At 39.5% G+C, this 288,358-nt stretch overlaps 9 protein-coding genes and 1 long non-coding RNA gene across 16 annotated transcripts in view; 4 read left to right on the top strand and 6 right to left on the bottom strand.

Moving 5' to 3' along the window:
* Positions 1-2,940, bottom strand: part of LOC116694474 (uncharacterized) — a 7,317-nt gene extending 4,377 nt beyond the window's left edge. The window contains exon 1 of the long non-coding RNA XR_004333176.1: positions 2,930-2,940. This is a non-coding gene — a long non-coding RNA (uncharacterized LOC116694474). The remainder of the gene's footprint in view (positions 1-2,929) is intronic.
* A 7,617-nt stretch (positions 2,941-10,557) lies between these two features.
* LOC116694472 (putative gonadotropin-releasing hormone II receptor) lies at positions 10,558-17,650 on the top strand. Of its 2 annotated transcripts, XM_032524189.1 has the most exons (3): positions 10,558-10,766; positions 14,661-14,856; positions 16,084-17,650. In XM_032524189.1, the coding sequence occupies exons 2-3, from the start codon at positions 14,763-14,765 to the stop codon at positions 16,545-16,547; spliced, it is 558 nt and encodes a 185-aa protein (XP_032380080.1). In that variant the 5' UTR covers positions 10,558-10,766; positions 14,661-14,762; the 3' UTR covers positions 16,548-17,650. The 2 variants fall into 2 exon arrangements, with proteins under 2 accessions (XP_032380080.1, XP_032380079.1); XM_032524188.1 differs by lacking the exon at positions 10,558-10,766 and having other exon boundaries at positions 14,108-14,856.
* A 36,808-nt stretch (positions 17,651-54,458) lies between these two features.
* On the top strand, positions 54,459-61,643 carry pex11a (peroxisomal biogenesis factor 11 alpha). Its single transcript, XM_032524123.1, has 3 exons — positions 54,459-54,800; positions 54,966-55,081; positions 58,577-61,643. Exons 1-3 carry the CDS (start codon positions 54,745-54,747, stop codon positions 59,143-59,145), a joined length of 741 nt encoding a protein of 246 aa, XP_032380014.1. The 5' UTR covers positions 54,459-54,744; the 3' UTR covers positions 59,146-61,643.
* Positions 61,644-63,395: 1,752 nt separating this feature from the next.
* Positions 63,396-89,999, bottom strand: LOC116694387 (RNA polymerase II elongation factor ELL). The gene is given in 13 exon segments (XM_032524121.1): positions 63,396-64,042; positions 65,262-65,306; positions 65,409-65,580; positions 66,059-66,122; positions 66,660-67,119; positions 68,511-68,625; positions 70,228-70,352; positions 70,932-71,173; positions 73,561-73,715; positions 74,211-74,338; positions 85,713-85,760; positions 89,828-89,886; positions 89,889-89,999. Coding segments are annotated over 13 exon segments (1,800 nt in total). The 5' UTR covers positions 89,965-89,999; the 3' UTR covers positions 63,396-63,931.
* Positions 90,000-93,640: 3,641 nt separating this feature from the next.
* Positions 93,641-118,037, top strand: fkbp16 (FKBP prolyl isomerase 16). Its single transcript, XM_032524124.1, is given in 9 exon segments — positions 93,641-94,155; positions 94,660-94,829; positions 95,755-95,843; positions 113,195-113,412; positions 115,215-115,396; positions 115,616-115,693; positions 117,780-117,908; positions 117,977-117,993; positions 117,995-118,037. Coding segments are annotated over 9 exon segments (1,353 nt in total). The 5' UTR covers positions 93,641-93,728.
* Positions 118,038-119,421: 1,384 nt separating this feature from the next.
* rasef2 (RAS and EF-hand domain containing 2) lies at positions 119,422-129,969 on the bottom strand. Of its 2 annotated transcripts, none has more exons than XM_032524120.1 (17): positions 129,329-129,969; positions 126,297-126,449; positions 124,979-125,069; positions 124,580-124,675; positions 123,575-123,652; positions 123,373-123,488; positions 123,195-123,263; positions 122,303-122,384; positions 122,092-122,162; positions 121,807-121,951; positions 121,608-121,709; positions 120,545-120,689; positions 120,375-120,456; positions 120,117-120,231; positions 119,896-120,009; positions 119,705-119,781; positions 119,422-119,627 (listed from the first exon to the last, which is right to left on the bottom strand). In XM_032524120.1, the coding sequence occupies exons 1-17, from the start codon at positions 129,637-129,639 to the stop codon at positions 119,603-119,605; spliced, it is 1,872 nt and encodes a 623-aa protein (XP_032380011.1). In that variant the 5' UTR covers positions 129,640-129,969; the 3' UTR covers positions 119,422-119,602. The 2 variants fall into 2 exon arrangements, with proteins under 2 accessions (XP_032380011.1, XP_032380010.1); XM_032524119.1 differs by having other exon boundaries at positions 121,807-121,996; positions 129,329-129,869.
* A 1,011-nt stretch (positions 129,970-130,980) lies between these two features.
* Positions 130,981-205,196, bottom strand: sema4ba (sema domain, immunoglobulin domain (Ig), transmembrane domain (TM) and short cytoplasmic domain, (semaphorin) 4Ba). Of its 4 annotated transcripts, none has more exons than XM_032524116.1 (15): positions 170,493-170,732; positions 151,021-151,416; positions 140,989-141,149; positions 140,740-140,802; positions 139,993-140,091; positions 139,348-139,459; positions 139,027-139,143; positions 138,575-138,732; positions 135,872-136,053; positions 135,443-135,593; positions 134,870-135,080; positions 134,632-134,747; positions 134,067-134,224; positions 133,866-133,957; positions 130,981-133,671 (listed from the first exon to the last, which is right to left on the bottom strand). In XM_032524116.1, the coding sequence occupies exons 2-15, from the start codon at positions 151,136-151,138 to the stop codon at positions 132,899-132,901; spliced, it is 2,511 nt and encodes an 836-aa protein (XP_032380007.1). In that variant the 5' UTR covers positions 151,139-151,416; positions 170,493-170,732; the 3' UTR covers positions 130,981-132,898. The 4 variants fall into 4 exon arrangements, with proteins under 4 accessions (XP_032380007.1, XP_032380006.1, XP_032380005.1 ...); XM_032524115.1 differs by lacking the exon at positions 170,493-170,732 and adding an exon at positions 205,015-205,196 and having other exon boundaries at positions 132,899-133,671; XM_032524114.1 differs by lacking the exon at positions 170,493-170,732 and adding an exon at positions 204,127-204,197 and having other exon boundaries at positions 132,899-133,671.
* znf710a (zinc finger protein 710a) lies at positions 204,178-234,429 on the top strand. 2 transcript variants are annotated; one of them, XM_032524118.1, is made up of 6 exons: positions 204,178-204,287; positions 206,500-206,604; positions 229,701-231,182; positions 231,825-232,016; positions 232,114-232,288; positions 232,698-234,429. In XM_032524118.1, exons 2-6 carry the CDS (start codon positions 206,584-206,586, stop codon positions 232,865-232,867), a joined length of 2,040 nt encoding a protein of 679 aa, XP_032380009.1. In that variant the 5' UTR covers positions 204,178-204,287; positions 206,500-206,583; the 3' UTR covers positions 232,868-234,429. The 2 variants fall into 2 exon arrangements, with proteins under 2 accessions (XP_032380009.1, XP_032380008.1); XM_032524117.1 differs by lacking the exons at positions 204,178-204,287; positions 206,500-206,604 and adding an exon at positions 227,649-227,725.
* A 41-nt stretch (positions 234,430-234,470) lies between these two features.
* idh2 (isocitrate dehydrogenase (NADP(+)) 2) lies at positions 234,471-247,695 on the bottom strand. The gene is made up of 11 exons (XM_032524122.1): positions 247,378-247,695; positions 242,996-243,087; positions 242,259-242,424; positions 241,110-241,270; positions 240,841-240,984; positions 238,633-238,769; positions 238,220-238,371; positions 237,974-238,086; positions 237,607-237,704; positions 237,424-237,516; positions 234,471-234,880 (listed from the first exon to the last, which is right to left on the bottom strand). The coding sequence occupies exons 1-11, from the start codon at positions 247,490-247,492 to the stop codon at positions 234,796-234,798; spliced, it is 1,356 nt and encodes a 451-aa protein (XP_032380013.1). The 5' UTR covers positions 247,493-247,695; the 3' UTR covers positions 234,471-234,795.
* Positions 247,696-258,847: 11,152 nt separating this feature from the next.
* ankrd34c (ankyrin repeat domain 34C) lies at positions 258,848-262,899 on the bottom strand. The gene is made up of 2 exons (XM_032524400.1): positions 262,444-262,899; positions 258,848-261,505 (listed from the first exon to the last, which is right to left on the bottom strand). The coding sequence occupies exon 2, from the start codon at positions 261,455-261,457 to the stop codon at positions 259,871-259,873; it is 1,587 nt and encodes a 528-aa protein (XP_032380291.1). The 5' UTR covers positions 261,458-261,505; positions 262,444-262,899; the 3' UTR covers positions 258,848-259,870.
* Between the last annotated feature and the right edge of the window lie 25,459 nt (positions 262,900-288,358).

Here is a 288,358-nt window from a genome sequence, read left to right as displayed (position 1 = left end):
TGAGTCAAGTGAATACATTCCAGTGAGAAATATGCTGTCTTTACTTCAAGGAGCAGAGAGGACTGATTAGAGCTTTGTCACATGGTGCAACAACAATCACCTACAGCTCACTATGAACAAATCCAATGAGCTTGTGGTGGACTATCAGAGGAACAGGAGGCCCCCAGTCCTGGCTGTCATTCAGGGAAAGGAAGTAAAGAGTGTGGACTCATACAAGTATCTTGGGGTCCAAATCAAGAAAAAACTGGACAGGACTCAAAACACTGAACTTCAGTAAGGGACAGAGCATACTCAACCTGCTGTTAAGGAAGGACAGCGTGGAGGAAAATGAAATACAATAACCCTTACAACAACGATAACCCTTCCTCCCCTCTCTACAACGAGCAGTGGCAGATTGACAGCTCGATGCAGATTGTTGATAGCTGAAAATCAAAGCCTTCGAGTTGCTTTTGAGCTCGTTGCTGCTTAAAGCGCAACTATGAAAGGAGGTAGTCAGGATCAGTGATGAGGTATGCCTGTGCTGTGCTTTGCCGAAGTGCCTGCACTGTGTTCTGCGCACTACCTCGCGGTTTTAACTCTAATCATGTGTAGGTGACTTAAGGGTAAAGGATGTCATTTGCTGAAGCTCCTTGAGGTAAATGTTTGATTTGTGATATAAAAAAAATTACAACAACTGATTTGACTTTGTTAAGCTTTGTTGCTTTTGTTTTGCTGTATGTGTAGTACTATCTTAATTCAACAAGAGAAGCAAAAACAAGTCAAATTACTTGTTTGTGCTCACATGCTTGGCCAATGTAGACAGTGGACAAAGCATCAATATTGCTGCAAAGAAGCTTCAAATTCTAAAACGCGGATGCTTTACACAAATCAGATCGATACAATCATCGCAGGTTCAAGGTGGGCACCCAAGATCAGTACAATATCGTTTAGGAATCAATATCAAGGTATTTGGTCAAAAATATCGTGAGATTTGATTTTTTCCATATCGCCTAGCCCTAGTCACAATCTTCTCTTTTGTTTCTGAATTAAGGTGTTGAACAATGGCTAGAAAAGCGTTTTTGCAGAACATTATGATGTCACAGTGAAGTTGACCTTTGAATATAAAATGCCATCCCTTCATCTATCACATGTGTGTAAAATGTTGTCATATTTAGCATATGAATACTTGAGCAATGGACCAAAAATGTGTTTTGTGAGGTTGTAGTGACATTTGACTACCAGAATTTAATCAGTTGATCCATGACTCTAAGCGGACATTCGTTCCCAAATTTGAAGAGATTCTCTCCAGGAGTTCCTGATATATTGTGTTTACAAGAATGTGACAGAGGGACGGAAAAACACAAAAACATAATGGCTCCTTCCGCTGCTATAGTCAGTGAGGAGGCATGAAAAGCAGGATATATCTCAGCAAAACAAAACAGACCCCCTTTTGCAGCAGAGTGCAAGATTATCTGGTAAAACAGCCCAAGAATCTATAACTACATCACCTTGCAAGTTTTGAGACTGAGGAGAACATATTGCTCACAGAAGAGTTGTAAAATCTCCCCTCATATACACACTGTGCAGTGTCTCTTAAAACTAAACTTTCTGGTCCATTGCTTATTTCTTACTGGTAACCAGTAGCAACAAGCCCTCAGCAAAGCAACACCTTACAATTATTTATCATGTCAGGGCTTTAATGAAGAGCAGAGCAGAGACTTGAAATTGTGATGGAAAATACCAAGATGCCTGGAATAGACCTCCGGGTTCTACAGCTGACATTTAATCATCTGTATTAGCACAGTGTGTAGCCTAATACAAAGGCTGCTGGACTGAATATTAGATATACTGATTATCTCACCACAAAGTCTACCTGCCATTATCTCTAAATAGCTAAAGGATCTAATCTCTATTTACAAATTCTATTAGGCTGTAACCCTAAAACAGGATTAAAAAAAAAGTAAATTACCACAAAGTACTTGTATTGGATAAGTACTTGTATACTTCAATGTTAAATCTAGTGCAACGTTTTAAAATCAGAAAGATGTACGTTCAGCTTTGATCAAAGATGAAAGAGGAAATGCCTTTAAGCTTCTTTTGTTGAACTGTTTTTACATATTATTTTTTAGTAAAAAGCTTCAGTTTTTACAATCTAAAGGCTTCCTATAGAGTTCAAATCACAGGCTTGTTAACCTAAAAGACATAAGGCAGTGACTCCACACTGTTAGACTTTGCTGTAATTTCTTCAGTTACTTACCCCAAAATGCCCAGTAAAATATCATGATTTACCGGTTCATTACTGTAATAAATAATGCATTAGGGGCATTACCATTTAATTTTCAGTGATTTACTGTATATTTTGAATTTGCAGTATAGAGAGTTATTTTTCTTCCCCTTAGGCCTTTCAATCAATCAAAAATGCCAATCATGATTTGCAATTAATTGCAAATTAATCACACTTTTATCTGTTCTCAATGTACGTTAAAAGCATAAACTGTTAATATTAATGGCCAGAGAGGGAGGAGTGAGGGAGGAGCTACGTTACGTTACACACTTATATTGGCAATCACATCACAGCCACACCTTACACTCTTTTTCTTTTTGCTTAATCTTTCTTAATCGTGGAAAAAGTTTCTTGACAAAAAAAAAGAAATTAAGTCAAGGTCCCCTTACTGGCATTTTCCAGAGCTTTAAACTGCATCTCACTGTCCTCGATCTGCAGATGAGGACCGTGAGATTGTCAAAGATAACATAGTTTTCACACTTTTAAGACACTTACATGTGTTACATTGTTGAAGAGCTCAGGATGTACTGTTCAAGACTAACATGTATATACATCTAGGTAGTGTAAATAATCTATTAAGCATGAATTAGCTGGTTTTAATTTAGACATTGGTCCTAGAACAGCTCTACCAGATGAGAAATACATTAACATTTGAAATAGATCCACAGTACATTTTGCCTTATAAACAGATTAAAAAAGGACAAAATTTATGTAGAATGTTGAAGAAGAAGAACCCCTTTGTTCTCGGTAGGGACCTTTCTCATGCCCTCCCTAAGGGTTTCAAGGTTGAACTCCTGAATAATGAACAGTTCTGAGCGTATGAACCTTCGGCCTTGTTCTTGCTATGACTCATTTACATGGAAAGTTTCTATATGAAACTCTGACCTAAACAGTAACAGAAGCGTCTTACTGTAAGATGGAAAAATTCATTTCAGCATGAGCTTCTTTGCTCGTCCAAGTGGAGACAGGGTTCACCACTGCAGGCACATGGTTAATGACAATTAAGAGGATATACTGTAGGACACAAATATCTCCTGCTTTAGCAGGAAAAGAAGAGACAGAGCGTTTAACTTTGACCTCATGAAATGTACTTTCATGGACAGTTGGTATCATATTGGCACTCATCTGCCATATACAGCACTCAGGCTTCGGTCTCGTTCCTACAACCAGAGCACGTTGATGTTTTACTCAATGCACATTTTTATGATTCAAACTTCATTGAGTTTTAATTTTTACAGCAAATAAACAGGCAAAATTAAAGTACACAACTGTATTGTGTTAATAATGAAATATCAGAGTGAGAGCACTAAAACAAGATAAGGAAAGAATTACACAAAATAAATAAATAAAATAAAATATAAAGTCCATGACAAGAAAAATTAGACCATGCACAACATGTTAAGCAGTCTTTCCAGGAGACTACCAAAACACTGCTGCGTGTCCATTCATTGAACAATGTGAGGCTTATAGTCCACTAACCAGACCCCTGTATTGCACTCAAACCACTTCCACCCTCAATTCCGTGACGGCCCCCCAAGAACAGGCCACAATGATCAGAGTGTATGCACACAATTTTTAGCTACCATGTAATGAATACAATCAGAACAGTCCCAATTTCTCATCATATTTATCAATGTCATTTATTATACTATAGGATATTCTTTCAAAAGACGCCCCTTTGCCCAGCTCTGTAAGCCAGTCTTGAAACAACGGACCTTCTGCATCTTTTCACTTTCTTACTATCATCTGTTTGCCAATCATTATACTTGTCTGAATACAACTGGCTAGGGGTTTCACAATATGAGCCATGAGCTTAGGGTTAATGTGCATGTATTTCTTAGTGTCCTGTGTGGATTTAATACAAACGACTTGTTGAAAATTTCAGTGTGATTTCTTAAGTTTTGTCTCAGTTATTGAGGACAAAAAATTGGGCTCATTGTTTTACACTACAGGCATTGATGTCCATTTGCTTTGCATGACTTTATAACCAGAGGCTACTGTATATAACACAGGATAGTATCAGTATCAGATAGTGTTTGGAAACAGTAAGAAATGTACCACGTCTATTTCTATATTTGCACATGATTACATGTTTTCCCTGAGTCCTGGATGACAGCTGCTAATGTGATTTAAGATCATAATCCGTGTGTTAAATACATCAGTGATGTTTGACAGTCAGCTTTGACTTATGATCATCTGTGTGCTGTCAGTTTTTCTATAAGATCTTCAAATTCTTAACATTTTTAGAACATATTGTGCAATATTCTTAATGTTATTGTGGAATCCAATGACGCCAAATTATTAATTAATCATATTTCAGGTCAAAATACATGATGAGCAAACTGGTTTCTATCCAGTTCTCCAATCGTATATTCACATATCTGTGTCTATGTCTCTCATTTATGGACTGTCACTATAATAAATAACTGTAGGCTAAACACTCCTATAATAAATCACTATTAAGGCTGTAAGCAGAAAAGCCCTTCTGACTACTGTAGCATGTGAGATCTACTGTAGCTCTGAAGCAAACTGCAGCAGCATTAATATCAGTTATCTTGGCGTCAACCTTAACCCTTGCCACATACGTCAGACATGTTTGGCACATAGGTAACTTAATGCAAACATATTTTTATGAAAACAGATTATTCTTTAACCTCTATCCTCCACTTATCCTGTTTATTTCCCCTTTATGTAAAAATCATTTTATTTCACACTGTCTGACAGTATCATATACTGTATATTCTGTACCAGCTTGTTCCAACATTTCACTGAAGCTCCAGTGTATGATACCAGAATTCAATATTTGGCTCAATTGATCTATGAAATGGAAATTGTCATTTGATACACATTTCTCTAGATTTGGCATCACATGTTTGGTATTTTTCTTTTTCACTAAAATGAAAATGTTCTTTGAGTTGCAACTAACAGTTGTTAACAGCTTTCAAAACCATATCCTTAGACAGGCATGTCTGTCATAATCACACGTTTGATTGCCAGAAGCAGATCAATGAATTTTATTTTATTTTGAAACACTTTCTTTTGGAAGATACTGACTGACTTTGAATCTCCATACAATAAGGTTTGTCCTGAAAGTATTTTGTGTTCATGCAAAGATTTGGAGGATAAATAGGTTGAGTCTTGCTCATTAAGTGAGCTTATCCATCTGCTGTTCCTGACTGACAGTAGGTTTAGCTGATGACAGCTTGGTCTTCACACTGCATTTCTCTTCACTTTGATGTCTAAAGGCCTCAACCTAACAACCTCACTGTTTTGAAAAAAAAAAAAAAATAGCCAGGAGCAACATTGCTGCTGTTTAAATTTTCTCAGGTCAGAGGCTATGTATTGTCAATATCAACTTGTTTTTTAGCTTTGAGGTTTTCAGTCTCCCCTAAGATCTACACCTCTACTTCCACTGTTTAAATGATATCATGTCTCAATCATACAACTTACCAGACATCCTGTCATATCAATCAACAATTTGATATACAAGTTGGAGAACATGCATACATAAAACATTTGTACATATGGCATGTTTTGCTCGTAATGTCTGTTTGTGGCCTGTTTTTGGTGGTTGAATGTATTGTTTTTCCCATTTTTGTGTTTTCCTGAACAGAGAAGCGTAGATGTAATGTAATGAAGACTTTTTCCTGGGAGACACAATCAGGCATCAAAATAATGTAAGCATTTTAGAGGTTGGTTTATTTTTCCACACAAAATGAAGCTGAGCTTAAATTCTTTCAGGGAGACTTCAATAACTTTATCACTTAAATCCTAAACTGATCAGCTGTTTTGAGGTGCTACTTTCTGCTTTAAGTCTGTTCTCTCTTCCGAGTGAAGAGTGCAGTTCCTGTTACACGGGTGTAGCCTCTAGCGTATCACTCCGTCTATGCTCGGGGCCATCCCTGTCATGTGACTCTTTTAATTTAGGGCGCAATTGTTTTGACATACTGTACAGTTACTGGTATAAGTTTAGACTCCCATCATGCTAGTCTTATTCATTTATCATGGGTTTGGCGACAGCTTATTATGCTTTGTCACATTCTCATGACGTACGCTTTTGTTAAATCCTTTTTTTTTGGTCAAATGCTTATATCCTGGGTGGGTATATCATTCTTTTCTTAATAGCTATCTCATATTATCAGTGGTTGTTGCTGGTGTTAAGTGGTGTACATGAGGTCTTGTTCAGCATCTGTATATTTGTGGGCCTGGAGTGATTTTGCATTGGTTATTTTGTGGGGAGTTCCAGGTTGTTAGTGCTGGTCAGTTTTGCGTAGTGGTAGTTTGTAGGAGCTTTGTATTAATATCTTGGAGTTGTTTAACTGATCGAGGCCTTGAAGTGGGACTAATTGGGAATATTTTGATGTTCTGTGCAGGAGTACCTCTTTCCCTGTTAGGTTTGGCAGCGGGTACTCTCATTGTACTTGTGTTATTGCTTTAGGTGGCAGCAAAGGTGGATAGAGCTATTAGCTATGGAGCATCTCCATGGCTGGGAGAGGGTTGCCAGGTTTATGGTTGCCTTTTTCACACCTCTGGTTTAGTGTTCATAAATAGCCCCCACCACTAATTTCACAAAGTCTAGGGGTGAGTTAGTTAGTTAATTAGCTGGCCTCAATGGGTGCAGTTAGGTTAGGTTAGTTAGGTTGGGGTGAGATGTTGAGATATGACAAGGAGATAAATCTTCAAACCATAAAGCACGAGACTGAGCGTTCGAGGTTGGAGGTGCAACAGTATCAGCTGCAGTCGGTGAAGGATGGTAAGCTATCAGATGTGCCAGGCACTGGTGGTCTGGAAGTTGGGGCAGGAGTACTCAGTTGGACTTGGTTCATAATCTAGGAAGCCTGCTTTGTAAATTCAGGGAGTCCAGTCCGGACAAGTTTTTTTTCTCTGTTTATCGCAGTTGCTAGGGATTGGCAAGATGCAGACAGAACTGTGCTGTTACAGTGTGTTCGGGAAAAACTCAATAGGCCTACTTGGCTTTGAGTGTGGTTAGTTGTAGGGACTATGAGACCGTAAAGGAAAGTCTGTAGTGTTGAAAGTCTATGAACTTGTCCTTGAGGCTCTTTGAGGATCTAGGTTCTCTTTAGTTATCTAGGAACAGCTAAAAAACTCCCATAGAGGGTTGTTATGTTTATTAATGAGCGTTGGGTGCAGATACCCAGGGAGGCTGCTGCATTGGCAGATGAACTTGTGTTGACCCACAAAAGTGTTTTTGGAAGTAATGGAGCTTTTGCCATGAGATTGCCCGTTACAATAGTCAGAATAAGTCAATGCTAACAAATGACGCACTGCCCAATAGGTCTGGTCATGGTGAGTGGGGTGCTCCAGTGGGCTCTGACGCATGCAGGTATTGTCGTGAGAAGGGACACTGGAGAAAGGATTGTCCATTGCTGAAGGGATAGTTTTCCGGCCGGGTGAGGCTGGTTGTTATGGCTTCTCCGGGCATTACTTCTGTAGCTTCTCAGTCAGATTTTTCAGCCTTCATCTCAGATGGGTTTGTTTTGTTGGTCCCGATCTATTCAATGTGTTATTACAGTAATTCAATCATATTTTGTGTGAAGTCATATCATGAGTCTTTGATAAAAGCCAAAAGGAACATGCCTACATAACAAACATCAAGCCATCATAAGGCTTCAACAGATAACTAAACCTTTTCAATGCCATTTCAAAGGAGACACCAGACTGAACTCTCACAGCTTCAAATCAAATCATTTTGTTCAATGCTACTAAAGCCAACTGAACAATATTAGTTTCTATTATTTAAGCATGTTATTCAACTGAAGCAGTGGTAATAACAACCACAGAGACGGACCATAACTGTTAGTAGTATGACATTCAAAACCATGATAACTCAAACAGATATACAAAACACCATGCTGTGTCTATACAAATATTTATTGCAAACAGACCTAAGTAGTAAACATACATGCATGAACATAACAGAGCTGTAAAATATATACACTGGTCATGTTCATGGGCTTGCACATCGGCTGAAACTAGGGCAGCCAGTCTGTTTCTTGTGTCATTCCCAGAGGTTTCATTGTATGCCATGTTTTCACGGGAAGGTTGGGCGTCATCCATTAAAATGTCTTCATCTGGAACCAGTGTGTCACCATTGTCCATGCACACGTTGTGCAAAAAAGCACACAAAGCAATTACCTAGGGTGCCAAGTGGGCTTCACCTCCAAAGCTTTGAAAAGAGTTGACCTCCATCTGGTCTTCATCATGCCAAACGCCCTTTCAATTGTTCTGCACCCCCTTGACTGTAATTAAATTGCTGCTGTACTTGTCCTTGCACTGCCATCGATTGGTCCAACCACATTGTGGAATGCAGGGGTTCCTGAAATGTTGACAAATCCCTGACCAACTGCAGGCAGGTCCGCTTTTTGAGGGAAGTCTATTTCTCTCCTAAGATTGTCTCATATGTTCTTGGCTGCTCTGTGGATGATGCGGTGAACTGTAGCCTTTGGTAAATTAAAGACACGGGCCACCACTCGATTGGAGAGTCCATGTGCCAGCCAATAGGTACTTAAAACTCAATACCCCAGCCTAGGTCCTACTCCCTTTGCAAAAGCCTCTGCAAGCTGTGCATTGCTCTTCTGGTGAGGCGGAAATTCGGCCTCAGCTCAGTCTCAAAATCAAACCACATGCGCAGCGTATAAAGATTTGTTGCATTAGTGGTACAAGTATGTGTTGGAGCACCATTCGAAACACAAAACCATTTCACACCAGATTAGCACAAACTACATTCAAAACCCCTGTTTTAACCTTCTCCCCTTCTCCACACAAAGCAAAAAGCAGGCTACAGTAGTCTCCCCCAATCAACCATCTTGAGATTAGATTGTAGCCTCTTCGTGTCTGCACGCTTGATTTCTTTGATTTGTTGCGACCCTCACAAACATCACTTTAAAGCCTAACTTTGACATCACCGCGACGGCATCTTGAAGTTGCGATCAACCTGCGCCTTGGGTAGGGAGGGAGGGAAGACTACATGGGGAATCGCTTAGCCGAGGTTGATTCCCTCCAAGAAACGATGAAGTGGTCGTTTTATGCAGCATATATTTGGGTGTATTGTCATGTCCAAGGGTGCCAGTATCACAGTGTTGCGCGCTACGCGCACCGTTAGGCTTACTTTGATGTTATACTGCTCTATTCTGATGTGTGACCTATTCTTCGCTTCATGACTTAATTGCTCCTGTGTAACCCAGGGTTGCTGATGATTTGACGATGGCACCTTGGTATGTACATAAAGGTTATTTTACTGGGTAACCCTATGCTCGATCCTCTGGATTTAACTTTTGTAACCATGACTGATTTGTTATAGAAGAAGATGGGGATGTAACAAGGGTGTGTTTTCTGGCTATGGTAATGTACGACCATCTAGGTAATATACCTTTGAACATAACTTTAGCATTGTGTTATTTAAAGAAAAGAAAAGTAGTGATAAATGGTGTGTTGTGTTTAACGTGGTTCACAACCTCTTTACAGACACTTGGAAATACATGCTGTCTTGCCTAAATGTTTTACCATAAAAAAGTGATACATATACTTTGGTCCACTGGGATGTGCCTAAGGTCATTTAGAAGTTAACACTCTCAATTTTTTGTTCCAAGTGTCAGTGTGATTCTAGGCCTTACTGACACAGAGCTACAGAGGTTAGAATAGAGAAATTCTATTTCTGTAAAAACACGTTTAAAATCACTACTGTAAGCATATCAGATGGGCTACACACAAAACTAGTACCATAGCCACATGTCTCAACTTATTACAGAAAAAATCCAGAAGAAAAACACTCAGAAAATGGATAATTTATGAAGTTATTTCTACAATTATGTCTGTGCGTTTTTCTTATTTCCTTTTGAAAAGTGCAAAGAAAAATGCCAAAAAAGTGAAAAATACAAAAATTCTCAAATACAAAAACACATCCACATCAATCACACATATACTTGAAATAACTATATACATAAATTTATAGAAATAAGTAATTATAAATTGATGAAATGATGAAATGCAATAACTAAGACCCTATTTTTGCTTTGACACAGCTGCAGCCATCACAGGGTTAAAATGTTCTGGTCAAGTTTGGTATTGGTCGATTTGTCGTCTTATTGGCTAAACAGGTAGGCTGGTTACATCTAGTTTTAACTGGAAGGAATGGATGATAATCTTTCCCACGTTGGTCCTCCCTGAACTCTGCGACATGATTGGCTTTGGCTAGGGCCATCTCGTGTTATATGACGAGCATTGGAATGTGCTGACCCCAGACAGCCGGTGTGCTCAGTAACAGTGTAGCAGCCCCGGGAGAGAAGAGAGAAGCGATCAAAACCCAAAAATGATAAACTTTTTAGCTTTCTTTCCGTTGAAACTTGGCCAGAAACTACAAGTTTGTGAGAGGACCAGCTCGTTTTGGATAAACTAACTTGGATATTCTAATTCCTTGGATTGTTTGATTAAAAAATATTTTTGGCGATCTTTCACCGCTGTGAATAAAGACACGAGGAAAAAGGTATGAATGCACACTCAACTTTAGACACTAGTGGCGCAGTATTTTTCTGTATTTCTTTATTTCATAACAGGATTATAACTGCTATAAGTCATCTTATGCTTTGCGTGTGGGCTTAATGAAGATTTAATGCTTGCAACTTAGGAAAACGTATGAGTGGAGAAAACTTCGGTCCCGTCACCGGGACGGTGTCAGCCATGAGGAAACCCCGTTCTTATGGAGGGGGTGTCACGAACCCCCTTTTTCTGCCTGCTGTTGGCTCCTCTGGGTTTGCCGGCTGAGCTGGCAGTTTGGGAGGGTTTGTTAGTTGATTCGTGGACACCTGGGTAGGCATCAACCAAGACTATATATACAAGTCATGTCTGATTGTTTTTTCTCTGACTTCTCCTTCTGCTGGGCTCCACACCTCCTGGTTTGGGTTTGTTTAATCTCTTTTGTTGCAGCTGTCATTCATCCACACATCTTTCACTGTATCCTTCACAAATTCTTGACCTGTATGGAGATTTAATTCCTTATAACTAGCCTATCCAAGACAACAATTAGCCTGCCATAGGCTACTGATCAGGAAACATCAGAATATAATAGACTGTTGTCACTATTCAATCGCGTTAAATTTCTTTCATACCCATACTGTCTAGATGAAGACAAAATATCTCTCTTTATTAAACCACAGGCTCTTCGTGGTGTCAAAACAGTTCTAAGGCTTTGTTTATGAAACTGGAACACAGGTACAAGCAAAACAACAAAAACTAGAATAATGTCAAAAATCCAAGACAGAATGAACTAAGCACGGGTAATGCAGGACATAGGAACTTGTAAAGCTACAACAATGATACAGTTCATGCCTAGGGGAGAGCCGGGACAATTGAAACGCGGGACGGATGAAACATTCTAGTTTTCTCCAAGTGTAATGATGATAGACAGACTTTCTTAGGTCTGAACATAGAGCATGTTACCCTCCTCCTTTCAGCCAAATATCTCCCTGTTATTTCCTTTTATCACGGAGTTACAGCCGAGTTTTGTTGGTTAAAAGTAAACTTCATTAGCGGTCACATTTTTTCGGTTCCTGTTTTTCATTTAAAGGTTTGACTGCATATATATATATATATATATATATATATATATATAATATATATATATATAATATATATATACATATATACATACATATATATATATGGGTATGTTAATGATATTGTTTTGTAGGTGGCCGGAATTGCATCAGACATGAAGGCGTTGAGTATGTTCCCTGGTTGCAGGGATTGTTGTGCCGGCCTGAATTGCAGAGAGTAATTTTGCCTTTTCTAATTGTAATTTGCCATCGGCCTTTGGCCAAGATTTAATTGTCCACTGGCTTCTGGCCGAGATTTAATTTGCACTGGCTTCTTTATTTTGCCACCTGGCTTTGGCACAGATTTATTTTCGGTTAACTGAAATGACTACACTTTTATTACATTTCTTTTTGTGTCACTGTACAGATTTTTGGCTGTCTATGAGGTATGTATGTTCATTTCTTGTCTTTCAATCACCAAGTTCTTTTCAAGTTTTGGGGGATATGTCTGGGTTTCCCTAACCCTTGAAAACATATTTTATACGATGGTGTCTAATCTCCAAAGACTTTGTACATAACATATTGTTGTACATTTTATATTGTTCACATATAACTTACTAATAAAGTTTTGCATATCTGCAACAGTCTCTCCTGATTGAATTGCAATTAATAATGAGGCAAGATAATTAAGTAACACTTTTATGGAAAAGAAATGATGACTGACAATGTAGTTATACTAATTACAGGTCCATAATAAGGTCAGGGCGTCATAGAATTTAAGTGATATACTGTAAATAACAGGGATAACACTTCAAGGACTGTTTCTCTGAGCCTGGAGCTCCGGAGCGCCTGAAGGGACTGTGCTTTCACTGTTCCTGTTCACCCTGTACACTTCAGACTTCAGCTACAACTCTGAGTCATGTCACATGCAGAAGTTTTCAGATGACACAGCAATTGTGGGGTGTATCAGGGATAGACAGGAGTACTAGTGCAGGAACCTGGTGGATGACTTTGTACAATGTTGCAGGCTCAACCATCTGCAGCTGAACAAAGGAAAGACCAAGGAGTTGGTGGAGGATTTAAGGAGATCTAAACCACACATGACACCAGTCTCCATTGAAGGGGTCAATGTGGTCAGCACACATAAGTACCTGGGGGTACACATGGACAATAAACTGGACTGGTCAGCCAACACAAATGCGCTGTGTCACAAAGGGCAGAGTTGGCTCCACTTCCTGAGGGGGCTGTGGTCATTCAATGTCTGCAGTAAGTTCTTCCGGATATTTTACCAGTCAGTCATTGCCAGCATCTTGTTTTATGCTGTGGTGTGTTGGGGAGGCAGCATTAAGAAGAGAGACGCTGGTAAAGAAAGCTGGCTCTGTTGTTGGCATTGAGCTGGAGTCTCTCACAGCAACTGCAGAAAAACTAACAATGAGTAGGATGCTGGCAATCAAGAACAATGACAGCAACCCACTACACAGCACGTTCCTTAAACAGAGGAGCATGTTCAATGGCAGACTTCTGTCACTGTCATGCTCAACAGACAGGTTAAGGAGGTCCTCTGTTTCCAGGGCCATCCAGCTCTTCAATACCACACAAAGGGGAGGGGAGAAATTGACTTTTCAGCATAAGCCTGTCTCTCTCAGCCCCTACCATCATATCACTTGTCTGCTGTACAACTATAGACTACATTAGCCCTCCTGCACAATCTGGACTGTGGTCATAACATCTACATCTTACATCTTATAACTTATTCCCTGTTACATTTTGTTCATATTCTTATTCAATCAGTCAGTTTATAGGTTATTATGTTTATATTTCATAGTCCTAGTTAATATTTAAACATGATCTACTGCACTTTTCAATCCCTGCACTGTTCAGTTTTTCACTTTTGCACTATCACCATTGCACACAGTCACCTTATCATGGTCATTGCATTTCTGTGAGTGATTTTTATTTTTATTCTTATGTATGTGTGATATATGTGTGTATATGTGTTTGTTGTGTCATGGTTGTCTTGCTACTGGATGCCTAAAATTTCCTTTCGGTATGAATAAAGTATCTATCTATCTATCTATCTATCTATCTATCTATCTATCTATCTATCTATCTATCTATCTATCTATCTATCTATCGATCTATCTATCTATCTGTCACAATCAGCTATAAATTCTCAGCAATGGTCTGCTATACAACAATGACATACTGTAGAATGTTGTAACTCACCAATCAGAATTGAGTATTCAACAAAGCTGTGTACAAAATGTAGTTAGCAGTGGACTGAAATGGAGTGTAGCACAATTTACCGTCAAACATCACCTATGAAGGCTAAATCAAAAACTGCACAAGCGGAAATGTTCCAGCAGCAACGGGATCAAAATTGGGGAGAAATTAACATCTGCAGCCAAGATGACAGGTTTCTCTGACATTAGCATGTAGGGAATGTAGTAGTATATGTGATCTAAACACTGCTGTAGCGTGTCTGGAGCAGATGACCATATATATAGAAAACGTGTAAAAAAAAATGTCATTGTCATTTACCTCATTATTTGACCATGTTTAATATAAACATCTGACATTGCAACATTATATATTTGACAGAAATTACAAAAAAAAGCCTTATACAGTAGGTCACATTTAACATTAAAAAACTCTGACATTAGGGATATTACTTCCGACCAGAGTGTTTTAACAGCTGGATAATCCCAAAGCAGATGGAATAATGAATTTTGTTTGCCACAAATGTGCCAGCATCAATCTTGATGGTGTTTGTCATCCATCTGTCTGACTGATGTAGACTTATCACTCTAGGTCTAAGTCAAAACCCTTCTTGTCTTTTCATGCAGCTTTTTATATTTCACAATGTGACCATCACAGTCCCGGAGAACTTCACCCAGTGCACCACCCATGGAAGCTTTGTCCAGCACTGGCAGGAGACCCTCTACAACATGTTCACCTTTGTGTGCCTCTTTCTCCTGCCTTTGGTCATCATGATCTTCTGTTACACACGAATCCTCATTGAGATATCCAGCCGCAGTAACTGTAAGTCTCAAGTTTTCTTCAAATCTGCAGTCTAAACAGTGGTGGTACTAGACCATTTCAAATAAGGGTGGGGGCCACATTAAATTTTAGGGATACCAAATGTATGATTTTTTTTTGGGGGGGGGTTAGTGGATCTTTAGGGGGAGATAGCAAGTCAAGAATAGATGCCACATAGAAGTGTTATACAGCATCTAAAAGCTGGGAACCAGAAGATGAATTGGCGTGCTGTCAATAGCAAGAAAAACTAAAGCAATCGGTGCTGCCTACACCAAGTTATCCTCATGGTAGCGTGAGCACCTAGAAGGCTTAAACAGGGCAAGTTTTAAATGTGTTTTTAGCCTCTTAGCATGTTTAAAATGTCCTTAAAAGTGCCTACCCATGTAAAGTGATTCCCTCTGAGGGAACACAGCGAATCTGACTGCAGTAGATGTTAAATGAAAGTTGTGCTAATTCAGCTGTGTTTAGGGACTGTCTACAAACTACACAGAAAAGAGATAAAACTAAAATATGTAGGCTATCAATGTAATGATTAAATAAGAGAGTGTCTCCAAACTTACCTCAATTATAACTTGTCTCTTGCTAGTTGTATTACAGCCCTAACTTTAAAAAAATAAGCATATGCTTTTTTTTGAAAATATGTTTATATCTCTTTTTAGTGTTGTAGTTACTTGACGGTCCCAAAGCACTCCATGCAGTATCAACACAGGAACTAAACAGAGTTGAATTACCACAACTTTCATGCATTTCTTTCACATCTACTGCAGGCAGATTTCCTGTGTTTACTCGGAAGGAATCACTGCACATGGGTAGCCACTTTTAATGACATTTTGAACATGTTTTGAGGCTAAAAACATATTTAAAACTTGCCTTGGTGAAGCCTGTTGGGTGCTAAAGTTAGCAAGAGGATAACACAATGAAGGCAGCACCGATAGTTTTTTGTTTTTCTCTCCACTGAAAGCACTCCAAATTTGCAGACAACAGAGCTACATGTTGAAATTGACCGGAATTCTCCTTTAAGACACCAAGACCTTGAGGAACACAATTGAAAAACCCTTGCTGTGATTTGGTATCAGAAACCTTTGACATTTGGAGATTTCTGTAAGGATTTAATTTTTCTGTGATTGGACTACTTCCCTTCTGTTCTGGAAACTGCTCAGAAAAAATGGAAATTGAGTCTGAGACCCAAGGAACTGTGCGTGACAAAGATGGTGTTTTCTTCTCTTCCAGTGCTGTCGAGAGATGTTCATCTACGCCGCTCCCACAACAACATCCCTAAAGCTCGGATGAGGACTCTTAAGATGAGCATCGTCATTGTGATGTCATTCATTGTTTGCTGGACCCCATACTACCTGCTAGGCCTGTGGTACTGGTTGTTTCCTGAAAAAATGGAGGAGACGGTCTCTCATTCACTGACACATATGCTTTTTATCTTTGGCCTCTTCAGCGCTTGTCTAGACCCCATCACCTATGGTCTCTTCACCATTCATCTTCACCAGGGTCTTAAGAGTTTCTGTCCGACTTCAAGCACACAGACTGAATTAGAAAACACAACTTTCCTTTTACATATGTCTCGTCGGTTATCCCACAGGCGGATTGCATCAAGTGACCACCATACAGACACTAAGGAAGGAAACGACAACAACAGCTCAAAAAGTGGCTCAAGGGCAATCATGCCAGTAAGCGAGATGTAACGGCCGCCTTGGCCAGGACCTCTGGACATGGGGCGTACTCTCCACCAGGTGAGCCACCGAGGCGTCCCCTATTTTTTTAATTTTAAGGGAACTTTTGATTTACCTGAGAAGGATCTTTTAGATCCAAAGGTTGTCTTGAAAAGAGAAAAAGAGAAAAAAAACTATTTGTTTGGAGCCTAACAGTGTGCAGACCTCCGTTGTGGCCAGCAGTTAAAGGAATATGCCACCGTTAGTTGAAATAGAGCTTATCACGGTCTCCCCTAGCTGTAGATAGGTGGGCCAACGCATTTTTTGTCTCAGTGTATGCATTGTTTTAGTCTGGTTAGATTAGCGTAGTGAATGGAAACCTGTGTTGCCAGTTAGCATGTTATGGGTCAAAGTGTGCCAACAAAAAAACAACAACAACCTAATTACTTGTTGTGACCTGGGTACAAACCCACAAATGCAGATTACAATAACACTGCAGATTAAGACTAGACGATTTCCTAGGCAGATATTGATTTGGGACTATATTGGGTGGAAGCATAGCCAAAGCACTGCTACATGGCGCAGAGATGTCACAATCATAAATGGACAAAAATGACTTGCACCCGTTTGTTCTAGCACCACTCTTTATAACAGTAGGTTTAAAAAGAAAAAACTTTGAATCACACGCACGCACACACGCACACACACACACACACACCAGAGATGGGAAGTAACGAAGTACAAACACTTTGTTACAAATACTTGAGAAAGTCGTATAACTTATGTTGTTGGTTCATTTAAGCCTGTTGTTGTATTGGTCTAGCTCTGGCACATTTAGAGTAAGTTAGCTAGTGATGTTGTTTGTGTTCTTCACCTGTTAGGTAGATTGCCCCTGGCTGTTTATTTGATATAATGGTGATTGTTGAACGCCCTTGCTCACGTTTGTATTTTAGGTGCAATATTTACATGCCACAGTTACACTGCATTAAGATAATGTAATTTATAATATTTTAATTTTTTGCTAGCATATATATACAATTCCAATGCATTGTATATGGTAGCCTTTACAATGTTATTTATTTCTTTGCGAAACCACACACACACACACACACGCACACACGCACACACACACACACGCACACACACACACACACACACACACACACACACACACACACACACACACACACACACACACACAGTCACAGCAGAGCTACCCGCGCCCATGTTTGTACTGTTGCTTGATTGTAATAAAGCATCAAAAGAGAGAAGTTGTCTCCGTCCGTGTTGTAACAGACACACCTGGGGCAAAGTTGGAACCAGAATCAGCTTTAAATACAGTCCTAATCTAGTCCTCACTAACAAGTTTCAAACAATTAAACTGGAGTTACTGTAATTATTGTTCACATCATCAATACCAAATTCAATCTAATAAGATGAGAATATACACAGAATTCTCACAGAATCACAATTGAATTGCTACTAATCTTGCTACTCAGTCAGAATCTTATTAACTGGAGTCGCCAGTCTCTGTCACAATAAATATGTAATGTTTTAGGCCTATTGGCAGACATCCATTTAAAACTTTTACTTTTACACTTTAAGTAAATATCCAAGCCTGTACTTTGTTATTTTTACTTGAAGAAGTTAAATCAGTAATTCTACTTTTGCTAGAGTATGTTTTAACACAAGTATCTGTACTTCTACACTTGAGTACGGGAAGTGAGTACTTTTGCCATCTCTTGCACACACAAACACACACACACACACACACACACACACACACACACACACACACACACACACACACACACACACACACACACACACACACACACACACACACGCAACCCACAAACACAACTACTGGGTTTTACTGGGTAGATCTAAAGATATCCTGTAATATTTCTTGCTTCAAAAAAGCAGAGAAACAAATGTGTGTGCATTTGATTTAAGATAGTTAAATAGATCACATACTGTATGTGGTGTAACCTTATTTATGTTTTGTATTTATTAAATAATGTAATTATTGCTTATTGACTTAAAACTGCTCTAAATTGTCATTATCAGTGTTGTGTGTGCAAAGTAAATGGTTGTGATTTTGTTTCACTATAAACATAAATGTTATGACATGATCATTACTAACCATGAAGGCCTTTTAAATAAATGTTGACATACAGTTCTATGTATTGAATGTATCTGCACAGTATGTTGTTGATGAGTTATTGACTGCTTAATTTGTCCAAGATTAATTCTGTATTTACTGTGTTGCATAAAACCACACAGTAAACATAGCTCTGTCAAACATCCGTGATTCATTTATTCCATTTGTCATATTTTACATTAATATTAGTGTTATTGGGGTTATGTTGTGAATTGTGTTGCTTTTGTGACCAAAAATGAAGTATTCAAACTGCTTAATTTAAATTTGAAACCATGTTATGTTGTGAAGTTAACAGTAAACAATTAATTTACTTTTCTGATATGTTGTTGCAAAAAGAGAGAGATCAATAGCATTTGTTTGTTTGCATAAATGTGTTTCTTTCCTGCAAGTCATAGAAGATGTTGTAATGTATACTTGCAATGTGTTTATTTGTTGAATAAAACAACAATGCCTTTTCCCCCAGGCATTGGGTGACGCACAAACAACGAGCAGCTTCCTACTGGACTTATTTACATTTGTCATCAGCTGAAAATGGGTCAATATAAAATAAATAAGAATATCCTTACGGTATTGGGATGATGATGATTTTAGTGTAATCACTAATATTTTGTATCTTGTCATTTATTTACCACCAAAATACAAACCTCAAGTAATTCCTCAACCGTTTATTTAAAAAAAAAGCAGTCATGCGTAAGATTTAGCTGGCAAGGGTGACTTTTTTCCAGCTATTCCAGTTACTATTTTGCTGATATAAGTAGGAGCCCGTCTGGTATTTACAAGAGCACAGACATAACTGAGGCATAGAGCTGCTGAATAACATATTTTTCTGACAACAAACCGGTCGTATGAAAATGAGTCACAACTATTTCAAGTAAAACAATTAATTACAGCTGCACTTTCAATTCAAATGCAGTTGAGAGAGACTTTTGTAAACAAAGTGACGCATATGTTTTTCTTTATTTCTGGAAAGGTCAACAGAAAGGTAGTTTAGCAGGAGGTGATGTATCAGAGTGGCTCGTCATTGCATTTTATCTTATTCCTACAATGTAATTACAGAATTTGAACTGAACTTTGTTGCAATTTCTCTTTTGTTTGTGCAAAACAAAAAAACAAAAAGGAGCTAAGAAAACAATCACACTGTCTGGCCCATTTTGTAGCCGTTTCACAGCTTTTAATCAAATCACATGAGCAGATTTTTTCCCTGAGGAGTTTTCCCTGTTGTCACGGAATTATAGATGTTTTAATTTCTTTCAGGAATTCTTAATCATGTGGGCAGCACCACCTGCCCATAAAGCCCATGTGATATAATTGAAAGCTTCACCACAGCTACCAAACGGACCTGGTGGGGAGATTTCTCAACTGCAATTTCAAAGGTCATTACAGTAATGAACTTTAAATCTCATCACCAAAAATACGTTTTTAAAGGGAATACAAAATATTTTTGTCACAATTTGTGTCTCACCCTGCTATCATTCCTTTTCTATTTTTTTGTGATCACATTTTAATTTTTATTATTATATTCAGAAAAAATAATAATGCAAACATAGCAATCATAAACAGTTACAAACAACACACCATTAGGATAAAGGAACGCGTCGAAGGGCCACAAAATCACAGAGAGGAATAACGGGAGGGAGGGAGACAAAACAACACATGCAGAAACAGACAGAGACAAGACAAGGGACCAATTACAAGTCCAAAGCGACCAATCACAAGTCTTCCCAGGGCTCCACCCACACGAGCCATGGAGAGTTTCATGTACGTGACATTTAAAAAAAGAAAGGATCCATGAACGAACAGATAAGTCACGAGGTGGCTTCCAATGGGTTGTAATCATCTTCTTAGCGGCTGTAAGTCCAGCAAACACAGCACGTTTTTAAGCTTTAGAAAGCTGAACGGCTGACAGGTCATTCAGAATCAAAATATTGACAGTAACAGGCACAGTAACAATTATCAAGGTGGAAATTTTGGATGCAACATTGGTCCAGAACTGACCAATAGGAGAGCACTCCCAGAACATGTAACCCCCCCGTGGAAATTTCAGTATGTTCCTTTTCCTGTCAATGCTTGTGCACACCACAATGTGGTACTGGTAAAAACTACTTTTGTCTATTTTCAAAACTCAGATTTTTTCAGATTTGAGAACCACTTGCTAAATGTCAAGAATTCATTTTGCAACACCAGCAATCAGAGTCAAGATCAGGCCAACAGCTGCACACCTTGTGAAGCATAACACTCCTATGAAAATACAATTTTGTTCTCTGATTATCCAAGCATTTTGAAAAGCATGGATTCAACATTCCTTGTAACAATCACAAGCTCATCTCTTCCTATGTGTCCACTGCCAAAAAGTGATTTTTCCAAAAGTCATTATGAGGAGTTTGTAAGATGAAAGTGTACTGAGGACTATTAATCAAGTGACATTGTTCATAATGTGTTAGACCTACCCATGTTAAGTCATTTCATTGTCATTCATCAGTTCATCTCTAGTGCAACTCTATTGTGGCACGTAATTATGCAAAACCTGCTTAACCTTGGTGTTGTCTTTGGGTCAAATTTGACCCGTTTTCAAAGTTTCTTCATCAGATACATGAGTTTCTTTCAACCAAATTAACCAAAAATAACATGCATGGTTCCCAATGATGTTCTTCGCAAGTAAAATTGATAATCACTACTTTTATTGAATTTCGGGTATTTTGATTAATTTTATAGCAGTTGTGATCTTCCCTATGGGGCACTATTGCGCTTTACAGCAGATGAACACACACACACACACAGACACACAGATGCAAACACATACACACACATGCACATGTACGTGCTCACACACACACACACACAGGCATGCACACACACACACACACACCCACACACCCACATACACACAGACACACACACATACATAGAAACAGTTGAGACCTACAATATATCATAGTAGTGTGCTTTCCTGACATAAAAATGTACACAAACACACACTTGCACACACATACACACACACATGTGCGTGCACACATGCACACACAAACACACACGCACACACAAATGCATTACAACACACACACACACACACACACACACACACACACACACCACACACCACACACACACACACACACACACACACACACAACTGGACTACAGCTTTTTAAACTTGTTGTTGTTACACCTTTGAAAACTAAAAAAATGTCATACTAGTTGTGATGAGTTGGAATGAAGTTGGATACAAGTGAAATGAGTGTTAAAGTATAATTGCCTTTGCTTTATAAACAAGCAATGCAGACCAGGTCACTTTTGATCGGGGACGACGACAGGTGTGATTATTGGCCATCAAAGATAATAAAATGGTTTCAAACCAGTATCCTGACTAATCACTAACATATACCAGTCAGTGATTATCCATAAACATAGATTCATCTGATCTTAACTATAATGAAAAGAATTCATAAATTATGCTTATTCTACTTCAAAACAAGGTATTATTTCAGTTAAATTAAGTTTATTCACCATGAATTCCAAAAAGAAGTGTAAAACTAGTGGCAATGAGTTGTAATGAAGTTGTCTAGAAGGTGTAAAATAGAATTGGGTGATAATTTATACTTTATGCTTTATAATTATGCAAAACAGACCAGGTCCATTATTTGCTGTCATTATTTGCTGCCATTAAAAAAATTGAAATAGTTTCAAAACAGTATCCTGACTAAACTTTGATTTATGCCAATCTGTGATAACCCATCAACATATATTCCTCTGATCTCAACAGCAAAATAATTCATAATTTCAGCTTTTTTAACTCAGAAATTAGGTATAATTTTACATGAATTATGTTGTTTTTTTACCATACGTTTAAAAAATAATGGTAAAACTGGTGCTTATAGGTTGGAAAGAAGTTGGCTAAGGAGATGTAACACATAATTTGGTGATAATCTATACTTGCTTAGCATAACGTAGCATAATGCTTTATAAACTAGCAAAACAGACCGGGTCAATGTTGACCGGGGTGACAACAAGTGCATGGTCTTGGGGAAGAAAACACAAAGGTTAACCCAGAAAAGTTGACATTTCCTGTTGATATCGATAGCTGTTATCTGAATGATGAAGTGTTATTTTGTGTGAAACTCCGTGTTCTACCTCTCTAACTCCAACAAACATTTTTTACTGCAAAAATTCCAGCAAAGTTGATGATGATGGATTTGTGATGTTATTGCAGATTGGCTGTACTGAAATGTATGGAATAGAACTTGAATTTGTTTTATTTACTTAGATACAGTGTGAAGTGTATCATGCATAATGAGTGCCAGTATTGTGAGTTGTCATAAATGAATGAATGTAATTAATCTTTTCTGTTATTGTTGAGAGAAAAAGAAAAAAACTTAGGCTAGTGCAGCATTATTTTCAGCAGTGAGCAGGGTAGGGTTGCTGAACCTGTAAAAACTGACAGGATGTGGATGACAGGTACATGCTCAGGTATGCACAGTGAAATACTCGTTAGTGACCTGGAGCAGCAACGCCGCATCGAAATGCAAGGTCATTAATCTAGGCATATTCACCTCCAGGATATGCCTCGTTTATGGTATCAAGCTGTTTGTCCTCCTGAATCTCTTCATTGTTGTTGTTGACAGAGATCTCTTGTTTTGTGCACAACAAAGTGACAGGACATTAAGAGGAAAAGCACCAGCAACTCAGAGTTCTACGTTGCAAAATTGCATAAGCACAGATAGAGGGACATTTATGACCCCTGAGGCGTGAGCTTTGAAGGTTTAATTAGTTAGAATGCTGCAATAAAAAAACAACATGAAAACGGTGAGAAATAAGAAAATGGTGAGACACTGTTGTGCCACAGCCAGTATCATCTCCTAAAACCCAATAAGAATCACATGATAAGGTATACAGTAGGTCATTCATTCTTATTATTTTATGTATTATGGGGATGAGACAAGTGCTTTAGGAACAATCAACCTCTCCATGCTGTTGTTCACTTACCTGCTTTTACAATGTATGGACCACCACCATTGATGATAGGGAATGGATAGAGAGGTAAGCTGATTACACTGTTAACACTGTCTGTGACTGTTAATGAAGGACATCAAGTTCTAACTAATCAGAAACATTAGAGTATTGTTACTTTTTCCTTTTCCCACTCACAAATGTCTATTTATTTAAATAGCAAGTTTAAAAACACCTGGGTTGACCAAAGTGCTTTAGAAGATAAAAACAACAATACAACAATTGAATACAAAGTACAAATCTTTTTTCCACTTTGAAAACCAGGCAATCAAAAAGTGAAGAAGCCTGAGGCACAAAGGAAGGCTTGATGTGAAATTAAACTTTGATTCTACAGGGAAGAGGGTGTCGTGAGACAAGTTGGTTTTCAGCTATAATATCAGCTTTAGAAAGAAAAAATACACAAAAAAGATACAGAGTATAGTATATTTTAAATAGAGATTTCCATCACACCTCACAATTGTAACATTGCATTTTATCTTCAAAATCCAATATGTGTGTCTGAAACACTAAGTGAGACAGACAGACTGACCCAGTGGGAAAGTTATTACATATCATCACAACAGCCTCGTTAAATACTTTTTACAATACTGCATGGTCAATTGTGGCATTATATGGTCTTTTAAATCACCTTTTAGATCGTTGCCATTGGGTGGAGTTCTGATCATAGACTCTGAAGGACAATTTAAAAACTTAATTTATGCTTAAACTGAGCTCATTCCGCTGAGCAGTGGCGAAAGAGGGTGGAGGAAATGGGTGTTGCTAGCAGCACCAATGGCAACAGTACAAACAGAGCATTAGTTAGCTCTATGTTTAGCTCACTCATCGAGACAGATATCATTAGAATAAATCATTGGGTAGCATTGGATTAATAAAGAAAAGGCAGTGGAGCAAACAAAGGATGGTATTCTAGTCTAATCTATATTTACAAGATAATCTTAGGCTGATAAATATAACTGCAGATGCTATAGTATCAGCAGCATTGGGGATGTATTCGGGTTCAAAACTCCTTCAAAATGTGTCCTCTGCACTGTACAATAACAAAAAGATTTTAGGTTAATTGCATGTCACACTTAGCTAGCTGGTTGACTGAAATCTTAATCACATGAGTATAGTTTAAAAGGAATTCTCACTTCCTCATTGGCTAAAGGGCCATTTTGAGTTATCATTATATGTGGGGCTTGCTGTTTTACTTTTGCAAGTACAGCTAACACCAACTCAGAGGAACAAGGATCATTTAATCAAGCAGCAGAAACTAAGGACAAAAATAACCTTGTTGGACAGAAAATGTCAAGGGTACTTCTTCTTATTTACTTTTTTTTTAAGGTAAGTTTTTGTTTGTGGAAGTAAATTGTAATAAGGAAAACATTGCTATCTTTTTTCACTGATACACTGCAGTGTGTTCAGAGAATTCAGACATGACAGTGTCATTTTGTAAAGATTAATTTCTGAGCTTAATGGTTATACTCAGACAATCTCTTTCTTGCTCTCAATTAATAAGCAGTTTGAAGAAGGTGACAATCAGGGAAGCGTTGGTGTCCTGGAGGCGCTCCATGCATGTTTTCAACACATCATAAATTCCTATCAAAACTCAAGGTCAGTGGAAAGGAAAATGTTGACCTTAGGAGTGCCAACTATCACAACTGGTCATCCTGGTCGCCCTCCATACAATACACTACATCAACAAATTGCCTACATTTCCCTCAGCTATACAGCAATATCTGATGAGGCGTTGTGTAACGTAATCAGAGATCCTTTAAACCACTACATATTCAGGGCAAAGGTGTGTCCATGCGGCACTTAAAACACTCGACCTTAGAACACAGCGCTGGCATGTGAGACGCTGCTTGCATCTTGACTAAAGTATTTATTTATTCCGTTCAAAATCTCAATCAATTATGGTTAAAAAATACTACAATAAACAAACTTGTTAGGATCTCTTCATCACATGTAAAAAATTATCAAATTCTCTTTCAATAGGCATATAGATGGAAACCATAAACTGGTCAGGTGGAGAATAGTCTATTATGGATATGTTGACAGCTTTAGTAGGACCATCATATGCTTGCAGTGCCTAAATAAAAATAGAGCATCAAGTTTTCATGTTTGTGATGTTCGTGTAGGTGTAAAGAATGTTGGCCTTCCCTTAAGAATACGCTGTGATCGTGTCGTGGAGAACACAGGGGTTGCCCAGTCTATGCTGTAAAGAAGAGGGTTAAATAGAGGTTTCATCTCTGAACGCAGTGTTCACAACCAGAGGATTGAGTCGTTATGGCCAGAGTTAAACAGAGTTGTCTCTTTCTGTTACAGTGATCTCTTCTCTTTCATAGAAAATGAGGGCATACAGGACTCAAATGAACTGCACTTATTTTGTCTACACTATATCTTGCTAAGAGTTCAAATAAGGCAACTGCAGTATTCAGGAATCAGTGGAACAACCACAGATTATCAACACAACGATCACAAACGCCTCTTCAACAAAACAGTGCTGTGGCAATGCAGAACATTTCAGTTGGGAGTGACAACTCTGAAATGAATGAAGACGTTTGTTAGTGTCATGGCAATTAGGACACTATTGGGAGGTACATTAAAGGCTAGTGACAAATTCTTCTCTACAATGTTGAAAAATAAAAAAATGACAAAATGATTATTCCATTGTCAATTGTTTAAACAAGACAGTAATGTATTGGGAAATGTAAGTTATTGACAACGATGTCTCATCAGTTTAATAAAGTTCAACAGGCAACAGATTTTTATAATTTGCATGTTCAGGGTTCTTAGAAAGTCATTCCTGACCAAATCCCTGAGTGTTCTTTAATGCAAAATCCACAGTTTCCTTGAATCCTCGCATTTTTTCAAGACTGGCATCCGCAGGCAGTTAATGCATGTGTTTGCAGTGGGTAAATGATGGCCAGGTCTGAGGGGCAGCTCATGGAGAAAATCCACTGAAGGTCATGGGGAGAATCCCAGGGGTAGAATTTCTTTTGCTCTCGTCGCCTAGGCCAGAATATCCCAGAGTTTCAAGGGTCCCTCTTGCTCTGAAAAAGAAATACACCAAAGAACACCAAAAAAGAAATTAAACTTAGCACGTAGAAACGTTTCAAAAAGGAGGGAAAGACAAAGACAGAGCATATGAAAAGAATGTGAAAAGAGAGTAATCAAAGTTAACAAAAACACTGCACAAAGGTAGCTGATGAAACTGAATACATAGTATATATAGTATAGTATATATGTAGGCATAGTACTGTAGTAGTGCCGTATGTGTACACATATTCCATATCTAGCAACAATATTTACCCTCAACATCCAGTGGGTAGTCCCTCCAAATGCAACCACACATTCCTCTGCCCTTCTTTTGTTGCTGCCCACTGCTGACAGTTGAATTTCAAAGAGCTGTTCTAGTACATCAGCTGTGAGTGGGGATGGCTCGTAGCAAAAACAGCATTCTGAAAGCATCAGGGTGCATTGTTGTTGCATCAAGAACACCACGGGTCTTCATACCCTTCTTGAATCTGTAAAAATGTATCATGAGAAGATACAAATACCTGTTTTCAAATTAGATAAATTATCACACAGCACACGAAAGGGATGACTTACGAGACAGTTTGGTGTTTTTGATTGTGCAAAAAGGCCTTGTTGTTGATAACTATCTAAAACATGATGTCCATTAGGTTATTTTATATGAGCCTATATTCTGAGTGTGTGCAAGATTGTACACTGGCTTTTAAAAAAATATGTTGACATCTTTCATTATTAATCTTAAATATGTTTGCTAAAAATGGAGTTACACAAACCTTTGAAATGCTCCACTGACTCAATGAACCACCTGAAACATGATAATATCCCCCACCAAGAGATCTTTGTCCTCTATGCGTTTCAAAGGCCTTAAAGATCCAGCATTGGGCAGATAATCCTTACGTAGTTCTGCGGCCTGTTGCAGTTCATCAAAAGATGTAAATTCGGACACCTAAGGACACCAAAAAAAATATGGGAGAAACAAATCAACAAATTATAGTTGACTAAACAATGCTTAACTTTATAACAGCAAATAAACTCAACATTATTTTCTTCCCTAATATATATCACATAATCCATTGCAGGCATGTTGGATTAGACTATACTCTAATCTGATTTATTAAGTAGTAAAAACAAGCAATGAAGCCTTCCAGGTTCAGAAAGTAAGTCAAGTACAGTAAAATAACCAATAGTGCACAGCAATGTGTCTTTTTCTCAATAGACTGTCCAGCTTATCTCCTTGTCATATTTTTTCTGTGTACTGCTTCAGTAATCCAAAAGCCAAAGTAGCACCCTCGACATGACTTCACTATTTATTTAAGCATATTGGCAGACTTATAGAAATGGCAATATGTTCTAAAATCACCACCTCAATCTGAAATGAAATTGTACATACTATAAATGAATGACGGTAAATAAATAATAGAGAAGCTTGCATCACAAATCATCTTAACGGCAATCTTCTTTTCTACACTGTAATAAGCTGCACAGTGAATAGCAAATTAGTTTGAAATTGAATGACAGGAGCGCAGGACTGGGTACTAAAACTACCAATATGCTTCCATAACTGCTGCTGCAAGCTTATTCTCCTAGTCAAAGTCAAACGTATTCATACAGTAAAAATATCATACACTGTCGTTATTCAAAGAGCCTTACAGGGTCATCTCTCTCATGCGAAACAGAAGATCTAATTCTGCTTGCACTAACTTTCTTTAACATATAAACTACGGAGTTTTAAACGAAAAATGGCTATGTTTTCAGGGCTGGCTCGTAGCAGTAAGCCAACTTGTAATGTTCAATTAAAGTGCTTTTCGAGGATGGTAAATAGTTGTAAGCCTTTGCATTTTCATTATTGATTCATATGCATAGCAAACAACAGGTGTACTTACTGTTGCTGTTTGTGTTTGGAACGTTATAGGCTATAATGTGGTTTAGTTGCTATTATTGGCTGGGGTTTACCATCAGCAGTTTTTCGATTAATATAAAGTAACACTCTTCTCTCTTTAGATGAATATTACTTAAAAATAATATTATAATAATATTATATAAAAGTAGAAAAATTATATTCCTGTGGGATCTCAGCAGGGGGTAAGAACTGGAGCCACTAACAGATCTTGAAGACTTGAAGGTTGCACATTTCAGCAGAAACTTAGAGAAAGTTGCTGGTGGCCGTTTAGCTGACTACAGAGCTTATCAGCCCAGATATGCGAATGCCTTCACTGAATTCTTTGCTTGGTATTGACTTTCAGTTTCAGTTTCTTGTGTGGAAGGCTTTTAATGGGCTGTTTTCTTTTTACATTTCTGAACACCTACGCTCATACTCAACCCAAAGGCCCCTCAGGTCCTTAATAGAGACCTCTTAGCCCTTCTACGATCGATGCAGAAGCTTGAGGGAAATTGTTTGTTTGAGGTCGTAGCCCCCACATTATGGAACAACCTCTGATATCTGGGATTAATGACCGTAATTGATGGAGGAGACTTCACACATGACGAGTCCAATAAATTTAGATTAAATGCAGCTTTATTCAATTATTGAACAAGGAAGATAACCGTGGGTATACTGTGTACCCAAAATGTTTCTCTCAACATCAGAATATATATAACACCTATTTAATAATAACTCCTCTTTTATAATTTTCTTGTTGTCCTCACACATGTTGGTTTATCTATTTCTGTGATACAGTGTTACCTTCAAACCCTTCCTTAATAGATAGACACATTCTATTCATCTTTTCTACACATCTATTTTCAACTGTGGGATTGGGTTACCTCAAACTAAGCCTTCTGCGGAAGATCCTTAGAACAGATATAGATAATAGAAATACAGTTGAAAACCTACATGCTGAAATATTCCACCTATCAGCCTCCCGCACTATATTGGATCTGCTCTCATCCCTGACACTTTTGAAAATGTTCTCAAATCCTTTTTTTCTCCCTTTGGCCCTTTGGCATGACATGTCTGTAAATGCATTGCAGTGTGTGTGGTTTTGTTGGTGCACTAGTCTGGTCTATTGATCGATCTGTCTACATCTATTCGTCCTTTTTTTCTTGCACATTAATTAGTTTCTAGTGTTTTAAAATGTACCTCAGAAATAAACTCAGATACACATAGGAACATGTGTTAATAGCTATGATTCAGTGTGTCCATGAAACACCACAGACACCAGCTGCAACCTATCTAATACTGTGTTTTAAAGATTTCGAGTAAAATTAACATCATTCTTGGAGGTAAATGTAAAACATATGGCTACATCTAAGGGTTTTGAGGAACACGGTAAATATATACACAGTATATAAATATATATATATGTATATATAACTATAATGACAAACTATAATAATTGTAATGACAAATTACATTGTATCATATATGAAGCACCATTAAACGGTTAAAAAAGATAATAGATGGCAACACTTTCACAGCCTGAAGCCAAATATTAAAGATCACATACGCTTTTCTGTGTTTTCTGTCATACCTACGGTACAATGTCATAATGTTATAATTTTCATGTTAAACGTGCCCAAAACATTAAATAATGAGGTAAATTTCAGACAAATCCCTGTGAGCTAAAACGTTCAGATTTCCAACTATTCTGCACACTCCGGTTTCAACAATTTTTTCTGTTCTAAGTCTTACGCAACTCTAAGCCGGCCTTCTATGATTGGTCATCTGTTCCAAGTAAGCAGGACTGGAGTGTTTTTTTTAAGCATCTTTAGTGGCATGCAGTTAACATTGTGCAATGTCACTAAATGCTAACGGCAGTAAACAATAGTAATACTAATGTATCCTTTATTAACCCCACAAGGGGAAACTAAAACACTCTGTTGTTATTACACACACTGCCCAGGAGGTGAACTGGCACCTCTCCAGCTACAAGTCCAACACCAGACTTTAGTCTGTAGGTGGACTTGAATCGGCGACCCTCCGGTTCCCAACCCAATGTCACCTTGGCTGCCATTACATTTTCCCATATTCCAGGTCACATTACTCCTGAAACCGTGGCGTAACGAGCCATCAGTGGGCCCTTGTGCAGGATGATCAAGGTGGGCCCCCCCCTACTACAGCATGTGATCACAATGCAATGTCCATGGGTAGGCTACCATGGATAGGACAGGATAGCATAAGGACACAGCATATGAGATGAGATGACAAAATCAGGAGAAGCCTACAAGCACCACAAAAAAAGCAAAAAAAACTTGTAAATGCGCACCATAACACATGAAAAAACACAAGGGCAGTCCCTCCAGGATTTGGTGGCTTTTTTGAGATTGTTTCAGCCCAAAATGCCTGATTTTTTGTAAAACATTTGTAAAAACAAATTGCAATAAAAGTTGCAACATCTTTTTGTTTTTGAGATGTTCTCCTTCTTTTTTCTTCCTCTCTATGAGTTGCACAAACACTGTGAGCTCAGACTCTGATATGGTTGTGTTGACGTGCACCCCTGCATCATTGAGAGTGCCCAAGCAGGTGGTGTCATTTGTATGAAGGCTAGGGGAGATCAGAATTGCTGAAGAGGCCATGAGGCCATGGTTGTCACTGTGGAATCGAGTGTTCAGTTCATTAAGCTGCATGTCTATTAGAGCGTTGAAAAAGTTGCACAGGTCACTGCCACTCCTCACCCTTGTCAATTTTCCAACATGCATGTGACACTACTTCCCTCAAATCGGCTTGGGAGCCTTCTTGAGCAGGGGGGAAAAGTGGGTACATCCCAGTGTCTGTCACTGATGTGGTGATGGACTGAAGGCTTTTAGACAAGAAGTCTGATTTACTGAACAGCTGTTTGAAAAGTACAAGGAGGAATATGAACTTTTGGAGGATTGACTGTGCTTCAATCTCACTCTGCCTACCCCCGCTTCCGCGTACTATGCCAGCACCTCCACGATAACGTCATATAGAATGAAAAATTTTGTTACTGTGGCCAATTTTGAATCCCACACCCTCGCTCCAATTCCAATGACCTCTGATCGGGTCGCATCTCTCTTTGCGCGTAAAGGAAATGGACATTACATTCGCTGCTGCACATGAAGGTGTGCAAAGTGTTGAGAGTGTCGAAAAAAGGTTGAGGCATCCAGTGATGTCCGGGCCACATATGACAGAACAAGATTTAACCTGTGAGAGTGACAGTGCACAGAGACACCATTTTCAAAGGTGCTCTTAAGGATGACTTGGACACCTACCCTCATGCCCAGCCATTACTGATGCACCATCAAACACAAAACCAACACAAAGGCTAGGGTATAATTCAAAATGTGCAACAACTTCCAATATTTTCTGTGCCATTGCATCAACGTCATGTTACTTTTCCAATACATCCTTACACTCGTCGGCTAAAATAGTATAGAAAGAATCCTCATGCAGATAACGTTTAATCCGTCGTAACAGGACTTGTGCGTTTTTGACATCAGTGTCTGCTGAACTTGCGCAGAAACATGGTTTCCATGCGGGTTTTCTCTGTAACACAGGTGTTGTTTCAGTTCTATTACCTTATTGTATTTAACAATGACATTGCTGAGCTAAACCGTTTCTTGTTTTCTATTTTAACAGATCCTTGTGATGTGAGGAAAATGTGGAAGTGGAAGTATTGTGAGTTCATGTGTGAGAAAAGGGGTTACCTTTTAAATTGCTTAAAACAAGGAAACTATGGTAGAACTGTCCAATTTCTCTGCTTGCACCAAGAATGTGTGTGCATCTTCAACTCCATTGATGCAAAACACACATCAACAACACTGACACACATATACACTTACACACACTTTAATGCTGTAGGAAGCTTGCTGAAGGATGTGACTTGTGTGAAAATTAAAACTGAGAGGAGTTGTAGCAGAAACACATTAGACGTTTCAGTTCTTCATCAGTCCATGCAGATTAATTAGATATTGTTCTGATATGATAGTCTGTTGGTTCATGCAGTTGGTTCACACCCACATTCATCATTTTTTCTATGATTTTAAATGACCTTTTCAGATTAACATTTTAGGGTGGATGTTGACCTGATGTTAAGTTTGTCATAACAAGAATAGCTCTGTTTTGCCATTTTTCTTAAGAATAAAATGCATTGGAGCATTTAGAGGTGTTTCTTTTTTTCCATCCAATTTAATTGAAACAAAACAATTAAAAAAAACATGTACTACGTTTTCCATTCAGTGCCCTTGATCAAGGCAATGGCTCAGACCTGGAGTTGGTCCCCGGGCACTCTAAATGGCTGACCACTGCTCCCTTGAGGGATGGGTCGAATGCAGAGAATGAATTTTGCTACATGTATGTGTATGTGACAATAAAGTACCTTTACCTTAACTTACCTTACCTTCCTTTACACTCGCCTTAGATTCACTGGTTCACTTACATTTACAAGACCCTTCTTTGCCGATCACCTCCATACTTATGTCACCTGCTGAAGCCAAAGAATGTCACATGCAATACCTTTCTTCATCTTCAATTAAGCATTACCAAAACCAACTCTGCCTCTGGTCTCGCATCTTTTCAATCTGCCGCTGCTTATGACTGGAATGCTCTGCAAAAGATTCTCAAACAGGACAAACTGATTTCCATTTCATCTTTCAAAACCGTCGCGGATATTTCCCTGTTATATTTGTTCTGTTAATGTCCAATAATAAGCTGTTAATTATTCAATCTCTGCACTGTTCACTTTTGCACTACCACCATTGCACAAACTCTACCATAGCACCTTATCGTGGTCATTTCATCACATATGACAGTCAATCACTTCAAAAATTATCTATTTAAATTTCTGTTAGTGGTTTTTATGTATGTGAGATGTTTGTTGTGTTATGTTTGTGCAAGCCACAGGACGCCTAAGATTTCCCTTGGGATGAATAAGTATCTATCTATCTATCTATCTATCTATCTATCTATCTATCTATCTATCTATCTATCTATCTATCTATCTATCTATCTATCACAATCAGCTATAAATACTCAGCAATGGTCTGCTATACAACAATGACATACTGTAGAATGCTGTAATTCACCAATCAGAATTGAGTATTCAACAAAGCTGTGTACAAAATGTAGTTAGCAGTGGACTGAAATGGAGTGTAGCACAATGTACCGTCAAACATCACCTATGAAGGCTAAATCAAAAACTGCACAAGCGGAAATCTTCCAGCAGCAAAGGGAATCAAAATCTATCTATCTATCTAATTTTTCCAACTAAATATTAATATGGTTTCTCCCTCTCTTACCCACGCATGTACTGTACTTGTGCACTTCTCTCGTCATACGTGTTTACTGCTGTCAGTGTTATATTTCAAATTGTATTTTATGTTCTTTCTAAACTGAATGTATTTCTAAAGTATTTCTGGCCCTTTCCCTAAGTGGCGATGCCAGTTGTCAGGCCACCATCGTAAATAAGAACCTGTTTTTTATGACTTTCCTGTGAAAATGAAGGTGACATAATTTTATTTTGTATTCTATTTTTTTAAAGTTATAAGTGTGAATCCCAGTTTTGCATCATAGCTGTACTTTTAATATCTGCAAAGTCTCTCAAGAACCTGTTGTAAAATTAACTTTCCACTTCAGTGGAAGTACTGGAAGTCTATTTGACAGTTGTCTGATGAACCTACAAAGTCATCAGCATAAAAATCTGCCCCCAAGTAGACAAAATAAATAAGTTATTGCAGGTTTATGTTACTCTGTGATAAACAAAATGTCAAATCTACATCAATATCATGTTGACATATTACCCGGTCCTACGTATTGCTAATAGTTATTGTTGTGACTCACTTATTTTTTTTTATTTTTCAAAGGCTAGGGTAAATAGACTAACATAGTAGAACCTATAAGAGCTACTTAAAATATGTTATAGTAATTGTCATGTTACAATATAAACACAGAATGCTATGTGCAGTTGATTTTATCCATAAAGTATAGAGCCCACAACAGTTATATCCACTGATATAAGAAAAATGAATCATACCTCTGTATTAGGGAGTTTAACTGTGGCTGTAAATGCGCTGCACAAACATCATGGCCGCCGTGCACAAACAACATATTCAAACCATCCAATACCCCTGATCAGCATCTGTTCCATCCACTTACCAACAACAATTATGTCTTTCATTCATTTTTTGTGTTGCAACCCGACTCACTGTAACAGGCCTACATTGGTGGGGACTATTGGGACTAATGCATTTGTGGAAATCAATGGCGATTAGCATTGTACATTGTTTTGCACATCTCGTAATCTAAAACATATTTTATATTTTTTAAATCTATTAAAAAATGTGTATTTTTGATTGGCCTACTTCAGCGTCTCTGTGATCTTTAAATAAAATGTGCAGAGGATCTTTGATTGACCCTTTGGATAGAACCAAAATCAGGTGAATCAGGAAGCGGTCTTCTTTTCAACAACAGGAAAACAAGGTGGAGGGTCGTTGGATTAAGCCATTTCTTTGGCAGATTTGCATAAACTGTACTGTGACTGTACATCATGTCAACTAGTTCAGATGGGATTGAAATGAATTGGAAGATATCCAGTCTTTGAGATTGAAAAAAGTTTTGAAAGAAAGCAATAGAGGAAAAAGTTGGTCGGTCTATAGTGAGACTGGCGAGGGAAATTCGAGCAAGAAGTTGAGATCTACTCAGTATGTGAAGCAGAAAACTGATAAAATGGAGAATGCTCAAGAAATCGTTTGGAAAGATATACTTTTTAATCAGGATGGTGGACTCTACCACCCGATCAAACTTACCAAGGCTATTGACAAAGAGATTGTTAAAATTAAATTTGCTAGGTTTATGAGCCATAAGAGAATACTGATACATGCAACCAGCCAACAACAAAAAGAAAATATTCTCAAAATGTCCTCACTTCAAGGGGAAAGAATGAAGGCACACATCCCAGGAGCAAAGGCAAAAGTGAGAGGCGTTATCTCAGGTGTCCCAATAACTATGTGGAAGATGGAAAAAATTAGATTCAGGGAGGTAAAGTGATTGAAGCCACACGGCTGAAAAGTAAACAAGATGGTTCTCTGCTATGGGGCGCCGTTTGTAAAGCGGCTCGTGCTGAAAATAACAGCAACATTTTGTCACATTTAGCTTTAAATAATGTTACACCTAAATGTTAAATGTTAAATCTATATGCTAAATCTAAATCTAAATGTTAAATCTAAATCTAAATGTTAATCTAAATCTAAATCTAAATATTAAATCTAAATATTAAATCTAAATCTAAATGTTAAATCTAAATCTAAATGTTAAATCTAAATCTAAATCAATCTAATTTAAATCTAAATATGTAAATCTAAATCTAAATGTTAATCTAAATCTAAATCTAAATGTTAAATCTAAATGTTTCGGGTGAAACTAAATATTTAGCTAATATGCAAATTAATGTCGGTAACCGAAGTACCAAATAAAGCTTGAGGAGGTCAGTGTATGTTTATAGTGTCAAATAACGAATAAAAATCCTCTCATTGGGATATATGGACTTATGAACTTGGATAACCGTGAAAATAACTACCTAAATAATAAACACAGTTGGGGAAAACTGTATTTGAAGAGTACTTTGAGTTTTTAGTGTCACTTTTATGAATGGTGTGGAATTATAGCCACAGCCAGCCACGGGGGGGCTCACTTTGACTGGTCTGTCACGTTCGATTGCATTAAGGTCAGCAAGAGCCTATCCCCCCCGCCCCCGACAAGGCACGACAAGACACTGCGAAATGTCCAACGAATCCGTGTTAGCCGAGAACATCGGCAGAGCCGTCCCGGTGGCTGAACAAACTTATTCAACAGCGACAGCAACAGCCTCAGGGCCACCTCAGGCCACCTCGGTAAGCATGTTTTCAAAATCACGGAGCTAGCAACCCTGTTGTCAAGGCTAACTTAACTAAACTAGCTAACGGTAGCTAGCCAGTAGAGATTTGCTACTACCTTGACAACAAGACAATGCTAGCTCCGTGATTTGGAAAACATGCTTACCGAGGTGGCCTGCGGTGGCCCCGAGGCTGTCGCTGTTGCTGTTTAATAAGTGATAAGTGATAGGCTCTTGCTGACCTTAATGCAATCGAACATGACAGACCAGTCAAAGTGAGCCCCCCCCCCCTTTGAACTTTGAGTTTTGAATGTGTCACTTTTATGAATGGTGTGGGAATTATAGCCACTATAGCCAGCCAAGAGGGGGGCTCACTTGACTGGTCTGTCATGTTCGATTGCATTAAGGTCAGCAAGAGCCTATCACCGCCCCGCCCCCGACAGGCACGGTACTGTTGGCCATGGTCACTCTGCGAAATGTCTAACGAATCAGCGTTAGCCGAGAACATCGGCAGAGCCGTCCTGGTGGCTGTACAAACTTATTAAACAGCAACAGCGACAGCCTCGGGGCCACCGCAGGCCACCTCGGTAAGCATGTTTTCCAAATCACGGAGCTAGCATTGTCTTGTTGTCAAGGTAGTAGCAAATCTCTACTGGCTAGCTACCGTTAGCTAGTTTAGTTAAGTTAGCCTTGACAACAGGGTTGCTAGCTCCGTGATTTGGAAAACATGCTTACCGAGGTGGCCCTGAGGCTGTTGCTGTCGCTGTTGAATAAGTTTGTTCAGCCACCGGGACGGCTCTGCCGATGTTCTCGGCTAACGCGGATTCGTTGGACATTTCGCAGTGTCTTGTCGGTGCCTTGTCGGGGGCGGGCGGGGATAGGCTCTTGCTGACCTTAATGCAAGCGAACGTGACAGACCAGTCAAAGTGAGCCCCCCCGTGGCTGGCTATAGTGGCTATAATTCCCACACCATTCATAAAAGTGACACTAAAAACTCAAAGTACTCTTCAAATACAGTTTTCCCCAACTGTGTTTATTATTTTAGGTAGTTATTTTCACGGTTATCCAAGTTCAAGAGTCCATATCTCCCAATGAGAGGATTTTTATTTGTTATTTGACACTATAAACATACACTGACCTCCTCGAGCTTTTATTTTGGTACTTCCGGTTACCGACATTAATTTGCATATTAGCTAAATATTTAGTTTCACCCGAAACATTTAGATTTAACATTTAGATTTAGATTTAGATTTAACATTTAGATTTAGATTTAACATTTAGATTTAGATTTAATATTTAGATTTAACATTTAGATTTAGATTTAGATTTAACATTTAGATTTAGATTTAACATTTAGATTTAGATTTAATATTTAGATTTAACATTTAGATTTAGATTTAGATTTAACATTTAGATTTAGATTTAATATTTAGATTTAACATTTAGATTTAGATTTAGAATTAACATTTAGATTTAGATTTAATATTTAGATTTAACATTTAGATTTAGATTTAGATTTAACATTTAGATTTAGATTTAACATTTAGATTTAGATTTAGCATATAGATTTAACATTTAACATTTAGGTGTAACATTTAATATTTGGATTTAACTATTTAAAATATTTCCAAGTTGACAAATATTGTTGTAAATGTGCAAGAAAGTGACCCTCAAAATTTCATACCAGGTTTTTAAACATTATTTAAAGCTAAATGTGACAAAATGTTGCTGTTATTTTCAGCACGAGCCGCTTTACAAACGGCGCCCCATACTCTGCAGGAAACAATATTGGTGGTTATGCAATTTGAGAGAACCCTCCCTGAGTTGGTGCAAATGGGTTACATAAATTACAGAGAGTGAGAGAGTACATTCCCAAACCTGTCAAGTGTTATAAATGTCAAAGAATGGGGCATACAGCACAGAAGTGCAAAGGAAGAAAAGGTGCACTAGATGTGAGGGTCAGTGTGAGTACGGTAAGTGTAAAGTGGATGCAAAAGTTAACTGCTGTAACTGTGGAGGGGAGGATATTGCTGTGTAAGGAGGATGTGCGGTGCAGAGAGAAGCCAGAAAGCCCAGAGGGTTAAGATTCTAAGTAACAAAAACCCAGGTGGAATGGTCCAAAGAAATATAGTTCCAGCTAATCAAGCCTACATGCAGACTCCAGTTCTTCCTAAGGTTGCTTGTGACCACAAATACAATGTTGATGATGATACATTGGTAGTGAAGAAGGTGAACTTTGTGGGTTTCATTTGTCACACTTACAAAGTTGCAACACAGTTGAAAAAGAAAAGTGAAACAATCAAGGCTATTGTGGAGGCAGCAGAAAGATTCCTTGATACAAGGTATATCAAAGCAGATCAGATACATGAACTGTTGACAGTAACTGAAAAAGGAGAAAATACACATGCTGAGTGACATTCCATTTGGTAATTCACGTACTACAGTGGAACGCCAGAAGCCTCATAGCTAATGTTCAAGAATTTAAAAGTATATTCACAAATTAGATATGGTTTCAGATGTAGTTTGTGTTCAAGAAACTTGGTTGCAACCCCAACTAGATTTTGTTATACCAGGATTCAGTTCTTTAAGGTATGATAGACATGACTCCCAAAATGCTGGAGGGTGTGCTACCTTTCTCAAGGTTGGGTTGGCATATAGGGAGCTCCCTTGCCCAGAGGATATGGAATGTGTTGTGGTTAAGATATGTGGTCCAAGGAATGAGGATTATGTTAAAATGAATAATTTTTATAATCCATGCAAAACTGTATTTTTTGACAGATTAAATGAAATGTCAGGATCTGTTTAGAGAAAAAAAAATATGGTGTGCTGATTTTAATGCTCACAACAACCTATGGGGTACCAATCATACTGACAGTAATGGGAACATAGTTGAAGATGTGATTGAAGAAAGATTATTGTTCTGCCTTGATACTGGAAAAGGTACGAGAATAAATGTAAATAGGGGCAATACTTCATGCTTGGATATTACATTGGTTTCAGACTGTCTAGTGAATGCATGTGAGTGGCATGTAAAGAGTGAATCTATGGGTTCTCACTGTAGTCAATATGAACATTTGTATCCGAGAAGGGTCTACCATTACCAGATGGTGCTTTGTGGAAGTGTAGATGCTGGTGTGCCTTCTTGATGAGGGAGGAGGTATGCAGGTCCCAGGACAGGTTGTCAGCCATGTGAACCCCCAGTGTTTGTGTGTTTTACACACTTGATGTGGATTAGGGGCATACATGGGCTGATTTCGCCTGAAGTCAACCACCATCTTCTTGGTTTTCTCGACGTTCAGGGCTAAGTTGTTTGTCATGCACCAGTCTGCAAAAAGTCTCACCTCCTCCCTGTGTGCCCTCTCATCTCCATCCTGTATAAGACCCACCACTGTCGTGTAGTCCGCAAACCTTATGATGTGATTGGTGATTGACTTTGCACAACAGTTGTGAGTCATCAGTGTGAAGAGAAGAGGGCTGAGAGCACATTCCAAACTTCCCTTCCCCGAGCCACATCAACAACCCACTGGCAGGAATACAGGTATGTATTTTACAGCTGTCTATTTTAAAGCCCATCATAAAAGAAGTAAGTGTAGCAGCAGGTATTTCACAATTTAATATCATGCAGGTTGTTATTTAATAGGTTAGTGTACCCAGGTACACTTACCTATTAAATGAGTATTCAACAGGCTAGATAGGTATTAGATAGTAAGTGACCAGTGAGTGCCCAGTGTTTTAAGAAGGAGTGGACAGCAAAATATTTTTTTACTGATGTCCGATCAACTGTTGCAGCTTTTAAAGAATACAAGATCAGCCGTCACTTTGCAACAAAGCATGCTATGCTCGCAAGCAGTCAACGCAAGAACGGGCAGCTATTGCTGAGAGGTTGATGGCTAATTTACAGACTTAGCAACATTTTTTTCACCGACAAACTGCAATTCAAGAGTCTAGCAAGTTTTCTGTTAGCATTTATATTAGCAAAGGCTAGCAAGTGTTGCTATAAGTATTTAACTTCATAATTTCCTAGAATGGGGATATGCTTAGAATTCTGTAGGGAAATCACTATTTAATTGTAATTTAATTTGATAAATACTACGGATACAATTCTGATTTATGTTACTGAGGTTATGATAATGTAATAAGCCAGTCACGTATTTTGCTTTAATGAGCTTGTTCCCTCCGAGGAGCTGTCCCCTTTAAATGGCTCTGGTTCCACTTTCCACTGACCTGTCAGTGTGTTCGGACATAATGCCGCCGGAGCGTAGTGAAGAGCAGAGGGAAGGCAACGTAAGCTTTTTTGCTGATGTTAGAAGATGTGTTGCTTTGTGTAAAAAGATAATTCCAACAGAACTGACAAAATAAAGAGAAAATACATATAAAGAGAATACGGAGTCTGTTTTAAGTGTGCAACATAAACTTGGTGTTTCCGCCGGGTCGGAGTTCATCACAAAGCAAGCAAGATGAGTTACAAGTGACTAGCCACAACACAGCAGGCTAAGAGTTAGCTACCTAGCTACCGACGTCGTCAATACGGCAGTGCTCCAGTGCTCCAGCCAAAACAGGACAGTTAGGACCGCAGAAAAGATCATCGGTGCCAACCTGCCCTCCGTCCATGACTTATACACATCCAGAATCAGGAAACGGCCAGGAACCATCACTGCAGACCCTTCTCACCCCGGACACAATCTGTTCCAGCTTCTCCCCTCTGGTAGGCGCTACAGAGCACTGTACGCCAAAACCAACAGACTCAGGAACAGTTTCTACCCACAGGCCATCTCTCTGATGAACAGCTGACTACTGACCCACAGTGTCAGGTTCAATTCTGGCCAATAACCCAGTAACACTGTCTCTACAACACCTGTTTACTGGTTCCACTATTATTCCATTTATTTAGTATTTATTCATCATTCTTATTCTCATATCTCACTTATTATCCATTATTTATTCATCATTCTCATTTCCTATTTCAGAACTGTTCATAATGTTCACACTGTTCATATTGTAATATAATAACTTAATACTATTTATCCCAGTACCCTTTGCACTATGTTCCACATTTAAATAATTTTTATTGGTCTCTTCATTGCACTCATCTCTCTACATTGTTTCTGTTTAGAGTATATATATATTAGTGTGTCTATATTAGTGTGTATATATTGTTTGTTGGGTTGTTTGTTTTGAATGTGTAAGCACATTGTGAGCAACTATGCTCCAAAGGAAAATTCCTCGTATGTGTCTTCATACCTGGTCAATAAAGCTGATTCTGATTCTGATTCTGATTCTGACTCTGATTCTGAAAGAGTGAAGGTACAAGATTTCTATCATGTCAAAAGTGCAACAGATGTTGTCTGCTTGGGAAACTCTTGTAGCTGAGATAGAAGAAAAGCTACTGACACTGAAAGCACCAGAGTTGAATTACTCTCAGTCTCAGCAGTGGAAAAAAGTGACAAAGACTTACCTCGTAAGCTGAGGAGGCATATTCTTCTGTATATGGAAGGGTAAGATGTTATTTCACAAGAGGATGAAGGGATGTCTCTATTGCTGCAAGTTAATGACAAAATTGAGGAAATCAAAGGGAAAAATGGCGATAATGGCGTGGCCCAGCCCCAACAAGTAGCGCAAGAGCTCTACCCGGTAGTTGAAAGTGGTATCGCATCCAGTAATCCAATTGAACAAGGAAAAAATGCTTCTGATGGTGAAACAGGAACAACTACCCCAAATTTTTCTTTGTCCATTACTGTACAGAAGAGAGCTAAAAATAATTGAACAAATTGGAGAAGCAAATCAAAAGGACAAATGAGCATACACTAGTTTGAAAAGACAAATCCAAAGAGCACTGAAAAAAGGATAGGATGAGGGAGAAGTCACAGAAGCTGTCATTCATGCCATAGCTCCAGGAACAAAACTGAAGAGTTATCTTGAAAGTAGAGTTGATCTGTCATTGCAAGCTCTCAGACAGATATTACGGACTCATTACATTGAGAAGGGTGCTACAGACTTGTACTACTTGTACAAAAACTACTTGATTCATAAAAAACACCCATGCAGTTCTCAGTGCGAGCCATGGATCTGAGGCAACAAATTATCTTTGCTTCAGAAAGAGTGAAATCTGGTTTGAAGTACAATGCAGAGCTAATCCAAAATCAATTCCTCCAAACAGTACTCACTGGCCTCCATGATGACGCCGTCAGTGCAGACAGAAAGCCATACTTACAGAATCCAAAAGTTGAAGATGAAGTCCTTTTGGAGAAAATAGCAACTGCATACACTCTGGAAACGGAACGAAAGAACAAGTTGTCAACCACATCAAAGGCAAAGATGATCAAAATTGAAGCGGTTAGTGAGGAAAGTGAGAAATGTGAAGAGGAAACGTGTTTGTTTTTGTGCACAAACATAACAATAAGAATAAGCCCTGTGAGACAAACAAACTTGATACACTGATGGAAAAGGTTGACCAAGTTAATAAAGCTATGTGAGAAGCTTTTCAGAACCTCACCACTCAAATTGCTAGTCTCCACCAGACTTCTAAGCCTCAACCAATGAGAGTAAGTGAACAACGGAACCGAAAATATCGGCTACAGCCATAGAGTGTAAATAGGAAATAGTGTTAGGAGTGTCAATCGTCCAATCCAGATGGAAGGTGTGGTCACTATTGTAAGTGTGGCAGCACAGAACACTTGGCCTCAGATTGTAGAAAGAGAAATACCTCAACCAGTACAAACAAAATTGAAATTCTGATTGATCCTGCCGAAAACACAGGTAAACACAGATAACGTGGACCTGTTCAGCTTAAGAGCACCACTCACTGGCAAGCAACAACAAACAGCCAAGCTAGTAGTGAAGAGATGCCTAGTTTGGCCCTCCCTAGGGGGTGATGACACTTCAATACTGTGGGACACCGGTTCACAGGTATCAATAGTGGGAACAAACTGGAAGAGAGAATACCTGCCAGATGTTAAGGTGAGACAAGTGGAGAAGCTGCTTGAGGAGGGACATTGGAGCTTTCAGTTGCAAATTGGACAGACATTCCATTTGACAGAGGATGGAAATTTAATTCACCTTGTCTAAAAATGCTGTGGCTGGGATGAGTGACAAACCTGTCATGGTCCCAATCCTGGTTGCCAGCAGTGGTATTGAACACCCCATCGTTGGCTTTAATGTGATTGAAGAACTAGCATTGATTAACGACACCTGTGGAGACTGTACCCCTTCTGGTCACACGGTGGAAAGGCTGTGCTCAGTACTGGAGGTAGGGCGCAAAATGGCAAGAGCTGTCTTGTCTGTTTTAATGAAACAAAAGCCTGATAACCAACCCCACAAAGCCAGAGTAGGCAGACAACCAGTGCCCATCCCGAAAAACCAAGTGGTAGCGGTGCCATACGGCTGGTTGAAAAGGAGAGCGTTGATTGCGTCACACGTAGTGTTGGAGCCGAACCATGAAACACCATGGCCAGCAGGCCTGGTCATCAGAGAGCAGTTAATGACGCTACCTTGGAGTAAACTTGCTAATGTCACCACAGATGGATCGCCAAATTTAACTTGAAAAAAAGGCGCATTAGGAGATATATATATCTATATCTCCTAATGCGCCTTTTTTTCCATATATATATATATATTCATTAAAATGTCAAACATGCTCTCTGATGCTCTTACTGCATTTAAGCTTTCTGCCTCTTTTTTTCCCCCAACAAATGTTTACCACACTTGTTACTCTTTTAATATACAACGTATATTATTTCTTAATAGTTGAAAATAATTATATTATCCCCTACCATTTATAAGATTACAAGAGTCAACACTTCCTCTTCTGCTTTCTTCTACAATCTCGGGCATTGTGTAAATCTCTCAATTTTCTGAAATGAAAAGCTGTTTTTTCTCATTTCTGCTCTGTTTTTTAAGATGGTTTTGGGCATGTCTGGCATGCTCGCGGACCAGTGTTATTCCAGCAGTGTGGTAATCGATCATGTGCTCTTCCACAAAACCACCTATCTGGGGCAAAGCACCTTTCAAAAACACATTTTCAGTTGCTGTTCATAAGGGCGGTTTGGATCTGGAACCAAGGAGCAGTTAGGTTGCTGTTTGCATCAAAGGTGTCTTTTAATCTTTTGAAATAAACATCAATGTCCTCATTCTCTTTTTGAACGCAGCGATTAATTTCTAACCAGTCTACCCTCGCCTGGTATCTATTTTGCGCTCTCTCAATTTTTTTTTTCTTCATTAGCGCATTCTATTTCAATTTTCTGGCATTAATTGGGAACGGTCTTGTACAATTAATTTTCCTTTAACATTATGTTTTCTCTCCCATTTTGTATAAACTTAACGTTTCTTTTTTTTCTCCTCAATAACATATTTCCCATCCCTAGTCAGTTCCTCCAACTGCTTTTTTGCAGCAATTATTTCCTATTTAATAGGCTATTCGAAGTAGTCTATTCTATGGGGAAAAAAACACATGTCTCTATCTTACAGGATAACCTGTCTCAGTGGGAGTAGCAAGCTCCCCTGACACCCTCAAGTGTCTACAATCAGACGCACTGATTGCCCGACACGTTAACCTATCTCTGAGGAAGTAGCACGCTATCAGGTCACCCTCAAGTGCACTGGTTGTCCCACAGGTTAACCCGTCTAAGTGGGGGTAGCAAGCTCCCTGGACACCCTCAAGTGTCAATGTGGAAGTAGCAAGCTTCCCGGCCTCTTTTAACATGCTGCACGGAGTTTCTGTTTTTTACCACACCTACTCATCCTCGGCTGCAAACTAGGTGACTATAGATATTTTTTATCACCTTTACCAGCTACACCACGTATCTACGTTTCTCTGATTGGCTTCTCACTGGGTCCCCAAAATAGATAAATAATGTAGGTTGTTCGTTACCTATAATGTTCACCTATAAGTGAAGTATTCCAGTATGTAAATTACTGGGTCCCAAAAATAGATGAAAATGTAGGTTGTTAGTTTCCTATAATGTTCACCTTTATGTGATTTATACCAGTGAACTCAAAGTCATCATCACCGTTTTGTCTAAACAAAAAGTTATCTCACCTAGGCCCCTTCAGTGGTCCTGTACGCTGTTCAAGTATCAATGCACCTTCTCCCCCCTCCAGCCGGTACTGGCCTCTGTAAAAACTGCAATTCATGCTGGAGGTTGTTGTTCAAGGAGTCACTAAACTGTTTCAGGATCAAAAGCCTGGAAGGAGGGGAAGGGTTGTTGGGATCCAAATCAAAGGACCAATTGTTCGCTATCAAGAATAGACAGGAACCACTGAAGTTAAAATAAAGTTAGGTTTACTTGCAAGTATAATCAGTTTTACAGTGCTCACAGCATCAGTACAGAAAAATGACTGAAAAAGCTTTCTACAACAGCTCTTGTAAGACAATGTAGAATGAGATAAATCTCTATAGTCACAATAAAGCGTCAATGTTGTCAGTTTCTCACAGTCCAGGGGCGCCTGTTTTCTTCCCAGCGTCATACCGTGCTCCAGACAAGGACAAGACAGTGTCTTCCAGATACCAGATGGTGACAGCAGTAACAGTGTTTTGTAGGGTGACCATATTTTGATTTCCAAAAAAGAGGACATCCGGCCCGGCCTCAAAACACAAATTCAGATAGGCTTCTCAGAGGTTAATAAACATGCTTTATTATGCCTCAATGGTATAAAAACAATTTATGTAATAAAATAAAATATCCCAAATAGCCCATCCCATGGGCTCACCACCTGTGGGAGGAACCGCAGGGGTCGGATGCGCTGCCATATGGGTGGCGGCGAAGGTCAGGGGCCTCGACGGACCAGACCCGGGCGGCAGAGGCTGGCTCTGGGGACGTGGAACGTCACCTCTCTGTGGGGGAAGGAGCCGGAACTTGTGCGGGAGGTGGAGCGTTACCAGTTAGATCTGGTGGGGCTTACCTCTACGCACAGTCTCGGTTCTGGAACCGTACTCCTGGATAGGGTTGGATTCTGTCCTACTCCGGAGTTGCCCAGGGTGTGAGGCGCCGGGCGGGTGTGGGGATACTCACAAGCCCCCGGCTGAGCGCCGCTGCGTTGGAGTTTACCCCGGTGGACGAGAGGGTCGCCTCCCTACGCCTGCGGGTGATGGGGGGAAAACTCTGACTGTTGTTTGTGCATATGCACCAAACAGGAGTTCAGAGTATTCGGCCTTCTTGGAGACCTTGAATGGAGTCCTGTATGGGGCTCCAGTAGGGACTCCATAGTTCTGCTGGGGGACTTCAACGCACACGTGGGCAATGATGGAGATACTTGGAGAGGCGTGATTGGGAGGAACGGCCTCCCTGATCTGAATCAGAGTGGTTGTTTGTTGTTGGACTTCTGTGCTAGTCATGGATTGTCCATAACAAACACCATGTTCGAACATAGGGATGCTCATAAGTGTACGTGGTACCAGAGCACCCTAGGCCAAAGGTCAATGATCGTTTTTATAATCGTTTCATCTGATCTGAGGCCATAGTGTTTGGACACTCGGGTGAAGAGAGGGGCAGAGCTGTCAACTGATCACCATCTGGTGGTGAGTTGGGTCAGGGGGTGGGGGAGGACTCTGGACAGACCTGGTAAGCCCAAACGCGTAGTGAGGGTAAATTGGGAACGTTGGAGGAGGCCCCTGTCCGACGGACTTTCAACTCACACCTCCGGCGGAGCTTTCGTGCATCCCTGTGGAGGCTGGGGCATTGAACCTGAGTGGACAATGTTCAAAGTTTCCATTGCTGAAGCTGCGGCGGGGAGCTGTGGTCTTAGGGTCTTAGGTGCTTCAAGGGGCGGTAACCCACGAACACCCTGGTGGACACCGGTGGTCAGGGAAGCCGTCCGACTGAAGAAGGAGTCCTTCCGGGATATATTATCCCAGAGGACTCCGGACGCAGTTGCAAGGTACCGACGGGCCGAAGGGCTGCAGCCTCTGCCGTGGCAGAGGCAAAGCAGCGGGTGTGGGAGAAGTTCGGAGAAGACATGGAGAAGGACTTCGGTCGGCACCAAGGTGCTTCTGGAAAACCGTTCGCCACCTCAGGAGGGGGAAGCGGGACTCATCCAAGCTGTATACAGTAAGGATGGGACGTTGTTGACCTCAACTGGGAGGTAATAGAGCGGTGGAAGGAGCACTTTGAGGAACTCCTAAATCCAGCTGACACGTCCCCTGTGGTGGAGGCAGAGCTGGAGGATGATGGGGGATTATCGTCAATTTCCCTGGTGGAGGTCGCTGAGTAGTCAAACAACTCCACAGCGGCAAAGCCCCAGGGATTGATGAGATCCGTCCAGAAATGCTGAAGGCTCTGGGTGTGGAGGGGCTGTCTTGGTTGACATGCCTCTTCAACATTGCGTGGAAGTCTGGGACAGTGCCGAAGGAGTGGCAGACTGGGGTGGTGGTTCCCCTCTTCAAAAAGGGGACCAGAGGGTGTGTGCCAATTACAGGGTATCACACTTCTCAGCCTCCCTGGTAAAGTCTACTCCAAGGTGCTGGAAAGGAGGGTTCGGCCGATGGTCGAACCTCTGATTGAGAGGAACAATGCGGATTCCGTCCTGGTCGTGGAACAACGGACCAGATCTTTACTCTCGCAAGGATCCTGGAGGGAGCCTGGGAGTATGCCCAACCAGTCTACATGTGTTTTGTGGATCTGGAGAAGGCGTATGACCGGTCCCCCGGGAGAAACTGTGGGAGGTGCTGCGGGAGTATGGAGTGAGGGGGTCCCTTCTTAGGGCCATCCAATCTCTGTATGACCAAAGCGAGAGCTGTGTCTGGGTTCTCGGCAGTAAGTCGGACTCGTTCCAGGTGAGGGTTGGCCTCCGCCAGGGCTGCGCTTTGTCACCAATCCTGTTTTAAATATTTATGGACAGGATATCAAGGCGTAGTCGGGGCGGGGAGGGGTTGCAGTTCGGTGGGCTTAGGATCTCATCGCTGCTTTTTGCAGATGATGTGGGCCTGATGGCGTCATCGGTCTGTGACCTTCAGCACTCTCTGGATCGGTTCGCAGCCGAGTGTGAAGCGGCTGGGATGAGGATCAGCACCTCTAAAACTGAGGCCATGGTTCTCAGCAGGAAACCGATGGAGTGCTTTCTTCGGGTAGGGAGTGAGTCCTTACCCCAAGTGAAGGAGTTCAAGTACCTTGGGGTCTTGTTCGCGAGTGAGGGGACTATGGAGCGTGAGATTGGTCGGAGAATCGGAGCAGCTGGTGCGGTATTACATTCTATTTATCGCACCGTTGTGACGAAAAGAGAGCTGAGCCAGAAGGCAAAGCTCTCGATCTACCGGGCAATTTTCGTTCCTACCCTCACCTATGGTCATGAAGGCTGGGTCATGACCGAAAGAACGAGATCCAGGGTACAAGCGGCCGAAATGGGTTTCCTCAGGAGGGTGGCTGGCGTCTCCCTTAGAGATAGGGTGAGAAGCACAGTCATCCGAGAGGAGCTCGGAGTAGAGCCGCTGCTCCTTCGCGTCGAAAGGAGCCAGTTGAGGTGGTTCGGGCATCGGGTAAGGATTGCCTCCTGGGCGCCTCCCTAGGGAGGTGTTCAGGCACGTCCAGCTGGGAGGAGGCCCCCGGGGAAGACCTAGGATAGGTGGAGAGATTATATCTCCAACCTGGCCTGGGAACGCTCGGGATCCCCAGTCGGAGCTGGTTGATGTGGCTCGGGAAAGGGAAGTTTGGGGCCCCCTACTGGAGCTGCTGCCCCCGCGACCCGACACGGATAAGCGGTCGAAGATGGATGGATGGATGAATAAAATATGTAACAAAATAATAGCTCTTTTCAAATAAACAAATATGAAATAATGTTCTAAATATGACCTATTCTGTGTCAGCTTCAAAATCCAGCTTCAAGTAAATATCTCTTAAAACCTGTAATGTGATGTAATAAGATAAAGTTTGTCGGTGTCCATGTGAGCTTTGAGATCTCCAGCACCTTTATCAGGCACTGAAACACTGCCTCCCACTTGTCCCGACCAGGACGGCACGTGGAAAGTTTTTGCAGTTCAAAATGTGAAGCTGCACGTACGCTTCGACAGCTGTCTGATCTGCTCCCTGTATGTGCTCCCTTCTCTCATCCACAGACCATCGCAGATATGATACCACAAGGCAGCCTCATTACGTCATGAATTTATAACACCCCAGTTAATCCAGGTGACTATAGGCCCATAGCTTTGACATCTCACCTATGCAAATGGATGGAGAGAATAATAGTTTGCAGGATATCCCATATATGGGAACAGAGAGGATTAATGACTAATATAGAAAGTGGATTTTGAAAAGCACACTCTACAAAAGATGCTCTAGTTAGAGTAAGTAATGAGGTGGGGAAGGCACTGAAAATGATAGAGCTACTGACTATGGGTTATTTTGACATTGAAAAGGCATATGACACCATGTATGATATGATACCACGCTCACAGCAACTGCAGAGAAACGGACAATGAGTAGGACGCTGGCAATCAAGAACAATGACAGCAACCCCCTACACAGCACGTTCCTTAAACAGAGGAGCATGTCAGTGGCGAACTTCTGTCACTGTCATGCTCAACAGGACAGGTTAAGGAGGTCATCATCACAAAAGTCTACCATGTATCTCACTTAAATGGTTTATTGCTTCTGTGAGTGATTTTATTTTTATTCTTAGTAGTGTGATATTGTGTATATTTTTGGGGGTTTGTCATGTGTCTTGCTACTGGATACCTAAAATTGCCTTTGGGATGAATAAATATCTATCTATCTATCTATTATTATCTATCTATCTATCTATCCATATTCTATATTCTATAGAAACTCAATTTCTAATTAAAAATTACATTTATCTCTCTCATCTGTGAAGACGCCATGTGCATCCACTACAGTAAAAGGAAAGTTATGGGAAGTTAAAGGAAGGTTGTATAATTGGGTTGTGGACTTTTTAACAGGTAGGAAAATTAGAGTTAAGGTTGGATAAGAGGTGTCTGTGGATTCAGATGTGAATGTTATTCCCAAGAGAAAGACAATTAGCCCTGTACTGTTCAACATCATGATTAATGATATTTTTGTGAACTTAGATGGTTGCATCAAATCAGCCCAACATGCGGACAATGGGGTCATCTGGATGAGAGGAAGGAATATGTCATATGCATTAGGAAATTAAAGGGAAGCAGTTGGGAAAGTGGAGAAGTGGCAATATGAGTCGGGGTTCAAGATATCAAAAAATCTCGGCAAATTCTGTTACATGATGTTTACAAAGAAGCGCAAGTGTCTTGCGGAAAAGTTAACGTTACATGAACAGCCAATGGATAAATGAAATGAATTTAGGTATCTGGGTACATGGTTGGATAGTAAGTATACATGGAAAATGCATATAAAACACTTGGACCTAAATGCAAAAAAACATGTAAACCTTCTGAGAGCTGTGGCTGGCTGTGACTGTGGTGCAGATAAACAATCATTACTTGACATCTATAGGGCATGCATGAGGTCATCAATTGATTATGGTTGTGTAGTTTATGGAGCTGTGGCAAAAAAAATGTTGGAAAAAATTGATAGATTGCAGTACAGAGCATCACGTTTATGCATTAAAGCTATGAAGTCAACCCCCATTAACGGAATGCCCATAGAAGCAGGAGAGACGCCATTGGAGTTGAATAGAGAGAAACTTGCGGTGGCATATTGGATCAGATTGAAAGGAAGTGGGAAAGAAAACCCAACAAAACAGATAAAAATTATAATAATGTTGGGAGTATTCCAAGTTACAGGGAATTGGGTTTTGATGGACAATGGACAAGGGAGTGACAGAATATGGAATGTAAGTTTTGAATTTCACCATGGCCAACCAAGTTAATAACATTCCACCATGGCTTTTCCAATAAGTAAAGGCCGATATTACTTTTAAAAAAAGAGAGAATGGAGGAAGTGTGAATTAAAACAAGCATTAACCTGAGAAATAATTATAATTATTTAAAGATTTACCCAGATGGATCCACGAACAAACAGGAATGGGTGGGAGTCGGAATACATATCTCAGAATTTAAAATAAATCTCTCCAAAAGATTATCTGACCAGTTTTCTGTATATACAGCAGAAATAGTGGCAGCCATCATTGCACTACAGTGGGTTGAAGAAGTCAGACTTGATAGGGTTGAATTATGCACAGACTCTTTAGCTGTCATAAAAAGCATACAGTCAATGACGTCTGAAAGGGAAGACCTACTTATAGAACTTTTTTAAAGTTTGCAAAGATTACACCAGGGTGACATAGATGTTCCACGCACGAGGGGGGTAAAAGTGAATGAGGGTGCAGACAAACTAGCTACAGAGGCATTGCTAAAGGAAATAACTGTTCCAATTACTCTAGGAAAAGGCAGAATAACAATCTGTCAGTATATAGAATTAAACGGAGGTAGCTGATTGTAATGACAAGACTCAGGGTGGATCATGCAGGACTGAATGGCACCTTGTTTTTAATGGGGAAAAGGACTAATGAAAACTGTGGGGTTAAAGAAAATGTACTATTGTATCGCTCATTGAATTATAGGGTTCAAGAGGCAGGGCGGAAGTGGAATCTGATGGGGTTATCAGAAGGAGAAGGAGATGAGAATCCTGGAATCACCAGGAAGGCACTACTTGCATTTTTAAAAGAAACAGGGTTGACGAGTAGAATATAGAAAATTGTAAACTGACATGATGGTACACACTCCAGTACAGTAGGTGGACCTAAAAATTGTTTGCAATCCACCATTAAATAATAGAAGAAGAAGAAGAAGAAGGAGAAGAAGAAGAAGAACCAAGTGTCACGCCCCGATGTAAGTCAAGGGAGTAAGCCATCACCGGAAAAGTGCTTCTATTTTCCTTCAGTGGTCTCCGTCCAGAACGTCGGGATCTGATGGTCCACTTCTTTAACTGTCTATGATGTAAGACGAGGGCAGATTTCATGCGTCACACATGCGTCACTTTGCAACAAGTAGCCTACAAGATGCTAACAAGACACTTCTGTAATGTCAATACAGTAAAAATGGACCTACATAACGAAGTTCGTTCAATGCTGGCTACAAGTTAACGGTCAAACACAACAAAGGCAATCAAATAATCATAGATAGATAACGTTTTTGAAATGATTCCCGTCTTCTGTTATTGTTTGTAATGAGAAAAGTTTATTATTTCATGGATTTCGCAAATTTCAGTAGGCTATGACATGTTATGCAGTAAACCGTTTAAATCTGAGCATACACTGCACTCTGCACTCAACCAGAGCCGGTCTGACTCGACTCCTCATCGGGTATGACACATTATGCAGTAAACCGTTTTAGTCTGAGCATGTGCAACTCAAATCTGCACTAAATTTTTTTTTTTTCTTATTTTTTTCTTTCCCCAAATGATATGTTGAAGAATGTGGACATACAGTAGGAAACAACATCTTTTGTACATCTCACAGTCTTGTTCAAAACCAAGCAAAACACATCAAACTAATAGTTTGAAAACTTACAAAGTTCCAAACGATACATTTACCCAAAGTAATGTGAATTGAGGGGAAATATGAACAGTAATAAAATGTGATAATCTGCTCCATAGTTTCTTGGTATATTGGCAAGACCAAAATAAATGTACCAGTGTTTCTTTTAGTTCTCCACAAAAAGTCCAGCTGATATTAATGGCTCAGCACTCGACTTACATCGTGGAGTGGCAACCAGAACCCATAAACAGTTAAAGAGGAAGTTAGTAAGTTGCGTGGTTATAACACAATCAGAGGCTTACCCAAGGGGTAAGCCTCTCCTCTCTAAGCAAAGCTCCTATGGCGCCATTTTGCTGCTAACAAGCCATCACCTGCTGTTGACTGCCATTCATTTTGGCGCCACTTTGACAGCGAACATTACATCTGAAGCGTTTAAAGGCTCTATTTGTCCACTGTTCACTTCTAAAGAAACGTGACAATGTATAAAAGGCTCTAATGCCTTATACCTTACGTTATGGCTCTTTGGCAGACATTTATAAAAAAAATAGGCAAACGATAATAACCATGCGACTTACTGTCGCACAGTAGAGGAATGACCGTGTAGTACAGGACAAGCTCACAGACAGTTTGGACTTACATTAGCTGTTTAGGTTTAATTACTAACGGATCTAGCATTTTAGTTAGCAATAATTAGCCTGTGCCAATGTTATCTCCTTACATATACTTACATATACGCTCTCCGTCTCTGCAAGATTGGGAATGATTGAGATTTCTCTTGGCACAGCTACCCAAAGACTTACAACTTTCAGACAGAATGCTTACGTCACATCCACAGTATGTCGTCAAGCTCAGTTGGAGGCTGCGCAGTAACGCTCAGCTATCTTCGGAAAAGTGCTTCTAACGGCCTTCCCCGGTCTCCGTTCAGAGCAATGGGATCTGTTGGTCCATTTCTTTAACTGTCTATGGGCTTAGCCCTTTGCCAGAACCAACGTACAGGTACGTATCAGATTTTTACCTGCAGATTTTATTGGAATTATTTATTTGGGCATTTTCAGCCTTTATTTTGATAGGACAGCAAAAGACATGAAAGGGGAGAAAGAGGGGGAAATGACATGCAGCAAAGGGCCGCTGGTTGGACTCGAACTGGCTATCTTTTCAATGCTGGATTCAATCTAAAGGTGTGCTGCTACACCCATTAAACAAAATGTCAATTAAAGCTGGAATTTGTTTGAAGGACAAGAATCTAGAATTCTTGATAAATAACTTGATTGAGCATTGTAAACATTTTATTCATAGGTGCAAATATTTAAAGGTCAAACCCCACATGTCAACACATGACAAAAGAGAACGCCAAGAGACTCATTTATTTATTGGACTTACTTTCTCTACTAGACTAAAGACCCCCAGTATCTTATTTTCTTTATTTTTTCTTTATTTTTTTTTATTGACAATTGTACAAACACATTGTGCCTTGATTGTTTGTAAGATAGAAGTAATAAAATTTAAAAAGAAAAAAAAGTACAACACTGTCAACCTCTATGGTACTACTTCTACTTCTTTAACTGTCTATGCTGTCAACCAACGAAACGCGTTCGGCTTTTGGTCCGTTCGCAAAGCTGTCCGTAGTGAAACAAGTATGGCTCAGCTGTCTGCCAAACCGGCCCTTATATTAGCTTAGTGTGAATGTGGAATAAGTTTCCAAATTCACATTATCTGCTTGAGTTTTATTCGGCAACGTTAGATGAACCACCATTACTATCGTTGTTTAACCTGAATACAAGTAACTGACAGTCTACCAACGGTAACGTTCCGGGTCGATCTATGAACGAGGGTGCAACTCTCTCTCTCTTACTGACTAGAGCTGTTCTTGATCGATTTAAACATGGAAGCGTTTGTAAAATTCACAAGCCAAAGTCAAGGAAGGGACCGTATATTCAGGTGAGTCGTAGAGACTGTTTGTGATCGGGTCGTAAACTGTCCACGTTGTATTTCATTGATAGAAAAGTTAAGTTACTAGATAGGCGTGTGAGATTAAAAGGCAGCGCATGCAAAGAGCATTTAATTGAACGTCAACTTTCTCTCCGTCTTCTTTTTTCCCCCCAGGGCAACCCAATATACATGTGCACTGTCGATATATTTACTTCGAAACAACTCCGAAAGAATTAACCTTGTGTCGAAACTTAAAAGTCTCGAGACCAACATGAGCGCTGGACGAAAATGTGAGTATACTAACAAAAGTGAGGGAGGGGTCCCTCAGTAGCTAACGTTGCAGGAGTTAAGTTGGTTTCGGTGATCCCCGGGAAACCTCATTACAAAATGAGGAGTAGGGCGACTGAATATAAAATACAATCATTAAGACTGATCTAAATTGATAATGCACTACAAAGGTTAGGGTTATGTCCTCACATACAATTACAAGTACGTTTTTATTGTCATGTGAAGCGTTTTTTGGCTTTGTCTTTAAAAGGTGTTATTCCAAATAAACTACTATTAATATTATTCTTACAATTCAAAAATTAAGTGAACTTTTGTAGACTGTGCTCACCATATCAGTGCCTGGTGTTAACACTGAATCACTGTGCTCTGTAGTCAGTCTAGTTGTCTTCCTTCACCATCAGTTTCATAGACTTGCATCATGCACAAAAACAGCAAAATAAAGCATCCTTTTTATTTTATTATTAATATATGATAGCCCTGTGGTCTCAACCTAATCTGAAGTCAAGTGTTCTCTTCATGGTAATTTTTAACCACTTTGCCGTCCTCCAAAACCCTTTTAAAGTGTCTCTATGAAAAACGTAATGATGTTTTCAAGGTCAGGGTGAGCTGTCGACTGCCCAGAAGTCAGGAGCTGAGTCACAGCAAATAACAGCTTCAGTTGTTTGACTTTCTGTCGCTCCCATCGAGCCCTATTTTCAATAATCTCATATGTTATACAAAAAATCTTTTGGAACCAACACCTTTTTTTCCAGGAAATATAGCTTCTTTAAGAATAGAAGGATAGAATAGTTTTAGTTTAAATATTTTCAACTTTAAACTAAATATTACATTGTTTAGCCGAGCTTATAAGCAACCTAGGTTTTACTCATCCTGTCTCATGTTCAGTTGAATAGAAGATGACAGCCTTAACAGTTATTACATTTATACCTCTGTTAAATAGCACATCGGCTCCTTTTCCTTGAAGGTAAATATGTTATTTCATTAAAGGTCCCATGGCGCAAAAAAATCCATTTTATTACGTTTTTTAACATTAATATGAGTTCCTCCAGCCTGCCTATGGTCCCCCAGTGGCTAGAAATGACGATAGGTGTAAACCGAGCCCTGCGTATCCTGCTCTGCCTTTGAGAAAGGGAAAGTTCAGATGGGCAGAGCTGGAATCTTACTCCTTATGAGGTCATAAGGGGCAAGTTTACCTCCCTTTTCTCTGCTTTGTCCACCCAGAGAATTTGACCCACCCATTAGAGAGACATCATGGCTTTCAAACAAGCAAAGTGGCAGTTGGTACTTGGTTAACCAAAGTTTGCTGCAACCTACATACCGTCAAAGTGTATTTGTTTGAGCTCTGTAAAAGTGTAGTACAAATTGTAGTTTACAAGAGTACTGTTTGGCAATTTTGCATTCTCTTTGGTATTTATATGCCCTCAGCCCATTTGCTTAGACCAGACTATTGGCGATTTGTGTCTTGAGCTTTTTCCCCGCTCTGATTTGAGATGGACATTATGTCGGTGAGTACACTCTATGCTGACAAGTGGACCTGCACCAACTGTGGCAATAACAATGATTACCCTGTAACTGGCCTTGACAGCTCATAGATAGATAGGTTTACATTACAACCCTGACTGAAACTTTTTTAACTTTGACACCCTGTGGATTTTTGTTTTTACAGGACCAAGGCAGATATTTGTGTTGGGGAGATATACACCATTTTGATACAACTTGTTCTTTATACTGAGGTCCTGGTAGTGTCTTTATGATTGTTTTCATAAGCAATCAATTGTTTCCATTTTTCACTGATTATTGAATTCTCAGGATTATGTGTGAATCTGTTCATAAATCACAAATCAATTTGACAACGCTCTGTGTTTTTTAAAATGTATTAAAATCTTTCGGAGAGAGACTTGACACAAGCTTCACATGGAAATTAAGGATATGGTAATGCTTAGAGCTGTGTCAGGCATAGGGTGACCACCTGCTAATAAGCCCAAGGGGGGACAAGTGGTATGTTTCTGAGGGACAATGTGGGACACTGCCTGGCGAAGCGGTGCCCCCCACGGGCAGACTCACTATACTGGTTTACCCATTTCTAGCACATACCACCTTACATGGTATATTAATAATGCCCTATGCCCTGGACATGTGTAACTGCTGATAGGCCAACCAATGTGTATTTTTTTCTAAATAAAGATTGATATTTGAAATCTCATACAATTATAATATAATTGACAGATGTACCACTAATTTTATTTTCATTACAATTTATTCACTTTAAATACATTATAATAAAATTATAGGACTAACAGGAAGTGAATTGCTCAACACCACAGGAACAGTTTAAACAAAAGAGTCCTCCCAGTCTTCCTTGTACCCACCTTCTCTTTCTAACTGATGGTGGGGGGGGCCTCAGACTGCTCAGACTCGGGGTCTTTCTCCATTTTTCGAATTGGAAAGCGCGTTCCTAAAAGTCCCTTCCCAGTGTCTGGTAGGCTATGCACGTGCCTGCGCTGTCATGACAACGAATAGGAGGGATTTGAACTATTTGTCTGATTTAAAGTCATATTCTGGACATTATGGCTGATAGAGACGTTTAGAAGTCAGAGAGACTAAATCCGTTCAGATCACAGATCATCTCCAGTCTGTTGTATATTAAAATCAGCAACAGATCTCATGTAGAACATTCTGAGAGCTACAATTAAAACTAGAGACTGTTCCAGCTGATGTGTGGGTCTGATTATATTTTATTAATCGGAATCGCACCACAGTGTTAAAGTCACTTCTGTTCTGAAACGGCTCGAAACTGCCTGACTTTAACCGCAGCTTTTAGTGTCCCCGCCCCCCCCAACCACCCCCCGGCTCGTTTGGCTGCCTCGGGCTCCAGATATAGAGCGACCAACATTTTTTTTGGAGCAAGCATGATTATGCTGGACACGGTCTCAATTTGCGGGACGCGTGAATGGCTTCAAACGCTGTGCGCGCACGCGCTACGCGGGACGGGTGGTCACCACTAGTCAGGCAAGGAAGATTTGCTCTCTTGGGCCAAAGAGAACCAGGCCAGGCTCTGTTTGTGCACCACTTAATTGTCTATTCTGTGCATCCGAGCTGCTGCCACAGGCTTCTTTTGTCTCTATACCTGGTCTGTCTGGCTTCAGTAATAGTAGTGGGTGAAGGAGACATGCAGGTGTGACCATTTAAAACAGAGCTTGTGATAGTGGCTTGTGAATGATGCCAATAACATGCCTTCTGGAGGGCTCAGAAAGCAACAAATGCATCGAAGAGCTTGGGCTAGAAAAGGTGCCATGACAGTATGTAGACACGCTAAGTAACTAACCATGATCTCTTTCCTTCAGAGAGACAAATGTAATTAGATGAAAGGCAATGTAGTGTGGTTTAGATGTACCTTAACCTCTCTCCATAGGGGACTGCTACTATGAAATGTTGACCTGGCATTTCACATTAAATTGATAACTGCTCTAATATCCTTTTTTCTTCCTCTTTGTCAGTGTTCAGGCTGGGAAACACAGTAAATTCCATTGAGGCTGCTAAGCGAACCATGCAACTCTCTGACCGAGTGCTGTGCCTCTGCCTTACTGCTGCCAACATGAACCGCGCTCTCTACTTTATCTGTGACAATGTACTTTGGGCCAGAAATGTCGGTCTTATCCGCAATATCGACAAGGAACGCTGGAGCCTAAATTCCTCTCGCTGCTACTTTCTCTCGCTAGTTATGAGTCTGACCAGAGATGTTTATGTTGTCCTCCAGTTAATGACACAGAGAGCAAGAGATAAACACTTCAGACAGAAAATGGAGCTGCAGCTCAATGAGAGTCCTGAAGTAGCTGAAGTTGTCGTTCCTCACCTAGATGCGTTTCTCTTTCTGCTCTTAGAGAGCCTAAAGTCGCACCCTGCTGTTGCCTTGGACACGTTGAAGAATATATGTGATCTCTTCATTCCCCTAGACAGGCTGGGTATATACAAGTCAAATGCAGGAGTGGTGGGATTTTGTGGTTTGGTATCCTCAGTGATTGGGATTGTAACCCTTGCACAGCCCAAGTTAAGACTCAAGCCGTGATAACAAGGGTGGAGATAAAACCTTACTGACAGATAAGATAAGAAATTATCATGAACGGTTTTTAAAAGGATTTAGTGTCATCTACCTGGAGCTGTAATGGCGGACCGAGGTCAACGTGGTGCTCAGTTAGATTAGACAACCTATCACGGGAACATTTCGTAGCAGATGTTTGAATGACATTTGTTTGACACCAAACTCTGGCCAGCAATAATTGAAGGGATGACTGAATTTGATAGTTTTGTAACACACTTTTGATTAACTGATTGAACAGATTACATTATACTTTTGAAAAACCAACTCACATTGAATTAGAGAGAATTAACTTGACACACTGGTTTAAAACTAAGCAAATCAAGTTTATAGTAGCCTGTTTATTTTTCATAATTAAATAACGACTGGTGCATTCCTGTCTCCTCCAACAGCACAAAACAGCAGTTTTATAAATACGAAGTGCTTCTTATTGATGCGAGCTTTTGTACCTATCTGAGAAAAAAAGTAAGATCTTAACCTGAGTAGGGTTGCCACTTTAAGTTTACTGCCTTTCTCGGCTCTCTGTTTTGTGATTTGATGCTGCTAAATGTTTGATCTCTATGATTCAATTAATTTAATTGAACTGCTTCTAAAAAAGCACTCTTTCACAGTAGACATTTTGACTTGTCAAAGTAGAAAAAGCACATGTGTTACTAAAAACTAACAACAAGAGTCCCAGGGAGAGTGAGCCACTAGGACAATACCATGACCCTGAAATAAAAGCACCTACATGGAATTGAGCCATCGTTCATTTCATTAATTACACCTGTGCTTTCCCTACTGTGACATTTCAAAATATCTTCTGTGAAAAAGGCCTATTATCTCATCTGTTATTCATTATTCAGTCTGCTATTCAAGCCTGGACTTGGACTCAGCAGATTATTCTGCCAAAAAGGTGTAAAGAAACATTGAGTACGAAAATGCTTTTGTTGTAACTATTTTAATGAACAAAGACACCCTTGATAATGTGATTACAATTCATTCTTAATATATTGTCTAGGAATTGTATGTTTATGTACGGTATGTTTTTAAAAATTTTTTTAAATCTTTGACAAAAGTCAAAACAAGTGAGCAAGGATAAATTTAGAAACCTGCAACTTGCTCTAGAAAATAATGAACTTCAGTCCTTAAAGCTGCAGGTGCACTTGACATTTGTTATCACATATCAGAAGACTTAATGATTTTACTGTCACAGTTGATTGAAAGGTTCAATAATAAAACACTAACAAACAAATATTTTAAATTGTGCTTTTTCAATACTACTATTTTTATAAAGTTAAAAATGTGTGTGTGGAGAGCAATAAAAAAAACAGTTGTTTCAGTTTAGAAATAGAGCAACACTGCCCTCTTGGGGAGGCATGACACAGTGTTGAATTAAAAGCTTTATTTTTTATTTATACTGAGACAACAATACACTCTTTCTGAAATCTTTTCTTAAGAGGATGACATTCTGATAAGGCATCCACCATCAAAAATTGCAAAAATATATTCCATTTCCCTTTCAACTTTTTTGTCAAATTTTGCTGTGAAAAGAATGGTCAAACTAATGAAAGATGAATCCTATAAAAGGACAACCAACCAAAGCAATAAATAATAAAAGCTGTTCTCCTAGGTGATTATGATAGGCAACATGTTTGATTTCACATTTCCGTTACTTTTCCAGTACCAACAAACCAAATAAACGCACAGGTATTACATTTGTGGAAATAGTTTGCTGGTCTGGAAGTAGAAAAGAAAAAAAGAAAAATCCAGGCAATTCTTTCAAATATACCTGTATGCAAAAAGCTAACATTAAATGCGGTTTAATTGGTGTCCTGGAAAACCTTGCATTTTTGAAATGCCAAATTTCCATGTCTGGAAAAATGTCAGTGCCAACACACTATACATTTCATAATCTGATATCAACTTGATCTAAACAATTATGAACAAAGCACTTTGAACAGTGGCAACAGTGTGAAACTACGGATGTATAAATACTGCTGGCCCAAGTTTTTTTTTTTCCCCTCAAAATATCAATGATAGTTACAGAGTGGCTCTGCTCTTTGAATGAAAAAGGCACCGTCAGTAGTTGGCTCCTGCGACAGTAAAAAAAAACCATCACAGTTAGCACTTGAGAAGCCCCTTTCACTAAGGGTCTGTTTAACATGAATGGTACGATTATCTTTATTCATACAGATTAGACTAATATTCTGCCCATGCTGCAATTGGTTTGGTTACATGTTTTCTATAATTTACCAATACTACTTTAATGGTAAACAGGAAGCCCTTAACTTAAAGTAGTTCTCTAAATGATTACTTTTAAGGTCTCATGGTATAAATGGTGTTGTGTGGATGTTTCAATCCCTCCATCATTATGTACCTTTTTCTCTTTTGAATCACAAATTCTGTAAAACACAAATTGTTTTGTATATCTGCGTAGACGTGGTTAAAACAATTAAACCATGCCTCACTGATGTTCAGATCCAGTACCGGAACAAAATCGTTGTTTTCAGTCATTTTGACTGGTCAGATATTTTCTCTAGTTGGGTGGAGCTACATTATGTGGCTATTTGCTAGGCTCATCAGACTGTATATTGACAAAATAATCATAAAAAATGTGAGGTCTGGCCCTGAGAAGAGATCCAAACAGTCAAAACAAAGAAAATATTTAGTTGTACCGGAACTTTAAAAAATCAACATTTTCAGCGTTGATGGTATTAAATGCTCAGAATCTGGGTTTATTATTCTCATTTTTCCAATAGTCAGTGCTAATAAATATTCCTTATTTGGAAATGCTCATATGTGCCAAGACAGAGCAACTGTTGCTAGTCCTACATCCTTGAAACACACCAGAAGTAACCCTCCACATGTAAAAAAACAACATACATTTAACTTATGCAAAAGAGCTGCTAAGTGTGTGACAATAAGCCCACTAAGTATTTTCATTCAGAAATCAAGATAAACAAAGCACATTATTTTGTATAGATTTCTGCAAGGATGAAAGTGGTGCTTGACTGAAGATTGGACAGTGAATTCGATCAGTTACCAGTTCATGATTATTTGACAGATTAAGAGACAACAGATGAAGCTAAAACAGAAAATAATTAAGACGTACATGAAAAAAACAACCAAGAACAACACAGATAACACAACTATCCAGTAACAATTATCCAGTAACTAAAGTTCCTTCCAAATAAAATATGTTTTTACGGAAAAAGGTTCAACCAAGAACATTTCAGAACAGGGATGGCATATTCTTGGAAATGTCAGACATGCGTGTTAAGGCAAATATTAGCTTAATCCTCCCAATTTAAGCCATGATTAAGACGACAGCTACATTGATGCGTAAATCCAGAGAACACTGAAATCTGATCACTATTTCTTACTTAAGGCTACAGCTAATTTTAAGATGAAATAAAATTACACTTTGTGGTTATTCGGATGTACCTGCCTTGGGACAAATAATTCCAGAAAGTCTAAAATGAGTGTAAAATCCCTGCGAGCAGCCTTGTAGAGGCCCGTCTGCTTCCTACACTCATCAGAACCAAAGTGGTATGAACTGAGTGACCGGCCCAGGAGTGCCATCCTCCACAAGCTTTACACGTGGGACTAAAAATTACAAGGTCCAATTAGTTAAAGGCATCTCTATTGCAATCTATCTCAAGACCCAAGAAAAATCATAGTAAATCAAAAAAATGTGTGGACAAGCTTGATTACTTAGATAAAATACCCTGTAAACTTTTAAAATGACCTGTAGAGTGAAAAGTTAAGTTTCCTAGGGCTTGTAGTCATTAGTCTACAGCGTAAATAAAGCATGATGACTGTGTGTACTGTGTATCAGTAAACAAACCTATAACCAGAAGACTTGAGAGAGTTGATGATGAAAAGGCAGTTTGTGGTAGGCTACATGTGGGTGAAGTTGACACTAAATGTGCACAAGCACTTTCATGGAACCAGCATTCCGTAACTGGGAGGAGTGGTTTTGTGGCATTCTTACATTTCTTAGAAATTACACAGGACATTGGTAGAACGCTACATGGTAAGATTCCTTATGATGAAAGCCTGAAGAATTTTGCATATAATGATTTATACTTCATGTTGTAATAATTTTAGTGATACATTGAGATCTTTTTTTGTCCTGCGGAAATATAGCTTTTGTATGGACAACATTTTGTTTGCATGAGGTCTGAATACATTGTTTTTGGAGGGACCTTATCGTCATTGTGTGATCTTATTACTGCAACTAAAGAATTAATGATGTGATTGGATGTGTTGATTTTCTATCAGCAAATAACAAATAAACAGATTCATCTGTATGATAAATATAAAGACTTTAGTATAATTTGTTTCCCTCTAAGATTGATTGTACCATCAATTTAATACTTGTTCTTTTTTTTTTTTTTATAAATCAACACTTATTTGACAAGATAAAGGACAGAATAATGCAATTAGCCAGAAAAAGATCACATATGCTTTGCATTTTAGAAAAATGGATTTGGCTTTCACTGTGTCATCGGACAATTTTACAGCAGAACAGAATAAAGCCATTACAGCGATAATCATAGTTGAAAACCATAATGTTAAAGGGCAACATTTGATCACGAGTTGGTGGTCTCCGCCCACTAGCGAAAAGAACCATGCTCCTCGATTCCATCAACACTCTGAGGAGTAAAGTGAGTAGTGTAGCAACTCCAGGATCCAGCTGGGCAGTCTTTGGGTCCATCAGGAGTCTTTTGGTCCAGTCATAGTACACCCTGTTGAGGGTAGAAGCCAGTTACTAGGAGAGTCCCTGTGCTCGGTCATAATCTGTGATCAGGCCTTTGATATGCGACAGTTTCTGATGGAGGTACTCGCATCGCTTCTTTTCTTCCCGATACCCAGGAAACTTCTAAAAAGAGAAAAAGGAGAACGAGTGAGCTTTCAGCAATGCATTTCATAAATCCAACACAATGGGCCTCGTGCAACCACATTTTTTGTTTTTTTCCCTGGGAGATTTGCTTGGTTGTTTCAGCAGAATAATCAAAGCCATCACAAAAAAAAAACTAACAAATTTACTTATGTCAGTAGGCTAGTTATAACGGGGATTATGTAATATGTACAAAATGCAATACAACTATTAAAAGGGAACTACGCCCATTTTGAAAACTCATACATGTTATTCCTATGGACTAAGACAGTCCAAAACTATTAATAAACAGGAAAAACTCTCTCCGAAATATAAAAACTAGAGTTCTAATTTGAGATGTCATCAAGTATAAAGTCTGGAACTGCTCCATAAGCAATGAAATGAAAAGATATCATAGATGACACTGAGAGCACCCCGGGGAATGTTCTGAGAACATGGGTACATATTCTGTTTCAGAACTGAGAACACTACAAGAGGATACAGCTGTGTAAAAAAAGAAAACAAACATTTTCTGAGTCCACAAAATCAGTCTCCCATGACATTGCACGTTTGAGACTTACTTCTCTGGTTTCTGGCTTTGAGAGAGAGTAGCTCATGTTCACAAATATTGATTAAACTTCCCTAGGCTATGGAAACACAATATACTGGATTTTTCTAATTTAGATGGTGTTCCCCTTTAAAGTCATGCCAGAAATGAAGAAAGAATGAGTTGACATTAAGTTAGAGGCAAAATGTCTTGCTACAGCGAAACTGTCCATGACTAACATGGGAGGTGTTCGAGGGGACATGATGGCTCATAATCAATTTGACTACAGGTGATGTCAAACTGGTGATTTAATGGAAAATGTTCCCCTAGACAGCAATCTGTACAAAAACCTTGACTGAAGCAAAAAACAATTCTGAGTAAATAGTTGTTTATATTATTATATTCATGCCAATATATTCATGCCAATAAAATTGAAATGGAAAAGTTACTGTATCTAACCGCCAAGTAAATTGGCAAGCCACGATGCCCATCACAGTAATAAGGAAAACAGAATATTAATACTACATAATGTTTTATTTTATTTTTGAATTGTCTTCATGTGGTAAATGCTACAAGTTCCCTTGAATTAATATGTTTTGATGAAGGGTTCTTGCACGAGGCCCAGGGCTACAAGTGTTGCATTTAATGAGATAGAAACATGTAAACAATTCTTACTTTCTTATACTTTCGGTACTTTTGTAGTATTTGGTCCTCCATAAGCTGAAACGATAACAAATAGTGTTAGGGTGCCATGTATCTAATCAGTTCATTGTTGGGTGTCTCATCAGAAACCAAGCCGTTAAAGGCTGTTCCAGAAAATACCTTGTACTCTTGTGTCCCCGGGGAGAGAGTGTTGATCTTTGAACCCAACTGAACAAACATCTCTGTGATAGCCCCAATCCGGTCATGAAGAGCTCTGTATTCATCGTACTCTGCACAGAAGTCGTCCTTATACTCTTGCCGCTGCTCAAGTGCCGTTATTGTGCTGTATTTTCTAGAAACAAATAAGAAGTTATTTCACAGCAAAAGTGATCTTTTGAAACCAAGTTGTTTCCAATTCCTTCCAGTAGATGACAGTGCAGACCAGTAGAGTGAGAGGCCTGACACGTCACTGATGAAACAGCATGATGTGTTGTCCAGATGTATAAATGTAAGACATAAGACGTGTTTGCTTCAGTGAAGCTTTGTTACAGCTCATTTAGACATGTGTTTTACTTCCCTCTATTTATGTGAATGTTTTCAAGCTGATCCCAACACTTTTGGGACAAACTGGTTTCTTTTCTAAACAACTCTGGGTTACACTCTGAAACCTAAACTACTCAGTGACAGATGAGATCAACAATGACTTATGAGTACCCGCTGATGTTGTGACAATTCTGGAATTTAAATTATTTACTGTTATTGATTATTCCAAAAATCCCTTTGGAATCTAGGTTTATAACACATAGCGAGAGAGTGTGTTTGACTCTTACATTAAATAGTCAGGCAGTTCCTCTGCTGATGTTCGATTGACAGGTGTTTTCTCTCCCTCATGGTCTGTAGATACACACCACACCACACACACACACACACACACACACACACACACACACACACACACATTGGAAAAAGGTTAAAGCAGTCTGCCGATGCAAATGCAATAACGTGCCCATCATATCAAGGCTAATGGAATCATTTATCACTCCCTCCGATAAGAGATTTGATCCAAGGCAAGCAGTGACGTCTGCAGGCCACAGAGTAGGAGGCAATGCCGCCTGCTGACTCACTCGACCGTAGGTCACCCAGCTGTTTCACAGTCAATCATCAACAGACTACAGTGAGGACTGCTGGGTGGAGAAAGTGCACTCACTGCTCTCACTTACTCACTGCTCTTTCAAAAAAAAAACTATGAATTTCTCCTGTGGGCTTCGAGCAGCAACTATAACTAAATCCTGTGTTTTTTCCCTTTTTGCTAAATGAACGCTGGTAATGTCATGGCCTGAAAAAATTATATAAAACAGACTCCTGACAGCACAACTGGATACATGAAGTTTGACAAAACCTTACAGAGGAGATGGCTTCATGACCATTTACCTTTGAGATTTTCTCTGTTTTGCTTCAAGTCTGGACTCGTCTCAATCCAGTCTGGTTTTAAGCGCTCTCGTTCTTTGTCTTTGTGCTTTTTGGACCTCTTCTTTTTCTGTTGCCCGTTGGTGAACACTTGGTCAATGCAAATGGGATGTTGGTCAATGTGTGGGGGTTTAGGGCTGGGTGCAGTAGGAGCTGGCTCTGTCCTCTCCAGTTTGGGAACATTAGATGAGCCGCTGAGTTTGTGAGGCGAGTACAGACCATTTGGGCTCCCCTGGAGATGATTGTTGGTTTTGTCGAACTCCAGTTTGATCTGTACTCTAGAGTTTCCATGACTTGAGGAGCTACGAGCCCCATTGGCGCTGTAGTCTCCATTAGACGGTGACTGCACAGGCAAACACTGGTCTAATAGTCTTTGTTTTTTGGGGGTCTGACCGTTTGATGGGTCCGAGGGCAACGGGCGTTTCTAGTGAGAAAAACAGGGAACGTAATGATTAATTTGCTTGAGATGTGCCAAAAGTATCCATATCATGTGCATACATATGTTTTTATTTAAAGGAATAGTTTGACATTTTGGGACATGTCACTCTCAGAGAAAAGAGTGGTATCAATCTTCTCATTTCACTCGTTAGAAAAATGTGGAAAAACATATTTCCCAAATTGTTGAACTATTCCTCTAATCACAGTCAGGGCTATATTAAGTCTGAAGCTATTTAATATAACTACACAAAGACATAGCAAGGTATCATATTTCCAGTACTGTGCAGTGTTGGGCAAGTTACTTTTAAAAGTAATAAGTTACAATTACTTCTTCCAAAAAATAACTAAGTTATACAAATTATAAAAGTAACTAGTTCAGAAAGTAACTAATGCGTTACTTTCAAGTACATTTTTAAATGCTCAAATATGACCCCACCTCCACCTCTCTTTAACGGAACATAAAATACATGTGCATATTCAATTATTTATGATAATCTGAATATTATAATGAAATGGACACTTAATACAATACATTATTAACAGAAACTGTACACACATCTAAACTGTTTTAATGTTGCTGTGGGACAAAGTGAGATTAGCCTCCAATCATATGCCATGAATGTAGATATTATGTCTAGTGGATTGATACAAATAACAGTTGTTTTGGAACTTTTGATATTTATTACTCCTCAACAGGCCACAACTGGGTAAAATTGAATAATGCTTGTTAAGCACTACAGCTAAAATAAATAACAAATATATATGCTCTTTGTAGTGCAAATAATGTAAGTGGCCTGATGTTTACACTTGTGTGTGTGAGTGTGTGAGTGAGAAAGAGCTAGGGAGAAGTGAGAGAGTGACAGTGATTAGCTTTGGAGCAAGCAGCCACTCTAGAGTCATAGGGCCTATGTTTTCTGACCACAAGTCTTTAACAGGAAAAGTTACCCCCCCCCTCCCTCCCCATTGTGTTTGACTTTGTGCGCTTATGAACACCCGCCCAACTCTACCTCTGATTGGCTTACCATGAAATTTTACTCAACTTCAGCCAATCGTCAGCATTTATGCGCTTATCCCATGCACTGCCCACTAACCAAGGAAGAAAAACGTCTTTGTCTCTCACCTCAGAGATTAAGTTGGTCTGATGGAAAAAAAACAGCTTCAATTATAGTAACGCGCCGCATTTTTGGCGGTAATAGCATTATTAAGAGTAATCAGTTAGATTACTCGTTACTGAAAAAAGTAACGCTGTTATTTTATAATGCCGTTATTCCCGTCACTGGTACTGTGTATCTGCAAAAGAGGAAATACCCTATCTATTCCCAGTCCTATATGAAAGAAAAAGTAGACGAACAGAACTCATTCAAGGTGAATAATTACCACGGAAAGATTCTTGGCAGGACTTAGATGTGAAGGAGAGTCCCCGGGAGTTTTGTGGAATGAATGGTTGGACTGGGGACTCTTCAACTGGCTACTGTGGAGTGGTTGAAGTTTCCTGTAGAAAGATTGAGAACACAGCACCTTCAGTTGGACAGTAACTGCAAGGTAAATGGCCTGTAAAGCTAAACAGGAAGAGGCAGTATGTAGGTCATGAAGTTTGATTTGGCAGATTTATGAGTAAGTGAATGAGCAATTATGATTAATTATAACACAGCTTCCAGAGAGAAGACAGCGGTAGCTTTTCCACAGAATAAATAATTATTGACATTACAAAACTGTCAATCTTTTTAAATTTTAGCGAAGCTTTTTGCAAGTTCATGTGGTATGTTTTGTTTTGTGTCTCTGGTGATGCAATCTACAGGAGGCAAGCCTAAGACTAAACACAGTCCAGAGAGCAGAACAATAGCAGCAGATTTAACCTTTGTAGGACCAAACCCTCTTCTCTGTTAATCTGCTTCCTACAGCTTCTTCCTCAAACAGCCGCTACAACAAGTCACACCCCCCAAGTGGATTCATGCCACCTTTTTAATCATATGGTCACTGTGAGTGGAGTTCAGAACAATTAAACAATAATGTCATGGAAATTACTGAAGTAAGAAGGCCTGAATAAGAATAATCTAGTCCAAGACATTAATAAACTAAAGTTTACAGTATTTAAAGGCTATCACAGTTTTGTCACACTTGGCAAACAATTTGATAACTACAATTGTTAGCTATTTACATGTAGCAGGGGTTGTGAACAGAGGGGGTTGTGCAATCAGTGAACTGGACTTGAAGCACATGGCCTGTGTTTACTGGCAGCCAGAGGAAACATACAAGGGGTGGAAGCTCACCCTGAAAGCTCAGCCTTGCTGCTCTGAACCTTCCCTGCTAATGCCATTTGGCAACATAGTGCAGGGAATATTTTCCTCTGCTTTGATGTGTCCATTAAGAGATTCATCAGTGCAGAGAAGTAGTCATTTAGAAGCTCCCCTTTCAGCATGATCACAGCAGACTTCTACATTAATTCAGTGGCCTTTCTGTATTAACGCCAGCACTGTCAAAACATATTTGTCTCTAAGTCTTTGCCCAAACGGGTCTTTAAAAGTCTGGCATGTAACAAGAACTTTATGCAATAATTTGACAATTTGGAAAAAGGAATGATTTGCTTTCTTGCCAAGAGTTTAATGAAAAGATGCATACCACTCTTACATGTGTAGGGTAAATACAGGGCTACAGCCAGCAGGCGATTAGCTTAGCTTTACACAGAGATTGGAAACAGCTAGCCTGACTGGCTCTGTCCAAAGATAACAAAATCCCCTCCCACCACCTTACAAGTTCAGTTTTTGTAAGGATAAAACTAACAAGATGTGTCAAAAAATGTGTGTTGTTATTAACGATAAATGATTTAAAGGTGCTCAAAGGTTAATTTTGCGGCCAGGCTAGTTATTTCCTCCCGTTTCCTGTCTGTATGCTAAGCTAACTGGCTGCTGGCAATAGCTTTATATTTAGTGTAGACATGATCGAGCTTCTCATCTAACTGGAGCACATTTTCCAAAATGTTAAGTTTTAAAAAGTAAACGGAACATTTTGTTACACATTTCCAATTCTCTCAATGGAATAAAACACAAAAGATGTACGGTTATTGCAGATGTATTATGGCTAACTCAATACCCACCTGATCAGGAGCCTATGAATGAGTTGCTTCTCCTCCTCTAGATATCCAGGCCAGTCTCTCTGTACGTGTCTGTAGAGCTCATCCTTCAGAGAGTAGCTGTGGTCTTTATTGTTCAGTTTACCAACCTGAAAAAAGACAGTTCCCAATGTCAATACATCGACAGAAAGAGGACAAAGTATATTTAAATAAAAGACCTTTTTGCAACTCTGTCTGTATTTTGTATGTGGAAAACAGTTTAACCCTGCCCTTATACAACTAAATCCTGCTTATACAATTCTAGACAAACCAACCACTTTCAATTGTGAAAGTAGCCAGATCCCAGCTGGCGACACCCCGCCCCTCTCCTGTCAAAACACAATCTTCTCCTCCAAAGATAATTAAAGCACAGCCCTAATTACAGCTACAAGCAGCGGCACAGTCTCCACTTGATGATTGCAGTGGGACACTTAAACATTGTGAACACAGGAAATATGCCTTAAATAATCTTACTGACATCACCTCTTTTTAGCTGTACAGCAGTCTGTTCATTAGTATAATCAGCAAAATAGCACGTTAGGGAGTAATTTATGTGTGTAGTTTAAATCCTTGACCTGACAGAAGTTAAATTATTATTTATCACATTTAACATTTTCTTTTACTTTCCATCTGAATATATTACGTCATTAGTCAACTGTGTTTACATATCAATCTGCCAGATGTCTCACCTCATCCAGTACTGAGGTCAGATCAGCCTTGTCTTTTGGACTGGCCCGCTCCCTCTCCAACCACAGTAGCAGCTCAGGTTTCCTATAGGGCTTTAAGGCCAGGAGATGAACAATGCGATCCCTTAAGGGCCGGTGTGCCACAGGGCTAGGAACCAGGCTCCTCTTATTGCTGGGGGAGTGCTTGTTGCTGCTATCTGAGCCTGATACTAGACCCTGCTTCCTCTGGACCTTCACATACTTACCTAAGATCAAAACAAAGGGGCACACAGCAGAGTTTCAACAAAAGATTTGTGGAAGACAAGGGCAAATTTTGTAATCAAAATAAGTAACCTAAAGCTGTTTTTGAATGGCTGTGTTGTACACAATACAGACAATACACAAAACCAGAGAAGACCGACCAGATTGTAATTTATGTGATAACAGGATTCACATGCGCTGACAGTATTGTAAGTACAGTACTGTAATAGGACAACCATCATATCATTCCTAATCCAGTCCTTAGGCCAGATATACAGATCACACCCTGAATTTGAAAGAGAGGCCTGCACACGATACATTTGATCTTCATTATATCTCTCTCTATTGTCATGCAATGTGCTTCATGCACACGCAACAGATACAGTTATGCATTTTTAAACCTAAAAAACTATTTACATACATAAATAAAGACCTTGAACATGTGACTGTGCTCATGCACTTTTCTGTGTCTGTGTGCAGATGTGGTGTTGTCAAGATTGGAAAACAGGGAAAGGGGTTAACAATAGGGTTAGCCTAATGCTGAGTAAACAGAAGAGCATGGAAACTAAAGCAACTAACACAGAGAGGCCTTTTCTTCCTGTTGCAGTACTAATTCAGTTGAACCCCGGCAGGCAGTGTTTATAGATATCTGCAGATTGTAATCTCATTACAACCTTAAGCCATACTTTGAAGGTTGCTATAGGTTGAAGACTAACTGCAGTTTCACAGTGACATGGTAAAAGCATGTATACAGGGCATTTTTCAGTACAATAACACTTTTTTAAAAATTATTTTCTATTTAAGATTTCAGTTTTAGCAATATACAGTGTTCCTTGTAAGATCCAAACAGAGTCACTTTAAAACTACTTTGCAAAACAGTCATGTAGGAGCTTGTTTCAACATCTACCTTGAACCAGGTCATGACAATTTCAGGCAAATTTCCTTCCTGCACTGAAACAACCTGTACTGCCACATTTCAGACAAGCAGCAACTAGAACCATTGTTTAGTGGTGATACATTAAATCAGCTTAAGAGGTTTTAACACTTAAGGAAGCTTTTGTGGAATGATACTTCCCAAGATGACTGTGATGTCTCACTTAGGGTAAATGACGCAGAGTTGTGGGCGTATTTATAAGCGATGACCAAACACTAAAAATAGCAACTGTTCGCAATTCTGTATCAATAAGGAGGTACTGTAGGATAACCTCCAAACATATTTTTTTATGTATTTTGAGAAACCTTTCCAAATTGTCCAACACCAACATGTGTCGGTGCCTTCTTTCCCCTGAATGCAACTGAACTTTAAATCATACATTATTATCTAAATTGTGGACATTTTTCTACTCTGCAACCTGTAATTGTGAGTTGGTGTATGGATATTTTTTTCTAATGAGTATAGCATTACTGTACCAAAAAAAGACAGTCACCACAAAACAACCCATTTACTGTATTTCTCTCTCTGGTGTTCACGAGGAGGGAACAACAGTAATGTTCTTGAAAGGACATGTTCAAGTAAAATGGGATATCTTTTAACTTCATGTTTCTAACAAGGCTTTCTCAGGTCTTTTCCAACATGTATTAGATGCATGCATGTGCCAGATTAAATGTACTTTGTAAAAGCCTCTGAGAGACTATTTCAGCAGCAAAGCATGACATGTAATGTGTAGGAACGAGTTCAAACAGCTGGCTTCCACAGCAATTACCCTAAACATCATGCTGTAGCGTTGGTCTGCACAGCGTGTTTCCATTCATAAACTAAAATCTACACAAGCATTTAAACTCCCACCTCCCCTCTGAATATTATGAAGCCTCATGGCTACATCATTTATAAAGTTGCAGCATGGTCAATTTAATCGACAATGACTCTGAAACTATGACTTGGGCGAAGAAAAGGCAGTTAATAAAGATAACTAATTGAAAGTAGAAGACCCTGCATGTTAGGCCGAGATAATTCCAGTTTAAGCATGGTCTATTCTTTACATGATATAAGTATTTAATAAAATGAAAATGAATTAAACTCCAGTCAGTGTAATTATATTTTAGGAAAAACTTCATCAGCATGAGCTTGCATTTGTTAGCACATACTTCTGGCAAACTCAATCACATTAATGGTGCTGGCAGGCAAACTGGCATAGCGCCTGAACAAGCTGGTCAAAATGAAAGGAAAATTACAATGAACATGAATAATTGCAACGCAGCACTTTGATCAATTATGTGATAACTTCCACACCATATGGCAATTATCAGCAGGATGAAATCATTAGAAGCAATGGTTTAGAACGTGAAAACTCTGGTTATCTCTACTTGATGCCTACTTCTTAAAGGCTTGTCCTTAAAATGGAGGCTAGAAGATGCACCAAAAACTAGATTCAGCTATTAGGAAAAGGCATACTTGGCCCCGGCTTGATCTCAATTGCTGAGCGGCTCCAGATGTCCTTCTCCACCTGAGACATGCGCTCCCGAGTCGTCTGGTAGGAATCGTCTGTGGCGCAAACTGTGATCTTGTCCTGAATACTGCCCTGTCCTTCCAGGTGATCCCTGCCCTCCCTGTGTGGAGGAGAAAGGAGGAGAGAGAAGATTTTAGGATAGTTCAAGCTTACAAATTCCCTGGCTCTGCTCAATTAACTGCCCACTTGTCAAACACAAGCATCAGAGATTTGCGCTGTTATAAAATAGTTGGGGATGTTGACACACATAACTGGTTCTGTGGCTTGGGCCTGCTTGCAGATTCTAGTCCTGTGTTATAAATCAGACTTTGGAACTAATCTAACTTTTCAACTAACCTTTTGACACAAATGCATAGCCACAAACACTACCTCGCTGTTCTCAGTTGTTACTGGTCACGCCTTTGAGGTCAATTTTGGCATAGTGGCCTTTGGGTGTTATTGTAGTCTTGTTTTAATATAGCCTGACAGTGGTAGTGTCTGTTGTTGTAGTACTGAAGAGAGCCACTGTTAAGACCCTGCGGTCTCACTCTGACACCAAATTTACTACAAATTCCATTTGTGGTCGACTGTGGAAAGAGTCATGTGTGCTGCTTACCCTGAGACATACTGGTGAATGCAGTCAAAGCTGGACTGAGGCTTGTCTTTGCTGTCACTGGAAAGGTAGAATGAGAAGACTCTGAATCCATCAGGAGATTCAGGGGCTGGAGCTGGGATTTTTACGTACTGTCAAGTCAAATAAACAAAAAACAATAGGTTTTTTACTTGTGTTTGCAAAACAAGGTCATGGTAATTTTGCTTTCACATTTAAACAGCTTTCTCTTGCACACACTCACAAGCATGAGTGTACTGTATCTGCAAGCATTGCTAATTTGAGTGGTGTGTTATGCAATAAGCATGCTTTATCTCTCCCAGAAGTAGCCTGATTCAATGTAATCTCAATGTGAAAAAACACTGGATAAAGTAAATTAACAAAGCAGCTTTAAATAAAACTGATTAGAGCCATCTTGACTCACAATAAATGTGACCTAAATAATCTCCCACTTGGACCAACCACAGAGGATACATTGTACCTCCCAGGTCAGGGATGATGACCTGTAGCCAGTCATGGGAGGAGCCCATCTGAAAGGCAAAACATAACAATAGTATAGCGGGCAGCTTTTTCACTTGGACGATAACCACCTCTGTCATAGACTGTCCCAGGCTCCCTAGCAACAAACAAGCCAACAGGGTGAAGTTGATCTCTGTCAGAAACCTGTTACATAAAATGACCCAGAAACCTACTTTCTCTGAGAGGACAGTTCAACATAGAAAGTCATTAACCAACAGGTAATACATCCTACACATTTGGCTGCAACTCGCTTTCTATTTCAGTCTGAAAATGGACAGTTTAGTACTTTTGTTGATAGAATGTCCTAGATTGAACAGAAGCCTGATAACTATCAACCGTCCATTACAAGCATGTATATGTGCTTGTTTACTGATGAGCAGTACTTAATGCGAGATGGCTTCAAGAGCTCAAATTTCCTTTCTCTTTTGCTTCTTTTTGAAGTAGACCTTGTGGTACCGCCTCTGGCCAAAGCACACAGGCACTTTTTTACTGCAACAAATTTCAGTCAGGTGGGCTTGAAGCTGCTTCTTTAGTTATCAGTCGTAAGTGATTGATTATAAGCTGCCTGGCTGCGAGCACAGAGTCCCTGGCGGATGTGGCAGCCAGGACGATAGCTGTCACAAATGCCCAGTCATGCAGCAAGTAGCCAATGAACAGCTCTTCTCCTCGACACCCCTCCTCCTTCTAAAACCCAACGCATGCCATTCACCCCACCCCCATCAGCCTCCAGCTTTCCTTCATGTGCACAAGCCCACCCATGTCAACACAAAACGCAAAGCAGCCCATAAGGCCCTGAACACTTCAGACCCACAGCTGACCATTAATTCTGACCTATTTCTGTCTGACCGTTCACATAAAGTGGTAGAGCGGAGCCTGCATATGTCTGCTTTGGGTTTAACGCTAATTAAGGACGATCAACCAAAAAAGCATCAAAGTGAGCAGGGACAAGAGGCGAGTCGTGTCCTCAGGACCTATTACTTTCAGAGAGTAAAGTAGTAGGAGCCTTGACCAAAATTAGTAGCAACAAATCACTAAAATGGGGTTACTGATGTAGAGAAAGGCATGTAGGACTGCATTTGAATTCCTTTTAAAATGAGTCCTGCTAAACAAAAGCTGGCTTGTGATGTGAGGAGAGCGCACATTTACATTTAGCATCGCAATAGTGCCACCACGTCCCCTCTTTCAATCGATGGCAGCAGTATGAGCCCCCTCCAGCCATGCATTAGATCTGCCTGTCAGCCCTGTCCATGCCACCGTGCACACTTTACATTCTAATTCTAATCAATGTCACTCAGGTCAGACTGTTCAGAGGTCGCCCCTGTTTTATTCACAGCTTCCTTCTCAAGCTACATAACCTTATGTCATTTAACCCATTAGTTCCCAGTTTCTGACTTCTTAAGGAGAGTCTGTCTGTAACATGTGGTTTACAAATTTGCAGCCAAAAAAAGCTGAAATTCTAAACTTATACTTATAAAAATAGTTAGATATTTTTTCGAAAACCAGAGCCAAGAGTTAGTTAAGAGGATTGATACGACTCTTATGTCTGAAACGAGCTACAGCCAGCAACCAGTTAGCTTAGCTTAGCACAAAGACAGGGAAACGACTATCCTGGCACTATATGCACGTAACAAAATCTTCATACCAGCCCCTGTAAAACTCATTCAGTCTTTAAGTCAACAAACTGAGTCAGTAATGTCAGTTACATAGTAAGTAAGTAAGTAAGTAAGTAAACTTTATTTATATAGCACCTTTCACAGACAAGAAGGGTCACAAAGTGCTTTACAGTAAAAACAAATAAAACAGCAGCACATAAAATACTAAGTCATATTGCTAGTTAAAAGCTTGTCTAAAAAGATGTGTCTTGAGGTGTTAGCAATACGAATATAAAAAGCCACAAGAGCTAAACTGATATATTTGGCTGATATAAACCAGTTCCAAATGTTATGGTATATTTTGGCCAACAACAAAGACGGTACAGAAATATCAATATTGGCATAAAGAATTCCAGTATCAATCAGACTATTGGAGACACCCCATGGCTACTGGTCATACCAGTTCAAGTCAATCTTGATTTATTGTTCCGCGTCAAATCTACGCAGCGTAGGGTCTGTAACATACATACTTAGGTATGTACTGTATGTTACAGACCCTACACTGTAGCCTGACATGAACCTTGCATTGAGCAACAGTGTGTTTTATTGCCTCTGTTCCAGTTTTCATTCAATGGTCTGAATTAAATGGTGAAAACATTTTAAAGTTCAAATCCATGATGTTTTATTAATTAAGATATTATTATTATAGTGTCTCCATCTATAGGGCGGTGGTGAAACACTAAAAATTGTGTGTGTATCATGGTTGGAGATGTTCTCCCTATTCTGTTATTGAGTCTGCTGTTTATTATCTTTATCACGTCAGATAATAACATATTCAACATCATGTTATCTTGTCAGTCGATGACATTTTCACTGCAAACCAACAAGAGGAACTAACTCATCTACTTTGTCGTAGTCTGATCAAGGTTTACAGAATACAGCTTTGAACAGTGACAGCAGAATATACTAAACATTTCAGCCAATTGATACAGGTGGCCAATGTTATTAACATCCCACCCAGCCTGATGAAATTAACTCTGACTTTTCATGTGTTTAGTCAGTGACACTTGTGCCGATAGGTTTGCGATACTGAAGCTGCTGTCAGTCACGTAGTAGGTGTAGATTTACATAGAGACGCTGAGTCATAGACATCTCCATAGCTGCTGTTGGATCCCCTGAGGGTGTGTGAGTGTGTGCGTGTGTGTGCGTGCGTGTGTGTGCGCCTGCGTTTGTCCCACATGGCACTCGCAAGGGAGTAAGGTCAGATATTTAGCTGATGGTTGGTCGGTTAAGGCTTGACGTTAACAGAAAGAGACTATTATCAGTCACCGTGTACCCTCATCAATGAACAAACAAAAATACAAACAAAGACACTGAACTTACGACCCTAAATTTAAACATAAGTATAATGGTAAGTTTATGAAGTTTAATTTAAGTTCACACAGGAGGGTTTTTAAAAGTTGTCAAAATAGCTAACAGAGTTCAGCCCCAGCTAATATCAGCTCATAGCTTAGCTTAGAGTGCTCATACACCACTCTAAGGTCAGGATTGATGAGTCATGTATACACATCCATAGACACATGACTCAGACTGCATTTTTACAAGCATTGTGACAGCAAATTGGTTTAAAGTGCATTTTCAACACTTAGATGCTTACATTCAATTATATTTACGTCCGCATCAAAACTTTAATATGTTGTATGTTTAGTATTCCAGCTGAATTCTGCTAATGACTCTTCACTTTGACTTAAAGAGACAAGTATGAAAAACACTCGAGCTCTTTTAAGTAAGAAAAATATTATGCCAGTGTAATTATTAAAAATGCACTTAAGATACTTATATTTTCAGTGTAATTCAAAAATTGTCTGATGTATGGTTTGAATTTGCTATTCCTGCTTTAGGAGTTCTTAATAATTATGGAGATAAACATTATTTGTCCAGCTTAGAACCATGGGAAATAATTCATTAAATGTCTTATGCTCCATAGTATTCACATTATAATTGTGTAAATCCTTTAATCTGATGATTAATACACTGAAGAAAAAGCTTAATGGAGTAATATTATCATCAGGGTGCACTATTGACACGTGTCAGCTAAATAAAATTTAAACAGCTTCACAAAAGAAACACTGAGCAGTGTGCGCTGTGTGCAGTAACGCCACCCAATATCATTATAGGAGTAAAGTTTAGCCGTTGGACAGTTACAGTCAGAGCAACAAAATGGCATCAGAACGTCAATCCTTTACACCTTGTCAGTGCAGCCCCCCATGGGGCGTACGGGCTGATACAATAACTGCCTCTGTGGCCCCGGCCCAGCCACATCTGCTACTCCATGGTCTATGTGTTTGGAGATGTCAAATACTTTCAAGCTGTTGTAAGGTGTGAACTGGACTGGAACAGTAAATCTTGGCAGGGGGCTCAGCAGTTGAACAAGGACAAAGGACACTATCGTGATGTCCTTGTAAAACTTCATCTTTAACTCCCCAAGCATGTTTAAACTGTTCATCTTTGATGAGGTTAAACAGAGTTCTTAACCCTGCTATTTGGTGATGAAGGAAAAAAATAGCTTCACTAAAGACATGCGCCCCAGTCCTAGGTTTTTGCAAGCCAAACATCTGCACAGAAAGATGAGAGGATAGTTTCTCTCTTTTTCTCTCTGTCCTTTTTTCTTTTTCTCTGCAAGATGGCAAGAATCCCAGCTTTGGTATTTGGCATGGCAACAGTGAGATGGGAGCAGGCGCCTGGATATGTGATTTACTCAGAAGTCTTTGCCTCCTGCCCCTGTCTGTACTGACACTAGTTACCATTGTCTTCTCATATGAGCCTACTCAGCCATATCTGCTCCCTGAGCTGCCCATCTTTTGTTCTATCTTCTTCCCCCACAAAGCTGAGTGCAATGGCCTGTCGGCCCGCCTGGATTATTCATGAACAGCAGAGACGTGTGGCTGTGTGTTGTTGGAGGGTAATGGGAGGGATTGGGGGTTTGGGTGTGTATGAAGGAGGGGAAGGAAAGGGGAGGGTGGGTGGTGGTGGCGGCTCCTAGAGCTGGTGCATGAGGGATGGTCCTAAATAGTCCTCCTTTAGGAATGTGACGAGTAACTCAGCAGAGAAGAGGGGGATGGATCCATGCTGGTACAAGTGTATTTGTTCCTCTTTATTTAGTTGTGTCTAGATATGTTTAGATATGTTGGTGCAAAGTTAACCTAATACATAATATAATGTAGCCCACTCCACAAGTTGAGGCACTGACGGTACAAACATGGAACTGTCAGCCATGTTTCAGTGTCAGATTCAGACAAGTGCAGTGTCTCAGAGAATCGCAAGGATCACATTAATTATTCATATTCACTGTACCCAAGCTATGTACAGTATGATCAACAATTCCACTGTGACTCATTTGTTTAAAACGAAACACGTGACATCACCTCGGTCTTAATCATGCTTTGAGTGAGCCTGGATGTGGTGGTTCCTGTGTTGTGGATCTATTCATCGAGGGGGGTTGGTAGAGACAGGAAAGAAAAAGAAGGGGGGTGGGGACTGACGGGAGTTAGTGTGGGGATGGGCAACTGTCGAGCATCCCCCAAGGTACTGCCTGTTATGCCAAGCAGAATCAGTCTTTTTCCAAGAGGCTGGGGCTTATCTGTCAACCTCAACAAACACTCCTCGTCTCCCCTCCCCCGACACTCCACCCCTCCTCACTGTAGGGGCCTTCCTCTTTATACACAGAGGGATGGAGGTTTTTAAAGCCTATGTTAAGTGTTAGGCCAATGCTTCCTCTATTTGCAATATGTAAACAAAAACTCATTTTTTTTTGGGAAAGGGATTTCCCCATATAAACCTGGCCTAATTTGCATTAGATGGTGCCAGTGTTTGGAAGTTAGAAAATTCCCTTTACCCGCTGGTTATTAGACCTCAGATGCACTGGCATCAGTAATGTGTTTCCCTTGTTGATTCTTAGCCTGTTTCACTGGAGCAATCCCACAAAACAATTACAGCGTTGCACTATACTCCCATTACTGGACTTTTCTCTCCACGCAAGCAGGCAGTCTGTAATCCTTTAACAATTCACAGATTGTGCACTGGAAAGTATGTCCAAACCTGATTAACTTGCAGAAAAAACTTGGAGGAAGACAGGGAAATCCAAAACATGCACCAAGATGTGGTGTGTGATAGTGTGTTCCATTTGTACTCAAAGTCGGATTTTCCGAGGTCAAAGTTGGAAACACGCCCCCTGACCTTAAATTTCCAAGCTCAAAACTCAGACAACCTCCAAGTACCCCAAACTCAAAATCCAACATGGATGTCCATGCATCAACAGTTATAAAAGCTGATGTAATGTACAGTTACTAGCATTTATGTCTTATTTGCGTCTCACTAAATCAGTCACAGTCCTGTCCAACTTTTTTCTGTGGACATGTTGTTGTATGGACAAAAAACAGCGTGATGTGTTGTTGTCAACTGGGATTTCTAACATAATATTTAATAATAATAATAACAACAACAATGGCTAACCTGGCTATAGCTAACCCCACAATGAAAAACCAGACTTGGGAATGGAACACATTCAACTTGGGTGTGACGTCATTCCCAGCGCTGGCTTCTGAATTTTGAGGTAAATGGAACGCACTATAAAATCAGGTGGCATGGATTTAAGAAGTGAGCCAAATATTGCACTCAATGTGCCTGAACTGTCAAACACAAGTAATGATGTAAGAAAAGATGTAAGAAAAGACAGGTTTTTTATGTTTTCAAGTAATTTGCTTTATGAGTTTAATTAATTGCTTATGAAAAACATAATAAGTAGAATTGATAGAAAACTTAAATGCCCCTCTTGATATCTAGGCACACTATGCTTATTGTGGTGGTCTTGGGAAATTATAACTCTTGTGTTTACAAAAAGACAGTCCTTTTTATGCAGTGTGCATCTTCCACCATAAAACTAGGGAAGGATTATGTAAGCCTGTAAAAGCTTTCTGTCTTTAGGTTAAGCGGTAGCTTTTTTGGTGTTGCTTTCAAGCTCTTGGGGTTAAGCTTCCTCACTACTCCACACAACAACACTGCCCATGCTTACTTGCTATGTTAGTGTTGGTCATATCCTGTTGTGCTGCATTTTTAAATCCAAGAACAAAATGTTTGTGATAAGACTCCTTAGAGGCCTGTCCCGACACTGTTATTGTCAACTTTGTTTTCTTTTTACAATACCAAAGGACTTTTTTGATGGTTAATAATCGACAGCTTTGCACAGTTGGATTTTAACATTTATCAGAAGTTACTTGGTAACTTTCTTATAATCATCTACATATTTTAAGATCTTAATGATTCCTGGTTTAAACTTATTTATATGGCAAATGTAAGCTTAGTTCTCTTAATAGATGGATAAGATTTTGTGGAAATTAGTTGTGTGTTTTGCTGAAAAAGAACTATTGTGAAATATGTGAATATTATGTTGCTGGAGACCTTTCTGACAACACAATAAACAATAAAATTGACAGTAAAATGTATTAAGGAGTTAACTTCCTGACTGGACACAAGCACAGAGGATTTCCATATAAAGAAGATATTTCTAGTAAATAAGAGCACCACTCTGCCATCAGTTACACACAGCACAATTAGCATCATAGTTAGATATTCAGTCATAAATTTCAGAATTTTCCATTTTCATTATTTTGATTCTGATGCTGATCCTATATAGCCTTTGGTTGTAAATAAGCACACAGAAGAGCTACTGCCCAAACATTTATCAGTATAAAACACATCTCTGTTTTCTGTTGCATTTCCTCATGAAACAGCATCTCCATTTCATTTTCCTATTTGTTGCCTTTTTAATAAATATTATTGTATGGTTGTCCAAATGGAATCTTTTAAGGCTTTGCTTGCTGAGTTTTTGGATATCGATCCTATTACTTAACAACCAATCTAGCACTATTTTAATTAGCATATTTTCTCAGTCGATTTTTTTTTTTTTAAACTGCCAGTGTTATTGTGAGTTTTTCTTGCTTCTATTTTCAGTGTTGGGGACATCTTTCTTCCTAATGATACCAGATTAGCTTGGAATGTAAATAAACAATACAAAGCCACAACAAGAACCACAACTCTGCGTGTGCTTCACTGGGTTTCTAATTCTGGCATATTCTATACACTATATATACTGCCACTTTTAGTCACGCTGCATGCACAGTTTGTGCCAGTGATTTCTGATCTTTTACAGCACTTTTGTAACCATAAAATACTCTACTAATACACTGCCACAGTCACCATGGCATCCTTAAAAATTCTTCATTTTAAGCAAAAAACTGAGTAATGACAGAGGAGCTAACTAAAAAAAAAAGTCCTCTTTAAATGCGGGATCTCATGAGGCTGGTTCCTAAAATATACTCTATGATCCAAAGATCCTAAGGCCAACTAGCTCTGCATAAACACAGTGGGCCTCAGACGAGCGAGAACACAGAGACTTTTGCCTTGCTTAACACATCTGGATGAATAGAGCGGCGTGTGCCCTTTCAGAAACACGTGGGACAACTCTCCCTCTCACTGCTATGCCACTGGGAGAGGACGGCTCTCCAACCACATTCCTGTTATTGTTATTCTAATTAGCTTCCAGAAAAAAAAAGATGTGTACATACACACTCACACACTGCAAAAGCTTATTTGCAGTGCGAGCGGGAGGCGAAGCAAAGCGGCGTGCTGACGGGGGGTAGACTCGGAGCAGCCGTGTGTGAGATAGAGGCCCTGATGTCTCCCAAGGACTCAGCCAAGGCATGGGGTGAAATGGCAAAATAATCAAGAGGGCCGGCGGGAGGGAGCCCAGAGGAAGCTCAACCTTCACTCACAGTTGTCATGAGAATATCTGTAAGAGCACCTCTACATTCCCCTCATCCCAACACCGTTGCCTTTATGTGACAGCTGTGCACATAAGTAAAGACAAGCCCATAAACAAAAACAATTACTATGGCAACTTTTATGAACTGAGGAGGAAATTAAACCGATGTCACACCTGACACAGCACAGAGTATTAAAATGTAATGTCCACATTTCCTACGGCAATATTACACTCATAAAGTTTATAATTCAGTGGTACACCATAATACTGAACCAGTCAGTGGTATGCCACAGCTTTGCAATGTAATAGGTGAGATACAGGGCTCACTAACCCGTACAGAAGTGTGAGTGGAAACATGAAGAAGTATGTGAAGTATGTGCTTTTAAATAACAAGCACTGTAGCAATGGGTACAACACGTTTCCAATCAATATGCACCCTGCAGCCTGGATCTAATAAATAAAAACTAAACGCAAGCTTCATTCTCACTAAATGGATATAGATCATGCCAACAAGCAGATAGTGTTGTCGGCCAAGGAAAATAAGCACTTGGATGTGAAATTCCTGGCCATGGGAACTCAGACCAACTCTGAATCTATTCCTTAATCCCTGTTGATTATTTCAAAGTAATCCAGAAATCTAATTTCTGTTCAATCTCCAGCTTTTAGTACATGTGAAAATGAGTATCTGTCTACTGCTCTTATTTCTTTATAGTTGCATCAGTCTCCCCTTTGTTTTAGTTTCTTTCACCGCTCCAGACACCAGTTATTTATCAAACCCATTCATTTTCAGTTTCATTTCCTCCAATATCATCCAGTTTTAAGTCTGTTTATATCTTATAGAGGCAAGTAAAAATAATTGATTTTTTTATTGTAATGTGTGAGTTTCACAGTAGCCTTGAACACTAGTTTCAGGGGCATCTGAGAGTGTGTGTCTTTCATTGCATGATTACAAGCTTGCCAGACAATTTACAATAGTAGGCTAAATGCCGCAGGGTCAAAGAGAAAGGCAGCCGAAAAACCTCAGCATGCTATTTCTCGATAGCAGCGTTGGCCCCTGATACCGCTGTGCCCTGGAATGAAGCCAGGACAGTGATTTGAAGAATTCCTCCAGTTTTTGTGGCCCTGGAAGTGCCCCCTTACAGGTAGTGTGACATGAGCCACTGAGGACAAAGATCAGAGAGAAGCAGTTGTGGCTTGTGTGATGGAGCTGTACAGCTGGCAACTGTCAATGGACACAAATCTCCTCACTCGCCACACATGACCTCTTGAAGCTTGTGCTGCTTTTGGGGAAGGGATGAGCTCCAGCAAAGAAAAAAAATCTGTGATGCTTTAAACCTCCAACCTGGAGACACAGATACTGGTTATCGTCTGTCTGTTGTTTGCCAGACTGCCATGTTCACCAACATCCTCCCCCCACTAACGGCTTAATCTGGCTTCCCCCACCACCACCAATGGTTGCAGCTACCTCATTAATGCCCAATCGTCCAGCTCTGGGACTATTGTCAGAGGGGGAGGGAGCCCTTGCTTGAATTTCGCAAAGCAATTTGAATATGTAATGTTCCAACCAAGATATAATCACCAAATCCTATTCAGTGATTAAAGAACACTTAAATTGCACTCACTTAACATTTCTTCACAGAAAGACTCTTATAAGTAAGTTAATCTGCAGCTCGTTTTACAGATGTCTCATTACATGTTTACATAATATGATTTGTGTTTTGGTCATATTTTGCACCTTGGCTATAAATTCCACCGCTCATGTATCATTCCTGTATTTCAAATCTTTCATGTCTGCACTGTATAGACAACAGGCATGGAGACATGGGGGCTCCCTGGAGTTCGCCCACCCCCCTACCTCCTCCCCCTCCCTGAACAAAGCCTCCCCAGTTGCAAGCCTGACCCAGTAACCTGGCTAGCAGCCTGGGGGTATAGCGTACCCTGTATTAGGGCTTCCAGGGTCCGTGTGAGCACACAGGGCTGGCATTTGTGTACAGAGCAAAGTCACTTTCGTCAATGCAGTCGGCTCTAGCAGGGATTAGAACAGCTCCTTTTAGACAGGGCCGATTGTGTGGTAAATATGTAGTAGCCTAGCAGGCAGAACCAGAGAGGGTGTAATAGTGGCCCAGCTAATCTGGCCGGACACAGGCATCTTTCATTACGCTTCACAGGAATGCCCTCTTGCTTTCAGTGCCAAGTATTTTGTATATTATGTACTTTGTCTCTGCATGTATATGTAGTACAGGATATTTGAAACAACATAGTATAACTGAGTAAATGAATGACACCTTTCCCTCAGGCTTTGGGCTTCGGTGCATTCAAAGCCGACATATTCTACTCGTTGATCATTGGATATTTTAGTTTTAAGAAAGAAAACCGTGCAAGGCAACAAAACCCCCCAAATGAATGACAGTTGGTGGATTTTTGACCTCTTTGTGGATGCATGCAATTGCTCATTGAATGCTTAAGAATCAAATAAGTTGTGCAGAGGAATTGTCACAAGTGTGCGCCACAGCAAATCAGAACTAATTAGAGCATTCAATTTCTTAGGCATTAGGTAGAGTATGCAAAACATCTTACCCCCTGGCTCCCCTTGAAGCAAATCGCTGGCTGATTTGATAGTGATGCCTGAGGAGAGACAGAGAAAACCAAGAAAGTGGTCACTGATTCAGGAATCATGTAAAATCTAATGGACAGCTCATACATTATGAGTGAAAATACATCGCCATTGTTCACACCCTGCTTAGTGGATTTCTCTACATAACAGCAGTCTGGCTTGATGAGACAAGGCTTGGTAAACTTTCCTCATTAATCGCCAGAACGTTGCTATAATTGCCATTTCCATCATTAAGTCGACAGTTCAGGTATTTCTGACCCTAATCTTCAGAGGAATAAATGTGATTAATCAGTCTATAGTCTACAGAAAATGTTGCTTGTGGCATGTTTGTGTTTCAGCTGATTCCCCTTCTAAATGGTTAGAAAAATAAAAGCTGCAACAAATTCTAAAGGAACAACAAAGCAACTTTTTTTTTTTTTTTTTTTTTTAAATGCACTTTTTATAAGCCCTACATACTGTACTGATCTCCAAGACCACGGTTAACCTGGCTTAAGCTCCAGGACATAATATTGTTTCTTTCCCCCGACCAATGAAGAAATATTAAAATCATAAAAAATATCTGCCTTTGAAGCAACATGATACATAGTTAATAGATGGAGACAATTATCTGTGAAGTACAGCTGTGCTTGTGATGGACAGCGCTCTTAATTTATTATTAATGGTTTGGGGAAATGTCCTCCCTATTGAAGAGTATTGTTGTGATTTTCTTCATCCTCCGTTAGCTTTTAATATTAAATGGAATAATAAATATTAAAGCACATAATGTTTGCGACAACACAGCTAATTCGGAAGTTATGTTATCAGAATTGATCACATGTGGAAAATAAAGCAGCTTATTTTTGTATATGATCATTTTAAATATGACAGTAAATTATTAATATTTCGTATTTACTGAAGCTGAAACAATTAGCCAATTTATTTTTACCACTTTCTAAAAGGGCACCTTTTATGAAGGCTCTATAAGTTGTAACTAATAGCTTTATAAAAGGTTAGTTATTAGCCATTAATAAGAATTTCATTTTTGGGGTTGCCATGTTGTGAAAAATCCCTTTCCCTAGCTTGTTAGAAAATGAGAGAACTGTAAGTTCTTATTAATGAATTAACAAAATTTTGCAACAACCTGGCAACCCAAGAGTTGGACGGAACCATTAAAATATTTAAAGACTGCCGTATTAGAAAGTGATACAGATTAATGAATTACAGGATCAACAGAAAATAAATCAGCTTCTTTTTTTTAAATTGATGAATCATTTAAGTCATTTATTAAGTAAAATAATGGGGCAGGATCAACAAAAAATAATTGACTGAAGAACATAAGAAAGCTAAAAGGGACATTGATAGAGCACAAGGTGAAAACAAGTCAACCTTCCCCTCTTCCTCCTAGACAGGTATGTATGTCTATTCAATACATTGTGAAACATGGTTTTACATCCATATATTAATTTACGGTGATGGCCAAAATAAAAAGTTTACTTTGTTTTACCATCGTCACAATGCAGTTATTAGTCTTACATAGCCACAGACATTACCTCATCGATATGCATCCTGCAAACAGCTATTTCAAAAAGAAAAACAATAAAAATATAAACTGGGTCTTGCTGTCAATCGCTACACACGCTAGCCAGATCAAGATCCTCACAACACGAGGGACATGGAAAACACTAGGTTACCGCTTTTGTAGCCTAGTGTTAGAAGCTGCCAAAATCGACACAAAATGAAAGTTCTTTGGAGTTACTTTAAAGGGGCGCTATGGAGTTTGGGTTATTTCTTTGCTGTTTTCTTGCTTTTTGCTCACAGGTTTCCCTATAGAGCGACCCCTACAGCTTCAGAATAGATATTTGGCAGCTCCTATGTTTACTTGTGTCTGACTCCTCAATCAGTTAGTCTGCCGCTTCCTCTTTCTTTGTTCCTCCAACAATGCTTTCCTAGCTTCGCGCTTCTTTTTTGCCGGTACAGCCATGACGATCGTGTGAAAAACTCCATTGCTACCTTGTTAGCCTGTTTCTGAATGGGCGTATGTGTGCAGTGCCGTGAAGCAATTACATTACATGGCGAGACCTGATATCACGCGGTCCTTTGATACGCTGAGGCCGGCGTTTCGCTGGCCAAGAGTGTTTTTCCACTCACAGGGGCTAGGGGGGAGCGAGACGACTACCGTTCAATTCTAAAAAAAAAAAAAAGTCCTATAACCATTTCAATGACGCCAAAGCTGTTCAGTTAAGGGAAATTAAACTAAAAAAACTGCACAGTTCCCCTTTAAGCTAGTGCCACAAATTCACTGGTCCTGACTTTTTAAATGTGAATATTTGTTGGTTTTCAAAATCTGCCACAATAGTACATTGAATATATTTGGGTTTTTGACATTTTGACATGACAGCTGAAGAAATTAAAGGGGAGAGAGCAGGGGAATGACATGCAGCAATGGGCTGCAGGTTGGAGTCAAACCTTGGCCCGCTGCGTCGAGGCGTAAACCTCGAAATATGAGCGCCTGTTCTTCCAACTGAGCTATTCGGACGCCCCTATGGAAACTATTTTGATAATCAATTGATTACATTTTTTTTATTTTTTAGCAAAAGTGGCAAAGATTCACTGTTTCTGACATGTAAATAAGGAATATTGCTAGTTTTCTAAGTCTTCAATTAGTTTAAATTGAATTTCTTTGACATTTGTGTAATTGTGACTGTTTTCTTTCTGTATTGTCTGACATTCTATTGACCAAACATTAAGGCCTACTCATACTTGCGAAAATAACTTGGAAGATAAATTATTAGTGACACAAAGGCTCAGTTCATTTCAGTTTTACCAAGCCCCCTTCCTCACCCACAACACAGACATGAATATCTTAAATAAATCAAACTTTTCAGGTTGAGAACAAAATCTTCCACACCACAGTGGGAGACCAGCCATCTAAAACAGTATTTTCTGGGGTGGTCTTTGACTTGGTCTGGATAAGTTTTGCAGTAACTTCTCCTGCCTGCCTGCTTTGGCCTGGAGGAAGCTGTCAAGCTGTATGAGCTCTGGAGTTTACTCCGCTTCACAGACCAATGAGCTCCAGAGCTGGACGGGCTTCCAGGCGTGTAAAGGGCAAAACACAATAATACACAAGAGCCCAGCGACAAGTTGTCGAGCACTGCCACCAAGCCCAATGCGGACTAGCTGGGTCCCACATCCAGGTCTAGTTTTACTGTGGCCCAGGCACACGCAAATATAGGCTACTTATAATTTTGAACCCAAAACAAATGAGCCTCCAACTGAAGTCATAACTGTGGGACTAATCGTTTTATCAAGCATTGCTCTGGGAAAGACCATTTGGATAGACGAAATTATCTCGGTCTTATTTAATGGACCATAAAGGCAATAAAACAGTCTCCCGATTTAGAGTCGAGTTTGCTTGATAGCTTGTTCATTAATTTATTCCCGAGAGCGAAACTCTTCTTTTTCCTTTTTCATTTAATGACTGACACTCATCTGTGTTCGGTCCTAATAATTAATTTCAGATGTAAAAAGCAAGAGAAATGAGCAGACTTTTAGAAGATCAAGGCATAATCACAAACCTCTGTCATATGTAAACTTTAATGCTTTTTTGATATTTCGGCAGATGACGCTTTGGTAAACAAGCAGACATGCACAACTGAAAATAGCCTGAGCCTCCCCATTTCTGCACATTTTACTGAGGGCTTATAGGGGAATTTAATGAAATCCCTTCATTCTTAAGCCTATTGAATTGCCTGTTATTATGATCACGATAAATCAAGCTTAGTCTTCTACAGTATAACAGCCAAAATAAACCAACATTTCTCTCGATGAGTTTTGAGCTACTGAACTATTAACTTCACTTTTTCTACAAAAAGGGAAGGATACGCTGCGTTTCCCAACGATTATACAGTTCCCTGAGTTTGGAGGCGATTTGAGAAAATGAAAAATATAGCTTAAACACACCACACACACCACACACACACACACACACACACACACACAACACACACACACACACACACACACACACACACACACACACACACACCACACACACACACCACACACAAGCTCCAAAGTTCAACCCGATCATTTTTCTTACCTTCAGGTTCTGGTAGGCTTCGAGGGTCCGGATTGCAGTGTCAGTGAGTTTGACGTGATAATAGTTTGATTCGGGGTGTTTTTGTTGATTTTGCCACAGGAGAGCCCATACCGATGCTCCTGTCTCAGCGCTGCCATTTCTACAACTGAAGACTATTGGCGACATACTGCCTGCTACGTCACTGAGGAGAGAGGCTGTGGGCGGGGCTTACACACAAATACACACACACACACACACACACACACACACACACACACGCAAGAGAAAGGACAAGGTAAAAGAAGTATTTTAGTTTCGCTTCAGGTCACACTCGTTCGCCATACACAGAGTTTCAGCCTGTATTTATCTAGCATTTGATCTATTTTTGGTCCCAGTTGCAGTCATCCAATTAGATTTTTGTAGATGCTCTCTGTGTCAATGCAGCACACACAAACACACACACTGAACAAATAGTCAGTGGTGGAAGAAGTATTTAGATCATTTAAAGTAGCAATATACATTATATCAATCAATCAATCTGCATTTATTTATATAGCACTGTAGTTAGTAGCAGGTATCCAAAGTGTTTCGCATTAGGAACCAAGAATAAAACAATATATCACACAAACATTAATAAAACATAGAAAACAGTAAAATCAGAAAAGGTTCAATAGAAACCACATACATTGTCACACCACTACTAGGTATTAAAAGCCATTCTAAACAAATAAGTTTTGAGTTTGGACCTAAAAAGAGCTACATCTGCGAATATCAGGGGGTAAGTTATTCCATAGTCTCGGGACAGCAACCTCAAAAGTCTGATCACCCCAGCTTTTGTACCTGGACCTTTTGGACTTCTAAGACCAGTTGATTTAAAGAGTGCAAGGACCGTTTGTGCTCACACAGGGTTAAAATCTTGTAAAAATGTAAGGCCTTGAAAACAAACAAATTCTTGAAATTGATTTTAAAACGCACCGGGAGCCAATTTAGGGTGTAGAGAACGGGAGTGATGTTTGCACGTTTAGATGTATTCGTCAAAAAACGAGCAGCAGCATTTTGCACAAGTTGAAGACATGAGATGGAGGTTTGATTCAGACCAACATAAAGAGCATTACGGTAATCCAACCTTGAACTAATAAAAGCATGAATCTCCTTTTCTAGATTATGCCTGTTAAGGAAAGGCTTAACATTAGCCAGTAGGCAAAGCTGGAAAAGCTCATTCTAACTATATTGTTGATTTGCTTGTCAAATTTCATGTTGCAATCAAAATTAAATTTCCAAATTTTTGACAGCTGGCTTAAGGTATGAAGCCAGAGCTCCCAAACTCAAAGCTTGACCGTTTGGCGTGCATTAAATACTGACGATGATACACTCAGTTTTATTTACACTTATTGTCATTCAGTTTCATAGGCAAATACATTTGCAAATCATCTGCATATATACAACAATATAAAATGACTCCATGATATTTCAGTAAAAGTAATTTACCAAAAAAATGGATCAAAACTAAAAGTACTTATTATTTAGAGTGACACCCTACAGAATGTTATATTATTATTTGTAAATCATTGATCAATCGGCTGATTATTTTCTCAATTAACTGATTATTTGATTTTGTCTTTAGAATGTCTTAAAAATACCCATTACAACTTCCCAGAGCCAAAAGTGAAGCATTAGATGTCTTGCTTTGTCCAACCAACAGTCCAAAACCCAAAGATAATCAGTTTACTATCAAATAAGAGTCTCGGGAAGGAATTTGTTTTGGTGGAACATTTGCACCTTGCAAAAGAAAGTGCCACGCACAACATTAAATTAAGTGTTCACCCAACAGCTATTGAAATTAGCTGAACACATGGTTAAATGTAATTTGCTCTTACCAGTGTATTGCATTGTGTAGTCCGTCCACAGCAATCCCCACCAATCAGCCCCAAAACGTCCTAGTTAATAAATCTTAAAAATCATTCCCCGAACCAAGCAGGTCTGCCTTGTTGCACAATCCAAATTTTCTTCAAAAAGCAATTATCAGCATGTAGCTTGCTAGCTCAAAGTATTGTTTTTTTTCAGAACGGCAACACACAGAGAGCGGAAGGTGAGGGACATCGCACCGGATGTCAGGCTTTATCCTGGAAATGCACTTACATTGATTTCCGCATTGGCTGTGGATTAAATTAAAGAAGCCTCACAGTCACTAATGCAGTGTTTATTTACAAAATAGCTGGGAGGATGTTTCTGTCTATTATCGGTATTGCATTAGTCGAGTTCTGCTCTTGCAGTGACATGACTGACAAATACTTGACGTGTGATAATTTTGTTTCCTTTTGGTAAAACATGAAGAGATCAATAATTTTGAAGTGGTCTACAAATGTAACTGCCACTTTGCTCGTTTGAAAGCCATGATGTCTCTCTCTTTCTCTCATGGGTGGGCTAAATTCTCTTGGTGGGCAAAGCAGAAAAAGGGTTGGTAACCTTGCCCCTTATGACCTCATAAGGGGAAAGATTCCAGCTTGGCCCATCTGGGCTTTCATTTTCTCAAAGGCAGAGCAGGATACCCAGGGCTCGGTTTACACCTATTGCCATTTCTAGCCACTGGGGGACCATAGGCAGGCTGGGGGAACTCATAAAACCTCATAAAGTTATATTTTCATGCCATGGGAGCTTTAATAACAGTCAGACATTTTAAGCAACTAGTGCAGTGTCCGTTAAAACCGGGCCTAATAAACATGTCCCATAGATCTCAAGAGCTAACACTCAGCTCTGCACTACCTTGGGTGCTCAGCAACACACCCGCCAAGTGGAAAGTTGATCAGATGAATGGTTGTCAATAAAATCTAGAGACAGACAGAGACTCCTTCCATTTTGGTCAATCCCGTTATGAGATAATTATGCTTAATTATGAGATAAATCTCATTAAAAGTTTAGAATATAAACCTCACTTTTCTTAAAACTGTCACTTAAAACCAGATAGCTCAATCTCCCAAAATACCATAGATGTTTGTACATCTGAGTCATATTCCGCTTAACATAAATATGCACCAATCAAGAGAAGAAACTTTTCCTGGTTAGATACTTAAATAGTAGTTTAGAATTTATCTTTATGTTAAGATCGGAAAATGTATAATTTAGTTCTTGATGAACCTGAAAAAAAGCAAACTTCATTTAATGACCTTCATGGGTGAAAAACTTTGCAATATGTGCAGCTTGTAGAATAATTGTGAATCTACCCAAACGAATTATACACATGTGAAATGTTTTACACCATAAAAAACATTGTGTTTAATCTGTTATCAAGTAAAATTTTATGGCCTAAAGGTTTCCTAAAAAGTGAAAATAAAAATCTCCCAATGTAACTCAAAGCAAATTAAGTAATAGCTTGTATCTCCTGAGATCTTATTGGTAGATTGCATTTATGGACATTGCGTTGTGGGGCACGACAGTAAAGTCATTAAGAAGCTTACAGACGTTCTGGCAGATTAGGTTTTTCTCTTCTAATCCTGCAGATTACCACTGCGCAAGCCTGCTAGCTGGGAGTGCTTTGTTGCGCTGCACAGTTTCTTTACATTGATCATTTTATGTTGCTGCCATATGACTGGACTATGTAGACTAAGAAGGACACAAGTAGGAGTGAGAAGAGTTCAAAGTGCAGTTCAAAGGCTTTTGATTGTAGAACTTTAGATGAAGCCAGGATTTAGGGATGCATTCTGAGATGGATTTAATGAAACACAACATGGATTTTCTTTTTTTCTTTTTTTATATAAATATTGCATCATGGAGATATTTTCTTTGTTATAACAGAGTGTAAGTAGCAGAAGTTGGTTAACAACAGAACTACTAACCTGCGCCTAATTGGAACATTGGCTTTGACGAGGAGGATCATCACTTTTGGAAGCTATTGCAGGTGGTGTCCATCTCTGACTGCAGTATAATGGAGACGGAGCCATGTTGTGAAGAGCATAACAACCCTGCAGTGGAGGGTAAAGAGGCTGAGGTAAGGGAGGCCATTTCTGAGCTCGCTGACGGGGACAGTCGCACTGAGCTGCCATGTGGGCCTGCAGAGGAAGCCGAGGAGCTGAGTGTAAAAGAGCAGGCTGAAACAGAGAACGGCGCAGGAGAGAGTAAAAGCACTGAGATAAAAAAACCATCTTGTGGAGACAAAGAATGCAAGGAGCAGAGGAAACTGAAGAAAACAAACAGCTGGAAGATGGTGCGATTTGAAGACCCATCAATGGAGGAAGATGTCTTAGAGAGAGACAGCTCAGCAGAGAGTCTCTTTCCGGAATATGCGATGGTGGAGTGGACTTCCTCCACATTTGAAGAGCTGTTTGCGGCAGACGATTGGCAGGACATTACAGGTGAGCATACTTAGTAGAAACTAATGCTTCTCATTTATATAAAGGGACTGTACTTGACATTCAGAACAATAATAGCCTATAGTAGCTAACAAATATTTGCTATATAAAGATATAGCGGACTAATGTCGTCCTTAGCAGAGAATGAAGTCACACTCCTTCTGTGTGTGTGTTGTCATCATCCAAGCTTCTCTGTTTTGAAAGCCGATCCGGCCCCGCGTCAATGGTAGTGCATGTAGACCTAGGTATTTCAATATAGGGGAATGGTTTGTTAGAGCTGTTTGGAGGCAATCCCAGCCTGGAGCTTTTTCAGTATTTCGAATACAGCCATTTTAGCTTTAACTTATGTTTAATTTTGTATTGAAACCATAAAAGAACAAAAGTGACAAAAACGTGACTGAGCTCCAGCTCGGCATGTTCGTGGCTGTTTCTGAGCAGGTGTTTACCAACAACCAGCAGATTAAGCCAGCTTCCTTCTGTATGACCTTCTCCTCTCTCCTCACGCAGAAGACCAGCTGTTGAGAAAGAAGGTGGTTGATTCCAGATCCCCGCACGGCTTGAGCCCCGCCTGGGGCGAGGAGGTTACTGTGAAGATGCAATGTGTCCTGGAGGACCGCACTGTAGTGGAGAAGGACAGCAGGCTTGTCTTTGTAATCGGGGAAGGAGATGTGAACCAGGTAAAAACTTTTTATCCGTAGCTTTCTCCACTCTAGAGCACTCATATTATATCACACTTTAATTGTGACCCATACAGACTGTAAACAACTACAGACATGCTAGCAGCTCTGTGGGGCTGAACTTAAGTACAATGATGCCTGAGCCAAATGCTGACATCAGCATGCTAACTCTACAATGACAATGCTAACATACCGATGTTAAGCAGGTATAATGTTTTCCATGTTCGCCATAATAATTATAATAATTATGGTGGTAGTATGCTTACATATTCAAAAAAATAGTAAAAATTAGTGCAAAACATAAAGTGCAGCTGAGGCTAGTGGCAATGTCGGTGGCATTATCAGAAAAGTCTAAGGATCACTAAAACCATTTTCTATTATTTTTTTGGGCTTTTTAATGGATTTTAATTGACGGAATAGCTTATTGTTTGTAATTGTTTGTCACTGTTTTCTAAATGTATAAAAAAAGATCAAAAATTATTTGACCACAAAAAACATTGACAGGATAGCTTGAAGACAGGAAAGGGGAGAGAGAGGGGGCATGATATTTAGCAAAGAGGCTAAGAAGCTAATCCAGGGTGTCATGAAGATGTTTCTGTTCAGAGGTCTGCACACAGTCTTGTGTCTTTCCCGGTACAGCTTTGCCGACAACATCTCATTTTGACATCTTGTGTAATTTCGACTCTGATTTGGACAACTTCAAGTTACGCCCCCTTCTTTGAGTTACGCCCCCTTCAAGTTATGCCCTTTTCTTGCACAGACCCTTCTCAATATGCTTGAAACTTGGAATTCATCATCCGATCTTTTAGTCAATTAAGGACATTAAAATGTGCAACATAAAGTTATACTTAAATACATTTAGTGTAATTATGTAAAAAAGCTCAGTCAGTCATCTGAATGACACATTACGTTTTGACACCTGTAGGCACTGGAGGAGTGTGTCATGTCCATGCAGAAGGGAGAGATCACCTTACTGCTGGCAGATTCACAGTATGCCTATGGACTTCTGGGAAGGTAAGGTTTTTCTAGTTATTGTTGTTCAATGATGAACTATTGAATTAAGGGGCACGTTGAAGCAGAAACAAAGCTTAGCCAGTTATAATCTTTTCTATCTAAGTAGGCCTCTTGTACTACTTGTTGCTGTGGGGGCAGACTGGTTATCCAGGGGTAGCGGGGTTAATGAACCATAAACAGGAGCAGATGGCTTTCTCCTAACACCCTTCAGAGGCAGCCTATCAATGCTGTGCTTGTAACCTCACAACCTATGAGAGGACACCATTTATATTATGGCCAATGGCTCAGGTTTACGACCTTTACACCATTAGAGATCCAGTGTAAACGCAGAGGAGAATGTGTGGTGCTGACGAAAACCCATTGTTTATAGTTAAATGTTTACTTTAAATAACATGAACACGTGAGAACAAGAAATTAATGTATTACAGTGATTTGATGTGATAGTGTATACTAAACATATTCATGAAAATATTTTTCTTTAATGGAATGATTAGAGAAAAAAAAGGTAAAAGCAATGTGTTTAGTTTTTTCGCTGGTTGATTATGTTGAGTGGTTGAATATGTACTTTCTGTAGTTCTCACTGTTGTAAGACTTTATAAGCAGACAGTAATGTACTGTAAGGTCTTTTATAAACAGCAAAATTGTGGTCATTAAAGCGATTATATCTATGCCCATGTTAATGTAAGCCCACACCCATTAGAGTAAATTAAATATTATTAGATAGTTTTAACCTAGAGCTATTTGTGCTCAATGAGTGGACAGCACAAAATGGTGTTAGGATAAAAAGCCAGAAAAAAACTGAAATAAAGAATCTACTTGAATTTTGGATGAAATGTACTGCGCAGTCATAACTAAACGACCATTCAGCTACGTGTAGGACATGCTCTACCATTACCAGAGTAGCTGTACAGAGGAGTAATGCATAAAAACAAACATGCACCCAGAATTATCATGTGGCACTAAAAGCCTTAAAAAGATGAAGGATACAGAGCTAGATTTATAATTTGAATCTATTTTTACAGGCTGAAAGTAAAACACAGTCCATCTAAACATTGACAACGCAATGTTCAAATGTGCTGAAAGCTGTGTTGTGAAAGCATGTTGTTTTTTCTGTGTGTGTGTGTACTATACTGTTTCAGCTTTCTCTGTGTGTGAGGTCCTGTTTGTATTATTATTGCTCTATTGCCTCAACCTGTGTATATTATTTCTGTTATAGTGGGTGTATATACTGTTTATTTTTGTTGTTTGTTTTGTATGAGTAAGCACATTGTGAGCAATGTATAATCCAAAGCAAAATTCCTTGTATGTGTCCTCACACCTGGCAAATAAAGCTGATTCTGATTATGGAGCTCTGTGAAGGGGATGATGGGATATGGGGTGTGCGAGGTGAGAGCCAGGTGTCTCTGAGGTGTTGTCTAGTTTCTTGCCCTCTGTCGTGTGTGGAGAAGGAGGCAGAGAAAAAGAAAGAGGCAATGGGAGGTTAGTTAATGATTGTTTTGATGCAGCTGATGGGGTTGTGTGTTGTGGAGTGAAATGTAGCTGTACTATAAGGTAGATAATCAGAGCTTCATGCCAGCTCTTTAAACATGATTCAGTTACTGAAGTTGCTAGTTGCTCTCAATGTGCTTTTCTCTAGTCACTGAAGTTAAATGCATTTGTTAGATTTGGTGTGAAAAGTGGTAAAATCAAGAACATATGTTATAAAACAGCATGTAACAAACTCAACTCAAAGGTAAAAAAAAAAAAGGTCATCTAAATTTTTTGGAAAGTACAATTATTTTCTTTCTTTCAGAGAGTTAGATGTGAAAATCAATACCACACACATGTCTGTAAAGTAAATATGAATCTACCGCCTGCATCTAGCATGTTGTCAGACGTGCCTGTTGAGATCTGTTACCAAAGTTTAAAAAATATATATTCAAGCAAATAAGCTAACACAAATGATAATCAAAAGTAGCAACAGACATAATGTTTCAGAATATATTTGACAGCCACAGTGTGTCTGTGCTATAAAATGATAGAGAGACAATAAAGGGGAAATCTCATTAGCCTTTTCTGTTTTCTGGCAGATGCATTGATTGAACTCTGCCATTCTGTTGCAAACAGTGCTGCTAAGAGCACTTCACAGTTATTTATCAGAACAGTGTGCAACGCTGGTCAGACAGTGTGATTCAGCACAGCCCAGTGGAGTGGTCTTTAGCTCGATATGTGAGTGATGGGCTAGCTGCAGAGTCTGATGTGATCAGACTTGCTACTCCTTAAAAAGATGAATATGAGGATAATGAAATCCCCAGAAAAGTCTAGAGCATTTACTGATGGATTACAACAGACAAGCTGGTCGGGACTAGATCAACTGTAAGAAACTCTGATGGGTTTCTGTGACATTAAAGCCTTTGAAAGTGGAGTTGTGACGAAAGACATCATGCTCGCCTTTTCGAGGAACCGCAGTATACGTCAAAGCTATTCCCCACTGAGACATACTACTTAGTCCAAGACACAGACTGCCTCCCCTCAGTCAGCAAGTCCTTATCAGAGAGAAGTGGAAGCTAACATCTGTTTATCTCTGGACAGGGCCCACTTTAACACTCATAAACCCCCCTGGGGGTTTGCCTCATCAGTCCTCCCAAAGTCAACATTAAGTGTCACTGGCTACCGCTTTATTTTCTGAATAAAACTAAACTTGACAAACAGGAAAAATGAGCGTCATATGAGCCCCATTATGAAGAGTGCATGCATTTGTTTCTAGCTGTATTCGAAACACAGCACATTTAAAGACTTCTTCAGTGTGAAATGTTGTGTGCTGTGAGGTTACTTTGGCAAGCTGTCAACAAGTATAAACAGAAGCTTAAATTCCAGAGCTGACAGCAAAGGTGTTGTTGTACCCTTACTCTTGGTAGGAATGAAAACTACCTCAGTTGCACATGTTGAAGTGGAGTTAATTAGACCACTGGGATGTGAAATGGTTAAATGGATAATCCAAGTCCAGATGGACAATGTCAGCCAGTTAATCTTTCTACGGTTACTTTAACGTGTCACCAGGGGTTTGTGTGATATCTATGACTAGTACTGAAGTTCAAGTTTATTTACTGTATATAGAGATTTATCAACAAAACAGCCTGTACAAAAGTACTTTATACACACAGAAGCATACATTTATATTACACACTCGGGACATAAAGATAGTCATTAACAGCATGAAATGTGTTTTTGTTAATTTCTTTGGAAAGGAATCTGTCACCATTGTACACTAGGGTAGAAAAATATGCAAATCACGCAAATTGGTTTACCTTCTCCATTTTGTGCCAAAAAGAAAAGGCCCAACTTTTTAGACTTGACTGTCAGATAATACGTTGTTTGTTTTGGCATTTTTGCCTTTATTTGATATTAGACAGTGAAGAAATAGATTGGAAACATGGGGAGACATACAACATTCGTCACCCAGCTGAAATTGAACAATGCAGAACTTTAAACACAAGTAATTTGAATTTTATTCATAAATAAAAAAAAAAAGTGAAAGAATCCAAACAATGCCCAACCCTAGTTAGGCTTTGGTGATGTTAGTGCTTAAACAACTTTATTCCAGGTCAGATGTTTGCAGGAAGTTCATCAATTTGGTTGTAATTCTATGTTGGAAACACTATTTAACAACTGAATTTATTTCTCTGATTTAGAGAACTGTGAAATATCACAGTAGTGTAGCATGTTATCCAGGTTGTCAGATACAACATCATTGTAAAAGTGATGTGCAAATATCCAGAAAGGTTGAAGAAAGTTGTCATTCAGACATCATCACACATGTTCTCAGTATGTTCAGCTCAGCTTAGTTGCTGGATTTTAGAGGGACATATATTGTCACCTGTGAATCCAGGAAAACTTAATATTGTATTACATTTCTTCCTTGTAGTAGTATTGACAGAAAGAACTGTAGAGGACCCAGAATTGAACCCCGGTGTATCCCACATAATAACACAAATAATAAATGGCTTTGTCAGCGTCTGTGAACCAACACTTTACGCACAGATAGAGTGAACCACAACATGCAATAGAACAGTATATAATCACATACTCAACAAATACCCTTTAATGGAACAGTAGAGACACTGTGGAGACACACCAGATGGCTATCATTGTCAGTTTCTGAGGGGAGAAAAACCAACAAGTTCTACTGTGGGAGAAGAGCGATGAATCTCCCTCTCTTTGACCCCGGGCGAGGTGTGCCTGATGGCTGTTAGAGCTTTGATTACACCGGGCTTACTGATCTGGCACTGTAGTGGCAGGTTGGAACAAGTTTAGGGAGGCTTTAATTCATGGGAAAGTTCTTTATTGCTTGGCTCGATGATTGAAGGTTATTGCGTAATATTCATCATCTGTTTGTTTAGGCTGTGCAGTTTTAATGGGATCTGGTGTTTTTTTGTTTTGTCAAACTGCCAAGCTGTCATAGTGTAGCAAGTAAATTATGGACAGTGTCTAATATTTAGAATAGTGTAGGTGTAAATACATCAAGGTGTGTGGTGGGTTTTGTTATTTGTTTGAAGGAAGACTACAGTCTCCTGTGACAGCACCTACTTGTTACTCAAAGCGGCACGCCCTTAACTGAGTTATAAACAAACTCCCCCCGGAAACATGTTTATTTCTACTTTAAAGCTATGTTATATATTTTGTTGAGTTGTGTACTTACAGTACATCATCTCAAATGTTTCCAACAATGTTTAAACCCAAAGAAATCTGTCATTTTAATCAATGCGTGTGTCAATGTGTTGCTTGGTCGCCTGTCAATTCAGTCATATAACCTTTGACCCTAGTTACTCAAACTACCTTCAAAACACGGTAAACACCAGATGGTTAGCGAGTAATTGTAAATCATACAATGTCAAAGAATTATACTCAGTAGCAGTAATACAGCATTTTTTTCTGCCACACAGCATAATTTTTAAATTAATTACATGCCCCTTTGCAACTCGGTAACACAGTAGAGAACTAATTTATTAATGTGATATTTCAATATCAATCCAACTCACTATAATGTGTTATGTTGACAAGTGCTTCATGCTAAACAGTACTGTAAGAGTATTAGGTTATATCAACATTCAGTACCCTCATAAAGGTTTTTTCAGTATGATTGTTTTGACTACGGTTAACAGTGCTGGGCTACCCCACAATTAAGTTCACCATGTAACGTTAGCTATGTAGATGGACGACTAATCTAATGCTAATTTAGCCAGCTGGCACTCAACACTATGTTTGCATCACTCCCCGCCGCTAAGAGACTTCAGTCGGGATGAGAGCAGACAACAGCCCTGGGCACACATCCACAGTTAGCCCCCAGCCAGCTAGCAGCCAGCTGGGGGGGGGGGGGGGGCAAGGTGGAAGCTGGAAGTTGGAGGTGTGGCCTTGACCAACTGCCACTTTGCTCATTTGAAAGCCATGATGTCTCTCTCTCATGGGTGGGCTAAATTCTCTGGGTGGGCAAAGCAGAGAAAGGGGTGGTAACCTTGCCCCTTACGACCTTATAAGGGGCAAGATTCCAGATCGGCCCATCTGAGCCCATTTTCTCAAAGGCAGAGCAGGATACCCAGGGCTCAGTTTATACCTATCGCCATTTCTAGCCACTGGGGGACCATAGGCAGGCTGGGGGAACTCCTTATAATGTTAAAAAACCTCATGAAGGGAAATTGTCATGCCATGGGACCTTTAACATGGGGGTCTATGGACATTGACTTGCTTTTGGAGCCAGGCTCAAGTGGTCATTTGAGGAACTGTATTTTTCTCTCTTCCTATCACTTAATGAAGTTCATGAACTGGCAGTTAAGCTTTTCATTACATAGAGCACTCACCAGTAGACAGGTACAGTGACTCACTCACCACAAAGTTGTACGGGTGTCTGTCACATTTATGCACACTCCTCCCCTGTCACCAGATGCATGTTGTCCACATATAAAAATCTGTGAAGTGTTCCTCTCTGTGCTGGAGGTAGTGTGACTTACTCTGTCAAACCACTTGGGTCAAATAAATAATGTGACCTTTGAGAACTGTGGAAAACACATTGATGAACCTAAACTGGTCTTCTCCACATTGGTGCAAAATTATTATTTAGCATAACTGACACCAGTGTAAAGAAGTTTCTTTGTTTTACTGTTTGTCTTCAGTTGAATTCAAAACACTATGTGCGTCCCCCCCAGGGGCAATTAGATGTGATTCATGTGACGAAGTAACAAGTTAGTTCAGACTGTACTTTTGGATTCTGTGTGTCTCTTTCCCGGCACAGACACAGCAGGCTGACAAGAAACCACACCCAGACCTCACGCTCCAGGAGCAGGTCAGCAAGCACTGACAGCTGTAGCATGCTCCAGATAAGATCAGGCTTAGCTCTCAATCAACATGCACTCTCCAGTTTGCCACTGCCACCTTAGTTTAGTTAGTAAGCTTCATTGAAAGCTAAAAATAAATCGTATGAATTAAATCTTATTAGAATAGACTCTTTTTTTGTACCTCTGAAAACTAGATTGTGGATTGTTTTGGTGCCATAGCAGCATTTTGCCCTTAGACAAGTGTTTGAACTGTGCATATCCTTTATCTAATCTCCCTGGATGTTTACCTTTTTCCCCTACTGCTAGCCGGCTTATCTCACTCATCGACACAGCCTCAGTTGTAATATATCTACTTCTGCTTTCCGTGGTTAGGGGGTATTTAGTGGGATAATAAATATTCCCAACTGTAATGTTCTTTTATTCAATTTTAGGTAGATGTAGTAGTAAATTTACTTTTGCACTGCAGTCCTTGCCACAGCGCCACTAGTGGAATAGAGAACCTAAATGTAAAAGTATCAATACCAATATGTAAAAGTACTATTACTATTAGAAGTCCTGCAATCAAAAGTACAATAATGCTATCAGCAAAATGTTCCAAGTGTCAAACCAAAAGTACTTGACAGAGTAATATAATTATATTGTTACATTATTGGCTAAATATTCCACCACTGGTTAAAATACATCAATAAGCAATCTTGTGTCTTGGCCGTGGTAAATGGGAACCTCCTGATTGACGTAATATCCTGATTTTACATTGTTGCTCTTTGTTTTGCTGCATATTGCCTAATATGTCTTCCCTGTGAGATGATGACTTTTTTCTTTTTCTTATCCGGCTTCCTTAATCCTCATCATCTCTGCTGCATGCTAAAATAGTTGTTGGTACCCAGAATGTAGACACGATTTTCCTCTTAAGATGTTTTCACACTGTAACAGATCATCTGTTATCTTGCTAGAATCCATATCAGAAAGTTTGAGATCTATACCTGCTGTCCTACTCTCACCTATGATATGTAACACTGAGGACTTGGTGTCCAAACATGCTGTCTGTACTGGAACACTGTCAACACTGGCACATCACCTCCTGTCTACTGTGCCATCAGGTGTGCTGTGTTGTATAACCACGATGTTACGACAGAGTCTGTTTTCTAAAGCGTGGCATGCAAAGAGGGACTTCAAAGAGGCACTTCAGCCCCACCAACACCTTTCCTACCCATGACAGGCACTTTTTTTTTTTAAATAATTTATATCTCCTGTGCACATTGCACACAGCAAGAGAGAGATGGGAGAGAGAGATTCGTGGCATGACAGAAAATAGATTGCTGGATTTTAAAAGTAGCCTAATGTGCTCTTGTGAGCCCAGTATGCACTGTCCTGTGTTATATTAGCTGGTTGTGTCTGACTTGAAGCTATGTCTAAATTAAAATATAAAAGCGCTCCATGAAAATAAACATTTTGATAACTTGAAAAACCTTCCCCGTGTTAAGGGTTTGAAACCCCTGATCACATTTTTGACACTCATAGTTCTCAGAGAATGTCTTCTACAGACTTCAGCAATCATATGAGTTGTCCTCTAACGTCACAATGAGGTTGACATTGTTGGATTTTAGTTAAATGTCTAAATTAATTGCTGGATGGATTGCCCTAAAATTTGGTGTCCAACTTACTTTGGTCTATCACCATTTTGAGATTGTGTGTGTCATAATATTGTGGGTTATGGCCAAATACGTACCTGCAGAACTAATGACCTTTCCATTTGCATCGTCTGTAGTTTGTGTTAAGCCCTAATTAGCAAATGTTAGGATGCTAACACGTTAACTAAGATGGTGATCCTGGTTAACATTGTACCTGCTTAGCAACGGCATGTTAGCACTGTGATTGTGTCATGTCGGCATTCTGACTTTAGCATGTAGCCTAAAGTACTATTGTATCTAAGTACAGCCGCTAGCATTTCTGTAGACGTTAGTCTTGTTTCTTGTTTATAACAATTACTTTTATCACTTTTGAGGTACAATGAGTGCAAAGATTCACCAAAAGTGTGCCATTATGATAATTTGAACAATTTTTACGTCCCACCCTTCTCTACGATAACAGCAGCTATAAACACTTGCCTACCACACATTGTACAAACTAGTTTGTTTCATGCTTAGACCGGCCTTGACTTTCCTGTATCATGTACCCATGGCTTTGTGATCATAGCTGCTTTCAATCTCCCTTTTCATTGCTTAAAAACAAAAGCTGTTTCTGGGATTCTTTGACTTTGAGGACCACCCAGTTCCACTCGTCATTTGTGGCTTTGAGAAGTCACTTCTTAGTATGATTTTTCAATTTAAGATACACATTTCAAACTGTAATGTGAGCACAGACAGGCAGTCTGGGGCAACTCATAAACCCACTTTATATATTTTGTTCATTTGTAATTGAAACAGATGGAATAGTGGAGGGGCAAGACAGTGAGACACTGTGTGTGTGCACACACGCACACACACACACACACACACACCACACACACACACACACACACCACACACACACACACACACACACACACACACACACACACACACACACACACACAGAGTCTGTATTGACAGACTAACATGCAAAATGTATAATCTAATTTGGCAGAAGTAACAACCACACTGTATCTAAGGAAATAAGCATAAGAATGTTTCTGTGCAGCAGTGCTGCTGCTGGAGAGGTATATGAGGTGGCGAGTGCTGCCCGATGCGAGCCCGGAGGAAGAAGATTTGTAACAGATTGACAAGTGGCGCTGGTGTGTGTGTGTGTGCGCATATTATGGGTTGAAGAGGTACTGTCAGTGTGGACGTGGAGTGTGAGTCATCTCGCTGCGTCATGGCTCCGTCATCAGTTGTCTGCAGCAGTCTTTCACATGCATACACAATAGACTTTCAAAAATATTCCTAATGACTGGCAGACTCCCACTGATGTCCTCACTTTAAAATCCAAATCAGATGTGCAGTGATTAAGCTGAAGGGATTAAATAGGTAGATCTCATTATAAATAAAACACTTTCAGTTGTTTGATAGCACTGATAGGATTAGTTGCACTTTGGTCATGTTTCATATTCCCATTCCAGATGACGAAGGGCAATACAAGTTAGCTTTTGTATAGCAAAACACTGCATTATCTGTGCAAGAAAACAAATCAGTTTGTCAATATAAGAAGAGCAAAACCAGCCTGAAATTCCTTGTAACTGGGCTGCTTGAGTTTGCTTTCTAGGTTCTCTGTGATGGCAGTGACCTATGCCATTGCCACTGGCTCTGGTCAAGTAAAGTCAAGCCCTTCCTCCTAAGAAATGTGTCTCTTTGACATGATTGATGCTTCAGGTCTCATAGCTCTGCACAGCCATTAGAGAGAGACTAAAGGATCGGGCTAATGGCCCTGCTACATTTGCTTTACTCAGCCAGCAGAAGCCGTCTGCTCCTCCGTGACAACCAGATTAATAAGTGAGGAGTTCAGTGTTCTGCTATTGATTCACCGGCTGCACAAGGAGGTAGAGCCGGCTGCTGCTGAAAGGAGGCTGGATCTTTATTGGTTAGATAACAGACACACTCTGACTGAGGATTCATATTTCTTGTGGACAGCAATATGACAGGAGAGCGACAGTGAATGATAATTATGTTTTTGTTTGATCTACACAGGCTGCACAACTTCAGAAAAGTGAGCATGTACACAGAATGTATGTGTTTTTAAATTACTCCTCTAATATGTTCAACATTAATAACATGAAGGCCAGGTGTAACTGTACAGGTGCACATGCGGCTTTAAAGTTACATCTTTATTAAATCATGAGTCAGTGAGCGTGATAACTGCTGTCCGTTTGTTGTGCGCCTTGCAAAACAACATTTGAGACACGGTGACATTTTCTCGGTGGAAGTTATCTGGTTTCGGCACATGCATGTGTGACAGCTCGGACTTAGAAGGGAAATTAGTTTCTGATCAATATCTCTTTATGACATTTATTCCGCTACCTGAATGTCATACATAATGTAATGAGCAGCTTGCATTCACTAATGTGAATACAAGCATATAAAACTAACGTGTTTGCAATTCTGTAACCACAGAGGGGGGCAAACAACACCTCTGCTGTTGAATAATGATAAATGCCACACCCACATGATATAAAATATATATTTTTTAAAAGGTACAAAAAAAAAATCTTTGATCTCAGTACAAAATAAAATTGTGTGTCTAAACAGCAAGCAAAGAATATGCCCACTGAATTAAGCAGATATTTATGTGAAGTTTAACCGTAATGGAAGAGGAGGACTTTCATCTTTCAAAGGATTTTTGGCTCCTCTCTCAGAATTTGTCGTAACTTAGAAAGCTTTGAAGTTCACAAGTGAAATCCAAAACTGCCAGAGATTTGGTTTATGTAATCAATAGACATAACATATGTGTAAAGAAAGAACCGAGCTGTCACTGCCGTTAACTACAGCTTCCCATTTGAATCCACTGACACTAAACCCCACTCCCCGGGGCTGCATGAGAAATTGCCACTTGACCGCACTGTGCACACCTCAGAGACGTCTGCCTGTTCTTATTGATTGATTATGGACTTAGAGTCAATCGTGGGATAAGATATCTTCCACAGATAACAGCCAGTCTGATATTCTAGATAATGACCTCTGGTGATGTATTTCTGTGTAAGACAGATTGCTCTCATCAACTCTAATGCAGACAAAAAGCTTTGAAGTTGTTTTTTTTGGAGGAATTATTCATCTAGATGCTGCCACACATCAGAGCCCAAACCTGTGAGAGCTTTCCGATCATTGCATAAGGTAGAATCTGAAACTTGTCCTGCTCACCTGTGAATCAGAGTAAAGCTGTTATTCTGTTTAACAGCTTTGAACTTCCCTTATTCACTCACTCACACATTCACTCACAATGCATTTTTATTACAAACAGTGAATATAAACATAACTGTTTGAATATACTTTTAGTTATGTTTTTACAATTTTTGTGTACGCACACCTTCATGTTTAAAGAGGTCCCATTACACCTTTCCTATTGCAGATAACTGCTGTACTTTTCCTACTTAAAGCTGGGTAAGTCGTGTAACCAGAGTCTCTCTGAAATGGCCTGGCTGCTGCATCCCTGCTAATAAACAGCCACCCTGCAGGTAGTCCAGAGCTGAGATTGGATTCATTTTAACAGGCTAAGGAAATCTGCTGGAGATTATATGGGGACTTTTGAGGGGCTCAGCAGCCAGGATGTAGGCAGTAGCTGCCCTTGATCCCTGGGAGCACAGTTTCATTGGCTCATTGTTGGAGGAGGAAATAAAAACAAAAAGGAGAGGAAAGCACATGCAGAGGCAGCAGCTGAAAAGCCTTACAATGTTAGTTTCTAGATCTCCGGTTGTACTAGCAGGCTGTTTGGCTGCAAATTAACTAAAATGGCAGCAAGTGAGGAAAACCAGCTATGACATCTTTCAAATGCCAGGATTTAAGCTAAGCTCCTTTGCACGAGTGTATTGGTGCTGTGTGTCCATTCAAGAGTCAAAACAGACAACACTATACGTCAGCAGCTGCAGACCTGTTTTCTTCAGCCGTAAAAAATAAATAAACAACCTCCTAAATCCTCTTGGATTTGGTTTTATCATACAAGCTGCAAACATTTATCACGGTATATTAGTGTAGGTTGTAGCCATGGAAACCAGTTTGAGGTACATCGCTGGCCTTTCCATCATTTCAAACGGAGAGCATGACGTCAAAGTGACCACTGTTTTCCCTCTGGGAGTTTTTCCTTTCATTAAAAGCGGCGAGGGGCATGCTTGACAGATAACAGGGTGAGTCAGCGGCACTATCATACACCTTAATGAGGAAGTTTGCTAAGCCACAACACGTATCAAATTCATCTAGAATGAGTGCATATCTTCCCATGACACAGGAGGAAAAAAGCTTGTCGTCCTTATCACCTCAGTCATACGGACACAAGATGAGTGGAAACATTTCTCTTTTCATGGGATCTGTTTACAGTCACAATACGAGAAATTCCGCCGCATTACACAATAAAAGCACTGCTGGTTGACGAACGGTTGAGTGTCCTTATGAATGTAGATTAAAAATTTGTGTAGTTTCTGTTGTGTAGTTTGTTATTGAACGTTGTGGTTGAAGGTTACAAGGTAATATATGAGAAGACACCTTTTTGATTAAACAAACAAGATGTTAATAAGCGAGCTCTAGAGGTGCAGAACTGTTTCCAGTCTTTATGCTAAACTAAGATATCCACTTCCTGGCTGTAGCTTCATATTTAACAGACAATTCTGACACATTCTTGTATTTTAATTCTTAATCATTTGCGTCAAGGTCTATAACAACTAGTTTTTGTTACTATTTAAATATTTATCATTTCCATCTAGACACTTACAGTATTTATGTTATTAGCCTTGGTTTTCTTGGTGACCTGCAGTAAACATTCCCATGAACGTGGGCAGAGAAAGTCTGTATGCATGAGTCTGTCTGTCTCTGTGCTGTCTGAGCTGCTGCCTCAGCAAATGTCTCATATCTTTAAGTCAGCCCTGATCTCTTCCGCCCTCAGGCTCTGAGCCTAAAACAACCTCTCTCTGTCTCTTCTCACTGACCTTTTCTCTGGTTTAGGTCAGGAGGCAGCTATCACGGTCATTTCTCTGCAAGATGGTTTGAAACTGAGGGAAGGAAAACCCAGTGTGTTTTATTTTTAATTAAATCTACAACAACGACTCTCAACATACCACTGTGATATGCAAAACATTTAAAAAAAAATTGTACCTATGTCATAAGAAAGTGGTGAAGCTTCAGAGTCTAGTATATTGGTACTTTCAAGCTCACAGAGGAAGGTGTATATTTAATAAAAAATAAATGAAAAAAAATATCAAGTACCATCAATAAATTAAAGTTTGTCAAGATCACGTTTGTGTGTCTTTAGAAGCAGGCAGGGAGGCCGGCTCTGCAGCCTTGTGTGATAGGACGTGGATCTGCTGGTTCAGGTTTTGCTGGGATCTTGCGGAGGGATCTCACCCCGCTGACCAGCGACTGCTTCCTGTTTGCACTAATAAGACCCCGGGGGCTCATTGGCTGAGCTCAGCGCAGCAGCACACTGGTGTGGTACTAATCACCAGTGACCCACATGACACCGTCATACTTATAGATCTGTCAGCACACTGCATTCTCAGATTACACTCAACAGCTCGCCAATCATGCCCATTTTGTTTAATGCTCAGGATGGATGCTCAGCTTCCCCCTTTATTCAATGTGTTCTGTATCCTTTAGTGTTTTTGTGCTTACTGCTTGTTCCTTAGCTGCTGAGCTTAATGACATAATGCAGCAAAGGTCACCTGTTGAATCCTGCATGTAAAGAGTTGCTTTTTGCCAGACAGTGAGCAGGCAGTGTTTGGGACTTGTTTCCTTTGTAGGATAAAACATCATTTGGGATTCATGATGTTTTGATGTGGGACATTTAATTTTCAGCTGCGCCTGCATCGATTAATAACAAATGAGTCACCACTTCTCATCTAATGCGTCCTGACCTGTATGAGTCATGAGCAGCAAAGTGGGTGTGTTACTTTTGTATAAATAAAAATCAATATCTAATGATGATAATGACTAAGGGGGTTTGATGCGGCGTAATTTACAAACCCAAAGCTGTCATGATTTCAGATACGGATTAGGACACAGAATCAGAAATACTATAGAGCCAGGTTTCTCATTTCATTTCATCTGTATGTATCTCAGTATAAACTTGTTTTTGAAGCACAGACTCTTAGTGTGCATTATTCAGTAACTTGAAACCAAAAGTGGCTTCAGAGGTGAATTTAGAGAAGTCCATTTAATCTGAAGCCAGCCACTAGCAGTATAGGCAGGACACTGTGTGTGTTATTGTTAATAAGTCCCACACCGTTACATAATACGCAGCCTTCAGCATATTATGTAACGTTTGCAGATAAGAGTAAATAAAAGTATGCAAGGGCAACAACCAGCTACAGTATGTCCATGTCACACTGTGCAGTGGATAATTTGGTGATAGTGTCACATTCTTAGAATGCCATCACAACACATAACATTAGCAAGGAAGAAATCCATCTCTAATAGTCAGATGTACAGTAATAGGCCCGTTTTAGAATGACTAACATTACCTGGTGCGACCCAAGCCACGTGCTATACATTCTTCATAAATTAATCAACTGTCCACTTCCTTGCTGCTCTTGAACTCCTGTTCCACAACTCGTCTCTGATACTCGGTAAACATGCAGTGGTATGCAAAAACAAGTGGGCAGGACTAAACACTGGTGCCAAATATAGTTCAGACCGTCTTCTAAAAAAAACTGCATCTTTAGCCTAGCTTAGTTTTTATTTTGCAGAACTTAAAATGACAAATAAAGCACATCATTTACAGTTAAGGGAGAGGTAGAAAACCCAATGGGCTTATTTGAAGCCTCCACTTAAATAAGGTTAACATTTCACAGTGTTAAAAAGAACACAACATTAACATACAGAAAATATGACTAAATTATAGTGATGAAAAAGTAATAACAAAATATATGACAATATCAAAAATATAAACAGAAAATGAAATAAAAAAAGAAACATCTACCTTTCCACGGCCCTAAACCAAAACGTCTCTGAACACTACTTCTTCCAGTGCTGAGCCCAGGGTTCCGGCTCAGGTTTCAGAGGCCTCTGATCAGCTGCTGGTTTTACACTCCCGTGACAGTGAACCAGGTCTCCAGAGAGGAGAGGTGAAAGGGTAATCTGATCCCAGCTGCGGAAACAGCCTCCCAGTAACTGGGGATACAACTAATTCTGTTAGACGGACAGAATTTGCTTCATGGACACAACAAGTTTGAATAACTCATCATCTGACACAACTCCCAGTACTATCACTTTGATGCGAACAGTCACGGGGGAGGGTATGCGGGAAGCTAAACTTAATTGAAAAAAAGCTAATGTGTTGAACTTATGTTGAGTTCATTAAACTGACAGGTTCATCTCAAAATTGAATTATTTTGCTTTTTTGTATTAGGATTGTTAAGGTTACAGTAAACTAACCACTAGTCACTCATGTTTGGATGTTTAAACATCAGGTAACATGCAGTATTTCAATAATTACTTTGTTACAATCAATAATGTTAGCCCTTTCATTGCACAAAAATGTACTTGAGCCACTGCCATTGCATTTATTCTCTCTCTCACACCTACCTCCTACCTACCTACCTACCTACCTACCTACCTACCTACCTACCTACCTACCTACCTACCTACCTACCTACCTACCTACCTACCTACCTACCTACCTACCTACCTACCTACCTACCTACCTACCTACCTACCTACCTACCTACCTACCTACCTACCTACCTACCTACCTACCTACCTACCTACCTACCTACCTACCTACCTACCTACCTACCTACCTACCTACCCTACCTACCTACCTACCTACCTACCTACCTACCTACCTACCTACCTACCTACCTACCTACCTACCTACCTACCTACCTACCTACCTACCTACCTACCTACCTACCTACTACCTACCTACCTACCTCACCACTACCTACCTACCCCTATACTACCTACACTAACCTCCTACCTACCTACCTAACCTACACCTACATACCTACCTACCTCTACCTACCTACCTCACTCCTACCTACCTACCTACCTACCTACCTACCTACCTACCTACCTACCTACTACTACCTCTACCTACCTACCTACCACCTACCTACCTACCCTACCTACCTACTACCTACCTACCTACCTATCCTACCTACTACTACTACCTACCTACTACTACCTACCTACCACTACCTACCTACCTACCTACCTACCTACCTACCTACCTACCTACCTACTCTACCTACCTACCTACCTACCTACCTACCTACCTACCCTACCACCTACCACTACCTCCTACCTACACTACCTACATACCTACTACCTCACACTACCTATCCTACCTACCTACCTACCTACTCTACCTACCTACTACTACCTACCTACCTACCTACCTACCTCACCTACCTACCTACCTACCTACTACCTACCTACCTACCTACCTACCTACCTCCTACCTACCTACCTACCTACCTCCCCTACCTACCCTACCTACCTACCTACTACCTACCTACCTACTACCTACCCCTACTACCTACCTACCTCCACCTACCTACCTACCCTACCTACCTACCTATACCTACTACTACCTACTACCTACCTACCTACCTACCTACTACCTACCTACCCTACCTACCTAACCTACCTTACCACTACCTACTACCTACCTACCTACCCTACCTACACTACCTACCCTACCTACTACCTACCCTACCTACCTACCTACTCCTCCTACCTACCTAAACCTACCACCTACCTACCTACTACCTACCTACCTACACCTACCTCCTACCACCTACTACCTACCTACCTACACTATCCTACTCTACCACCTCCTACTAACCTACCTCCTACCTTTGGAACCAGAGCCTCCACAGAGTAACTGATAATGGACCATCGTGTGACATGTGGTCACATGAGCCAGATGATTGAAAACCAAATTAACTTTCCTTCTGAGTGACTCTTGAATAAGTTGAAGCTGCCGATGGCTCACAGGTTCATACCAATTTCAAATTCTTGTCTGCTTTAGATGAATCAGAGTCTCTCAGAAAAGATTTGTTGATTTTAAGTTGTGTGAGCTGTTGGACACAGTGAAATGATTGACACAGAAAACATCTAAAAACAGCCTTTCTTAGTTTTGGTAAAACCACAGCAATGCATCTATTTTGGCACCATAAAACACTGAACTGTGTTTTGAAAACGATCAAATTGCATGTATGAGTTACAAAGCTTTGAGTTTGTTGTGCAGGGTGGTCAACACCCTGCACAACAAACTCAAAGCTTCTGCTTTTCTTGAAGCTGGTATTGAAAAAACAGATTGATTTCCTGATTGATTGAAATAATCTTTTAAGAGATGAGTGTGTGGCTCTTTTACTCTTTGCCCCTTGATGAAATTGATCATCTCTTTGTTTTTGTCTTTGTGCAGAGAGCCTGATATTCCACCCTGGGCTCCTTTACTCTACCAGCTCCAGCTGCTGGAGATCAGAAAGAAACCGGACCCGTTAACTCTGCCCATCGCAGACCGCATCCGCATTGGCAACAAGAAACGAGAGCAAGGAAACTTTCATTTCCAGAGGGAGGAATACAGCATGGCTGCCAGAGCCTATTGTATGGCTCTGGATGTGCTAACCACACACAGCCTAGGTAGTAACCCATCATCAAAAATCTGAATTTATTTATAGAAAATATTTCCATGCTGTTGCAGTACCAGAAATATGTTGTTGTAGTAGTTGCCTTGAGCATTATCGTCACGAGAAAAAGTGAAAATGGAAATAGAAAACACAAAAATGAACACACACACGTGCATTAGAAACATAAAACACTGCATCTGATCGAGACCTTAAATACAACATTTCCACATCCGTCTCAGCCCATTATGACATAACGATGTAGAGCTCTCCTCCAGTCTGCCATCACACTAATCACGCTATCACCATGCAGAGCCACCTCTATCTGAGCCGAGCGCCACGATAAATGTTTTTGCTTAATTCTTTTGCATTATCTAAGCTTATCAACTTTCATATTATTTCCACCTCCTTAATCACTTTAATCATTGACGAGGCAGCGTGGGCCAGAGAGGAAAATGTGACTGAACGATGAAGAGAAAAAACATGGACTGCTTCATAATGCATCAATGAAGGAGGACCAGTGTGTGAACTCACTGTGGCACTGAAGAGAAAAGTTTATCATGACATTGAGTTCATGTAATTAGCGGCTTAGAAGATGACCGGAACAGAAATATCTATAACGATGCATAGACACCAACATCTGAACTCTTTTTGGGTTATTTTGGGCACATCAGACTTAGACAAATATGATTCATGACAAATAGAATTAATAAAGCACTGTAATTGATTAACCAGTAATCATGTTCAACTAAACATGCACTCACATAAACATTAGACGTGATCACACTCAATCTTTGGCAGATTTTTATCACGAATCTTACAGGTGACTGTCTTAATGGAAGTAAATACATCAATGTGAGTAGGGATTACGTTTAAAAGCATTAATAATCCCATGATCACATTTGGCATTTCCTACCGAATCTTTAGGGGATTACCAAAAAAAGGATAGAAAGAAAATAGTAAAGAGATTTTAATCTATGATTTTCACCTAACTCTGCAGTCCCCCTCAGTTCAACTGTTGCTTTTTAAGCTGTTGTTTTGGATTTCGGGCCCACAAATTTGTTGGTTGTGTTCACTCACCGCTTTTATCAACCTCAGTGACAGCTGTTTAGAGCTAAACAAAACTCAGTACACTACCTACTCAGCACGGCACAGCAGATAGACACATATCTAAGAAGTGCTAACCACTGAGCCACCATGTTGCCATAGTGGAGCATTTAGCAGCTAAAGAGCCAGATATTTCCCTCAGGAGTTGCTAGAGAACAAAAACAGAGCTACAAGGAGAGAATTTTGAAGTTGAATTCATCAAGCGGACAAAAACACTAATCCAAATTAATGATAATGATGCTTTGTATGATCTGCAATAGGCAATTAGCTAACAAAATTGTCTTATCAGCTGAGAAAGTGATCACGTATTGGTGTTGTTGTCTCTAAGTGGCCAAGTCATCAGTTAATGCGGTTTTAAATAATCCAACTTAAATTTTTTTATTCTTTTATTTTAAAGTGTAGTAAAAAAGACCTGCATCCACACAGATGTGGTCCCAGAGCTGCTGACATTTATCACCCATCATACTCGGGCCAAGGATAAAAATTCAATATCCAGCTGAATAAAAACACAGAACATGAACCATCGTTATAATGACACCCGAAGAGAGTTTTTTTTTTTTTTTTTTGAAAGTCCAAATATTTTTTATATTCTGCAAGATTTTAGAATAAGTCCTCTCTTAGAACTAATCTGTTTTTTGTGTCACTAATAAAGAGACTTGCATGAAATGTCCACAGCAAAGTCAGTGGTTTTGTGTCTCTGTCTCCGTACAGATGGTGGTGATGGCGGCATGAAGACGGAGGAGGAGGAGGTGCGAGACTACCGGGTGAAGTGTTTGAACAACCTGGCCACCGCTCAGCTCAAACTGGAGCAGTACTGTGAGGCACTGCACACCAGCCGCGACGTTCTGACCCTCGATCCAAACAATGTCAAGTCTCTTTACAGGGCGGGAAAGGTGGGGGCCCATCCTGTTGTGTTATTACTGACTGACAACATGTCAGCATCTCATTATATCCTTAACAATCCATAGAATATTGTAGGGAGCGTTCCTGAAAGGAAGAGGAATTAGTCTAAAATGGGATTAGATTTAATTATTTTAGAGAAAGAAAGAGCTGCTGCATTATTTCTCTCTGCCACCATTGCTCACACTGTACGGTTCTATCTTCTCTTTCAGCTCTTGTCAGACATGGGTGAATACAAAGAGGCGATGGAGATGCTAAAAAGAGCCTTGAAACTGGAGCCGGCCACCAAGGTGAGAATATGTGGGTGATCTGGCCCATCCACCTCGTCACCTTTCTTTCAAATCTGGCCATGAATTCCATCCAGTGCTCTCTCTCTCTTTTTACACACGCGCGCACACGCACACGCGCACACACACACACACACACACTATTACAGCCCCATTATTATAGCCACCAAAACCATCAGTCTATACAAATAAATTTGTGTCTTTATTCCTAAATAAATGATCAAATACGTTGTAGTAAAAGGTTAAAAGTAAATTTCAATGCTAAAAACACACTGTCAAGTCTGGACTTTTATTTAACAGTGAATAATTGTGTGGTCATTTTACGTGACGCATCCCTCAGGCAACTAATCTATAATAAATCTAATATTATATACCAATCAGCATCTGACAATATGACCATACATATTTGAACAGCCTGCCATAATCTGTCCTAGCAGATATCCAACAATAGAATTTAGAAATACACATAAACACCATGTAACATTTAATTTAACACTTAATTCGACCCGTCTACAGCCATGCTAATGGTTCTGTAAATGTCAGCATGCTGACATGTTGATGTTTAGCAGGTGGTTTACCATCTTCATCCTCTTAGTTTAACATTTACTTTGGTTGAGGCTGATGATAATACCATTAGTTTTATTGGTTTTGGGTCATAAACGTACGACTATTTGAAAATGAAATTTTGATCTTGCATGGCACTGGAAGAAACTTTAAAGGATTACCAAGCGTATTGAAGTTCATCCTGAGGGGGACATGAATGTATGTACCAAATTTTATGGCAATTTATCCTATAGTTGTTGAGCTGTTTCCATCAGGTGGAAGTGGTGGACTGACAGTAACAAATAGATGTATAAACAAAGAACCCAAAAGATTCCTTTATGCACCAATTTGCATCAGATAACATGTACGTCTGATTCAGTTTATGAAGAAATAATATAAACTCTATAATCCATATAAATATATACAGAAAATGCAAACAACAAAACAATTATCAAATCTCAATCTGGAACATTTGAACCAACGTTTGTCGCACACAGACAAAACAATTGATTTAAAATACTGTCTCATTAAGGTCAAAATAGTTCACAGAATTTAAAAAGAAAGTTGTTCACACATTAGCCTGAAAAAAAAGAAAGGATTCCTGCGAACTACTTCTGTTGAAGGCCTCTTTTGTCTTGTTTGTATGGTTCATCTAATATGCCAAATCCTCCACAGAGGATCTGACAAACTGCACATCTGGCAGTCTACAGATGTGACCACACTGCTCAGAGTTGTCCGGCAAACTTGGTAAAAATAGCACATACACGAGCTAAACATGGTCACTCTGACGCCCTGCGCTCCAAAAGTAGTAAAGGTCAGAATGAGCCAGAGTCACGCGTGCAGCTACAAAATAGACTCACACACACTATAATTCAGATAAATACTCTAGGTTACAGGTAATCACAACAACAAAAAAATACAATAATCTCAGTTTATGGACATTGGTTTAGTTCATTGCAGTCTGGGTCTGATTTGGAAGAGTTTGTGGACGGAGAACATTTCCATCAGCTGTTTACAACACAGCTTGCCAGTGTTACAATGACCTGACCCATAGGGCACACTGCCACCGTCACAAATATTTCTGGTCTTGTCTAGACAAAACGAAAATATCTGCTGCTGTGGTAATTACACCCTTGTCTCAACGCTGGATTAAACACTGGCTGAGAAAAAAAAAAGTTATTTCGCTGCAGTCTGTTCCTTACAAAAAAGATAAAGCACACAAGGTCATGAAGCACAAACAAGAATGCAGAATGTACAGTATTTTACTACCTGCAATGATGAGCCTAATGAAAGTATTTACAAAATATGATATTAAGTCATTTGAATGGACATTAAAATTTATAAGCAAAAAAAAAAATTAAGGATGATTTATTGGTCTAAATGTGATGCTTTGTGTTTTAGACCTCTACTCTCACCTGCTGGACATTTTTAAAATTGCAACTTCACCCTTTTCTAAAGATAAGCAGTTTCCCGTTTGGGTCTTCTTTCCAACTTTAGATTTACAGAAAGCCGCTTTTTTACAGCACCTTTTGTTTTTTTTCTTTAGGCAATCCACATTGAGTTATCTAAACTTGTCAAAAGACAATCAGAGGCAAAATACTCGGGAAATGGAATGAAGCCCAAGCTTTCGGGAGAATATAAACCTTTCTACCCTTTAAAAAATAACCCACTGAAAGTAGTAACGGAAATATCTCTTTTTTTATTCGAAAACCCACAGACGGATTGCACTGTGGTTTGTTTTAGGGAGTTTCCTGGAAGTTTTCTTGTAGCTCTGGTTGTGGCCTTGGGGCACTTAGTGACATAAAGACCTGACTGCAGAAACGAAATCCTCTGCAGGAAATGTTTTAAAAATCACCATCTCCCAATCATGTCTCTCCTTTTTTGGGGTTAGTTCTTTAAAAAATAAGTTTTACTGTGAAAGAGTGGGAAGCAGCCTGAATTGTTTTAACGGAAAACAAAGTTTACAAAAAGAGACAGAAATTTTAAAAAGGAATTTAATTTTTTCTAGAAAAACAACTTTCAACCATTTTTTATTTTTCTGTTTTTGGGGAAAAGGGGATTAATTTTTTTTGTAAAAAAAAGGGAAAAAATCAAGCGAAAAAAAAGTGGTCGAATTTTTTGTAGGATTTTAAAAAACCCCAACTCAAAAAAAAATGATTTTTTTTTAAACAAATAACCCTTTAAAAAAATTTAAAAAAAAATTTTTTTTTTTAAAAAAATTTTTACAATGTTTCTTAAAAAATTTTTAAAAAATATTTCTTCTTTTTCCCCTCTTATTTTCAAGCCAAATTTTTTAAATAAAAAGCTTTTTAAAAAAACTATTTTTTGGGCCCATTTTTTTTTGTCCATTTTTTAAATTTAAAAAACCCCCCAAATAAAAAAAAAAAAAAAAAAAATTATAAACCCACTACCGGTAAAAAGTTTTGGGGCCCCTTAAACAAATTTCCAACCACTCCATTAAACAAAATCCCAGTTTATCTGAGTGGGGGGGCTGATCTGAATGAAATTTCATTCCCAATTATCAAACCTTAATCCAAATGTTTTAAAGGCACTCTGTTACAATTTTAATCATTTTTAAAAAAAAAGAAAAACTTGGGGATCCCTTTTGCAATTATGTAACACATAAGTAATTGAAAACGCTCCCGGTTAAAAAAAAAATGCAACGATTGAGCTTGGGATACGTCTAAAGGGGGTCAAGGAAATTTCTAAATGCCCCAAACTTTGACCCGTATTTTATAGTAACATGCTTATTTATGTGTTATGTTGTATAGTGCATTTCCCCAAATAAATCATTTTATCAGAAATTAAAAAATTTTTGAAAATTTTTGGTTTAAGTAAAACTATAGTGCAGTTTTCTGTCGCCCCCTGGGGAATTCTGGCAAAACAACAAAACTGTCAGCGCGTCCACAAATACAAGCCTTCCGTGTCGTGCCACCCCCCGCCCTCCTCCCGGGAGTTTCTAGTAGCCAACAGGGAAAACCTTTTTATTTAAAAAAAAAAAAAAAAGGGGACTTTAAAAGATCATTTCTTCAAAATTAAGTTTTTGCGGGAGAAATTACTGAAAGATACAAAATCAACCTTCCCCTAAATGAGAAAAAGAACGGCTGGTGGATTTTATGTCCTTTAAAACTTTTTTGTAATCATTTTGGGAATTGGGTTGAATTTTTAACGGATGTTTTATTTTTAAACAAAAAATTAAAAAACTTCAAAGGTTAAAAACAAAGTTTGAAATTTTTTCTCCCCACAAAATATTCCTTCACTGCTCCATCTATCTACTTACCAACCCTTTTACTCCACGCCTTTTCGTTTAGAAATCGTTTTTTTTGGGTTGGTTGACTCAGTTTTTGACCCCGAGAATTTTATGCCGCCTCAGTTTGCATTTTTTCTTCTTTTTCTTTTGGGAGGGAAAAAAATCTAAATGTTTCCATGGTTTGTGAAGGAAAAACTCAAACTTTCTCTGTGGCCTCCTACCTTGCTAGATGAAGCACAGTCTCCACAATGTTGGTTCCCTCTTTGGCACTCGTTTCACAGAACAAGGCGCCATATGCCTGCAAAGAAAGAAAAGAAACGGCATACCTGAATGAAGTCTGTTTATTTAGACACCTGGGAGGCCGCCGTCTGTATAAACACTGTTCTATCAGGTGGAATGAGAACTTACTCACCTTGGCCAACTTCTCTCCGTGCAAACTGCTCACACAGCTCCCCTCTGGAAGCTGCTCTCGGAGGTCCACCTTGTTTCCAATAACACACATGGGGATTTTCTCCTCTGTTGAATCCTGAATAAAAATCAAAAGGACATAGTTAAATATATTCCTACTTTTTGGGCATGGTCATTTTTTTCTCTCCATTCATTCAACATGTCAATCAGCATTTCCACAGTTACCTGAATCTGATCCACCCATGCTCTGACGTTAAGGAAGCTGCTTTCTGAAGTGACATCATAGAGAAGCAAGACTCCGTGAGCTTTGCGGAAATAAGACCTAGCAATACTACGAAACCTACAAATCAAAAGAAATACACTATTTTTTGTCTTGTGTGTTTTCCATTCTTGAGTCTTTATTAAAAGAACATGCTGTTGAAAGTTTCACTTGATAACTCCGTGTTATTCCTGTTGCTACTTCCTTGAGAGTGAGTGCAGTACCTCTCCTGTCCGGCTGTGTCCCATATCTGCAGGCTTGTCTTCTCTCCATCCACTAGCATCCTCTTCATTTGGAAATCAACTCCTTGCAAACAAAAAAGCCGATTTAAACGTCTAAACTCAAAAAGGTGTCAGTGTTTGATTAAATGTGATGGGTTTTCTGTGGCACCTACCCAGCGTTGTCTGAATGTCTCCCCTGAAGTCGTTCAGCGTCAGTCTCAGCAGAAAGCTAGACTTTCCAGCTCCTGCGTCTCCAGCTAAAACCAGACGGTACATCGGGGTAGGTTCCTCAGTTTCTTCCATGTCTGCGTCTAAAGGCTTTGGAAATGCATAGAAAATAACAAGCTAACACTATTTTATGTGGAAAATCTTTTGTTTGTGGTGTTTATTATAAAGAAGGCCTTCATTTAGTTGAGTGCGAATGTTTATTTTTGACCTAAGTAGTTTGCCTAAACTCAAAAGGTCTATCGTTTTTCCCAGAGCTTTTGATCACATCTGTCAAGTTCCATATTTAGTTCACATGATGACAGCTGAACAAACTCAATCTGTTGATGAAAACTGAGATGTGGTTACAACCTTGAGTTCAGTTTTTCCCCCCCAAACTAATAAGTTACTGTTAGCCATTTAAAATAAATAAATAAATATTTATAAATAACTTTGTTTTGCAGCATTTCAATTACCACATTTCAACATATAGTTGAAAAGCACATTGAAATATAGTCTACAGACATGCTAGCAGCTCTGTGAGGCTGCTTAGGTACAGCAGTACTTTAAGCTAAATGACATGCTCAAGAGGTCTGAAGTGGACTGAACTGTTTTGAGGGGTCACGATAATGTCACCCTACAGTCTGTCAGTGCGGCTGATAAACATTTCAAACCAAATGCTGTCTAGTTTTAACTAGAGCCCGACCAATAAAGGATTTTTAAGGCAAATACCGATACAAATATTTGGTTGTTTAAAAATCTGATATTCTGATATATTGGCCGATATGTAATTTAAAAAAATATATCCAGAAACAAGTAACAAAACAAACAGATTTCCATAACATTAGTTATTTGTAGTCATTTATTATTAGTTCTAACTAAAATATTTTTTTAATCGGCCATTATTAATACCGATAATTTGGGAAAAGCCTACTCTGCAAATATATCGGTCGGGCTCTAGTTTTAACCTAGGAGTCTCATACAAATCCCTAAAATGAATGTTTACTGTTCATGTATTTAAGGCCAATGTACCTTTGACGAAAACGCAGACAAACGTCTTCGTAGGGATGATGCAATAGAGCTTGCCTTGCTAGGAGCCATCGAGACGGCAGCTTCAGATTTCATTTCTGATATCTGTAACAGACGCAGCAAATACTAATTTAACGTTGTCAAAGCTCAACAGCGTATTGGGATTACCTGAGCAACTATTGAACCTGATGTGCGTTCTGACCTCCACATCAGACGGGACATAAGAGTAACTGTGGTGCACCGTTTCCATCGAGCCCCTACTGTCGTCGCTGTCGTAATCACTGGCTGAGCTCTCCGCTGTGTCCATCGGCAGAGACACTCCACTGTCCAGGTACCTATCAGCCCAGCTGGCCACATGAGAGAAGGTCGTTTTGCTGGGATCCGGCTCAGAGCTGCACCAGAGAACACACGCTTACTTTAGCTGTGACAATTTAATTCACTGAGATCTATCTGCAGATTCACACACGTGTGTAAAAACTTGATATACCTGCTGTGGTTGAGTGTGCTCTGTCGGAGGGGCTTCATCCTTCGGGCTGGGATTTCATTTTGGGGAGACAGCTGTTGAGCAGATTTGGAATATCAGTGAAAAAACGTTTTGTTTTTACACATGAACTATTGAAAACAATTTACTGTGTCATTGTCTATCTGATGTAGAGCCAGTAGGTATGAGGAAGTATGTCATCAGCAAACGGACTTACCCTCCTTTTGGCTGCAACCGCTTCACTGGCCAACGCAGAGCGCAGCCCGTCATTACTGTCATACAGCTCTTTGTTTGTTTCCCTGATGATGTATTCAAGGGAATACAGTACAAGGCAGAGTCACATACATGCACAAACATTTACTTTCATACAACTGTTGGAAACAAGTTCTATGGACAATTCATCCTTTGTATGTGGTGTAACTTAACCTGGATGGTATTTTCCAGACTGTACAACACAGTGTGACATTTTAACTGTTCATTAGTTTTATTAGTTATACTAATTGCCATTCATTATTTATTCATACAAAAGCTTCCACATATGGGTGTCCACAAGAGTTATGGTTGTTGAAAAATACATCAATACCCATTTATATCCGTTTACAGCTATGTTATAGTGTGTTATAAACCAATTGTTACACTTGCATATTCCACTTATAAATGCAAAAATAAGGGGCAGTTAAAGAGCTGTTACAGTGAGGTCTGTGGGTAAGTGGGACATTGTTTCTGAAAAGAAATCTTGACGATATACCTTTTATATGTTCAGTATCTTTTTTTTTTTACTTTTAATGAGCCCCACAAACAAAATTCAACTTACATCCACTGTATTTTGGTGGTAACGTGAATCTCAGAGACACTTATCTCAAAACCTGAGTAATTAAAACCAAAACTATTTTTGCCTGGCACTGGCGAGATATCCCGCCAGAGGTAAATGGGCATGAGGATTTTTTTTTTTTAATTCTGATGAACCATACCTAAAACAAAAGATGGTAATTACTAACTTTTCATGGTAGCTTTTTGGAAAGAGTCCAACTGCATTCTTGATTGAGACACCCCCCCAAAAAAAACAAAAAACATACTAGACAGCTTTATCAAGTGAAAGACAGACTTACTGGAGAATCTGAATCTGATTGGAATAGGATTGGTATTCCATAACCATCCTCTTCAATTCATCCGTTTCTCTGTAAAGAAACAAAAGCCACATGTACAGGATGTTGCACAGGATGCTGGATCGTATTTTCTGTCAACTGACGTGAGCCGGCCGAGCCGAGCTTAAAGACACTGCCTTACCTTTCATGTTGAGCCTTCTGGTCTGCATACATGTTCTTCAGCTTGTCCAGCTCGGAGTGCAGGATGGCGATGTTTGTCTGGGCTTGCAGCAGAGAGGCTCGCAGGTCCTCATTTTCCTGTGAGGAGATTTAGTGAATAAGTAACATTTCTACACAACATGCATGGGATTTTAACTAAAACAATCCCTTCCAACATGACGTACCTGTGAGAAAGTACTGATCTGTCTGTTCAGTCTGACCACCTCCTCTTTTGAATGGTTGAATACAGAGTCCTCTTGGCTCTTGAGAATACATTAACACAAGCAATTTGTCAACAGTGTTTTAATAGAAGTGTGTTTTCCTCATCTGGGTTACTAATAGAAAACCACTGCCATGCAATCAAAAGCTTAAGTAATGTGTTTACACTCTTTAATTCAATTTGTGATATAAAGATTGCTCTGAGCAGGTTTACTGTGTAAACTGCTTTCAAAGATGCGTGTTCCTGAAAGGAGAACATTGCTGAGCCTCTATTTAACCTGCATGATTTTGGTCTTCACTATCGGCAATTGTCCCCTGTACTGGAAAGTTGTTGGTGGAAACACAAGCTGCCCGAGTAGACCAATCACTGTTCGGTCTCGACATGCTGTCTACGTAAACACTGTAGCCCTAACGCACATTAACTCCACTGTAGCCTACTGTTGAGCTTCGGCAGGTACATGCAGAAGCTCTGCTGCTGCGCCGTAACCTTAAAAGTATAAAGCTTTAATACAAACATGCAACTACTTCAACAGGATTGAAGTCATTTGTCTTAATGTTCAGATGCTGTAAAATATACACTCAATAACAGAGCTGTTTAGAAAGGAAAGGATTGTAAGTATAAACTATGGGAGCTAGCAACAACAGCCTTCCACAACTTGCATACAAACAGCGTCTAATCAAACATGACCCTCTATGCTTGTCCTTGCACGAACTGCATCTCAGCAGCATCACTAATTCCTCAATCTGATTACCTTTCTCAAACTGGATATTAGATCTTAGTAGGTCTTTTAAAGTGCTCGTTCAAAGGTCACCTAAAAAAATGCAGAAATTAAGCCAGAGCTGCACATTGCAAGAGCTTTTGTGTTCCCTCTCTCTCTTTTCCATGATGTAAAAAAATATAATTATCATCTTTATACAATCTGTTTACCATGGAATAACAATTTAAATGCATGTTGTGTGGGAAACCCTACCTTTAACAGTCTGTCCACAGTTGCTTGTAGGTCTGCGACCTTGTTCTCGTGCTTCCTCTGCATGGTTGCTATAACTCCTTCCATTTTCTTACGCTCCTACATGAAACCAAACTAGTTAGAGGTGCCGAACGGCTCAGGCCTTAAAGAGGGGCTTTCATCAGCCTTAACAAAAGGCTCTTTGTGAGTAGACCTGTAACCTGCTGCTGTGTGCAGCACCACCAAAATGCAGGTAGCTCACGAACCAGTGAAGAGAAACTTCCATATTCTTTTATTCCATTTCTCGGTGTACTGTTTATTGATTAATTGCAGCCAATTTATTTGGTTTAATAACATTGCACTACACTTCTATGAATCACAGCAGCAATCGTCCACTATGAATACTGCAGGTATCACACTTACCTCATCTCTCACCCTCTCCTCTGTTCTGGCAAGCTGCTGCTGTATGTCATCCTCCAGTTCTGCAAGCTGACTGTTGGTCATCTCCTCAGCTCTGTTAAGACAGACAAGCACGGAATCAAAGCAGGCTTTCCAACAGTAGTCCAAGAGATTAATACAGCAGACAACAAGAATCCATTCACCTACAATCCATTTCTCGATTCTACCGGACTGATTTGACTTGCTGTAGTTGTGACTTCTCTGCCCTCGTCAAACACATGAAACAACCAGAACAGGTGCACTGAATGTTTTCAGTGAGATTTCTCAATCAGATCTCACATAGGATTTCCTTTAGTTTGGTATAACTTTAAATGTCAATATTGCAAACATTATTTTAGGTTTATTTCAACATAGCGGAAACATTCTCACAGTAGATAGCCGGTGTGTAAAAGAACTAAAAGAACAAGGCAGCGCATTTAAGTCTTCCTACTTCCTTGAATAAGGAATGTCACCTTTCTCATGATGTGTAGTTACTGAAACACAGAAAGCGCTTAACCAAAAAACAAATTATAGCTTAAACAGAATTAGTTTCAACGTGTAGGAGTGAAACTCAAAATTGAATTTTAAGTAGCTAAGAGAAACTTTTAACCACCAAATGATGGGGAGACAGTAAGAAAGCTGAACCTCTTGTAGCTGAAGCCACATTGTTCTCAGGAGCTTGTGGAGACCAAAACAGAAATAAAAAGGAGAGGGAACATTGGATTCACATGTGTCTGGTGGGCTGAAACATGGCTTTAAATGAATGCAACTGTTGCTTTATGTCTGCTGGACATTTGTTTGCTAACATGTCAACTATAAGGCAATAATGTCAGTTGTCTGCTTGTTTTAATGTTGTTCCTGCCCTCTAGTCTAGTAGGCTAAAATCAATAAAGGCAGCTTTAAGTCAAGCAATTAATCCCTGTTGATGTAGTGGACTCTGGGAATCAAGGTCCAGGGTCATTCCAGTGTCACCGTGGTTTACAGCCACAAGAGGGCAGCAGTTCATCACTGCTCTGTCTTTTTGCATTAAGTGCAGTTATAATTATTCAATACATTCTACAAAACTGAAAACTAACTGTCCAACACAGTATATTTGAATCATTCACTTTTAAATTCTAATACACAATGTCACTGCTCATTCACACATTATAGCCACACATGCTGAGCGTTCATCATCATTAACACCTATGTGAGGTGGCTTATTGTTTAATTAATGGCCCTTTATTTTTTTTATTTCCGTTTCACAGGTCAGATGTTCTGAACTGTACTGACCCCACATTATAATGCTGACAGTTGTCCTTACCTCTTTAAACTGGTCTCCAGCTGTTCACACTCTAGTCGGTTGTCCAGGCTTTGACTGAGCAGAGAGTGGATCATTTCCTCATACTGCTGCAGCAGAGTTGTGTGTGCAGAGGAGTGAATGGCCTGGTAAAGATCGGCCAGCTGCTCCCTGAGACTGTGGGAGTTAAACAAATAGTTACTGCCAGCAATGAACAGATCAGTGCCATGTTCTCAGTGTCATACCCCACCCAAAATCTAAATTTATAACACCAAATACTCCTGTGGGCCTGAAAGGTGCTAGTTTCATAGTGGGTAAAAATGATCAAAACACCAATATAAACTTCTCATACCAATATGGTCCACTGGCAAGATCTTATGCTCATTATGTTTGATTTCACCACAACATCTAATAATAAGAATAACAGTAAATATTAAATTAGATCAAACAAATACAGTGGGGCTCAAAAGTTTGGGTACCACGGGTAAAAATTTGTATTAATGTGCATAAAGAAGCCAAGAAAAGATGGAAAAATCTCCAAAAAGCATCAAATGACAGATTAGACATTTGTATACTAGGTCACAAAAAGTTAGATTTTATTTCCATCATTTACACTTTCAAAATAACAGAAAACAAAAGAAATGGCATCTGCAAAAGTTTGGGCACCCTGCAGAGTTAATACCTTGTACTGGCCCCTTTGGCAAGTATCACAGCTTGTAAACACTTCTTGTAGCCAGCCAAGAGTCTTTCAATTCTTGATTGGGGTGTCTTCCCCCATTCGTCCTTACAAAAGTCCTCCAGTTCTTTGAGATTTCTGGGCTGTCTGTCACGCACTGTTCTTTTAAGATCTATCCATATATTTTCAATTATGTTGAGGTCAGGAGATTGTGAAGGCCATGGCAAAACCTTCAGTTTACGCCTCTTGATGTAATCCACCGTGGATTTTGGAGGTGTGTTTAGGATCACTGGCTGCAATACAACCCCAAAGCATTATTGATTCCCCCCTATGCCTAACAGTTGGACAGAGGTTATTTTCATTAAATTCTGTGCCCTTTCTTCTCCAAACGTACCTTTGCTTATTCCGGTCAAAAAGTTCTATTTTAACCTCATTGGTCCACAGAACTTGTTTCCACAATGCATCAGGCTTGTCTATATGTTGATTTGGAAACTTCAAACGCTGATTTTTGTGGTGAGGACGTAGAAGAGGTTTTCTTCTAATGACTTCCATATAGACCCTGTTTGTATGAGTATCTCTTTATAGTGGAATAGTGTACCACAACTCCAGTGTCTGCCAGGTCTTTCTGGATGGATCGTGCAGTCAAACGTGTGTTTTGACTTGCTTTTCTCACAATCATGCGAGCTGTTCTGTCTGGTATTTTTCTTAGTCTTCCAGCTGTACACTGTTCCTGGTGACTGCCATTTCTTAATTACATTCCGAACAGAGGATATTTTCATTTGAAAACGCTTCTTCTTATAGCCTTCTCCTGCTTTGTGAGCGTCAACTATTTTCAGTTTTCTAGACAACTGCTTAGAAGAACCTATGGTGCTGATTGTTGGGGGCAAGGTCAAATGAGTCTGGGCATTTAAAACCTTAAGATTGACATCACCTGGTCTTTCCAGACGATGATTGAGAATAATCCATGACGCTGTTAGGTCTCAGCTTTCACCATTTTTTTGTTTTCTGTTATTTTGAAAGTGTAAATGATGGAAATAAAATCTAACTTTTTGTGATATAATACGAATGTCTAATCTTTCAGTTGATGCCTTTGAGATTTTTCCATTTTTTCTTGGCTTCTTAATGCACATAATACAAATTTTTATCTGGGGTGCCCAAACTTTCGAGCCCCACTGTTATGCTAAGGCATGCTGCTTTTTTTAGCAGAATGTACAATTAAAACATTGTCTAAAAATCTCCAAACCTACACTTTGACAGGAACATTTTATTTAACAAATAATATGTCCATGTGTTTAAATCCCACACGGATCATAATTAGTCTCTCTTCTATCAAATCTTCAACATGCATATCTACACAGCTTGAATTTTAGTTGTTCTACCTGTTCTTTACACACTTTCACACATAATTAATACATGTAAGACAGTTAAAGTCAACCTGAACTCTGGTTAATAATAGTAAGCTTTCTATTTCAAAATCATAACTGTTTATGGTCAACAACTGGTCATTTATGGCTAATAATAGAGGCTGTCTTTTTTTCTATAGTTACCTCTGCTCCAACATAGTCCCTTGTTACCATTTGTAAGAACCTTTTTTAAATAAGATGCCCACTTAACATGGAACATATGCAGTAAGGCACCTGCAATAAATCATCCCTTCATGACGATAAAGAGAGTGTTCATTCAACATGGTTATATTAGTTAAATGGTAGATTAACACCTCTCTGAAAAACATCTTAACTCAAGATCCATTAACAAGCCTTTTCCGGGGCTTTCATTCACATCTCACGGTCTTCATTATGGAGGGTGGTTGTCAAGATGATAGCACACAGCCTACAGCTACCACCTGTTCACTGGGGCACATGATGACGATGACTGAGCTATCTCAATGACAACATAACTAATTCCAGCAAGCTCAGTGTGAAGAACATAGACAATTGTGGGGGAAAGTGACAAAAATAATAATGATAACAACAAAAAATAAAGAGTAGCGTTACCGTTATAGTCTTAATTTAACATAAACGGTACACCTGTATCACTAATCTGTGTAGCGGGAGAGAGCCGTTAAAGCCATATCAAAAACCTTGACGTAGGCCTAGCTATATCTTTTCTGTACACCGCAGGCGTCACCAAGCCAATCCGAAACGTTTGAGAATAATATAATAAATCCCTGTTTTAGAGAGGTAATAAAATTGGGGGGAAAAAACACGTGGAACCATAGACTGTATAATATCAATATACAGCCTATGGGACAGGTTAACAGTGCAGCCGTTAGATAACATGTTGACAGTTAGCCTACTAATTAACATTCCAGGAGGAACGGTCAGTAGCCGTTGGCTAAACTTGGCTAAATTCTTGAGCTAACAGCCGGATGTGAGATTACCTTTCAGAGAGCAGCGACTCCGCATCTATCCTGCCTACAAACTCTTCCCACGGGTGGCCTTGTGTTTGGGACGAACCAGCACCAAAAGACGCCAAGTCCAGAGTCTCTGAAACCTCCTGAAACCTGGAAGAAAACATGCTGTAGTCGATGTATCCGCCTTCGTCTGCGTCGAATTTGTTGAACAGAGTTTTGATCTCAGTTTCGGAGACGTTTAGCTCCCTGCAGACAACGGTGAAGTCATCGTACTCTATTTTGCCGGACTTGTTAACATCACAAGCAGAAAATAACCGTCGAAGGCTGGGTCGGTCCATATTTGAATGAATAAAAACACAAATAAAATGGTTCGTTAAAATTCAACCCAGCTTCTCACACAAACTGATAGGCTTGACAAATAGGCTGCGTGGCGTGCCAGCCAAAATAAAAGTTTCAATAAAGGTCTCACAGAGGTACTTTAAGAGCCACTCATTGGTCCACATCTGAGTGTAGGCGGGTATCATCCGAATCAATGGACCCTGTAACGACCTTTCTTTAACTACCTATGGTTACGAATCAATGTGCCACTTTATACCTGGATTCTGTCAGGCACCAGGCTACCTAAGTTAATTATTTGGCTTCATCCTGAGTTAGATGTCATCCCTGTGTGCACTCAGATTGGAATGCAATACAAACACAACAGATATACGCAAGTGCTGGCCTCTGTTTACCTTTAAGGTGTGTGGTGCATGAGTTTTTATCAGAGACACTCCCGTTCCCCTGGGTTTGCAGTGTGTGTTTCTGACTCCACCCTAAGAGATTAAATTAACAAGAAAATACTTCAAGACCTTCAAAATCTTAACCTTGTGGTCTCTTATGGAGATTATATGACAGATTCATTTGCATGAATAATAACACATTTTATATTATAATCATGAGCCATTCAAATGAAAAAATTATCCATTTGATCTTTATTTGAAAAATTAAAATAAAGTGCTTTTTATATACAATACAAAAACAAAAAAACAGTAGTGATGTATGAAACAAAACAAAAAAATACAATTCACAAGATTTTTACATTGGCAGCTGAATTTACAAAACAATTTTACATAAACTATTTTACATAAAAACTCTTTACTTACATGTTGAGCGACTTGTACTGTCACAAATAGAAGGCCAGACTATAGTGGTTCATTAAGAAAGAGCAGACGACGATACTTTCACTGTGGCATTGACAGTTTAGGCTTGTATTTAAAAAAAAAACATGTTCAGTACCTGCACATATTTTACTATACCAGTGCCACTTTATATTTGCTCTGCAATTTAGTATTATTATGACAGCCACTTCACCAAAAACTGCCATTTGTTTGTTTTTATTAACAGTCATGAATCTTTCATACGGCATGATCGATTATAGCTGACCAGTCTTTGAAATTCACACAGTCATTTTTGCAGTGCCATTTACAAGAAATGTAACATACGGTAATACTAATGGTTCCCTATAATTCAGTATTTTAAAATCAGTCAGTGGTTATTTATGTGCTACAGTTTTAAAATAAAATGCAGTCCCTGACTAAGGTGTAAGTCACTTTGAGAACACATAAAATAAAACACTCCATGAGCACATACTGTACATCGTTGACAGTATTAAATCACATATATTCAACGTTTTTTTTACTCTTGTTTCTGAGCATGGCCAGTCCTATCTCACCTACGGAGTAGCCTTTGACTCTACAGCACTACTACCTGGTTAGTTTATTATCCCAAGAGGCACATCTCTTGGTTATTGTTTCAAAAGGCATTATCCGTTTCAGATTTGTTATCAAATCCATAACCTGCATTATACTAAGGCTTTTCAACATCATGTGCAAATCCTATGCATTCTGAGTCAAGCAGTATGCCTTCCTGCATTTTTGTGAAATTTAAACTTTTCTGGCCACATTACAATACTAGAGCCAAACTCAAGTAAGACTTAAATAATATTGTATAAAAATGCTTTCAAGTTACTCCAACATCAGACTCAAATTTAGTAAACAATAAGGTTTGAATTAATTATTTCCGAATAAGGAAATGGCTAATCAACACAATTAAAAATTCTAATGTTTATTACCGGATGAGAATGAAAAGTATTGCTTTTATGGTTATTTAAAACCATTTAAGCAAGCATGGGGCATTTTCTACCCTTTGTTAACACTCATCAATTAATATGTGTATCAAAGTTGAGGCTATACAGATGCGTTTTATTTAATCAGATTATGAATAGGTGTACTATTTAAATATTTATGATTTCCCTTTGAGAAAATTGATGATAGATATTTGTAACATTAAAGAATGACTATGAAAAATGTCTCTCTGTAAAAGAAACAATTGGTCAATCTTCCACACTAAAATACACCAAAATGGCTAAAATCTCTCTTGCATACTTATAGTTAGTGTAATGAGAGCAAATGTGTGTGTTGGTGTGTGTTTGCAGTGCCACTGATCCTAAAGTAATTAACAGCGCCAACACCTTTGTGCTTACTAAGTCTCGAGGTGAGGTGTTCTTGGTGTTTACCCCACTTCACATTATTTGCTTTGCATAGACTGCCTATCTCATGAAGAACAGCATGATAATACCTGGAATGATATTTTTTTCCCTTTACAACATTTGGTGAAAGAAACACCTGTTGAAAGTCAGACTTCCACAGAGGAACATTTGTATCTACTTATAATACCAATACTTTAGAGAAAGCATACAGTGTCTTCATTCATAACTATATCATGTTCATGTTTTTTGGTGTGTAGTGATTGAGGTGGTAAGAGTTTCTACAACATTTCCACTGAGTTGATTCCTTGTTCGTGTTTTCTGTCACTTAAATAATAAATAATGCTAAATAATGGTCTTTATTAAAACAACCTTTTTGTTGGCACAACTCTTCTGCTCTTAATTCTTTCTACGTTGCTGTGTTATATTCACGCCTAAACAATGAGTATACTTTGATGAATGCACATTGGCTATCAAAATAAAATCTATGACAGGACTTTTTTTTTTTCTTGCCTGCCACTTTACTGTTAGTGTACTGTATATTCTGGTGAGAGCGTTTGCCTCGCTACAGTAGAGTACACAGTGCATAGCCTCAGCGAATGGTGGGCTCTTACCAAAGGACAGAATTAAAATTAAACAGCAAACCCTGTAAGCCAGCAGTGGGAACATGTTTGAATATCGGTTTGCTTTCTAAAGCATTACCAGTTGATTATATGGACGGACTGAGTGGCAATGCTATGAAATCCAATCACTGAATCATATAGTTGTGACACCCCCTCTACGCTTGTTACATTCCTGTGAGCAGTATGTGATAGCGTCAAAAGTCTGAAGGCAAACTGGAACTTCTTCAGCGTGCTTTGAATGCACTCGAATAAGGGGGAGTGAGAGGAAAACAAAATTAAATGAACATAGACCTCAGGGACAGAACAAGTGCAAAATCTGTGTAATGAAATGTCTCTCCATGAAGAGTCTAATGATCCTCAGTTTTCCCTCTTATAGGGTTTTATGTCTCTCAGCAAGTGCACTCTTTCCTTTCAGTTTAAAATGTCACTCCACACAATAAGAAGCCGGCCTCACACTATAGAGTCTTTAATCTCAGAGCCCAGTCTGACTCTTGGCCGTGGACATGTGGAAGAAATCTCTACATGGCTCTCTCTCAAGTTCAGAGGCGGCTTCTCTGACTCTGAGAAGCTCTTGCTGTTGTCAGGCGACAAGCACTCGTGCGGTGGAGTGCTGCATATGTAGTTGTCGTTAAGGGTCTGGTAGCCCTTGTGATCTGACGCCGACGTTGTGACTGTGTTGCCGTTTAGCGGCAAGTTCTCAACTGGTTTCCCCACAATTCTGGGCTTCTTCTGCTGCATGTTGGGGCACTCTCCCTCCTTGAGCATGGACTTCATGTGGTCACGGTTCCTGTACACCACAAATAGAGAAAAGACCACCAGAGAAAACGCCAGGAGGGCACACACCACTATTAGTTCGTTCCAGTAGGTCTTAGCGTTGATCTGCGACGAGCGGGTCTCCCCTGGCAGGATGATAAATTCTTCCTGGGAGACCTGTGGCGTACGTGAACGGCCTGTCAGGGTGGTGCTCTCGTGCTTGGCCTCGCCCCTCACACAGTAGTTTGCTAGCAGCTGTCTGAAGCCTTCCTCCACTGACCAGCACTCGTAGGTTTCCTGCCTGTCAGCTTGAGCTACCACTACTAACCCCCCCTCTGGGCTGGGGTAATGGAAGTGACCTGCGCTCTCACTGAACTCCCACTTCCTTTCAGCCAAATTAGAGCGTAGCTTGCAAGGGAGTACTTTGAACGTGTTGGCTGGGATAATGATCACCTGGCATAAAACCATTCCTGTGAAAAGGCAAAGCAGAGACATAAAGGTAGATGGAGTCAGATATGTCATGAAATAAGCTTCAGATATAGAATAATAACACCGTTTGACAAAATAAACACATTTGTATTTATGACTCAAATTTAAAAGACAAAATAGGGAAAATCCAGTGCAGAGTTCTGCTCTGTAAATCTATGACAAAGAGTTCACTTACGTGTGGGTGAAGGTTTAGCAAACCGTGGGCTTGGCACTGTTGTGTCGCAAATAGCTGATGTGTCTGCTTCATCTACATCCTGTTGCCAGGCACTGAAACACCAATATTAAAACAAAACATATATTTACAAATCATATTTAAAAAAATGTTTGTCTGCGGCTGTACAACTGATTGTAGATTATTGTGCAGAGGGATGCATACTTGTTTGGGGGAGCCTGTCTGACATCCACACACTTCCTCCCGTTCCAGGCACAGTAAGGATCCCTGGAGAGGATGCACTCCCCGCAACTCTGATAATTAGTGCAGTTAGCTACTGGGACCTCCACCAGTTCAGAGAAAGAGGAAACATAAAGCTGGCCCTGTGGAAGAGAGATGACAAAACAGGGGACGGGAAGGAAGTGCCCCAAATTATAGTTATTGGGTTACTACTTTTATACAGAATCTTCCTTGTCTGACCTGATCTAAACACAGCACCCTTAGCCTTTCTTAACGTCACTTTAACAGGAATTTCTTTGCCCCGATGTACAAATCTAAGTATCGAAGACAAGCCACGATTCAATAAGTGTCACAATTCCAGCTGTTTGCAGATCCCCTGAGAGAAAGTTGCATGTAATTAGCTCATTGAACATGAGGTCTGCTTTAGGCAGTGACTTTCATTGTTCATGGAATCTCTGCCAATAAATGCATTTACTGAGCTTCGTTTATCCCACGAGTAAGGTCTTTAAAACAAGCTGGGTTTGATTTCTGTCTCCTCACTCCACTATACCTTTTCGGTGTCCAGCTCGATGTGTTGCACTGGTTGGGAATCACTGAAGAGCGCCATCTCCTCAATGATGTGCATCTTATTGTTGACATTAATGGCTTTATGAAGTCTGCCATCATCTACAAGACACAGTATAACTTGAGTTTGAATTAAACTCTTCGTGAATATTGAGAAATGCTAGTAATGGATAACACAGGATGCTGCTAAAAAGGTTGATGAGTGTGTTTGTGGAGTCCTTTACCTGTGCCAATGAAGAGTACATTATACGCCTTTTTTGCTGCCTGGACTCTATGGACAGCAATCTGTGTGTAGCGAAGGTTGCGTTTGAGCAGAAGAGGCTGGCTGCGGATCACGCTATCCATCAGAAAGTGGTCTTTGACAAAATTCAGCACCTTGTCCGGCATGTGCAGCGAGGTCGAGATCCCCTGTTCCCTGGCAGCATTTGTGATACACTGTGAAAGGCAAAATATTGGGTAATTTACAAACCATTCACTCACATTGTATAAAGACACATACTGCAGCTGTACAGCACCTCAAGGTTTCTTTAGCTTACATTTTTCAATGATTCAAATATGATAAGCATGCCAGGAAATGAAAGCGACAGTAATTTGATGAGAATCATGTTTAGGTGGACAAAATAAGGCCAGCTGGGATATTTGTTTGAGCCTTGATCGCCAGTCAAAATCGAGGATGTGACTGATGAGCAGACAGGAACATATGAAACTCGTTCATTCAGCTGTCATGACATGATGCTGATAACTGACATGTACCTGTCTACAGGTTCTCCAGCAGAGGGCAGCAGGTAGTTACTCACCACTCCAGGCCGAGGCTCTGGGACCGGATGGTTGTATGTGTACCATTGTTGAGTCTCTCGGTTGACCTCACGGTATCGCCCCTGAAACGCCTTTTCTACTTGGTCCATAGTGAAAGAACACACTGCAGAGCTTCCCGAAGCACCTTTATACCTTATAAGACATAAAAAGCATCTCAACAATACTGATTACTCTTCTTTTTTTTTTTTTTTACATTCTGATCTCGTAAAATCTTTTACACTGAAAGCCTAAACAGGTCTGTATAGAGGCTGACTGATTTAAAAATACTGAAATACAAAGTTGAATGTGATTCCCCTCTCTTCTTTTGCATTTGCTTTGGTTTCAATGTGGCAGATTTGAACAACATATCAGAAGGTATTACGACAGTTTGGTGATGTTTTCTAACCGAAGCAGTGAAAGTTGGTCCTCACCACTGAGACGTGAAGACTCCATAAAACACAGTGTTCTTCCAATCATCGGGGCTGGGTGTCAGCACAAACATGTCTTGGATAATGTTGAAGGGAAAGCCATCATCTGGCAGAGAACACAAGAGTTGAGCCTTCAAGAATGTTGTCCACTTCTTCTGCAGAACCCTCTCGCCTCCCATGTCGCCCTGCAACACAAATATTGTAAGTTTGTAAATGTTTAACATGTGGCCAAAACAGGATGCAATCATATGAGATTGACACCGGTTTGAGGTAGCTGACAACGCCTCTGAAAAAACGCTTTCATACATAAGTGTGATTTGATGAGATGTGACAGGCTTGTAAAAGGCATGAAATAGTAATGTGTACCATATGGTATGTTGCCATGTCATACCTCACATACCATAACATACAGTACACATTGTATGTTATATTAGGAAAATGTATCTACGTTCTTCATGAATAAAAACAGAAACCAAAAGAAAGTGTCCAAAAGGTGAATGACACTATTGGAAAAACATTAACCTCATAAAATAAAACCATAATAAGCTAAATCAATTGTGCCGGTAACTCAGATATACCCTGAGGCTGCAGACTTCTAGGTCATAAAAACAATATACATCAACACAAGTGGCTTAGATAAAAAAACACTTGGCCCTTTGAAGAGGGCAAATGCTTTTAAATAAAAAAGAGAGAGGCTTTGCTCCCTGACAATCTTTCTTCACTGACACTACCGCTGTGATTCAGCGCCTTTGGCACTAGCCTTCAAAGTGATGTGTGGCATGGGACCTCCTTGCTGTGGATACTAATTTGGCTACACACATATATCTGTGCAAATTTAAACCTCAATATGAAAGTGATTTACAATACGTGATGTATGACTGTAAAACAGACTATGTTTTACAGGGAGTTTCAAGCCTCAGGAAGGCAGCTGCAGATATTTTACCTACACAAACCAAGAGCGTATTTTAGTTTTGCAAAAAGACATGGTATTTAAAGGTAGGATGATCTCCTGCACTAATCACTACTACTCGCTACTGTCTGTTTACATTCAGTTTATGGCAACAATTATTACAGTTTTCTCACAGGCTTAGATCTAACATGATCAAAGTTGACCGCTGAAGAAATGAAAGAAAAACATAATATTCTAAACTACATAAAACCCTTTAACACAAAGCTTCAATCAAGTCCACTTTAGTGTTACATTAATCACAGCAAATAGCAGCGCTGAATGGAAGGGGACATGACACAACCAATGCTGAGCTTCTGAAGCAATTACTTATTTCAGTAACCCAGGCAGCTAATGGGTAACATACATTATTTTGTCTTGTCCTTGTGTCTGAACCTAGTTTTATAATTGAATGCCACTCTGTGCTTAAACTGACTTCTAAATAATTGAAGCAAATGCATCCCATTCATTAATCCCTTGTCAAAGCATCCGTTGTTCAAAAGGCCATTCAAAAAGCATGAACATGGCAGGCAGTAATGGCTAATTTCTGGGAAACAGAACAATCCAGCTAATACAAAAATGCTTTGTTTTGTTTGTTTTACGCAAAACTGTGTTTATCATTCAATAGTTAGCCTCTATGAAGAGGAACCTGTGTACTAAACACCTGAATAAACAACAAAGAGGGGGAATGCTGCTGACATTATAAGTCAAACAAGGGACAAGGGAGATAGTAAGACACTATATTTCTTCAGAGCATTTACCTCATTTAAAGCTTTGTTATACATTCCACATCTGTTTGGGAAACACACTCCCAAAAAGTGACACATTATTACTCATTTCCTCATGGGTAATCTGTACCACAATACTTAATGTTCAGCACACATTTTAAGCATAGGGAGAAAACCTATCATCAACATGATACATGAGTCAATATTAATATAGCTCTGTTAACTATTTTTTTTAAAAATTGGATGTATGAAAACACTGAGTGGATAATTGCATTAAGATGAAGAATATCTAACCCTGTGTGCAGTGTCAGACTGACACAGCTGAACTTTCCATAAACAAATAAATATACTGGCTCTCAATGTAGATTACTAAAACATTGTGATGGACAATAATGGAAAAAAATACATAGAACATTTTTAAAAATAGCTTTTTAGATGATGTCACAAAATACAAATAAATGTCCTCACACAACAACTTTTCTCTGATCTGAACTAGTGGTTTTCATTAAACTAGCACTGTAACAAACATGATTTTTTCACAGAGACAAGCAGCATGTGATAGTGATGTTTACAGAACTGAGAATATCCTAAAATATATTACAAAATACTGTGTGAGGTCTGCATGTTTGTTTAAAAGCCCTGGGTGTAAGTATTCCAGCAGGTGATAATCCATTTCTGCGCATGGATCTTGTGCTACAGAAATCCTAACACATTTCTGACTTGGCTACAGAGTCCTCTCTGAAGACAAATATTTGTTGAAAAAAAAATAAGAATTGAGGGAGGGAGGAAAGAGTCTGGAAAAAAAAGAGTCAAACAGAGGGAGACATGCAAGAGGAATGCTTTTCTGTAACAAGAGATCCTGCATAGAAGCATGCACTGAACACAAACACGCATGAAATGCACAAACACACAAACAAATCCCTTCCCTGGACTGATAGATTCCTATAGTGATGTGAGGGGGTGTCAGGATATAACGCTAAAGAGGAAAAAAGGCCCCTTTAGATGGACTAGATTCCTTCAAGCATCACTCACCTTACACACACGAGCAATGCGTGACACAATGGTGTTGTCAAAGAAATCAAACTCTTTTCCTGCTTCACTGAAGAAGAAGTAAATCTTATCGTCATCGCCCACTAGGTTGCCCTTGGGCAGGCTCTCCTGTATGTAGGCCGAGCCAACAAATGCCGGGTCTGAAAGAAAAACGACGCAAACAATATTGTCAGACTACAAGCATATGAAATTCAGGCACCTAGGGACAACCATCCTTATTCCCACTGACATAAAACACTAAATTCAATTGCTGACAGATTGCAGGTAAACACTTCATCTACATAATCTCCAATTGTGTCAAATTATATTATCATGCAGCATACAAACAGTTTTAGAATGACATTTATCTTATATAAGATATCAAATAACATATATAATTTTTAATTACATGACGATACAATGAAAAGCATTGACTTCCAGCCAAAGTACTGTACCTTGAAGCCAGTTGAGTGAGTTTTCTGTTTTTAGAGTAGTTCCTTGGCTTAGACTCTTGTAAATGATGGGTTCATTTCCTTGGAAATTACTGACTGTACCAGCATATAGCTCTCCATCTGTAACACAATGAAGAAGACCAGCATAATCACAGTGTTTACTGGGCTTCTGCATCATCCACAGTAATTAAATCTAGAGGTTATGCTCCAATTTGTCTCCACATCAACCACCTGTAGTTACTTTACTGATTCCCACAGTAGCGTCTATAAAGCAAAACACACATCACAAAGCTGGATTGTATCAACTGGCATTTTAGGACCTACCAGCCATGATGGCAGTGGACTTGTATTCAGGGTTAAAAGGACAGCGGCTTCGTCCATCTTCTGTAACAATCTCCCCATTATCACTCTTGACAAGGGAAAAGTCTGCAGTGTTCTGGAGAGCACAGAAACACACAAACATCACAGTTGAAAAGTAGAGCTGTAAGCTGCTCTGACATTGACCTCCGTCTGTCTGTCCCACAGTGAAGATGGGGTCAGTCAGTCTTCAGGTAAAGTTAAAGCAATGGTCATCCCTGTATGTTTGTTCTGGGTAGTTCTAAAAGGCTTGAAACAACTTGTAGAAAGAGACTAGGTCGATTCTTACATAATCTGATTCCATGCATTAAATATTTTGATCCATTTCTCTTCAGCACAAGAGATAATAAAATAATGTACATACAGTGTTTGTGTCTAGCTGGGCATGGGCCTCAGCCAGACTGCTAAGTGTCTGAGAGGAAGCAGCATGCATCAGATTTTAGATGCTCTTCCTCTTGAATCTAATAAATATACACAACATATGGTTCTGCACCATGGGTAATCTACTTGACAAAACAATGAATGACACAGCGTTTTATATCCCCAACACAAGCACAGGTTGCACACAGCACATCACTGCAACAGATGTGACTGGTTCATATAAACACTTACTATGTAAGCACAGGTGGGGCTGAAGGCGTATGTTCCACACACATACAGATGAGTGCTGTTCATGCGTAGTAAAATCTTGACGTAGTTGAAGCAATCCGTCTGTATTAGAAACATAGAAAAGAATTTCATGTAAATGACTGGCATTTTCTTTACAGTTGCTTACATACTTTAAAGGATATAGGTGATTAGGATGTATTCATAAAGTTAAATAAAGCTGAATGTGTTTGGATTGTACCAAATTTTAACCAAACAAGTTTTTCCAAAAAGAGCTTTTTTATCCACCATCCCAGTTATCTTGTTTCCTGTCTTAAGCCACTTACTTAGAAAAAGAAATTAGAAATGTAAAGTAGTTTACAAAAACAACAAATTGTCAAACTAGAGTGTTTGAGATCATGTTTAACATTCAAAACAAACACAGATTCCTCCTGCTCATGTGTTTCCTCCAAACAAATGTGTAATCAGTAATTCATAAGGTTGTGGGTCTGTATGTTTGCATGTTAAACTGGTGGTGGAGTAAACTGAAAAAGACAGCGTAATAGAGGAAAGGTTTGTTTGTGAGAAAGGGAAAAATCCATTGTTGTAGAATAGAAAGTTACAATTTGACAGGAAATGTCCAGGGCTTTTCCCTGAATCTGTTTCCAAAGTGCCCTGCAATGATGGTCAACTTGACCAAAAGGTAAACCTGCTCTTGTATAAATACAGATGAGACATTAGCTACTTGAGCTTTCACACCAACGGTTCACTTGCCTGCAGGTCTTTGCCTTTAAAACTGCACTCGTCTCTCTTCCTCTCTGGAGTTTTCCATGTGAGCTGCAGGAAAGAAACAATGTCAGACTCATCCTGGAGGTATAATACAGTGAGGCAAGTTATATTTACATTCAACTTCTGGGACCTAATCATATTCATATCGTAGCACTGGGATCTGATTATTACTACGTTCATATTGATACAAGATGCTGTATATGACACTCTAGTTTACAGATGCTTGGCTCTTACATTTCTTTGTAGCTTGACTGCACTGATATCAGTGAGGTTGAGTGCAAAGAGAATCTCCCGAGCACCAATGTACAACGTGTTGTCTTCTTTACTGAGGAGGAGAGCGGTGTAGTTGAAGGCTCCACCGACTGAGAAGCTTCTGGTTGTCCTCTCCTTCGCATCTGGGCAGACACAGACAGAGGAGGAGACATAAGGGGTTATTCATAAATGAGCCATTATAAGCTATTTAAGACTGGAAATACAAAAAGGCACTTGAGTGTGCAGATAAAAGCATTTTGATGCTTTGAGTGTGGTCATAAAATAGAGTCTAGATAGTCTTAATTAGACACACTAGGACAATGTGTCACCCTTGAAAAGCCTCACTGAGTTGTCCAGTTTGTTGCCCAGAAACATGTTGTGTGTTTTAATGTTGATTAAATAGTTTGACTACAGTTTTAATTTCATAATAAACTAAAATGCACCTCTGTATTGTCTTCATATCATCTACCTACTCAGAAACAACATCAGAAGCTTTTTTTTCTGACAATACTACCTTCATCAGACAGAACATAGCATAGAGAGCTGCTCATTTCAATCCATTTCATTACTTACTTGGTTACTTGACTTTGACTTTGTAGGGCACTATACCTACTGCAGGATATCTCCACAGCTAAGGATCTGGGCCTCATGAAGTACTCAATACCCTCGGTGTAAAGAAATCAACATGCATATGTTTCTATGTTTATGCAACTGCACCTTCTAAATCCTGTCAGCTTCTCATCAGAGAGAGAAAAATCCTCAGGTCTCCTACGGAAACTGAGTGATTTGCTCTAGCCACATTAACACCTCCAGACTAAAGCCAAGGGTTAAATCATCAACCCTCCCAGTCACTGCTTTAAAGGCCCACATGTATCTGGGATTTGCAGCAGCCTGGAGGCTTTCAGTGCTGGCCCAGTTTGAACAACTTTCCTTAATTGCATGCCAACATAAACAGTAGCAGGGAGCTGATGGAAACGTGAAGTGGCTAAAGCTCTGATCCAGGACCTTTGCCCCTGTAATGTGATGAATGGGGAAAAAAACAACTAAATTTCCATTCATGTTATTGAGGAGTGTCCTCTAATATTTGTAATTATACATTTTTGCTCTAAGGTACTGGACAAAAACGACAGGGGTAAGGAGTACTTTTAATCTCAGCAAGGCCCTACCCAGAGTTAATATTTAATTTGGACCCTCCTCTTGGCTCAGAAAAAAACAGCAACATCCTCCTCTCAAAAAACTCAAAATAATAGTCCTGAACTGCTTTTACTAACTTAATAATTAAAAACCAAAAGAGGCAAACAGGCAACAGCATTTAAGATGTGCATCCCGATTTTAACCATAATAACTTAATGTGACAATGGAGCTGAAAAAAACACAAAAGGAAATTCATCTACCTTGCCACAGATGCTGGTGGTAATAATTACAATTATGGCACTTCCCGGCATAAAACTAATCCAGTCCAGATGGAGTAATGTAATGTCATTAAGTTGTACTGATAATAAGCCCACTATGCGGTCCGTACCCTGTAGTACGTATGACCTGGTATAACCTCACCTCAGATGGTATGTAGAGGCGGGTTGACACTTCCTCACCCTTGAGAAAACATCATGTTAATAGCAGTCCATCACCGCGGCAACAGAGAGCCATATTGTAGTTAAATCTGTCAGTAAAACCACAAGAGGCTCTGCTCTACGTATGTTCATGGACCCATTGGGGCCGTTCTCTCTCTCCTTCTTACTATCACAGGATAAATAGAGTGCTGCCCCCCCCTTTTTTTCTCCCCACAGTCTTGAGAAGTTTAAGGTGATTTACAGAGAGCGAGAAAGAGCGAGAGAGAGCGAGAGAGAGCGAGAGCGAGAGTGAGCGAGAGCAAGAGCGAGAGAGAGAGACCAAAGCCTGAATCAAAACAAAAGCTTTGAGGGATTTTCACAGAGGTGGATATCATCACAATTATTCTCTGGAGTCAGATAGCGACCACAGCTGACGAAGAAAAAGAAATTGAGTATCACTAAAGAGATCCAGGAGGTTTTGCAAACACACAAAGCTTTCCATATCCAATTACAGGAAAACATTAATTATCTCTCAGTAGAGACCTATTGGTTAACAATGCTTTATTCCTCTGAGGGGCATTCATTGATAAATTGTATGTTATAATATCTTCTTTTGCAGATTTTCTACATTACTAAACATGTATGCTTAAAGAACTGATTGGTCAGTCCTAAAATGACAGGTTCAAATTGCAGCAAGATGTTTTAAGTTGCTCTTATCAATATTTTTGATAGCCTTGTTTTAATGTCATGCAGAACAAAGAGACCTTTTATTGGACTCACCTCACTTATGAGAGTGAGACATCATGGTTCATTATGTATCGATTCAAACATGCTAACTGGCTTCGTCAACTTTAATATGTTTTTACTTTTTTTACTATTGAGCTTCTACAAGTAACTTAACTGCTTGATGGCAAATATTTGACACATTTACTGGTTCCAGGTTCTCAAATGTGAGGATTTGCTGTTTTTCTCTGTTTATTGTGAATCAAAAGGTTTGGGGTCTTGGACTTTTGGTCAAAACAAAAATCAAGCAATTTGAAAACATTACATTCAGCTCAATCAAATTGTGATGGCCATTGTTCACTATTTTCTGACATAATAAAAGTGCCACAAACTTGAACTAAATCTCTGAACACAAGTGACAGTCATAAGCTGCAACACAGTCCTGAGACCAGAAAACCCAGACGGAATAACTGCTAGACGTTGAATACCCTGCAGACTGTTACCGCTAAAAAACCATCACAAGCTAATTGAGTGTACCTTTCTTGAACTTTTCCTAAACTCCCCTACGCGTACACCAAAGTCTCTTGAAGAATCCCCTCTATTGTTGCTCGACTGTCTGAGGTTGATTCCTGAGGGACCGTTTCATGACAATGCAGCCCCAGAAATGTTGTGGTGTATCAGAAAGAGGGGAAACACACAGGGCGGTTCAGAGGAACCACTTAAGAGTGGAGGAGCAGCTTGTAACTGCTGCAGCCACAGAGACAGGGTGTCAGAAAGGGCAGCCAAGAGACCTGTAGGGCTGGGTACCGAATTCAATACTTTTTAGGCACCGACCGATTTGCCTCCATGTATCGAGAATGGCAAAATGCTTCGCCATTCAAAAACCAATTTCAATTCCTAAGGAGTAAATCTCATTAGCGTCAGTAAGCATGCCACATGCTTCTACAGCCTTGACGTTCCACTTCCGGGATTGCTCCGGTGCTGCAGGAAAATCTGCCAGAAGCATTTACTTTCCATTCAGACTGATCTCATGAAATGAGGTATGTGTGACACGCCAATTTGCAAGCCATTATTGGCGTGTTATCAAGACAAAGAATTTTTAAATTTTTCACAATATGTAACTTAGGTAACAATACACACCTCAAGTCTTCTCCACTTTGCTGTCTCTGTTTTACTGATGATGGCAACACAGGTCATAGGTTGAGCAGGTAAATGACTGTCTGTTTATATTTCACAAAGAGGGAACCAGCAGGCAGAGCTGGAGGACTTTTCACCTTACTGTATCACCGTTACTTGACCTCTGATCCAGAGAGAGCAGCTTCAGAGCACTTCTGTGACTCTTTATAGGAGTGCATAAACAGCAGACTCAGTGGTTCCCCCTCTGGCAGCTGCATAAAATGAGATCATTGCCATTATTATGTAATTAAAAGTAATTTCTGCAAATGACACTGCTAAATGGAATACTCGCCTAGATTGGCTTGCTAATCTATTTAGGGGGGGAATTAATTATATTGGGCTTAAAGGAATCCTTCTACATTTGTACAGCTGATTTCCTGATGGGTGTCCAGGAAGGGAAGAGGGATAATTAAAAGAGTGGAACATCCCCTCCAGAGGGGAACTGTGGAGTAATTTGTCATTTGGTGACAGAAATCTAGGTACCTCCTTTTGCAGAGCAACTATAACAGACTGATTCAATCAGTGCCCTACTATGAGGGGGGCTGCCTTTATCAGCTCTTACTGCTGTATGTCCAGGAGATAAGACCACTGTATACCTTATATAAAGCACCCAATTTTGGTAATTTTCTGCAAAACTAGAAGAAAATACTGTTGCAAACAAATATGCGGTACTGTATATGACTCACAAATTGATCTGCAACAAAAGCTCTATTCAACTGGGAAAAAAAGTCTGCTCATTAATAAACTTGTCTTTGCAAAAAAAGATAGACTTAGAACCATAGTTCTAGTCAACAATAAAAATAAGGTCCAGCTACTGACTTTGAGCCAAGATGATGTCTAAGTAGTTTGTAATTTCATAAAGATTAGAGCTGGACGTAGTTCACCAGTAGATACCCTGGAAAAGAGACTGTCTATCTTTGTTGAGATCAAGAGAAAGCCATAGACTCATGATGGGTCATCTTTAAGGGCCATCAGATGCTACATTTCCAGTCTCCTGACCATAAACATGACCTACATTCTTATCTCTAAAAGAATATTAGAAGAATGCTGCCAAAAAAAACATAAACTTATCCATGCATTGCACCTCAACAATAAGTAGCATTTTTAACTGTTCCAAAAAAATCAACAAACCTAGGACAATAGGGATTGATGTAATTAATTTAATTTTAATCACAATATCATACCAGTAGTTTAATAAGAAGGAATCATTTGTACACAGACTAAAATATCAATTTATGTAGAAAAAAATATATTTTCTATGTTGATCTTTAATGCTCTAAAATCATAAACACAATGTGATAAGACAGAAAACCTTGCATTACTTTAAAACACGTTTTCAGTTTATTGACAACATTAAAATATTTGTATAAACTAATATATTTTATCATCGTCTATGGTCACAGTTGGCCGTCTTATGTCAAGATGGAGACATGCATTTAATGTCTGATGTTAAGAAATATAGTAAGAAATTAATCAAGAAAAAAAAATTCAGGGTGAAGGTAAAGGTATTAGTATAGTAAAGAGTATTATAAACACAAAAACAACTGTAAAAGATAATGGTTGTATTGTATTGATCTAAATGCAATAACTATTAAAAGATACTCCCTAACTAAAGTACCAAGTGACAACAGCAAATAAGGTGTATCCCTGATGTCAGAGGTGAAACTATTTTTTATTTTTTGAGACACCAGGGGGACAAATTTCTTTTCTTTGTCTTCATCTGCTTAGCGTACTTGTTCAAGGACTTTGCTCAAGATAGAACACATGAACTCTTGTGAATTCAATTGCTTTGAGAAGAAGTAATCACGACCCTCCGCCGAGAGAGAAGCAACGACCACTGCGACAGGAAGTTGCAGTGCCAATAGGAGTCCCAATGGGTCGGTGTCCCAGCTAAGCCATAACTCTCGCTATTGTTGCATTGTCAGTGTTGACATCAAGACAGAAAACAGGCCACACTGGAGCGCTAACTAAATTATCCAAAGTATTTTCAAACTAGCTATTAAGAGCTGCTGCTGAATGGGTAATTGTGTGGGAGAATAGACCTGAGAAGCTGAAGGACAGAGACTGAAACATCTGGAAGGCATTTAGACAACAGGCAAGAGGGTCAATTCACTAGGAGATTCATTAGGCAAGCTGTGAGCCTGCTGTTTGTATTGGTAACTTGTGGGGCTGCATCTTGTTGGTAGGATATTGTTTCCACTGCACCATGCTGAGGCTGAGATTGGTGGCAGTTTTGAACATAGATTCAGGAAACAGAGGCTGGAAAACCCATATTGTAAAAGTTGCACATGCTGTAAATTTCTACACGAAATTGTAAAGTATAGAGATAAAGTATGTGCAATATGTATCCATTATCCATGCTGTGCGGGGATGGGCAATAACGGGCTTTGGAGGTGTAATTTAATGGGGGGATAGAAACTAATTAATGTTTCAACATTTACATTAAACACCTTCCTTCAAATATATTAAACCTGTAATTTGCAAAAGAGCATGCACCACACCTTTAAAGGATCCTTTCCCATGAAAATGGTTGACAGGGCAATCTGTTGGTCAGGGAGCAACACAAGCTGACCCTGGATTAACCACAATAATGTAAACCAGCTGCTGGTTTATCAGGAACTCACCATGACCCTGTCCTCTGAACAAGGCTGGAGCATCAAGAACAGAGAGACTACATGAGGTCATGACATGTTTCCAAGTGTACAGCAGCACTCTGACGGTGACCTGAATCCATGCTGTGCATTTACAGTAGGAGCAGAAACACCATTGGGGTGTCCTTGCAACACCTTGAAAACGAACATGCAATGAGAGTGTTTTCACAGGGTCTGCGGAGATTGGATTTATATCCCGCTCCCTGGTGTATTGGACAGGGTGGGTGTCAAAAACATCTGCAATATCAGGATCAACAATCTCTCTCTTCATGATGGACTAAAAACAATCGCATAGATGGAGACTGGTTAGTCACACACACACACACACACACCACACACACACACACACACACACACAACACACACACACACACACACACACACACACACACACAACACACACACACACACACACACACACACACGCACACACACACACGCACACACGCACACACGCACACACGCACACAGCGCATTACTGAGTATCTGTGGTATTTACTGCTGTTGTATGTTCAAATACAATTAAATCACCTAATATTACTCTGATACAGGCTGAATCTATAAAACAGGATAATAATCCAAAAAAAATACTTGTTCATTTCAATGCAATCTACATATCAGTTTTCTACCAAAAAAATTGGTTGATTAATTGATTAGTACATCGACAGAAAATGTACCATTTGTTTGGTCTTGTTTTCTGTTGAACAATATAAATTGACTACTTTGGTTTGATTAGCCGTTAGTCTACAGCTACCAATATTTTTAATCTGCCATTTATTTTCCCAATTAATTGTTTGGTCTACAAATTGTCAAAGAAATACAAAAAGCCCCCTGCGCTTCAAGAGGCTTGAACCCCACTGAAGTTTGAATTTATATACCATAGAAAGGAAGTACATGCTCAAGCTGTATCCAGATAATATTTTAGCATTTTTGCTTAAAAAGGATTTTAACTATTAATCGATTATGAAAATTATTGGGCTCTGTTGAATTTTGATGAGCCCTGGTCCCTTTTTTTGCTATTATTCAGTTAAACAAAACAATAATAATCCTCATAAAAGTTACTATGACTTTTCCACTTTAACAGATCTTTAAAAAGTGATCTAGTGGAGTGTGTTTAAGCATTCATTAAGAACTGCTGTTCTGGTATGTGGCACAGACATATTATTGAAAAGCTGTTATCTCATTTGACACTGCTGTCACTTTGAGTTACTTGAGAGTGGTTGATTCCACTGGTCTAGACATGACAGCTTTTGAATAATTAAAATGCTTTACCCCCCAGTGTGGCTGTGCGTATGGCCCCTAAATAAAATTAAAGCAGGACCGTCCACACGCATGATGTCTAAGTAAGAGGGCTAAACAGATCAACAGGAAAAGAAACGCAACTTAAACAGCTTATAGGTGTGCCTTTTAATAGTGATCCAACATACTAAGCCATTTAGCATGGTCTGTGTTAAAGCCTGGAACAAAAGCGGAGAGAAAAGCAAAAGCAGGCTCTACACCCTGAACCTATGATCCGTCCTGATAGGCACATAATGAGGACCAGACAAGTGTTCACACCATAACACATACAAATCCTCATTCATTATTCATGGAAGATTACCCTCTTCATTAAGGCAGAGGCAGGGACCAGGGGACAGAGAAAGCAGTCGGTCTACGACAGTGTTAGGGGATGAGAAGCAACCAAGCAGCTCCGGCTCGCTTACACTACCGAGGTTAAGGCATACAAACCGTCAAGCTAACTGGCATCCAGATAGGAAAGAGAGGACCAGAAACCATGACGAGACCAGGCAGTTTCTGCTGTATAGAGTTCAGGTCCCTGAGGCCTGCAGCTCTGCATTTTGCTTTGATACTGTAAACACAATGTGACAAAGCCCTTCTGCGGGAGGCTGGGAAATGTCAGCGTAGCAGAACCAACATTAAAACAGCGAGACAACTTCTACCAGCAAGCCCAGTTAACCTTCATCAGCAGGATGAAGCTTGTTTTTTTGCCTTACATCACAATCTAAAACCTGAAAACTGGTCTTTTCAACGTCCTGCTGAATTCTGACAGGAAGTTCAGTCTTTTTATTTATCTTTTGTCAGACTTACTGCATAAACCAGCAAGTGAATTTAAAGTGACTATGAGCCCTTGACCACGTCAAGATATGTGAGAAGGACCTGATTAAATGACTCCCTGCTAAATTTTATGGTTGTTTGTAACTACCTCTGTTACCAAAGCTGTATTTCCTTAATGGCCACATCATGGACAAAGCTTATCATTGTGGTTTAAGTTCCAGCAACATCAATTCTATTTTGAAACAAGCTGATGACTGAGGATATGTCTGGTTAACTCCTTCCTTGCTTAGCCTCAGCTATACTGAATCCATAGCCCATCTACACAGTCTAGTCTTCTAGACTGCTGACATGTGGGTTTTGCATGTTTTATGTTGGTGTTTAACATTGGCTGCACGCCCTAATAGCAAATCTTTCCATCAAACCAGGAAGAAGTGCGAATGTGAAATTTCTTTTCAGTGAGTGATTGATGGTGTGCTGTTGTGAAATCCTCCGCCATGGCCCGAGCTGTGGGCTTTGTTGAGGCTGGCAGGTGAGAGAGATTACCTTTTGGTGCAGCGGTCCTATGAGGGAAGAGACAGGCTCAGATGATCCTGATGAATGACCTTTTTGAAAGCTTGCCTGTTTCAAAATTAGCCCCATACTGTAAATGTTATCCATGTCTATAACACATTAGTAAGAGCGATCTATCAACACAATCTTCCCTGACAGTAAGACTCTAATGATGCCTGAACGTGAGTCACTAACAGCAGTTGAAAGCCTGCATTGATCGCATAATACATCATTTTGTTTAATTTCTATGGAGATACTTAAGCACAATACATGCTTAAATCCAGCTTGTCATCTCAAGTGCACTGGTACATCATTTAAAAGATTACATCAATGATGACAAAATCACTAGTTGGCACTAGTGGCCATGGCACCATCTACCAAGAGAGCACAGCAAATCATGCTCTATAGAAACCCACCGAAGGCTAATTTAACAATATCCCCAATATATTTTAAAGGTGAAATGTAACAAGCATATTTGTTATTGTATGTTTCCAAACTGGCTGGAGAATATGACATTCTGCAAGCAAACACAAAAATACAGATTATGTAAGAGCAATAACTCTGGGCTTGTGAGACTATGTCAGACTGCCCTCAGTAAGTCGCAGCACAATAGGCCTGTTCATTTTGTAATTACGTCTGACCTGTAGGTACTCGACAGAACCACCCTGATGGAGCTGCCATTCACAGAGCAGATTTACATGGACTTTAAATCATTATGGTGTGGACAAACACCATTTCACCCATCTTAATCCTTTTAGCTCTTACAATGGACACATATGAGGTGTATTGATTTGTTTCACTTAACTGAGTTAATGAACAGGGAAACCACTGGGAATTACATAATCTGTCCTGCAGGCAGGATGTGAGAGTAGAACATGAAGGTATACCTTGTAATAATCAAGAACTACTAAATAGTAAATAGTTCAACAAAAAACAGAAGGTGTTTCTGTTTATGATATGCAAGTTTCCAGATCATGCAGCTGTGTATAGTTTTACTTTGTCAATCTGTGATTTGAGGGAGCTTTACAACACAGAGCAAAGGAGAGCAAGTTTGCCAAGTGCTGCTGTTCATGTAAAAGGATCTAACAAAGCCCCATCTGGAGCCCCAGGCACCCCCAAAGCTCACATCATCCTTTCTTCACTGATAAATAACTGCCTGATGAGTCTACTACCTTGCACTAACATGATTAAAGTGATGTAAACATGTGGTGCTAGAAAAGCTGGGGACTAAATAACGCAAGAAATTTCCCATACAGTAGTTGACTGCAATGTCTTTGTAATTCTATAGTCAAGAAGTTAATAAAACTTACTGTAGGAAAAGGTGAGGCGTGGAGTGACATCGCTTTCCGTGACAGCTGTATGAAAGGAACCAACAAGGAGGATAGTGTAGGCTGCAAGACAGAGCCAAGCCATACTCATTGTCCACATGCCTCCTCAGGACTGCCAGCCAACTTGCAGTATTTGCCTTTCAGGTTTTCATGAAAAGCGTCTTTTTTAAGCTGTTTATTTTCTCTCTCTCTACTTTTCTGCAGCTCCAGGCTCCTTGAATGAAAGGCCTATGCACTGTGGTGAAGTCGGAAAACTGTTTTGGGCCTGCAGAAGATGATGCTGGTTTGGAATGACGACCGGTGACCTCAGAACAAGACAGAAAGTCTCCACCGATCAGCCTCCATGCGTACGCGGCACCGCCAAGTCTCAGCTGAGATCTGTGAAGATGAAGGAACGATGTATACATTAGTTTCATGCATAAGCAGGATTGCGGGGTTCTTTATTGATTTGGAAGGATAAGTGTGTTAATTGATTAGTCAACAATGAATCTGCAATTATTTTGATTAATCGTTAAGACAACTTTTCTTTGTCATATGCTATGGTAAATTATATCTGAAACAGCCAAAACAAGCAGTCAAGACCAACAGTAGTGGATGTGACCTCGGAGATATTAAGACACTATAATGTTTTTTCACTATTTTGTAACATTCCGTAGTGTACACAAGTTAATAATTAATCAAAAACATATTGGCAGACCAATAATGAAAATAATTGTTGGTTGCAACTCTACTAGTTCTGTATAATGGGTGCAATTTAAGTGCCATCCTGTACAATAACAGCTGCAGTGCTAAGTGGGGCACTATGTTAAAAAAGATGTCCTTCTATGTCATTGACAGTGTGCTTAGTGTTTATCTTAACAAAACAAAAACTCTGGCTACAACAATTGTGCCACAGTACATTGACAGTTTAAGTGCAAAATCAAAGTCTACTTTCTCCATCTGTGGGGCTCCAGCTGACATTTGACCACTCCATACTACCGATCTAAGGTTGTGTGGCATTGCTTTTAGTTTCTGTTCAGACGAATAAGCAACAGGCATTACTGTAGTGATCATTACCATAATACTACATGAATGAGCTTTGCAGTAGGGCGTGATTGAGCACAATGCTCAGGTCAGGTTAATTTGATAGTGTCAGCTACTGACAAAGAACCTTACACTCCAAAAACTCCATATCTCAACTGCACGTACCTGCTCTATTGTGCACTGCACAGGAAAGAAAAGAAAGCAGATAGTTCTCGGAAATCTTTGTTAAAGCTTAAACAGCGAAAAGAAGTGACACCCTATAACCGCTCATATAACAGGAATTACAAGAGTTTCTGTCCCACTGTTTTTCTTAGATCCTAGAGGGCTTTACTTCTGCATGCTCACAGTTGCGAAGAGGAATTTATGGAGATAAAAGTGTCTAAAGCCACAGAAAATTGGTTAAATATTTGCATTGGCCTGCTGTTCAATTTTCCACAAATCAATACATCACTGCATGCTAGTTGACACTGGCAAACTCATTTATCCAAGTCTACAAAAATTCTTATGAAAATTTCAGAAAAAAGCCACAAGACAACTATTAAACCAATAATGCTGATTATCTTAACGTAGTAGTGAGACGTGAACATGAAATTCAATACAGACATCCCAGTTACAACTGAATAAGCTCCACTGCGGTTGCCACAGGGAGCTCCTCATTAAATGCAACCAACAGGAGATTCAGTTTCATGTGAGGTATACCAATCAATACAAAAAGTTAGCAAGTGAAGCTATTCCTGGCTTCTATCAAGGGGCTTCTGACTCTTAGTCAATAAGCAGTCTGACGCTTGTTGCAAACACAGACATCTCCAAATCTGAGCTGGGGGAGATGACATTTGTAGGAGAACGAAGGCCATGATAAAGGCCAGAGATCAACACACAAAAATGTTTTTTTTCTAAAGCAGTAGATACACACAAGACTTGATTATGAGAAATACAGGCAGACATACTCTATTCTGTCAATTTAGTCTTCAAAAGGAGGAACAACTCCTAGTAAAGCAAAGGACAACTTAAGTATAATTCTTTTCAGTTAAGTTGTTGGAAATAGACTGTTTAATTGATTTTAAGTCTGAGAAAAGAAAGATCTGAACAGCAGAGCTAATTAATTAAAATCCATTATTCCTCTAACCACTGATGCACAGTCCAGATACTATGTAAAAGCTGTTAAAAGGAAATATAATCAAGGATGTCTGAAGATTGAAGAATTTCAACCTACAGCAGAGGAGAATATGACTCTTAATGATCAAGATGACAAAAGCAGATGAGGTTATGAGCTTCTGCTGTTAAAACTCTAGGCTAGGTCTGAAGATTTTGGGACAATGCCCCCTAACTGCAGCCGGCGTTAAGTCAGTGGACTGTAACATGTTACAGACAAGGAGGGCGGCCACAAGCATCATTAGCATCCTTTGTGTGGAACAATTTCAAAGTGAGACACCACTTGTGCAGCTAACATTAATTCTGTGTTTGTGTGACAGTCAGAAAAAGAGGCCCGCATGCATCAAGCTGAATCCAACTTGGGTGTGTAGAGAGACCTCAACTCAGTGTGAATGAGAGAACAAGGCCCCCTCTGACAGCACAGGAATCTATATGCAACTCTGCACTTCACTGCTCTCTCCTGCATGATGCATAAACTGAATCATCCCTTTCACTCCCTACACAGACGTGATAGTGTGCTCTGGCTATGGATGATACTCTCCCATCTCTCTATCTAGGATCTCCACTTAAATCTTTCCAGGGTTTCTTTCTACATTCCCTCCAGCAACATATCTGCCTTATTAGATTGGTTTCACAAAATCACTGCATACTAGGTCTGGGTATCACCACTGTTTTACCGATTTGATTTCCGATTCAATGTTGATTTGGGATATTTCATTGCAAAACCAATTTTGCCTGAAAATGAAAGCAATTCTAAAATTATACAAGGTTCCCTCTATCCTAGTGCATTATTAACAGTATCAATGCTACATTAAGAATTGACACCAAAGCAATTACATTAATGTATTTTTTTAATTTTATTTCATTCAGATATATTGAGGTTAGAGGACAAGGGACCCCTTTTAAAATAAACATTACAAAGTTTTTCTTTGGAGCGTTATTTAACACCCTTCCTGACAATCAACAGATGGATTGTGGATTTTATATATCAATATTAGATCATTTAAATTAAAAACTATTTGAATTGCAAAATATTTATTTTAAACCCAGCTCTAATGCATACATCGATTACAGATTATTGAAAACTGAGCTTCTAATCAAAGACAGAGGTTTGATTTTATTAGTAGGGTACAATTAAGTCTTCAATTCTGCAATGAACCAGGCAAATAACACATTATGAAAACGTGTGCATTCCATGAGACCTCAACTTCTTAATAATCCACACAAATAGAAAAGCATAAGGTTTCATTAATGGAGAATGATATGGACTGAGATGATGTATTAACATCTCCACAATAACCAAACAAACACAGATAAATAGATAAATAAAGAAGACTTAAAGCCTGAAATACCGTTTTAGTATGTTAAAATCAATTCTTGTCACAGCAACATGCTGCCATATTAGGACTTTGAAAAGTGAGAGGGGCATTTCCAGTGGAAACTCAATGTTATGAATGTTATGACACAATTGTCACTTTTTGACTGATGGGACATAGGCATTTGCTCACTAGCCCATCATCCAAATAAGTAATAGCAATAGTTTTGTCAGTCCAGTTTTGTCAGATAGTCCATGAAGTGAAAATAATTAGCTGAGGAGGGGAAGAGACCATTAAATGAAGCAGTAGAAGCTCTCCTGAGAATAGCAAGTGAGTTCCACACAACAAAAGAACTGAATCATTTACACATGTGGTTGTAATAAGAAGAGAACTCCCATAAATAGCCAAATCTGTCAAAATTAAACTGAAATATGAATGAATAAATGAATAATTTTATCATTGCGTCATGCACAAAAAAGTATGCCCAGCCCAAACAGGCTTACAAGACACCCTTATTCATAGCAAGGGACCAGAATAGCAACATAAATTAAACAAATAAACCGTCAACCCTAACCCTTAGACTTATATCGCCAACTTATATATGTATATTGTAATGCGTTCCGGTAATGCAAAGTTATTAAATGTATTCTTTCTTAAAAAGTGTCATATACCAGAATAAACCATTGGACATTTTCTTTTCAACACTGTAAAAAGTCTTCGCAGTAGGGTATGTCAACAAAAGGGTTTTATATTTAACCAACCAGGGAAATTTCCAGCACTCTTTATCAGTCATTTCCTGTAATACAGCTCTTGGTATACAGTTTAACTGTCACCAGCCCTGAGACTGTCCAATGACAGCACAACTTGTGAAATTCTGAGTATTATAAATAGCAGAACTGCGTATCCTCCTAAAACAGGTGGCACCAACATTAACAATTGCGTCAAAGTAGAATAGGAGGGGGTCAAGGCTCCCTGGATTCCACACACAACCTGTGGACTGGAAAAAGTGTTGACTGATAAATACAACCTGTTGGCATGCCTGGCATCTTAGGAAGACGCACGCCAAGCCATCTACTTCACACCCCTTAGACAACCCAGGTCACATGCTCCCAGATGTGGCCTTCAACCTGTGATCAACGTTTCCCCTCTTGACCCCTTGACACCTCCACGCTGCTGAAGGACTCTCAAATGTATGAAGAAGCAGATGTTAAATGTGGAGGACATCTGTCAGGAGCACATATGGATAGAGTGGCTGATTCACCATGCGGGCGATGTGGGAGTACAGTGTTGACACAGTTCTGCAGCAGTCCTACTGCCTCTTAGGTTATTTTGCAACTACTTATCCAAAGCCAAAGATACCCATCTATGAGTAAGACATTACAACACTTCCGTCAGAGTATCAGGTGAAATTCCAAGGTATTCTCTCATTTACTAAATACTATTTAACTAATTATTTACAAGTTTTATCTGTAATTGCTTGCAAAAAATCGACTTATTGAAAAACTAACATAAACTTGCTAATATATTATATTATATATATGAGATAAAGAGAAGAAAAAGAGGTCTTCTAAAATATTTTCGACATGTATGACTTGGCTGACACTTGATAAAGTTCTGTTTAGTAATGTTGTAAACTGGAAAGATTTTAAATTTGATTTCACAAAACTAACACAGAATGCTCCCAAATGTCATAATTATACCATTAAACTAAATGACCAAATCAACTAATTAAGCGTAATCAGATATTTACAACTCATCCAAAAACTGCATGAATTTGACTAATTGTGAAACAAATATTTAACCCATGTGCGAACAGAAATAAAACAAAGCAATCGCTAAACTTACAAAGGACTGGCAGGTAATTTAAGATATTAAGTAAAACCATGACTTCCTTTTTACATAGTTTTGGGCGTGCTAAAAAATGTTTCCTAGTAACAGATTGACACATTAAAGTATTTACTAGCTACATTATAATGGTGTAACATGAGTAGATACATTTCTTCTTTAAAACTTAGGAAGGACTTTACACACAAACTTACAGTAGTAATGGATTCATGAATAGCTGGTGTAACCCAACCCAGTTCCCCAGCTCATAGAAATTCAGAAGTCTGTATTTCTGATTAGATGACTGTGAAGTCTGAAGAAATACCCTCTCTATCCTGCTCAACCCATTTTAAGTCAAATCCCCAGACCCAGCTAAGAGTAATTAATGGCTCATTCATCCCTGAGTGAACCATACAGCAGTAATTATGACCATATGCCATTCCAAAGACTTTTAATTGCCTAATTAAAATCTTATTAAACTATTGAACAGAAATAGGGGACATTTTGAACTTAAGGTTCAGGGGAGTTAAATTCATCAAGCTTGCTTCTCCGCTGGGGCTTGTGACACACGGTCAGAGGTTGTAAATTTTATCACAAGCGCTGACTTCTTAAAACATCCCAATTTTGAAGCTATCAGGCACAAGAATGTATTGATAGATTAGAGTAAGTGTGAAAGTGGATGAGCATATTTCATCACCTATGTCTTTGAAACCTTTACAAGTGTCTAAATCAACCCGGTTTTAGAAGTCAAAATATTTGAAATTATATTCCATTTCACCAATTTCCATAACAGATGTGGAGCCAGCAGAAGCAGCTTGCTGATGAAATGTAAAGCAGCAGAGCTGGGTCTGTCGCCGGGACTGCTATCACTATCAAGGCCGCAGTGGGTGGAAAAAGAGCAGCAGGGGCTCCATAACATACAGAAAAGTGCATTAATACTCAAAGGGGAAAGGACGACAGATTAGCAAATGAAAAGGCAATGGCACATTTTTCCTTCCTGAATGTGATAAGTACTTCTAGTCACCTCATCAAACTCAAAATGTATTTATTGGTACTATGGAGACGTAAATCACCTAAGAGTGACTAATATCACCAGACAAACACTAGATTCAATGGGATCTTTACAACTGTGTGAGAGTAATTTACCTCTCTTGGCTTAGTGCCCTTTTATTCCTGGTACTCAAGCCAAATCTCCCTGTCAAACACATCACATAGGGGCATAAACCTGGATTAAAACTATTCATGTGTTGTTAGTAATGAACCTTCAAACATGGTAAACACTGAGGGACCAGGGAGAAACTGGCAGAAGATTGTACTTTTCTCACAAACTGCACTCTTTTCAGCTTTCAACAATCCAGTGAAAGCTGATCCACTTTTAGGAAGCAGCCTGCCCTGTTGATCTTGCTGAGATGGCCTATTTCTTTTCTACAGTCTGTTTTACTGTTGTCACACCCTTTGCTGAGGAAAATGAACATCTATAAGTTTGAGAGTATCCAGAGTTTTATCATTTGATACACCTTCCAGACACCAATTACTGGAATGATCAAAAATCTCTCCTCTTCTTTATCCATCCATCTGTAGCATTTTGAACGCTCAGTCCACTGACCCATTACATGAATCTTGAGCATATGCATTGTATGATAAGCTGACAGGTATTCTACAAATTCAGTGGTCAAAAGTTGAAATTATTTTGACCTTGACATTCAATATTTGCATCTGCAACCCCCATAGAAATACTTTCTTGTTTACTGGACTACATAACATTCTCTGATTTGCTGGAGCACCAAAGCAAGAGCCATACTACAGGTCACTGCTGCATACACCACAATTGTTTATACTTTAATAAATATTTGTACTGTAATAAATTTTGCTTATCAAAGGGTGAACACAAGTGCTCTGTGTGATCAATGCCAGTGCTTGAATCTTTATACACTTTTGTATTTAAAGTGAAATAAAACCAAAGTTGTGGCTTCATCCTCCAGCTGCAGTTGTTGCTCAAAGACTCATTTAACAGCATAGTTTAGGCATTAATATATATATTTATTGTGCAAGATTAATTACATATCTCACACCCTCAGCTGCAGCTGGAAAATTCAAATCAGAGTCTCTGCTGTCAACACAGCAATGCTTATGAGCAAAGTTACCAATTATCATCTTGCATGTTTCAGCTTTCCTATGTCAGTCTTCTACTGAAAACTAATACATGTACAATGTTGGTGATGACATATACATATGATCTTCTTGCAATGAAAATATAGTAATACAATAACCATTCCATTCTCTTTTCCATTACACACATGGAGCAAACGCTTTCAGAATAATAGGTTAATAGCTAATAGGTTGCCAACTTCACACTGTCCTTTAAGAAGAAATTACATTTAAAATACATACAAGGTAACATTTTGTTTAGATAGTCAATAGTTGTTGCTCAATAATTAGGTGCCAAAAGGTAGAAAGAGTTTTACTAACTGGTAACAAACACTGAACTTGGCCCAACTCAAGTTCTGGCAGTAAACACTATGACTAGCTTCAAGTCTTGGATTAATTCTATCTTACATATTATATCCATTACCGTTTATAAAATAGCATTCCGGCTACTGAGAGCATTAGTTAAATATAAGCAAGGGTTTAGTATCACATACAGTAGTCAGCCAGGAAAGTGCAACCATATGCATTCCAGTCCAGTAAAGGCAACAAATCCATCCAGGATTGTTTTGTGAGACAAAGAAAACAACAGTATAATATTGTTCAGTGTACTGTTCAAGATATTGAGGGGCCTGTGTTTTTTTTATGAGGGGTCTTGGCATCTGCCAGACACAGGTGAGGAGCTGTTTCAGCCCTGGCTGCTGTAAGTAGGTCAGGCCTGTTGAAACACTCACTCCCATTTAAAATGTTTCCACTTGTTTGCCATATAATTCTGTCTGCATCTGGAGTGAAATACTGATCCTGATAGAGCAAGTACTGATAACAGCATCGACCTGAGGTGCTTTATCTTGTTGTTCTTGTTTACCTTCACTAACTTGATTTGTTATGATAGATAGGTCGGAAATACAAAACTACAGTATGCAGAGGTTGTTGTTAAAAAATGTTCATGTTTAATTACCCTTAGTGTCAAACACAAAAACCTATTTTATAGTATTCTATAATTAGACTAGAATATGCTTAAATGGACATACCCTTACATTTTAATTTGGCATCTATAATTTTTTATTGATCAGAGGACAGTATTTAACACATGGAGTAGAAATGAATCACCAGATGAATAAATACATAAAAAACCATTAATAACAATACTATGCTTTGCTAAAAAAGTCTGTGGGAAACAAATGAAAAGCTCTGAAAAATGCTAAGCGAGCCTTGAGTTTAGAATATTTTATGACAAATACTATGCACCTGTATCTTTTGGAGAAGTCAACTGAAAAGTAACTATTGTGCTACATTAATATTTGCTGCCCATGTAAATGCATGGACCATTCATTCTCCAACAATGCATTGAAATATTTATCCTCTTCAAAACTGATTAGGCTGGTGTGGCATTGATGAAAGGCTGTAAACAAAGCGGCGTGGCTGTTCTCCCCTGATGTCCACAGCAAGAAGCTGCACGCATTCCAGTAGCTTAGAGGCTTAGACAGAAGCTCAGGCTATGGGCCATCGGGCAAAGAGCAGCACACATCCATCACTGTGTGAGACCGATAAAAGGCTCAGAATGTCCGCTTCTCCACTTGTCCATCAGCGGCGCAAACCATAGACCCGCCTTAAACTTACTCACCAAAATGCATTATGTGTATCTTTGTGATCTAACAAATGTGGTGCATGCATTTCTTTCCTCATGAAACCCTTGTGAAGCCCATTTTAGGCGTTAAAGGAGAGGTAGATCGGTGGAATAGTATGACATCATTGGCAGGATATGAATTTCCTCCCCTCCATGCAGGTGTTGGCTCATGTGCACACTTATGTGCGAGACAAACAAAACCGGGACATACTCATGGAAAAATGGCTCAATTGTGCCACTAAAGGGTAAAACATTCCACAGTAAACCTTTACTGTACAGAGGAATGATGCAGATCTAAACTTGTAAATGATTGCCTCCCAAAATGTAATCAACTAACTTTAAGTTTTTTAACCTTTTTAAGCAAGGATCAATCATAGCCCAGGGAGTGGTGTGCGTTCATCCAAGCAGGTGTAATAAGGTTCATGTTCACTCTTTAATTATCTATTGTGCAGCCTATTTTAAATGACACCGGTGAGAAACTGTTAAAAGCTAATACAGTTGTGTGCTAAGCTTTGTACTTCTTGTTTGTGTTTTGTTTTTTAAATACTAATTAACAAATATTAATGTTAAATATCTAACTTGTTTTTTATTTGCATATTTCTGAAATTTCATTTAAGTATTCACAACTTTTAACATGCCATCAACATAGACTATTTAATTATTCATGGGGGTTGTCTGTCCCCTTTATGTGGGGTCTGAGAGTGGGGCAGCCGCCCCCCACATGCAGTGACCTCACTTAGTAAAGATCAATAGTGGTCTGCACATTCCTCACTCCAAGTCCTCAGGAGTCACTTAGGCCTTGGTATCCCAGTCATCCAAGCCATCTTGTGAATCCTTTAGCGCATTGATATTTGGGATAAATTCCAATCATTGACATCCAGCATCCAAGACGACCAGATTTGACCTATGAGGGCAGCGTATGTGGTAAACTATACAGGGGAGGCAAACTCTTGTCACTCAAGAGTATCCCCATATAGACCATGCTAATGCAGTCACTCAAGGGCAAATTTGTCAAGCTAGCATTGCTCGGTTTAATTTGACAGGTTTGTACTTTTTGCCTGTGCCCTTTTCCATTTTCCCTTTCAATCAGACTGTACACATCCTAGCGCACAGCAAAATTATGGGGCCCACATTGATCCCTTGGCTAGATGATTTAATGGCTGACTGACTGTTCTATTTAACCAGACAAGCATAATAAGAGGATTAACAACCTATCAGATGACAGAGTTCAGTGTGCTTGGCTGCAGGTATACAGGCAGATATCCTATATCACATGATTTGTTAACTGCTGTGCAGGTGGTATAAATAAGTTTACTCTAGGGAAGTAAAATGTTTGGGAAGTGATAAATACTAAAGACTAAATCAGACCACAGTTCATGACATTGTTAGTGCCAAGTTGTTAGTTAAGACAGAAAGTGTTTAGCACTTTAAAAGGACCCTTAAAGTTCATGTACCTCTTTGTTTGCATTTAAAAGCCTACACTAGTGTGCGTCACTAGATCCAATCAGAGTCCTGACACGTCCATACAGCGCCCAGGCCCCCACAGCTGGATGCGTGTAGGTGGGAGCTGATGTCATGGAGAGATGGAGATGAAATGATCTGTTACTAGAAAGCTGAGCCTCTTCACTGTGATATCAGAGTCCGTGACATGTCCTTAGACATCTTAACTGACTTTCACAACTTATAGCAGTAAGGCATGGTCAATCATGTTGCAAACACGCAAAGAAAAGTAGTACATTTAAAAATGTTAGTTAATAATGAATTTCTTTAACTTTCAGATGTAGTTTAGAAACTAAATTTTCATTCTAACTTAAAGGGTTAGAAAGAAAAATGTTTAAAAAAACAAACAGTTAAGTCATGTTGGCAATGATCTACTTTCTTTTGTCCACAGTCACTCAATTCTCACAAACCCAAAAGGCTGCTTGGTCGCTGTGCTCTGCCGTTATGCAGCAAGTGATTCATCACATCATTTATAAACTGTAAGAGGAAAGGTCAGTCATTTGACCCATGAGCAGGGTAAGAATAAATATGACTTGTTTTGCTTGTATCACAAACTAAACATAAGGAAAAATAAAAAAAATACAGAGGCCAGAATTCAGACAGTGAACACTTCTCTGAACTGACAGTAACTTTTAATCCATTGCTATGTAAGGGAAGCTTTATGCAGTATTGTTTAATTAAAAAACAGAAAGATTATTGTTTTCATCTACAGCACATATTCTCTGTCAATGTAGAAGCAGTTAAGATAAAATATATTCTATTATTAGGAAGCATGTATCCTCTGTCACCTAAACCAGTAAGACCCACTGACCTCAGCAGGAGTCATTTAAAAAAAAAAAAAAAGAAAGAGACATCAACAGCAATAGTTCATGTGAGCTTAAACTGCACCTGCATGCTGAACAGCTTCATCCCGTCCAGATGTCTGGAGGCCTCACTAGACCCAGAGCCAGCTCATCTATAACTGTCTCCTCAACTGCCCAGACTCTGGTGGATAACTGCCAGAAAGAAAGCAGAGATGCAGAGGGATCTGAGCCCTGCAGACACTCACACTGCACAAAAAGTGCTGAAAGAGGCCATAAGATGGCTTGTGTGCTGTGTCTTAATATATCACATATTCAATCCCATCTGATGAATTATTCAGACAGTGCTATCTACTGTGCCTCTCACCTAAAACATCTGCCCTGCCAGCCTGTCTGTCTGTCAGGTCTGGCTTACACTCTGTTCTGCCACAGGAAGCTTTTAGTCTTCTGCTGTCCCGTGGTCTCTGTTATATTTAACCCCCTTCCTCTATCTCCATTTATATCTCTTGGACTAGAGGCATACAACATTGAGGGAAAGGGATTATGTTACTGTGTCAATGATCCATCTGTACAAGATTTTAAAAAGAAAAGAGCATATTTTTGCTACTACTGTGCTAATCCCTGGGCTGTCAAGACTGGTGTATTCTAAAATCATAGTAGTTTGTACAATGTGTCGTCCGACCATATCTAAAGGAAAACGTGCTTTGCTCTAAACGCCCAAACTCAGACCACAAGAAAAGCCTGCCTTTATTATGAGACGTGACAAGTTAAAACCCTGCTTCATTTCTCCTGTCAGCACAACTGGCCAATTTCTGCATTAAGTGGGTTTGATTTTGTTATAAAGTTTTAAAAAATAGTCGGACGCCGCTTCCCCTATTTTGATATCAGTGAGGTGTGGGGTCGAAGGAGTTTCAGACGCTGTTTGACGACCTATCAGGCCCATTTGATAAGGTACACCGACCCCTTGTGTCACATGGACACCAAACACTTGGCTAATTGTCATGCTTAACCATAAAATAGTAAAATATGGCAAATCCTTGGACTTTGGGGCAATTAGATGCATAACATTTCAACTCTGGACTACATCAACGAGGGGAGACACACAGACCAGAACAGCTTGCATTACATACTTCCAGACCATTAAAGTGAAGAGTGTAGCTTGAGGAATAAAAGGTGCATTCTCACCTCCCCATGCACTGTTGATGGATCTTAGCAGAGCGTGAAATGACTAAATTGCAGCATCATGTCTCCTTCGTGTCATCTTCCTTTGCACGTTTCTCATTCATAACTTTCAGCAATGATGTCTGACTGAAAAGCATGCGACCCCACCCAGCACTATTTGTGTCCAAGGTTACAGAAGAACAACTTTGTCTGTCAGTCAGAAGAGTCAAAAGTGTGTAATTCAACCAGTCATGTGAATCAAATATCTTACTGCAACCTACTTCTTAGTAAAGAATGGTACTGTCCATCAGTAAATAAAAAAGTACAGGTTGTTTACAGTGAGGCAATTAGACATCTGTGATCAGAGTTACAGCAAGAATGTCTGGGGTCAGTAGCACCATTAGCAGAGTAAAGGGCACAACCTGGTATGCTCAGAGATATCAAATCACTGCAATGGGGGAGGGACAGGCCGCTAAACAAGGCTGGGTAAGAGGCGGCTCCCATTAATCAGTCCTACCCTCGTACTCATGTCAGGAGGCACACAAACATATCTGGCCACTAAAAACAACCTGATGCACGTTTTGCTGTGTGTGGAAACTTATAGCTGTCTCTTAAGTTCAGTGTCAGGGGTACAAATAGCTATGAGGATTAAAATAGAACTTTATTATTAAACATATAACATGCAAGAGGAACAGGTGTGAGGTGAAGGGTGATGGAAACACACCCCGAAATGACAATTTTGCATTTCTCACACCAACATATAAGAAATGCTGACATACGTGTAAAAAATACTCCACATGGTTTTCCCAATCTGTTTCACAGGCTTATATACAGCTAAAATAAGACCCCCGGAGTGCGTCATACATATGTGATGTGGTATATATGTATAAATATGTATGAACCCTGCATTGTGCCAAGTTAAAAGGCAGATCTGAGGGTCTGTGAGACACTAGAGTAAATACAGAGATCTGGCTACTTTCCATGTTCACAGTCATTTCCCACATTGTGGCACAGTGCTGGACTGGGAATAAACAGAAGAGCCCGCTGTGCTCCCAGAATGCATGTTTGCAGAGTTCCCATCAGTGAGTCCACAGTAATAGGACTCCCTGAAGGCCTGTATTTAACCTTTAGGTTACAAGTGGCGAGCCACTCCACAGCCCATCCCTCCTCTTCTTCAGCGATTAACCCTTTTCTCACTCAATCTTGTCAGCACAAACAGACACAGTCAAAATCCTAAGATCTAAAGATCATGTGATATGATTGAAAGGTCCTGAACAACTACTAAATAGACCTTCGGGAATATTTTGTCAACTGCTCTTTCCAAGTTAAAAAATAACTTGAAATCGCAACTTTTAGACCAACATGGAAGAAAATTCCTTTAAGTGGATATTTCAACATCTACAATACCATGACAACTAGGCAAACGGCTGATGAGGCTCATGTGATATGAGCTCCAGCGCAATACCTTGTGGTCAGTGTCATCCTGACCATTCCCAAATTTAACAAGGTGTGAAACATTATCAATGAAGCTTGATAATTACAACAGAGATGGCTTTAAGTTAACATGTTGTCATTTTTAAGCAACATTTTAGAGTAAGAGCTTTCTTTTCTACAACTGATTGCCTAAAGCATGCAATATTTAAGCTAAAGTTTTAAAAAATACCTTAAATTTTGTGAAAGAAATAAAAGTATTGCATCCAATTCAGAGCTATGCACTTATAATGTAAATCATAGCCTGTAATTTCACACAAAGGTTGTTTATACCTGTGATATTGGCATGAAAACTAAACTTACAGTGCATTTGTGACATCAAACTATATCGAGGTCAAAACCGCACCATAAAAAGAAAATCAAAATCACACACACACACACACACACACACACACACACACACACACACACACCACACACACACACAGTCAACCTGACTTAATAAACAATGAAGAAGAAGAGTAGCAGGCAGAGATGGCAAAAGTACTCACTTCCCGTACTCAAGTAGAACTGGAGATAGATACTTGTGCTAAAAAATACATTGGTAAAAATAGAAGTACTGATTTAACTTCTTTACTCAAGTAAAAGTAAAGAAGTACAGGCTTGGAAATTTACTTGAAGTATAAAAGTAAAAGTAGCCTTGTAAATGACAACCATTTTTTATGCAAATACCTGTACCACATGAATGTTACTGAAGAGCATGCTGAGAAACTTCCGTGGACATGGAAAAAAGGCTCTTTATATGCTATTGCCTACATTGTTAATGGATGTCTAACTATAGGCCTAAAACATCCCATATCTGATTATTGTGACAGAGACTGGGACTCCAGGTTAATACGATTCTGACTGAACAGCAAAATATGAATTCAGAATGTCGTGCTGCTTGTTTGCCAAGTCTCTGTGATGCCAGTTTTCTTAATTTTCAATCATGTCGCTGTCCATACTACTATGTGCTAATAGTAGCGACATCAAGCCGCAATGATTAGCCGCAAATGAACGACGCCAAATCTGTCGAGTTGTCTTGTAGTGCTGAGTTAAGTGCAACGTACAGTACTGTATATTCACATCAAATTAGATTGAATTTGGTATTGATGACGCAAACAATAATAATGGTAACTCCAGTGAAATTATTTGAAACTTGTTAGTGAGGACTAGATTAGGACTGTATTTAAAGCTGATTCTGGTTTTCAACTTTGCCCCAGGTGTGTCTGTTACAACACGGACGGAGACAACTTCTCTCTTTTGATGCTTTATTACAATCAAGCAACAGTACAAACATGGGCATGGGTAGCTCTGCTATGGCTGTGTGTTTGTGTGTGGTTCTGCAAATAAATAAAACTGTAAAGGCTACCATTCACAATGCATAGTAATCATATATATGCTAGCAAATAACAATAAACCCACTACTAATAACATTATCTTAATGCAGTGTAACTGCAGCATGTAAATAATGCACCTAAGAAAACATGAGCAAGGTTGTTCAACAATCACCATTATGAATCAACAGCCAACGTGCAACCTAGCTAACAGGTGAAGAACACAAATAACAAAATAACTTGCTAACTTACTTTAAATTTGCAAGAACTATAGACAGAAGAGATCAAGATAGAAGTATTTGTACTTTGTTACTTCCCATCTCTAGTAGCATGGTAGCTTAATGCTGTAAAAAAGCCCTTGGGATATGCTGACAAAATGGAAACGTGCATATGGGGCCAGCATTGGGGATTAAGCTGTGAGTATGATTCTTTTCTTCTTTGTCTTTTCTCCTCTGAACAGATTTAGTAATCTGCAACAGTTTGCTCACTGCTTTGGGCAGCTTTACAACACAAAAGCATCATTTCATCCTTTTGCGTATATTCCTTTCAGCAGACTTGATGTAGAACAGCTCTGTATCAGATAAATGTTCACTCAAGAAAGAATTGTTTCAGCGTTCCAGTTTAACTCTGTACACTGATATACTCAGGCTTTCTCTGCAAGTGACTGTCACCATGTTATGAAATATAGTTTTACAAAGAAGTCTGGGTTTAAGTTATTGATATTACAGGCACCATGCTTTACCAACGAGCCAAAGCTTTTCTGACAGCATCATACAGGCAGTTCATTGTCAAGGCCGCCGGTATCCAGAATGCAACTGCCAGCTGTTTTCTTTGTGGATCAAACCAAAAGAAAACAGCAGGCCAAGGTCAGCACAGACAGGCTTTTCTCCAACAGCAGTCAGATGAATCTCTACATACCCGGCCATAAACCAAAAACTCTCTCACAAATGAGAGACTATTTCAACCTGTTGTGGAAAAATCAACCATTCTCAAAGATTCATGAAAACTCCTTTTCTCTGTTGAAAGTTTGTTGAGCATTAGGGCTGGGACGGTTACCACATTACCGCAGTCACGTGCCACTACCGCGGCAATGACATCATCACCGCAAATTCTTTATTATTAATTTTTAATTATTAATTTTTAATTACTTTTTGCGCGCAGAAGTTACAGGAGAACAGATATTGTGTGATTTGAAATATCATGAAATCTATAAACATTTTGTAGTTATCTTCATCAATTCTTCTATCCTACATTCAAGAGTTCATGGAGAGACAACTAAAACTTTAGTTGCTCGTCACTTCAGCTTGTGAAGACGTGGACACATTAACGTTAACGCTGCAGTGTTTCCCAATGCACATTAGCCTAGCAGCTAGCGGAGTTTCCTTCTGCTTATAGCTTAATCCCGACAAAACCACACGGTCGAGTTTCAGCCTGCATGCACGTTTTGAGGCCTAAACAGAGCAGCTTATGGTTATATTAGAGAGAGCAACAAGTCGGCGGACTGTTGAGTCGCCCTCTCTGCTCGCTCAGCTGCTTTTTTACTTCATTGACAATAGCGCATTCTGAACTGTCTGTGGAATAGATCAACGGAGAGGAGAGGAAGCAGAGTGTCTGTTAATACCAGCAAAACTAAGTAAAGACTGAAATGGAAACACTGTGCTAAGGGTTAAGCCAATGTTTTTCTGGGTAACTCCATTCACTTTACCGGCAGTATTGACAACAGATAAAGCCACTGTGTCTTGAAAAGCTCGAGCTTGTTGTTTTATTGTTAACTTTGAACTCACTTTAGATCAACTTTGCCATCTCTTTTTCTCACAGCGGCACTCTTATGCTACCGCTCGCTCCTGCCATTCTTGCTCTAACTTACGCTTCTATTGTAAGGGGTTTGCGGTATACCGCAATACCGTGGGAATTTCTTGCTTTTCAACCGTGGTAAGAAAAAGCCATACCGCCCCAAACCTATTGAGCATGTTGATGATCCGTGTCAGCAGGAGGGTTTCCACCCACCTGTTTTATTAATTTTCAATTTGTGCATCCAAAAAAACCCTGAGTGGAAACACTGGAAATTCAAGAAAAAAAACCTGCAATCCCGTTTTTACACTTGTCTGAGGTAGAAAAAGTTGGTGTATTGATGATCTCGCATTGCCAGACATATCTCCACAGCACTATGGAGTAAAATCTGGATACACCACACGTGTGTTCTCGGATAGGAGAAAAAAATTGCTCTGGGTTGTTTACATTTCTATAAACCAATCCCATTTGTCTTAACTCCGGACACATCTCGGGAAGGAACTTGTTTTGATGTAATATTTGCACCCCGTAAAAAAAAAACACCACATGTAATATTAACTGTTCACACAATACAGTAACGTGAGCCATTTGAATTCGCTGGAAACATGGTTAAATAATTTGCGGTGTTTCCAATGCATCACTGTGTGTACTTTAACCAAAGCAATCCTCATATGGATCCTAGTTAGATTGTTAATGTTGTAAACATATTCCTTGTAAATCTTTACAATCATTTCTCAAAAGAACCAAGCAGGCCTGCCTTTTTGCACTAAAGTTTCTTCAAAACTGGCCATTTCCAGCACATGGCGTGCTAGCTCAAAGTTTGTTGTTGTTTCCCAAAGTGAACAGAGTTTGAGATCGGCAACAGAGAGAGCGGAAGGTGAGGGACATCTGGAGCATGAGCCACACACAGGATGTCAGGCAATTATCCTGCAAAAGTACTTCCATTGATCCAGACTAGTGTATTAATAACAATGTAACAAAGTGCAATAAAAACAACAACAACAATAATATTAATAATAGATTTTCTTTGAAAAGCCCTTTTCGGGACCAAAAGCGCCAGGCATAGTGAATAAATCCTGACCTAGGTCTACATAAAGCATGTGACGTGTATTTTTTGTGAGACACAAATCATTATTTCAAGAAAAGTCTCGTATACTGTATGTCTTTAAATATGACCGGGAGGGATCTTTAAAAGTAAAAAGAAAAAAAAAGAAAAAGCCCACTCCAATGGTGGAAAATAACACATGTTGCTTCACAAATTGGGTGACATCTTTGTCAAACTGTAATGACACTGGAGGAGGAGACTGAGAGCTTTTTAAACAAAAGGTACTTGACATTGCACACTCAAAAGTAAGCAAGAAGAGTACAAATCTTAAGTTGACCTCATTGACTTTTGACAAACTTTTCCATTTATGGTTTCTATCCATCAACTACCACCCACACATCTAACAATTTGGCATTAGTCTGGATTGTGCTGCCAGCAGCGTGTGGGTGAGAGATTTGAATTTCACACAATAACACCTGAGGCTTTTGTCTTGTAGCTGCCAGGATCACACCATGAACCCAGAAAAAAACGTGACAATTTGACTGTGCTGGCTCTCAGCTATCACAACTAGACGCAAGACAATTAGGACTTTGTGTCGATATTTATGTTCTTGTTTTCGCCCATCAGCTTTTCCACACAAAGTCACACAAAGTTTCCAAGCTGGGAGAGGAGGATGTGTGTGCACTGGCTGCCACATTCACTAACTCCTATCTGTGGAAAGAGGCCCAACTCCCAGTCACAGGCTTACTCCTGATGAGTCGTGCCTCAGCTTAAAGAGTCAGAGCTATTGTCTGTTTATTTCTGCACTACTACAGACACTCGCACACAAGCCAGCAAGCCTTAAAATACGAACACACCCAGGTAAATAGCTGTGTTTTCAAAGAAAAAAAGTCCAAGACTATTTTAATACAAGGGTAGCTCCTACACACACACACACACACACACACACACACAGAGTCTTTAATGACCCCCCTTGCCCTGCTATCACCTTGCGATAAAGACCTACTGGAGAGGGAGAAGGGCTGTTTTTTGTCTGCTCACACCCACTTTTCCCTTTAAAGAGAGAAGCTAACAACAAACCCCACACAGGCTTAGTCATAAAAGGTTTTTATACAATTCAGGAAACAGGAAAATTACATCCTGGCATTTTTTCCAATAGGTAACCAGAGCTGCAGCATAGGCTACTCACATCAATGATTCATAAAGCTACGGCACCACACAGTAAATGAACACAGAGGGAGTCTCTATCACAGCAGTACTTACGCTCTGTCTAAATCAGCCGAGAAACCAAAACTTCCTTTAGATCTTTAAAAAAAAAAAAAAGTTTCCTTTAGGTGGCACAGACAGATTGATTCCTCCTCCAGGAAATGTCAGATAAACATCCAGAGAAACAACAGAGTTAAAGCTCTAGTACAGTAGATGACAGCTCTGAGGTGCACACTCTTCCTCTCCCTGACACTGTGTAGTACTAAAGCCCGCCTCTGGCCACTCAACACACTGGAGCTCCTCCCATCACACACTGCCAGATAAAGAGGGAGGGAGGGAGGGAGGGAGGCAAAGAGGGAGTAGAAGGAATTACACTTGCACAAGATGATCTTGACTCCTTTTTTACTTTAATGACCAAAGTGCAAGTTTAAATATTGCTCTTTTTTTTTTAAGAGCAGTGTAACTAACTATTATTACATTTTAGAGAATATGTTACACCGTATGATTAGGAAATTATTGCAGAGGGCTTAGGGCAAAGCGACAATAAAGACAAAGTATCCTTAAAAACGTAAAAAGAATAAGACTTTAATCCCTTTTTTTTAACTGTGTGAATTTGTTTTAGATTATCTGCAGTTTGAGACTTTTTTGTCTTTGCTTTCATTTTAATTACTATTGTTGCCTGGTTAATTTGCTCGACTCCAACCCGTGCAATTAAATGAAACAAAACTATCAAACGTATCCTGTGATTGAATGGTCACAAGACTGCTGACTGTCCGCTTTTGGGAAATCATTCTCACATGATGCAAGAGCACATTTTGAGGTTACACAAAAAAAAACATTCATGCAACATACCATGACATGACTGGATTTATAATGTTGGCAGGAACTAGGCCTAAATGAGACAAAGTCCTAATTACATTGAATGTAATGTTTTGTTTTTTTTAGCTCTCTTGGGAGTTGGTTCCCTGTTATGGACTGCAGATGTTTGCCCCTCAGCCAGCTGCTTGCATCCATATAAAGACTGACTTTAATGATTGTAATTACCAGTTACTTCAAGCTACCAGAAAAAAACCCAAATCTGTCTGTCCTAAATTAGTTATCAATTAACCACTTTCTTTGTATTCAATACCAGAGAGAAAGTTAAAGCAACACTATGTACTTTTAGAGCGAGCTGTATTTCCAATGAGACAACCTGTAGGGGGACAGAAGCGATAAAAGTTACATAGTGCTGCTTTAAAAGGTGCACTATGAATTCCTGCATGGTCACTTCTGTTGACGTTCCAAGTAAATTCAAAACAGAGCAAGCTCACCCCTCCCCCCATGTTTCCATAACTGTCATGACTAACTGACTAACTTTCACTAACCCCCTTCCCCAACCATTTTGTTGGTGATTGGCTGGTACGGGTTTGTTATATTTTGGTGCCTATCCTGTTGCCCTAGTGTGTGTTTGATGTTTACGACCCCTGTGTTTTCTTCCGAGGCCGGGCTTTTTCCACAGTTTATTTAGGGGGCAAGCAGCTAGCGGATCAAGGAGAGATGCCTATGATTTGAGACAAAAATTAAGTTGCACCAAAACCGTGCACAAACTCATAGTGTACCTTTAAGGCAACATCATTTACACATCATTTGTGTAATCACACTGTAAAACAGATCTGTTATCAGAGGCCATCCATGAACCATTCATCTCTATTACAACATGTAAACATGACCAATGATCATCACGAACACGCTCAGAAAAAAAATAGACCAGAACGGTAACTGTGTACAAAAACTCACCACTAAGAGAAAATGCTCCTTTCTGTAAAACAAGGTACTCTTTTTCTTTGTATTCCTTCCATTTGTGCCCTTAGAATAACAATAATGTATCATTATATTATGTAACATTTTCTTAAAAATCACTGAGAATAATAAGCCTACCACCATTCCTGCTGCATGCTGTAAGGTTGCTAGTACCTCCCTGTAGATAGTCAGGCTTTAACCATCACTACATTGTCTTTTTTTGTGGATCAAATGCTAGATCCAAAATGTGCCTGTCATGGTCAAAATGTTTGTTTAGGTACAAATATGCACTTCTCCTGTGCCTTCAGTTTTAACCATAAAAGGTTTACTTGTTCATATCTTCCTTGAGTTTTTTTTTAAATTTTCAAGTTAATTACATATCACCAGTTTTGCAACACTGCCACCCTGCTGGGATGAAATGTAGCAAATTATTAAATATTTAATCAATGACAAATCCAGCAGAGAGATACCAGCTACATTAAAAGGCACATGAAGAAGACAATAAGAGTCAGTGTGTAAAGTTGGGCCACAAAGTAGTTCTAAAATAATACTCAAACATTGGCTAGGACAAGTTTTTCAGGCCATGACATTGAAGGTACACCGGAGTGATGCAACAGTCTCAGAAAGGGCCATTTCATAACTTGTAAAGGGGACACTCAGCTCCAAAAAACTGCATGGTCTTTGTATTATAAAAACAGCCTGTATGTATTTGTTACTGGTACTTTGATATTAATAAAGCTATATTAACATTGTTATTAAATGTAAAATATGTATTCTATATATGCCAGAGAGAAAAGGAGATGTGCATGTTTAATGATATGCCAATGAATGTACACAAAAAAGCCCTCTTTAAAGTAAAGTGTTACCAAATAACTCCACATGCCTTCTCCAAAAATATTTCCAGGGTAAATAGAGAGAAGTGTAAGATACCGGGGTGTTGAAACGGGGACGCCGGTTTCTAAAATAGCAGCTGCTAATTATACACTTTAGGCAACTGCTAAGGAGGCAGACGCAATGCCAAGTTTGAGGTGTTAGGATTGTGAATGTAGGCTCAGTGTATCGACAGAGTCAAGATTCCTCGCGGTCACCTGAGACGAGAAAAGGATACTCACTGGATGTCTAATTTACAGCCCCAGTCAAACAGACTGGCCTTTTTCATTGCTTATGACCCTTTTAGTGTGGCTGTTATCATAATGTTGCTTTTCATTGCCCCTGTTCTCCATGACTTCTACACAAAGTGCACCCCACCAGTTACAACAAAAAAATGCAGAAACTTTAATTGGTTGCAAATGGTTAACACTTGTGTTTTAAGACAATGACACATTTTGGATGTCAACCCAAAACTAAGTTTAAAATGAGTTATCCATACAAACAGTATGAAGAGATGGAAGACAATTGAGTTACTGCTTGAAAAATTAGATTGAAGAAATTTGGTTTAGTGTAAATATTTGTGTTGGAAAGTAAAATACAACCTTTTTACCCAAGAATATGAAAGGTTGTATTTCTTAGAGAATATTATGAAAAGACAGTTGTACTATTATGTTTTGTATTCATGGTGATTTGTATTTGTTTTGTGTTGTTTTATTGACATTAATGTTTTTGTATGCTTTTTATCTATGGTGATCTGTAAGTCACATGATGATCAATTAATTGTATATAAACAAATTGGAAACAGCTGCAGAAACCAACCTGATAAACGCAGAAACATTTGGACCACATGAAAAATCAAGGTTTGAACGTTCTCCTCAAGATGTTTCACACACAGCTGGCATAAGTGCTGACAGGTCATTCTATATAAATGAATAACAGTCTAGGAATTACAGCTCTGCGATAAGCCTTCGTGTTTCACATATTAGCTTAATGGAAACACACCAGATAGCAGCACTAGGCTACTTAGAGTCACCGAGGCTGACAGAAGCACTGAAGACAACTGAGCCACCCTGACACCAAACTCTCAGCTTCATGTTACCACTTCCATGTTCAGCCATTACACTGTTTGACTGTGTCATCGAGCCGAATCTCTGTCTTACAGCAGTAATGTGTGAGTTAACAAAGTACTGTCCAATATGTTGAAACACTGTAATTTTGTGATTCATGTGACAGAAAAATGTGACCAAAACAACATAATTCCCAGTAAACAAACTGACTTCTCAAGCAAAACTGCTAGCAAAGTCACAACTACTCAGTCAAGGCCGCATCTTGTGGTCCTCACACCCCTTGCATTTGGCTTCTGGCCTGATTTCTCACTCTCTGTCTTAATGTAATGTAGAAACAAGGAAACTGTAAAACACTGACGTTAATGTGTCATTACTTGTATGTGGTTTGGATGTTTAACCCCTACACATACTGTACATATTTTATTATTAAGTGGCTTAATCATTGTTAAATTAATTTTATTCCACACTGTGACAGCATCAGCTTGTTCCAACTCTTCATTTCACATAAAGGATGTTTAAACAGAGAGAAATACTTCAACTCTTTCTGGTGTGCAACCCTTTCTTCTTTTGATAACTGATTTATATTTTTGCACATGAGCCCCCACTTTCTCTGCCTGGAACACACACGCCATTATTTTTGGACTCAAACCCAAGAATGCTTTTTTTTATAAGCATGCCATCAAATGTCTTGTTCATAATTTCATACACACTCAACCAATATTCAACCTGACATGTTTGGTCTCTTTTAAAACGTCTGTATCTTCACTGAAAGTAAAAAAAGGTTTTGTGGGTTTGAATGCAAAGCATATGTTTGTAATGATCGACCCAGCGGCTGCCCACTGCTTGTTATTAAAGCTTTAGTGCGTAACTTTTTGATATTTATTTTAAACTAAGTAGGATACATTTCCTATTTGTAGTAAAGGTGAATGAGCTGTCCGGAAAAGTACCAGCTGAGGTGGCATTGTGACACTCAACTGACTCATTTTGTGTGACTGTATTCAGCACGTTGGATGGTGTGGAATATGACTAGCATATGATCAATCATGCTTTTCTCAGATAGCCTGGTGCATGTATGTGGGATGTTTAGATTTTTCATCCTGTGACAAAGCTTTGTGGAAAAAAAATGAACCTGTGATGGCTTGGCAGGACACAAGCAAAGGCATTACTCACTTCTGCCATTGTAGCTCTCCAGCAAAGAGGGTTTGTGGGATGAGTGCCCTCTGGCAGGGAGGTGATGCCAATGAACAATCCCTGGGGTGCGTGCGTGCGTGTGTGTGTAGCCATCTACGTGACTCACCCCTGGTCCTTTCATTAGACTGTTGCATATATGTTTTTATTTTCTCTATGTCAGCATACTGTCTATTACTCAGTTGTCTGAAACCGCTGCTGGAGTTTACAGTATTACCTGTCACACGTCTACTACATCATCATCCTGTACCTGCGACTTACCACGTGCTCTTTCTAGTGCTTGTTGCATGTGGCTGTTCTAGCCTCAATCCTTTTCTATAATGTGTCTATCTTTATAAAGAGAAATGTGATTTTAGTGGCTTTGACTGCCAAACTATTTATTGGATTAACAATTTGTCAAACCAGAGCCAATGGCACAGCTCCAAAGCAAGTAAACCTGCTTAAAATTCAGCAGACAGAGCAAGAGGAACAGCTTGGATGCTCCTCAGGTGGCCCTTCATGTCAGCAGCTCAACTTTCCTGTATTTTCTGTCTCAGGTCTCCTCCCCCACACATACACACCCCCACTACCACATACAGTAACAACCATGTCCTCCTCTGTGCAACAGAGGGGGAATTTAATCAAGCAATTATTTGTCTTCCTGTGGCAAGAACTTGGATTCAGCAGTCCAACAATGTCTGTATAATTTCTCAAACCTCATGGCAGAGTGACAGGGTAATCAATTTGACCTTATACTGGGATTTTTTTTATTCTCTTTATATTGTTGCATGTCTTCCTTTAATAAAGCCGGTTGTATCAAGTCATTTTAGGTGACGTTGTAAATCAATGAGCAGGGCGGCTGTATGGCAATATTAAATTGGAAGAATTGTTGCATCAATCATTTTTTTGTTATTTTAGTGAATTCAATGATTTTATCTATCGTTCTTATCCAACAAACCTATCTATTTACCTACACTGTTTATGGTCAAAGTCCTATTAAAACTTGATGGTTTGGGAGAGCTTGGATAGCTCACCTGGTAGAGTTGATTAATTGCTTAATCTTTGGACAGAGAATATATCAGCAACTATTTTGATAATCAATTTAAGTAAGGCGTAAAACATTCAGTTTCGTAATAACAGTACTTGTGTGGTGATAATACCATGTCTTAAAAGAGGAAATGTCTATTTGAATACTATATGAATATTTGCTTTCAGTTTCAGTAGTCAATTAACTACATACATGCTGCGGCTAGATTGCCTATTTTTTAGCAAATGCAGAATAATTCCCCCAAAGGATAATATGCTGTGTGTCCGCTGAGTCTCAAAGACCAATTACCTTTACTGTAAACATGACCCCTTCTCTATGGGGAAATCATAAAATGACCCTAAAAGCACCACATGGTTTCTCTTGACTTTGATCAAGCTGGGCACCTTCTGCAGAATATATATCCTGATCCCAAAGGGTTAATGAGATTGTAATTTAGAGATGTGTTAGCTCATCAAGCTGATTACAACAATAGAAAATTGTGAAGCTCATTTCCAAAATGCCCTACAAATCTGAAATTATCTAGACATTACCCGGCGGAGCAGTATGTGAGAACCTAATGTCCAATCCCCCCCCCTTTTAGACCATCAAAGTACTTCCAGTGAGGACACATCTGACACAGAAATTCTCCTGTTGTATGCTACATGTGTGAAAGGGAAACTCCAGACTATGTTGGGACCTGATTCCTCAGGCATTTTCTGGATTTCATATGTGAAAACAACTTTATACTTCTAATGTACTGAGGAAATGACCAAAGGAGTTGAGTGGATAGCATTAGACAAAAGAAAGTGGAAATGAGCAATGAGTCAAACAGGAAAAATCCCGGGGATGAATTAGTTATAAGGCCATCTACATGTGGGGCAGACGAGACATAAAATATTAAGTTACCATCTGATATAGTGCAAGAGTTAAGGTTAAACAACTCCTGAAAAATAACCTACTGTACATTTACAACCAACCCTCTGTGCACCTGTGCTAGAAATACACATCCCATAAAAAGTCTGTGACGAAGAAGGAAAAGTGTTGGGCTAAGCATATACGTAACGCATCGTGAGTCGCTGTTAAATTTCTATAGCAGTGCAAAATCTGCATGCAGATAACACCCACCGCATCACTCATCTCGGCTACATGACTGTCATTGTACACGCCCAGTTTTTTGTGGAGCAGACGAATCAAAGTGAGACATATGTTCCAAGGAAGTAAGATAAATAATTATCTGATAAAAATCTATCCTTTTTTTAAATCAAAAAGTACAACTGAGCTGTGATCTTTTAAAAGGTTGTCATAGACGTAAAAAAGAAGCTTACAGTACTGCACAGGAGATAAGAAATCACGTCACACCAAAAAGGTAATTGTAGCTTTCTGCAACACATGCTGAATTACCTCTGAGCCTGCACGAGATCGGTCTTTGCCATGGAAACCAACACCATACTACAGTACATGCACACACACTGAGGGAGCAATTGCCATAGCATCCAGCGCCGTGGCGACAAGAAGCTTTCAGCAACCAGACCAATTTACTCAGCAGTTAACTGGACACTCAGTCAACCTTCGGTCTATCACTTCTATTACACTCCATCCTCCTCTCTACTCCCTTTTCCCTCTTTTTCTTTTAACAATGAATTTCTATTGTCATGAGCCAGAAGAATTACCTTTTATCAGCAGAGGACAAGGTCTTGCAGTGCTCAGTAGGAGCGGCGCTCTGTCGAGTGGTGACAGAGGAAAAGAAGCTCTGCAGGGATCCCGAGAGATGCCCAGGGATGCAGCTGAACCGGCACCGCACGCACGCACACATCCACCACCACTCTCACCACTAGTGAGAGCAGCAAAGGCAGTGGCAAATCGAAAAGGGGAGGGGAATAAAAAATAAAAAAGCAGGAGAGGGGGTTGCTCTATCAGCAGCAGAAACATTACATCATAGGCTGCCTCTGTGGAAGGGTGGGAGAAGAGTGGACAGAGGAAGGGTGGTGCATCTTGTAGCTGCACTCTTTCTGTCACTGCTGAGCTTTTTTCAGTGCATGCACAAGTCCAAATTTAATATTTATGATCTGGTCACTGTAAAATGCCCTCAGTGGTTAGAGCCAGACCTATGAAATAATTAGATCAACTGCTCTTAATTGTATATGATCACTGGGGTTTGTTGTCAGAATGGATATAATATGATGTAGACTATAATGCGACTTATCCCTTTGGGGCACAGGCTGTGTGTGTGTCCAGTGTATGGGAGCCCGCATAATGTCTATTCTGTGTGGTAATTCAATTGCGTGACAAGAGCTTGCTTACCAGTGCTCAAAAAGCATGTTGACGTTCAACCTCTGAAAAAGGTCATCGGAGACTCCTTGCGGCAATGAATGGATAGATACAATTCTTAAAACAATGACTATATTCAAACTTGGCACAACCTATTTGTCAAAAACTGCTGAGTGAATATTATTGATTCTGTGAGCACAGCTGAGAGGCAGAGTCTGACCATTAGGGACATATGTAATGGTTGCCTTTTCCCAGAGGACAGCTGGTAACCACCTACACACTGGTGCATAACAGACCACCACCACTGACAACAATACTCACAACAGTGGTTAGACAGAACCCACATGATCTCAATGCTTCCGAATAAAATCAAACACATAGCCACAAGTACACATTACTGAACCAGGCTGAACTAAATATGTTCAAAAAGCAGAAAATAAAATGTTTCTCTGCCAGCTACGACTAGTCATTGTGAGCACAGTGCACAGATTCCCCATCTCATCTGGACTTTCCCTGCTGCAGTGTTACTGTATAACCATTGGGTTTTCTTCAAATTTGCTTGTTTTGTCCAACCAACAAAACCCACTATACAGTATTTGTGTGGGAAACTAAGACTTAAACAATGAATCAACTACTAAAAGTGTTGACATTTTCTGTCTATCAATGAATCACTTCAACACGGTAATCACTTTAAAAAGGTATCACTCAGAATGCAAAAATCATGGAAAAGTATTACCCATCTCTGTAGCTTAAAGAATTTAGTTCATTGTTTTCATTTTACATGTTGCATTGACACTGAGTCAATCTCATCAATCCCTGTCAGTGGCTGTTTCCAGAAAAAACTCTAATAAACCTATCGTATGCTTCTTGCCTGCAGCGCCCTGAAAATAAGAAAGACAAGCTGATGCCTGGCTGAAACAAGCTAAAGACACTGATAGCTTTGTAATGCATGGTTCAAACCCAAGCTTAAATGTAGCATAATTACAGTGAAAACAACTAATTACTATTACTACTAATAATGATAATTATTCCATCTGCAATGTTCAATGTATTCAGTGGCACAGCAGTCAGTAGATAAAGTAAACAGACTGTAATGCATTGTGTAAATGGACTGCAGCTGTGTTCTCTCATATAGTCTGAGATCTGTCAAAACCCAAACAATTTACACTAGCTTTTGGATAAATGGGTGTAAATATGTTGTTCATAACAAGCAAGCAATGTGTTCAAGTAAAGAACACATGAAGAAAAGCTAACTCATACGTATTGTACTGTAGCTCTGACACAGCAGTAGTTCTACTGTAGTCCCAGTTTAAGAGTAAACACAGGTAAGCAAACTCTGGTGAAGACAAGATACATGGTACTGGTACATACACTTAAGTCATGTTTTTAATGATGAAGCCACTCTAATAAAGGCCTGTTTCCACAATTCCTCAGTTGGTATGCTATTACAACTTTGAATGAAAATAACCAGCAACTTTCTGAAACTAAATAAAAAAGGATCAATTATTGTTTACAAAGCAGAGTATGGACAAGCTTTCACTGAAAATTACTAAAACAGAACCATTATTGTTGACGTGGTCTATAAATACAACAAGAAAACAAAGTGAAGGGTTAGCGTGAGTTTGAACAGTGACAGTTGTCACAGCATGTTCTGGCAGTCAAGCCCTGAGCAGCAGCAATGACAGACCACAGAGACCTTTAATTTAAGGCCTGATGGCCAGCTAAAGAATGAAGCCTGACCCTTATGTGCATGGACAACTCACATCCGCCATAATCTGTACTCCATGTGGGTTACATCATGTTTCCCACTCAAAAGAAAACTATGAAAAAGTTCTTATGAGTGATATCAAGCAATGCATGAGCATTGTGAATACTGAAAAATAAATAACTAGGCCTAAATACAAACCAGAAAACTCAGAACAGAGATCCCCCATTACAGCATGCAGATGTGGCCTTCTGAAAAACAGTAACAGCGTAATCTCTGTTGCAACACACCTAAACAAAGGGAGCAAATAAAGAGCTATACTGTATGTATGGCAAAGGCCTTAATATGTGTGACAGTGAAAGCAGAAAAATCAATCCAACTGCTCTTTTGTCCGTCTCTCTCGTTTTGAAATGGAGCGTACAAAATTCCTCACATACCAAGTTTTGTAGGTTGGCTGGAATGCCGACTGTACTCGGACAAGGCTGTGTGATTTCCAATGTGTGTGACACTATTCAGTGGATGACGCCTGAGGAAGGAGGGTACCACAGAATGTAAACAGCACTCATGATGGATTTGACCTTTGCTAACACAAATTGGCTGAACCCCTTGTGACCGTAGGGGACAACAGCCTTGAAATATTATTGCTGCAGCACACAGACTATCATTCTACTTTCCCAATGAAAAGCCCCGTTCCCAATGAGCTATTGCGTCTCACTGTTTCAAATACATTCAAGCACTTCCCTGCAAAAGGAAAGAAATACAATGAAAGCATTGAGAGACAAGAGAGTGACCTTGACATGAGACCATCGTGTTCTTGAGGAACACAAAAAGCCATTTCTGCGGTTTAAAATATAAATTGTAGAAGATATTCTGAATGTAAATAACACAAACAGATGTGAAACTTGGACAAGCCACTTAGTATCAGATAAAAATTCACAGATGTGGTAACACTTTGCCAATATGTCATGTTCATTGTGTATGGGGAAAAAAAGTCCACTTAGCAGCTCCATGGGATATATTGAAGATATATTTATGATTTATGTATTTAATCTGCAGGTTGTACTAGCAATACAATTTTTTTTTTGGGGGGGGGGGGGGGGAGGGAGGGGCTTTTCCCTTATTACGAAAGTGAGAGTGAATAGATGGAGAAAGATGGGGGATGACACGGTTAGATTTAAACCCGGGCCGCTGCTGAGGATTGGGTGAACTAGAGGTTGCCCCCTAGCAATGCAAGTGTTGAGGGAAAATTTAAAGTTAAAATCTCACTGGCAAAACATGCTTTTATTCATAGCAATAAAAAAAAAATTGTAGCAAGTATTAGAAAGAACACACAAAATTTACAAAATTGTGTTTTTGTTTACCACTCATAAATATTAAAATGTACTGTATATAACCTGGAATATAGCCTACATGTTCTCAAAAAGCCACAGAAGCAATCTATTTTCATAATCCAATTTAACAAAATACCCCTGAAGGGTTTGGTGTCAATGAATTATTCAAATTTCACACATGCAGGAAGAGTTGGTCAACTGTAATGCATGGTGTCGATGGTGTTGATTGATCACACTTAGTTCCAGTATCCTCATTCCCTTCCCCCCCTCCGTGGGCCTTAAAGACTACTCGGAAATCAGAATCGGACTAGAAAATAAAAAAGTTAAAGCAACATTTTTATTAAAATAATATTTTTACTAAATTGCATACAATAACAGGGATAAACGCTGATATTTTTAAGCACTGGCGGCAATATCAAGCCTCATACAGCTACTACTACTACTGCAGGAAAATGCTATGCCATTAATGGTGAGATGGTTAATGCAATGCACAAACAGGTATACCCCACTCTGTTCATAAGATTAGTGATTAGGGCTGCTGCTATTGATTATTTCAGTAATCAAGTATTCTACAGATTACTCCATCGATAAATCAATTAAGAAATATTTTGCTTTATAGTAAACTTTGCTTTAAAGTAAACATCAATAGTAAATATACATATTTCAGTTAGATGCACGATTGACGGCTGGTGACCATAATTGGACAATTTTCACATGATCGGCCATGACCGGCAACAGGCCAGCCGGTCAAATACTGTAAATAAATAACATTGTGAAGACTACCATCCACAATGCATAGGAATTATATATAGGTTACAAATAACCATAAAACCACTATTAATTACATTATCTTAATGCGGTGTAACTACTGTAGCATGGACATAATGCACATAAAATACAAACGTGAGCAAGGTTGTTCAACAATCTCCATTATATCGATCCAACAGCCACGTGCAAACTAGCTAACAGGTGAAGAACACAAACAACAAAATCACCAGCTAACAATGAACTGACACCATAAGTTATACAACTTACAGTTCTCAAGGACACGCACATGTGATTTCCAATAGCTAGTTATCCCTTCTCTTTTTCCGCGCAACATGCACGCTAAAAATTACTGCTCACAGACGGCCTTTTGTACTTGCATTACCTGTTTTCATACAGAAGTTTAGTTTGCTAAATACATCACATTTTTTAGTTGGATGTGAAAAGAAGGAAATGGTTCTTCTATAACATTGCACTTTAGATGTGTGTGAATTTCCCACAACAGGAGTAGTTTATTTAGCTCTATTTTATAGCGATTGATTATCTGTTAAAAAAAAATTCTATGTTCTATGCAAATGTCAAATGTTCTATTAAAGAAAAGATTAAAAAAAATATTTGTGTGTGCTGCAAAGTGGTTAGAAAAAATCGGAATCAGCTAAATTGGTATTGGCAGGTTAAACTCAATGACAAAATCGGAATCGGCCTAGAAAATTGTAATTGGTGAATCTCTAAGTTAAAGCAATATTTTTTGCCTAAATTGCATGCAATAACAGGGATAGATGCTGATATGTTTAAGCATTGGCAGCAAGGGCCCTTATTCTGTAGGCTAAAGTAAATTTTTGGTGACCCAAACATAAATCTTTTTTGTCCCCTACCCCTTTGCCTCTGGCTCTTATGTAAAATAGAAGTTCACTAAGCTCAGGTTGATGTGACTGTACAAAGCTTATAGCACAGTAGGCCTATTCAACTATACTGTTCAGGGGGACACATTTTGAGAAGGTTAATACTGAGTGAGGAGATGAGGAGAAAGAATGAAGAATGCATATTAAGTAGCCATGTGGATTTACTGCTCCAGCCAAGAGGGGCTGGTTTATCTCCGCCAGCAGCTAGGTTTACAAGAATTTGTCCATTTAAATTCATGGCAAATTAAGATAAACAGTTAGACTGCAAAAAGACAGATTTCATTTTAGCTTGTTTCTAAAACTTTGGTATTTGTAGAGTAGCATGCTATAGTTGTGTAAAACTGCACGGTGGACGAGAGCAGCAGACATTGAGCTCATTTTCAAGTTCATATTTATATTTTGAGGTTGTACCAGAATAGGTTAACATGGTTTCATTTTTTTTTAAAAACACCATATTTTTTGTTGTTTTGCACATTCCTGCAGATCTTGTTTTCACCCTGTATGTTTGGGTTTCTGTTTTAGCTACAGAGTGAGACATCGTACTTGTTTTAGCTACAGAGTGACACAACTCACTTCTACAATATCTTTGTTGGGAGTCGCACATGCGCAGTAGCTAGGTAAGATCACATCAGCTAAATAACTCTTTCTCCAACTTTGGTCAGTACAAGGCAGGATTAGCTGAGAGACTTCTTCTAAACGAGGGCACAGTTGTGGAATACCTGCAGAACAAGTCGTTCTTTTGTAGATTATGGTGAACTAGTGTGTGTTGTAGCAGTGTTTTGCCATTGAGAGCGGGCTTGCATGCTAGCGCTAGCATGTGCTACGGGTAGCCACCTCGTCTCGGCTACTGACGTAGAAAGCCGTGGAGATTTTGAACAACTCACTCGGAGATTGAAGGCGGAGGACATTCAGAAACCTGTATCTCACTCAAAACAGCATGGATAGTTTTTTTCAAGTTTGTATGAGTGTGGAAGCACCAGAGACAAAAAATAACACCCTAAATCACAGAAATTGTGTTTTTTTTTCATAATATGGGCACTTTGATGTTAATTTGTGTTGTGTTTGCTCTTTGGAATTGAGGAGTAGACTGCATGTTTTCTACTAAGATGATGTAGCATTGATGGTGTGCTATTGTGGTGAGCTAGTTTGATTTTACAATAGATACACCTATAGAGTTTTGGTGTTTTTGCATTGATGGTTTTTAGTAATCTAATTATTCGAGTTACTTGAGGAATCGTTTCAGCCCCATCAGTGAGCAATAGGCCATCTGCTACAGATCCACTCATATAGCCGGCTGATTTAAGTGGTTGACTGATTTACGTTAGGACTTGTGAGTTGTCTGCAAGGCGAGCCAATGCGAGCTGGCAATGTTGCAGACAGTCTGCTCAACCTTATTGCATTTTAACAAACTACATTTATACACAAGCATTAATACGCAAGCCCATGGGCAAGCCCCAACCGCGAGCCGATGCAAGCTTGCAATGTTTCCAACTCTCTGCTCGACATAATTGCATTTTAACATATACTACATTTATACACCAAACCTACAGTAAGCCTGTTGATTTGCTTTACTCTGAGCTCGAGGAGAGACTTCACTCGCTCGTCTAAATTAGATCCAGTCATGACAACGTAGCCGGATGATTTGCGGGATTGACTGACTCTCGATGATTCATCGAGGGCTCGTGAGTCGTCGAGTGAATCCCGTGGTATGCAAACTTCCGGCTATGAGTCTGCGGGTTGGTCTGTCTCTCTGCTCACTCAGTCGCTTGAGTTGACTTGTGGAGATGTTGTTCCCTATGAAATTGTAAGTTATAAAGCATTTTGCAGCTAGGAAAAGTAGTAGCTATTGTTGCAAGAGGTGTGTGTGTATCGCTGTTATTATTTTAGATTGCATTGTAGTAGGACTGATCCGGGTTAACCATACTTGAGACTCGCGATTCAATTTAAAAACTTGGGTTAAAGATCCAAGTGAATCATAACTCGAACAGGTTTAGTGAGCAAGAAGATTCTCACTCTTGGTAAGAGGGGTCTAGGAAATCCAAAATAAACATATCAGTAAATGCTCTCATATAACATTGGTATAATTTTATAGGCAACATTTTAAGTGAAGGCAAAAAATTAAAATAAAGACAAAAACCCATTTCAGAAATTAGCTTCCCTAATGCACTAATAACCATTGGTGACAAAAATTAGCTGTCTTAAGGAAGCGCTTTTCAGTCATCATTCAACTCTGGCTTTTGTCAATTAAAAACATAAACACATGACCTACCGTATGTCAGACCACATACACCAGCAGAAGATAGCTTAAACATTAGTTTAAAAAAAGTAGCACTTACTGTGAATAAACAAGCTTTTCTTATGTAAACCTCTTGACTTTCTTGTTAACTCTGACCCCATCCATGTGCACGTCACTACACATTCCAGCTTAGAACAACAACAACAAAAGTTTGAATTGAAGTTTAAAAAAACAGTGTTGCTGATTTTTAGTGGGATCTGCTACAACACCTTTTACATTATAGGGGATCATTTGATACAAAAAATTACTTAATGGAATTTTATTTCTGACCTCTAACTTATTTACCAAAGGGCAGTCTGTGCAGATACTGCTGTCAATAAAAAGATGTGGAGCAGCAGTTGCATCTTATAACTTTGTCTTGAAATAGTGATCTTAATCCCCAACATATAGCGCTTACAGCTGAAAGATAACAGAGCACCGCCCTTGGCACCCTTCTCCAGAGTCTCAGAGGGCTCTGGTACGGCTGCTCTGATAAAGCTCTGGCAATGTGGAACATTCATGAAATCCCATCATGCCGCTCTTTGGTATTTGACCATGTGTTTGAGCAAGACTAACTGAAGACAGCAATCTATAAACATGAATGTTTTTCTCCTTACCCAACGAGAGGGCTGGAGTTAACAGTAGATGTCACTGGTGTTACTATTTCCTAATATGGCTTGCTTTGGTCACCAGTTGAAACAGGTGTATTCTTTCTAAGGATGCAGGGCTAAGAGAAGGAAGCAGACACTTTTATGGCTCTTGACCTTGGGTCAATGATAATTCGAACATGGAAAAGAGTGTTTTAAAACCCATTCACGTCAACATGTGGAAAGTTCTATTTTTGTAAATGGCAATGGTTGGAACGTGGAGTTTTTCCTTTCTACATATAGAATAATTTCCACCCATATGTGGATTAACAGAACTGAAAATATCTATGACACCGTTCCGGAAACTCCTGATACTAGTAAAATTATTTTGAAATCCGTACCATCTGTCGCTGATCTAAGAAGCTACAGGTAACTACTTTGGGTCTCTTCTGTTACAGCACTGCCGAAGTCACCTTGTTTACGACTCTCACTGCAGTATCATGTTACCGCAGCAACACAGCGATTATGTTCACCTCTCTATTCACATCCCACTCTCGTCCCCCCAAGAAACACTCATCTTGTCAACACACTGGGTTGACAAGGCAGGCACATTACAATGGGCATTGTTAGAGTGATCTAAAGAAAGCTCAAGCCCCATGGCAAGGTGAATCAGGCAACATCAAACAGATCATGTCTATGGATTTGGGAAAGAAAATCTTCAAAAAGAAATTTCAACTGATTTTTTTAAAGCCATGTGAATGAGTACCTTTAAACATAAACGTGAATATTTTTACTGGAATGTTGCTTTTTTTAAATATAGCCTAATTTTTTATCGCAAAAGATAGAAATGTCAAAAATTCCCAAAAATAAACACATAGTACCATGCCCTACCATTCTACAATACTATACAGTATACAATCTATATTATATATACACAGTACTCTGAATTAAAACATTAGGTGTTGGTCCCACTTGTAAACAGGAAAATTTAATGTGAAAAATCATCATAACCATTTTAATTACAACCAGAAACTGCTGGAATGTCCATATTTTATATTCATAGGACAAACCCATCTGTAAAATTCTGTTTATAATAGTATTAATTTCCATATTTATTCACTTATGCACTTATGAAACCATTGTATATATCCTGCACTTACTGCTATTGCACTTCTGGTTAGACCCAAACTGCATTTCGTTGCCTTGTACCTGTACATGTGTAATGACAATAAAGTTGAATCTAATCTAATCTAATCTAATCTAAAATGTAATGTGAATCTAAAAGTAGACAAGTAGCAACTGTTTTTTCTATTTATTATATCTGTCGTGGCCTTAAGGAAAATCTATAATATACCATTATTATAAATCATGTTCTTAAGGATTTGACGGGGGCTTCGTTCATGCTTGCCCAATTTCAATTTCTGACTAAACTAGGAGCGAAGGGCAGATGAGTGCATCAAATGAGCATAAACATTTCTTGAGATGAAATAGTCCCACTAGATAGAGCCTTCCCTCCCCTGCACTTAGTGATAGCTGCTTCACAAACTATAACTTCTTCAGTTTTTTGCTTCTGTCTTAGGTAAGCTATTTGCAACGATAATTTTAGGGCTCTACTTAAATGGCAGGTATGTCAGGAAAAGCACAGTCAACTATAAGCACATAGCCTGCCTGTTTATTTGCTGCAAGCGCCTGTTTTCCGCACTTCTAACAAGGGTGTAAATTCAATATTATTTGTCTCTCAATCTGAAGTTCACAGGATCAAGATCACAGGGGGCACACTGCTGATCAACACCTAGGAAGATTCCTATCTGTTCAGTGTCTATTTAAAACGTTACAGTACATTCATCATAATATACATTCACTATGATGATGATGCTGGTATGTGAGCTGCAGAATACTGTACATACGACTCAAAAGCTGAGTTTATCACAAACCTCTGCAGAAAACTAATCTTAGCTGATCAATTGAGGGCATAATTACAATTTTCACAGTAAGTGAAAGTTGCATATGATTAACTATGGCAATACATTCTGTAGTGCAGCATCTCATCTTATACACAGGTTAAAACATTGAATAACTTATTTCTACATAATAACAGTATAGATTTCCACAATAGTTAACAAAATTGTAAATGAAAAATAATGGCCATGTTGCAATGGTCTTTAGCTGTCCTGTCTAACGATTAAGTGATTTGAATCAAACACTCAGGCTTCAGGAGGTATAATAAGTAAAGACAGCCTGATATATTAACAAAGTATAAGCAGCAGAAAGCTGTAGGACTGTGCAGAGGGCTTCAATAGGCCTTAGATTGGCTTCATCATCAGTCTACCCTGAGTCACTACATGAAATATTTAGCATATGATGCATGCCAGCAGTGGTGCAGGCACAAGTGCATACTTCAGTCCCATTAGCTAGCTCAGGTGGGAGTTGCATTTGAGGAGAAATAAGGGTATGTTTCACATAACATAAAACTCTGCTGAGTGGTATGTTTTTGCTGAACAATTTGAGAAGTTAAAATAAAATCTCTTTAAACTACAAGGTATACATTTAGTATTATTCATAATAATAAGTAGTGTAACATGGAATAAGCAATACCAAAATGGAGACAAATTGAAAAGGTGTAGAAATAATTATACCGTGATATTTTTCTATAATTCATTGGCTCAACATTATCTTAGTGTGCAATATAGATTTAATCTCGGTTGAGTTGTTAAGAGTATACCAACAACTCGCAATGCAGAACTGGGCATTTCATTGTCACAATGCATCTCATTATGCCTTGACATGTTTTCATTTGTTATACTATTATCAGCATAGTGTATAGCAATGACAAAATCCTGAAGGAATGATCATATTTGCTTTATTTTGAGGGTTCAAACCTGACCAACCTGGAGACCATAGGGACTAGAGAGATATGAATATAATGCATCATGAGAAAGGAGGATTATTACTGCATGGTGAGGACAGAAGTAAAGGAGTGAAAACAGATTTAGAAAATATGCCCTATTCGGGTATACCATAAAATAGAACAGAGCTATGAAACTATATTACAACACAATAGCTACTCAAGACAAAACGTTTACATTAAATACACATTATTTTGTGAACTTGTCCAACAACTTTACAGATTCCATAAACTTTCATGAAGTTTGACACGGTTTACTTTTTAAAAAGGCAAATACAAACCAACAGTAGTCCTATGTTTACTGAGGTTAAGCTAGACACTAAGTTAAATTATGCAGTGTGTGCAAACTTTAGTCCAGGCCTAATAATACACTGACCAGAGCATACAGGGCACAGCCGATACAGCAGCAGTGGAGGCCCCCACTTCTCTGCCTCGCCCAGAAATCGTCTCAGGTCACTCCTCTCTGCAGGCCTCTAAACTTAGCTAAGCCCAGAAACAGACCAGATCAGAGGATGTCTGTCTGTCGGCCTGCTGCTGGGTCGCGTGGCAATCCCTCAAAGAGTGCAAAGATATGCGACAACTGCTCACATCACACCATGGACAGCATGGAACCCCAACTACAGTTTAAATCCCCACAAGTACGAGCAGCAGCCAAGGCCTCCAGACGGCAGTAAACAACAAAAGAAATACTCTACCAGTGACTTAGAAAGGGTAAAGAATTACATATTTAAATAATTAGAAACATTTGCCAAGGCACAGGAGTCTTTTAGACCTAAATTCAGGTGAGTCAGTGTGGGTGAAGTAAAACTCTTAATTTATCTATACCTGCACATATCCAACTCGGTCTAAATCTAAGCCAATGCTGCTGCATTCTCTATAGTAATTTAACTCTTTAATTTAACTAATTTACCTTTGTGTCAAACATTATAATGCATGTTCCACAGTGTTCCAATATTAAAATGTACTTCTTTGTTGTGGTTTTGAATCTTATCCCCACAGCTATGGGGCTCTCAGTCAACTAACAATTCCCCACTTAACTTGTGTCAACTGAATCATTTTAGTCTTTAATAATGACAATTGCAGTAGACAACAACAACAACAACAGAAGCTCCAATGACACAGGCGTGTCCACTGAAGACAAGTCAAACCATCTGTACAGAGTCACCACCACCTCCTTCATATTACTACCACCTTAACCATGTCAATCCTTTCTCATACCAAGCTCACTCACAGCTTCCAGGCAAGCTTGGATAGCAGGTAAATACTAGGGATGGGACTGTAACACATTTTCCATTAGATGAATAGGCTTTTGCATGCATACTGACTCACCAGTCTGTGAGGATGCAAAAGCATGACATTGATCCGGTCATTCTAAGTAATGAAGAATCATGCAAACAGCTACAGGGAATTTGATGAGTTGGTGTGGGTTGAACAGAGTTGATCACTCTGAAGTAGAGTGGACACATTTTTTGGCACATGATACCAAAGGGCAGACATGTGCACTGGATAAACAATAAGCATCTGGTTGTACCCAGTTTCAGGGTCAATTAGTATGCAGCAACAAATAGTATTGCCATGCAAATGTGATTTCAGGACTCTGGTAGTAAATGTGGTTCAGTAACGGGAGATTTGCAAGCTGATCTTTACTGGTATAAGCTTTAAAAAATATACTCTTATAGTAAATAAATACAGTGTATTGTACATATTTTCTAAATACAGGATCACCACCAAAGACACCACCAAGACCTCCTATGAGTTCTTTATGATCACAATGTATACATGATTTATGAAGTCTTAGTTTTAGAATATCTATTCGCTGAACATTGCAGGATATTGCCAAGGGCATCAACTGTACTGCCATGACGACCGTCAGTGTGTGTACTCAGGCCTAAGACAGTCAAGGAGCCCTAGATTATGAGTTCAGACAGTGAACATGAATCATGCAATTAATTATAGTGACTTAGTCTGTTAAACTAAGACACACCTAAATGGTGGATGGATTAAACAAAAACAAGGTCAGATCTGTTCAGCTATACTAACATAGTTATATTGACTGAGGTCTGACTACAGAAAACAGACTGTACCTTTTTATTTGCATTTATGTAGAGTTTAAGCTGCTAAAAGTACTGCAAAGCTTGACTCTGACTTCTCAGTGGTTTTTAATATAGATGCACTCACTTACAGACAAACAGGCTGTTCACAGTCCTGGAAAAGGTTTGAGAGGTTACAGAGAGGTGAAAAGAAAGCTTATTGACATCCAGTACAACAAAACAGAGATATTTTATTACCAATAACCTTTCCCACTAGGAGAAAACAAATTGATGAGCACTAACAGCTTAGCCATATGTTGAGGTCTGGAGTAATTTAAAGCTTTAGTGCGTAACTTTTTGATATTAATGAACCTCCGTTAATTCAAGCCACTGCCAAATGAGTTGCTACAAAGCTAATTAAGACTATCCGTATTGCTATGTTCAGAAGATTGTGTTGTCCAGCGACTTTTGTCCAAAATAACTTGAAGATAATTACCTCTTCTGAAGAGTCCATCATGTTTTTCAATCCTCCATGTCTTCCTTGGCTACTGGCAACTGCGTGGAGGAGGGGTAGAGGCTGTGTGAAATCGCGGAAGGCTGTGTCACGTGGACGCGCCGGAAGTTATGTTATCATTACTTCATCAATACTACTATCTTTACATAACAGAAACTACGCACTAAAGCTTTAAGAGTAAATTTATAGGAAAAATATCAAAAATCATTGTAAAATTCCACTGTACAGTATACTGTCTAATTACCAATATCAAATTGATATCAATATGCTGATCCAATACAAGATTGTTATTTAAATATAGTAATAGTAAAGAAATGTGAATGTCTGTTGTATTACACTTAAAAATGTATTTATTCTTACACAGTTTGTGTCTGAACTGCACAGGTATGATTAGAATGATATTGATGAGCGCACAACTGGCGTCAATTTGAACTTTACAACTCATTGTATTTAGTTTCTTATACCCTGCATTATCTCAATCTTGTTTCGATGTGCAAATCTCTTAAGAGGCAATCGTCAACAGATCACCCACACTTGGGCTGCAACTAACTAAACTAAAATAACCATTTTTATTATCCATTATTATGTCATGTAAGAGACAGTTCACCCCAAAATCAAAAGTAGATATTTTCCTCTTACCTGCCATGCTAGTTATTAATCCAGAGGTTTTTGTGTGAGTTGCCCAATGTTGGAGATACTGGCTGTATTCTCTCAAATATAATGGAACTAGATGGCACTTGTGGGGCTAAAAAATGCCAAAACATAAGAGGAACTGGGTCATGATTTCTCTAAAGAGACATTGCTGTGGAGTTTTTCAAATGTTTTTTGGGCTGAGCAACACAAGCCAAGTGTCATCTAGCTCCATTATATTCGAGAGAAGGCAGACATCTCTAAGGCAATATCTCCAACACTGGGCAACTCTCACAAAACAATCTAGATTAGGTCTAGACTAAATAGCACTAAAGGTAAGAGAATATATATTTTTGATTTTGGGGTGAACTGTCCCTTCAATACTTTTCATCTATTAAATGTAGGGCTGCAAATAATGATTATTTTCATAGTTGAATGTTTCTCGATTAATCGTTTAGTTGTTTGGTCAATAAAATGTCAGAGAATGGTGAAAAATGTATATTAGTGTTTCCCAAAAGCCCAAGGCGAAGTCCTTAAATGTATTTTTTTTTGTCCACAACTCAAAGATATTCAGAAACTAGAAAATATTCACATTTTAGAACCTGGAATCAAAGAATTTTTTACTTTTGTATTAAAAAAATGACTCAAACAGACTAATCGATTATCTATATAGCCGATTAATTTAAAAGTTGACAACTAATCAATTAATCTTTGCAGATTTAATAAATGTCAGAAAAGAGTGAAAAATACCCAGCAGAATAAAGATAACAGAGCTGGAACCATTGATTATTAGGCATTTTTGCTTAAAAAATGACTTGATTGTTTATCGAAATAGTTGCCTGTTATTTTTCTGTTGATTGTCTACGTCAACTCATACAACAAATGAAGATGCTCTTTTATTTTTTTAATACCTGCAGTAATGTCATCCCAATTAAGTCCTGTCAAGCATGCCGTAGATCTTGGATGAAGGCATGTAAAAATACAAAAGTGACATACTAAGAAAGAATTAGCTCAGTACTGGGAAAGTTTGAAAATGCTTCATCAGATGAATGCCAGTATTTGACACAGAGACAGTGGAGACTCTGAGCTGGTGCATGCTGTGATCTAGCCTGGTCAGTCTAGTTTCTGACCATCTGTCGTTGTGATATCAACACCTCCTGTGTATATTACCTCCAGTGTTTACTAAAATCACTCCATTATGTATCCTTTGAAAAGATATATTTTGACAACACATGACTCAACTAAGGATTACTTCTGATGACTGTCAGGAAGAGCCTGCAAATGTGATTTTAGAGGGTTCCTTTTTAAAGATTTTAGCACCACACACTCATTCAAATCCATACAAGCACACTTATCCCTAGATACATTGGCCAGTTCTCCTTTCTCAGTTAAAATGCCTTACACCCTACAATATAATGTAATCTAAAACACTACACCACAGAGCTGTTTTTAAGTCTTTTGAATCAAGTCCAAGTCAAGACTCAAGTCTTTTAGATGTCAAAAGGCAATGTTCTTCAGGTCTGTCAATGCTAGTATAAAAATTACAGTGCAATGGCCAAAATCCCACCAATTACTTATTTGAGCTATTGAGTCGTTTTGTGTGAGCACAATTGTTGTATGGTTTATAAATTGTTTTTCATCTTAGGGGCAATTGACAAATTTTATGAGAGAAGGAGTAAAATTTAGTTTGGCAAAATTTTTTAAAATACACAATCACTGAAGTTGCACTCAAACTCCCCAAAGCTTAACTGTGCATTAACTGTAGCATGCATAGATCCAGTTGCGTGATCCAATAGGGGGAAATAAAAATCTGTTGCCCTTTTCCCGAAAAAACTGAGACAGTAAACAAACCAAATTCCTTTTTGGATGGGGTTAACTTTGTGCAGAAGAAAAACAGGTGCAAACTCTTTGGGTTTCCCATGTGAAAAATGGAACAATAATAAACCCTTGTGGCCCGGTGTTAGTTGGGGAGACACCATGTTGAGGTTTTTTCCTCAACGCGAAGGGTTGAAGAGGGGTCCGAGTTGACCCGTGGCGGTTTTTGCATTCTTCCCCCCTCTCTCCCCCTTAACCAGCTTTCCTTCATTAAAGTCAAAATACAAAAAAAAAAGCTCCTTATTTTTAATTTTTTCTCAGGATTATCTATGACAGGAAAAAAAAAAAAAAAAAAAAAAGGTCCCCTTTACAGACATAGAAGATACTAAGCTTAAAAGTCTAAAACAGTACAAAGAGAAAATGTTTATGAAATTAAATTTCTATCAATTTAACACAGGGCAAAGCAAATACAGCCCAATTTTAAAAAGGTTTAAAAAAAACCCCAAAAAAAATTTTACTAGGTCCAAATAGGAGACCCACAGGCAGCAAGAATGAAAGAGTAAAAGCCCCCTCCAAAAGGCTTCACTTTAATTTGTGGTATAGCTTTAAAAAAACATTTAACGCCAACCCGAGTCATCTAAAAATTGGGGAAAAAGAAAAACACTGATGGGGTAAAAGGAAACTGAGAACCCAAATGGTTTTTTTGAAAACACAAAACTTAAGTAATTTTGTAACTTTAGATTTTCAGTAGTGGTTTTGGGAAAATATAGTGGGCAATCTTTAAAACAGGGATAAATGGGATTTTTAATTAACTTGGGCAGCATTTCCTTTGAAAAGGGTCAAACTAGGGGGAACACATGTTTAGTAGTTTTCTGTCAAAAAAATAAATTTTAAAATAATAAAAAAACAAGGCAAACATTCTACAAGGGGTTTTCACACAGGGGCAACACTTCGCCCACTATGGATCCGCGGGGTCTTCTATGTAATGTGAGAATCTGAACGTGATTCGCCCGTGGGGTCCCTTCAAATCCGTCGGCCCATTCCCACTCCCCTTCATTTAAAATTTAAAGAGGGGGACAAACCTGGTAACATTTAATCTTACTCTTTTTGGTCCTAAGGAACTTCAGAAAATCAAAAAAAATATATTTCCAAAAAATTAATAACCAAATGTCACCTTGATTTTTAATTTATAGAGTTTTTTTCCAGGACAAAAACCACTGTTTCCTTTAAAAAGACTTTAGATGAAACGCAATGACCCGAAAAGAAAAGGGGGAATTTTTTCTAAGGATCATGTCAAAAAGAAATGATATATGTGAAGAAACTGAATACCTTTTCAAAACCAAGAAATATGCTGCCCCAGCATCAAACATTGCACATTTGGCCCATTGATACCGTTTCCTAAAAGGGGGCCCTTATGGGTTTTTCAGTATCATAAGACGAACAACCCCAAAAAAAAGACAAGGTATTTCCCTTTTTAAACTGGTTTTGGGGTTTTGGGCCAAAAAAAATATTGGAACGGGGAATTAAAAAAAAACTTCTTAATTTGACAACACATGTGGCATTCACAAACAACTGCATAACACACACAAAACCCAAAAACAAAACGGACGCAAATGAAAAAACAATGCAAAAAAAAAAGACACAAACCAAAAAACAAAAGAAACAAAAAAACCCCTTCATCCGATTACACAAGTAATAATAATAACTCAAAAGTAGGGGTTTTTATTTATTATTTTCTGTTCAGGTCAGGTTGATAAAAAACGCTGTAACAGGCGACCATCTGAAAATTTAAAAAATTTCTGAAAATCCACGCCCCCCCCCAAATTTTTTTTACTGCGGCCCTTGTTTTGGCCCAAAAATGATTAATAAAATTTAAGTTTTAAAAATTTTGAAAAGTTTATGAAAGCGTTTTAAGAAAATTTTAATGCTCATACTTTCGAAATATCTCTCCTTAATCAAACCTTTATTTTGATAAACCTTTTTCGTTTTTTTAGATATACAAAATCTTTATATTTTAAAAAGAACAAAAATTTTTGATGCTTCGGCAAACCTTTTAAGCCCCCAGTAGTTTTGATTTATTATTTATTCTCTTCAGGTCATGGTCTGATTAACAAACAGCTGTAACAGTGTGATCCAGTTTGAAATTATCCATATAGCTTCTATACTATCTTAGGAAATAAAAAATCAAGTACTCATGGCCACCCTTGGAGCACAGATTAGTTAGTGTATCAAACAGATAGCATCAGATTTGCACGTGCGCACGCACACACACACACACACACACATAGACAGACACACACACACCCCTATATCAAAGAGCCCTTCTTGAGGCTTTGCATAGCAAACAGGTGCTAGATTAAATCAGAAGGGTGGAGACAAAAGCTCAGTGTCTGTTACTTGGCTTGTCACCACAGAAGTCAAGTCAAAGCCAGGAACGATAAAACCAAGACCCGTGTTTAAAACCAAGGGGAGAAAAAAGACAAATGTGAATGCTAAAGAGAACAAGTAAATCAGATCTAGTGTTGCAAAGGTGATTTTTAGCACTAGATCAATGCATTGTTTGTGTATATACTTAAACTCAGGCAAAGACCATGAACACTAGGGTGCATCAAAAAACACAATTCTTGAATTCTGATATGGCTGGGTGCTAAAAGTGTTCCAATATATGTAGAAACAACACATGCAAAATATTTTTCCAATACATGATGATTTAGGGGTGCCACCACACATCTGTTTTTGTTGGATAAAGTGGTAAACAGTGCTCAATGGTCGCCATGGAGATCTGAGGTAAACAACACTGCAGCTCAAGAAAACTAAGGTGATCTTTCTGTTAAATTGTGTTGGCTATGTATTATTACATATTACTAACATATCTGTAGTTGTGTCTTTGTATACTTAAGTCATATTTATAGGTATTTGGTGTTCATTACATCTAGATAACGTTAGCTAGCAACAGTTTGCTAACCACAGTTAGCTATCTACGTTAGCTAAGCTATTAAGCTTAACATCAACAGTATTCTAGAGTGGACAATGTCATATTCAGAGTATTGATGTCTTATGTTTATTGAGAGTAGCATTGTAGTTGTTACAGTAAATTAACATTTTAAATATAAGTATATTTGCGAGCACAGCTAGCTACTCTGGTAGTGATGTAACGGTAAGTTATGATGAAGTTAGACTATGTAAAGCTAAAATTTGAGGCTTATGCAAGCATGGTTTATCATAATTGAGTCATATTAAGTATGCTAAGATATGGTTTTAACACTATCCTTGAGCTTGTATCCTTTTCATTCTCAGGCACTGCACAACACGGCCCACCCCAGGATCCAGCTCTAGATGCTGCCCTCACCACTGGTCCCTTCCAGACTAGCAGTCGCATCCTGGTTTTTGGTCTGGGCCCCAGCATCACCAGTGAGGATGGCATCATCACCGGTGCCAAAACTGCCAAGTGGTCGCCAGTATCTTACGTTGCATGCTTGCCAAGAAACCTGGTGCAAATGGAGCGTTGTCGCAGTTCGAAGCAGCCAAGGTTGTCCTGGAGCAGGTGCGGCCATTTTACAAGAAAGCCAACATCCCAATGGTGAGCAACAAGCGTTGCGTTGCCACAAGATGGTAGACTTAGTCAATGCTAACAACAAGCTGCGGAAATCTCCCAGGCCAAGCGTCAAGTGAGACTACAGCGAAACAATTGGAGAAAATGTAGTGCAGACTTGATGCCACATTTCCGCTGTGGCCTCCAAATGTGGAAAAGCTAATGATAATCCAGAAGACCTAGCTTTCTTGGCCAGAATGAAGACCGACAGAGTGGCCACATTTGGTGGGTATTGGCAAAAGCTGCAGCTCAAGGTGAAGCGGCGAGAGGAGCGTCAAGCTGCCGCAGCAGCCAGGCTGTTCCTCTGTGAAAAGGAGCTGGAGGAGATGACTGCAATGTCCAGCTTGGTGTCGGAGAGTGTGAAGGAGCCAGAGGAGGAATACTATACAGTCTGTCACCCATCTGAGGGCGAACCATCCCACAAGTGTAAGAAGACTGGAGCAAGTGTCAAAGCGTAAGAAGACTGGAACAAACGTCTTCATTCCACATTATATCCTTAGCCGACAAGTGTCGTGTCACTGGCTACAAGGTTGAAGATGTCACCAAGGCAACAGGCTGCAGTGAATTAGCCACTAGAGAGGGTTTGTTCTTTTAAGTGTGTCAGTATCGCTCCTTGTGTTTAACAATAAAGTCAATAAACTTTATATGTGTGTCGACATCCATCACTGCTGCACAAAAACTCAGGGTAGGCCACGTAGGCCACCTCCATTCATTTTGTCTACAGGACAAATGAATGGAGAATCTTGAAAGTGAATTCTGAGAAATGCCCAAGTTGCCCAAAGGGCAAACATACAACTTTTACTTTGATAACCCTATAGAACATGTTACTGTATAAAAGTTCACTGTACTCAACATTTCCAGGTCAACCTTTGGCAATTAGACTAAAAATGCCCATTTTTCGAAATTTCACAAAAGTTCATGTGTTAGGTGGCACCCTAAATCTCAATGGAATTTCTCAAAACTTTGCAAAAGTCATTTTTATTTAATGGAACAAAATGCAATGCCAGCCAAATTGATATTTTGAAATTAAAATTTCCCATTCAAATTTGATGCACCCTAATGAACACTCAAAGCTTTTATGGAATTAAACCAAGCGGCAATATGATTACCTATGTACTTGGTATGCTTTAAACTTGTTATTACATAATCACAGCTGATAAATTAACCAAAGCATGGCAAATGGCCCTGTCATTCTGAACTGTAATAATAATAATAATAATAATCTCATTTAAAGACCAAAACCAACAATGTGTCAGCCCGTCTCTCAATTTTGTTTTTTTGTTTTTAAATAGGCCACTAATATATTGTCTTGGATGTAGTTCCCCTGTGCCAATTACAGGGGTATCACACTTCTCAGCCTCCCTGGTAAAGTCTACTCCAATGTGATGGAAACGAGGGTTTGGCCGATAGTTGAACCTCAGGTTGAAGAGGAAAAATCCGGATTCCATCCTGGTCGTGGAACAACTGACCAGCTCTTCACTCTTTTAAGGATCCTGGAGGGAGCCTGGGAGTATGCCCAACCGGTCTACATGTGTTTTGTGGATCTGGAGAAGGCGTATGATCAGGTCCCCCGGGAGATACTGTGGGAGGTGCTGCGGGAGGTGCTGTGGGAGGTGCTGTGGGGGTATAGGGTGAGGGGGTCCCTTCTCAGGGCCATCCAATCTCTTTATGACCAAAGCAAGAGCTGTGTCCGGGTTCAGAGCAGTAAGTCAGACTTGTTTTCAGTGAGGGTTGGCCTCCCCCAGGGCTGTGCTTTGTCACCAATTCATCCATCCATCCATCTTCGTCAGCTTGTCCGGTATTGGGTCGCAGGGGAGCAGCTCCGGCAGGGGACACCAAACTTCCCTTTCCGAGCCACATTAACCAGCTCCGACTGGGGAATCCCGAGGCGTTCCCAGGCTAGGTTGGAGATATAATGCCTCCATCTAGTCCTGGGTCTTCCCCAAGGCCTCATCCCAGCTGGACGTGCCTGGAACACCTCCCTAAGGAGGCGCCCAGGAGGCATCCTTACCAGATACCCAAACTACCTCAACTGGCTCCATTTAACGCAAAGGAGCATTGGCTCTACTCCGAGCACCTCACGGATGACTGTGCTTCTCACCGTATCTCTAAGGGAGACGCAAGCCACTCTTTCGGTCATGACCCAGCCTTCATGACCATAAGTGAGGGTAGGAACAAAAACTGACAGGTAGATCGAGAGCTTTGCCTTCTGGCTCAGCTCTCTTTTTGTCACAACAGTGCGATAAATTGAATGTAATACCGCTGCGCCAATTCTCCGACCAATCTCCTGCTCCATTGTCCCCTCACTCGCAAACAAGGCCCCAAAGTATTTAAACTCCTTCTCTTGGGGTAAGGACTCATTCCCTACATGGAGTAGGCACTCCATCGGTTTCCTGCTGAGAACCATGGCCTCAGACTTAGAGGTGCTGATCCTCATCCCAGTTGCTTCACACAAGTGAGCAGTGCTTTGGCTGTAGCTTACTTCCACCCAATATAGTCCCAAATCAATATCTGAATAGGACACAGTCTTAATCTGCATTGGTCTTTGTACTTGTTGGGAATACGCGTTGGGAATTTTTTTTGGCTAATTTTTACTCACAAGATACTAACCGGCAACATAGGATTCCATTCACTATGCTAAGCTAACTAGCGGCGGCGCTGCTGGTGTTGCACTGGACTAAAAAACAATGCATGCACTGAGACAAAAAATGCGTTGGTACACCTATCTACAGCTAGGGGAGACCGTGATAAACCCTATTTCAACAAACAGTGGCATGTTTCTTTAATATTAACTAGATTTATCCAACCATCAGTCCAAAACCCCAAAGATATTCAGATAATTATCTACAATTTAAGGCTTTGTAACAATAGTTTCAATGGTTAGAGTGGATATAACAACAACAACAACAACAACTGGGATTCATATGCCGCCTTTCATGGGGGTTAGGGGTCAAAGAACTTAGTAAAAAGAAATGTTTTGACGTGCTTTTTGAACGTGGGAAAGTATGGGGCAGAGCGAACATGGAGTGGTAGACTGTTCCAGAGTGTGGGAGTATTGACAGAGAAAGCCCTATATGGCCTAACGTACTTTGTTGCAGGTGGGTTCACTAGCCCTATTACCCCAATGTGTGTGTAGTTGAAGAAAGTCCCTGACACTGTGTACATCGTAAATATTGCAATAAGGTTTAAGGCAATAGCTGTTCTGAGAACAAAAGGAGTAAATCAACAACAAAGTCATAGACAGGACAGGTCTGCACCTGTGCAGCTGGGTGCTGCGATCCATGACATCATGCAGAGTAACACAATCCCCAGACAGACCCGTTGTGAGCAATATTAGCCCAAAGGGTCCAAACCAGCAGCAGAATGAAATTGACCTATTTTCTTACAGAAACTCAGTAGCTCTGTAGCTTTTAAATTTCTATTTTTTCTTTGTCCAAATAATACATTTTTCCAAGCAGTAGCACAAAATGTTGATTTTTTTTCCTTGTGTCCAGTGCTTTTTTGTCAAGGTTATTTTCACACTTTTATGCAGAGCTGCATCTTGAGAGCAGCCAGACCAATGAATTTTCTACTTCTATCCTGCGTCATCTGTTCAATTTTCATCCAGCGCGTCTCATGTATACCAACCTTTCCCAAAACCCTCAATATGAAAACACGCAGAGGGTTTTCTATACTCTGAAATTTATGTCAGCTAAGAATATAATTCTTTACCCTCGCTACTAATTATTTAGATGTTTTAAAAAAGGGCAGCCAAAACCCCACTTTACCCTACTTTTTTTTCCACAGTGATTCCGGAACACGAAAAACCTGGGGGTGCACCCAAATCAAACAAAGGGGAAGGGTAAATACGATTACTCTAAACAGGCGATGAGATTCTGAAGGGATAATATTGCGCTTTCCCTTTAAAACTTTCAAAGAAAGTTCCTCTAATGGACTCCACCCCCAAACAACATTCAGGTAACCCACACCATTTGCCTACATCAAAAAATACTTAATGTCACCTTTCCGGGGGACAAAAGGAGTATAACCCAATTTTAAGCTCCGAAAAAAAACAAAACATACCCTTTTTTGTTCAAGTCTATTTATTGAGGGATGTTTTAAAAACTCTGGGTAAAAAAAACAAGGCCCTTTAGTTTGCATTATTGGTTTGCATTACTTAAAAGGTTTTGCTTTTTTGTTTACCCCCCCGGATCATTTTTACAATCTTACTGCCCCCAGCTCAAAGTAATTGCATAAATTTATCCTATAGATGGTTGGGTTCCCCCTAGTGGTCTCTGAACACCCTCTGTCCATCCAAAATTTTTGTTTTGGGATGGCCCAAAAATTTTGCCGTGACGAAATCACGCACAACATGACGAAAAATTGCAGCATGTTGAACCGGGCCACTTTAAAAGCATCAAAAAGAGTTTTTCTTCTCCTGGAAAGGAAAAAAGGGACATAATTTTTATTCTGAGACAAAAGCAAAATGTTTTCCCCCTCAGTATTATTCCCTTAAAAAAAACCAGAAACAAAAAAATTTAAAAAAACAATTAACTGACTTTTTAACCCCTTTTTTTTTTTTTTTTAAAGTTTTTTTTTTTGGGCCCTGTTGGCCTTTAACGACGGACGCAAAAGAAAGAAAAAGGGAACGGGGAAGACATGCGCGGGGGGCCCAGTTGGAGAAAACCCAGGCCCCCGTCCGGGAGAAAACCCGGACAATGGGCTCCTCCATCTGATTACCCGGGGCCCCCACTTTTTTTGGGACTTTTAATCCTTCTTCATAAGGGGTTTTTTGAGTGGAGGGGGATTACAAAAAAATTTAGTTTAAATGCAACCCTTAGTCTAATGTAAATTGGACATTGCTTTTGGAAACTGCATTTTTCATTATTCAAAAAGTAATGCTTTTAAAAACAAACAAGAAAAGGATTTAGTAAATTAAGAACTTTTTTAAATTTTCTCATGACACAAATTCCAAAGGGTGGGATTTAAAGTTCTTTGAAGCTCTTAAATATTACTACAGCCGATCGATTTTGTTTATAGTAATGAGACCCAAATGACTGCACCATTACCTCTTTAATTTCCTTTAAAAAAATAAGGGCCATGCAGGTGAACACCCTGTCTTACACACACGGATAAAAAGTTTAAACTTAAAAGGTGTTGAATCCCAATAAGTATTTTTTAGAACCGGGTTTACCATTTATCCCAAAACCGAAATTATTGGGCAATCTTAACAGCCGATGAAACATTTGTCACTTTCGTAATCATGTTTTTCTTTAAAAATTTATTTTTAAAACTTTTAAAAAACCCCAAAAAGTCAAAATTTGTGGGTCCACTTCTTAATCTGAGTCTTTTTTTTTTTTACACTCATTTCAACTGAATATTCTTTCTTTCCCCTCTGCACTAATTGATTTTAGGGCTACAAGGCGGGCCCATATGAATTTCCCAACAATAGTCGGGGGAAAAAGCTTATACCCCCAGCTGCCTCCTCACTGTCTAAAAAAAAGTTTAGTGATGTTGTAAAATTTAATATTTGAAGTGTTTTTACATTTGTTTAAAATTTCATTAAAACTAATTTTGACAGCATAGCAAACCCCAAATTTAGGGTTAAAAAAAAAAGTCCTTTAGTTTAAAGGGTTTAACTTGAGTGAAAAAACCACTTTCAAATTACAAACCCGTATGATCGCATATTGTTGTCCGCCATTTTTTAAAGGCAACATTCTAACAAGTTAGTTCAGTGTTGAATGGCAAAGTAGCATCCAGGGAAAAGCAGAGGGAGGTCACGTCATTGGGGAAATACTGGTTGATTAATTAAAGTTCAACATACAATAAATACTCCCTTCTGAGAAAATGATCAATGTAAGATCAACATACACTCAGGTTATCGTTGGGTTGACTTTTGGTGTGTTCACATAATGAGATTTGTGATAAATAATCATCAGTATTGTTGATATAATGACTAAGTAGGTAAAGGCGAATAAAAGAACAGCTAGAAAAGTGTTTATTAAAAAGAAAGACATCACTCTATTTCCAATCCAATATATTTGCTGATATCACAAAGTCTGCCACAATACAGTTTTTAATTTGATTAAATTCAGGGGGCTGTGATCGAAATGAGAAGATATTCCATTTAAAACAACTATTTACATTTCTATCAACAAAAAGCAACTAAATAATGATTTGGCAATTATTACTGAACTCTTCTAGACATTTGAATGTCTTCTTTTTTTATTATAAAATAGTAGGAATTTTAAAATAAAAGTGAATGTTAAAGACATTATTTATCAAGGTTTCCCCTTTGCATCAATGATAACCATTAATCATTTTATTCAATATATCAATCAGGATTAATGTATCGTTACACCCCTCGTACTACAACAAACCTACGACAAACTGACTTTCTTCTTGGAATTATCTTTTTTTTTTATTGACAAACATGTGTAATTCATGGCTTAATTTAAACGGTATTAAAAATGGTGGTACTACCTGAGGCCTGAAAAGATGCGATTCTCGCGATATCACGTGATCATGCGTGACTCCAGCTGCCAAGGAAAGACGTCTCCCCCTTCAGTAGTTCTGAAGACTGTGCAGATATATTCAACACTTGTGACAACACGTGACTGCATGATATTGGAACTCTTCTAACTGTAAGTGATGCCATGAATTGGACTGCTTGTTGATTAGCCTTGCTGGACTTTGCAGACTTCCTGGGATATGACTAGTTTATGTATTTTTTGTGTGTGTATGTGTACTTGTATGCGTTGTTTTAATAAATTAATTGAAGGGATCTCCCCCTTCAGTAACGTTTAAGAAATGTGAAAACAACTCTTGTGACAAGCTTTTCACAGATACAAGTCAGCATAGTCAAGGTCAGACTTTTTAAGGGACATAAACATTTGTTTTTAGTAGGGGGCTAACGTTAGCCTTTACGTTAGGCTAATTATATATCCCACAGTCCCGTTAATGTAGTTAGCTAGTTAGCTAGCTAAGTTATGAATCGGGAATAACAGTTTTAATATTTATACTAGGTACAGTTTAAGTTATAACATTTAAACGCATCAGTCTTCTCGAATTTTTTATATCCTTTCGCAATTGTAACTGGGGAACTGTTAGCGTTAGCTAGTTTACCATTAAGCTAACGTTAACTAACGTAGCTAGGTTTCAGGGTGGTACCATAATTTCTATACCATAAATTGTTTATATCTAGATATATATATATATATATATATATTTAAAAAAAATAAAAATCTGACGTTATAACGCGTGTAACTATAGACTGTAACGTTATAGGTATGCGTATAACTCATAGCAGTCAGAGTTCAGCCTCCTTTAGAAAAAAATAAAATAAAACGTCAGAGGTAGTTTGACACTCACCGCGGTTGTAAACACATTGCCTGCATCCTTGTCGACTCTAATGTTATACATCCATGCTTCTGTTCTGGTTTACTCATGGATGTATTAAAAAAACGGTCCCACTGTCTCGTAAAATATTCCGTCTGCTGCCCGAAAAAATCCAAAAGTTTCTTCAATGAAACAAAGATGGCAGCCGGAAGTGACATGTCATGCACATGGATGTACGGTCCTTCAAAATCAAGTATGTTATATTTCTAAACATAATTATCACAATGTAATACACTCTTTCTCTCTCAATAACAGGAAACAGCTATACTAGCTGGAAGACAATATAGTAGGAGGGAAACAGTAAAGGATTTAGATATAGCTATCGGTCTCTCTATCTATCTATCTATCTAACATACCCCATTTACTCTTAGTATGCATAATCTTTATCTATTCCTGGTTTAAGGGGAGTCTTTGTTAATGTTTTTATAAACTGCAGCCTGACATTAATGTCTTGTCATGGCTTTATTAAGGGTCTTACACATCCAGTCGGCCAAGTGCAGTTTTTTTTTTAAAACAGAGCACCATTGCCATCTACTGGAATATGTTTGAAAACGCATGTTCACAAAGGCCCCTATCAAAACTGAGTGGGCCTCTGTCTGCTGCTTGCAGTAATCAGAAAAGAGTAATGACTTATTACTAATTCAAAAAAGAAGAAGAAGAGGAGAGGTGTTGAATTCAAACAAGCTTTTACCAAAACCTGCACAATGTACAGTATCCAAGATTTAGAGGATATGCATAGTATTTTGTAGCTCTTAAAATCTCTTTCAAACCTAACACGACTGCAGCCCCATGCAACAAATCATTTTAGAGCCTGTGTGTTTTATCTTAAGGGTGAAGCATATCTCCAGCCCTTCAAAGAGCACCCCCCCCCCCCTTCATCATTACTTTACAGGGAATGACAAAACCTACTAAAAAAAGGCTAAAGATGCACCTATCCTCCTGAAAACAGGGATAATGCATACTGTGCCTTGCTTTGAAGAGGTCTGTGTTTCTGTCTTATTTTAATGGCTTACGGATTTTAAATATTCATGCATTTTCATGCAAAACAATTTTAAAAAATGTAGCTGTACACCAAGTGAATATCTAACCATTTCAGTTTCACAAATACAATTATTACTTACTTACTTTAAATGTTTTGACAAAGTAGCAAAGTAAGCAATTATTTTAAAGGATTGCTTGTCCATATGGCAAGAGGACAGGCATCAGTGATACTTAAAGGGACAAGACTAAGGTATGTGTTTTCATTCATTGGGAACGTAGTTATTGTTCTTTTCAAATAAAATACTGCAGTCCCCTATTTTGCGATTCTCTCCATGTGCAAGAGGCAAAGAGCAAAAGTGGGGGATCTAAGCCATTTTGGTGTATCTCAGACTCAGTGGGTGAGAGTTGGCAGCTCTGTCATGTTCAACCAATAGTGGAAAGTTTTTTTTCCTTTTCTTTCTTTGTGTAAATCCTCAGGAAACAGCACCTCTCTGACGAAGCACTGGCTAAGCAGAGTAGCACTGGAGGGCATGGTGATGCACGGTCAGCGCTAAATGACCAATGAAAGTAAATCAAAGAGAGGTGAGTGCTAATGATTCAGTTTCTGTGTTCAAGAGGTTTTATGAAGGAAAAAAAAATCTTTACTGCAGTTCAACAGTACAGTTTGCAAAGTACAAGCTACATCTAACTAGATATTTAATAATAAAATGTAAATATCCCAGTGTCACAGAACCTTGTTATCATAGCACCAAGGCCGTGTTCTTCATACAAGAATAAATTAATTGGTTTAATTCTATCATTGATGACTTGACAAAAGCCTGGATTTTCCATTCTTCAAAGCTGGCTCAAAATGTAACTAGAGTTGTTGTCAGAGCAACAAGAATTATGACCAAGACTCTCATACATGACCTTGTTTGTTAATTCTGACCTCTTTTAGTAGAGACATAGATGGAAGAATGTTGTTATGAATACGATTTTAGATACATTTAAGTAATTGAGAAATGATCAACATCTGTTCCTGTAATTAGCAACTCAACTGAAAGTTTTCGGACTGTCAACAGGTCAGAGGAACCAGAAGACATGGCATTTGATTGACCTTTGAATGTTAAATATACACCTAATTGCAATTGCATCAAAATTGTGTATAGGCTACTAGAAGCATTTATTTATCAGGCCAAAAATGCAAGCGCGACTCATTACTGAACTTATATTTATAGTATAGAGTATACCTACGTATAGAGTTTAGAGTATACATTTAATCTCCTTTTATAACAGATCTTGGCAGTGTTTATTGTATTTCATAGCTGTAGACTATTCAAGGTGGCCCCTTAGTTTGAAATTACAGCTCAAAAGTTCTGTTTGTAACCCTAGTGCCATGTCAATGTCACTGTGTGCGTTAACACACACATTGTTTTTACATAAAAACACAGTTTTTCTAATATGAACAAATCAATCATCCAACTGCATTTGAAGAAATGCAATGCAATTAGTTGATAAAAAAGAATGTAATGTTAAATGAACAGTATCACTTTGGCTGGCTAACATTATAGATTAGTTAACATGATGTTGACATGATGAGGTCCTTTACTATACAATAATGCATTTGCAAAGCCTCATTGTTTTGAAATAGAATTTACTGTACATGGGCTTACATCCTCTTCCTTCTTCTTCTTCTTCTTCTTCTTCTTCACCAATTTCATTTTTATTGCTACTTATTACAGCACAGTACCGCCATAAACTGTTTCCGCACGCTGCAGTCTAACAGTCTAAATGTAATGTGTATCACACATTACATGCTCATTGATTGTGTGCAGGTACATCAGATACACAGACAAGTAATACACAAACCTATGCATCAAAACATTGCACTATGTAACAACTAGTGGTCAGAAACCCTCACAGGGTAAACTCACCCTTAAATTAAAAACAAACAAATAAACAATATTTTATAATCACTTGTACTTTTACCTCTGGAGGGTTTTCCTTTTTATTTTAACAGGATACACACAAATGTAAAGAGAATTTGTCTCTTGCAGCAAAGTTGAGACAACGGATTGTGCGGATGGTGGGTGTTTTTTTTACCCTGAAAGATGAAATGCTTGGCCATCTGGGATTACATAATCTAGATTTGTTTTCAGTTATTATTTAAGGAAATGTCTGCTTTACCCACCGGACTAATGAAAGAATGTCTGTAAAGCCACCATCTTGTATTTGCGATTGTTATCATTGACAAGAACATTTGGCACACAGATTGGATTGTGATAATAGGCTTTAGAGGAGGGCGTTAAATTACAAATAATACAACATCTGAAATGGGTAATCTAGCCACTTAAAATACATTAGCAGTGTGGTATGTAAAGCACAAAATTAGTCCAGTCTCCAAACCTGTATCCTAACATTGTATATAGTGCAAGATGGTGTTAGCAACATATCCAGGATGCAATCTGGACATGCAGACAGTGATTAAGATTTGATTATGTGATAAGGATTTAATGATGACACAGTGATTTTTTTTGTAGAGTGTAAACCAAATTGTCATAGAAATAAGGTAAATAAGAGAACTGTTAGTTCATGCATAATCCAAGTATTTTTTGTACCCTGTTGGTCTTTCCAACGCATTTCAGAGGTCACTGTATGCTTAGAATTAAAAACTCAAAATAATTTAAGACATCAAACATCAGAACGTTCGTTACAGTTTTTTTTTTTTTTAACCAGGGTGAGCTGTTATTCTCAGTATTTATTCAGACATTGCAGCTGGGAAGAACTGCACAAGACAATGTTAATAAGATTCAATTATCTGCCAGCAAAGGGCTGTCATACCAAAAGTTGCCCCATCTTGATCTCTTTCCTCTTCTGCTTGTACATCAGATTAATTCTGTGTTGTGCATATTAAATTCTCCCCCTTTTTCAAAATAAAAAAACAAGATAGCTCAATCTGCAGTGACTATGGTACGAGTATGAGTCCTGTTCCTAAACACTTTTGTGGTGATGCAGGTGTGCAGCTTAAAGAAAACGGATGACAAGATACAAAGCAAGAGAGAGATTGGTAATGACATGCAAGAAAAGTCTCCCGCTGGACAAAAGTTCATGGTCAGTACCATAAAGGGGAACTCTGCCAATTTTTTTACGCATCAAAGTCTGTTTACAGGTATTGGAGAGCACAACTGCATGTTTGAAAAAGTTGGCAGAAGCTTTTTGTTGTTTCAGAGGATGCTACAATAATTCTGGTGAATTGTTGCATGTAGGTTGGGGCGGAGGACTGCATGTTTGAAAACAAAATTTATAGTTTAGTTAGAAAGAAGCAGTGTTGGGTAAGTTACTTTTAAAAAGTAATTAGTTATAGTTACTAGTTCTTCCAAAAAGTAACTGAATTAGATACTCAGTTACAAATTGTAAAAGTTACTTCAGAAAGTAACTAATGTGTTGCTTTCAAGTAAAGTGTTAAATGCTCATGCTGTGACCCCACCTCCACCTCTCTTTAATGGCACTTAAAATACATGTGCATGTTCAATTATTCATGGTAAATCTGAATATTATAATGAAATGGACACTTACTACAATACATTATTAACAGAAACAACGTATACACATCTAAACTATTTTAATGTTGCTGTGGGACAAAGTGAGACTAGCCTCCAATTAATCAATCAATCAATAAATAATGTTTGTTAAGCACTATAGCAAAAATAAATAACAAATAACGTAAGTGGCCTGATGTTTATACGTGTGTGTGCGTGCGTGGGATTGAGCGAGGGAGAAGTGAGAGAGTGACAGTAATTAGCGGAGCAAGTAGCCACTCTAGAGCCATAGTGAGAGAAACAAAATGTTTCCCCTATGTTTTCTGACCACGGTGGGAAATCTTTAACCGGAAAAGTTACCCCTTTCCTTGATTTCATAACGCCATACCTGTCTCTCGTTGACTGACTCGCTGTGTGTTTGTTGTGTGTCTGACTGTGCGTGCTTTTGAACACCTGCCCAACTCTACCTCTGATCGGCTTACCTTGAAATTTTACTCAATTTATGCGCTTGTCTCGTGCAAGGCCCACTAACCAAAGAATTTAAAAAAAAAAAAAGTATTTGCCTCTCGGCTCAGAGATCTAGTTGATCTGATGAAAAAAAACTGCTTCAATTATAGTAACGCACCGCATTTTGTAACAGTAACCGGTTATTAAAGCTGCAGTAGGGAGTTCTGAGAAAACGTGGACTTAGCCAAAAAATTTGAACAAGCACACCTTACAGGTCCTCCCCCTTGCTCTCTGCTCTACAGCCCCCCCCCCCTCCACAGCTCCTCCCCCACAGCGGAGCTTGCCGTGAACGCGCAGGCTAGTAAGCAGGGCCACCGATGCTTTCCACATCCTCATGGACAGTAGAGGGGATTTATTCTGAGGAGGGTATAGCTTATGTAAAAAATTGCTTATTTAAATATTTGTATTAAAAGTGTTGTAAATTTTTCAATAAAGGGTTTAAAATTATTTTTATGTAATCGCTCACACTTGTGTGAACAAAAGTAGCACGTTACACAATACATTACTGAATTACCTTTGGATCAATTTAAAACAGTAAACTTTCAGTAGGAATGATGAATCAGTGAGGAAGCTCAATAAGCCCAAAGGGAATAACAACATATTAGAAATATATCTTAGGTTTATTTGCATATGGGTAAAATAAATCAGCTTTTTTTGCAAAGTACTACTGCACAAGGAAATCCTGAACATTTGATTTGGACTGAAGACGATTCCTTCACGTGCCTCTGAGTCTGGGCCATGTCTGACCTGTTGAAGGAGCACAAAAGAATGTGTGTCAGACATTTGATTTACAAATTACATCCTCAGGGGGAAGAAAACGTGTATGTAAAAAAATAATCAAAGTAGAAGTCTGCCTTGCCAAACGTTGACAGGGACAGCGCACAATAAAAGTAGTTTAACCATAGCTACAGTTATTGTGATCAACAAAAACACCTTTTGGCTTACTAAATGTAGGCATCGAAACAATATTACTTATACTGAGGGTGAAGGAGTTAGCAAGTAAAGTTAATCTTCACCTGCTACAACAGTCCTGCCGTGCTACAAGCTAACTGTAAGATTTAGCAACAAGCTACAGAGTTAAATGAGATTTGCGCTATCACCAGTGTAGCCTACTGTAACCATCAATATCTTAGTTGTGTACGCTTGTTCTTTAAAAATTAAACAAATCAAGCAGGGATACTTACATGTCGAGCAGAAATGTGGCTAACGCTAGCTCAGAATCCGTGTTGAATCCTTCCAGTAGGCGTAGCTCCCTCCACCTCTGAAAAGCCGCTTCGATGTTGACCCTCGTTTTATTTCGGGCTCGGTTTAATTCTGTCTTTTATTTCGCTTTCATCATCGGTCTTCTTCTGTTTTCCCGTCTTTGTTTTCTGAGCAGGTGTCACTCGAGAAATTGGCAGTTTTCCTGAAAGTTGTTTCTCCGCGATTAGCACAGCTGCAGTGCACTAGCAATCTTGAGCTGTTACGCGCTGTGCGGGGGAGGGGTATGAGCAGCGCGTACACGAGTGATTGACACTGCTAAGACAGTCCTCTTGACTCTGATTGGCTGTTTCTGACGGGAGCGGTGTTTTTCTGCAAGTGGCAGCAGGAGCACAGAGAGGAGACACAGGAGCTTGATTTTTCACAGATATCTGTCTCTTATTCTACTGTCAGGACATAGTGACAGTTTTAACAAATATGTAAAAAATACATTTTACAAAAGTTACCTACTGAAGCTTTAAGAAGGGAAGAGTAATCCATTAGATTACTTGTTACTGAAAAAAAGTAACGCTGTTATTTATAACGCCGTTATCACTGGAAAGAAGCGCTCCTCCTCTCTGCTTCCGGCTAGCGGCTCAAGGCTACATTAGCCGCTACTATCATGAAACACCCAAATGTCTGACCAAACTGCCAGCGGCTCTGTTGCATTGTGGGTACTGTAGGTGCCTGGTTTTGTCTCAGTCTTAAAACTCCATTGTTAGTCTGACAATGTTACGGAAGTGTAATGCTAAGTTGGTGGAGTACTCTTTTAACCCCTGGGCCAGCAGAGCACCCATGTACCATCCATTCCTCACAATTGCTTGCTGATTTTTTAACCTCAATGTTATTTTTTTCTCTTCAGAGAGGTCTCAAGTAGCATACAGTACTTAATCTCCCTGTAAAATGAAGAGCCTGTCTTTTAGCCAAGTGGGAGAGGTAATCAAAGCATCTGGAGTGCTAAGGGAGAGGTAAGAGGGAGAAATGTCTAACTCTCTTATTAATCCATCATGGAGACAGTGTCCTGCACTGTTGTGAGAACTATACTAGACCCAGCAAAACCCATGCCTTTAGGCTGAACTAAATTGTCTGCAGAAGACTGATAACATTGCCTAAAGGAGTGTCTGTCTGTATTGTGGCATTCAGGGCATTTTGTGTTCACATGCAGGTAAGACAGCCTGTTTGACTAGTCTATCTCAGTTTCAGTCTTCATTGATTTTGCTGCTGATGAAAGTTTTTCTATGGACTACATTCTATCTTGGCTTTTTCTCTGTTTGTGCTTGGTTATGTCAGGTAACCACCACTAGATAATACGGTTCTGTTGAACTCCCAATAGTCAGTTTGGTCTGTATGCAGACACACAACCGCCTATGTTCTGCTTCCTGTTTCTAAAAATGACCTTCCTCTGGGTTCCCCTCTAAGGTTCCTCCTGAATATAAGGAACCTAAAGTAGTGTTCAACAAATGAAGAAGGAAAAAAAAGGGCTGCACAATTATGGCCAAAATGATAATCACGATTATTTCCAGCAGAAATACAGGTTTGCCTCTCATGCTTAACAATATACAGCTGTTTTATAAACAAATACATTTTCCTCACGTTATTCTGTCCTCCATGACTGTCTACATCTAGAAACCAAGCTGCACGGTGTAGGGAACAACTCTGACTGGCTGAGTGGTTTGCGGAGCGGTAGATTGGATTTGTAAAAAAAAACAGAGCATTCTATGAAATGACACATTTAACAATTGCTCGATCACACAGATTTGATCGTGGGAAGCCAAAATCGTGATTGTGATTAAAATTTGAATAATTTTGCAGCCCTAACATTGACCACCTTCTGCACATCACCTTCTCAGGAACCTATGTACTTGCTGCTTTCAGGTCTCCATGCCCTCATTTCTGGGCTTAATTGTGTTTATAGGCTGTGTTTAGACAAACAGTCAAGGTTAATGCAGACTCTAATTGGCTAGCACCATCTTCTTGCAGGAACCTTCACAGGTTCCTGGGTTTGCCAATTACTGCAGGGGTTCATACAGTAACTTGCAGAATCCCCCGATGCACTTGCCTCTTGTTCTGTTCTTTAAAAGTGGCCATCAATAGGCAAGTAAGCATCCAAAAGACCGCATTTGATCTCCAGCCCAGTTTGTGGTCTTATGTAGTTGATATTCCAGGTGTGGGAGAGGAGATGACATAGTTATATTTCATCAAGCTCAAATGGTGAACCATCTCAGACTTTTCCTTGTTACAAATCCGTTTGGTGAGATCTGAAACCTCTACCAGAGAATACAGGCAACCTAGCTAAAGAGTTATGCACATATGAGGCAAAAGTATCTTCAGGACTTGATCTTTGTACTGAACACTTGTGCTACTAACCTACAGTCAATGGTGTTTCATTGTGTGCAATGGGACACCTAGCTAACCAGCATTACTTGCAACCTACGCTTAAATCCACTGGTGGCTTCCAACACTTTCTAACAATTAACCTTCCAAAACTGACAATCCACAAAGCAAGCCCCGTTCATAGGGCAACTGGCGAGGTGCGCGGATGTGACAAAGTAGGCAGGGTTTAACTTTCTCTCTCAAGCTTCTCCTTTTTCATTCTTTATAAAAGTAGCCCTGTCCCTTTTCGTGAATACTGTGTGCAACACCAAGAATGCCTGTCGGGATAGACTTATGAAAGTGTGCACCCTTATTCCATTGGCACAATTCATTGCATCATACATAGAAAGACCCACAAAAGATATAGCTCAAGGTGAGAAATCAGCAAGCCACTGTGATGCTACCAGGAGGAGTTGCCTTCCATTGTGGCTCATTTAGACAATGTTGGACAAATCATTCTACAAACTAGTTTGGTTCAAACGAACCGCCTTAGGGTAAGTAGTTAGCCACTTACCCATCAAGTAAGAAGAAGAAAAACAACATGTTATGTGAGCTTTACATACTCTTTTAACATAATTCATGTCTCTGCACATGCAGATTAAATTTCTGGATGCACATTCTAATCTGCTTTTGTTTTAGTTATTTTATGTAATGATGTCACAATAACATCTGGAGGTACATGAGGCCAACTCAGCCTTCTGCCTTTTGCCAAACCAAGAAATGCCAATTCCTCTCTCACAGACCGAGATGAATCCTCATGGCAAATTTGCCTCTGGAACACAAGCAGTTAACCAACTGGTCTTGATGAAGGTCACTGTCTGATGAACAGAAAAAGAAAAAAAAAAGAAACGTATGCTTGGGACTCCAATTATGCAGTTTTGTTTTGTTTGAGCATTAACTGCAGTCATTTGGAAACCGCATTGGTCAGTTTGTCTGCTTGACAATTCCATTTTGCAGCAATAAAATTGAAGTGAGATGAACAAACAGAGAAATGTATCTTTTTAGATAAAACAGATTTCCTTTTGGGAACATAATTTGAAATTGGGGAAAATTTGAAGTTGGAAAAAAATTGCAATATATCACAGAATATTGCAATATATTTAAAATCGCAATAATATTGTATCGTGACATAAGTATCGTGATGCTATCATCTCGGGAGGCCTCTGTAGAGCAAGTGATTTTTCTTCACCCAATCAAAGTTTCCTGAATTTCTGTAAAGTTGGGAATATGTGTGTTGGTTGGCCGGCTAATTTGCTGTTGCTATAGTTGGTTAGTTAACGAAGTATTCACAAAATACGTACCTTCATCTTGCAAAGAGGATCGTTAAATTAAATCCAAAGGCTTGGCTCATTTAAAGATGAACTACAGATAACTTGTAAGTAAAAAATGAATTCAGAAAAAGCACATGGCAACCCAATCTAATGATTTAAACAGATCTACTGTCAGCAGTTACATCCAGTGTGTTTGGGCCAATTTCAAGTTTTGGGATGCTCATTCTGCAGCAGTCATGTATGTTAATGATATAATAAAACATTTAATAAAGCCTTTCAATATAATGCAGTCCAATACAATAGTCACTGACTAAAATTTAAATTAGAATTAAATTTACCAAATTTTTTATTTGATTCGTTCTGGCCCCTGTATTCTACATGTATATCCGATGAGCAGGTGGCACCTTGTATGGAAGCCTTGGCCACAAGTGTATGAATGTGTGTGAATGGTGTCTGTAGAGTGTAAGCACTATAAGTAGTTGTTAAGACTAGAAAAGCGCTGTATAAATGCTGTCCATTTACACAGAGGACGGGACTTTGAAATTTGAACATTGAACATTTTGTAGATACATTCTCTATGAACATTTTGCAACATAAGTAACATAACTCAGGTGGTATCATGTTTTGTTCTTTAAATTGTATTGCTGTTGCTAATCATTAGTATGTACATGAATGCAATTTCTAAGAGACAGGACACTTACATCATATCAAATGAAGCCAACATTTTGTTGATTTTTGCACAATTTTTGGAGATTACATAAAATCGTGCAATAAATAACCAATGTCCACATCTAGGAACAAATATGTGTAATTAAGGCAGGCTGACAAGAATTTAAAGACATATTCAAGAAAACGGGAAACTTACAACTAAACAGCTTATAGGATACAATTAAACTTCTAAATACGAATTAAGGTAATTTTACCATCAATGTAGGACCCAAAATACTTCCACATACTGCTATTGGCTATATAGATGCTTCAATGTCATGATTATCCAATCAGCATTGCTGTACTCGTTAGTGTCCTCCTTCAAGCTGATAGTGAAATTTAAGCGCGCCCTCATCGGGCAAACTACTAAAACCGTTATAGACGGTACAATTTGACTTCCAACAGGTCAGGAACAGTTTGTATAAGAAAAGTAATCACCTTTCAAACAAATGTTTGAATATTGGATTAAAAATTGACAACAATAACAATTTACTATACAGTCATAATCTGAGCAATGAAGCATCAGGATGAGACCACGGTGTGTGCATGGTCACGAAAATTTACATTTCTTTGTAATCAGAGTAAGTTGTGTACTGTTACACTGTCTACTACAACTCAGATGTAACAATCAATAGGTTATTTGATTCAGGGTAAAAAAAAATAAAAAAATCAGTCAGTCAAAAACAATTTCTGTCTTAGAAACTATTCTTGGCATGTTTGTCCATTAATCTGGTTTCTTTGTGTGTTTTGGTTCAGCGCCACAAAGCTGAACTGGATACAGTGTGAGGTTTTTGAGACAAAAGCAGCATACAGTTGCTAGTAGTAGGGAAACAATGTTTTTTGGTTGTTTTTTTTCAAAAATAGCCATTGTCATACATAGGTGTTGTATTCATGTCTCCTATTACCCCATAAACACAATGACTGCTGTTTCCCTGGCTTATCTTTAATGTCAGTTTACACCTTTTTTAAATGGATTTTTTCTACTAGAACAATTTCAAAAAAGCATATGTAAAAACAAAAACATGACAATAAGTTAGTTTAAAACATCGTCCTTTGTAACTCCTCAACCCTTTTGGGATGAGGTCATATTTGTTGTAACAAACCTCACCTTACATTACCTATAAGGAATGGTGCTCACTGTACCATTGCTGCTACCGGATGCAGTGCAGTAATAATATATCTTTTAAGATATTTGGGTTTTTTGGGGGTAATGACTTGACTTGATATTTTGCAATAACCCCAGAAATTTATAATTTTTCGATTTAAAGAATGCTTGGCACTCAATGTACTCCTTCTAAGATGTGGTTACACATCTTTCATACCACTCATGCATTTAGGATGATGTTGGACTAAAATGTAGATTATACCTGCAGTGTTTAGAAGGTGAACCCAACCATAGCCACTCATAACATGATCTTACATATTGGCCAAAACAATTATTGCTGTTTGTCACACATCTTTGCTAGAGTAGAGCTGGAAGGTCAGTGTTTTCAATTACAGATTGTATTGCTGATACCTATTATCAGATTCTTGATCATGACATCACTGGTGCCAGTGAACAGAGTTAACCTACTGCAGGCCAAATGAACTTATAACTGCACTGTTATTAGCTCAGTCAGATGGTAGGGCTGCAATCATATTCAAGTCAATCAGGGATTAAGTTAGATGTATACCAATTTATCAAAAGCATATTAATATACAGTAGTGTTTAAAATTCCTTTTTTTTCCTGTAGACTAAATTTTTTTAGAAATAGCCCATTCTACTTGCTGTGAGAGAATAAAAGAAAACCGTATATATCTTGTTTTTTCAGCCCAGGGATAATTCTTTGTAGAAAATGGTTGTTTATGTTGTAGCCTGTTGTAAAGTTTTTAATCACGGTATTTCATGGAAAACTAAAAATGATATTATTATTTAATGGAAATGTATGTAAAAGGGGTGTCTTTAAATATTGAATTTTTAAGGAATAGTTTTTTTGGACATTTTTGGAACTACATTTGCTTTCTTGCCGAGAATTGTTAGCTTAATTTAGCACAAAGACTGGAAATGGGGAAACAGCTGGTCCGACTGTCAAAATATTAAAAACAAACCAATCAGAAACTCTAATCACTAATCTACTAACACTAATGTTAAACAGTCACTCCCTGGAGTCTTGGTACGCAACCCCGGAAAAATGCAATGTGATATTTTTACACTTGCTGATGCAAGACCCATCCCGCTTATTACACGGCTTATCCCACTGCACAATGCACAATTTATTACATGGCTTATTACACGGTTAATCATACCTGAGGTTACCTGCCGGCATCCCCCTGATGAACCTGGCTCTCTGGCGGAACCAGGCCTACCCGTGATTGAGCTAACCATGGAGCTTCTCTGTTTGCACTGTAGTCAATAGCTCTGCTTGCGCCCCCCACTTCCTCCACCCTCTCACTATTTTTGATCCACCAATCAGCAGAGATGGGAAGTAACAAAGTACAAATACTTTGTTACTGTACTTAAGTAGATCTTTTTAAATATTTTTACTTTATTTTACTATTTATTTTTGTGGCGACTTTTTACTTTTACTTCTTACATTTGAACACTAATATTGGTACTTTCCACTCCTTACATTTTACAAAATTGGCTCCTTACTTTAGTTTTGTACAAAGGTCGTCTATCAGGTGTGATTGTGAGTGGCGCATGTCGGAGAATAGCGCGGACACGCGCCTCACACCGCAAGCGTGCGCGCATGCCACACGGAGACAAAAGTGAAAGAAAAAAAAAAGAGACTAGCTGTCCCATCGGAGGATAATCAGTTGAGATTGTGTGTGTGAGTCCTTGAGAACTGTAAGTCGTATAACTTATGTTGTCAGTTCATTTAAGCCTGTTGTTGTATTGGTCTGGCTCTGGCACATTTAGAGTAAGTTAGCTAGTGATGTTGTTGTTTGTGTTCTTCACCTGTTAGGTAGATTCCACCTGGCTGTTGATTCGATATAATGGTGATTGCTAAATGTCCTTGCTCACGTTTGTATTTTAGGTGAATTATTTACATGTTAATGTTACCATTGCATTAAGATAATGTAATTAATATCTTGAAAATTGTAATTATTTGCAAGCATATATATGATTCCTATGCATTGTGTATGGTAGCCTTTATGTTATTTATTTATTTCCAGAACCACACATACACACACACACACCACACACACACACACACACACACACACACACACACACACACACACACAGTCATAGCAGAGCTACCCACGCCCATGTTTGTACTGTTGCTTGATTGTAATAAAGCATCAAAAGAGAGAAGTTGTCTCCGTCCGTGTTGTAACAGACACACCTGGGGCAAAGTTGGAACCAGAATCAGCTTTAAATACAGTCCTAATCTAGTCCTCACTAACAAGTTTCAAATCATTTCACTGGAGTTACCGTTATTATTGTTAGCGTCATCAATACCAAATTCAATCTAATTTGATGAGAATATACACAGAATTCTCACAGAATCACAATTGAATTCACATCTTGCTACTGAGTAAGAATCTTATTAACCTGGAGTCCCAGTCTCTGTCACAGTAAATATGGGATGTTTTAGGCCTATTGGCAGACATCCATTTAAAATGTAGACAATGGCATATAAAGAATAAAGAGCCGTTTCTCCGTGTCCACTGAAGTTTGTCAGCTTGCACTTTTTTAACATTTATGTGGTCCAGGTAGCTTTGCATAAAAAATGGTTGTCAATTGCAAGGCTACGTTTACTTTTACTTTTATACTTTAAGTAAATTTCCAAGCCTGTACTTTGGTTCTTTTACTTGAGTAAAGAAGTTAAATCAGTACTTCTACTTTTACCAGAGTATTTTTAACATTTAAAGTATCTGTACTTCTACTTGAGAACGGGAAGTGAGTACTTTTGCCATCTCTGCCGATCAGCGGTGTGAGCTCTGTATGAGCACATTTATTGATTTAAATACGGTCCGCCAGAGTTGCTGATCAAAACTCTGTCCATAGCAATGGTCTGTTATACTTAGAAACGGTCTGTTAGAAAGGAAAAACAGACCATAGAATGCCATGATTGACCAATCAAAATCAAGTATAAGTAGCTTATAAGATGCTAACGAGACACTTCTGTAATGTCAATACAGTAAAAATGGACCTACTTAGCGAAGTTTGTTCACTGCTGGCTACAAGTTAGCAATCAAACGCAACAAAGGCTGTCACTGGAATGGCGTTGTGAGCTAACATTAGCAATCAGACAATCATAGATAGTTCAAAAGTTTTTGAAGTTTTCCATCTCCTGTTATTGTTTGCAATGAGAAAAGTTTATTATTTTATGGATTTCAGTATGACACGTTATGCCGTAAACCGTATAAATCTGAGCATGCACAACTCACATCTGCACTCGACCAGAGCCGGTCTGACTCGACTCTCATCGGGTGTCCAAATGGGAAACCCAATTTATTTTAACCTGACATCTGACCAACGGGCTAACCATTTGAGGTCAATGCCTAATCTCAACTATCTACATGCATAGAACAAATTGGGTTTGGGCTGCCACAGTGCTGGTTGCAGGATTTTGTCAACTGTTTCCCTCTGTTCCCAGTCTTTGTGTGAAGCAAAGCTAACCAGCTGCCGGCTGTAGCCTCATTTACTGTTCAATATCTTCTCATCTAATTGTCAGCAACAAATCTAATTAGTTCTTTAAATCTTGAAGTAAACTCTGACCAGTTGGATTTCTTTCATGTAGCACATTTTGAGAGATGTCAAATGAATTATAAATACTGCCTATTTGTCATGAAAACTAGCCCACAAGTTAATTTAGCTGAACAGTGTGATCGTTGTCATTATCAAACATTATGCTGTATCACAAAGATCTATCTGGCAAATGACTATGTACAAACTGTACAGATACCAACGTTATGGAAATCATGAAATAAATAAAGTAAGTAAGTAAAATAAAATAAGTTTAAAATAAGTAAATTACTTCATATTTTATTCAACATGCACAGTATAGACCTCGTACTCCTCTCTGTTGTTAACACACTTTGCATCAATAATGATAATAATAACAGTGTTCTGGCAGGAGGTCAAATTATGTAGTAGATTTAAAAGGTCAAATTTTGGTTCTCTGTTTGACATTATATGAACCGTTACTAATAGTCAGAGAATGTGTATATGTGGTTTGTCTGCTCTTTGTCTTTCTTTATTATGATTGAAAACAAGGGATTCAGCCACTCTAATTTAGTGTGAATATTCATTTAACACAAAACAAAAAAGCTTAGAATAAATTATTTGCACAATCTCTTCTGTAATTAGCGATTTTTTAAAATCCATTTTGAGCAATTCCAAATAAACCTTTTCCTTTCCAATATATCACTCCCCTCATTTTCTTCTTAGAATTTATTTCCACTGAAATGTTCCTGTCTTTCAGAGCTTTCTTCTTTTTTTCTATTTTTTTTTTTTGCTATGCTTTTCTCTCTCTGCTTTGTGCTCCTTTTGCTCTGTATCTTTTTTTGTCTCCTCTCTCTGTCCTTCATTCTCTCCTTCCTTTTTTCTTTGGCTGCTTTTCATTCTGTTTTCTTTCATTGTTTTTCTTTTCTTTCTCGCCTAGGGACCCCATTTTTTCTCTTCCTCTATTCAGGTTTTCTTTATTCTCTTTTCTGAATAGTTGTGGTACTTTAAGGGGAAGGGGAAGGCGAGGGAGATGGGAGGGAGGTTAGTTTCAGTCAAAGCTGCAGAACAAAACTTCCTCCCACACCACATGCAGTGTCTCTTGGAATGAGTTTGTCACTGACTTGGAGACACACTCCTTCTCCTATGTATACCGCCATGGATGACAACCCTACAGTGAATTGGTATTAGGCCAAGAGACACACACATGTTCTAGAGTGATGATTGTCCTCCTAAATATCAATGGGGCATGTTGTGAAGAGCCTCTGTGTCCCAGTCTCTGTTTGTGGTTAAGCGGTGTTAGTTCAGTGTGCAGTATCACATGGTGACACATGATGTGGTGGTGCGTTAGACCTACCACAGCTGTGTGTGAATACGATTATCTCCCAACTGAGGTGCGTAGAGGGAGGCATTTGTGCTTCACAAGAACATCTTCATCACTGTGGGGAAATGACAGGCTACCTTACAGGAGGCAGCCCCATGTCGAGGAGCTCTACCTCTAACGGCTTCGGTCTCAATGGAACTCCACTCAGATAAGCACGAGCGTAGTCCACTAGTAAATCAAAAATAATAAAATCATGAGTCCGTTTATAAATTTGATGACGCACTATAGCTGTTGATGTGGAAATGGCAAAATAAGATGTGGAGGGAAAAAATCCATTACTACACTCCTGAAAGACAAAACCACAGCAGCCAGTTAATCTCTAGATATCATGACAGAAATCATTCCTCTTTCTTTATGATAGTAAAAAGACTACAGCCTCCTGCACCAATGCTTTCCATCTCACAGTCACACACACTCACACATTCTGTCCATGACAATTTAATGCATGACTCAATGGCATTGAAAGTGGGTTGGATAAATTGGAAATGATTAAAAATGCAGAATTGACAGGGAAACCGATAAAACTTTCTCTCTATAAGTAAGAACCAAAAACCAGCATGATGGAATGGCAGGCTTGAAGGGGAGAGAAAGGTGAAAGACAGATGAAAGTGAAGAGAGATAAAAGCCGGAGTGAGGAGGGTGTGGGATAAAGCAGGAGGAAGGGAGGCAGAGATGAAAGCAAAATGAGAAAGATAAGAACAGAGTGAGAGAGACAGAGAGGGAAACGGAGGAAGAGATAGATAGTGTACAGAGCAGAGAGAGAGGTAACCATGGAAACAGGAGGAAGGTACAAAAGAAGAGATAGACAAAGGGTTTGATTTAAAAGAATGAAACTTGGACGAAAGAAAAGTAATTCCGACTGAAATTTGTTACCGGGAGGTGGAGGAATAATACAAAGGAGTGACGGCCATAGAGGGACAGTGGCTGTGTCCCCACTGTCTGTTGTGTGTGGTTGCCTCTGACCAGCATATAAGGCACTCCAGAGACCTCTAGTGTTAATGGGCTTCTGAGGTTCATTGTGGGCCTCACCTTGACTAAATCTGGGGCCATTTCACTATATAGACACCTGCATGATCACGTGTTTCCTTTATGTACGTCTGTCTGTCGCACAAAGATTTCAGCACCTATAGAGAGAAAATATGGTAAGACTGTGCAGTACATTTTCTAAGCATACTTTTTCATGAATCACATAGCAGGAAGAGACTTCAGAGCGACTAAAATAGGATAAAGTACCTTGGTGATATTCCTCTCCCACCTTACTGCAATGAAAAACTGCATTCCTGATAAGACGATATGAGTTCTCCGTGGTCTTACATTGTGTTTGCTGACTTATTGAATGAACTTGAGGTGCATGTTGAATTCTGTACTGTTGACTATCCTTTCCCGTTGAATAAATGCAATGTGCCCATATATTAGGATTCATATTTGTATATCTATATAGAGTTACAGACAGACAGAGGGTTTTTATTCTGTGGTTTTAGAGTCTCTTGTGGCTATCCCTCTTTCTCCCTTCCCCCTCTCTGTTTTTCTCTCCTCTCTGTCTTTCTCTTTCGTCCTCTGTCTCTGTTTCTCTCACTCGCTCCCCCTCCCTCCCTCCTCCCTTTTTTCTCTTGATCTCTCTCTCCTCTCTCTCTTGCTCTCCCATGCCCCCCTCTTTTCTCGCTCTCTCTCCCTTCTCTTTCTCTTTTTCCTTCCATAGCTCTCTGTCTCACTCCCTCGCCCCCCTCTCTGTTCCTTTTATATCCTCCTTGCTGAATGCTCTTCTCCTTTCCTCCCTCAACTCTGTCTTTTCTCCTTTATATTCAGTCTTTTTTTTTTTCAAGCTCTCCCCACACTCCTTTCTCCAGTGTTGTCTCCAAGCAGAGCTATTTCATTGCTAATATTCTGTCTTTCCATTTAGTACCCGCACTTCAAAATGGGGAAAGTAATCTTTTATTTAGGGTTTTTTGCTTTGGCCATCTCTGCATCCTGTCTTGCGGTGTGCGTAAGAATGATTTGTTGAGTGAATTTAAGACTTGATTTGTTTAAATATACAGGGGGGGAAAAACAGGAAGACATGTAAAACATCAATATTGAAACAAATGCAGAATATGATGCAGATTCTTGTTTGTTTATTTGCTTGAAGTTGCAAGTGATTCACCTATAGTCTACCTTGTCTAATCATGTATGCCTCACATTTAAAGTTGTTCTCCTTCGCAGCAGTGAGTGAGGCAGTACTGATAAAGACTGAATTTTTGTTTTTTTCAGTTTGTGTTCTCCTGTCTGTGTGTCCAGTCTGTTCTTACTGACCTTAATGGAAGAAACTGGAGGCGTGCGAATATAGGGTGTGGCTGCTTTTATACAGTTTTGCTATATTCCATCTGCATTGCTTAGATTCAAGCTGTGTGATTGTCTGTTCTATGCTTAAGAAAAAGCCTGCTGTGCTTTTTTTGTGAAAGCTTAATTACAACAGCTAATCATGCTTGAGACGTACTATTATATCAGCATGCCATACAGAGGTGAGACTGATCCAGCACTGGAAATAACAGAAGGTGTGTGGGCTTGCTGCATTATAGACACAGGTCTGAGAGGAACAGCCGGCTAAAACATTAGCAGTCCAATAACTCTAAGTTCAACACACAGAGCAAAGTGATTCCCCTTCTTTTTCCGTTTCTGATCAGAAGAAAAATCCTTACTTGAATGCCCCAGCCAAAACAACCCTATACACAAACCTACACACTTATGGCTTGCCTGACAGTGAAAGGATGTTGAATTATAGCCATCACCTAGCACAGCGACTCACACACAGTCAGGGCAAACTCAGGTTGTATGCAGCCTGTCACTGGGCTGGATGAAGAAACAACACTGACAATGTGAGCTCACTAAACATACAGCAGGTGGAGTGGGTGTGTATATATAGAGAGCGACTGACCTACAGCTGATACACAACTGAGTTTCTCCAGTATATTGTCATTTACATTTCACAGAATGTGTACTCACATTTGTTTATACCAGAAATAAAGAAGAAGAAAGAAAACAGGGAGTTGTCATCAATGAGTCCACTGCAGTTTTATGATTCATTGAGCTCTTCTCAGGGGTAAAACAGACAACTGATAAAAATGTCCCCCCTCTCTCTTTCTCCCACCCTCCCTTTCTCTCTTGCACTCTTCCTCATGCTAAAAAAAAAACTTATAACTTTGACCTATATCGTAGAGAGGATGTGTCACTGCACTGCGTGGTCGCCCTCCCATAGATACACAACGCACAGAACCAGGCCGAGTTTTCGCAAACGCTCAAAAAGTCATTGGTAGAATTACAGTAAGTCATACGGACACCCGTGTCAGAAGTGTGTTGTTTCAGGGCTGTGGGGAACTGAAAGCGTGTTGGTGTCAGTGGTGTGTGTGCTTGTCACTGATCTCAGACATCAGTCGCACACACAATGCGCACACGCCACCATGCACAAACGCACATTTGAAATCCCAGTTGAGGGCTAGTACACTTGAGAGCAGGGCAACAGTTTACATCCCTTTCTCTCCCTCTTTCGCATATGCTCATAGGAACCTGAATAATCTAAGAACTGAAATGTTACGCTTATTATCCACCATAGCCTTTTCCACTATTAGTTTTCCGTAGCCCCCAATACACACACCTGAAAATGTACCCAAAGTAAATGGACAAGTGAGCAGTTTTTTTTTTTTTTGCTGTTATGAAGATTCAGGCCTGGAAAGGAGCCAGTGTATTTCTTCCCCAAACTTTTGTTGTCTGTGTCTTTTCATTTTCCCCATAGGCTAGTTCTGTGTTGTTTTATGTACGTGTCCCTTGTTGTTTCTTCCATGTGGTTTCTTTGTCTTTCAGCCTCTTATCTCTTTGTTTCTTCCCTTGCTCTCCTTCTATTTTCTCTCCCATTCTCTCCCTCGACTTCCTGCTATCTCTCCCCCTCACTCACACCCTCACTCAATCTCTTTCTCTCTCCCTCCCCTCCTTCCCTGCCTCCCTCGCGCTCACTCTCATTCCCTATCTCTCCCTCCTCCCCCCTCCCGCTCCCCTTTCTCTCTATCTTTCTCATTCTCGCAGCACTCCCAGCCGCTGATGATTGATCAAGGTTTTCAAGGTTTGCCCTTTCCTGTTATTTAGTAGGAAATGTTTATGCACAGTCCTCAGCCTTACAGTCGCAATTGGCATGTGTCCACACAGTGTTTGTCTCGCTCGCCTGCACCTATACATACATTTCTCAAACGCACTTTTTTATTTTTCTTCCCACACATTTTCCCAGTGTTTACTAGTTAAAAGGGGTAAGGCAAGCTCTGGTATAATAGAATACCTGTCTAATTATCAGGATCATCTTCAGTGCCGACTACTTAAGCACACAACCTGTACTTAGCCGCAGGTACTCTGCCGCACTGTTTCTCAACACAGCCTGAAAGAAATCTGGAAGTTCAATAGTTAATGTCTTCCCTTGCTGTTTTTCCTTTTCCTCACTCTCTCCGTCTCTCTATCTCCTTTCCTCTCTCCATTCCCTTTGCTCTCATCCCCCCTCCCCCCCCACCTCTACCTCCTCTTCTCTTTTTCATTCTACAACCCCCCCTCCCCTTTCTCTTTTCTCTGCTGATGGACTCTTCTTTTTATTTTCCAAAACTCCATCCATCCCCTTTTTTCTTCTCTCTTTTTCTCTATCCTTCTTTCCTTTCACTGAATTTTTTCAACGCTCCTCTATCTCTCTTCCCATCCCACCCCTCCCCTCTCCACCACTCCCCCTCAGCTCTTTCTTTTCTCTCTTTTATTCTATTCGTTCTCTTTCTTTTGCCACATCCTTTTTTATGCCTCAGCCCCCCACCCACCCCCTCCTTTCCTTCTTCCTTCTTTTTGCTGCATTCTCTTCTTCCCTCCCCCACCACGATCTTTCTCTCTCCCTTTTTCTTTCTTGTCTCTCCCACCCCCCCCCTACCCCCCTTCTCGTCCTCTTCCTCCACTCAGCTTCACTCCCCCTCCCCTCTGCTTCTTTCTTTCCTTATTCTTTCTCCCCCATGTCTGTCTCCCTCCCTCCCTCCCTCTCCTAACTGCTTTTCTCTCCTTTCTTTCTCCTTCTCTTCTCTTTTCTTTTGTCACTCATTTTTTCTTCTTCTTCTGAATTTCTCAGACAGTATACTTCAGGTTGCCTCAATAGTTAATTAGTTTGAATCTAGAAATAATGGCAGCAAACTGCACGGTCTTTGGAAAGTTAAAATTTTAGCATTTCTCAGACATTATCTGTCTGACTGTTTTGCAGCTGACAGACGCACCTCCACCCATAGTCTCTCTGAATGTTTTTGCGTGTTGTGAAAGTGTGTACGTGCCTCTATGTGTGCCTGCATACATACATATATATAAACATGTTTGTGGGTGTGTAAATTCACATATATCAGTGTGCACGTACAGAGAGAAACTACTGATTAGATTGTATAAGTGTTTGTGCGTTTGAGCACACGCTCATAAAAAAGGAAATGCAAAGTATAAAGTGTGATCAAGAAAAGATAGAGCTTGTGTCTCTGTGTGCCTTCAAGAGAAATGTGTGTTGAAGGGTCATGCTGAATTGTATGTAGTGAGAAAGGGAGATAAGATGTGCGTGTGTGTGTGTGGTGGTGTGTGTGTGTGTGTGTGTGTGTGTGTGTGTGGGTGTGTGTGTGTGTGTGTGTGTGTGTGTGTGTGTTGTGTGGGTGTGTGTGTGTGGTGTGTGTGTGTGTGTGTGTGTGTAAGAGAAAAGAGAAGAGAAAGAGAAGTGAGATGGGAAGGAGAGGGTGGGAGGAAGAGAAAGAATGGGGTGATGCTGGGTGTGTGTGGTGTGTGTGTGTGGTGTGTGTGTGTGTGTGTGTGTGTGTGTGTGTGTGTGTGTGTGTGTGTGTGGTGTGGTGGTGGGGTGGAGGGGGGCAGGCACAGTCAGTTCTGATAACAGCAACAGTAGGAGGAGGATGAGCCGTGGGACCGCCCCACTCTCCTACAGATATAAATAGGAGGTGGATTTTTTTACTCCACTCATTTCTCCTGAAGGATGAGATCCCTGAAACACCTCAAACATCACTCCAGGAACAATGTGGTGAGTTTGTAACCAAAAGATGGAGAAAGATGTGTGTCTGCTAAGGGTTAGAGGGGGTTGGTGGTTACTTGTTTGGCAGTTTGTTAGTGAGGTATTTACACTCTTGTCTGTTTGTGAGTGTGAGAGGAAGCAAGATTACTTTTTACATTCATATAAGTACCGCAGTGGGTAACATCTTTAAAAAAAAAAAAAAGATAAGAGTTGTGTTTCTTTCTCTGCCGCACATTTGCTGCCGCTGCTCTAATTGTTTGTCCTTAGGTGTCTCTCAGATGCAACTTTAAACATGAAAGTACGGACTCTCGCAATTACTATCCTACCTTCTCTTTCTCCTTGTCATTTGTCTTTTTCTCTTTCATTTTGTCAGCCTTTCATTTTGCTGTGCTTTTTCTTCTCTCTCCAGCTCCCCTCCTTCCCTCCCTCCCTCCTTCCACTCTTTCTCTCACTCACTCACTCACTCACTCACTCACTCACTCACTCTGTCTTTCTGTCTCTTTCCGCCCCCCCTCACACACCCCCTCCCTCTCCTTTTCCTTTCTCTCTTCCCTCCTCTCACATGCTCACTCAATCTCTCCTTCCCCTTCCCTCCCCTCCCTCTCCTCCCCTCTTTCTTTATCTTTCAGCCCCTCCATCTCATTTCTCTCTCTGTCTCCCTCCCTCCACTCCTCCCCCGCCCACAGCTCTTTCTCCTTCTCTCCATACCTCCCTCTCTTTTCTCACACACACACGCTTTCAAATACACACCCAGTCTCTTTCCTTTTCTTTCTCACAAACACACAGTCTGTCTCTGTCTGACTACTTTAAAAGCAGTAATTATAAATGACGTGGTTATCAGGGCATCCAGGTCTACTCCCCTCTCCCAACACACACACACACACACACACACACACACACACACACACACACCTTTATACCTGCTTTATCTCCTCTTCTTTTTCCTTTTTCTACATCTACTCTTTCTCTCAGTATTGTGTCAGGAAAGAAAGCAGATTTTGCAGGCACAAAATGAAGACTAGTGTGTGTAGTCTGAAAAGAAAGTAGGGGTCAGAGCTTCTTTCTATACATTTTCCTACCGCTCAGACCCATGCTGAGAAATAACCTAAAACCAGTGGCCTACAATACTCGCTTCTCCTTTACCACGGACAGACAGTTTGGTTGTACCACAATTTCGTTCTCATAGTTTCACTGTTCCGCTTTTACAGGCGCCGGGGTAAACATGTGCATGTGGGTCTGAAACACTTTCGAACCATACAATTATGTTAGCGAGTCTTACGCATTGGTCTGGAATATGGAATGAGCTGGAAGCTCAATTGAATGTCTGATATGGATATGAGAGTGCCTGCCGGCACATATCATCTTATTATAAGGAAGCCCAGTGTGGCAGGCATTATGAAGTCAGCTACGGTGTGTGTAGAGCTGAGACACTTTGCTCCTCGTGAATGTGACAAATAGAACCAGCGATGAGCTGACTTTGGTCAGCCAGGCTGCCCCGGGACCCCACAGGAAGAGCTAAGGACAGTCCACGGAAGTCTACTTCCTGGCTGGACCTGCATCCCTTGTTGTGTTCTTTATTATTCTAAAGCCTGTCAAGGAAGGAAGCCGGGTGCTAACATAGATCTGTCTTATCTCCTCAATCAAATGTTTTGTGGATTCAGAGCAAAGAAACAACGGCATAGTATGAAAGCGGGTCTCATAGAGTAACCCTGAAAAACATTGTCTTCATACTCTTTGGAGCCCTGGGAGTTGCTTCTGGTGTCAGTCTGGATTTAAAAACAAAACAAAATCAAATGAAAATTTAAATATTCTGGCAGCACAAACTTTTGTTTGTATTAATAGGAAAGTTACCAATATCATAAGGCAACAATGGGGAAAGGTTATATAAGGCAAGATTTGTAACAAAGGAGTAATAAAAACACAGACATATTATTTCTTCAAGTTCATTTTTTTAAACGTGTATGTTCTATGTGTTTTGTTCTAGGAGGAGGAGAGTAGCCGCTTGTTGCGGACCTACCCCAAGGTGACAGAGGGCCACGTGGATGTGGGCACACAGACGGAGCCTGTGGTTGTGCTATCTCTGGCTCAGGCTGCCGTTCTTGGCCTCATCTCCCAGAATGAAATCTTTGGGGCCACTATTGCTCCTAATGGCTTTTACAAGGGGGAGCCCAGAGAGTGCCCCCCTCCTCCACCTGAGGCAATGGAGTATGAGTATGCAGATCAGCTAATAGGGGCCAATGGGGACTACCTAGCTGAGCCTGCTGGGGAGCCGGAGCCCCAGCCCCACTGCAGTGAGAGAAGACGGCCTGGGCCTCGTGGGAGGACAAAGAGGCCCAGGAGTGAGGAGGGTCACCCACGCAAAGTAGCAAGTCCACAGGCTCAGGTTAAAGGTGAACGGCTTGAGTCTGATACTCCTCCTTCTTGCATTCACATGAACAGTAAGCGAAGTCCTGGGAAGTCAGAGGATCCAGTCACCCAACAAGATTCTCCAAAAGAGGAACAGGCCTGCGGAAACTGTCTCTCATGCTCTCATACACCCAGGTCACAAACAGATAGACAGCCAGAACCGGAAGAAGAAGAAAACACTGGTAGAGAACGAGAGAGGAAAGAAGAAGACTTGGTGGTGGAGGAAGAAGTGGAGGAGGAGGCACTAAACCTCAAGACAAGTGGTGACACTGGCAGTCCTCTGGAGAGCCGCTATTATGAGTCCAATGAGGTGGCCTACGAGTCCGCTGACATGGCCCTGCCAGGAGAGTATGAGGAGAACGGCCAGGCCATGCTGTGGTCAGACCCAGAGGGTCTTGCCAGGCGAATGCAGATCGACCGGCTGGACATTAACGTACAGATTGACGAGTCTTACTGCGTAGATGTGGGAGAGGGTCTGAAACGCTGGAAGTGCCGCATGTGTGAGAAGTCGTACACATCCAAATACAACCTTGTCACTCATATTCTAGGCCATAATGGAATTAAGCCCCATGAATGTCTACACTGTGGAAAGCTCTTCAAGCAGCCAAGTCACCTCCAGACTCACCTGCTCACCCACCAGGGAACCAGACCTCACAAGTGCACCGTTTGTGAGAAGGCCTTCACGCAGACCAGCCACCTGAAGCGGCACATGCTGCAGCATTCGGACGTCAAGCCCTACAGCTGCCGCTTCTGTGGCCGCGGATTTGCCTACCCCAGCGAGCTGAGGACCCACGAGAACAAACATGAGAACGGTCAGTGCCATGTCTGCACCCAGTGTGGTCTCGAGTTCCCAACCTACGCACACCTGAAGCGTCACCTGGCCAGCCACCAGGGCCCGACCACATACCAGTGCACAGAGTGCCACAAGTCCTTTGCTTATCGCAGCCAGCTGCAGAACCACTTGATGAAACACCAGAACGTGCGGCCCTACGTTTGCCCTGAATGCGGCATGGAGTTTGTCCAGATCCACCACCTCCGGCAACACGCTCTCACTCACAAGGTACTGGCAGCGCACACCCTCGCACTTAAGGCATTTGTATAGAATATTGCTGGCCTAATGCAACAGCACAAACTAAACCTTTATTTAAAATAGAAAAAGTATTTTGGCTTCACTCAGAGTTATGTATGAATTCTGTATGAAATGGGGGGGTTTATTGCACACTTGCTCCATAACCTTTCTTCCAAAACCAGTTTCTTTGTAAACATAGCCTTCAAAGGCCTTGAGTTTTTTAGTTTGGCTCAACCCCCCACTTGCATGTGTTTTGTGATGTGTGTCGTTTGCAGGGCTACTTCCCTTTGTGTCGGATGAATCACCCTGGTCTTCTCTCCATTTCATTATATAGTCTGTTTTACTCTCTGGGGGGAAAACATTTTTTTCGTGACATTTGCTTTTGTTAAATATTTAAATAATTGTTAAAATAAAAACAGTTTTTTTTCTTCCATTGTACCATTGACTTTATTCACTTTGTCTTTTCAACATGTAATACACCCCCGCCCCCTTACATGTATGTAAGCTACAGTACATGTGTTGAATCAAAATACTAGTGTGTTTTCTCCCTATGACTCATTATTTATCTTCCTCTAAACCATATATCTTGCCAAATTAATTTAAATGTCCAAACACTTTTTTTTGTTTCTACAGGGTATGAAAGAATTCAAGTGTGACGTCTGTGCCAGAGAGTTCACCCTGTCTGCCAACCTGAAGAGACACATGTTGATTCATGCCAGTGTGAGGCCCTTCCAGTGCCACGTCTGCTTCAAGACCTTTGTCCAGAAGCAGACCCTTAAAACGCACATGATTGTCCACCTGCCGGTCAAGCCTTTTAAATGCAAGGTGAGTGAAACAAGTGTAGTTTTACTTCAAGAACAAACTGGGTCCCAATGGGACAGAGTGGGGAAGGGGTACTGACTAAGTGACTCTTGCCTCTCAGGTGTGCGGGAAGTCTTTCAACAGAATGTACAACTTGCTCGGCCACATGCACCTCCACGCCGGCAGCAAGCCCTTCAAGTGCCCTTACTGCACCAGCAAGTTCAACCTGAAGGGCAACCTCAGCCGACACATGAAGGTTAAACACGGCATTATGGACACCTCAATAGACGGACAAGGTGAATATCTCCATTGATTATCCTTAATTACACTCTCTGCTTTGAAGTAGATGAAACTCCTTGATGACATTTGAATTTGTCGATGGGTTACGACTGCTCCGTGGGCTTCATGTCGCATTATTGTCACTCAGTCTACCCTTAATGCACTTTGACTCAGCATGTACTGGAATCGTGTGGCCAAGTGTTTTGATGTTTCTCTGTCACTCCCTCCCTGTGTGTTTAGTAAATATAGCAGTGCCTGGATTAGACATGCCTGTCTCTATCAGTAGAGACTGATACTGAGGCAGGGGAGGAGGGGCAATCTACTGGCTGTCCTCAATGAGGCCGTGTGTCTTTAGGAAGAGCTCTGTATGTGTGTGCTGTTAAGGACAGAGTGGGATCATATGTGTGTATTTGCTTCCTTCATCAGAACCCCCCCAAGACACAGATGGCCAGGAGGACTACGAAGAGGAAAGCTTTGAATTCAGCGAGCGAGAAAACCGAGCTAACAACAACAACACACCAGACATTGCTAAACTATCTCAAATGGAGTATTACAGCACCTATGGGAAGGGCGCAGGGCGCTTCAGCACTGCGTGACTTATTGAAATGACCCAAAATTGAAAATAAGTTTGAACTTGTGAAAATGTAGTTTTTTGTGTTTGCTTTTAAAAGCATTGTGCTTGGGTTGTTCCGAGTGTGCGAAAAAACCCAGCAAACTGCACATTCATATGCACTGGAATCACTCGTAACGTTACAGAATTTGGAAATGTATGCGTCTAACTTTATTACATTTTTTCATCTCTAAAACACAGCAAATCTACTGAATAAATATATTATATTTGAGAAATGCGGACCGTCTAAAACAGGAGCATTTAGGTAAAAATATCTTTTTAACTACATAGATATTGTCAGTTGCTTAAAGACAGGATTATCTGAGCCGGATTTTAAAAAAAAAACATTTTGAAGCATATGGTGATGTTATACTGCACTTGGTCATTTAGACAATCCCGGTCTCTCTCAGTCTGCTGGGGTAAACTAATGTGAAGGGAACAGTTTATTTCACTTGCCAAAGCTTATCAAGTTGCAGAGGTTAACGTTTCCCTTTGATTTATACTGTGATTAATTAAATTTAAAGTCTGCAGAATGAGTTAAATTCCATTGGATTTGCAATCTGTTTTATTGTATAATACTGTACAGAATGCATCAGTCCTCTTGTATGTCGGCTGGTACTGTAATTAGTGCATTGCACTGAGGACCACTGTGTCTACTTGTTAGGTTTCTGCATTAACAAGCATCACCCTGTAGTCTATGAATGTAATTGTTTCTGTGGAATGTTTTAAGACGCTAATCAAAATACCTTTTTTTAATGGTAGGACCCCTTTACCAAAGAATTGGATCAAATCTTGCAGCTATGGAGACTGTTAGTCTCTTTTCCTTGCTGTTGAGCTGGGACATTGGATTTCTTGGGGTCCAATCGCAGACCTCATGAAATTACATTCAGGTTTCCCTCCCACCCATCTGTAGATCTCCTCAAAAGATTACCACAGAGAACAGGCTGTGGTACAGCTGCTCTTTCAACAATCCTCACCATTTCCCTCATCCAGGCCTTCACGAGACGAGACTGCAGCATTTTTCCAAAAGCAATGCAAACCCTGCATTCATATTGCAGTTCTGTTTTTTATGGATGAATCTCAACAAGAAGTGTCCCAAAAAAAAACTCGAGACACAAATATTAAGTGCCCCAGTGTGTCTGCAAGAGCATGCCATCCATCATGCTGTACTCTGGTCTCAAGTGATGAACGACAGCCTCCCAACATGTGACAGGGCCCCGGACCTTGTGGAAAATGATTTGGGAAATGCTCAATATATTCAGTTTCCCAGTGCTTAGCTTTTCAAACTTCTAACCTGCAAAACAAGGTATCCATTTGCGATGTTGGTATAGCACATTTAAAATACTGTAAGAATGCTCAATTTTGTGAGTTTTTCAGCTTCTGTGTTCATTCCATCACTGTTTTAGTGGTGATACAAAAGGGGAAGACGTTCATCTTAAATGGCTTTCTGTATTAGACAGTGTGGAGATAATGTGGATAGAAATGTATGTAAAATGTTGTGTACCAAACAAACATACTGTAAAATGATAAATTTATTTACCTTTGAAATGCTTGACTTTTGTTTGCTTTCAAACAACAGAAAATACCAATAGTGGGTCAAACACAGGATTTATTGTCCAATATGTTTGACATGGGATTCAGTCCTGCCCAAAGCATTACACAGTATTGAATACAGTACTTCACATTACAAAAATAAACCTTGCAAAAAGTGGAACAGATAGTTAGGGAGGCAGCAGGTGGAAGCACAGTTCTCAACTATTTTAACAATCTAAAAGAATACTACATAATCTTATACAGTATTGTTTCCTTCAGACAAAATACAAGTTGATTTATTGACCTTTTAAATTAAAAATGAGGTACAAAAACAAATGATGATATTGCCATCTCCAGACTAACTATATACTTCCAAGTCCGTTACTTGCCGAGGGCTTTATCCAGATTTGTCTTGATGGCGTCGAGGAAGTCGGTGGTATTGACGTAGTGCTCGTTCAGCTTGACACTGAGAAGGTAAGACAAGACCGAGCAGATCAGAAAGTTCAATGCACTACTTTATGAAAAAAAGACAATACTGTAGCAGTACGATCACTAACCTTTCTTATTTTATTCTTATTATTATGGTTGTTGTTAATAACAACAGCCTTATAATTATAATTACCTAGTCTGGCTATCACCAGACCAAGCCAAGTTCAATAGATTTGAGATTGAGTGTTGGTCTGGGGAGCCTGCTCTGTATTTTCTCTGCACAAGAGGCGTGATCAACGGGCATAATTCAAATGATTCTGTACGCAATTGGATAGTCCTTCAACCAATCAGACCAGCAATCCAGGTGACGTAGAAGTGACAGCGGCATCAACTGGTTGCTGCGCTTGAGTGGCGTTCGGTGGCCGCTATGTTGAATGTAAACAAGAAGCTGCTTGGTCGCTTCTCTCTCGTCATTGTGTTAGGTAGATAAGTTTGTGATTGGTTCCCGCAAAATTGTGAACTGAAGCAGGAAATTAAACGTGCAAGTTTCCAGACCGAACTGAAGGGCGAAATCAAATCACCGGCAGATCGGACAGGGTTTACCCAATCTAATAAATCCCATAATTATTATTTAGAATGAGCAAGCTGTGTGATATGAGCAACTTCAAACACAGTATTACTTGGTGCTACATGACAGTATAACATGACAGCAGTATTATTTTTAAATGGATGTGTATGCGTGTCTCTAGTTTGCTGAGATAAAAAAAATTAACAATCATTGGCAGATGTGGGAGCTGCAATGCTTCATGGATAAAGGGAAAGCCAAGATGTGCTTAAGTTAGTAGGTGAGCTGATGCTAACAGCTAATATAGTCTGTCATCTACCAATCATGTGCAGAAATGAGATGGTGAACGACAGCACATACTTCCACTAGGGCTACGCAACCCTCTAGTAAGGGTTTAAGTCAGTGATTAGAAAATCTTTTATCCCTACCTGGATTTTGATGGACAATCGTGCAACACGTGTGCAGTTCTAATTAAAGCATGAGTGCGGTACTTCTACATAAGGTATAAATGAACGTCCGTTACATTTAAGGCCTTGCCAAACGAGTTCACACAATGATTAAGTCTATCAGCACCAGGGAAAGCTCTCTGTATTTCTCAGTATATCAGAGCTGATTTGTCCGTGGAATGTTGCCGATACAGCCCTTTTGTACTGAGACGGAGTAGTTTATACTATATCTCCACAACAACGTCATTATTTGGGCAGTACACAAAATGCCGTCAACCAACATTGCTCACTCACTCACAGTTCCTCACAGAGTAGTTGCTCATATTGGCTCTGATTGGTCACGCAGTATGTCAGTCTACCTGTATTACCCAATACCATGAAAAACAGGAAGTGGGGCGAGACCACGGAGATGCAGCATTATTATAGATTTTACTGTTGTTTGTATAATTACTCTCACTGCCAAAAGTTCCACAATCTAGCTTTAATATCTATAATACAAAGAATCCTGTCTACAGAAGACCACGCTGGATTTAAGCTCTAAACAAGATGAGGGCATGTTTGGGAAGAGGTTTTGGGATTCCAACCTGTATCACATGCTGGCAGGTCAGAATCAATGTCAGTGTTTCAGACTGATGGTGGAGGTTTAATCCAAGAGAATTATTGCCATTGAAGGCACCAAACATTTTTACTTTTTAGATGCCATTATAGGCTTCATGTCTGAAAACATAAAGATGCTCCGTGGAATAAATGGATACATACTTTGAATCAGGGCTACAACTTATGAGATCTTTGTACGATTGATAAATCTGCAGACTATTTTCTCAAATTTGTTTGGTGGATAAAATATAAGAAAATTGTGAAAAATGGCTATTACAATTTAATCATCTCAAAACATTTGGATCAGGTTGAATTTTCTGCCCTTTTCCGAATCCGTAGCAAGCATTTTGAGGTGTTTTGACACTACAGAGCCACCGTACAAGCAAATGTCAAAATTAAGAATGGCGCCTGACAAGTTGAGTCACTTTGTCTTTGGTGGTCTTCTTTTTAATATGTGGCTCTGGTATCGCTAGCAAAGTATTAAACTGAGCCACTGATGTCCTGAAGTAAACTTTGAATCGATCGGGATAATCCCGCAGCTCCTTGATAAGGAGATGGAACGCTCCTTGCTCTCTGAGCAATCTCACGATTGGATGGACCCAATTTATTCCTATTTCTTTTTCTGTTTTTAAGAAGAGAGAGGACAACAAAATCATCTTCACTGTTGGAAGACTCCTTTTTGTATTGTTTTGTGAAATATTTCGCAACATATTCATTAATTAATCAATGTAAATTAAAGATTAGACTCAGTTTGCGAGGTTTCTGTGCCTGACACATGTATGACAGATAAAAAAAACGTGTACGGACATTTTGGACTTTCGGAGAGTGCAACCTTAACAGTCAAAAACCCAAAAGGTACTTAAATTAAAATGATATAAACAGAGAAAAGCAGCAACAACTATGATAGTAGTAGTTGTTGGTGTTGCTCTGACCGTTCTGTAACATACGTATTGACACGCTAAATGAACTTACTTGGACAGGCCGTGGATGCAGCCGGCGAGGTCCTTGGTCATCGTACCGCTCTCAACAGTCTCGACACACACCCTCTCCAGAGTCTGGGAGAACCTAAACAAAAGACAAAGACATTTAGAAAAAAAAACATGTTCATCATATGTGTTTGTGTGTCTTTCCTACAAAAACAACCACATCACTTACTTAATAAGATCGGGGTTCCCGTCAAGTTTGCCACGATGCTCCAGGCCTCTCGTCCAGGCAAAAATGCTGGCAATGGGGTTGGTGCTAGTCGGCCTTCCCTGAAGATGAGGGTTATATTAACGTTTGTAACTATTACACAGAACAAGAATGTTGTTGTCAATTTTAATGAATGAAATAATCATATATTTACTGGTTTTGGGCATCTATAAGCATATTTCTCAATCTCAAGTTTCACCACATGATGGCAGTATGACCTCACAGATTACACTGTTTGGGAGGCCATAATTTGGCTTTAAATAAATTTTTGGTTTCAGTGCCCAATAATTTCCAATGAAGAGCCATTAGATTGAAAAAGATGGAGAGTAACCTTCTGGTGCTCGCGATAGTGCCTGGTCACAGTGCCATGAGCGGCCTCAGCCTCGATGGTCTTTCCGTCAGGGCACACGAGTACGGATGTCATCAATCCCAGAGAGCCAAAGCCTACAACAGGAAACACAAAATGCAAAACAAATTCTTTAATGCAAGCCCCATCTGCTCAAAAAAGTATTTCAAAACTATTTTCCGGCACAATTTCCCAAGAAGCAGTAGTGGTGTTGCTTTCCAAATAGCTCACCCTGTGCGAGGATGTCGGACTGAACATCTCCATCATAGTTCTTGCAAGCCCACACAAAGGCTCCAGAAGACTTCAGCACTTGGGCGACCATATCATCAATAAGCCTGTGCTCATACCAGATCTTCAGTTTGTCAAACTCGGGCTTATAGTGCCTGTGGGAAGCACAAACCACATTTTCAACAAAATCTACTTCTTGCCTTTTTTCCTCCTTATTCTACAACAGGTTTCATTTTTCTGCATTATTGTACAAAATCCTAATTATTGTAATAATTTTGTAAACAAGAATAAATCAAATTATTTTAGTTTATTATTTTACTGTGATCTATTTTAGCTATGAAAGAGGGCAAAAAAATAGTTTAGCACTTTCATGTGTCTATTTGTTCATAAAAAACACAAAGACAGAAGATACTCACTTTTCAAAGATATCCTGGAAGATGTCTTTAAATCTGCCATCATAGGCTTTAAGAATGGTGTTCTTTGTGCTCATGTACAGGGGCCACTTCTTGCCAATAGCATACTGGAAGCAGCTGTGGGCAAAGCCTGTGATTGACTGGGAAAAAACACAAACAGCTCATGGCAGCCTTATCAGTAGTACAGGGGTTAACAACCTTCCCCTTGACAAGTTGAAAGTCATCTACTATGACATCTGATGTCGTTAAATCAAACAGAGCCCAGCTGATAAAGTCAAACAAAATAGTAGCGAAGCACCGCAACGACTGATCTGACTGTGTCAATTCTACAGAAAACCTTATACACAATGTAACAGCAGTTTTCTTTAAGTATGAAAAAGTTATAGAATTCAAAGTTTAGGTATAGGTTAGGGTTTAGTATAAGTACTATCAATATGCCTAAATGGGTAGCGATTGGGGTAGAAACTGGAACCACAGGCAAGAATTAAGCAAATTCATGTTATTTTGCATTCCTCTTAGTAGACATTTGTTATCTTAAAGCAACAAATTTCACCTACACCATTCTGTTGGCAAAACACACATATGTAGCAAACACACATATGAAGGTAAATAGGGTGCAAAATGTGAGAGTGCGTAGATGCAATGTGAGCACTTATAGAAAATGACTTGAGAGCTTGTAGAAAAAAATCTGTCTGCGCCCCCGACCTTTTCAACACTTCTTGCGATACATTTGCCGCAAAAGTAATTTGTACCTGTGGACTTAGTCTGTGGAGCTCTGAGTCAACAGGACGGGGGGAGGGGGGACAGCAGGGTTTCTATCGTCAAATGAGGGACAACTCTGTCTGGCTTATTTATGTAACATGAAAGCTAGTTTAAGCTATCTAGCAGCCAGCCCGCTTCTAAATACTGTAAACACCTTTTAATTATCTCAACACTTTTTAAGAGTCCAACTGAAACACTGACGGTGAGCTCCAGGTCCTGCAGCCGCGGACGGACAAATTGGTTTTGCACCAAAATGTATCGCAAGAAGTGTTGCAAAAGTCGAGTGCGCAGACTCGCCGCTGTGTGATGCGAGAGAGCACATTGGAGCGACAGATTCGACAGGTTGTAATCACTTGTGGTTGTGGAGGTGTGGTTGTACTGGAAAAGTGACTGAAGTGGGAAAAAAATTAAAAATACGAATTTTACTTGTACAAGCTCTCAAATCATATTCTACAAGTGCTCACATTGCATCTACTGCGCTCTCACATTTTACACCATATTTACCTTCATACAGACATTTCAGTCTGACAAGCATCTTACTCAGGTATGAAGGACTGCTTATCTTTTATTCAGAGAGTGGCTTTTAGGACACAATCGTCCCTCAAGACTTTTATAGAGCACAGAAGCAAATCTTGTGTGTTAAAATAAGAAAACGGTAGGGGCGGGGGAAAAATCAAAACAGCATAGTGGAGCTGGGCTGTGTGGAGTAAATCAAATATCCCGATATTTCCCGAACCTTGTTATCGATATTGTAGGGTTGACAGTTTGTGCTTTCACTAAATTTGTGCACAATGAAATTTTTTTAATCATCAGTTATGTTGATATAATAACTACGTGGGTAAAGGCAAATAATAGAACAGCTAGAACAGTCTGGTGTGTTCAGAAAATTACGTCACTCTACTGTAATGCAGCCTTTAAAACCAGGAAAAGACAACACTTGTGTAATATCAGGATATTATTATATCCAACATTTAAGACGATATTTAGCCTCATATATCGATATCGCCCTACAGCATTGCATCGCTATATTTTCCGTGGCTATACTGTATTGATAGACGCCAAGACGCCAAGATACAATCTTTTACAATATGTGTTGGTCAGTGGGTGACCATCATAGGGATAATTATGATGAACATGCACCATCCTGCAGTCATACATTTTCACTAGCATACCAAATCTGCAGTGGTAAAATAGCCCCCAACAAACAAACCATTCACTGCTGTTTGAATAATTTTGCTAAAAACTACAATGCCCAGCTGTTTAGGGAAATAATTTAGCCTTTTCCTTTCTGCAGCAGGAACAAATGTGCTTGGGGCTGAGTGCCAGGGACGCAGTGGGGCAGTCAAAACGTATTGAGAGAAGGACTAACATATTGTTGCTGCTTGTTTTTTTATGGGATTTGTTAACAAGAAGGCAGCATTTTCCCTCTAAACAGAAGCACAAACTCACCTCATCTGTGTTGTACATGCCCATTCCACAGCCACCAGCAGGGAAGTCATAGACTTCCCACTCCTTGCCTGCACTACCATCAGCAGGTGAGAAGATCATCTTGAATTTGCCAGGCTGGTCCACAACAAAGTCTGTTGCTCTGTACTGTAGAAGAAACACAGCAAATTTCATTCACTTTGATTATTTTATGAACTATTATGTAATTGCCTGGTGTGTTGTGACTGTAAATTGAACTGCTACATTCTCTTCAGCATTTAGAGGAGACTCGCCTGATCACCGAACGCGTGTCTGCCAATGGTTATGGGCTGTGTCCAGCCTGTAACAAGCCTGGGAATGTTGTTGCAGATGATTGGCTCACGGAAGACGGTACCGCCCAGAATGTTCCTGATGGTACCGTTGGGGCTCTTCCACATCTTCTTCAGGCTGAACTCTAATTTAAAAAAAACACAGAAAACACAGAAATTACCATAGGAACCGCATGCAATGGACTTTTGAGGCTGACACTGACACTTATATTTAAGAGTTTAAAATTCCCTAACATTAGTTTTTGTAACATCTGCTACCAAGAAACGTATTGGAGACAATAAAACATATCTTTGGCATTTCTGTAGTTTATCGGCCAACATATTTAGCCTAGTCGATCCATCAGTTATATCTAATAGTCATGTTCACTGCCAGTAAACGCTTTTGATCAGCGGTTTTGATCAGGGACCCCTTCATGAATGTCCCTTGGAGTAATTTGACGTAGCCTGATTTTTATACTTCTATAGTTTTAGTTATGACAAATAACAAGAGAAATGCATTAGAAAGATATTAGAAATGTAATAAATATATTTGCAGATAATCTTAGCGTTAGACTTGTTAGAATCTACGAACTATTAAAGATTTAGAAAGTAAAATATTATTCTCTGAACTATGAAGTCTTAATGTTAAAAAAAAACAAAAAACTTTTCATATCTATAAAATAATTTCAATGAATGAAGCGTCAGCTCTGTGTAGGAACCAACAGATCCTTTTGACTGGACATTTGATATTTCTTTCGATTAAGCCTTTTTCCAATCAATAAGAGTTTGTCCCACTTTCTAAAGACCTTTTTAATTGTGTACAAATGTCTTGCATTTTCTCTGTTGTAAACATTTTCCTTCGTGATAACTGCTGAGATTCTTTCACCTCAGTCTTTAGGTCTTCAAATGAAAAGCTCTAAAATTCTAATGGGACTTAACTAGTAAGGATGTAAATAATGATAGCACAAATATATTCTGTGTTGTCCCCCTATTTTGCTGTAATCTTTTGACTTGGAGTGAATATTACAATAAATACAAACTTGAAATTTGCAAATTCAAGCTGCGGGGCAATAGACACAGGTCTACAATAAAGTGCTCTGATGTACAACAGGTAATCAAAAACTTGTTACAGACCTTCCACTCTGGCTTCATCCGGTGTGATGGTGGCACATTTAACTGCCACATTATACTTCAGAGTGGCCAGGGCAGAGTCAATGGTGACTTGGTCATCAGTCTGGTCACGATATGGCAGACCCAGGTCATAATACTTCAGCTCAACATCAACATTGTTCAGGATGAGCTAAATGATGCAACAAAAACACAAATTAGCATCCACAATTTACTACAGCATCAACACTTATTTGCTGTCTAGAACACTTTTTTTCAGTTCAGTTTTCTGAGAAATTTAAAATTCAAATCAAATTACTATAACTGAAGAAGTGGCTCTAAATGTATAAAAATCTAAAATGTCAACAATGTATGTACAATGTATTGTAAAACGTATGTGTGCTATTTGCGTATTATATGCATGATTTGGATATGGTTTATAAATTACACATTCACTGTTTAAACACTATAACTCAGAAAACATTCTGGGATTTCATCTGATGCCTCTCCACGTTTTCTTCCTGAGCCTGCGCACCATCTGCTCTCTCCGGAGGCAATAAGCCAGTGACTGAATGAAACATCACCGAAACCCCTCCACCACATCATGCATACATAATCTTCCACATAAACCCCCCCCTCACATCCACGTGTCTCAGTCTGTCATATAAAAACAGGCGAGTCAGACAGAGCGGGCACGTCGTCCCCTGAGACTTACACCAGTGTTTGTGTGTTTACCCCGCAAAACCTCAACGCCGCTTTATCACCTTCTCTTTGATGAACTCCCAGATGATCCTTGTCATCTCGTCTCCATCCATCTCCACCACTGGCTGGGCCACTTTGATGCGTTTGTCGGCATCTGTCAATCACATATAGAGCGGTTCAATCTTTTCATTCACAACATGCTTAATAAGCCTATTTAGGGGCCAAAAACTGCTGTGCAACAATCATAAACACAGGAAACTACATTGATTAATAATAAAGAGAGATATCCTGTTATGAGGCATTCTGCAGAGAGGCAGGAGTGTTTTCTGCGTCCTGTTTACTTTGCATTTGCCAGATAATATATAGGCCTCAGAAACAGCACTGCCTGCAACAAAGGACTCTTTTTTTTCTCAATTAATCATCGAATTTTCTTGGTTAACTGATTAATTGTTTAGTTTATGAAGTGTCAAAATAAAAAAATGTCATCACAGTCACACCATTTAAATGTTGTTTTGTCCAAAACCCAAAGATATTCAGTTAAATATGATGCAAAAAAGAGAAAAGCAGCGAATCTCCATATCTGAGGCTGTAAACAGCATTGTCTGCAATTTTTACGTTTTAAATGATTATCAAAATAGTTGCCGATTATTTTGCTGTTAAGCAACTAATCGGTTAGTCGACTTATCGTTGCAGCTCTAGCCTGAATCTCTCGACATTACATTTCCGAGTGCTCATGCATGTTGTACAAACTAATTGGGACCCACTAAAACACTGCACCATAGTGCTACTAGTGGCCAAAATCCCCACAGGGTATCACTAATCTGTGGTTGCAACCATCCAAAATACAAATACAATACAAATTCAAGGTCAACAGTTACATCAATGCTAAGAAGAGTGACCTTTTAATATGCAGTCCACAGTTATACTCAAACTGTGACAATAATAAAAACTTAATGAGATCCTGAATGTTATTGTCACAAAACTTGTTTATCATTTCATGTTTAAGAACAAAATCACTTTTTACCGTTAGTTTTCTTAAACACTGAACTTTAATAACTTAAAGAGTGAGTTTATTTTCATGCCAACAATGGCTTTGAACAGAGTGGTCTCCTAACTTCCAAGTTAAGTTGTTCCATGTTGCATTGACATAGAGTAGTATCTCTAATCATGTCTGTGCTCATTCTCCTCAGTGCGAGTCCTGCCGGCAGGACATTTTGAGTGAATAGAAAAGTACAGGGGGAGGTGCAGAGGATCAAGTAACTCCCAGACTTCCCAGCCAAGTTAATGCTTTCCCACTGCTACCCAAAGCCTTCCCAGAATAATGCAAGTAAACATAAGGAGCCTGGTGAAAATGTTACACAACCAACATCTCCTTATATCGAATGAATTTATTACATTTGACCTAGTTGGGCTTATGAAGCCTCAGTAACACCTGTCATAACAGCCTCTGCTCTGTTTCCATGCTCCAAACTTGATACATGAGCCCTGCCGACTTTAGATGAAGCACTGAAAATAACCTCATAGCAAAGACAGTTGTTACCTCTATGTTACAAATAAGTTACTAAAATGCATGAAGCAAACAGAAAGAAATAACAAAAGCAAAAGTATGAGGTCAGTGCTACTGTGGCTGGTGAGTTTTATTCACCCCTTAGTTCATGTTGACAAGTATTTCTATGTATAGAGATTCTATTATTAGAGCTGAAGCGGTTTATTGATTAACTGACAAGTTGACATGTATTGAACACAGAAAATACTAGACTGGAAATCAGCTTTTCCAAACAGCTATCACTCCTACTGTATATGCTGTTAATGAAATAAATTGTCAGTAGAAATATTAACAGTTATGTGTTATGATCAGGAAAAATTAAGCACCTTATGAGCGGAGAAGGTGGACTGGCTTTTGGTAATTTAATAATACACTATTATTCTATATCTACCATTTGAACAGTACAGGCTCTGCCGCACTGCATCATGGGTAAGTCATTCACAGCTACTGTTACTGGCACCATTTCTGACTCGTCCTAACCTAAATCTGCTCAAACATGGCTTTACTATCACAGTGCAGGGGGAGGGGACCGCCAGAGGGAGCTGAGTTGGTTATGTAACTTCTGAATGCACCACAAACTGGACGCTGAAGGGCGAGCTGAATAGAAGCCATGCGGGCATGCCTGCCACATCATTCGCACAAGAAGTGGTGATAAGCGTGCAAGGTATTTCACTCCGGCGGTATCTTTAGAGAGACAAGTCCTTTGCAGAAATATAAATCCAACCAACTATAAAATGAAAGAATTGCACAGGATATCATACCATGATCCATAGGGTAGCATGTTGATAAGAGCTGTCTGTTTTAAACTCAAACAGCTGTAAAAGAATTTGCCTAAAAGCAATGTACAAAAACAATGCAAAACTAGGAAATATCTGATAAAGAATTAACAAAAATCTGACCTAGCATTCAGCACCAGCTTTCAGTATTCAGCAGTTTTAAATACCCTAGCACACGGTATTTACAACTAATGTGGAAACTGAACTGTGAGGCTGGATAATGAGATCTTTACTATGTGCTCAACATTACTAGTGTTATATACAGTATAGTGGCAAGCCGCCTGTGTGTCTTGACAAGATGACTGCAACAACCTGTTTCTATATGGCCTCTCTGGTTAACTTTCAACAGAGGGAGGAGAGCCGTAAACCCCTTAACTTTTAATCCCACACCAAGAAAAGCTTTTCACCATGTAAACAAGATGACTAAAACCACGTTGCGGGTAAGACGTTTGTGAGAAGGTCAGTTAATAAACTATTAAACTGTACTGACAAAAAAGAGGAAGTGGCAGCAAATTATATGTTTCAAAGTTTACAAACTAACGGAGACTAACAGGATCATTACACATTCTCTTTGTAAAATCCCCAGCCAAGAAGAAACAGTATGTTGGCCAATTTTATGAGCACTGGGAAATGTTAAGGGCAGGCAATTGCAGCAAAGAGCTGTCAGCAAATACCATGCAACTTGTGACAGTAGTGTCACTCTCAATCATACTTTTGGCACACTGATTTGTATCCCAGATGATTTTGGCATTAAACACAAAACAAAATACAGTGGCAATGCCTGACAGTATCTTAGAAGTGAGTACACCTATTGCAGATATCTGTGGGACTGCACTGTTTGTTTTATCAACCTGAGACATACCTGGTGGTGTAAACTGGGCTACAATCAATCACCCCTGACAGCTAGGTATACTACTAAGCTCAAATGACATCTTGATTCAATCAAACTTCAGAGCCAAAGTGCCCTTCACCTGACCCACGGCTGTTTGTTTGGGTTGCAAGGAGACATGTAGCTACAACACAAAAGCTTATTATATAGTTACAACCTGCAGTATGCCATTTTGGATGTATTTAAAGCTTCCATGATAAATATGGATCCCTGCTCCAAGTCACAGAACACAAAAGATTGTGGTTGCTCGTCTCCTGGTAGCCTACTGATGAATACAAATATTAAATTGATCAACGTTTAGAGCCAACATGAAAGCAAAGAAAAACGCACAGGGCTTTACAGTAATTATGCAAGAGACAGACGTGGTGAAATGTGCAGCTCTGAGCTTTACTGTAAATGTAATCCCGATAGAAACATTATGTAGGACAGCCGGAGCAGTGGCAGCCATTGCTCTCTTTAGCGGAGTCTCGTATGCAGTGGCTGACCTTGGCAAAAAGTTTTATAAGTCAGCGCCGCACTAATGACACGATGGCTGACGAGCAGCTACTCGGTTAAGAGTCGGAGAACTGATTTACCGGTGTGACTGTATTTTAGCCCCCCATTAGCAACAACGAGCAATAAAATGTCGGCACACACAGGCAGCTAAAAACGGAAGATTCATTCCATACATCTGCTGCCAAGTTTCGCACCTTCTCCTTGAATTCCTTCTTACGAGGAAGATCGGCGTGTATTGTCCAGTTTTTACTACTAGTAGTAGTATATTTGACCATTAACGTTTCATTCATTAATGTGACAACACATATTTAACACGGTCATCAACTGGACTTAAACATTGAATGGGGAAGACAAAGACAGCTCTCTCCACGTCAGCTCGGCCCTCATCTCTTGACGATTACAGCCTCCGGATTATGTAAACAAAATCGACTCATCATAAAAACAACTATTAACGCAATGGGAAGCGTTAAGCGCATCGTTTCCTCTACACTCAGAAAACGCGTATCACTATTACCAGCATCCTAGTTGGTTCACGGCACACGCAAGGTAACGTTAGCTAGCTAACAAGATGTTAGCTGCGTAGCTCGTCCGCCACCGACTTCTAAAGGTTGACCGTTTATATCGCCATTACATTAGCAAACATGAGCTACATTAAAAGACAGCATCCTAATAAAAAAATAAAGTTAGCCGTTAACATAATGATGCTGAGGGTGACCCCAGTTAATCCTCTCCACTCACAGTTTCTTTGTTGTAAAGCCTGGCAGTTTGCAGCCGGCGCAACCACCGCGGGGTTTCTGGAAAAAGCAGCGGCGGACCTCGAAAGAGAGTTGAGGACTTTCAAATATCCAGCCATGTTTCCCTGGCCCGATTAACTTTGGAGGTTGACACTCGACGAAACTCAGAGCAGAGAGGGGGCAAACGCTATGAGACTCTCTGAAATATACAGTAAGCAGGCAGCACCGCCCTTATTCACATCACCGGCAGGACACGCTGGTTGCTACGTCAGAGTCGCACAGACAGAGGAGGGACCGAGACTAATATAGTTTAAACTGCAGCTTCTCCTCCGTCTGTCTGGAGGACAGTGCAGAGCAGGGTGAACTGTGAGCTTCTTACGGCAGGATAACCCCGAGCCGAGGTCACCGTGACGGCTGCTTCCACAGTAAATTTAGGTTGTTGATTTCTTCCCTCACAAGCCCAATATACCCACAAATATATGATATAAATATAAATAAATATAATATACCACAAAAAAAGTGACACAGTGATTAATGTTTTGCATTAATGTCATGTAATGTAACAATACATATATGGCATCTTAAAGGGGCACTCCATTGATTTAGTATTACACTTCCATAAAAGTTGCAGGATTTATGAGAAATAGTTCAAATTCTAACAACATAATATGGAATATCCTAGTAGGGATCCAGATAGGGATCAATCCCCAAATAACCCCGGTGACATCATCAGGGTAATTTTTAGGAGACTTCAGAAACTCTCCAATGCCATAGAAGACTTTGTTTGACTGTATTCACGGCTGAGTGGTACTCAGTGAACTTGATATGCAGTTATGTATGTATATGTTACAATAACATTGTAACATATAACGGCGTTACTTTTTTCAGGAACGATTAATCTAATTGATTACTCTTCCCATCTTAATAACGCCGTTACCGTCACTGCCGAAAAATGCAGCGTGTTACTATAATTGAAGCTGTTTTTTTCATCAGAACTAGATCTCTGCGGAGAGGCAAATACTTTTTTTTATTCCTTGGTTAGTGGGCCATGCAGGAGACAAGCACATAAATGCTGACGATTGGCTGAGGTTCAGTAAAATTTCATGGTAAGCCACTCAGAGGTAGAGTTGGGCGGGTGTTCAAAAGTATGCATAGTCGGACACAACAAACAACAGAGGTGAGTCAGTTAAAAAGAGACAGGTATGGCGTAAAATCATGGGGGGGATAACTTTTCCTGCTAAAGAGTTCCCACCGTGGTGAGAAAACATAGGCACTATGACTCTAGGGTGGCTACTCGCTCCGAAGCTTATCGCTGTCACTTTCTCACTTCTCCCTTGGTCTATAACCCCCCCACACACACACACACGCACACACCCACACACACACACACACACACACACATACACACACACCAGCACAAAAGTATAAACATCAGCAAGCATTATTTAATTTTGCCCAGTTGTGGCCTGTTGGGGGGCAGTTAATATCAAAAGTTCCAAAAACATCTGTTATTTGTTTCGATCCACTAGACATAATATCTACACACATGGCATTTGATTGGAGGCTAGTCTCACTTTGTCCCACAGCAACATTAAAACAGTTTAGATGTGTGTACAGTTTCTGTTAATAATGTATTAAGTGACCATTTCATTATAATATTCAGATTTATCATAAATAATTGAATATGCACAAGTAGCCTATTTTATGTTTTGTTAAAGAGGGGTGGAGGTGGGGTCACATTTGAGCATTTAAAAATGTACTTGAAAGTAACGCATTAGTTACTTTCTGAAGTAACTAGTTACTTTTACAATTTGTAACTGAGTATCTAATTTAGTTACTTTTTGGAAGTAACTCGCAACTGTAACTATTTTTTTTTTTTAAGTAACTTGCCCAACACTGTGGACATGTAAAATCAGTTACATGCCCCTTCAAAAGCCCCTTAAAAGCTTGCCAACACATGTCCTATATGACTTGCTGAATATCTGTTGTACTCAGTGTGTGTGTTTGCAGAAGAGCTGGGCGATATGGAGAAAATCATATATCACAATATTTTTGACCAAATACATTGATGTTGATAGTGCGGTGATATTGTAGGGTTGACTATTGGTGCTTTCACAAAATAGTAACACAGTGAGAGTTTTCATAAATAATCACCAATAATGTGGATATAATGGCTAAGTGGAAAAAGGAAAATAATTAAACAGCTAGTAATTTTGGTAAGTTCGGAAAATGTCATCACTGTACTGTAATGCAGCCTTTGAAACCAGGAAAAGATTACTTATAAGATTGTCATATCACGATATTATATCCAACATTTAAGACGGAATCTAGCCTCATATATTGATGTTGATTTAATCAATACTGCCCGGCCGTAGTTTGCAGGACTATTGTAATTCATCAATCAATGTAGGCTACTGTAGATTTCCCACAATATGTAGGCTGGATTGTGTATTTGACTGTGTGCCTCCTCCGTAGACAGGCTACCTAAGGTCAATAGGACCTGTTATAATGCAGAGATATAACGTATAGGCTAGATGGAAACTGATGACGCTCAGCGGAAATTCTTTCAAGAAGACCTCTAACAACCTCGATCACCGCGCTCTCTCTTCCTAAACCTTTTCAGCTGTTTAGAGGCGTTCTGTTTTCAATAAACCAACCAGAATTGGCCACGAAATTCACGATCCAATCACAGCATTACACCCCTTCTTTAAATTTGTTTCTCTCTCTGCTATCTTAGCTGTCATTTCAGGCAACCCTCCTCTTCCCCTTCCACCTCCAGTCACCTTCGGGCTCCTTCGGGCTCCTTCGGGCTCCTTCGCTGCCGCCACCAGTGTAGGGTGACCAAACGTCCTCTTTTGACCGGACGTGTCCACTTTTTGCGTAGGCTACTGTCCGGGGAGGGGGAGGGGGTTTGAAAATGCATGAAAATGTCCGGTTTTCACTGTTTTTTACGGGACCGTTAAGCGTGTGCTTAAAATGACTAGCGCTTTGCACACAATACTACGGTATTTTGTAGCGTGACGTAATTCCCGAGATTCGGCTCTGCGAAGCGCACACACAGGGAGCAGATCAGACAGCGGAGCAGCATTGCACACAAAATGCGAAGCGTAAGTGCTGCTTCACAGTTTCCACGTACCGTCCGGGTCGGGACAAGTGGGAGGAGGAGTGCACTAGCTAGTAAGGTTGGTATAGGGTCTACTACAAGTGCAAAGCTAGCACATTTGTGTCAGTATGTAATAAAGGTGCTGGAGATCTCGAAACTCACATGGACACCTTATCTTATTACATTGGAAAGGTTTTAAGAGATATTTAGTTGAAGCTGGATTTTGAAACTGACACAGAATAGGTCATATTTAGAACATTATTTCATATTTATTTATTTGAAAAGAGCCATTATTTTGTTACAGGTTGTTACATGTTTTATTTTATTACACAAGTTATTTTTTTTTTTTATACCATTGAGGCATAATAAAGCATGTTCTGTTGTTTTGAGGCCGGGCGAGTGTCCTCTTTTTTGGAAATCAAAATATGGTCACCCTAGTCTAGAATCCATCGGGGGAATGTGTCTTGGCTTCTCTACCCTTTTAAAAAATTATCTCCAAAGTCTAATCTCCAAAGACTCTGTACATGTCATACTATACTTATGTAAAATAAATCTTTGCATATCTGCAACGAAGTCTCTCCTGATTGAAATGGTAACTGGAGAAAAGTAGCCCTAAAGCTGTTAGTAGAAGAAATTATCCAAGACAAAAACACAATTTAGTGTTTTCTGAAACTAAACTGAAACTTTACTGACTGTTATTTTTCACAATATGAATGAATGAATGAAGACAACAGAGAAACTGCCACCAAGCTCAAACCCTCAGCTGACCACCCCCCCATCACACTCTCCTCCACAGAGTCTGCAAGGGGACTGGCAGGATAAACACCACAAAAGGGTGCTGGACCGGGTAACCCTCCCCGGCCTTACTCAGGGCTGGGAGCCCCTCGCTGGGTTTTTAAAAACAAACTTTAACCCGTCTTTGCCCCAAACTGCTTACCAACACCCTTTTTAAAAAAAGCACGTCCATTGTTCCAGTGGGCCAAAAAAATCCAGCCCGAAAAGGGCCCTTAAAAGACTTCCCCCCCCGGGAGCCTCACACCCCCCCCTAAAGAATTTCTTTGGGCGTGGTCCTGGCACACCTAAGGACTCGCTAAACCCTCAAAAATTGGCTCACAAACCCGTTTTGCCTAACCCTTCAAAAGGACACAGGGATGCGGTTTCCCCTGGGACTGCACTCTGTGCTCACACATCTGGACAATAAAACACTTATGCACCAATTTCTGTTTGTTTAAATTCACTCCCTTCACCTGTATCCCGCTAAGTTAAGCCCAAAATTGGGACCTGGGTCAACACCCCCACGTGCAAATTTGGTTTTGGGCTTTCAACCCAAAAGACCCCAGAAAAGTTCGTCAGGGTCCAAATGCTCCACTTTCCCCTCCACTCAACACTGGTTTTAAAACCCCGGCTGTGTGCTGAGCCCCCTTTTCCTACTCCCTCTTCACCTCCAAATTTCAAGCCGTGTACAATCTAATTCCTCATCAAATTTGGGGGCCCACACTCCCGGTGATGGGGCTCCTCAGCAAAAACGATGAGACTGCCTCCCGGGAAAGATCCGCACCCGGCCCCCATGGGGCCTGAAAAAAACCAGTCCTCAACAAACCCCCCAAAACCAAAGGGGCTCATCGTGGGTTTTAGAAAGGGGCCAAGGCACCAAAACCCCCCTCCAAATCGATGGAATGGCTGTTTTTACGTGCTCCAGTTTTAAATTTCGGGGATCCACCTCTCGGGGACCTGTCCCCTTTTCAACCCAAACCCCTGCCTGGGCAAAGGGTCACCACCCTTTCTTTTCCCAGACCTGAGGGGAACGCTTTCCTCAACTATCCTTTTAAATTTTTATCGCTTTGCAATAGAAAGACCGCCTGACAAAGTGCAACAGTGTGGTATGGGGGCTGTTTTTGTTGCAAGCGCCGGCACTGCAGGGGGGTTTGGGGAAAAACCCCCCACCTCCTCCCCCGGGAAATCCCCTGCCCGCCCGGCCATCCAGAGGAAAAAAGCTGTTGCTCGGCTCGCAGGGCCCGAAGGCCCCCTCCCCCGCCCCAAAACTGTTTTCCCCCCTGCCCTCCGGGAGGCGTTTCCGGGGCCTCCGTACCGACCAGCAAATAAGCCCGGTTTTTTTTTTCCCCGAGCTGTCTCTTTATTTAAAATCCAATCCTCATTTATCCCCTTCCCCTCATAACTACGACTCTTCCCCCTCCCTCCTCCCACCTGCCCCCATTTTGTTATCTGCAATTATAATGTTCACCCTGCACTGCTGACTGTTACTATAGTAACGCTGTTTACTCTCATCTTTTGCACTACTTACCTTTTTGCACTATTTACTTCACTTGCACTGCTGCTGTTTATTTATTTACAGTACCAATTTTTTACATTTACATCCGCACTACCGTACTTTAACTGAAAATATGCAATTACTTTCCAAACCGCCTTTAATTCGGATAGTTCCTGCCCCACTTTACTTATTTCTTTAGTATATTAATGCTGTTTGCCCCATATCTGTAAAAAATTTGAATTTTATGGGTAATACCCCACCAAATTCCTAGCTGTAATCTTGCTCACAACCTGTTATCTATTTTTTGGGTATTCTGGGACAAACCCACTGTAAACTCTGTTTAAATAGTATTTTTCTATATTTATTCTTACAATCCATGTCTTGCACTTACGGAACCATTGTAATCCTGCACTTACTCTATTGCACTTTGGTTACCCAACTGCATTTCGTTGCCTTGTACCTTACATGGAAATGACAATAAGTTGAATCAAATCTAATCAATCTAATCATAAAGTACACAAAACATTATGTATTGTAAGAGAGATGAGAACTATTTAATATACAGGCACATAATTATGATACATAAGGAAAAAATATAGGGTACATAGGTCAGCTAATGAGAATACAAAACAACAGAGACTTTAACTGTGTTGTATAATGTGCACAATATAGCAGGTCTACAGAACGAATACACTGCGTGCACATTAAGTTTATTAGGATGCAAAACATGTAATAAACTAAACTATTCACCACTAAACTGACCAAATATACAGTATTTGCAAAAGTAGACAACAAATACTTAGTATTTGCAGACATATATGCAGTACTAGCTGTTTACCCTGTTAAAACGAGATGGATAATGTGCAGCAATACAGTGTGATAAATGGGTATCTTTTATAAAATGTTAAATGTTTATAGATTCATGAAAAGAAAGTAAATGTATGCGTGCTACTATGCATTAGAAGATTCACAAATATACGGTGCATTCAGATCAGAAACTGCAAACTGCTTAAGATATTTGCCCAGAGCAATCATTTTTTGTAAAAAAGGAAGCATAACTTCACAGCAGTTTTTTTTAATAATTAGTAAGATACCCCCATATAATTATTATGGTGTTGGAGTTAACTCAAGAAAACATTAAAAACAGACAAGAAATGTATTTATATCCCCTAACTTTTGCAAGACGGGTACAGGACAGTCACATTCCAAATTGGGCCCTCTAATTTTAGCAGGGGAGGGTTATATTACCATACTGGGAGGGAGACTGGGAAGTGTGCAGTGCAGTCATATGACAGGCTTGATCATGAGCCAGCCAGGTCACCTCTAAAGTACTCTTTCATTTGAGAATAGGGGCCTGCATTAACAAAGGTCAGATATGCAAAAGCCTAATACAAATGCCTATAACATATAATGTCTTGTTATAAATATACCATTACTCAATTTATGTTTATAACATTATGGAGAAGGTCAGCTGTTTTGGTGCCTGAAATGCAGTGCTGTCCTGCACATGTAAGCAGGTTATTGCAGCCAGACCATAGACTGGAGAAATAAGGGTCAGACAGGGGACAGTAGCAATTACATAATCTGTTGACTTTCAACAGCCACCTTTGACCCTATATGTAAACAATGTCCCCATGCTGGCCACCTTCATATACACTCAGCAATGCTAAAGTCACTCTCAAATGTCACCCTGTAAACCAAGGTTAAATAACGGTCCATTGTTCTAGTGTAGAGAAGTAAGAGAAAGGGGGGCATTTATTGATTTGACGCGTTAAAACATTACCTTCATCAATAAGCAAGGAACTAAATGTTTTATTTCAAAAGTCCGTGAGCTGCTCAGTTGCAGCTCTGATCAGGCTTTAATTCAGATCTGAGGGTGTAATGCTATTATTACTGTCATCTTGGTGCTGCTTCTTCTTTTGCTTGCTCGTGCAGCAGCAGAGACCCATCAGTTTACGATATAATAATAATAATTTGGTGCTATATAAAGAACTTTCCTGGTGTTCTAAGGCTTGATTGGTAACTGTGGTTGTAAAAAAAAATAAAACATGGCGTATGTGCTCCATCTACTGGACTCGTTTAGAATGCACTAAGACGGTCTTGGTGAGCTTACATTGACCTCTGCTGGTGGAAATGTATGCATACGATTTGAGACTTTGGATTTCTACACTTAACAATTTAAGCTTTCTTGTCCCCAGAGTGAAATTCATCTTGAAACAGAAACACATATTTGTACATAATTGACCTAAATATAATAAAACTCAAAAACAATATAAAAACATGCTTAAACCCCAACACAAACTAACAATTTACAATACTATTTTTGGATTGTGTTATATTGGCTATGACCAGTAAGTTTTAGGAGAAATGTTAAGATTCTTGTAGTTGTAAATGTGTCGCCCTACTACAATTACTACTCAATTTACATGATGCAAAGATACTCCCTGATACCTCCAAAAACAAAGACATACGTCTCCATCAGGCAATTTATGCTTTAAGATGTTGCCTTGCTTTTTAGCCTTGGTTTTTGGGGCTGCTTTTACTTAGAACTTCAATTATGTTCACTTCAGCAATCTCCAAAAATTATAATTATGATGATGATAATGGTCACAATGGTAATGATAATTAAAGCTATTACTGTTATATATCTTTGTAATTGTTTAGCTTATCTTTAAAACTTATTTGTATTTTTAACAGTTCTTTTCATTGCTATTTATAGTTTTTTTTAAATTATTATTATTATTATTATCATTATATTATTATTATAACATATCAAGCAGACTGTTCAATATAGCGTTTAGAACATAATTAATAATAAGAACCAATAGCAATCCTGTATAGGATGACGTTAGGTGGTGCAGCAGGGAGGAAGGCTGTGTGTAAGGTGTACCGACATGGGAACAAAATACTGTTATTGATGGCCTTTCTTGTTGTTGGTCTAATTTGTTAAACAGAAATACAGTGGCTGTGATTGGCCTTTAACAAGGAAGGGTTAATTCAGTTAATTCAGTAAAACAGCGTATTGGCAGGACAATGCAGAACCTTTAAAGCTATACATTATCTGTTTTTCAGTATTCATAGATTATTGCTTTGGTCACAATAACAGTTCATTTACCACCGGTGAATAGAATCGAGTTTCTATTGGCTGTGCAACAAAGAGGGGAGAGGTCAAGAGGTTCTGGCGTTTTTTACATTATACCAACTTCAGTTTCACCTACAATTTTTTAAATAATAATATTATTTTAAATATTATTTCAAACATGCAATGTTCATTAAATAAAATTACAAGTAAATAGAAATACGCATGAAAATGCAAGGAAAAGCGGATGAAGATGGATGGATGGATGGATAGCCTATGTAGTGTATTCTCAATGTGAAATGGTCTAGATAGAAATTCAATGGTAGAGCCCATGAAGCAAATCACATTAGCAAGCCAACGATGAACACACATGTGCGTAAAAATTGTCTGGCAGCATGTTTTGTTCGTTTATGTTGCTCCACGCTGCAACAGGCTACACCCTAGCATGCTAACACTGCAAGCTACCATACCAAAACGGGCAGCCTAGCCCGCATCGTAATTCGCGAGCAGCATGAAATAAAATAAATGGTGCCAATTTCTGGTTTGAGTTATTGAAATACAGTGGCACAGGCACTTAATATATGCAGTTACAGCCACTAGAGTTATTCCCACAATGAGCTATCCTTAATATGCCATTTCTGAGTCTGTAGCTTTTGGGGAGGAGAGAGGAGGGGGCAAGTTGGAGGTTGTGGGTGTGGCCTTGACCAACTGCCACTTTGCTCTTTTAAAAGCCATGATGATCTCTCTCTCATGGGTGGGCCAAATTCTCTGGGTGGGCAAAGCAGAGAAAGGGGTGGTAACCTTGCCCCTTATGATCTTACTCGTCAAGGCTCCAATAGAGGGTTTTCAATGAGGTCATGTTTTGGGCAGTAACCCCAATGCGCGGCACTCTGTGTAAACAATTGAATGGAGTACAGTGGAGTATTGTGCACTTTGGATACTTTAAGTGAACGTAGCCATGTCAACAACAGAAAAGCATCCAAATGCAAAGGCATATAAGGGAGGACTTGGACCACAAGAAAAGACACGATATTTTGAGAAATTACAGTTTAATGGCGGTGCAGATCCCTAGTTGGCTCTCTCTTCTTAGATCCGTGACGACCCGGGGATTCTTCCTTCAGTTGCATATCCCGATATAGCTAGTTAACTACCTGCTTTTATTGCCGAACCCATACACAGCTGCAGACCTTAAATCCTACAACGGATTGGAGGCTTGTAACCAGATGGAATAGGGATGAGTGAGGAAGATGCAATACCAAGTCCTTAACAACCAATGGGTTGTGAAGGCCAAAGTAAGTAATGCAATAACCTCTTTAATTAACCTAACCTTAACTGTACGACATCAATGCAATACTCAAGGTGTAACCAAGTGACTCTCAATCGTTTTGTTTTTTTCATTTAAAAGAGCCCCAGTATGTTATCTACACTACCTTAGTGAGTTTGAGTTTTGCCAACTACTAGTGCCTCCTTTCCTTGATAACTTCTGGCATTCCTCTCCCTGGTTTTGAATAACTTTTGGAAGTAAATAATATTCCAAATGTTTTTTCTTGGTCTGACCTATTGGTACAACCTAAAACACGGCAATAATAACCATTTTCCTACTTAAGTGCCTGTGCTTTGTGGTGATGCAGAGTATCTCCAATATGGCGACTTCCGGTCTGATGACGCGTCGTAAAAACCCTCTATAGAAGGGGCTCAGACCACCATCCACTGTCCATGTTTTTCTTCCATCTGGGAATGCCATGTGGACTAGCCAGACCCTAATCTGCAGCGGTGGAGGAATGTCTGACAAAGCGAGACTAGTAAATCAGTAGACGGTAGCTTTATAATTAGAGGTGAGACGTTTGAATTTGTTTATTTTGCACAATAAAATCAAGACAACAGTAACACAAGAAAAGAAGGTAATAAAATAAAGTGCAGGTGAGATTAAGAAAACCCCTAGTTTAATCTAATCGGAAAAAATAGGTTTTGTGTCCGTTAACCTCTACACCTGATGGATGTTTATCCACTCTTTTTTTGCCCTCCACTGACTACTAAGGGAAATTTCTGCCTTTGGAGCTGCTAAATGCTCAACTATGTTGACCACCTAGTCACCAATTTTGATTGGTGCCGGCCAGGAAGTACACAGTGTGCTTTCTAGAGCTGCCTGCTGCAGGTGAAAACTAGGTTAATGAGCACAGAGTTGTGGTCCAGAAAACCAAAAGATGTATCTAAAATAGATTGAAAGGCTCCAGGAGCAGAGGGGGACTGCAGAAGTGGGTTGCAGCTGTGGGTTTGCACATACAGAACAGCAACCCCTTTCACATTATACATACAGCACAGTAGTCAATTGATATTCATATTGCTGTATGAAAATATATTGATCAGTTGAACTTTAAAACTAAAGAACAGTGATGGTTTTCAAGACTCTGTCAATATCAGATCATAAAACAGGACTCGACTTGTCAAGTCAGTGGATATTGTGCTTTAGTAGTGCATATTCCCAAATAAAATAACAGTTAATTCAATTTCCACAAACCAATAGCCACTCAGTGAATCTGGGGCTTTTTAAGGCCAATGAATACAAAATATTAATTGATTCCTGTGTAGTGGAACAATTATTTTGCTGGGCATGGAATACAGTACGTCCTTCTTATAGACAGGAAAATATGTTGCTTAACACAAAATCAATATTGCAGTATCACTATATTGTAAGTTACCCTGTGATTTCCATACTTATTGATTTCATCCTGAATGTTGTATGTTCTAACACTAAATTCTGCTTTGATTACAGTGGCTGCGCCCCTAAAACAGCGGCTCCTCAGGGTCTGGATAATGAAGCTACCAAGAAGCGGTGGGATCTGAGTGCCTCAATGGTTTGTCTGACATAATCACAGTGACATCGCCGATGATCGTCATCATCATCTTCATAGTACCAAAGAACTGCCAAGTGGCCTGAGGCAGGACTGGTGCTCCTTCTAATGAGCATATGTGTGGCTAATATCAGCTCAGATCTTACTTAACAAGACAAAAACAGACAGAAATTCACAAGTGATTGACATTTATTCAGAATATACAACAAACTACTTACAAAAATACTATGGATTTCATTATGTTTATTATTTTTTTTCCTTAAACAGAAGCGTTGCTTCACAAGTTAGATGGAAGCTGTATGATCTTTAGTTTTGATTGCCATTAGCGTGAAATGACATTTTAATTGACAAGTTTCACCAATGTCTACGTTGACTAAGGGCTTGAATGTCATTCAGTGTTACTAGAATTATGTGTGCTTTGAAGGTTTTTGTAACACTGTTAGCAGCAACATTAATTCTTTTTTCCTCATAGGGCAATAATGTGCTGTTATACATAGCCCATCGTTTTACCTGTTCCTTAAGGCATAATTTTTATTAATTCACATAATGTGTATTCTGAGTTTAAGAGACCAGCAACATTGAAATAAAAACACATTTTGGTTACATCATTATGAATTAAAAATGCTCCTAACACAATAAATGTTTCTGTCCACTGTATTTTTTTTTTTTTTTTAGGTTTCTTTTTCTTGAAGGCACTTTGTACAAATTTGCTACAGTCAATTTTCATTTTACTCAAAGCTACATCTCAGACAAGTGCATCACATTTTTCTTGTTAAAAGAAAGTCCATTAATGGTGCTAATTACATATGCACAAAGTGCACCCAAGTGGCCTTCTGGCTACAAATGAACCCTGTATGTTCCCTACGCATTACATTATCATGTAATAGAGCTAGTTGAGAAGAATAGTACCCTGTCTAGGCATTTACATTCAAAACTGTAATACATTTACAGCAGGTGTTGAAGTCAAAAGATAATAGTTTTTAAGGTTGGGTGTAACACAGGGAGGAAGTCTATCTATATTGCTTAGTTTCAATATATTTTATATATACTGTATATTTTATATAAATTATACATTATTCAACATCTAGATGGCTGTAAGTCTACACAGCTGAACCCATGGATGTACTTCCTGACACGTTATGGTGTTAGCCTTTTCTACACCCACAATATGTGCTGCATAAACATCATCACTAACTAATGAGCCAGCTCTTCAAAATCAGAAAGCTGTTTCATCTGCTCCACTTGCATAGAGTGCCTTCTCACAAGTTTCTTCTTGGACTTGAGGCTGCCTCTCTTTGGTGTGTTTGGTGCTACTGGAGCTATTGATCTAATACCCGTGGTCAGAGGTGAGGAGGGCTTGCTACTAGCCCCGATGTCAGGAATGGGAGGGTTGGGGTTAATGTTGAGAGGGGGCAGGTGGCCCGGCCTGGTGTGGGAGATGTGGTCCAGCAGCAGTGTGCCCGAGCCTCTCCTCTCCAGGAGGCCAGGAGCACGCCTGTGTGCTGTGCTGGGAGAGGACGGGCTGGTGTTGATGTCTAGCGATTCTTTGGAGTTGGTCAACATCGCTAGTGGAGAAGTGTTTAGTTTCCTTCGCTCCATTGGGACCTTAGGAGAGTCTAACATGCCAGAGTCTGAGTAGAGCTGTGAGTCTGAGTCATAGTGATCGTTCCCCAGACGTCTCCTATGCATTGTGTCTCTCAGACTGACGAGTCCACTGCTGCAGCTGCTGTCCTGTTCTGTGGGCACAGTACTGCGCCGTGCCAGTGGCTGTTGCTGGCTAAGAGATCTCTCATATGATGCTTTGGACGTTAGAGGACAGGATAGGGAGGTTGTCATTTTGCATGGTTGTTCACCCACCAGAGGGAATAAGCTGTCCTTCCCATCCACACTGCTCTGTCGAGATAAAGCTGACCTCTTACTCAGAGAGAGTCCGTTTACCCCTGCAACAACATCTTCATCAGAGCTGGCTTTCTTACTCTCCTCATGGGCGGCAGCTGCAGCAAGGACTGAGGGAGCGATCAGCCCCCAAGGCTCTGACTGCAGCCTCTTCAGCTGAGGCAAACGTGCACGTTTGGGGTTCGCAGGCCGGCGTGTTGGAGACGTGGGCCCGTTGACGAGCTTTGCAGCGGAAGTCGAGGTTTTCAGCTTGGTCTGGAAACTGAAAACTAAGTTTTGCTGCTCGTGCTCAGGTGTGGGAGATGCAGTGACGTTGATATCAGACGGAGAGGTGCAGTATGATGGGGAGGAGCTCTCATCCAGCTCTGGTGATGGGGGGACATTTAAGTACTGTTTGGTAGTTTTAGTCCCGGACGGTGACTTGTCTGTGGTGATTATGATGATCTCCTTGCCTTTAGCTTTGCATGCATCCAAGAGCAGTTTTAGTGTCTTCTTATCATCAGCATTGATGGCGTAGACTAGGGTTGAGGCCCCGCTCCTGTCATCTAGACTGGGATCAGCTCCATTGCTCAGCAGGTGATCCACCACCTCATGCCCAGCCTTGTGGATGCAGGCATGCATTAGAGCTGTCCGGCCGGCTTTGTCCTGTATGTTGGGGTCTGCCTGGTTGTCCAGCAAATATTTCACCAGCTTTGACTTGCTCACACTCTGCTGGTCAGTGTGTGTGGACATGCAGGCCACCATGAGTGGCGTCTCTCCACGTTCATTGCTCTCGTTGATGTATGCACCTCCTTCCAACAGGAGCCTAGTGAGTCTTAAGCGTCTGAGCCATACCGCCTTCAGGAGTGAGTTTCCATCTGTCCGCAGCTCCAGTATATCTGCCATCTCCCGGCCAATCACAGATCTTCTCTGTTGAACTTACAGCGCACAATCCTTTGAACAAAGCATAGAAGTAGTTCAGCTTACATCGCAAAATCCTCATAATTTAAGACTCACATTATTTGATCTTTTAATGTTTTGCTAAATCATCACTACCAGCAGGTGGCAGTCTCTTACACTTACAAATGTTACACAATAACTTAGTGTTACAGATTTCTGATACGGAAATAATGTATTTATACAATAATTCAGATGAAGGTAATATATAAAAAATAAAATGTAGTTTTCCAAGGAAACCAATCATTTACATGCCAAAAAAAGCATGTCTATGAAGCAGACAACGTGGTTAACCGCACCTGTTAGATTCACAAACAAATACAGATGGATGATCATGATATGTGGATATTAAGATCAAAGTTGATCTCCTCATGTCTGTCAAGACAGGCGCTCGTTTGTGTCTTTTTCCAGAATATGTATAGGCGCGACGAAAAACGACGAACAAAATCACCCATAAACCTATACGTGCGCAAATGCCCCAGCCTTAGTCATCTTTTTCGAAAATGTCTAACAGACTGGCTACAACAACGTGTTTTTATTTTAATATCTAAAATTAAAATAGTGACATGCGACATTAAATATCGGCACCCTGTGAGGCGTGAGTCGCTGTCCATGGTTCTCATTTTGGATAACTTGGAGACAGAAACGCGCTGCATTCCAAATGATTGTGTTGGTTGTCTAATTCTACGTTAAATCCAACATTAGAAATTTTGTTTTTTTATCTAAATATTATTTTTCATTGTAGCATACACATACTTACAGCCTATGTTAAGTATGGATGTGATAGGTCCATCTATTTCTATCAGCCTTTTTCTAAGATGAAGAAAGCAGCCATAGCCCTATAGATACGCAAGATGACGACAAAGTTGAATCCTTTAATCTTCGTTTTTTTTAATAATTTTGCAAAACAACTTAATGTCTTCTAATTATCTTACCCAGTCTGAGGAGAGGTTTTCCATGCTCAAAGTACCCAGTGCTTTGCCATGCAGGAGGGAAGGAATCGGAAGAAAATGTATCATTCAGAAGAGAAAGTTTGTTGCAATTCTTTGCAATATCCCTATTTTTTAAGACGCGGCTGTTCCCATCGACGCGTCCTAGTACAGGTTACAGGACGCCGTACCTTTCTGGCACCATAGCACGCATAGCATGAGCAGTGTGGCTTCTGTTATGGAGGCTCACTACATCAGTCTATAGGGGAGTATTCCTTTCACTGCGCACTCAAGGATCACAAGCCGGAGATGCTGCGGGTTATAAATAACTTACTTTCCTGCTTGTTGAATGAAACGTGTATTCTCTTGACGTCAGAGTCGACCAAAAATAATTTGCGTCTGATGAAAACCTCTGTCCTTATCTCCAGATCTGCCAACCCAGTCTCACGGCAGTTCGTGAAATAGTCACGAAACTGGGTTGCATCTGCAGCAAGCTGTGCTAGCTCCCAAACACGTGTAAATGCTCTGCCTGCGTGTATTGTATCTAAATTATTTCAAAAGGACAATTTGTAATTAAAAGCAACTGACAATGTTTGGCCTACTCATAAAGAAAATGAGGTAATAATACTTTTGCTGGTTACTCCTTCTTCTTCATCCTTATGTGTGAAATCGTGCCTCATATAGTAAGCCTCTGCAATAAATACACTATAATTTAATCTCTGCAGTGTGGAACATCAGTGGCAGTTAGAATAAACTTTATTCCATAGACAGTCTTCCTATCTGCCATGTGATAAAAGGCACAACAAAGACAATTCAGCTGTAAAATTTGAGAAAGGAATCTGTTCTAGACCACCATCACACTGCTCCTTGCCGGAAATGCCAATATGGTAAATGCATGGGCTTCCTTACACATTTAAGCTTATTTATACAATTCTCCAACCAACTGTGTCTCTGATTAGCCCATTTCGCTGCTCAATAAATGAAGAGATGGAGCACAAATATTTCACACCTATCTATATTGACTGCACAATTAAAGAGGCCAAAACTTGTAGCAGCCATCACAGCTATACAACCTAATGGGGACATTTCTATTTTTAGGTTGCTATGAGACAGCACAGAAGCAGTTTCTAATGAGAGCAGTGATGTTCTCAGCTCTACAAGGAACAGGTAAATCAGACACATGACATTCCACCAAGGACCACAAGGCTTTTGTGGCATTTACTCAAACCACCACCACCACCACCACCACTGCGTTCAATCATTAGTCCTCTGACCCCTGCTCTTTTCCTCTGAGACTGGGACTAATCACTTTCTTACCCATCCAAACACTTGACGTCTTAGGACTCCAGTAGTCAATGCTGGCATTTCTCACCTATGATTGCCTTCTCAGCCCCCCAGGGACATGTTGTTTATGAGACATGGGGAAGGTGGTTTTATAAACCAGCCTTCTAGATGTCATCCAAGTCAAAAGATTATGTCCCTTCTATTCAAGACACATTGTAACAGAAAGGTCTGTGCAAAAATCGGGTCTTGATTTATTTAAGTATCTTCATTTATATAAAAGACTTATATAAAATAGAGTGCTGATCTCATTGTAAGTATCAAGCAACCTGAATGTACCTGCAACATATGCCCTTAAACTATTCCTTTTTATTCTAAGAACTGGTTGTCTCAACACATTTTTGCATAGAAAACATAAAATGCAACTGTTATTTAAATGGTGTATAATGTAGAATTTTTGCGCACTTGATTGGATATGACCTGCATCATGGACAGACCTACCGTCAACAGGGACATGATGGCCCAGGGATCAGACCAGTGCCAAAGCTCATTAGCACCGGGAAGCACAGAAACGTCAGCAATCCTCATGCAGCATGATCTTTTGCCCAACGATGCTGTCGTTGGCAGTCTATTGAAGGGAAAATAAATAATTAAAGTGGAGAGAATAAGCGCTATCACCCCTGGGAGCAGTTTCCATTTTCAGATATCTTACATCACAGCTGCTGCTCTTCGTTCCCTCCTTTCTAAATATATCATTTCCTTCAGTCTGCATTGTGAGATTTTTACTCAACAGACTACAGTAGTTATCAGAGTATTTATAGATCCTGTCAAGGTAGGCCAACATGTAAAAGTTATCAACAGTTATCTGATTATAATGTCTCCTGAAGTAGTCAGTAACAGAAAACGTGGTGTTTGGCCTCAAATCCCAATCGATGACAATGTTTCATGAAAAAAGGAAGGAAATGGATTTGAGTAAAAATGATAATGGAAATAGGCTCAAAATGATTACATGAAATCTGCAATTGATTATTCTGGTACCAGACCCTAAATTGACCACTGGTATGTTGATTAAAAGTCTGGCTTCACTTCCCAATGTCAGTAAATCTTTGGGAAATTGTTTACCGATATAAGACTTAGATAAGACGAAGATAGATAGATGGACTTTATTCATCTGAAATTGGGAAATCACTCTGCATTCAAGTGATTATTATTTCAACATAAGTTAATAATCAAATCATCAATCATTGATGAAATTACAAATTTTTCCCTCTGGTGTCAGAACACACAGGCACAAATGAGTGAGGGTGGCTGCATCTGCCCATGGCTGGAGCAGTTGCTCGACGGCACCTTGGCAGTGCCCTTTGGTCCATACTGGGACTTGAACCAGCAGCCCTCCGGTTTCCAACCCAACTCTCCACCGACTGAGCTTCTGCCACGCAGGAGCACAGATTGCTTGGACTGGCTAACTTAGCTTAACATAAAATGTGACAACAGGGGGAAACAGCTAGCTTGGCTCTGTCCAAAGATGATGAAATCCACCTGTACCTTGGTTTTTGTTGCTGTTTCCTCTGTTCCCTGGAATTTAAGCGCAGACACATACTGATATCAGTCATCTGTCATAGGAAATTTGCGCCTGTCAAACAGAAGGATGTTAGATGTGAATACAGAAAAAGTTATTTTTATACAATTAACTCATGAGGGAGATCTCTTTGTAATCCTGCCCATCTTTCCATCTTGACAACTTCATTTGCATTTTGAAACAGAAGTGGATTTTTCCAAAGTGTATTTCCTCTGTTGTTGTGGTGCTGTATGTGTTTCTTCCTCTGTGCTGGTTGTCTCTTTAAAGACTGAGTTTGATATTCTCATGGCATTTGGTGTCTCTGCGATTGTATCAATTGAATGTGTGGGCTGCGACAGCAATGAACTGGCACGAACCCTGCTGCAGCTTTGCACCGGACTGCTCAATGCCTTCCTCCTTCCTCTGCAGATTTAGGAAAAGATGCCTCCAGAGCAGCTTAAAAACCTGCCACCTCTCACATATGCTGCAAGTTATAATTTTTTTACTCATCCACTCATGATTATGTCCCGTGAAGTATAACACATTTTCAGACACTTTGATCTTCACATTGAGAAGTGCTACTTTCTTATACTTTAAATCTTGAAATGGTTCCACTCCTCCTCTGCCTCCTTCTCCTTCATCACTCATTCTGTTGTGCAAACCAACACCTGCCCTTCTGGCAAGCATAAATTGAGTAGACCATTATTCAAGAGCATTATACAGGCAACACATTTGCTTGGTAATCATTGTGTGTGTCAGCTGTATCCTAGGAGATTGGTGCATATCTAATAAAGAGTTTGTTACTCATTTTTCAGAGTGGGCACTTTGATGTTCTCCGTGTTGAATTTTCTGTTTCAGCTCAACATCTTCCTAATGAAGCAAAGGGCCTGAAGCGCCAGAAGTGGTTGCTTATCAACTCTAAAGCCCACTTATTAGGAGTTGTTGTGGAGCCTTTAATTAGTTATTGTAATAGGAAGCACCTAGCGTCTTAGTAATCAAGTGGTCAAGATATATCCACGGATACAAGTGTTGTTAACGTCATTACGAATTCTGACATCAACATCCACACGAACCCTCATGCACTCCCACTTTCTTCTTAATGTCTGTTTCCACAATTTATCCAGTGTAGTTAGGGGGCAAAATGAATGCTTTGGAAGGATCTGTCACACCTCTGTTCACACCACCAAATCAATAGCATGTGTCTGTCCCCCCCCACTGGGCGAACAGCGGAAACTCTCCCTATACTGTCAAATAAGGTATCTAATAAAACACTGCAAAGAAAATACACAGCCATCAATGTACATCCAGGGTTATCTATCTTTGCATCAAGATTACTGATTTGTGCTGTGACTTCATCATAGACTGTTTCAGAGCTGCATCTGTCAGAATTTTGGGTGTGTCAGAGTGTGCAGTTTCATTAGTGTTGATGAGTGGATGTGACAGTGAGTTAAAGAACTTCACTCTGCTCATGGTTCACCCACGTGAGACTGTGACGCCTTTGACACCACGAGGCACTCTGACCAAAATACACCTCCTCTGCAGCACAAGGTGGGAAAAGAGCTTTTTCTGTGACTGTTGTTGGTGACGTCAAATCATCCCTGTCCATCCTTGAGGATATCAGGGCTCATCTGCACAATCACACATGACAGTACTGAACAGGACCAGCCAGGCCTCAGAAAAATGAGTCCTTTCTAGGTGACAGAACTAACAATAGATCTGAAGTTTCATAAACATGGCTTCAAAGTAGAATACAATATAACCCCTTTTCCTTTAAGACTGAATCCTGCTCCACTGGCAACATACATAATTAGTCACTGAGCAACGGAATGAACTGTATCAACCTGCAGTAGGCCGAACATTACATTTCTTTATATATCCTCTCTAATATAATTCTGCTCCAAAAAGAAATGGCGAAATGGCTTTTGTTCAGAGAGCTGATTGTTCTTCAGATTGCCGATAAGAAAACGTGGCAAATGGAAGGAAGACGGGACAAACGTGTTGCAGCTGCATCTGATCAGCTGTGTTTGGAGGTGAGAAGAGCTGGCAGGTACCATAGAACAAACACAAGTCAGTAATTATTGCTGGGTACTAAAAGAAAAAAGCTGTGAGACAATGAAAGCTGTCACACTAAATGCATTCCAACTTCTCAGATATGAACCACTCTTACACACATTTTCTGGTTTGCTCTTGCATCTAATTTGTGACTGAAATGCAAGATGTTGTTATGGGCTGTTGTCTTAGGCACAGTGTAGTAAAATTTGAACATGCTGATGTTTGTATAACGTGTTCACCTTATAATATTGTTAACACTTGCTATTAAGCAATAACTAATGGCAATTGGGATAAGATTTACAGGTATTTGGTCATAAATCAAAGTATTGGACAAATTTATTGTGACATGATAATGACGCTCGATGGAATGTTAAGGAATCACAGAAATTCCCACAGTTCATCGACATGAATGCCTGTACCTAATTTCATCTAATAGTTGCAAGATATTTTACTCGAAACCATAAATGTCAACCTCCTGGTGATGATAGAGGAAATATAAGGGGAACACCAAAGTCATTGGGAGGTCTGGGAACCACTAATCCTTCTACGAAAATTGGTCCCTATGCTGTAAAATTTGACCTGCTTGTGGTGCTAGATGAAACATCAGGGGATCATCAAAGTCAGTAGGTCTTAGCCTGTGTGAACCATTAATGTCACTATGAAATGTCATGCCAATCCATCCAAAGGTTGTTGAGACATTGAGATATATATTCAAAGTGGTGGAACCACCAACTGACATTGCCATCCCTAGAACCACGCCACTAACCTGGGTTAAAATGTCCAGATTGAAGACATAACATCCCTTTTCAGTCAATCATAGTCACGTCAACAAGCATCCATTTATTTGAAATGACCTAAAGGAGGGTTACCTCATCTTTAAAATATTTTTTTTATGTCAAATTAACCCAAACAAGGAGTCTTATAGAGCAACACATCAGTATTCTGGTATTAAAAGCATAGTTTCGCCTGCGTATCTGTCGCATACTTGATTACTCCTAAAGCTTAGCTGTTTAGCTGACTCAATTGACTTAGCGGTCTATGTTTGTATCCTGCTGTTGTGCACACAGACCAGGCAGGTCTTGTATCAGAGTTTCCAACAGGAGGTAGAGAGAATGAGGGCTCTCTTTGCTTGAATCCAAACTCCCCTGGTTTTAATCTCTCTTCCTGTCTGATTTCAACTCAAAACAGGCATGACAATAATACGCCACCACAGCAATCTTGCTATTTGCCTTTTGGCAAAAATACCTACGGTGAGGGAGATAATAGACGTAATTAAAATACACAACACTGAGTTGAAGAGAAGGAAAATTCATCTCCATCCTGGTTCCTTGTGTGCTCGTAAGGCCCAAAAAACTGAGATCCCTGCTTGTGTTCCCACTGGGCCAGGAGCTCTCGTACCTGACTGAGCACACATAGATAAGAACCAGTTATCTTTGCCTCACAGCACTCCACATCCCAGAGGGGGATCACCTTTCTTAGTAGACACGGCAGTCTGTAATGTTTTGTCTGTCTAACTTCCATCTACAGTTGTTTTAAAACACCAACATTGTATTAATTGTTTGAATAAGAGTGCCTACTTTGAGAGCTTATATCCTATTTCTTCTTAAATGACCTGTAGGTAAGATGTAGATTATTAAAATAGATGCTGCTTGCTGTTATTATCTTAGCCAGGCACGTTGAGTTATTATTCTGCAGGTGCACGGTAATCATCAGTGAAGTGTGGAGCAACCTGCTCTAAAAGTAGTTAGAACTGATGTAAAGAAAACATATTGAAATCTCTTGAACTCAATTAGACTAGTGTTTGATTAGTCTCATCCACAGTGCAACATATTTTAAGCTGCTCAGTTGTATATATATATACATCAAGCTCCTGTTGCTAAAGCTCCTGAGGTTTTGGCAATTTACCCCCACCCATTTTTTTACCAATGCGAAAAGCAAGGACAAAACACAAAATACATACAGTATAACTTTCATGAAAAATAACCCAAGATTGTTCAAACTTTATCTGAAAGCTGTGTGTTCATATAGGACTCCATCGCTCATAGCAAGAGGCTGATCAGAAAATATGTTATCATGACCTTTAAGCTTAATGTATATATTTACATTATTGAAAACAGATGTTGATATTTAGCTTTGCAAAATTCTGCTTTGAATGTGACAGAATTTGACAGAATACATGTAATGACCTCATTGCATTCATACAAATATGAAAGTCACACACACACATGGCTCAGAATATACCATTTAGACACTGCAACCTTCAATCAGACGGAGATGGACAAGAGCAGTCTGATGCCAAACCAATCATGTGTGAAGCACCACACTGAAATCAGTGCTTTAGCCATACTTCACAATTAAAGCTACATTTGTTGATTCTCTTTGGCCACTTGAGGAAGGAAAACACAACATTGACATATTGTTGATGAAATTGTTAGTAAAACAATTTTTTATTTACACATCCAGGAAACATGGAGCACCATAAGCATTTATTCATAGTCGTGTCTATATGGCCACCTGATGAATGTTAGTCCAATAGTCTCTTTTTAGCTGTTTTGGTCTCCACCAACACCTAAAAAAACAACATTCACAACCAAAATACAGATTTGAAACAGGAGAAAGGGCTTCTACTTGCTAAAGGGAACTAGAGGTTGGTGCTGATTCCTTCACATTACTTATACTCATATGATCCATGTAAAAATATTGATTTAAAGTATTTTTTTAATGACTCAGTCTTTGAGCAGATGAAGGATAAAGTGGTGTAGGCCCTTTTCATTACTCCCGGCTCTCCCAGTATTTGTGTGGAGAGGAGTCGGTTTGATTTGGCTCTAAACACAGAGCTCCAGTTGGCACACTTTGAGAGCAATATCTTGTGTGGTCGAATGACGGCATTGTGTATTGGTTTGAAAGATTTTCAAAGGTATACCACTCTGTCCAGATAAAGACTTCCTATCTGCTCAGTATTGAGCTAATCCAAGGCACTGCTTCATTCTGCAGGGTCACACAATGAAAGTGTTGGATCAACCACCTCAGCTGTGCTTAACCTCAAAACTGGCTTCAAGGGGAAATTGGAAATTCCTTTTCTGAAAGTTTTTTCTTGAAATTATGCTCATCTTCTGGGCATACTCATACTGTTTATTTAATCATAACATTGCTGATGATTTAGCAAATTCTAAAATTGAACTTTATCACTATTGTCAGAGTCTTATTCTCTAGATTCCAGATCCTCTTTTCCTTTCATCCCACCCAGAGTGTTGCTGGGATGTTTCCCATGGCACAATTGTGTCAGTATCACAATGTTGTGATTCTCGTTTATCATCTTCTCTCCTGTTGTGCCTCCCCCTTAGTATAATTTAGTGTCTTAGTACAAAATACTTATTGAATCTATTTTTATGAACACACATAATTTAAAAAAGTGATATTTAACAACTATCACTTGTTTCCTCTGGCAACACATTACTTGTGTTGCCTGACCATGCTCCTCTCTATTCTGTAGGATGCACTGAATGTTGAGTGGAGTGGGATCCTGATTTGGTTTGCGCTGATCAAAGGGTTCATTGCTTTTCATTGTCCGAGTGTGCCTCGACAAAATGGTCACAAAGCGTAATCTGCAGCAGCTGTGCAACAAATCTGACCCACACAAGAAGACAATGCGTTGTGTTTCCTAGGAAATGATGCAGCAGTTAAGGCATCATTGAGCTTCTTTGCATGGTTATGACTGATCTGGGTACAGCTATCTAAGCTTAGAAATATGCCCTCCTCTTGTGCCCACACCCAGCTGTGGTTGTCTCAGTGAAATCAATTACTGTGAAAATCACTGTGAAATCAATTACACGCTCTACAGTTGCACTGCGACAACACAGCTCCAAACCTGCGATTTATCAAATTCCACTTGCTCTACATCGTTGCTGCTGCGGAACTTGTATCTGAGTTGCTGTGATCTTGACTATTGGCAGATATTAATTCAAGTTAAACTGGTTGTGGGCTTTTCCATGTGTCAGCTCAAATCTGTGGTATCACTTCTACAGTCATGAGAAGATGTGGCTGTTTTACACTATCACTGTTGGTACAGGCACAGATGGAGGGGATGTGCCCTAAATAAATATGTAAGTAGCCATGCTGAGTTCCTGGTCCTCCTGTGGCTTTCTACTGATGCTATTGATCTAATTGCTCTTTTAAAGCCCAAATGCCTCAACAGAAATCTTCCCGTGTAAGCTAGCAAAAGGGAGCTTTAGGCTTCCTGATTGTGAGCTGTTCATTTTGTTCACATCACTTTCATATTCACAACTCTTTCCTCCAACACACACAATGACTTTAGTGACAACTGCTGTTTCAGCAAATTATACTACAAAATAATAGTAATCTTCTTTTTTTTAAATACATGTAAAAATCTGTAGATGTCAGCAACAACATTGTTGCCAGTATGTCATCCATGTCACAAATACATTATAACAAAGAACGTTCTCATGCAATTTGTTTGTGTATGATTCATTTGTGTATGGCAAAGCAGAGCACTACGTAATACAGGACTTCCGTCTTTGCCCACTGGCCCCTAACATGCTAGATTACCTCACAAGTACAGATTCCCTGTAACAGCTACTGAACACAGAAGAGCAAATCATAAACTTTTCACACCAACTAGAGTAATGTCTTTGTGTATTTTTAGGGATGATTAATGTGATTCCCAATCCAGGACAGGCATTTAGGAAGCACAATCCATGAGGGACTGTGGATGGAACTGAATGGGGCCATCCGAAAGAGAAACAACCCCAAATTTGTTAGCAAACAGATGTTTATTTTACATTGCAGTTGGGGAGCAATTGTTTGGAGTTGTGTTTGTGTACACCTGGCAAATATTAGTCAATGTTCCCTCTCTGTTAGCTCTGCTTTTGGTCTCACCACTGAGGGAAATATCTGACTCTTTAGCTGCTAAATGCTCCACCCTGGTCACCAGAACTGTGTCTGTCTGCTGTTTGGGGTAGTGTCATTATCAGAGCTGTGGCCGTGAACCAAAACAGTAAAGTTATGGAAACAATTAGCTGAAAATCGACTAAAGCTTCTTAAAGCAGAGGTGAGCTGCTGATTACCACTCTCTTGGGTCAAAAACTGACAAAGATTTGACATTTTGGTCCTTTTTTCAGACTTTTTTTTAGATAAAAAGCAGAAATTATGAAATATTTTGACTAATAGTTGAGATCAGAGGAACATACAGATGAGTTTCGTCAGGAATGAAAGTGATCAATTGTATTTGCATAGAGCGTTGTGTGGATTCCAATCCATTTTTTTTGCAAAAATTTTGTTAAAAAAAACAAATTTCAGATATAGACATTTTAAAAGGGGTCAAATTGGACCAAAAGACAACAGGAGGGTTGAATACTGTGAATATTTCATGCTCTCGAGTGATGATTTTGGTTTGGTTGAAAATGAACATGTTGTTTGATGCTGTTGAAAGTGTGTCTAAAAAAGCAAGAACCTCCCCACAATTTTCTTTGGACCCTTCCCTTAACTTAATATTAAACATAACAAATGGTGAAAATGTAGCTCACTCTCTGTAGGTGAAAATGAAACCCTCTCTGGAGAGATACCACTCAATAATAAATAACTACAATGATCCATGTCCTTTCTGTCCCTCAAAACGGACATGTTGGTCCCACAAACTACAAGTTAAGTTTGATGTAAAAATGCAAAAAAAAATTAAAGCTGCACTCGCGCCTCTGTGAAACGCACAAAATCCTCCCCCCACCACGGCCATGCACAATGACAAAAGGTTTTTCTTTTAATAGCTTTTCTTCTCTAAGGTCTTAAGATGGCACAGACCAAATTTGAAGTTGATTGGATGAAACCTTTAGGAGGAGTTTGTTAAAGTACGACATGTGGAAATGACCAAAATCATACTCATTTTGAACATTCAATTCAAAATGGCAGACTTCTTGTTGGGTTTAAGGTATGGCTTATTATGCACCCATAAACCCTTAAAATACACACATTTTCATCAGACTTGATGCGACAGCCAAATTTGGTGAGTTTGGGAGTTAAGCCCCTCAAAAAGGCAATTTATTGCCTGGGAACTGGTAACTTTCACTATTCTAATCTTTTTATGTAAAGCACTTTGAATTGCCCTGTTGCTGAAATGTGCTATACAAATAAAGCTGCCTTTCCTTGCCTTGGGAAAAGAAAGAAGGAAGAATTCCTACAGTAAAAATCTGGAATGAGAAAAAGTTTAAAAACACTCCCCAGCACCCCCAAACAATTCAGACTAACTTCCCTTCAGCAAAAAGAAAAAATACATACACATTTCCAATAAATCCTTCAAATAAATGAGTATCTGACATTGTGTATAAATAATGCATTATGCAGTGTCCTTGTATGTTACATTTCAGGTTTATGCTGAAAAAGAGTAATCAAGATTCTTTGTTCATGTCACATGCACAAGGATTTCATGACTGTCCAAACATATCCTAACCTTTTATCTCAAAATTGGTGCATTGTACCTCTCACATTTGACAACAGATATATGATTGACATTTGGTGTTAAAATTTAAAACAGATAAGACATTGGATTGGAGGTGTTCAAGGCACGTTGCTGCTGCAGCTGTTGAGCACACATTGTTAGCAGTGGTTCGGCTCGATCAATGTGATCAGCCATGCACAGCCAGGTGTGTGGAGAAGCTCAGCCAGGCACAGGGACAGGGTTTATAAATAAACCAAATAAAGGACGGTGCTGTCAGTGACCCTTGAGATGTGGCTTTGGAAGGGGTGGAAAGGCAGACGTTTATCCTGAAGAAACTAATAAAGCACTGTCTGTCAGCTGGGAGGTGAATCAGCCCAGAATAGCATCATTAGAGAGAAGCAGTGCTCTGATCATGTCTCTGAGGGGAGATGACCACCACATTGCACCACACATCCAGCTGAGACCACCAAGAAACATGAAGAGCGAGCAGGCTCACAATACAATCTGTTCCTGCAAACTGCAGCTCTGCAGCCCATGCAGGTTCTAAAATAGCAAATTATGTATGGTGTTACACTCAACTGTCATGGTGATAATCTCCAAAGAGAAAAATTCATCTTATCAAGCATCTTTTATTGGATAGTGATGTGTTAGCTTGCTAACACATCACTATCCATTTCATTACACCTCTCTCACACAAATAGTCCTCTCAGGACTGTGATAGCCACAACCCCGACCATAGCCATCTTATACGTGGAAACCTCATGCACTCACATTTATTTTCTTTGGCTTCATTTTTGTTAACTCTCCAAAACCCAAAAATGTAAAAATAAAAACATGTATTGTAAAAGATCACCAAAGAAAAGACAAAAAAAAGCCACTTACCTTAGAAAGCAGATTAAAAAAAACTAATTATTCGATTATCCATGAATGTCTCTCGGTAGAACCTGTTGACATTGTGTAAAAAAACAACAAAGTTAAATAAAAAAAAAACTTTTCAAAGTCACTACGCCTATTGTTTCTTTGAATATAAATTATCATTGATCTATTACATGCATTTCATAACATGAATCCCGGGTTTATTGTTTCATTCTCGGACAATGTCCGAATTGGATTAAGTTAAAAGTTTTTGTAATCTTTGTAAATGTGAATGATATTTCAAATTAAAATTATATTAGAAGATTGACACCATTCTCATGTTTGTAAGGTAAACATATAGCTAGCCAACAGCCAGCAGATGCAGCTTAGCATAAACTGCTAGCCAAAACTAGGCCCTGTCCAAAGGTAAGCAATACAATTCCACCCACCAGCAATTTTCTAACCTTTGGAGAAAGCCAGGCTAGCCTTTTCCCCGAGCTTCCTAGTCTTTTCCCATGAATTTCCACGGCTTTATTCACACTGGCAAGTTTGCTCGCTGGTTCTCTGTGCAAGGTTGCAGTTTCTTCCAAATACCATGGGGTTTTTCCAGCAGTCTTTAAGTGCTGATATCTTTTTTCAGAGCTGATGGGAGTCAGAAAAACTGCATGCTACTGCAGATATTAGGTACAAAGAAGAATCAGGAGAATTAAGGATGTGTGGATCTACTTTAGGCTCTTCCAGATTGCTGAGCTGTCCTTGAATGTGACAATGAGCAACTGGGGAGGCACAAGGTGGGGTCAATCAGGTAAAAACAGTAGATTAGAAGTAAAAACTGAACATGTCACATTCTTGATGAGCTGCATCTGACATGTCTCTTACACATGACGGGAGAAGCTCAGACTTGCACTGTTTGTTTGTTTTTTTGTTTGTTAAAGGGAAGGGTGATTCAGTCTTGTGCCAACACTCTTCCCACAGAGCTACTTCACACCCAGATATGACATCAAATGATGAGAGGTACAGCTGCGTCATTGGCCTGTTTTTGATGAAATTTCAACACACAAGTCTGCCTCATTTCACATAACGCTATCTCTAATGTATTTGAGATGTTTTTGATATATTATTGTTTTTGATTGTTTTGAGATGTTTATCAAGAGTTGAATGGTTGAACACATCTGTCATCATAGTCTATAAATCAGACCACACGTACCCCTCTCAGTTTATTAGGCACAACTACCTCAACAAATGCAGTCTAATCCAACAGTCCTGCAATGAAGCCTTCCTTTATTATGTTATAATATCCAGTTTTTGATAGATGGATTTTAGAGAGGTGTTGATTCAACTGTATGTTGAGGATGTAGGATGTAGTTTGTGGTGCTCTGGAATTGTGCTGTATTTTAGAGAGGCGATTCTATTATTTTGTCCACAAAATTTATATCAATGAGGTTAGCGTAAATACCTTCCAAAATGTATTGTTCCAATGAATTGAAGTGAGACTATGCACCTTTTGAAATAAGAAACAACACAATCGTCCTCTTACAAATGAAAAGTTAAAATCAGTAATAATAAAACACATTTTCTTTGTTCAATCCACTTTGCAGCTACAGTCCTACCTGGTTTGGTATGATCAGTAGCTTAAACTAAGAATTCCAATATGTTATTCCCATGGCTTAGGCTAGTCTGGAGCTGCTCCAATAGACAATGAATAGGAGACAGATTTTGTGAACCCACAGAATGTTGTTTGCATTTTCATACCCAACAACCTTTATTCTTTTGTAGTCTTCTCAGTTCTGAGAGAGAAACTGTTCCCTACTGAGAACATTCCCCTGGTGCCTGGTTGCTCTCCGTGTCATCTGTAACATCTTTCCCATTGCATTGCTCATGGAGCAGTTAAAGACAGACTTTGTACTTAATGAAATCATAACTTTACATTTTTACCACTCTAGTTTTTGGATTTGAGAGAGATCATTTTCATTCATTCATTTATTTATTTTGGTTCTTTTAAAAAAAAAAAACACGATGGACTCTTCAGAAGAGATAATTATCTTTAATCGAGCTTCTGCGTCAAAGTCACGGGAGGCCATAATCTTCTGAACATAGCCATACTGAGAGATACAGTGAGAGTTGTGTGGAGCTTATAGTCTTAATTAGCTTTCTAGCAACTCGTTTGGCAATGGCTTGAATGTAGCAGAGGTTCATTATTATCAAAAAGTTACGTACTTAAGCTCAAATAAGGAGTTCAATGTATTTACAATGAAGATTCAACTGAATTAGTAATGGGTTGATTCCTGGTTTTTGTCCTCAGGCTGTTCTTCTCACCTTTTGCATGAGATATACAACACAACAACGGAAAGGACTTTCTGAATGGACCCTAAATTGTTGTCGTAGAGTCTCAGCCCTGCAGCCTTATCTTCGGAGTCATACATTCCTCGTAGGAGTGAGACTCTGACATAAGATCTCGCAGTAATTAGTGCCATCAGACGCATTGCCATGTGTCAAGCCATAGTAACTGCTGAGCTCCACACCAAGCAGATGGATACAAACTGGTCCCAACAGGCACATTGCTGCTTTCCAAAAATTAATTGCCGGGCTCCTTCTCTGGGTTTCCTGAACCCACCCCGGTATTGTTTCAGTGGGATCTGTCCTTCAGTCTTGTTCCCTGTGGTTGGTTGGTGTTCAGATGATACAGGTCTGAAAGGGCTGGTATTGTACCACTGTGGCATTTGAGGCCGTGGATGCCTTGGTAAACACTCAGCACATAGCAACAGATGGTGGCGGGGAGCTCCAAACTTCAGTGGGAGGTCTGGTGTTATAGCTCGAGATGACGGGGATGTGCCACCCACTCAATTTAAGGTGTGCTTTATTGCTTCCCCTCTTTTCCTATTTAAAAAAATCATGAGCAGGCCATTTTTTATCTCTTCAAAATCCTGGATGTAATTGTATAGCATTACCTGTTCTATATTTTGATCGGTGTAGAGCTACCATCCATTCATGCGGACACCATGTGTCACGATGTGGTCGTGGCCGATTTGAAGACCGTGTCAAAATAAATTAGCAGCAGATATGGGACACGCAGATCATATCACACAATTACAGCCAAATGTATGGTGATGTGCAGTGCCCTTTCTGCTTCCAGAGAGCCACACCAACTCATCTTAATTCGCCTCTGTCTTTTTAATGTGTCGTCATGGTGATGGGTTTTCGTCTTAGTGTCTAATTAAAGAGAGAGCTTTAGATGTATTGACTATCTCAGCTCGTAGAACACCTCTCTCGCAATACCTTTCCTCGTGTCGCCATCAAATGGTCAATCTTTAATTAGAAACACACACATGCAGCCACAAAGAACACACAGAACACATGTGGATAGACACCAGTAGAATCAGAAACATTTAGTGAAACTGTTATTATTGTTGATGTACTCACGCTTTGAGAGAGTATCCTTCCTTCTGTGATGGGAGTGTTGTGAACACTTTCACAAATAAACTCTGTGTGACCTTTGCTGACAGACACTTGTGTCAGTAAACAAGTTTTTTTTTTTTTAAATATACTGTACATCTCTGCAAGAACAAAAATCTTAAATTCTTCCCAGAGTGTGTCACCAATCAAAAATCAAGTTCTTAATTAAAATACATAGTTTCCATAGTTACCGGCAGAACAGGAAAAGGATGAGCCAAAACTTTCCAGTTTCAACAAGGTTTTTCACGTCATGTTTTCCATGGCTTCTATCAGAGGGAACATTATGTGACAGTTAATCATGGCGGTGACGTTTAGGGACAGCATCACCTTTTTAAAGTTGAGCTCATTCCTCAATTTGTTTTCAATACTTAGTAAAGTAAAGACTATTTCTTTACTGAGACCTTTGGTAATAATTTGGGGTAACTGCACAGTCCAAGGTGCCTTGTGAGAGGAAGGCTCTTGATCAAAGCTGAGAGAAAAGCACCAGTTATTGTCATGCAAATATAAACACAGTTATAAACACAGTCCTAATTGCCTCTAAACTGCAGTAACTAATGGCGGCTTAATGGCAGCGTAGTCAAAAAGGAGACTTCAAAGCAGCATCATTTTTTTCATTATTCCTAAATAAGGTGAGGCATGTTTGTATGTCCTATTAGAAGGTGTATTACACTTTAATCTTTTACTCTTTTACACTTAGTTAATCTTTGCACTACTCGGACTCACAGAACTGCACTTAATGTAATACATATTCTACATACTGTATCCATTTCCATATTTCCCCAGAAGTACTTTCTTTCCTAAGCTGCGCATAACATAATTCTGGCCTTATAAATAAATATAATTATAAGAGGTATTCTTAGAAAACTCAAAAGCTATATCTTGTCCAAGGCATAACCAAGTGGTCCTTTAAGGATTTTGCAAAAACATCAAGCCGGAGGGTCCTTTACATGGCAGGTGTGGATGCTTAAAGCACAGGTTAGTAATCTGGGAGCCTTAAGTCTGCATTGTTCCACGGATCGACTTCAGGTGACATTGTCTGAACTTGTACATTTGACATGATTAATGGTCACTGAATTTGATTTTTCTAATCTAAGTTGATTACATTCTCTCTTCTCAGGGATGTCATTATACAGTACAAGCTTAGGGGTTTATCATTGATGTGTCCTGTCTGTTCAACACTCTACCTGTAACTGACAACCAGCAAGCTGCTCTGCAAAACTAATGGAACAATACCCTCTTGTGTCGATTGATGTAGCAACATGCTCGGTCAACCAGATCAGGGGTCTTTTCTGCAAAGTATGTTTATGTACAGTATAATGCTCCTATAAGTCTATCATTTTTGTATTGTTGCATTTCTTCAAGTGCATTTTATGATCCACATGATGCACAAATATGTTGGTTGGTACATATAGTTAGATTTATGATAAATTTAGATTTTCTTCTCAAACATTAATCATGTTTAATGAAAAGTTAGGGCTGTTACAACTATGGCCCATTGAAAAAGTACAAAAAATACAAAAATGTTGCAGCCACAATTTGGCTTCATAAAGTCCAAAACTAAGTTGTTGAAAAAGTTCTCCTTTTTATGTCAGAGTTTCTGAGGCGTGAATATGTGATAAAATTAGGATTTAGATGTCATCTATTCTGTCTCATCTTTTCAAATAAATGTGCCGCAGCATCGTTACAGCTTTTACAAACCAATATTTTGCAAAAAAAAAATAGATGTGCATTTTATAAATGTATCCAACCTTTTCACATTTCTTCTTTATACTTGGCAGGGCCCCGGGGATCTTATTACAGGACACATTAGGTGACAAGCAGCTCGACAGTCTGTCACATTTTCATGTTGACCTGAAAACATGTTTAGTTGAATCATCTTGTAATCAAGGCTGCACCTGCATCATTGTTGTGTGAGAGTACACTGAGATATTATATTATGTTCCATGTCTACATAGTAAATGTAAATTAAATGTAAATTAAATAATCCTGATGTCATACACCAATCTAGTCTGATAAACTGGGTTGTTTAACAATTTACCCCCACCATAGAAATAAAACGGGATAGAATTAAACTTCTCATGCTGAAATAAAGGAGCCACTATGTGGGGAGCACTTAGTGGAGATTGCAAACCAGCAAAATGAAAAACTACTTTTGGTGAGTCCTTTTTTCAGTTAAAGGCCCCCCCACCATGCCTTTAGAAACAAAAACATTTACAGATTTTCTAAGGCAAAACTATGGCTTAAAAAAGGCAAATCTGTGAACACATGGGTTTAGAATGCATATATTCATTAGTTTTTGCAGGTTTTAATCGTCGTTTTCAGTCTTAATCACTGTTTTACCTTTTTTTTTTTTTTTAGTCATTGCCGTTTTGAATTACTGTTTGCAGTGGCCATTGTCAATGTCTGTTCTATAGTGAAAGTCTATGCCTGTAGTAGACTGCTGTATTATGTGTTTTATTTATTGAAAGCCAAACCAGGGACAAGGTCTACAAATGAACTACGGCTCGAAGTCCCATATGCCATATCGGTTGCTCTTTCATCTTCATTGTAACAATGCCTACATGTATTGACCCTGTCAAAACTATGAATAAGTGTAATGAAATTTGTAATTACCACTGTGCTAAGATTTGGTAGTTAATTGAATGAAATTCTTTATTTGAGCACATTGGTAAATTTTCTCTTGAATACAAAATTACTGAAATGAAATCCAAGAATGAGGAAAGCAGCTGAAAAACGGTAAGGGTCTACTACTACATATATACTGATGCTCTATAGAATTTAACAAACATAAGCAAACAGCTTCTGTCAGGGGAACCTTTGTGTCTCCAAAAACGCCAAATTGAAACGGTTTCCAATTGGACTCTAACTTGGTTTTTAAATGGTTTTATATCTACACATTTGGTAGAATTCTACCTAAAACATAGAAAATCATTAGATGTTTGAATGAGAATTAAAACAAGAATTTCATTAAATATTAGATTTATGAGGTTTTTTGCATCACAGCAGTGATACGGTACACTGATCTGACAATAAGGGGTAAAAGAGAGCCAGACAAAGGTGGCCCAATAAGATGATCACTGATGCAATATTTCTGAAGATAAAACTTGAAAAAAGGTTACGACCTGGTTGTCCTAATGACCCAGTTACTGGTTCATGTACTGAACTTTTTTTTCATTATATTGTGTCCAGTTATTAGTGATGGAAAGTGTCAGACACATGCCCTTATCAGTTCTCCGTCCAACAAACATTTGATAGATAGCTGGGCTAGAAAAGTGATAAGGAGATGTGCTTGACAACATTATAATCTGAACAATAGTTTGTAATAAAGCAATAATGAAAAACAAACTGACCTTGGCAAAGGTCAAAGAAAAATAAAAACACATTATAAAACGTCTCACTCAGTCTTCATCTTATCACCCCAAAATGGTCATCCAAAACGTTAATGAAGGATTTTTTTGTCCACAATTAAACGTTGATGAACACAAGTGTCCTCAGGAAGTAGATCACTTCATCACTTCATCATCAGAACCAAAATTCCGTCCAGCTGCAGTCTCTGTCCACTCCTCAGCTCAGTGTCCATTTAGCATACATCTGCATCCAACAGGCCAAAGTAACTTTGAGGATACGTCCCATGAGCCATTTTATGTCTCTCTGGCCCCACCTCATTGCTGCTGCTTTCTCTTACTGGTCGAAAAAGAGTACTGAGATTATCTCTTCACTCCCTGGTCTGTGCTTTGTCAAGGGGACTGACTCTGTCCCAGTAAAGGATGAAAGTAGTCATTCCTGTTATGTATTATAGTCATTAGTGTTGGAGCTGTTACATTAAAATACTACTTAAAGCATCAGTCATAATAATCCAATAGTATGATGTAAATTATACAGAGCCCAACTGATTTTATTGGCCGATATTAGCCTATCACAGACATATAAGCATATGTTGATATGATACTGCTGAAGCTGATGTGGATATGATGATGCTGATGTAAAAACTTTTTAACTTCCCTGATTACGAACACGGCGGCCTATGTACCACATTTTTGAGCCGGAAGGAAAATAGATTTAGCACCAATATGACTATGCTAAGGTAATCAGAAGGCTGCTGTCCTGAAAGAATAACTATTAAAGAATATTTAACATTATACCAAAACATTGTCAAACAATTCTAGAAATTAACACTAAAATTAAAGAAAAAAGGATAGTGCAGATCTCCAATCCAATATTGACCGGCCTTTTTAATATATAATAATATAAACTCTCTGAAAGTGACCATTCTGCCCATCAAGTACTTGTAACAGAGTATGGCTACACTGTGGTAGTACTACTTTTACTTAAGTAAAACATCGGAATACCTCTTCCACCACTGTCAATATCAATATAGTAATTGACACAAATTTGTAATAATAATTAAATTAGATGGAAATATTAGTAGAAACTACACAGGGAATTTGTAAAGAAGATGGATCAATCAAGTTTAATACCAAATTGCTGCACATCAAAAATAACTTATAAACTGAGCTTCATTTTTTAAATTTTCACAGCAGCCAGCGTCATCTGTGAAACTGGTATTTAGACATCAGTACATATATCAGTTGTCTCCTGTCTTTAAAAATAAAATAAGTTTTTTTTTGTCAAAGTATCACATTACTATGCCAATCACATTTTCAGATATAATATCTTCAAAGTTTGGTGGTCACCTTTCATTGCAACGCAGTCTTTCAAATTAGAATCAAACAGGATGGCTTCACATCTACACTGACAACCCCTGACCCTTCTGCTTGTTATCTATAGGCTCTCATGGGCAAACAGTTGGCAGAGGAAGGACAGCAGACGTCTCTGTAAGCTTTGGTGTTGGTTTTCTCTGCCTAGTTCCTCCCCTCTGTGTGAAAAGTCTTGTGCAAATAAAACACGGCTGGCTCGTTTTCTGATCCAGTTCCGGATTTCTTTTCCACACCAGCAGCCAACAGCAGTCACACGGATGAGGGGAGATCTGCCAAGCATCTCCTCTGCAGTGCTCTTCTCTCCTCTGGGATTAGCTGCACTGCATTCCCACCATCAGTAGCACCGGGGCCATCATAGGCACACACACGCACACACACATGCGCGCACACGCAGGCACGCATGCCTGCATGCACACAATTCAATGTAGGCAGTGTCGGGGTTGTCTATACAAACACACACACACACACACGCACACACACACGCACACACAAACACACACACACACACACACACATACACACACACACACACAAATTCCTTTCCTTTCTCTTTTCCTTTCTTTGTGTCTCCCACAGACTCACACCAGTCTAGGTTAACCTTTTCTGTCTCATTGACTGACACACACACACACACACACCACACACACACACACACAGTGGCCTAATAAATCAGTACTACCGTTTTCAAAGGTTGTGGTTTTGTTGCAACCCTCCCACGCTGACAGGACAGAGACCCTCTCCTCTCGCCCGCCCTGGGGACGATGGATCAGATTGTATGCACAAAAGGTCAGTGCAGACATCATCACATATTGCTGAAAGTCTGCAGGATTGCAATGCAGTGAAAAATCTTCCATTTCTGGAGTTAAACTATACATTTTTTTAAGATTATTTTTTGGGGCATTTTAGGAGGAGAGAGGGGAATGACATGCATCAAAGGGCCTCAGTTCGGAGTCAAACCCAGGCCCGCTGCATCGAGGACCAAACCTCCACATACGGGCGCCCACTACACCAACTGAGCCATCCTGGGCGCCCATTCCCAGCACATTTGATGAAATAAATTAGCTCCACATCCAACCACTACCACCATCTATCACTTGCTGTATCGTCCCTGTCTCTTCCTCTCTGCCACTCTAAAGACTTCATGTCCCAACGGTAACCTTGCTGCATCCTCCTGGGTCATGATAGCATACTGTTAAACAATGATGACTAGCCTGAGACATGGTGGAGGGGGATTTCCACTGCATTATTTTGTCTGCAAACAAAAGAGGAACTCATTTTAGTGGAGGCTTAATTAGACTTTTCCTTGGGAGACCAGGTAATTCCCACTAATGATAAGAGATAACAGGGGGAGCTTGGCGATTGGCTGACTGCAGGATGATGCAGGTATGAATGTGGGAAAATGTTGTCATGGTGAATGAAGCCTGCTTTCAACATTCACACAGATGCCGCTGATCAAAGCAACAATGTGAAAATTAAAAGTGCCACCCTTGTGATTAATTTGGCAGGAAACACAGCATAGTCATATACATGAACACAGCCTGTGAACATTGCTGGATGCTCCAAAATACAGTACAGTGCACATCAGTGGCTCAAACTAATCTCCAGCAGAGGGCACCATGGATGCTTTCTATTTATAGTAGTTGACTAAGATTTCTAAAGGGGATTAGAGGCTTCCTGAGGATGCCTTGCTCTGTTTTCAGGATAAAAAAGGCTCTCTGGCTGAGCCCTTACAGGAGACTGTGCAGCAGCCATTTATCAATTCCTGCGAATTAAGCAACAGTGATAATCGTAGGTTATTAACATCACATCACTAGGGATGGTTTTAGAATGCTTTTTGTGTCATAGTGTTCACTAACTCTATAGCAGCAGTATTTTGATTTGATCTTTTTGTGGGCTGCCAGGTGAGATGCTGTTACATGCACTTGCTGTATACCGTAGCGTTGAATGGGTAAGATTAGTTTACTGGTAGCTGAATGTGCCTTACAAGGTGTTGGCATCTAATACACATATCTCACATCTCTGAGAAGACTTTTGCCTAAACCATTTTTGGCAGCACTAAACTTGACTCAGTTGCTATGGACAACAGATGATGTTTTTTTTCTACATTTTTCTGTGTCCATGACAACAAAATGGCTGTTACAGGAAATGGTATGCATTTAAGAAGCCAGAAAGAGAGAGAGAGAGTGGTGTGTGTGAATGTGCGTTTATGTGTGATGTGGTGTGGTGTGTGTGTTGTGGGGTGGGGGGGGGGGGGGGGGGGGGGGGGGGAGTGGAGAAATATACACTTTGCAAATCATGCTGTGTTAGTTTTTTTCTCCCACACCAATGCGACCCTTATATGTGTTAAGAAAACAAAACAGATTTGTAATTCATAAAAATGTGACAACATTTATCGTTAACTATGTTGCTTTTTTTTTTTTTTTTTTTTTTTCACAAGCATGATGGTCGAACCAGAAACATACATACAGATCTATGTGTACTGATAAACTGACTTGTCACAGTGAGTGGATCTCACCCACGGCCCAGTAACTTAATAGTTCACCACTTTTGTAAAAAATGAAAGTCACAACTGTCACATCCAAAAAATGTTTTAATATTTATACTTTCTTCAGAAATATGTCTCTTATTCAATAAACACTGAAAAGAGTTAGATTTGATTTGATTGAAGCAATGTGTACAGAAAGGACAAAACACATTATAATGTAATTTTAAGCAAATATAAGGCAACTTTTAAAATATTTATGAATTCATGCGTCAACAACCTTGCATAACTGGTGAGTTAACAACTAGTGAATGTTTGATTACCTAATATATATGTAATTAATAATATGAGAACACAACCGTTTTGAATGTGCCTGTTAATGATTTGTAGACATGTATAAAAGAGTTAAGACAGGCTTTATGCATTGTAAGGGTTTGCTCATGTGTTACCATATTATAATATATTTACAACTATGTTATAATGTGTTCACTAGTCACTAACTATTAATGGATGGAACAAGTTACGGACAGCTATTGGCTGGTGCCTACCGAGACCTGCTCCTTCTGCATGACCACTAGATGGCAGCGTCATGTCAACCATCAGCCGGGTTGGAGCTGAGTGGCCACCAGGCTCATTGTTAGCACATGATAAGGCTGCACTTCTTGAAAAAAAGCAGAATTCTAGATGAATATTTAGTTAAGAGGGTCATAAGAAACAAACTGAGTAGCAACAAATTCAACACAAGTGGCCATCCAAGGTTATTGTGAAAAAAGAAAACCAGCCCTGATGTAGCAGCAGCTTCTACATTGATCATGGATTCAATTTTAGATTTTTTTAAGGTTATGTTATGAATGTTGTTCATTAGAACAACATCACATCTCATCTTCAAAGGAAATGCCACTAAGAGTTTTTTGTGACCTCCTTCACGGTGTTTGTATTTTTAATTAGGATTTTCATTAAGGTTTTTAGCTGATTACAACTAAAGGTTTTTGACATGCTTACATCAGAGCGCATAAAAGCATGCTACTGTCAGTGGTGTTCAGAGCATGTAATAATAATACATATTACACATACAGTATATACTTTTAAATCATCATCATGAAGAAGAATGGCACTCCATTCCGTTGCATATTTGACCAACTACACTAATCAAGTAACTTGCTGGAAGATTCAAATAATACAAAGAATACAAATGATAACAAAAATGGAGGCCAATCAGGAGAAAGACGTGTCAAGACCGTCAAAACTTATACAATAAATGAAACATACAGCATCTGTTATGAAATGCATTCTACAAGAAGAACAGAATTGATGTGTTTAGTTCTTTTAACTCTAATAAAACATGATATTTATTTGTGCTGAGTAAATACAATTTTTCTGCAGTGTCACATTTACTGTTAATTATGCCTTCTCTGCTGACTTCAAAAACACAAGGTTCTTTCGCTAAACAGACTTTGCTGATTAAATGATTCAAAATATGGAAACAACTGTTGATGGGTTGAACCAACAATGGTTACATATAACATCATATAACCACCACAATGTGAAAATTTGAGCTACATGCCTTGTACATCAAACAGTACTGGGTCTGAGGCAGCCAGGAAGTGAGAAATGTGGGCAAACAAATAATTACACTAGTTTGTTCCTGGGCATGAGTTTGATTTGGGATGCTTGTTTCACTTGAATGATCATTTCCAGATGAAAGATTGATGACAGCAGAAGGTTAATTTATTTATTGATTCGTGAATCGTGACACATTAGCACATTAAAAGTGAGGGGGAGAAAAACACACACACAGACATACACAAACACACACACACATGCACACACACACACACACACACACACACACACCACACGCACACAGACACGGAGAGAGAGAGAGAGAGAGAGAGAGAGAGAGAGAAATGCATTTCTACAAAATACTGCAGTGAAAAGGCAGAGAAAAGGAGGTATTAAAGATCACAACCTCAAATATCAACTCTGCACAGTGTTTCCAAGTCTTGTTGCTATGGAGATTGCATCCCACTGCAGGTGTGAGTAACGACAGAGGAAGTCAACTGTGCTTCCCTCTTTGTGTCTCTGTCTCTATCTTACATGGCTCTCGCTGCATGTGTGAGCGCGTGTGAGTATGTTTCCATCTGAGACGTGCTAATAAACATCCTCGAAGATGAACCTTGATCTGCATGTAAATATGTTCATGCGTCATGCAATTTTTAAACTCCCTATGATCTGTGTGTTCATTACAGATAGATCACAATTAAAGTCTTCATTGTTTTACAAATCTCAACGTATTTTCTTCTCTGCCTTTGTGTTGGGGATTCTTAAAAAGGCGACAACGGAGGACCTCTGAACTGTGAAAATGTAATTAGCCCTCAGGCAGGGTGTGCACAGTGTCGGTTGAAATAAATAGACGCATGCGTCCAAATACTGCTAGGGAGATCTCCAGTGAACCGAGATGGCATTGCTTTGCGTCAACGCTGTTGGAAGAAATCCAGTCTGAAAAGTCAAAACAGATCTGACCTGGCAAGATGTGATATGGCTCCCTTTAAAACTGTTTCATAAGATGGTGTGGCACTCGATTTAAGTATGTGTGTCTAACAAAGAAAAATAACAAAAATCGCAATATCATTGACTATTTACAGTGATCAGTACAGTGGCAGTCTTTACCATTTCATCTTTTCTCCTGCTCAAGTGATCAATGCCAAAGCCCTAGATTAATCACTCAGTCCATCAACAGAAAATGTGTCATCTATTTTGATAATCTTGTGGTCATATTTCTAGCAAAAATCACTAAAATAAACAGAACGTTTCCTCAGTTGTGAGGATTTGCTGTTTTTCTGTGTCCGATAAACTAACTATATAAAAATATATTTGGTTTTTAAACTGCTGGTCGGACACATGAAGATATCACCGCTCTGAGAGATTGTGACAGGCATTTCCACCACTTTCTAACATTTCATAGAACAAATGACTAAAATAAAAATAATAACAGTAATTATTAGGTGCCACCCTATAACAAGTTATTAGAAATAGTCTCTGCCATTTGAGTAATTTTACAGCTGCAATGCACA

Source organism: Etheostoma spectabile, chromosome 8 (assembly GCF_008692095.1).
Source record: "Etheostoma spectabile isolate EspeVRDwgs_2016 chromosome 8, UIUC_Espe_1.0, whole genome shotgun sequence".
Classification (NCBI taxonomy): Eukaryota; Metazoa; Chordata; class Actinopteri; order Perciformes; family Percidae; genus Etheostoma; species Etheostoma spectabile.
The sequence above is the reverse complement of the archived record's forward strand: the minus strand, read 5'-3'. Positions and strand labels throughout refer to the sequence as shown.

Coding starts and splice junctions, on each gene's coding strand:
- LOC116694472 (XM_032524188.1), top strand. CDS start 14,655: ATGCAGCTTTTTATATTTCACAATGTGACCATCACAGTCCCGGAGAAC. Junction 14,857..16,083: donor GATATCCAGCCGCAGTAACT/GTAAGTCTCAAG, acceptor CTTCTCTTCCAG/TGCTGTCGAGAGATGTTCAT.
- pex11a (XM_032524123.1), top strand. CDS start 54,745: ATGGAAGCGTTTGTAAAATTCACAAGCCAAAGTCAAGGAAGGGACCGT. Junction 54,801..54,965: donor GGAAGGGACCGTATATTCAG/GTGAGTCGTAGA, acceptor TTTTCCCCCCAG/GGCAACCCAATATACATGTG. Junction 55,082..58,576: donor CATGAGCGCTGGACGAAAAT/GTGAGTATACTA, acceptor CCTCTTTGTCAG/TGTTCAGGCTGGGAAACACA.
- rasef2 (XM_032524119.1), bottom strand. CDS start 129,639: ATGGACCGACCCAGCCTTCGACGGTTATTTTCTGCTTGTGATGTTAAC. Junction 126,450..129,328: donor GAGTCGCTGCTCTCTGAAAG/GTAATCTCACAT, acceptor TAACTCCCACAG/TCTCAGGGAGCAGCTGGCCG. Junction 123,264..123,372: donor CAGAAGGCTCAACATGAAAG/GTAAGGCAGTGT, acceptor GTTTCTTTACAG/AGAAACGGATGAATTGAAGA.
- sema4ba (XM_032524115.1), bottom strand. CDS start 151,138: ATGTGGACAATGAGTATGGCTTGGCTCTGTCTTGCAGCCTACACTATC. Junction 139,144..139,347: donor GTCCACTGCCATCATGGCTG/GTAGGTCCTAAA, acceptor ATTGTGTTACAG/ATGGAGAGCTATATGCTGGT. Junction 138,733..139,026: donor CTCACTCAACTGGCTTCAAG/GTACAGTACTTT, acceptor TTTTTCTTTCAG/ACCCGGCATTTGTTGGCTCG.
- znf710a (XM_032524117.1), top strand. CDS start 227,681: ATGAGATCCCTGAAACACCTCAAACATCACTCCAGGAACAATGTG. Junction 227,726..229,700: donor ATCACTCCAGGAACAATGTG/GTGAGTTTGTAA, acceptor GTTTTGTTCTAG/GAGGAGGAGAGTAGCCGCTT. Junction 232,289..232,697: donor CACCTCAATAGACGGACAAG/GTGAATATCTCC, acceptor TTCCTTCATCAG/AACCCCCCCAAGACACAGAT.
- idh2 (XM_032524122.1), bottom strand. CDS start 247,492: ATGGCTGGATATTTGAAAGTCCTCAACTCTCTTTCGAGGTCCGCCGCT. Junction 238,770..240,840: donor GCATGTACAACACAGATGAG/GTGAGTTTGTGC, acceptor GTTTTTTCCCAG/TCAATCACAGGCTTTGCCCA. Junction 234,881..237,423: donor TGCATCCACGGCCTGTCCAA/GTAAGTTCATTT, acceptor TTACCTTCTCAG/TGTCAAGCTGAACGAGCACT.
- ankrd34c (XM_032524400.1), bottom strand. CDS start 261,457: ATGGCAGATATACTGGAGCTGCGGACAGATGGAAACTCACTCCTGAAG.